This window comes from Coregonus clupeaformis, chromosome 12 (genome assembly GCF_020615455.1).
Source record: "Coregonus clupeaformis isolate EN_2021a chromosome 12, ASM2061545v1, whole genome shotgun sequence".
Taxonomy (NCBI): Eukaryota; Metazoa; Chordata; class Actinopteri; order Salmoniformes; family Salmonidae; genus Coregonus; species Coregonus clupeaformis.
Window position 1 is genome coordinate 35191686 of NC_059203.1, and position 203536 is coordinate 35395221.

Genomic DNA, 203536 nt, shown 5'->3' on the forward strand with positions numbered 1-203536 from the left:
TCTATACAAATTTAAAATATACACATACATAATACTAAAATGCTAAGAGAAAATAATAATAAAGTACAAATAATTATTATTATATGTACGCACAGGAATAATGTAAGAATTGAAAAATAAATAACGAAACAAAATAAAAATAGGGGAATATAAGTATATCCATCCGAAAGTGTCAATGATCCGACCTGGAAGGCCTCCCAAACAGGCATCGCTCTAAACCCAGTCGGAATGAAAGTGAAATTAACGTTAAGTGAGAGCTCTGACCACCCTCCATTGGTCAGCTCATCGTATTACATGTTCGGTAGCCCTTGCTGAGACCGTTGAATACGGTTTCACCCGTTATGGTATGGTATGGATTCGAGTCCGTGAGCAGACCTTAACACACAATGACAAGGCACTCTAACCTGTACGGGGGATTGGAGTATATTCCCGGACAAACTTCTCTGCGTCCAGAACCGAGGAGAGCCAGATCTTCTCACCGGAAGGCGGGGTAATTCTTAGTCTTGCAGGGAAGAGCAAGGCTGGGCGAAGATGGAGTTTGTAGAGTTTGGTCATGACATCTCTGTAGCCAGCGCGGTGCTTTGCCACATCGGGCGCATAGTCCTCATAGACACGAAAGGGGTGCCCTTTATGTAACAGGTTGCCCCTCATTCGAGCCTCGCGCAGGATAAGATCCTTGGTCTTGAAACTGTGACAACAGATGATTACTGGGCGAGGACGCTGGCCCGGTCCAGGCACTGGGACAAGGGCGCGATGTGCACGGGTCCAGTAGGGGATCCGACGCCTAAAACATCCGGTCCCATTGCATCCTTCAGTAGCTTGGCGAATAAGTCGGTGGGGCGAGAGCCCGCCTCCACCCCTTCTGCCAGACCCACCACGCGAAGGTTATGACGCCTGGATCTGCCCTCCAGGTCGACCACTTTCACAGAAAGCCTCTGCACATTATCCTGCAATGACGTGCATAGCTTCTCTAACTCGTCGATCCTACCAGCGTTGAATTCAGAAGCTTTCTCAAGGTCCACAATACTCTGGCCCTGCGAGCGACCGTTCGAATGGTGCTCTCGATTTTAGTGTCCAGTTCAGCAATAGTAGCCTTAAGATCCTCCGCTATAGCAACACGTAGTTCTCCCAAAGCCCGGGTAAGTTCTGTAAGTGTCACGTTGTTACCTGTGCCTTCCGCCATGTTTGTCTCGTTGTTTGGTGGGGAGTAGGCCTCTGATGTGGATTTATTGTCCTTTGGTCGCTTATTACTAGGCATTTTCACATAGAAAGTTACAATATTGTATTAGAAAGAAAAGTTTGTTGTAACAAGTGCAATAAAGTAAGTTAGGTTAGATTATTTCGCAAAAAAGTTGCGGGAGCCTCTCACACACAGCCGTTCACTCCAACATGCTAGCTCCGCCCCCCAAGAACAATGATTTCAAGCACCACCCTCCTTTTAAAGCTTCCAGTCTGTTATTCTAACTCAATCAGCATGACAGAGTGATCTCCAGCCTTGTCCTCGTCAACACTCTCACCTGTGTTAACGAGAGAATCACCATGCTACACCAACGTAGAATCACCATGTTGTAGCACCAACGTACAATCATTGGAAAACAAAATGGACGACCTAAGATCAAGAATATCCCACCAACAACGGGACATTTAAAAACTGTAATATCTTATGTTTCACCGAGTCATGGCTGAACGACGACATTGATAACATAGAGCTGGCGGGATATACGCTAAATCGGCAGGATAGAACGGCTGACTCCGGTAAGACGAGGGGTGGTGGTCTGTGTATATTTGTAAACAACAGCTTGTGCACGAAATCTAATACTAAGGAAGTCTCAAAGTTTTGCTCACCTGAGGTAGAGTATCTCATGAGAAGCAGTAGACCACACTATTTACCAAGAGAGCTTTCTTCTATATTTTTCGTAGCTGTCTATTTACCACCACAAACCGATGCTGGCACTAAGATTGCACTCAATGAGCTGTATAAGGCCATAAGCAAACAGGAAAACGCTCATCCAGAGGCAGCGCTCCTAGTGGCCCGGGACTTTAAATCAGTTCTACGTAATTTCTACCAACATGTTAAATGTGCAACCGGAGGGAAAAAAACTATAGACCACCTTTGCTCCACACACAGAGACTCGTACAAAGCTCTCCCTCGCCCTCCATTTGGCAAATCTGACCATAATTCTATCCTCCTGATTCCTGCTTAACTATTGTCAAGCAAAAACTAAAGCAGGAAGCACCAGTAACTTGGTTAATAAAGTGGTCAGATGATGCAGATGCTAAGCAACAGGACTGTTTTACTAGCACAGACTGGAATATGTTCTGGGATTCTTCCGATAGCATTGAGGAGTACACCACATCAGTCACCGGCTTCATCAATAAGTGCATTGATGACATCATCCCCACAGTGACCGTACGTACATACCCCAACCAGAAGCCATGGATTACAGGCAACATCCGCACTGAGCTAAAGGGTACAGCTGACGCTTTCAATCCCGCTATGCCCTCAGACGAACCATCAAACAGGCAAAGAGTCAATACAGGACTAAGATTTAATCGTATTACACCGGCTCAGATGCTCGTCGGATGTGGCAGGGCTTGCAAACTATTACAGACTACAAAGGGAAGCACAGCCGCGAGCTGCCCAGTGACACGAGCATACCAGACGAGATGAATCACTTCTATGCTCGCTTCGAGGAAAGCAACACTGAAGCATGCATGAGAGCATCAGCTGTTCCGGATGACTATGTGATCACGCTCTCCGTAGCCGATGTGAGTAAGACTTTTAAGCAGGTCAACATTCACAAGGCTGCAGGGCCAGACGGCGCTGACCAACTGGCATTTTCAACATGTCCCTGACTGAGTCTGTAATACCAACATGTTTCATGCAGACCACCATAGTCCCTGTGCCCAAGAACACTAAGATAACCTGCCTAAATGACTACCGACCCGTAGCACTCACATCTGTAGCCATAAAGTGCTTTGAAGGGCTGGTCACGACACAACAGTGGTAGGCCTGATCACCGACAATGATGAGACAGTCTACAGGGAGGTCGTCAGAGACCTCGCTGTGTGGTGCCAGGATAACAACCTCTCCCTCAACGTGATCAAGACAAAGGAGATGATTGTGGACTACAGGAAAAAAAAGAGGACTGAGCACGCCCCCATTCTCATAGACGGGGCTGTAGTGGAACAGGTTGAGAGCTTCAAGTTCCTTGGTGTCCACATCACCAACAAACTATCATGGTCCAAACACACCAAGACAGTCGTGAAGAGAGCACGACAAAGATCCTTAAAAAGTTCTACAGCTGCACCATCGAGAGCATCCTGACTGGTTGCATCACCGCCTGGTATGGCAACTGCTTCGGCCTCTGCCCGCAAGGCACTACAGAGTGTAGTGCGTACGGCCCAGTACATCACTGGGGCGAAGCTTCCTGCCATCAGAGGAAGACCCTAAAAATTGTCAGACTCCAGCCACCATAGTCATAGACTGTTCTCTCTGCTACCACACGGAAAGCAGTACCGGAGCGCCAAGTCTAGGTCCAAAAGGCTTCTTAACAGCTTTTAACCCCAAGCCATAAGACTCCTGAACAGCTAATCATGGCTACCCGGACTATTTGCATTGTCCCCCCCACCCCCTCTTTTACGCTGCTGCTACTCTGTTTATTATTTATGCATAGTCACTAACTCTACCCACATGTACATATTACCTCAATTACCTCGACTAACCGGTGACCCCGCACATCGACTCCGTACCGGTACCCCCTGTATATAGCCTCCCTACTGTTATTTTATTTTACTGCTGCTCTTTAATTATTTGTTATTTAAATTTTTTACTTAACACTTTTTTTCTTAAAACTGCATTGTTGGTTAAGGGCTTGTAAGTAAGCATTTCACTGTAAGGTCTACCCTGGTTGAATTCGGCGCATGTGGCAAATAAAATGTGATTCGATTTTTTGATAGACCAGATTTGCCTCGTAACTACGACTGCAGCACAGCCGTGCCCAAAAAAATCGTAAACCACGCACTCATTTATAATTGCTTTATTCCTCAAGTATAAGTATTAAAATTAAGTATTCAAACAGGGCCAACGTGTGTTTTAGATTCATAAAGCCTATTTGATAGTCCTTTCCTCCTTCACATGACTCCCTCAAATGAAACAATTCCAGCTCTGTGCTCAGGACTCGTTTTGCATTCTGTCCATCGCATCACCAAGGCAACCAGGGCTGGTGGGCAGACTGGTTGCATCACCAGTTGCTTCTCCGAGGAGGCGAGGCTAACAGCTCAGTATACTGTGGAAGACAGCCTATTGGGCCTCCCAGAGGATCACCTAGCAACTTTTTTAACCTTTAACTAAGCAAGTCAATTAAGAACAAATTCTTATTTACAATGACGGCATAACAAGAGACAAAAGGCCTCCTGTGGGGACGGGGGCTGGGATAAAAAACAAAAAACATCACAACACTACATAAAGAGAGACCTAAGACAATACAGCATGGCAGCAACATGACAACACAAACACGGTAGCAACATGGCAGCAACACATTGTAGCAGCACAAACACAGTACAAACATTGTTAGGCACATACAACAGCATGAAGGGCAAAAAAGCAGCCACAAGTGTCAGTAAGAGTGTCCATGATTGAGTCTTTGAATGTATAGATGGAGATAACTGTCCAGTTTGAGTGTTTTTTGCAGCTCCCTTGCATTACCAATTACAACAATACATTGTGTTATTCAAGATGAAAGACTCTCCCTCTAGCTTTGGTAGCTGAGTCAGGCTAGTCTACATGGGCATAGAAGTCAAATACACACCAGAGCCTAGCCGGTCTCTGAACCACACACAGACAACAGGCCCCTCCATACAGAAAGGCCCAGTGTACTGGACTACACTGCAATAAGCTAAAGTACTGCCTTTCCTTAGTGTTCACTGCTATTCTGTCACTACACATCTGCATCAGTATTGGCCATGGTATAGTTATAACCCTTTAGTTAATGGTTGTCTTGGTGATCTTATGGCACATGTAGGAGCCTCCTTTCTTCACTCGGTCTCAGCCTGATGGTGGACCTGTCTGTAAAAGAGAGGAGAGAAAATTTCAGAACATGAAGAAGAGGAAATCCTCACAGAGATGAGAACCACATAAAATAAACGTGTGTGTACTACAGGGTTGCGTCGTTCATCCATGGTGTGGTGAACAGTCCACCAGTCAGATGTCCACTCCCATGCATTCCCCACCATGTTGTACAGGCCATAGCCATTAGTAGGAAATTACATCACCTGCAGGAGACAGAGAGATAAGCATATTAAATAGAGCTATAGCTAATTAAAACACTACATACAATGAGCGTACAAAATATTAGGAACACCTTCCTAATATTGAGTTGCACCCCCTTTTGCCCTCAGAACAGCTTAAATTCGTCGGGCATGGACTCTACAAGGTGTCGAAGGTGTTCCACAGGGATGCTGGCCCATGTTGACTCCAATGCTTCCCACAGTTGTGTCAAGTTGGCTGGATGTCCTTTGGGTGGTGAACCATTCTTGATACACACGGGAAACTGTTGAGCGTGAAAAACACAGCAGCGTTGCAGTTCTTGACAAACTCAAACCAGTGTGCCTGGCACCTACTACCATACCCCGTTCAAAGGCACGTAAATATTTTGTCTTGCCCATTTACCCTCTAAATGGCACACATACACAATCCATGTCTCAAGGCTTAAAAATCCTTCTTTAACCTGTCTCCTCCCCTTCATCTACGCTGATTGAAGTGGATTTAAAAGGTGACATCAATAACGGATCATATCTTTCACCTGGATTCACCTGGTCAGTCGGTGTCATGGAAAGAGCAGTTCTTCTTAATGTTTTGTACACTCAGTGTATATGAACATCTTAGAATGACAAACTTCTTCACCAGACACTGTCACAGTATGTTATTGTGCATGTATGGAAACATTGCATGTACTGAATATATACGTCATAGAAAGTGTGACACCAAAAGACCTGGAAAAGTTAGACACCATCAATCACAGCAGCTATTGAAGTAAGACAGTATAATTTCACTATTACTATTCAGTTCATTAATGTTATCTAAATGTTATTCAGGGCGGCAGGTAGCCTAGCGGTTAAGAGCGTTGGGCCAGTAACCGAAAGGTCGCTGGATCGAATACCTAAGCTGACTAGGTGAAGAAATCTGTCGATGTGCCCTTGAGCAAGGCACTTAACCCTAATTGCTATTTTAAAGTTGCTCTGGATAAGAGCATCTACTAAATGACAAATGTAAATGTATATCTATAGCAGCTGTGATCTGGTGGTGGTGTGACATTGTGAACTCTTGATATTGTGTCTAATCTCCAACGACATGCCAGTTCCTGTTGGTAAGCAGTGGCTGAATCAGAGATCAACTTCCTGTTTCAGCACAATGGACTGTGGGTAAGCGCCACCCTGCCTCCCTAACATGGGAGTGAACAGACTCCCATGAGCCCTTTGTTTAGAACAATTTTATATACTGCATTTCAGTCTCATTCTTTCACATTCTCTTTCTCTGTCCCTCACTCTCCATCACTGTCTCTCCACCTCTCTTACTGGTGAAGTTTTGGTGTACCCGTCCTCTCCTGAGTTGTGTGGGTTGTGTGGGGGGAACTCTCCCTGCCAGAGGTTGGCGTAGTGCTGGCCTTTAGGGTTCAGTTTGTTCCCCCATGGGTATAGCCTGAAATACAGAAACATAGGATCAGGGCATTGGAGAAAGGATAGGCACTACTAGAACTATGCAAGGATTAAAAGGTGTCCAGAATGAGTAGTGGCATATGACATTCAGGTAACTGCCAAAATAAAGGAAACACCAACAAAGTTTCTTAATAGGGCACTGGGCCACCACGAGCCAGAACAGCTTCAATGCACCTTGGCATAGATTCTACAAGTGTCTGGAACTCCACGAGAAATTACATAATTTGGTGTTGTGTTGATGGTGCTGTAAAAGTGTGCAAAGCTGTCATCAAGGCAAAGGGTGACTACTTTGAAGAATCTCAAATATAAAATATATTTTGATTTGTTTAACACTTTTTTGGTTACTACATGATTCCATATGTGTTATTTCATAGTTTTGATGTCTTCACTATTATTCTACAATGTAGAAAATAGTAAAAAATAAAGAAAAACCCTGGAATGAGTAGGTGTGTCCAAACTTTTGACTGGTACTGTGTGTGTGTGTGTGTGTGTGTGTGTGTGTATGTATGTACAGTTGAAGTCGGAAGTTTACATACACCTTAGCCAAATACATTTAAACTCAGTTTTTCACAATTCCTGACATTTAATCCTAGTAAAGATTCCCTGTCTTACGTCAGTTAGGATCACCACTTTACTTTAAGAATGTGAAATGTCAGAATAATAGTAGAGAGAATGATTTATTTCAGCTTTTATTTCTTTCATCACATTCCCAGTGGGTCAGAAGTTTACATACACTCAATTAGTATTTGGTAGCATTGCCTTTAAATTGTTTAACTTGGCTCAAACATTTCGGGTAGCCTTCCACAAGCTTCCGACAATAAGTTGGGTGAATTTTGGCCCATTCCTCCTGACAGAGCTGGTGTAACTGAGTCAGGTTTGTAGGCCTCCTTGCTCGCACACACTTTTTCAGTTCTGCGCACACATTTTCTATAGGATTGAGGTCAGGGCTTTGTGATGGCCACTCCAATACCTTGACTTTGTTGACCTTAATCCATTTTTCCACAACTTTGGAAGTATGCTTGGGGTCATTGTCCATTTGGAAGACCCATTTGCGACCAAGATTTAACTTCCTGACTGATGTCTTGAGATGTTGCTTCAATTTATCCACATAATTTTCCTTCCTCATGATGCCATCTATTTTGTGAAGTGCACTAGTCCCTCCTGCAGTAAAGCACCAAACAGTTTCGAGTTTTATGCACTACCTTTGACCAGAGCTCTATGGTCCATGGTCAAAAGTAGTGCACTATATAGGGAATACGGGGCCATTTAGGACACAGCCAGTCCCTGAGCCTTGGGCCCAATAGTGGATCCAGAGTACAGTGCCGTGATTGGAATGCATTAGTTTAAAAAAAATTAACAAATAGGTTTATTGGGGTAAATCAATAAGGGCTGGTCTTCAACAAGAAACTCTCCACTGATGCCAGTGTCGGAACTCCTCTGAGGTGGGCCTCATTTGTATAATTATTGAATATTAGTTACATGGGGCCTACTCCGACCACAAAGGTACACATGCTGAATACTGATGTGCATTGATGTGCTCTACAGAGCCATAGCTAAAATTACACAACTAAAACCCTGCACTGATAGTACTATGCAGTACAGTATGTGCTATTGACTGAACGAGGCAACTGTTTCAATGTACTAGTTTATTCTTGATGGTTTGGAAGACGACAGTGCCCTACTTTGCAGTTGCCCGCTGCTGTCTCAGAGAGGGTATTGAAGAACACAGATTCAACCACCCCGACAACCCCCCCCCCCAAAAAAATAACTGAGTGCTCCCCCTTCCCCATTTTTCTTCCCTCCCCCTCCCTTCACCTTCGACTGAGACTACAGTGGTTTCCATCACTCAGCACATCCAGAGGAACATGAACATGAAGTTCAAATATTAACCATATTTTCTGCCCGGAAACAACATACACTCCAGGACAGCAGCGCAGCTGCAGCTGATCTTAGACCAGTGATCCAGGCACCGTCTCCTCTCTCCTCCTCCATCACACATGGGAGACACACTTGAGTCTTTTGTTTTACTTTCTATCTCATTCTCCCATACACCCTGAAGGCAGTTGGAGTGAAGGCTTGGATGGAATTTTTAAACACAAGGTTTTTTTTTAAGTCAGTGAACGCTGTTGTGTCAATGGATAAAGCTGTGGCTGAGCAAGCCTGCTAGCAATGACTATCCTCTGAGGAGAGGAGGAGAGAAAAAATGAGGGGAGAGGAGGGGGGAGGAAAGGAGAGGAGAGGAGGGGGGAGGAAAGGAGAGGAGAGGAGGGGGAGGAAAGGAGAGGAGAGGGGGGAGGAAAGGATTTATTTAGATTTTCCTATAATGTCAAGCAAAGAGGCACTGAGTTTGAAGGTAGGCCTTGAAATACATCCACAGGTACACCTCCAATTGACTCAAATGATGTCAATTAGCCTTTCAGAAGATTCTCCTAAAGTTGATTTCCCGGGATCGGGAAACCACCAGTGCAGAGCTTGCTCAGGAATGGCAGCAGGCAGATGTGAGTGCATCTGCACGCACAATGAGGCGAAGACTTTTGGAGGATGGCCTGGTGTCAAGAAGGGCAGCAAAGAAGCCACTTCTCTCCAGGAAAAACATCAGGGACAGACTGATATTCTGCAAAAGGTACAGGGATTGGACTGCTGAGGACTGGGGTAAAGTCATTTTCTCTGATGAATCCCCTTTCCGATTGTTTGGGGCATCCGGAAAACACCTTGTCAGGAGAAGACAAGGTGAGCGCTACCATCAGTCCTGTGTCATGCCAACAGTAAAGCATCCTGAGACATTCATGTGTGGGGTTGCTTCTCAGCCAAGGGAGTGGGCTCACTCACATTTTGCCTAAGAACACAGCTATGAATAAAGAATGGTACCAATACATCCTCCGAGAGCAACTTCTCCCAACCATCCAAGTACAGTTTGGTGACGACCAATGCCTTTTCCAGCATGATGGAGCACCTTGCCATAAGGCAAAAGTGATAACTAAGTGGCTCGGGGAACAAAACATCAACATTTTGGGTCCATGGCCAGGAAACTCCCCAGACCTTAATCCCATTGATAACTTGTGGTCGATCCTCAAGAGGCGGGTGGACAAACAAAAACCCGCAAATTCTGACAAACTCCAAGCATTGATTATGCAAGAATGGGCTGCCGTCAGTCAGGATGTGGCCCAGAAGTTAATTGACAGCATGCCAGGGCGGATTGCAGAGGTCTTGGAAAAAGAAGGGTCAACACTGCAAATATTGACTCTTTGCATAAACGTAATGTAATTGTCAATAAAAGCCTTTGACACTCATGGAATGCTTTGTAATTATACTTCAGTATACCATAGTAACATCTGACAAAAATATCTCATAATACTGAAGCAGCGAACTTTGTGAAGACCAATACATGTGTCACGACTGTATAAATGACACATTAATATGAGTGGTTCCCTTAAACATCGACACACACCACAACACTACCTGTGCTGTAGGCGACCTATGCAGGCGTACTCCCACTCAGCCTCTGTGGTTAGTCTCTTGTGGGCCCAGGAGCAGTACGAGCATACCCCCATGACACATGCAGTACAGGGTGGTCCAGCCTGCACACACAACCAGGTTTATGGTTAATAATAATACACCCCTTGACTTTTTCCACATTTTGTTGTGTTACAGCCTAAATTTCAACATGAGGCCAATGGTGACTTTTAAACCGTTACAGAGTTTAATCGCTGTGATAGGAGAAAACGGAGGATGGATCAACAACATTGTAGTTACTCCACAATACCAACCTAAATGACAGTCAAAATAAGGAAGCTTGTACAGAATAAAAATATTCCAAAACATGCATCCTGTTTGCAATAATGCACTAAAGTAAAACTTCAAAAAATGTGGCAAAGAAATGCATTTTATGTCCTGAATACAAAGTGTTATGTTTGGGGCAAATCCAACCCAACACATCACTGAGTACCACTCTTCATATTTTCAAGCATGGTGGTGGCTGCATTATGTTATGGGTATGCTTGTCATCGGCAAAGACTAGGGAGTTTTTTAGGATAAAAATAAATGGAATAGAGCTAAGCACAGGCAAAATCCTAGAGGAAAGCCTGGTTCAGTCTGCTTTCCAACAGACACTGGGAGACAAATTCACCTTTCAGCAGGACAATAACCTAAAACACAAGGCCAAATATACACTGGAGTTGCTTACCAAGACGATATTGAAAATCTATTGCAAATCTTGAAAATTGATGTCTAGCAATGATCAACAACCAACTTGACAGAGCTTGACAATTTTTCTATAGAATAGTCAGCAAATATTGTGCAATCCAGGTGTGCAATCCAGGTGTGCAAATACACTTGACCTCATCTTTACTAGATGCTGTTGTTCTACTAATCTCACTGCAACTCCCCTCCAAGTCTCCGACCACTACTTTGTATCCTTTTCTCTCTCTCCCTCTCCTCCAACACTACTCACTCTGCCCCTACACAGATGGTAATGCGCCGTCGCAACCTTCGCTCTCTCTCTCCCGCTACTCTCTCCTCTTCCATCCTATCATCTCTTCCCTCTGCTCAATCCTTCTCCCTCCAATCTCCTGATTCTGCCTCCTCAACCCTCCTCTCCTCCCTTTCTGCATCCTTTGACTCTCTATGTCCCCTATCCTCCCGGCCGGCTCGGTCCACCCCTCCAGCTCCGTGGCTTGATGACTCATTGCGAGCTCACAGAACAGAGCTCCGGGCAGCTGAGCGGAAATGGAAGAAAACTAGACTCCCTGTGGACCTGGCATCTTTTCACTCCCTCCTCTTTACATTTTCTTCATCTGTTTCTGCTGCTAAGGCCACTTTCTACCACTCTGAATTCCAAGCATCTGCCTCTAACCCTAGGAAGCTCTTTGCCACATTCTCCTCCCTGCTGGATTGCGTCCTACCTGACCGGTCGCTCCTACCAAGTGGCGTGGCGAGAAGCTGTCTCCGCACCACGTGCTCTCACCACTGGTGTCCCCCAGGGCTCAGTTCTAGGCCCTCTCCTATTCTCGCTATACACCAAGTCACTTGGCTCTGTCATATCCTCACATGGCCTCTCCTATCATTGCTACGCTGACGACACACAACTAATCTTCTCCTTTCCCCCTTCTGTTAACCAGGTGGCGAATCGCATCTCTGCATGTCTGGCAGACATATCAGTATGGATGACGGATCACCACCTCAAGCTGAACCTTGGCAAGACGGAGCTGCTCTTCCTCCTGGGGAAGGACTGCCTTTTCCATGATCTCGCCATCACGGTTGACAACTCCGTTGTGTCCTCCTCCCAGAGTGCGAAGAGCCTTGGCGTGACCCTGGACAACACCCTGTCGTTCTCCGCTAACATCAAGGCGGTGACCCGATCCTGTAGGTTCATGCTCTACAACATTCGGAGAGTACGACCCTGCCTTACACAGGAAGCGGCACAGGTCCTAATCCAGGCACTTGTCATCTCCCGTTGGCTGGGCTCCCTGCCTGTGCCATTAAACCCCTACAACTCATCCAGAATGCCGCAGCCCGTCTGGTGTTCAACCTTCCCAAGTTCTCTCACGTCACCCCGCTCCTCCGCACACTCCACTGGCTTCCAGTTGAAGCTCGCATCTGCTACAAGACCATGGTGCTTGCCTACGGAGCTGTGAGGGGAACGGCACCTCCGTACCTTCAGGCTCTGATCAGTCCCTACACCCAAACGAGGGCATTGCGTTCATCCACCTCTGGCCTGCTGGCTCCCCTACCTCTGCGGAAGCATAGTTCCCGCTCAGCCCAGTCAAAACTGTTCGCTGCTCTGGCACCCCAATGGTGGAACAAGCTCCCTCACGACGCCAGGACAGCGGAATCACTCACCACCTTCCAGAGACATTTGAAACCCCACCTCTTTAAGGAATACCTGGGATAGGATAAAGTAATCCTTCTAACCCCCCAAAGAAAGGTGAATGCACCTATTTGTAAGTCGCTCTGGATAAGAGCGTCTGCTAAATGACGTAAATGTAAATGTAAATGTTAGAGGCTTACCCAGAAAGACTCACACCTGAAATCGCTGCCAAAGGTGATTCTAACATCTATTGACTCAGGGGTGTGAACACTTATGTAAGTTAGACATTTCTGTATTAAATGTAATACATTTGCCCACATTTTTTTGAACATGTTTTCACTTTGTCATTAACGGGTATTGTGTGCAGATGGGTGAGATAAAAAAAAAGACAATCCATTTTTAATTCAGGCTGTAAGACAACAAAATGTGGAATAAGTCAAGGGGTATGAATACTTTCTGAAGGCTCAGTAGCAACATACACCTACTCATTCAAGGGTTTTTCTTTATTTTTACTATTGTCTACATTGTAGAATAATAGTGAAGACATCAAAACTATGAAATAACACATATGGAATCATGTAGTAACCAAATTGCTGCAAAGAAACCATTACTAAAGGACATCGATACAAAGAAGAGACTTGCTTGGGCCAAGAAACACGAGCAATGGACATTAGACCGGTGGAAATCTGTCCTTTGGTCTGATGAGTCCAAATTTGAGATTTTTGGTTCCAACCGCTGTGTCTTTGTGAGACGCAGAGTAGGTGAACGGATGGTCTCCGCATGTGTGGTTCCCACCGTGAAGCATGGAGGAGGAGGTGTGATGGTGTGGGGGTGCTTTGCTGGTGACACTATCTGTGATTTATTTAGAATTCAAGGCACACTCAACCAGCATGGCTAACATAGCATTCTGCAGCGATACGCTATCCCATCTGGTTTGGGCTTAGTGGGACTATCATTTGTTTTTCAACAGGACAATGACCCAACACACCGCCAGGCTGTGTAAGGGATCTTTGTCCAAGAAGGAGAGTGATGGAGTGCTGCATCAGATGACCTGGCCTCCACAATCCCCCGACCTCAACCCAATTGAGATGGTTTGGGATGAGTTGGACCGCTGAGTGAAGGAAAAACAGCCAACAAGTGCTCAGCATACGTGGGAACTCCTTCAAGACTGTTGGAAAAGCATTCCAGGTGAATCTGGTTGAGAGAATGCCAAAGGCAAAAGGTTTTATTTTGATTTGTTTAACACTTTTTTGGTTACTACATGATTCCATATGTGTTAATTCATAGTTTTGATGTCTTCACTATTATTCTACAATTTAGAAAATAGTAAAAATTAAGAAAAACCCTGGAATGAGTAGGTGTCTCCAAACGTTTGACTGGTACTGTATATTCAGTACATTTGTCCCAAGCAGGAATCAATACAACTCAAACCAACTGAGCCATAAGAAGCATCAGTTTATCAGCAGACGTCTACCTGTCTGTGACATAGAGTAGTGACTGGGGGATACTGGATCTCATTAGGATAATCCAGTGTAGAGACGTAAATCCTCTGTGATGTAGAGACAGGACTTGACTTGATATTGGATTCTATTCTTTCTGATTAGGATGATCCTAGAGCTCCTAATTGTCTGTGATGTAGAGATGTAACTCCTACCTGTTAGTGATGCTGGAGTCGAGGCCCTCAGGGTGCCTGCAGTCTGCCCCTCTGACTGGCATCCACCAGGGGGCAGCAGCCACCTGACAACCAGGAGGTCACAACATCAGCTGCTTTGTGACACAGGTAGACAGAACGCAACTCGGCAGGAACGGTCTTGGTGGTCAGGCCGAGTGTGCACCACAACCATGTGCACACAAACTTGCATGCTTCTACACACAAACACACACACTACTTGAGTGCAAAAGGGGACAGTGTTACATTCCTAAGCTAGCAGTGTTTACGCTTAGTCTCCACCTCTGACTCACTCTCCTCTCCCAGGCCCCCACTTCAACTGAATATGCACCCCAAAATTGTCTATGGATCACCAACAGTCTACACAGGCCTTCCCTCGCTCTCCCTCTCTTGTTAAAGCGACTTACACATCATGTTCCTGCAGAACTAAACTCAGCAAAAAAAGAAACGTTCTCTCACTGTCAACTGCGTTTCTTTTCAGTAAACTTAACATGTGTAAATATTTGTATGAACATAACAGGATCCAACAACAGAGACAAACTGAACAGGTTCCACAGACATGTGACTAACAGAAATTGAATAATGTGTCCCTGAACAAAAGTAAGTCAGTATCTGGTGTGGCCACCAGCTTCATTAAGTACTGCAGTGTATCTCCTCCTCATGGACTGCACCAGATTTGCCAGTTCTTGCTGTGAGATGTTACTCACGCACAGAACGAGCAGTATGGCTGGTGGCATTGTCATGCTGGGGGGGTCATGTCAGGATGAGCCTGCAGGAAGGGTACCACATGAGGGAGGAGGATGTCTTCCCTGTAACGCACAGCGTTGAGATTGCCTGCAATGACAACAAGCTCAGTCCGATGATGCTGTGACCATAACGGACCCTCCACCTCCAAATCGATCCCGCTCCAGAGTACAGGCCTCGGTGTAACGCTCATTACTTCGACGATAAACGTGAATCCGACCATCACCCCCGGTGAGACAAAACCGCGACTCCTCAGCGAAGAGCAGTTTTTGCCAGTCCTGTCTGTTCCAGCGACGGTGGGTTTGTGCCCATAGGCGACGTTGTTGCTGGTGATGTCTGGTGAGGACCTGCCTTACAACAGGCCTACAAGCCCTCAGTCCAGCCTCTCTCAGCCTATTGCGGACAGTCTGAGCACTGATGGAGGGATTGTGCGTTCCTGGTGTACCTCGGGCAGTTGTTGTTGCCATCCTGTACCTGTCCCGCAGGTGTGATGTTTGGATGTACCGATCCTGTGCAGGTGTTGTTACACGTGGTCTGCCACTGCGAGGACGATCATCTGTCCGTCCTGTCTCCCTGTAGAGCTGTCTTAGGCGTCTCACAGTACGAACATTGCAATTTATTGCCCTAGCCACATCTGCAGTTCTCATGCCTCCTTGAAGCATGCCTAAGGCACGTTCACGCAGATGAGCAGGGACCCTGGTGACCCCTTTTGGTGTTTTTCAGAATCAGTAGAAAGGCCTCTTTAGTGTCCTAAGTTTTCATTACTGTGACCTTAATTGCCTACCGTCTGTAAGCTGTTAGTGTCTTAACGACCATTCCACAGGTGCATGTTCATTAATTGTTTATGGTTCATTGAACAAGCATGGGAAACAGTGTTTAAACCCTTTACAATGAAGATCTGTGAAGTTATTTGGATTTTTACGAATTATCTTTGAAAGACAGGGTCCTGAAAAAGGGACGTTTCTTTTTTTGCTGAGTTTAGTTCATAGAGAAATAGAAAGAAGTGCTAAATGACTCAAATGTAAATTTGCCTCCAAGGCAAAACTGTTTTTCCACACAACTAAAAAGTCAATTGTGTAAGATGTGGGTGTCTTAACTTGAAAGAGTTCTCAACAGGCATCATGAACATCATGTGCCAATCTACACAACTCAGCTTTGGGACTACATTACAACAGGATAATGAAAAATCAAGTTCCAGAAAGAAAACAACGCGTGTGAACTTCTCCCCCTGGCCTGGCCCCTTGCTCTCTCAATCACCATGGTAACCCCCAGTGAGGACCTCCATCTGTGAGTGATTACTTGCTAATGTGTGTGTCGCAATATCCTCCATCCCCTGAGGATCACAACACAGTCTGACACGGATGTCCACTCTCAGTCCAGTACATGTAAGGCCATGGGCTCAATTCAATCTAACCCACTTTGCAGTAATTTACTTCCAGTTTTCAGAGTAAGACGTGTGCGCACAGGAAGTAGTGTGTAAAGAAAGATACTGTGTAAACATTTAATTCAAGGCTATGTTGAAATCATACTGTAATATAACTTGATGAACTTGAATTCCAGAAGACGTATATGTCAGTACTGTGTGTGTGAACCTTTAACAGTTACTGGAATCATATCATACTGATTCCCTCTCGTATACTCCATGTTGACTGTTCCACCATACAGCCTAAATGACCTGGACTACTGCAGGGAGAATGGCTTGGCTGTCTGCTGTGGAGCGGAGTGAATGCTGCTCAATGGTTTAACTCGGGGGCAGTCACCCCTCTGTACAGGCTTCAAAGCAGTATCAAAGGAGACTGATAAAATGGCAGTCTATGGGAATGCCATCAGATGATAGAATGAGAAACCACATCAACGCCTCAATGCGCCGTAGCCCAACTTTAGAAAGGTGCATATACAGTGCATTCGGAAAGTATTCAGACCACCTAACTTTTTCCACATTTTGTTACTTTACAGCCTTATTCTAAAATTTATTAAATAGTTTTTCCCCCCTCATCAATCTATGCACAATACCCCATAATGACAAAGTAAAAACAGGTTTTTAGAAATGTTTGATAATTTATACAAAATAAAAAACTGAAATATTACATTTACATAAGTATTCAGACCCTTTACTCAGTACTTTGTTGAAGCACCTTTGGCAGCGATTACAGCCTCAAGTCTTCTTGGGTATGACGCTACAAGCTTGGCACACCTGCAGATCCTCTCAAGCTCTGTCAGGTTGGATAGGGAGCGTCGCCACACAACTATTTTCAGGTCTCTCCAGAGATATTCCATCGGGTTCAAGTCTGGGCTCTGGCTGGGCCACTCAAGGACTGGCCTGGCCACTCAAGGCTTGTCCCGAAGCCACTCCTGCTTTGTCTTGGCTGTGTGCTTAGGGTCGTTGTCCTGTTGGAAGGTGAACCTTCGCTCCAGTCTGAGGTCCTGAGTGCTCTGGAGCAGGTTTTCACCAAGGATCTCTCTGTACTTTGCTCCGTTCATCTTTCCCTCGATCCAGACTAGTCTCCCAGTCCCTGCCGCTGAAAAACATCCCCATAGCATGATGCTGCCACCACCATGCTTCACCGTAGGGATGGTGCCAGGTTTCCTCCAGACATGACACTTGACATTCAGTTGGTTTCATCAGACCAGAGAATCTTGTTTCTCATGGTCTGAGAGTCTTTAGGTGGCTTTTGGCAAACTCCAAGCGGGCTGTCATGTGCCTTTTACTGAGGAGTGGCTTCCGTCTGGCCACTCTATCATAAAGGCCTAATTGGTGGAGTGCTGCAGAGATGGTTGTCCTTCTGGAAGGTTCTCCCACCTCCACAGAGGAACTCTGGATATCTGTCAGAGTGACCATCGGGTTCTTGGTCACCTCCCTGACCAAGTCCCTTCTCTCCCGATTGCTCAGTTTGGCCTGGCAACCAGTTCTAGGAACAGTCTTGGTGGTTCCAAACTTCTTCCATTTAAGAATGATGGAGGCCACTTCTTGGAGACATTCAATGCTGCAGAAATGTTTTGGTACCCTTCCCCAGATCTGTGCCTCGACACAATCCTGTCTCGGAGCTCTATGGACAATTCCTTCGACCTCATGGCTTGGTTTTTGCTCTGATATGCACTGTCAACTGTGGGACTTTGTATAAACAGATGTGTGTTTTTCCAAATCATGTCCAATCAATTGAATTTACCACAGGTGGACTCCAATCAAGTTGTAGAAACATCTCAAGGATGATCAATGGAAACAGGATGGACTTGAGTCTCATAGCAAAGGGTCTGAATACTTATGTAAATAAGGTATCAGTTTTTTATTTTTTATACATTAAAAAATATATATATACGTGTTTTCGCTTTGTCATTACGGGGTATTGTGTGTAGATTGATGAAGAAAATGTTTTATTTAATCCATTTTAGAATAAGGCTGTAATGTAACAAAATGTGGAAAAAGTCAAGGGGGGGGGGGGTAGATCAGCTTAATATTGCAGATAGATTGTAACTTCCATCAATGTAATTGTCTGCATCACTTCCAATCCCCCATGTTTTTTATATATATACCCCTTTATTACTTTTCAACCCCACCATCCTTTCCCTACTTGGGGTAAATTAGTGAACAACAATGCTTAGGACTCTACTTCCAATCTACATTTTATGGACACAGTCAATTTTACAATAATTCTATTTTATCTGTTTTTGCTCCTGAACTTCTTCTACTCTCAACCTCTCTGATCATTTTCATGATGTCCATCCGGTTTGCTTCTATATGCCATATCTTTCTAACTGTGCTCTTTCCCAAAAGCTCCCAACATACAACCTATATACTTATTATGGACACAGTATGCTTACATTATTAGTTATCTTGTTATTATTTGTTGTTATTTGTTATTAGTCCCATCCTTCAACTCCATTCAACACCTCCCATCTATCTCTTAACACCATCCATATAGGATTTCTATTTGCCATATATTTTGTTGTTGATGTTTTACAAAAGTTCTGAACCTTTCTATTCTCATTGCTTCTACAGATTGTGAATTAAAAATAAACATTTTTGCTAAAAGTATTATTATATTATTGATCGATTGACTATGACTTTTCAGATCACCCAGTAATGCTATCTGCAAGGTTAGCTCCAAGTAAATATTGCAATCCTTTAGCCATTCCTGGACCTGTGTCCAAAAACAAGCTACAAATGGACAGAACCAAAACAAATGATCTAATGATTCTGTCTCTTCAAAGCAAAATCTGCAGAGCTGGGAAGATTGTATCCCCCATATAAATAACATTCTATTGGTAGCAAGAATTCTATATAATAATTTAAATTGAAAGATTATAATTTTTGAATCCGGTGTCGTTTTGCATGTCAGTTCATAAACACTATGCCATGGGATCGGTACGTCAAAAATCTCTTCCCAACTATTTTGCAATCTATATGGGACGGCTGTCAATCCTTTGGTCCTTAAATGAAACTGATATACTTTTTTATTTATCACAGTTTTCCTTAACCAATTATGTTTTTTAATGCAAGGCAGACAGACAAGTTCCTTACTTTCTCCCCCTTCCACTTTCCTCTTCCATTTTTGCGGTAAGGCTGCAATTATTTGGTTGTAATTTTGGGTAGAGCAGACATTTCCATATGTTTTTGTTAGCTGCATGTGCGACATAACTCCACCAGTCCTACCGATGATATCATTTACGAAGATTATACCTTTTTTAAACATTTTGTCAAAAAATAAAGGTTTTTTGTCAATTAGTATATTTGAATCTAACTACAATATTTGTTGCATTATTTGTTCTGTAGTTTCTGGAGGATTAAATTGAAATTGCAACCAACTTTCTATGGCTTGTTTTAGAAATAGTGATATTTGGGAGATGATTTCCTTTTTAAATAACTGAAAATGAGTGGTTGTAATCTGAATAAAGGGAAAAAGGCCATTCTTGAACATTGGGTGAGACAATCTTACTAATTTTCTTGAGAACCAGTTCGGATTTAAGTATAACTTTTGTATGACTGAAGCTTTTAGTGATAGGACTAATGCTTTAATATTTAATAATTTCTGTCCTCCGAATTCATATTCATTATATAAATAGGCCCTTTTAATTTTGTCTGGCTTGCCGTTCCAAATAAAATTGAATATTTTTTTCTCATATAATTTAAAAAACTGTTCGCTAGGCGTAGGCAAGACCATATGCAAATAGGTAAACTGGGATAATACCAAAGAGTTAATCAGGGTGATTTTTCCACAAATTGACAGGTATTTACCTTTCCATGGTAGCACAATCTTATCTAAGACTAATCTTAATAAAAAAGTCAGTTACATTTTAAAACCTACCTCAGTGACGTAGCCCGTGGCGTTGATGAAGCTCTGGAAGTGGCGGTTGCTGACCTCATGAGCGTCCATGTAGAAGGGGTCCAGGTGCACCCTAAAGCAACATCCTTGCACCATTCATTAAGCTCCACTTGTTTGTATAGACAACAGACAAACATCAGGACCATCTACAGCAGCCTGGTTTCATACACTAGACGTAACATAGTAAATGTAAATCCGGGACAACCAAATGAGTGTGATATGTTACGTTTGGTATGGTTACACAAGATATGGTTACTTGGTTGCGAGTTTGAATCTCATCACAGACAACTTTAGCATTTTAGTTAATAAGCAACTTTTAACTACGTACTACTTTTTAGCTACTTTGCAACTACATAACCCTTCCCTTAACCTTGAACCCATTGTACATCGAGATTTTTGTAACATATTGTATGTTTTGCAAATCTGTAACATATAAAACAAAATGGGTGATGGACATTCACAAATTAATACATACCATACGAAACGTAACATATACTAAATAGAGTGTACAGAATAATACGAAATGCTCTGAGACCAGGTGGGCATATAATGTGAACATCTAGCAACCCAAAAGTTGCAAGTTCGAATCTCATCATGGACAACTTTAGCATTTTAGCTAATTAGCAACTTTTCAACTACTTACTTTAATCTAACTCCTAAATGTAAACTTAACCCTAACCTTAACCCTAACCCCTATCCTAGCTAACGTTAGCCACCTAGCTAGAATTCGTAACATATAGTACGTTTTGCAAATACGTAACATATTGTAAATTTTGCAAATTCCTAACATATAATACGAATTGTAATTCGTAACATACACGAAATGGGTGATGGACAAGTTAATACATACCACACAAAACATAACATATTAAACAGAGTGCCTCGGATTTACATACAGAATAATGCGAAATACTCTGACACCAGGTTGTCTACAGACAACAGAAATAGTTATAGAACCATATGAAAGACACAAGAACCCTCTACAGACAAACAAGTACTTAAAACCCTGAACCAACAATAAGACACATTGGCCTATCAAAGAGTCTCGCGAGGCCATCCTTCCAAATCTCGTCTCGTCAGAACGTGAAAAGTTGGCTTGTGCGCAACAACAGTGCAGGTTGATAGAATCGCATACCTGACTGCGAGTATGTCTTTGTTCCCTATTCGTCTGAATGCTTCTCATGTGACAGCAAGGTTTCCCGTTATGGTGCTTTCCCTCTCGATATCCACAACTGCATCTCTCTTCAGGCTGTGACAGCCACAGCTCGAGCCCTCTGCCGCCAGTGGAACGAGCGTCTCAGATTCTGTGCCTACGGAGAGCTCTGGCTTGCTTTGAACACACAGCGCATAATTTTTGATACTAAGGGAAAATAAGAAAAACGTACAATAAAGCAACATTGTTGCACCATTCATTAAGCGCCACTTGTTCGTAGATGGAGCACTGCTTCCGCATTCTCAGTCACGTGATCAGTCAGCTGAGGCATGTACAGTGGTCTTCTTCTTCTTCAATGAGGTTTAACGGCGGTTGGCATCCAATTTGTTGCATTACCGCCACCAACTCCCTTTTCTTTTGCTTGAAAAATAAAATAAAGCAAAGAAATACCCTACCATCTAACACAACACTCACAAATTCAAAACTATTACTAATAATTAACCCCACCCTTCTCCACTATTTAAATATACTCACTTCTACCTCATGCCCTCAACCTGAAATGATGGGACATCACCACTTAACATTAACACTCCCTGTAACTCTTCTGCTGTCAAGTCTCGCACACCCAATTATCTCTCTGCAGCTGCCACCACAACCTCAATTTTCTTCGACTTACGTTCCATCCCTGCAGTACAATTAATAAACATTGCTATAAACGCTAAAAATCCAATCTTACTGAAACATATATCACTTGCTTGCCTATCCCACTGTACTGGTACATATATCCTACTCTCACCACTCCTCCCCCTTGACCCCTCTTCCTCTACTTTCTTCACTGCCTCCGCATATGACAATTTCTTCTCTACTCTTACCCTGGAAACCTCAACCTGCTTCTCTCGCACTGGACATGTCTGATCCCCAGCCCCATGGCCACCCCTACAATTAGCACATACCACCACTTTCCCAACTGCTTCATGTACGGCGGTAACTCTACTGTCAAAATGTAACAAGGCAGCAGATACTCAAAAGACATTTAGTTCATAGCTACTTGTAAAGTAGAAACTGATCTACCCCCTTTAAAAAAAAAAACGTTTTAGAAACGCAATCATATTTTCACGTTGAGGCGAGCTCAGTATATGTATTATTGATATTAGTTGTGTTGCCATCAGTAAAGTTAAATCCTGATCAATGTGTGCCATAATAGCATGTGTGAGTGTATTTCTTGATCGAAAATTCAATGTCACTTCCTTCAGCAATTTGTCTAAAGCTTGGATGGAGAAGTTTCCGTGCAACGCTCCAACACACAGTGGGAGTTGTAGTCTTAAATGTGCTTTCGGTTTTGTTACTTATCTGAAATAACCATTCAAGAAACATCATTTCCCAGAGACCAGTGTTTTCTGAGAGGCTACAGAGTTTAGAGCGGGGAAGAGCGCTGATGTAGGCAACGAACGGATGGCAGGGTGATTAGCTGTAAAAAGAAATCGGACTCTACTCGCTGACGGCATCTCCGTGCTATAGATTACCTGAAAGCGGTATGTCGCTGTAATGCTGTCCCGTTGATCCAGCCGCGCGCGTCGTTCACAAATACTTACCACAGCGAAGGTAAAGTTTAGCACAACTCTGTACAGTTTGGGGTAGCATCCCCGCCTGTTAAATATGTATTACTTGTGGCGAGGGAAGAAGCGCAACAATATATGTCCTTATGAACGGGCAGTCATGATTTCTTGCACTGACGCTGGTGAAAGCATTTTTTTCCCGAGCTGAGAGACAGACTTCCACATTTATTAGGCAACTCGTCTCAGGGATGTGTTGAAGTTCAGTAAAGTTGGAAGTGATTTTGTAGGCTAACGTTACCCTGTAAGGTAGCCTGAGATGGGCTGAACATGGTCATGGATTTGATGCTGACAATTTGCCCATTGACTTGGGCATCATGTTGATGAACATAAGTTACAGTAGCCTATGTCATGCGTTACTGTTGCCTACTAATTGTTTGGCTATGTTGTTTTGAGGTGGTATGATGGGGTGAATTGTTCTCCATGTTTTTTTTCTTTGAGTATGTTTATAAGATGACTGGTCTGAACATATGTTAAGATCAACCTCTGTGTACTCACTCATGGGTGATGTTGCAGTGTAGGCAAATAATACATATGTGTGTAGGTAGGCTACTAAACTTGCACAGTAGGAGCTCAGTCATTGAGTTCTGAAAGACTGAAATGTCACCAATGTGAGTCAGGACTCAAGAGGTACAATATGTTCCAGGAGTTTTTCTTTACCAGCCACATGAACAGGAAAAGCTCTAAGCCCCAATGACAGCCTACAGTTAGGGTCTGGAGTTTTTCCTGGACAGGTCAAGTGGTCTGTAGCCTCGGTTTTGGTCTGTAGCCTCGGTTTCCAGGAGTCCTCGCTGTTCATGGTGAACGAGACATGGGGGGTATGGTAACACGAGACTAAGTGGTCAGGAAAACAACTGGACTCTAGGCTCTAAACAACACAACACAGGACACTGCTTTACTCACTAGGCACTGTGACACCTGTAGTACATTAACCATGCACTAGACCACGTGTCACCCCAATAGTCATGACCTTATTCATTGTATTCTAACCACTAATCAGGGTTGGGGTCACTCCTTTTACAATTCAGTCCTAGTCCAATACAAAGTAAGGGCCATTTTCACTTCATTCCCTGAATTGAAAGAATTGAAAGGGGATTGAATCCAACCCTGATTGTAACCCAGCCTGGATCAGTGTTACAATAAAACACAGTGAACTGACTGGTCTATCACTCTTTCCACCCTATAGCCCAGAGCAGGTCTACTACACACAGCTGCATGTCCTTCCTGTTTCTCTCTGCCTCTCCTAATCATTAACTGTTTACCCCTCACCCACCCACGCAGCTACACCAGGTTGGAGCATCAGATAGTGCCTGGCCCCATGCAAATCCTCCTGCTACCTTTCTCTCCAGGTTTCCTCTGTTCCGATGCACCTCACTGGAACTGGGAAACCAACGGTCTGCTCCATTAGAACAATGTCATGTAGGGAAATCCAAGGTGGATGCTGGAATCTGAAATCCACTGATGGCAAGGCCTTGTGTTTCCAAGATACACATTCATGTTACAATTTTACCCCCAGTTTGATTTGATTCCCTGTTCATTTGTAATGCAAATAAACTATGATTTATATATTATCATGCAGGACTGTAATGTCTTTACAGTTCACAGGGTTAGGAGGATGACCTGACAAAGTGAAGACGTACCAAATGTCACTCTTATGTTCCTGAGTTATTCCTGACCATGTGACCTGCCCAGGTCTTTAATGTGTGTGTTGTGATTCTATTTCTATGGTGGTAAAATTCCTGCCTCTCCTCTCCTCCAGGTGTGGCCCAGTGTGTGTGTGTGAGACATGTCAGATAAGATGTCCAGTTTTCTGCACATCGGGGACATCTGCTCCCTGTATGCAGAGGGCTCCACTAATGGTTTCATCAGCACTCTGGGGTGAGTTAAGTTCACCTATCCCTTCTCTCCTTTAGCAATTATCACTTACCATCTCAAATGAATGACAATGGTGGGCACATTGCTCTTCTAACACAGGGCTGTTCAATTCCGGTCCTGGATGGCCGAAACACTTCAGTTTTTTTGTTTCTACCTTAATTGCACTCACCTGGTGTCTCAGGCCTGAATCAGTCCCTGATTAGAAGGAAATGATGAAAACCAGAAGTGGTTTGGCCCTCCAGGACCGACATTGAACAGACCTGGTCTAATGTAATAATTTTAGATGGTGCCTATATCTTTCCCAATCATTTGGGATGGAGGAATAAAGCTGCATCTACTCAGCAGATGCCATGGGACATGAACTCACCTGCTTTTGAGGTCTGAACATGCCTGACAAACTTTAATTGTGGAGGGAGCTATCCCTTTAAGGGTAAATTCATAGCTTAATGTAAACTTGAGAAGGTCATTAAGGTCTGCAGTGCATATATAAAGGACCTTAGTCTGTAGTGGTGGTGTGTGAGTCCCAACAGTAAGATGAGTGTGTGTTTGAGAGAGGAATGCTGTGGAGATGAATCACAGGAGAGGTGTTGTGGCCTGTGAGTCTGAAAGTTGCAGGGAGGTACTGGCACGCAGGGCTGTGTGTGTGCTGCTCAGGGGCCCCTCTGCCATCTGTGGGCCACTGATATAGAGTGGTTTGGAAGGGTAAATGACATTTCCACTTTCCCAAAGAACAGTGCTGGGCAAACTAAGCCCTTTGAAGTGGAAGTCTGGTCCTGGGTGGCTCCATGACCATGATAGTATGTAGGCTGGGAAGAATGGGAAATAGGGGGGAACTAATGAACACACTGATAAGGTGGGTGTGTGTGTGTGAGAGAGAGATGTGTCTGGGAGGGAGAAAGGATTTAACCCAGATGGAGAAAGGTAGGGAGGGTGCCTGTGTATAGTATGTGTAGACTGTTGGTGATCCATAGACAATATTGGACACACAATGATAAGATATGTTTGTGTGTGTATGAGCAAGAGAGAAAATAAATATAGGGTCATAATACCAGTGAGAACTTGTAAATGCACTCTACAGGAATTCTCCTAGAACAGGTTTCCCTAACTGGCGCCCCCTGTAAATAAATACTGTAAAAACACCAGCAAATCAGCAACAAATTATTTTAATTTTGAAAATCTGTTCCAAATATTCCCACGCATACTACAGAGATATGTGATCGTATGCAAATGTAAGTAAGGTTTCAAATGATTAAGTTTTATATATATTATTCTATATTATTCTATATATATTATTCTAAATTAAAACTAATTGCACACATATTATTTAGTATACAGTGCCTTGCAAAAGTATTCATCCCCCTTGGCATTTTTCCTATTTTTAGTCAAATGTTATATCTGTTTGGGCTTCTTGCGGTCAATTTGCACTGTGTGCATAGTGTGCACTGTAGTCTATACAGGAACTTATAAGACATGCCATAACATTATTAATGTGCTTCTGCCACAGTTCTAGTCACTCACTCACTTACTTGCTGTGGCTATACATTGATGATATTTCATGCTCTCTGCTGCTCAGACAATGTATTTGAAGAGTATTTAATCCAGTTTGCGAAGACAAGCCATCGACTGCTGGTTTGGTGCTGTTTACATGTGATTTACAAGGGGGTGGCTGTGACACAGCAGGTGGATGATTAGTAAAGCTAGTGCTTGCTAGAGGCTCAGGATCCCTGGAACCCCACCTGTTGCACAGCGAGAGCCAGCTCCTCAGCTGTTGCGCAACATTTCTGTAGGCAATGCAATTGCGTGAGAAAATAGTTTTCATGGCCTCTATTAAAAAGAGGAGGATCCCATCAGGTTTCTATAGGTTAGGCCTACTATATTTATTCCTCAACTTTCCTAATATTAAGCACATTGCTTCGCTTTACAACTGGAGTAGCCTACCTGGCTGGCATGAAAATAAAGCGCCGGAAAATAATCCTCCATTTGTTATTCAAGTGCATACGGATGACATCTTTTTTTAGCCTGCCTCTGTTCCGACAGGTGCATGATAATGGCCCATTCTAAATTAAAACTAATTGCATATATATTATTCTAAATTAAAACTAATTGCACACATATTATTTAGTATACAGTGCCTTGCAAAAGTATTCATCCCCCTTGGCATTTTTCCTATTTTGTTGCATTACAATCTAATTTAAATTTATTTTTATTTGGATTTTATGTAATGGACATGCACAGAATAGTCCACATTGGTGAAGTGAAATGAAAAAATAACTTGTTTCAAAAAATTCCTAAAAATAAATAACAGAAAAGTGGTGCGTGCATATGTATTCACCCCCTTTGCTATGAAGCACATAAATAAGATCTGGTGCAACCAATTACCTTCAGAAGTCACATAATTAGTTAAATAAAGTCCACCTGTGTGCAATCTAAGTGTCACATGAATAGTTAGCACGCTCAAGTTTTTTTGTCTTATTTCTTGTTTGTTTAAAAAAATTGGTAGGCATGTTGTGTAAATCAAATGATACAAAACCCCCCAAAATCCATTTTAATTCCAGGTTGTAAGGCAACAAAATAGAAAAAATGCCAAGGGGGGTGAATACTTTCGCAAGTCACTGTATGTAAAGACAAGATTAAATTGAGAATAGTCTGAATGGTGAAAATATTATCTCTTGTGAATGATGCACAGCGCATGCATTCTTTTGCGACTTTTTCAAATCATATAGTCACATGCATCATGACAAGTGCTTGTCAAATTGTGAATGAGAGACTGATGAAGTGTGGGCAGCCTGTGCAAGAAACAGAGCAGTGTTGCCTTTCATGCAATATTTTTCTAATCATAATTCATTGCATCATGCAGCCTTAGCCTATATGTTTTGAATTGTAATACATTTTAACCATTTGTATCACAACTAAAGTTGCATAAATAACTCTAAATTAAGCATATATGAGGACCTGTTTCTTTGTTAGCCGCTCAACACAGAAAAGCGCACTCCTTCAAATCTTTGGGGAAAAATATATGCTTTCTATTTTATTCAGCTATATTCAGTTGTATTGTTCTTACTATAAAATAATGCCACGTGAATATAAGCTAATATTGTCTGCTAAATGAACTAGTGTAGCCCACAGCCATATGGCATAGCCAGATCAGGGCCTAACATCAGGACGACTCAGAATATGCTATTCTGTTCTTCTGAAATAGACTACATTTTCATCATAATGTTTCTTTAGACCTGCCTAAAACAAATAATGGATTTATTGTGATGGTGTAGACTATATTAAATGGATTTATTAAACTTTTTAAAATGTGTATGTTCCAAAGGTCCGCATCAGTGGCTTGTAGGCTGTGTGGATGCCTGGAGATGTTACATTGGTTTATGTTAATTAACGGTCAATTACCGTAAGACCGGCAGTTATTTGAATGACAATCACCGGCTGACAAAATTGAATGACCGCCACAGCCCTAGTCATAGGTTCTCTTTTCTGACAACTTACTATAATACGAATCAGATGCTCAGTATAGCTATGCTGTATAATGCTCTGCAGAGGTAGACACTGTAGACCAGAGCCTCCGTGTGTTGTGTCATGTTCAGAGCGGTGTATCCCTGGTGCAGACAGACAGGTCCATGTGTAGTACGACTGTCTGTGTGTGTGTAAACTCCACGGGAACACGACTGTGATGGATGTGGGATCTGGCCGGGGTCCAGGCAGCCGTTATTATGAGCCAGTAAAAAGCTACATTTGTCACGGGCAGGAATGCTAGCCAGTTCGCCCACTGGCAGTGGCCAGCTAATCCTCACTCTCATTTCTATTTCATAATTGGGTGGACTGTAGAGGAGCCACGGCAATACAAGAAACCTCATGGTGTAATCACAAGTATGTGATTGGTCTAAATATAGTGACTGAGGGAGTCAAAATAAACAGAGCTCTGTAGTTAAGTGTTATGAAAACACAGTGTACTTTTTATGGGTGTACGTGGTGCTTTATTGCAAGATCTCAGGCTGACAATGGACTTGGATGTAATGGAGGGTTTTATTGTAAAACAATGAGTTGAAATAAAAGCCTTCGATGTGAAAATATGCTGGTTTCTTGCAGATATACCCTAACCCAGAATCAAAAACCCTTGTGGAAAGGGGTACACATTTGTTTGGAGCCAGGGGCTTATATATGAAAAATAAAGAGAGCTGTGTGCTTGCACATTTTTATATGTGGTGCACATTTATTATGTTGAAACTGTTCATGTTTATTTGCATGTGAAAGGTGTGTGGCCGACTCTCTGTGTGTTTCTGACTTGACATCCGTCATTGTCTCCTCTCTCCACTCTCTCCACAGGCTGGTAGATGACCGCTGTGTGGTACAGCCTGACACAGGGGACCTGAACAACCCCCCCAAAAAGTTCAGAGGTAAGAGAATGGTATCGTCCCCTCTCATCCTACTATAGCAGCTTGCGCAGCATCATGTCACCTCAGTAAATCCAGCCTGTTTACACAGTGTGTTCCACTGGAGATGTTTCTTATTGTATTACACTGCGTTTCTATGGTGATATCGCCAGTATCCCTCCCTGTCCACATGGACTTCAAAAAGCACTGCTCTCTTTGATGCTGTTGTGTGTGTGTGTGTGTGTGTGTGTGTGTGTGTATGAATGCTTGTATCTGTGTGTGTTTGTATCAGCTTTTCTTATCAGTGTATGTGTGTATTGTTTGTGTATCATCTTGTCTATGCTTTGTGCTCAGATGTCATGCTGTGAACATATTGAGGCTCACGGAAGATGTTTTATCCGGGTGTTTGCAGTTGGGCTATATATAGCTCCATCACAGGAAGTACAACTGAACTTGCGACTAGGGCTATGGCGGTCATGAAATTTTGTCTGCCGGTTATTGTCATGCAAAATACTCACGTCTCAAGGTAATTGACCGTTAATTAACATACACGTTTAGCATCTCCAGGCCTCCACACATACAAGCCGCTGATGCGGGCCTTTGGAACATCTACATAAAAAAAAGTATAATAAATCAATTTAATATACACCATCACAATAAATCCATTATTTATTTTAGTCAGGTCTAAAGAACATTATGCTATGAAGAAAATGTATTTCAGAAGAACAGTGTAGGAGTTGGCCTACTGTAGGCCTATGTTATCTGTCTGTGCTCCATGCTATAGGCTGTAGGCTTGTTCATTTAGCTGACAACATATGCTTAATATCCCATGACATTATTTTATTTCATATGATTTTATAGTAAGAAGAATATAATTGAACAGCTGAATAAAATAGAAAGGATATTTTTCCCATTACGGAGCGAGTGCGCATATGAAGTGGCTATAATGGCCCATGTTTTCCAAAAAGTTATACTTTTGACTCATCTGTCCATAGAACATTCTTCCAAGAATCTTGATGATCATCCAGGTGCTTTTTGGCAAACTTGAGTCAACTTTTTGGATGACATGGGTCCCATTATGCCTGGCGGAAACCAAACACTGCATTCCACAGTAAGAACCTCATACCAACGGTCAAGCATGGTTGTGGTAGTGTGATGGTTTGGGGATGCTTTGCTGCCTCAGGACCTGGACGAATTCTGCAATGTATCAGAGAATTCTACAGGAGAATGTCAGGCTATCCATCTGTGAGCTGAAGCTGAAGCGCAGCTGGGTCATGCAGCAAGACAATGATCCAAAATAAAATCATGTGTACATGAAAATGGTTACAAAGCGACACATTTGTAGTTTTGGAATGGCCTAGTCAAAGTCCTGACCTAATCCCAATTGAGATGTTGTGGAAGGACTTGAAACAAGCAGTTCATGCTTGAAAACCCACAAATGTTGCTGAGTTAAAGCAGTTCTGCATGCAAGAGTGGGTCAAAATTCATCCACAGCGATGTGAGAGACTGATCAACAACTACAGGAAGCATTTGGTTGCAGTCATTGCAGCTAAAGGGTGGTACAACCAGTTATTGAGTGTAAGGGGTAATTACTTTTTCACACAGGGGAATTGGGTGTTGTATAACTTTGTTAATTAAATAAATAAAATAAGTAACAATTGTTTTTGTTATTTGTTAACTCGGGTTCCCTTTATCTAATATTAGGTTTTGGTTAAAGATCTGATAACATTCAGTAGAGAAAAAATAGAGAGAATCAGAAAGGGGAAAATACTTTTTCACGGCACTGCTGTATGTTCATCATTTCAATATGCGTGGACGTTCCATGTTCCATTTATGTGAGGTTTTAGCAATTGGCTGTATTATTGTGTGTATATAGCTGAAGAGGTGAGAAAAGCATGGTGTTTTGTGATGGTGTAATTTGGATCCATGGTAGGTGTAAGTGTCACCCTGAGAGGAGCAAATTAGGATTTTTCAGCATGGCTGTAAGGAGTTGAGACTAACAAGCATTCCACATACTAGGAGTTATATTAGTTGCTACATTACACGATGTGGCTGAAGGCGAGTGGGGCTCTGTCTAGCATACATTGTGCCCATTAGCTGCAGTCTGATAGAGCGAAGCAGGGAGATTGTACTGTATTTATAACCCTTAAAGCTTTTTTTCCTTAGATAGAGCACACTGAATGACTGTTGATGTCCCATGGAAGTTCTGAGTTTGTCTCCTCCTTGGAGATTGTTACCAACGCAAACCCTAGGAGGCTACTCTGTCTCTGTCTCTCTGTCCGTCTGTCTTTCTGTGCAGTAAAGTTGCGTGTGTATATTCAGTAAAGTTATCTGTGTGTATGTTCAGTAAAGTTATCTGTGTGTTTATGTCTGTGTGTGCACTCCCAGTAAGTGATCAAAGTGGCCATGGCAACCCCCCCTGCATAGACCAATCTACTGGTGGCGATGACATGTGTTGGCGACACTTCTTATCACCAGGGACTCTGAGACGGGGAGAGAAAGAAGGAGGGAGAGTGGGTAGAGTAGCTAGGGAAGGAAGGAAGGAGAGGGAGACCGAGAGGTTCACAGGCAGTGAAAACTTCATTGGTGTTGTCATGCTCCTTCTGTGATTATGATGGCTGTAGCTGGCAGTGGCTCCCTCAAGGTTTGAATAGGATTGGTCTATAGACTGTAGCCCGATTCCATTAAACTCCCTTCAATGTGAAGTACACACTCGCTCACTGACCCTTACAGATTTGAAAGCATTGGATTACCGTGTTTAGGATTCAAAATTGAACCAATCCAATGCTTGCCAATCCTTGAGGGTGAGTAAAGGAGTATACTCATTTCAGGGCGAATTGTGTGTGTGTGTCCTGTAAGGCTTTAACCAGGGCTGTAACCTGAAGTAGCCTATATTCTAACAGTAAGAGCATTGTTGTTGGTAGAGTAAAAGATGCTAGTATAGGGTGAGATGTAGCCTGCTTGGCTAACACTACTGTGACCTCAACTGATCTAATTCATTCTTATACCAAAATGGGACTCTCATTTGGAATATCTTTGTACCTATTTATGGGATGTTCTTTCCAGACGTTAAACCAAACAAGAAACGGTCTCTTCCTATTGTTTTTAACATTAGCCAAGCACTAAAAACCACTGTGTATACTCAGTGGGAGTTACTGTACTTCCATTTCTATTTTCTCCCCAAACTTTAGGTTGGTAAGTGCTTTTTTGAGACTTCCTGGGGAGGTAGTGTGTGTCCGCTGGATGGCCTCCGGTGTAGGATGAGGTTACCCCTAGAGTGAAACACTGATCTTAGGTTAGTTTTACATTCCCTAATGGTTATGGTTATGATCTGGGGAGGGTAAGCTGATCCTAGATCAACTTCTGCATAGAGCACAGTCCCCCTGTGTTCCGTCCATTTTGGAGAGTTCCTCCTCGGAGAGATTAAATAGTGTGCTGGGAGGGATGCAGCATTTCTGTGTTGCTGCTGTGAAAGACGGTGGAGATAACCCTCCTTACTTTAGCCTGCTGCTGGCTGAGGGCCAGACTAACCCAGGCCACCAGGCCTCACTGCTGAGGTATGCATACCATTTCCTCCCAATGTAAGCAGACACACCCCACTTTACAGGCACGCACACACAATTTTGCAGGCATACAAACATTTAAGCTACCACACCCTTAATATATACAGCTCTGGAAAAAATTAAGAGACCACTGCAAAAATATACGTTTCTTTGGTTTGACTATTTATAGGTATGTGTTTGGGTGAAATTAATTTTTTTGTTTTATTCTACAAACTACTAACATTTCTTCCAAATAAAGATATTGTCATTTAGAGCATTTATTTGCAGAAAATGACAACTGGTCAAAATAACAAAAAAAGATGCAGTGTTGTCAGACCTCGAATAATGCAAAGAAAATAAGTTCATGTTCATTTTTAAACAACACAATACTAATGTTTTAACTTAGGAAGAGTTCAGAAATCAATATTTGGTGGAATAAACCTGATTTTCAATCACAGCTTTCATGCGTCTTGGCATGCTCACCACCAGTCTTTCACATTGATGTTGGGTGACTTTATGCCACTCCTGGCTCAAAAATTCAAGCAGCTCGGCTTTGTTTGATGGCTTGTGACCATCCATCTTCCTCTTGATCACATTCCAGAAGTTTTCAATGGGGTTCAGGTCTGGAGATTGGGCTGGCCATGACAGGGTCTTGATCTGGTGGTCCTCCATCCACACCTTGATTGACCTGGCTGTGTGGCATGGTACATTGTCCTGCTGGAAAAACCAATCCTCAGAGTTGGGGAACAATGTCAGAGCAAAAGGAAGCAAGTTTTCTTCCAGGACAACCTTGTATGTGGCTTGATTCATGCGTCCTTCACAAAGACAAATCTGCCCGATTCCAGCCTTGCTGAAGCACCCCCAGATCATCACCGATCCTCCACCAAATTTCACAGTGGGTGCGAGACACTGTGGCTTGTAGGCCTCTCAAGGTCTCCGTCTAACCATTAGACGACCAGGTGTTGGGCAAAGCTGAAAATTGGACTCATCAGAGAAGATGACCTTACTCCAGTCCTCTACGGTCCAATCGTTATGGTCTTTTGCAAACCTCAGCCTGGCTTTTCTTTGCTTCTCATTGATGAAGGGCTTTTTTCTAGCTTTGCACGACTTCAGCCCTGCCCCTAGGAGCCTGTTTCAAACCGTCCTCGCCTTGCACTTCACCCCAGCTTCCGTTTGCCATTCTTTTTGTAGGTCACTTGATGTCATCCTACGGTTGTTGAGTGACATTCGAATGAGTTGGCGGTCATCCCGGTCAGTAGAGAGTCATTTTCGCCCTCTGCCGGTCTGTAGCTTTGTTGTCCCCAATGTCTGCTGCTTGACCTTGTTCTTATGAACCGCCGTCTTTGAAATTCTAAGGATGGAAGCAACCTGACGCTCACTGTATCCCTCTGCCAGTAAAGCCAGAATTGAACCCTTCTTTTCCTCACTCAAAACTTTCCTTTTCAACTCTTTTGGCATGGTCAATAGTTATTTTTTGATTAATATTACTTTTGAGGTACTATTAGCACTGTTTTTGCCATCCAGCTGGTCCTATTGCAAGATGATAGTGATGACCACAGCAGTGGTTTTTATACTTTCCCTTGTTAAATAAGATTTGATTCAGGTGATCACCTAATTCAGTAGAATGAGGTGTGCCTGTGTTGGAATTCAACAGACACTGGAATGGAATGGCTGTCATACATGTAGAGATGCTGATTAAAGAAACATTTGCAGTGGTCTCTTAATTTTTTCCAGAGCTGTATATATTTTTTCATAAGTGCAACGTGACTGCAAGAGACCGGTCGGAATGTCTGACTGAAATATGGGACAAATCAACTTTTCTTTTTTATTATTGGTGTTTGAATTTGTGAAATGCGGGACAAAGGGACAAAATGCAGGACTGTCCCACACAATCCAGGACATTTGGACATCCTAGTAGGGTTGAATAAAGAGAAAACATTACCTTCAAAAATTATTTAATGTATCATTCTTGTGCAATTTATATCTATAGGCTAAATTGAGGTTTATCTTTCATTATTTTGGACCATCTGGCATTAGTTCGTAAGCCTATAAGCTTTAGAGCCTAATTGTACGTGCGCCAAATAGCTTACACACCAAGTGCTTTTGGGAACGGGCAGAAAAAGTGAGAAGGGTGCAACTGCGGCCTGCAATTCGGGGTGTTCCTGCATGTGGGCATTCCTGCATCTGCAGCAACCCCTCTTTATACTTATTGGTCCATTTTTAAGCTATAATTCCAGTACGTAGACAGGGGCGCTCCAGTAGAGTAGATGGCAAGCGAGTTAGCACACAGTGTCGCTCCCGCCTGTTGTGTACCGGAGTAGCTAGTGGAAGGCGGGGGTGACACCGGTAGACAGAAGGGTTTCCGTTATGAAAAGCTGATAAAATAGTGGCTGGCCAAATTGTCCCAAAAAAAACGAACATCCATTGCAAAATAATGTTTTTATTAATTGATGGAAATACAAGTCGATGAGCTCCAACTTCAAAGGCAAATATACTTCATAGGCTAATAAATCCTCAAGCTGTTTGGAAATTAGTGTCGGGTGTGTTTCTATTTTTACTCACACAAAAGACACAAGGTCCTCATAAGGGCAACTTTGGCGAAGATTATGTGATTATCCCCGTTTCCAGTGTGCCAGCCGAGAGGGGATTCTTTCTCCAAAACAGAGTAAAGATGGCCTCGAGAACAAAGTAACGAGGCTGATGCGCATAGCAAGCTGCTCCAAGGAGTTGGACAGTTTTGACTTCCCAACAGCACCGGCTCACTTTGAGCAGGCCAAGGTCCACCGCACATGCAAGTAAATTGGAGGCAAATGATTGTGTTTGTCAGGCCCGCTCCTAGCAGTTCTGCTGCCGCCCTAGGCTAGATTCATTCTATGCCGCCCCTGTGTCATGTATAGTATAAAGATTTGGAGTGGATTGATAGACTAGAGTAACGATGTGTGTCATTCGCAATGGATGCATTTCAGTTGCGCTTATTCAGTAGCACTTGGAAACGAGACATCATTGCCAACTATTCACATCGGAGAGTTACAATGTTGCAATCACTAGGCAGCCAACTGCCTATCACATAAGACACAAGTCACGACCCCACGATAGTTCAATTTACAATAAACATTACATTTATTAACATCATCCATTAGAACTGTAAAAAGAGTCTGATATAATTTGAGCTTTGGAAACAAGTGCTTTCATAAATGTATGGCGCGGGCCACATTTCACAGGAGCATTGTAAAATAAGCTTTCTCTCAATGAACCAGCCTTAACAAATGTTGTTTATTTACATATCGAATTTGATTGTCCAACATCAGTTTAATAATTTCTTCATTTTGTGGCCACCTAGAACAATGAGCCCGATATTTCACTGGATGTTTAAATGTGAAGCATCCTGGTTGGCGTTTCCACTCGCTACCAAATATGGTGATGAGAGGAAGCTGTTTAATCAGCTTCTTGATATGCCTCACCTGTCAGGTGAATGGATTATCTTGGCAAAGGAGAAATGCTCACTAACAGGGATGTCAACAAATTTGTGCACAAAATTTGAGAGAAATAAGCTTTTTGTGCATATGGAACATTTCTGGGATCTTTTATTTTAGCTCATGAAACATGGGACCAACACTTTATATGTTTAATATTTTTTACAGTATATTTCCTTACAACCGGTCAAACTGATGTAATTTGGACATTTTGCACCGAAAATCATTCCCCTTTTTTATTTTCTTGTTATCGCATTTTCTCCCCGGTCCCTAAACGTCTTTGCTCTGCGATTTCCACATTTCGTTGTGTTACAGGCCAAATTTAAAATGGACCAGGAAGGTTTTCCAATACCTCGCAAAGAAGGACACCTATTGGTAGATGGGTAAAAATAAAAAAGCAGACATTGAATATCCCTTTTGAGCATGGGGAAGTTAGTAATTACACTTTGGATGCTGTATTAATACACCCAGACACTACAAAGATACAGGCGTCCTTCCTAACTCAGTTGATGGAGAAGAGTGAAACCACTCAGGGATTTCACCAGAGGCCAATGATAATTTTATAACCAGTTACGGAGTTAAATGGCTGTGATAGGAGAAAACTGAGGATGGATCAACAACATTATAGTTACTCCACAATACTAACCTAAATGACAGAGTGAAAACATGCATCCTGTTTGCAATAAGGCACTAAAGTAATACTGCAAAAAATGTGGCAAATAAATTAACTTTTTGTCCCGAATACAAAGTGTTATGTTTGGGGCAAATCCAACCCAACACATCACGGAGTACCACTCTTCATATTTTCAAGCATGGTGCTGGCTGCATCATGTTATGGGTGTGCTTGTCATAAGCAAGGACTAAGGAGTTTTTTAGGATAAAAAAAAAAAGGAATAGAGCTAAGCACAGGCAAGGTCCTAGAGGAAACCATGGTTCAGTCTGCTTTCCATCAGACACTGGGAGACACATCCACCTTTCATCAGGACAAAAAACTAAAATGCAAGGTAACTGGAGGTACTTACCAAGAGTGGCCTAGTTACAGTTTTGACTTAAATCGTCTTAGAAGTCTATGGCAAGACATGAAAATGGCTGTCTAACAATGATCAACAACCAACTTGACAGAGCTTGAAGAATTTAAAAAAGAATAATGGCCAAATATTGTGCAATCCAGGTTTGCAAATCTCTGAAGAGACTTACCCAGAGAGACTCAGCTGTAATCGCTTCCAAAGGTGATTCTAACATGTAGTGACTCGGGGTTAAATACTTATCTAATCAAAATATATTAGCGTTTTATTTTTAATTAATCAAGTTTTTTTTTTTTTTATTCCACTTTGACAATAAAGAGTATTTTGTGTAGATCGTTGACAAAAAATGACAAATCTATTTTAATCGCACTTTGTAACACAAGAAAATATAGAAAAGTCAAGGTGTGTGAAGGCATACTTTATGAAGGCACTGCACATCTGTCCATGTCGCTACATCTCAGCAAAGGCTGGGGTTCACATAAATAAAGGCTCATGTCAACATTCTCACCTCCATCATCCAACCATATACATTCTGGTGCTGAAATGGTTGGACAACTGCTGCTCAACGTGACCAAATTAGAACTCATATTCCTTCAGTTCCATAACTGTGGAATCACCAGGCGTGATTGCAGGATTGTGTGTTTATGAACAAATATGGTGTGGAGTTGTTGTGTTGACAGACACATCTTTATTGTGTTTAAGTTGCAGACTAATCTAATCTTCATCATGTGACAAACCTAGTGACCCATTGTTTTCATCATCTCACCTTGTTCAGTTTTCCCTTAAGCACATAGGACCTCTGCTCAGTGAATGGTCTGTGCTGTGTAGATCTTTCTGTAGCAGTTATGAATGTTCTGAAAAGTTGTAGTTGTTGCTTGAGATGACTCATCCATTCCTCTCGTGAACACAGTTATAATGTCCACCTTTGTTGCATATATAAAGCTAGCTCCGTTCCACAATGATCTCTCTCAAAACCTTCTCATTACCGTCTCCTCAGGAGTAACCGTCCTCGAAGAAGTCAGGACAAACTCTGTTTCTAAGATAATTGACAGTGAACAAGATTGGAATGTTTTTGTTCCACCTGAGAAGGAACAGAACCTTCTCTTTGTGTGTTTTATAGAAGCTATTTTGTTGGTGAATAACAGAATGTGAGAGCATGTGGAAGACATTAGAGGGATCTCTCCTGCTGGACAGAGGCTGGTTTTGTCATCTGTTTGTTTTGCTCCTCCCTTTATCCTCCCTTCATCCTGCTTTCTTCGTGGTCACAGCTAAAGTTGCGTAGATGGATGTGTACTGGGTCATTAAACAGCTCTATACTTCACAGGCTCAAACCAGATGTTGAAAATACAAGGCCTAGCTACCAGGTGTGGTGTGGATATGTCTTCAGCATATTGATCTTACCTGTCAATGAGGTAAAGGAGAGGTTAGGCAAGGGAAGGAAGCTGTTGAAGAGCATCGAGACTCCGCCATTGTCTGGGACATGCAATAAAGCTGAGAGGTTGCTTCCTCTATAAACTGTGAAACAGGATAAGAACAGAGGATAGACCCAGACCTCTGAGGTTGTCTGGATTAGAGATGGTTCTGGCTATTGAGTCTCTCCACCAGGCCAGACAGGCCTCCCTATTCCTGGCGGCAGGCCTTTGATAGCTCTCGCTCTCTCTGTTGCTCTCTCTGTTGCTCTCTCTGTTGCTCTCTCTGTTGCTCTCTCTGTTGCTGTCTCTGTTGCTCTCTCTGTTGCTCTCTCTGTTGCTCTCTCTGTTGCTGTCTCTGTTGCTGTCTCTGTTGCTCTCTCTGTTGCTGTCTCTGTTGCTGTCTCTGTTGCTGTCTCTTTCTGTCGCTCTATCTTTCTGGGTCTCTGTCTCTCTGTGTTTGTGTAAGGCCATGTTCTGAGGACACAGTGTGTGTCGCTGTTGTTTCTGGGTCTCTGTCTCTCTGTGTTTGTGTAAGGCCATGTTCTGAGGACACAGTGTGTGTCGCTGTTTTTCCTTTCAGCTTTCAAGACAGAGGCAGCACGTCTGAGCTCTGTTGTTTTGTTGCCTTTATTGGTTTAATTTGAATGTTTTGATGTTTGCCGCCCTGAATGTTGCTTCAGGGTCCTTTGTGCCTCGCCAAGGGGGGGAAATCTTGGGGAAATACTAGGCTACTTAGTGGGGGCGTCCAATCTCTGAATTATTCTGTACTCTCAAGGGCTGTGCTTGCTTGCCATATTGTCTTGTGGTTTAGCTAGCTCCACTTTGGTCTCCATTAGGAGTCCATGACTGTGAGCTCATGAGTTGACAATCAGTGGGTCATAGTCCTGTTCTGTGATGCGTAGACAGTATATTCTGCTAATACCAGCCAGCTAAAACCAGGAATGTCAACAACGTTTCGAATCATTAACTGCCGCAGTTTACCAGGTCGCCCTCAGAGCGATCTCCCCGCCCCTTTTCCCGGAGTCCGAATGGGAATTCTGAGAAGGAGCGTCCACAGAATTCCCTGATGTCTCCCACAGCTGGCTGACAGAGGAGGAGGAGGGAGGGAATTAGCTACTTGTTTTGTGGTAGTTGAGATGTATTTCTCAGTCGGTCCGACTGCCCTGTGGTATCCTGCATTCCTCTGCCATTTCACTCCATTTCGACTCTGGTGGATGTGTTTTATCAGCCCCATCGATAGAGACGGAACATCTGTTTTGGACACACCCATGTGCACGCGCACACACACAAGCTACACACATTTCAAAGGGCCGCTCTGTACAGAGCATTGCGCTCTAAGGGAATAGATCAGAGCTCCTCCCTCCATCTTCACTTTCCTCTTTCTCGCTCTCTTTCTCTCCCGACACCACTTTCTCTTATTTGTTTGTCTGAACCTGTTTTGGACTGTATGGTGTAAACCATATCCTAGAGAAAAGGGGGCAGAAACAGCTGTTAGCTTGAGGAGAGCTTGGAGGGAGGGAGGGATGATTGAGAGGGGAGTTGATGGAGTCCACTCCTCTCTCTTTCTTTTCCCACTCCACTGCTCTGGCTAGCCTTATTTGGTCACTTTGCTGCTGCAACGACTGGAGAGAGGGAGAGGGAGAGAGAGAGATCTACTTTGCAACACTTATGTAGTCTCCATATTAACTATTCAGCTGCTAGATCAATTTAATGAACGTGTTTGGGGTTTTCATTCTATATACACATACAGTGGGGAAAAAAAGTATTTAGTCAGCCACCAATTGTGCAAGTTCTCCCACTTAAAAAGATGAGAGAGGCCTGTAATTTTCATCATAGGTACACGTCAACTATGACAGACAAATTGAGGAAAAAAATCCAGAAAATCCCATTGTAGGATTTTAATGAATTTATTTGCAAATTATGGTGGAAAATAAGTATTTGGTCACCTACAAACAAGCAAGATTTCTGGCTCTCACAGACCTGTAACAACTTCTTTCAGAGGCTCCTCTGTCCTCCACTCGTTACCTGTATTAATGGCACCTGTTTGAACTTGTTATCAGATAAAATACACCTGTCCACAACCTCAAACAGTCACACTCCAAACTTCACAATGGCCAAGACCAAAGAGCTGTCAAAGGACACCAAAAACTAAATTGTAGACCTGCACCAGGCTGGGAAGACTGAATCTGCGATAGGTAAGCAGCTTGGTTTGAAGAAATCAACTGTGGGAGCAATTATTAGGAAATGGAAGACATACAAGACCACTGATAATCTCCCTCGATCTGGGGCTCCACGCAAGATCTCACCCCGTGGGGTCAAAATGATCACAAGAACGGTGAGCAAAATCCCAGAACCACACGGGGGGACCTAGTGAATGACCTGCAGAGAGCTGGGACCAAAGTAACAAAGCCAACCATCAGTAACACACTACGCCGCCAGGGACTCAAATCCTGCAGTGCGAGACGTGTCCCCCTGCTTAAGCCAGTACATGTCCAGGCCCGTCTGAAGTGCATTTGGATGATCCAGAAGAGGATTGGGAGAATGTCATATGGTCAGATGAAACCAAAATATAACTTTTTGGTAAAAACTCAACTCGTCATGTTTGGAGGACAAAGAATGCTGAGTTGCATCCAAAGAACACCATACCTACTGTGAAGCATGGGGTTGGAAACATCATGCTTTGGGGCTGTTTTTCTGCAAAGGGACCAGGACGACTGATCCGTGTAAAGGAAAGAATGAATGGGGCCATGTATCGTGAGATTTTGAGTGAAACCCTCCTTCCATCAGCAAGGGCATTGAAGATGAAACGTGGCTGGGTCTTTCAGCATGACAATGATCCCAAACACACCGCCCCGGGCAACGAAGGAGTGGCTTCGTAAGAAGCATTTCAAGGTCCTGGAGTGGCCTAGCCAGTCTCCAGATCTCAACCCCATAGAAAATCTTTGGAGGGAGTTGAAAGTCTGTGTTGCCCAGCGACAGCCCCAAAACATCACTGCTCTAGAGGAGATCTGCATGGAGGAATGGGCCAAAATACCAGCAACAGTGTGTGAAAACCTTGTGAAGACTTACAGAAAACGTTTGACCTGTGTCATTGCCAACAAAGTGTATATAACAAAGTATTGAGAAACTTTTGTTATTGACCAAATACTTATTTTCCACCATCATATGCCAATAAATTCATTAAAAATCCTACAATGTGATTTTCTGGAATTTTTTTTCTCATTTTGTCTGTCATAGTTGACGTGTACCTATGATGAAAATTACAGGCCTCTCTCATCTTTTTAAGTGGGAGAACTTGCACAATTGGTGGCTGACTAAATACTTTTTTTCCCCACTGTATGAAGTGTGATTTTGGCACTGACCATCTCCAGTATGCAAGGCATTTTAATGGGCTGGTTATAATACCCCTCTCTAGCCAAAATGATTGACATACTAAGTACTTGTGTGTGTTGGTCTCATCAGTGGAGCCTTTTGTCACTGAAACAGTACAGTATGTGTGAACAACTCGTACGTTAGATATGCCAGAAGTGAAACTCTGCTCGGTTGGGTTAACTGAGACACATGCAAATCTGAGGAGCTGTTTCTCAGTCTGCTTCCTATTGTGGCTATGAAAATGACTGGTAGAATCACAATACTATCAGGACTGGTCTGTTGTATGGCATTATGTACAGTGACTGTCATATATCTCAGCCTGTCATATCTCAACATACTGAAAAATATATATTAAAAAAAATAAGATGTTGATTCAATGTATAATTGTAAGGCAGCCAGCTGCAATAGGTTTGAGTTTGCTCAACATTTTAACACAAACTTGTTGTTTTGAGTTTGCTGAAGAAACTCACAATCGTATTAAGACTGGTTGCCTTACAATTGTACGTTGAATCAACATATACTTTTTAACAGTGCTACGGTACTGTACAGTACCCACTGTATACAATCATACCCCCGGCTTTTCAGTAGAAATTGTCTCACAGACAGACAGACACTTACACACACTCTGTTACATTCTGATTTCCCTATCCCCTTTCCCCCCTCACTAATGTTCCCCCAGTGGCCTGTCTCATGTCACGTCCTCCCCTCTTTCATCTGAGCTCATGAGACTTACTTATCTGGATATGAACCTGATGCAAACCATCTGTAAGTGTGTGCGTGCACACACGTGTGTTTTAGCATGTACCCCTGGGAGAAGGATGATGCAATTATGTGTGCTTCAATGAGCATGTCACTAAGCACTGTGAATTTATTTACACTGATCAATTGAAGGTTGTCCTAAGTTATTGTTTCAGCAACTTCAATATAGATGCATTGACAACACCTCAATCTTAACCATCCTTCACCTCTTTAACTGTTATTCATCGTCTTACTGTCTCTCTGTCCAGATTGTCTGTTCAGGTTGTGTCCTATGAACCGGTACTCTGCTCAGAAACAGTTCTGGAAGGCAGCCAAGCCCGGAGGAAACAGCACCACAGACACGGTCCTCCTCAACAAACTACACGTGAGTGACTCCCCCACCCTCACCCATCTCTAACTGTCTTACCATGATATTACTGTATTAAATGATTTATTATATAAATTAATCAGTGGTATAATGATCCGAGGTACGAGCTCATCCACATCTGAAGAGATACAATAGATGAGCCCTCTTAGATAACTAAACTAGCACTACTTCTAAAATCCAATACAACTACATTAGTAAAGCACTTACACTCATGTTTTTTTCCTTGACTGTTGTAATCCCTTGTTCAAGTGTGAAATACTACATCCTGCAGTTCCCTTTAACAACATGTATGGTTTGAGGAGCTCTCTTAAAGGGGTTAGGTTTTCTGTCCCCACACTAGTTTGAGGGTGTTCTTAGGGGGGTATATATTTGCTGAGGTAGAGGTAATGTTCAGGTCCTTTTATAGACATTTCTGAAGCATACTGTAGTTTCAGTGCTACCACCGTCCCACCTTTCTTCTTTCTCTCTCTCTCTCTCAGCTCTCTCCCTTATTCTTTCTCCCCTTCTCTCACTCCCGCCCTGTTCTGATACAATACCATTTAAAGCCTTCTGGTATCTGACTACAGAGTCATACAATGATAGATTCAGATCTATCCTGTGTTACCATGGTGATGAGGCCAGTTTTAGGTTCTAGCCCTTCAGTTGAAGCTTGCAGGCGTGTTTGCTGTTAACTGCACTTGCCGTTGCTACATTCATTTTATTAGAGATTTCTGTCATAGAAAGTAGTCCCTCCTACTCAAGTCCATGTGGATAATTATTTGTGGATACATTTGTGCAAAAGCAGTAGCAATGTTGCTCGTAGCAATAGTAATGGTCTCTAACTCACTCCTCTTTCCCTCACTTGTGTAGCATGCAGCGGATTTGGAAAAGAAGCAAAACGATTCAGAAAATAAAAAGTTGCTCGGAACGGTGATTCAGTATGGGAACGTCATTCAGGTGTGTGGGTGTATACATATTCATTGTCTGGAAGAACAATGATTGGCTTGTATCCACAGCTAAAAGTTATTTCATCAATGAAGCCAATCTATGCCATAATGAGTCTCATACCCCACATATTTCTATTGGGTTTTAGCGTCACACAGTTTACTTGGCTTCCCATCCAATATATTTTGCTGGTTCCAAACTTGGAGAGATTGAGAGCCCTGGAGGCATCCATGCGGATTCTGTTTGTTTATAAATAGAACAGTGATGTGGGAGGATCTAGATAGTGTTTTTCTAGCTTCAGAATTGAGCTTATTCTTTTCTAAGTCATAACCTTTCAGTTAAAGTCTGCTCTGTTTATGTGGAGACTAAAACGTACTGCATACCCATAAGGGCAGAGAAATGCCATACAACACAATAATAAACCCTATGAAGAAGATGAAGTGCACAAGCAACACTTTTCAGTATGTTTGTATCACACAAATGACAGACAGCTGAGTTATTGTATCGTATCTTATAAGATTGTATCGCATCATATTGTATCATCCCATATGTTTGCTGTATTCCCCCAGCTCCTCCATCTGAAGAGTAACAAGTACCTGACTGTGAACAAGCGTCTACCTGCGCTGCTGGAGAAGAATGCCATGAGAGTGATGCTGGACACGGCTGGGAACGAAGGATCCTGGTTCTACATTCAACCCTTCTACAAGTTGCGCTCCATAGGAGACAGTGTGAGTTCTATGTATATGGTTCTCCAAGCTGCGCTCCACAGGAGACTGTGTGAGTTATATCTATATGGTTCTCCAAGCTGCGCTCCACATGAGACTGTGAGTTATATCTATATGGTTCTCCAAGCTTCGCACCATAGGAGACCGTGTGAGTTATATCTACATGGTTCTCCAAGCTGCACTCCATAGGAGACTGTGAGTTATATCTATATGGTTCTCCAAGCTTCGCACCATAGATGCTGTAAAGAGGTCAATGGAACGCAGAAGTGGGGGATGGAAGGAGGACGCCGGATTGGGGCACATTCAACAAATCTGATCTAACAAAGAGGATATTTGTCAAATCAGTCATGATTTATGTATTGTAACAGGCCCACAAATATAGATACTAAAGTCCAATTTTGATTTATTTGTCTGTTTTCGCTGCATAACATTTAGAAGTTTTCCCTTTTCAGGTTTAGAAGTGACTGCTAAATGCTAAGTCCCGTTCTTATAAACTGATTGAATAGCTAGCATAAATAATAATAATATGCCATTTAGCAGACGCTTTTATCTAAAGCGACTTACAGTCATGTGTGCATACATTTTTATAAAGAAATCGGTGGAGGTAGTCAGTCATTTTTAACTGTAATGCAGATGATTGGTGATGATGACATGAACATGTATTGGGGTTGACATCCATACAAGCCTTATACTCAGATTCTTCCTCAACATAGTGTGAAATACACAAATAAATAATAGCCTAAATGTAGGCACATATTACTGGGGGGCAATGAGGCGACTCAGGATCTTTCCCCCACGTGTTTCCATGGCATTTCCATTGTTTTGGTTGAGTTCGATTTACTTCTTTACCGCATGTATAGGAGACCTTCACAGGAGACTGTGTGAGTTACACCTATGGCAATGATCATGCATACTATATAGGATCGCTTGAATCACAGCTACTGGAAACATGAACAATCAGTCAGACTGAGTGATTGAAATGTGTAAGGCAATCTAATATGCTCACAGATATACCTTCCTACTTGCCAAAACCCCCGCAGCTTGCAAAACCCTATGGTAAAACGTTTGCGGAGTGGCGCAGCACATCTACACTATATATACAAAAGTATTTGGACACCCCTTCAAATTAGTAGATTTGGCTATTTCAGACACACCTGTTGCTGACAGGTGTATAACATCGAGCACACAGCCATGCAATCTCCATAGACAAACATTGGCAGTAGAATGGCCTTACTGAAGTGACTTTCAATGTGACAACGTCATAGGATGCCACCTTTCCAACAAGTCGGTTCGTCAAATTTCTGCCCTGCTAGAGCTGCCCAAGTTAACTGTAAGTGCTGTTATTGTGAAGTGGAAACGTCTAGGAGCAACAACGGCTTATCCGCGAAGTGGAAGGCCACAAAAGCTCACAGAACGGGACCGCCGAGTGCTGAAGCGTGTAGCGTGTAAAAATGTTCTGTCCTCGGTTGCAACACTCACTGCCGAGTTCCAAACTTCCTCTGGAAGCAACGTCAGCACAATAACTGTTCATCGGGAGCTTCATGAAATGGGTTTCCATGGCCGAGCAGCCGCGCACAAGCCTAAGATCACCATGCGCAATGTCAAGCGTCGGCTGGAGTGGTGTAAAGCTCGCTGCCGTTGGACTCTGGAGCAGTGGAAACACGTTCTCTGGAGTGATGAATCACACTTCACCGTCTGGCTGTCCGACGGACGAATCTGGGTTTGGCAGATGCCAGGAGAACGCTACCTGCCCAAACGCATAGTGCCAACTGTAAAGTTTGGTGGAGGAGGAATAATGGTCTGGGGCTGTTTTTCATGGTTCGGGCTAGGCCCCTTAGTTCCAGTGAAGGGAAATCTTAACGCTACAGCATACAATGACATTCTAGACGATTCTGTGCTTCCAAATTTGTGGCAACAGTTTGGGGAAGGCCCTTTCCTGTTTCAGCATGACAATGCCCCCATGCACAATGCGAGGTCCATACAGAAATGGTTTGTCGAGATCGGTGTGGAAGCACTTGCCAGTCCTGCACAGAACCCTCACCTCAACCCCATCGAACACCTTTGGGATGAATTGAAACGCTGACTGTGAGCCAGGCCTAAGCGTCCAACATCAGTGCCCGACCTCACTAATGTGCTTGTGGCTAAATGGAAGCAAGTCCCCGCAGCAATGTTCCAACATCTAGTGGAAAGCCTTCCCAGAAGAGTGGAGGCTGTTAAAGCAGCAACGGGGGGACCAACTCCATATTAAAGCCCATGATTTTGTAATGAGATGTTCGACAAGTGGTCATGAAGTGTATGTTAGTTTGGGGTCAGTCAACCGATCAAAACTGTGGAATCAAATAAAGGCAGGAGAAACAGGTTTTCTGACCAATATGACGGCTGTGTATGTGCCGGAAAACACCACACTTTTTACTTTGCTAGTAATTAAATAAATATACATGTTTTCTGAATGATCCAAACAACTAACTAGGTATTCATTTTGTAGCTTAAGTAGCTATATTTACAAATGTGTTTACCAGTTAGCTAGCTTGCCAGTTAGCTAGCTTGCCAGTTAGCTAGCTTGCAAGTTAGCTAGTGATTTAGGCTAGCTAAATTTAGCTAGCTAGCTATCGTTGCTAGCTAGGTAACTGGCTAACTGGCTAAAAGCACTAAATATTGCATCTAACTAGCTAGCTAGTACACTTGTTGCTGATATTAAATAATTGCTGGTGAGTGTTGGTTTTATCTTTGGGTATTTAAACTAAGCTTTGTGAGCTAGCTAGCTTCAGCCTATTTTCCACTCTGCTTTTCTGGTGAGTTCTCCCGCACTGCGTCTAGCATCTTTTTGGTGATAAGTAGAAGCTAGCTCGCACGTCAGTCGATCATGTGTGTTCCAGCAAGTTGTGCTATCGGTGTGTGCAGCATAGTAGTCTCTCTCAGTGGATTAAAGCAGCAGAGGCCAGGAGTCATTCTATAACCACAACAGCACAAATGGCTGTATCACCTCAGGCCAAGTCAGTGTTTAGGCTGGGACAGGACCAGGGGTCAGGCCCAGGTCAGGTGTTTTGGGGTCGGCTTTCCCCTCTAATCCTCTGTGATGAGGGCCAGAACAGATCTATCTCTGGACTGACTGGGCTTATAGTGGCACCATGCTGGAGCCTTGTGCTTTAAAGAGCAACTGAAGGCAATAAACAGCTTCTCTGGTAGAACACAGCATGTGGCATTGGTATTATTCAAAAAAAACAAAAAGTGTAATCATCAATTCAGAGCGCAGCTTCACGCGACCCGATCCTGATGCCCACGGGACCATCAGTAAATTACACAATGTACATGGGACAATATTTTAAAATGTCAATAGCTCCAAATTTCAATGACTTAAAAACCTAAAAACAACTATAAATTATAGAGATTCATGTACAGATATTGAAAGCATTTAATGAGACAACTAAAACATGTGCAACATCTAAAAATTGTCCCATTTACATTCTGTAATTTATTGACGGTTCCTAACTAGCTCCACATATAGGCTATCCAAAGTCAAACCAACTTTGCCACGGTCGCACACCGGCCGGCTGAAGATAATTGGCTAAATAAGTTGGCTAGCTAGTTTAGGCAACTTCCAGACACAAGACCTGGTTAGACTGTTTCAAGTTATCTAGAAGGGTGAGTGACTGTAACTGTGTACTGTTTTGACAGATAAAGTACAAACGCTTCCCATGTTCGAAACACACACACACACACACACACACACACACACACACACACACACACACACACACACACACACACACACACACACAAGGGACACGCACATCAAAGCAAGCCTGTCACATTTCCTAATGAGGAGAATTGAAACCGAGGCTGAATCAGGAAGTTCAGCCCCGCCTTTTAAGGACAGGTCTCTAGAGCTGTTCGCATGATCCTAAATCTCCTGGCTCTCCCTGCCAAGATCTTGAGGTAAGTAGGAGCCCCAGGACAGGGTGACCTAAGGTGGAGCCATGACTGTTGTTCTAGTACTACATCTAAGTAATAGCCCCTCTGGATGAGTGATTTAGTTTGAGATTCAGAGCTTCACATACTATCCTGTATTTGACTGTGGACAGACACATTAAAATGAGTTTTGTTCATGTTTCATTGCCCCTAGCAGCTGACGTGCACACGTGTAATGCATGCATACTAAATTGTAATGTGTGTTTCATTCCAGGTGGTGATAGGGGACAAGGTGGTCCTGAACCCAGTGAATGCTGGCCAGCCCCTTCATGCCAGCACCCATCAACTAGTGGACAACCCAGGATGTAATGAGGTTAGACCCTCACGCTGTCTGCAGCACCTCTCCTCTGTGTTTTATTTATTGCTGTGTGGAAGTGATATTGTATGTACAGTATTTATATGAGTGTGAACTGGTATTGGCCCCCTCCTACCATTTCAAACGTTACAGCATTGTGCCATGGTCCTCGACATTTGCATAAATTATGTATAGGATTTGCATTTAGCTCTAGCCTGCAGCTCATTCTGTGAGAATGGTGTGCTGCTTTATAGTTATAGAGTACCAGTGAGGGAGTTCTATTAACCTGAGCCGCGGTGCACCGGTCTATGGCCCATAATGTGAAGAGGGAGGAGTGCCCTTCTCAAATCAAACAGTAATCTGTGCCGCTCGGTCATGTTGTCAACAAAGCAGCATGGTGCATCGTCCAGAAACATACAACAACTCTTTTCCATAAAATATACAGTACCAGTGAAAAGTTTGGACACATCTACTCATTCAAGGGTCTTTCTTTATTTTTAAAAATTTTTACTTTGTGAAATAAAGTCAAAACTATGAAATAACACATATGGAATCATGTAGTAACCAAAAAATGTTATGTTATATTTTAGATTCTTCAAAGTAGCCACCCTTTGCCTTGATGACAGCTTTGCGCACTCTTTCCATTCTCTTAACCAGCTTCATGAGGAATGCTTTGCCAACACTCTTGAAGGAGTGCCCACATATGCTCCCGAGTGGCGCAGTGGTCTGTGCCACTAGAGATCCTGGTTTGAATCCAGGCTCTGTCGTAGCCGGCCGCGACCGGGAGACCCATGGGGCGGCCCACAATTGGCCCAGCGTCATCCAGGGTAGGGGAGTGAATGGCCGGCAGGGATGTAGCTCAGTTGGTAGAGCATGGCGTTTGCAACGCCAGGGTTGTGAGTTCGATTCCAGTATGAAAAAAATAAAACAATAATAATAATGTATGCACTCACTAACTGTAAATCGCTCTGGATAAGAGCGTCTGCTAAATGACTAAAATGTAAATATGCTGAGCACTTGTTGGCTGCTTTTCCTTCACTCTGCGGTCCAACTCATCCCAAACCATCTCAATTGGGTTGAGGTTGGGTGATAGTGGAGGCCAGATCATCTGATGCAGCACTCCATCCCTCTCCGTCTTGGTCAAATAGCCCTCACACAGCCTGGAGGTGTGTTTTAGGTCATTGTGCTGTTGAAAAACAAACGATGGTCCCACTAAGCCCAAACCAGATGGGATGGCGTATCGCTGCAGAATGCTGTGGTAGCCATGCTGGTTAACTGTGCCTTGAATTCTAAATAAATCACCGACAGTGTCACCAGCAAAGCACCCCCACACCATCACACCTCCTCCTCCATGCTTCATGGTGGGAACCACACATGCGGAGATCATCCGTTCACCTACTCTGCGTCTCACAAGGACACGGCGGTTGGAACCAAAAATCTCAAATTTGGACTCATCAGACCAAAGGACACATTTCCACTGGTCTAATGTCCATTGCTAGTGTTTTTTGGCCCAAGCAAGTCTCTTCTTCTTATTGGTGTCCTTTAGTAGTGATTTCTTTGCAGCAATTCGACCATGAAGGCCTGATTCACGCAGTCTCCTCTGAACAGTTGATGTTGAGATGTGTCTGTTACTTGAACTCTGAAGCATTTATTTGGGCTGCAATCTGAGGTGCAGTTAACTCTAATTAACTTATCTTCTGCAACAGAGGTAACTCTGGGGCTTCCTTTCCTGTGGCAGTCCTTGTGAGAGCCAGTTTCATCATAGCGCTTGATGGTTAACTTCTAACAAGGCACACCTGTTAATTGAAATGCATTCCAGGTGACTACCTCATGAAGCTGGTTGAAAGAATGCCAATAGTGTGCAAAGCTGTCATCAAGGCAAAGGGTGGCTACTTTGAAGAATCTCAAATATAAAATATATTTTGATTTGTTTAAGACTTGTTTTGTTACTTAATGATTCCATATGTGTTGTTTCATAGTTTTGATGTCTTCACTATTATTTTACAATGTAGAAAATAGTACAAATAATGAAAAACCCTTGAATGAGTAGGTGTGTCCAAACTTTTGACTGGTAGTGTATGTTTGAATTTTCAAACTAGTTTTCATTGGGAAGCCAAAACAAAACATTTTTATAAAAAGGAATGACTTTTGCATGTGAAAACACAGAATTTTAATAATTACTCCACATGCTTAATCTAGCCTACGTCACTTTTGTTTTGAGCCGACTTCTCCGGCGGCTTTAAACTGGGCACCTGGCTCACGCCCGGGAGGCAGCCCGGTTCCAAAACTAATGCAATCACTTTTCACCGTGTGCAAACTCCTCCCACCGGGGTAACCGGGCCAGATAATCAAATTCCCTCAGTGATAATAGTTGCATGTGTTGCTGTTTATTAAGGGATTGAACTGGTAATCCTGTGGAACTATTTTTGTCTGTTTGGTGTTTCAGGTGAACTCGGTCAACTGTAACACCAGCTGGAAGATCGTGCTGTTCATGAAATGGGGTGACAATCAGGAGATCATTCTAAAAGGGGTTGGTTTTATCAAAACTCTCAACCAATCAGGCCTGATTTTCACAGTTCACATTGCCTTGATTTGGACCAGCATCCAATCAATATGAATCAGATAATAATGGGTCAACGAACCCGGTATCCCAGTTGAAGACAAAACACTGTTAATTGTTATAGGTAGCCTATATAATCTATCCCAAGGCAGTAACACTTCCCAAAGCAGTCTCTATGGTAACAACCTTCCTGTCTGTTTGTTGCCAGGGCGACGTGGTGCGCCTGTTTCATGCAGAGCAGGAGAAGTTCCTCACCTGTGATGACCACCGGAAAAAACAATATGTCTTCCTGCGCACCACTGGACGCCAGTCTGCTACCTCAGCAACTAGCAGCAAAGCCTTATGGGAGGTGGAGGTGAGGAGGAAGTGCATAGAAATATAATTCGTAGAAGGGGGAAAAGCCCCTCAGATCATGGCAATTTGACTTCTCCCTCACAACTGCCAATTTATGCAGACTAAAAGTTACGTTTTAGTTTGAAATTTATATGGTCTGACAAGTTGTTAAAATGTGCATGTACACAACTCCAGTGTGTGATATGACATGTGAATGATACCTGTGTTTCTCTTCTTGCCAGGTGGTACAGCATGATCCTTGTCGAGGCGGAGCTGGCTACTGGAACAGTCTGTTCAGGTTCAAACACCTGGCCACTGGACACTACCTGGCTGCAGAGGTCAGTAACACTGCTTTTACCACACGCACACACAATATTATAAATGTTTTTACCAGGGAAGTCACATTGAGATAGACCTCTGTTTGTGAAGTGAGCCCTACTATAGCTTGAGATAGACCTCTGTTTGTGAAGTGAGCCCTAGCTTGCTTATTGTATGTGTGTATGTGTGTTTTCCAGGTGAACCCTGACTATGAAGAAGAGTGCCTGGAGTTCCGCTCCTCAGTGAGTCACATTCTCCTGTTCTGGTAGCAATGGACTATGAAGGGTGTAGAGGGATGATGAATACTGTGGGTCATCTGAACCAGTCATTCCCAGATATTGTGCTGTGATCCAGAGTTTTCCTGTGACCCATTGAATGAACCAATCCAAAGTCTCCAGTCACAACCAAGTCTGTTGACACAATGTGAAATTAATCAGTCACATCCCACTGGTGTCTCCCAGGACACAGTGATTATTGTAACTCTTCTAACTTGTTTATCTTAGCTTGAACCCCATGTCACAGTAAAGAGCACTTCCCCGATGATACCATTAGATGGCGGTGTCTGCATAGAGAAGTCTGACGGTACTAATGTGAGCTGGTCTGCCTTTAGCCAGCTGGTTGCAGTCTACCACTAGGAATGGATCTCAGTCACACAATTCTCTTTACAAGACCCTGGACTCTATATCACTGACACACACTAGTCTCATTAGTCAACACATGGTTGAATAACTAACAGAGCAGGGCGCTGAGAATGGACATGTACCCTTTTCGCACTACTGAGCTAAGTCAAGCCAAGCCAAGTTGTAATGCACTGGCTGTTCTGGTTATGCATCCACCATATAGTTGCTGGAAAGGACATCTTAAAAATAAAAATAAAATATCCAAACCAGAACAGTACGGTTGGGGTCAGCACCGTAGAGTGAAAAGGGTGATACAGTTTTAGACAATCATTCACTATAGTGACCATGTGAACACAGCAGAAGACCCAAACTAAGATGACAGCTGCAGTTTAACCCCATACTTACTCTAACGAATTACCCTAAATACTGAAATATTTTATATGTATACATATTTGATGATATTTATGTGTAATAACGCTGTTATTGAAACTTCACAATACACTGTGATAACAGAGGAAAAGTAGGCCATGATGTCTAGTGCAGTATTGAATTAAGCCTATATATTGGCATAAATTAGATTTGAAAAAATATGAAATTTGATCAAATGTATGCTCTCAAATTGTGGTGAAAGAAGAGATCCCTTTGAGTTGTGAGTCTATTATCTTCTTCAGTACGTTCCTGCCCAGGATATGCTCTTTGGGTCATTGTCTAGGAATTTGACAGGAAACTGACCAGTCTATCAATCATTTTCTTCTTTATAATCATTGATCCTGGTCTTCTGTGCCCCATGTCCATGTGGTTGTGCAATGATCTGATGAGACTGTTTTGTTGTCATGTTGTCTCTGTAGTGATCTGATGAGACTGTCATGTTGTCTCTGTAGTGATCTGATGAGACTGTTTTGTTGTCATGTTGTCTCTAGTGATCTGATAAGACTGTTTTGTTGTCATGTTGTCTCTGTAGTGATCTGATGAGACTGTTTTGTTGTCATGTTGTCTTTGTAGTGATCTGATGAGACTGTTTTGTTGTCATGTTGTCTTTGTAGGGATCTGATGAGACTGTTTTGTTGTCATGTTGTCTCTGTAGTGATCTGATGAGACTGTTTTGTTGTCATGTTGTCTTTGTAGTGATCTGATGAGACTGTTTTGTTGTCATGTTGTCTTTGTAGGGATCTGATGAGACTGTTTTGTTGTCATGTTGTCTTTGTAGTGATCTGATGAGACTGTTTTGTTGTCATGTTGTGTCTCCAGCTGGACTCTGAGCAGGTGGACCTCCGTGCCCGCCCCAGGAACCCCCAGGAGAAGGTCATGTACACCCTGGTGTCTGTCCCTGACGGCAACGACATCTCCTCCATTTTTGAGCTGGACCCTACCACTCTGAGAGGGGGGGACTCCCTGGTACCCAGGTAGGACTAGGGCCATTGTGCAAAAGGACTCCCTTACTCGTAAAAAAATTTGCACTTTTTCTAGAAAGTAACTTCTCTTTTAACTACGTCCATGAGAATGTATCGATTTAAAATGCATCTTTAGATGTCATCCTGTATTGTTGTGTGATGGAACTGGTCATGTGCAGGGAGAGGGGTGAGTGACCAGGCTGTATCTGTCAGTGTTGGGGTCAACTTGAATTAAAGTCAGTCAATTCAGGAAGTAAACTGAAATTCCAATTAAATAATTGAAAAAAAAGTGCTTTTATTTTCAGTGACTTCTCAATAAACTGAAAAGAAGAAACTATTCTTTCAAAAGTTGTTCTATTTTAAATTCAAATCACTTCCTGAATTGTCTGACTTAAATCGGAATTGACCCCACCCTGGTATAGGTGGTTGTCCATTGAGATAGTGCTAGATTAGCTATCAAGTCAGTTTACACTGATGACTGTATGTCTGGAAAGTCCCCCAAAAAACGTAGTGACTACAGTAGGTAGCCCACTGTTGACGCAGATCAGATTCTAATGAACATGTTGCAATATGAAAAGTAACCGGTCATATTCCTCCCACTGGAAATGGAGAGAGAGACACACACACACACAAATAATCTTTAGATTACATATGTGTGGTGTTTGTTTGTTATCAGCCACATTTATTGAATTATTGTGGAATTCCCCCTATTAAGACACCTGTTCTCACTTTCAGTGGAAAGGGTGAGTGGGCAGGGTTATGGTCATGCTGTCTTCAGTATAAGTTGACATAGGACATGTGTGAGCCTGTGTTTTGGAGAGAGTAGGGAGAGTTTTCTCGATGGTAGAGTGAGTAGGTGAGGGAGTTTTTATGAGGTCATGAAGCAATAGTGTGTGAGTCGGTCTGTCTAGTTTTTGTCTTCCTAGCTGAATGTACAGTAGGGAAGCTTTGGCTTACAGGAACCAGTGTAACTGTGGCATGCTGGTTGTGAAGGTGGAAGGATATAACCTGTTGACTGTGATTGAGGACAAGATAAGGATAATTCACACTGACTAGACTGACTCTAGACTGACTCTAGACTGACTTACTGCAGGCCCTGGCCCTGTTTCTGTTTCTTACTTACTCAAGTGTGTGGTTGAGTTTTATACATGTGAGATACTGTAAGATGTTGTGTTTGGCTTACAGTAACCACTATTATTATGATGTCCCTTCCTCTACTGGAATGCATCAGATGAGATGTATTTCAGTATTTAATCAGAGGCACTCTTCCATTCCACTGTTTGGTATGGCAATGCTTAGTATGTGCTAGAGTGGGCCTTGCCCAATAAGGACTTTATTATTCATTCTGGATTCACAATACTCTGTGTGTGTGCTTGTGCGCGCGCCCAGGAACTCGTACGTGAGGCTCAGACACCTGTGCACCAACACATGGGTCCACAGCACCAACCACCCCATCGACAAGGAGGAGGAGAAACCTGTCATGCTACGCGTGAGTGACAGCTCGACTAGCCAGTTTGAGACCTTACCAATAGTCTGTCTAACCCAATCTTCAACTACTGTATATCATGTTTTGTGTGTCCCACATAATCAGTCCAACCCAAACCTTACTCAATAATATAATAATACCCTTACATTAGATTAGATAGACATTAGATCTGACGACCAGGTGCACTATTGAATACTATTCTATTTGTGAGTTTACTTATGAGAATTAACTTAATTTTACAATCCTAATTCACTCATCAGTTTCACTGTTGTTATTTTAAGATCGGCACGTCTGCACTGAAAGAAGACAAAGAAGCTTTTGCCATCGTACCCGTCTCGCCCGCCGAAGTCAGAGACCTGGACTTTGCCAACGATGCCAGTAAAGTGTTGGCCTCCATCGCAGGCAAACTGGAGAAGGGCACCATCACTCAGAACGAGAGGAGGTACATGGCAGTCATTTTGGTGCTCTATGTTTTCTTTACCTCTTCAATGTTGGCACCAAACCCTTACCAGAATGTAATGTCCTTGGAACTCTTGGTATCAACATTAAGGATTCTAAATCTCAAATAAAGTTTACCGAACTCTGGATATCTATGGTTGTGCCTCTTCCTGTGTGTGACTTCCTGTTCCTGTGTGTCGTCCAGGGCGGTGACCAAGCTTCTGGAGGACCTGGTGTTCTTCGTGGTGGACATCCCCAACAATGGCCAGGATGTTCTGGAGATCATGGTCAACAAGCCCAACAGAGAGAGACAGAAACTCATGAGGGAACAGAACATCCTCAAACAGGTAGAGGACCATGTCATTCATAAGGGACAACTAGAACTTCCACAGACTGAAGGGGTGAATAAAGGCTCAGGACAGTTACTTGATTTTCAATGTGGATACATTTTGGAGCAAGCTCCTTTGTCTGCTATTAACCTATATAATGAACTTTGCCATACTTCGCCAAACATTTTTCCAACAAATTCATTTTCTTAACCTGATGTAACATCATCCAACTGATGTAATTTTGTGTCCAGATCTTCAAGCTGCTGCAGGCTCCATTCACAGACAGCGGGGACGGGCCCATGCTGCGATTGGAGGAGCTGGCTGACCAGCGCCACGCCCCCTTCAGACACATCTGTCGCCTGTGTTACCGCGTGTTACGCCACTCTCAACAGGACTACCGCAAGAACCAGGTACAGCAAAGTGGTAACGGTCAGGCCTACTGGTCTGATCCTTCTAAGGCCACACAAGGACACGTATGACAGGTCACACGGCTGGCCTGGTCCCAAAACAACCACTACCCCCAACCTTATCCCTTAACCTAACCCCAAACCTTTCAATGTTTGCTGATCTGTAGGTACTAGATGAGTGTAAGGAATATGATTGAAATTCCCCTTAGTCCATTGGAGGCCTAGGTGGAGTCATCATCACCATTTGGCTTCTATACACCTACAGTACCTGGTACCTTTAGACCTGCAGACCCTAACAGGCTCCAGTAAAGGAAGGGAATAGGGGTTGTTTTCACATGCTGTCCTGGACAGTGTTCCAGCAGACAGAGTCTTAACCTATAGCCTATAGATCAAGCCACAGCACTTATGCAATTAGCCTATATACTGTCTGATGGCACTTAAAGGGATACTTTGGGATTTTGGCAATGAAGCCATGTATCTACTTCCCCAGAGTAAGATAAACTCATGGATACCATTTTTATGTCTCTGCATCCAGTATGAAGGAAATTCGTGGTCATTTCATGAGCCAATGCTAACTAGCATTAGTGCATTGACTGGAAGTCTATGCTACAAATCAAATCACATTTTCTTTGTCACATACACGTGTTTAGCAGATGTTATAGCGGGTCTAGCAAAATGCTTGTGCTTCTAGCTCCGACAGTGCAGTAATATCTAACAATTTCACAACATATACCCAATACACACAAAACTAGTAAGGAATGGGATTAAAGAATATATACATATATGGACAAGCAATGACAGAGCGGCATGGACTAAGATACAGTAGAATATTATAGAATAGAATGCAGTATATACAGTTGAAGTCGGAAGTTCACATACACTTAGGTTGGAGTCATTAAAACTTGTTTTTCAACCACTCCACAAATTTCTTGTTAACAAACTATAGTTTTGGCAAGTCGGTTAGGACATCTACTTTGTGCATGACACAAGTAATTTTTCCAACAATTGTTTACAGACAGATTATTTCACTTATAATTCACTGTATCACAATTCCAGTGGGTCAGAAGTTTACATACACTAAGTTGACTGTGCCTTTAAACAGCTTGGAAAATTCCAGAAAATGGCTTTCTATTCATGGCTTTAGAAGCTTCTGATAGGCTAATTGACATAATTTGAGTCAATTGGAGGTGTACCTGTGGATGTATTTCAAGGCCTACCTTCAAACTCGGTGCCTCTTTGCTTGACTTCATGGGAAAATCAAAGTAAATCAGAAAAAACTATTATAGACCTCCACAAGTCTGGTTCATCCTTGGGAGCAATTTCCAAATGCCTGAAGGTACCACGTTCATCTGTACAAACAATAGTACACAAGTATAAACATGGGACCACGCAGCCGTCATACCGCTCAGGAAGGAGACGCGTTCTGTCTCCTAGAGATGAACGTACTTAGGTGCGAAAAGTGCAAATCAATCCCAGAACAACAGCAAAGGACCTTGTGAAGATGCTGGAGGAAACATGTACAAAATTATCTATATCCACAGTAAAACGAGTCCTATATCGACATAACCTGAAAGGCCGCTCAGCAAGGAAGAAGCCACTGCTACAAAACCGCCATAAAAAAGCCAGACTACGGTTTGCAACTGCACATGGGGACAAAGATCATACTTTTTGGAGAAATGTCCTCTGGTCTGATTAAACAAAAATAGAACTATTTGGCCATAATGACCATCGTTATGTTTGGAGGAAAAAGGGGAACGCTTGCAAGCCGAAGAACACCATCCCAACTGTGAAGCACGGGGGTGGCAGCATCATGCTGTGGGGGTGCTTTGCTGCAGGAGGGACTGGTGCACTTCACAAAATAGATGGCATCATGAGGAAGGAAAATTATGTGGATATATTGAAGCAACATCTCAAGACGTCAGTCAGGAAGTTAAAGCTTGGTCGCAAATGGGTCTTCCAAATGGACAATGACCCCAAGCATACTTCCAAAGTTGTGGCAAAATGGCTTAAGGACAACAAAGTCAAGGTATTGGAATGACCATCACAAAGCCCTGACCTCAATCCTATAGAAATTTGTGGGCAGAACTGAAAAAGCGTGTGTGAGCAAGGAGGCCTACAAACCTGACTCAGTTACTCCAGCTCTGTCAGGAGGAATGGGCCAAAATTCACCCAACTTATTGTGGGAAGATTGTGGAAGGCTACCCAAAACGTTTGACCCAAGTTAAACAATTTAAAGACAATGCTACCAAATACTAATTGAGTGAATGTAAACTTCTGACCCACTGGGAAAGTGATGGAAGAAATAAAAGCTGAAATAAATAATTATCTCTACTATTATTCTGACATTTCACATTCTTAAAATAAAGTGGTGATCCTAACTGACCTAAGACAGGGAATTTTTACTAGGATTAAATGTCAGGAATTGTGAAAAACAGAGTTTAAATGTATTTGGCTAAGGTGTATGTAAACTTCTGACTTCAACTGTACATATGAGATGAGTAGTGCAAGATACAGTGGGGGAAAAAAGTATTTAGTCAGCCACCAATTGTGCAAGTTCTCCCACTTAAAAAGATGAGAGAGGCCTGTAATTTTCATCATAGGTACACGTCAACTATGACAGACAAATTGAGAAAAAAAAATCCAGAAAATCACATTATAGGATTTTTAATGAATTTATTTGCAAATTATGGTGGAAAATAAGTATTTGGTCACCTACAAACAAGCAAGATTTCTGGCTCTCACAGACCTGTAACTTCTTCTTTAAGAGGCTCCTCTGTCCTCCACTCGTTACCTGTATTAATGGCACCTGTTTGAACTTGTTATCAGTATAAAAGACACCTGTTCACAACCTCAAACAGTCACTCTCCAAACTCCACTATGGCCAAGACCAAAGAGCTGTCAAAGGACACCAGAAACAAAATTGTAGACCTGCACCAGGCTGGGAAGACTGAATCTGCAATAGGTAAACAGCTTAGTTTGAAGAAATCAACTGTGGGAGCAATTATTAGGAAATGGAAGACATACAAGACCACTGATAATCTCCCTCGATCTGGGGCTCCAGGCAAGATCTCACCCCGTGGGGTCAAAATGATCACAAGAATGGTGAGCAAAAATCCCAGAACCACACGGGGGGACCTAGTGAATGACCTGCAGAGAGCTGGGACCAAAGTGACAAAGCCTACCATCAGTAACACACTACGCCGCCAGGGACACAAATCCTGCAGTGCCAGACGTGTCCCCCTGCTTAAGACAGTACATGTCCAGGCCCGTCTGAAGTTTGCTAGAGTGCATTTGGATGATCCAGAAGAGGATTGGGAGAATGTCAGATGAAACCAAAATATAACTTTTTGGTAAAAACTCAACTCGTCGTGTTTGAAGGACAAAGAATGCTGAGTTGCATCCAAAGAACACCATACCTACTGTGAAGCATGGGGGTGGAAACATCATGCTTTGGGGCTTTTTTTCTGCAAAGGGACCAGGACGACTAATCTGTGTAAAGGAAAGAATGAATGGGGCCATGTATCGTGAGATTTTGAGTGAAAACCTCCTTCCATCAGCAAGGGCATTGAAGATGAAACGTGGCTGGGTCTTTCAGCATGACAATGATCCCAAACACACCGCCCGGGCAACGAAGGAGTGGCTTCGTAAAAAAGCATTTCAAGGTCCTGGAGTGGCCTAGCCAGTCTCCAGATCTCAACCCCATAGAAAATCTTTGGAGGGAGTTGAAAGTCTGTGTTGCCCAGTGACAGCCCCAAAACATCACTGCTCTAGAGGAGATCTGCATGGAGGAATGGGCCAAAATACCAGCAACAGTGTGTGAAAACCTTGTGAAGACTTACAGAAAACGTTTGACCTGTGTCATTGCCAACAAAGGGTATATAACAAAGTATTGAGAAACTTTTGTTATTGACCAAATACTTATTTTCCACCATCATTTGCAAATAAATTCATTAAAAATCCTACAATGTGATTTTCTGGATTTTTTTTCCTCATTTTGTCTGTCATAGTTGACGTGTACCTATGATGAAAATTACAGGCCTCTCTCATCTTTTTAAGTGGGAGAACTTGCACAATTGGTGGCTGACTAAATACTTTTTTTCTCCACTGTATGTAAACATTATTAAAGTGACTAGTGTTCCATTTCTTAAAGTGGCCAGTGATTTCAATAGGCAGCAGCAGCCTCTGTGCTAGTGATGGCTATTTAACAGTCTGTTGGCCTTGAGATAGAAGCTGTTTTTCATTCTCTCGGTCCCAGCTTTGATGCATCTGTACTGACCTCGCCTTCTGGATGATAGCGGGGTGAACAGGCAGTGGCTCGGGTGGTTGATGTCCTTGATGATCTATTTGGCCTTCCTGTGACATTGGGTGTTGTATGTGTCTTGGAGGGCTGGTAGTTTGCCCCCGGTAATTCGTTCGGCAGACCGCACCACCCTCTGGAGAGCCCTGCGGTTGTGGGCGGTGCAGTTGCCGTACCAGGCGGTGATACAGCCCGACAGGATGCTCTCAATTGTGCATCTGTAAAAGTTTGTGAGGGTTTTAGGTGCTAAGCCGAATTTCTTCAGCCTCCTGAGGTTGAAGAGGCTCTGTTGCGCCTTCTTCAACACACTGTCTGCGTGGGTGGACCATTTCAGTTTGTCGGTGATGTGTACGCCATGGAACTTGAAGCTTTCCACCCTCTCCACTGCGGTCCCGTCGATGTGGATAGGGGGGTGCACCCTCTGCTGTTTCCTGAAGTCCACGATCATCTCCTTTGTTTTGTTGATGTTGAGTGAGAGGTTATTTTCCTGGCACCACACTCACAGAGCCCTCACCTCCTCCCTGTAGGCTGTCTCATCATTGTTAGTAATCAAGCCTACTACTGTTGTGTCATCTGCAAACTTGATGACTGAGTTGGAGGCGTGCTTGGTCACGCAGTCATGGGTGAACAGGGAGTACAGGAGGGGGCACCCTTGTGGGGCCCCAGTGTTGAGGATCAGCGAAGTGGAGATGTGGTTTCCTACCTTCACCACCTGGGGGCGGCCCGTCAGGAAGTCCAGGACCCAGTTGCACAGGGCGGGGTTCAGACCCAGGGCCTCGAGCTTAATGATGAGCTTGGAGGGTACTATGGTGTTGAATGCTGAGCTATAGTCAATGAAAAGCAGTCTGACATAGGTATTCCTCTTGTCCAGATGGGATAGGGCAGTGTGATGGCAATTGCATCGTCTGTGGATCTATTGGGGCGGTAAGCAAATTGAAGTGGGTCAAGGGTGACCAGTAAGGTAGAGGTGATATGATACTTGTCTCTCAAAGCACTTCATGATGACAGAAGTGAGTGCTACAGGGCGATAGTCATTTAGTTCAGTTACCTTTTGCTTTCTTGGGTACAGGAACAATGGTGGCCATCTTGAAGCATGTGGGAACAGCAGACTGGGAAAGGGAGAGATTGAATATGTCCATAAACACACCACCTGGTCTGCACATGCTCTGAGGACGCGGCTAGGGATGCCGTCTGGGCCAGCAGCCTTGCGGGGTTTAACATGCTTAAATGTCTTAATCACGTCAGCCATGGAGAAGGAGAGGCCACAGTCCTTGGTAGTGGGCCTCATCAGTGGCACTGTGTTATCCTCAAAGCGGGTGAAGTAGGTGTTTAGCTTGTCTGGAAGCGAGACATCGGTGTCGGCGACGTGGCTGTTTTTTTTTTGTAGTCCGTGATTGTCTGTAGACCCTGCCACATATGTCTCCTGTGTGAGCCGTTGAATTGCGACTCCACTTTGTCTCTATACTGATGTTTTGCCAGTTTAATTGCCTTGCGGGGTGAGTAGCTACACTGTTTGTATTCTGCCATATTCCCAGTCATCTTGCCATGGTTGAATGCGGTGGTTCGCGCTTTTAGATTTGCGCGAATGCTGCCGTCTATCCACGGTTTCTGGTTAGGGTAGGTTTTAATAGTCACAGTGGGCACATCACCACCTATACACTTCCTGATAAACTCAGTCACTGTTTCAGTGTATTCGTCTAAATTATTTTCAGAAGCTACATATCCCAGTCCGCGTGATCAAAACAATCTTGACCAAAAGTATGTGGACAACTGCTTGTCGAACATCTCATTCCAAAATCATCAAATCAAATGTTATTTGCCACATGCGCTGAATACAACAGGGGCCCCGTGTAGCTCAGTTGGTAGAGCATGGCGCTTGCAACGCCAGGGTTGTGGGTTCGATTCCCACGGGGGACCAGTATGAAAATGTATGCACTCACTAACTGTAAGTCGCTCTGGAAATGACTAAAATGTAAATGTAAAATGTGTAGACCTTACAGTGAAATGCTAACTTACAAGCCCTTAACCAACAATTCAGTTTAAGAAAAGAGAAAAAAAAGTGTTAAGTAAAAAATAGATAAGTAAAAAATAGCAAATAATTAAAGAGCAGCAGTAAAATAAAATAACAGTAGGGAGGCTATATAAAGGGGGTACCGGTACAGAGTCAATGTGCAGGGGCACCGGTTAGTCGAGGTAATTTAGGTAATATGTACATGTGGGTATTAATATGGAGTTGGTCCCCCCTTTGCTGCTATAACAGCCTCCACTCTTACTGGGAAGGCTTTCCACTAGATGTTGGAACATTGCTGCGGGGACTTGCTTCCATTCAGCCACGAGCATTAGTGAGGTCGGGCACTGATGTTGGGTGATTAGGCCTGGCTCACAGTCTGCATTCCAATTCATCCCAAAGGTGTTAGATGGAGTTGAGGTCAGGCTCTGTGCAGCAGGCCAGCCAAGTTCTTCCACACCGATCTCGACAAACCATTTCTGTATGGACATTTGCTTTGTGCACGGGCGCATTGTCATGCTAAAACATGAAAGGGCCTTCCCCAAACTGTTGCCGCAAAGTTGGAAGCACAGAATCGTCTAGAATGTCTTTGTATGCTGTAGCATTTAAGTTTTCCCTTCACTGGAACTAAGGGGCCTAGCTTGAACCATGAAAAACAGCCCCAGACCATTATTCCTCCTCCACCAAACTTTACATTTACATTTACATTACATTTTAGTCATTTAGCAGACGCTCTTATCCAGAGCGACTTACAGGAGCAATTAGGGTTAAGTGCCTTGCTCAAGGGCACATTTACGTCATTTAGCAGACGCTCTAGTCCAGAGCGACTCACAAATTGATGCATTCACCCTATAGCCAGTGGGATAACCACTTTACAATTTTTTGGGGGGGTAGAAGGATTACTTTATCCTATCCCAGGTATTCCTTAAAGAGGTGGGGTTTCAAATGTCTCCGGAAGGTGGTGAGTGACTCCGCTGTCCTGGCGTCGTGAGGGAGCTTGTTCCACCATTGGGGTGCCAGAGTAGCGAACAGTTTTGACTGGGCTGAGCGGGAACTATGCTTCCGCAGAGGAAGGGGAGCCAGCAGGCCAGAGGTGGATGAACGCAATGCCCTCGTTTGGGTGTAGGGACTGATCAGAGCCCGAAGGTACAGAGGTGCCGTTCCCCTCGCTGCTCCAAAGGCAAGCACCATGGTCTTGTAACGGATGCGAGCTTCAACTGGAAGCCAGTGGAGTGTGCGGAGGAGGGGGGTGACGTGAGAGAACTTGGGAAGGTTGAACACCAGACGGGCTGCGGCATTCTGGATGAGTTGTAGGGGTTTAATGGCACAGGCAGGGAGCCCAGCCAACAGCGAGTTGCAGTAATCCAGACGGGGAGATGACAAGTGCCTGGATTAGGACCTGTGCTGCTTCCTGTGTAAGGCAGGGTCGTACTCTCCGAATGTTGTAGAGCATGAACCTGCAGGAGCGGGTCACCGCCTTGATGTTAGCGGAGAACGACAGGGTGTTGTCCAGGGTCACGCCAAGGCTCTTCGCACTCTGGGAGGAGGACACAACGGAGTTGTCAACCGTGATGGCGAGATCATGGAACGGGCAGTCCTTCCCCGGGAGGAAGAGCAGCTCCGTCTTGCCAGGGTTCAGCTTGAGGTGGTGATCCGTCATCCATACTGATATGTCTGCCAGCCACCTGGTTATCAGAAGGGGGAAAGGAGAAGATTAGTTGTGTATCGTCAGCGTAGCAATGATAGGAGAGGCCGTGTGAGGATATGACAGAGCCAAGTGACTTGGTGTATAGGGAGTAAAGGAGAGGGCCTAGAACTGAGCCCTGGGGGACACCAGTCGTGAGAGCACGTGGTGCGGAGACAGCTTCTCGCCACGCCACTTGGTAGGAGCGACCGGTCAGGTAGGACGCAATCCAGGAGTGAGCCGCGCCGGAGATGCCCAGCTCGGAGAGGGTGGAGAGGAGGATCTGATGGTTCACAGTATCAAAGGCAGCAGACAGGTCTAGAAGGACAAGAGCAGAGGAGAGAGAGTTAGCTTTAGCAGTGCGGAGAGCCTCCGTGACACAGAGAAGAGCAGTCTCAGTTGAATGACCAGTCCTGAAACCTGATTGGTTTGGATCAAGAAGGTCATTCTGAGAGAGATAGCAAGAGAGTTGGCTAAAGACGGCACGCTCAATAGTTTTGGAAAGAAAAGAAAGAAGGGATACTGGTCTGTAGTTGTTGACATCAGTGGGGTCGAGTGTTGGTTTTTTGAGAAGGGGAGCAACTCTCGCTCTCTTGAAGACGGAAGGGACATGGCCAGCGGTCAAGGATGAGTTGATCAGCAAGGTGAGGTAGGGGGAGAAGGTCACCGGAGATGGTCTGGAGAAGAGAGGAGGGGATGGGGTCAAGCGGGCAGGTTGTTGGGCGGCCTGCAGTCACAAGTCGCAGGATTTTATCTGGAGAGAGAGGGGAGAAAGAAGTCAAAGCATAGGGTAGGGCAGTGTGAGCAGGACCAGCAGTGTCATTAGACTTAACAAACGAGGATCGGATGTCGTCAACCTTCTTTTCAAAGTGGTTGACGAAGTCATCCACAGAGAGAGAGGAGGGGGGGATTCAGGAGGGAGGAAAATGTGGCAAAGAGCTTCCCTAGGGTTAGAGGCAGATGCTTGGAATTTAGAGTGGTAGAAGGTGGCCTTAGCAGCAGAAACAGATGAAGAAAATGTAGAGAGGAGGGAGTGAAAAGATGCCAGGTCGGCAGGGAGTTTAGTTTTCTTCCATTTCCGCTCCGCTGCCCGGAGCTCTGTTCTGTGAGCTCGCAATGAGTCATCAAGCCACGGAGCTGGAGGGGAGGACCGAGCCGGCCGGGAGGATAGGGGACACAGAGAGTCAAAGGATGCAGAAAGGGAGGAGAGGAGGGTTGAGGAGGCAGAATCAGGAGATTGGAGGGAGAAGGATTGAGCAGAGGGAAGAGATGATAGGATGGAAGAGGAGAGAGTAGTGGGAGAGAGAGAGCGACGGTTGCGGCGGCGCATTACCATCTGTGTAGGGGCAGAGTGAGTAGTGTGGGAGGAGAGCGAGAGAGAAAAGGAAACAAAGTAGTGGTCGGAGACATGGAGGGGAGTTGCAGTGAGATTAGTAGAAGAGCAGCATCTAGTAAAGATGAGGTCAAGCGTATTGCCTGCCTTGTGAGTAGGGGGGACGGTGAGAGGGTGAGGTCAAAAGAGGAGAGGAGTGGAAAGAAGGAGGCAGAGAGAAATGAGTCAAATGTGGACATAGGGAGGTTGAAATCCCCCAAAACTGTGAGGGGTGAGCCATCCTCAGGAAAGGAACTTATCAAGGCGTCAAGCTCATTGATGAACTCTCCAAGGGAACCTGGAGGGCGATAGATGACAAGGATATTAAGCTTAAATGGGCTAGTGACTGTGACAGCATGGAATTCAAATGAGGAGATAGACAGATGGGTTAGGGGAAAAATTGAGAATGTCCACTTGGGAGAGATGAGGATTCCTGTACCACCACCCCTCTGACCAGATGCTCTCGGGGTATGCGAGAACACATGGTCAGACGAGGAGAGAGCAGTAGGAGTAGCAGTGTTTTCAGTGATAATCCATGTTTCCGTCAGCGCCAGGAAGTCGAGGGACTGGAGGTTGGCATAGGCTGGGATGAAGTCAGCTTTGTTGGCAGCAGAACGGCAGTTCCAGAGGCTGCCTGAGACCTGGAACTCCAGGTGTGGGGTGCGTGCAGGGACCACCAGGTTAGAGAGGCAGCAGCCACGCGGTGTGGTGCGTTTGTGTAGCCTGTGCAGAGAGGAGAGAACAGGGATAGGCAGAGGCATAGTTGACAGGCTGTAGCAAATGGCTACAAAAATGCAGAGGAGATCGGAATGAAATGAGCTAAGCATCATTTACAGTTGGCACTATGCACTGGGGCAAGTAGCGTTGTCCTGGCATCCGCCAAACCCAGATTCATCAGTCGGACTGCCAGATGGTGAAGTGTGAATCATCACTCCAGAGAACGCGTTTCCACTGCTCCAGAGTCCAATGGCGGCGAGCTTTACACCACTCCAGCTGACACTTGGCATTGCGCATGGTGAACTTAGGCTTGTGTGTGGCTGCTCGGCCATGGAAACCCATTTAATGAAGCTCCCAACGAGCGGTTCTTGTGCTGACGTTGCTTCGAGAGGCAGTTTGGAACTCTGTAGTGAGTGTTGCAACCGAGGAAAATCAGTGCTCCCGTTCTGTGAGCTTGTGTGGAGTACGACTTTGCGGCTGAGCCGTTGTTGTTCTAGACGTTTCCACTTCACAATAACAGCACTTACAACTGACTTGTTGGAAAGGGGGCATCCTATGACGGTGCCACGTTGAAAGTCACTGAGCTCTTCAGTAAGGCCATTCTACTGCCAATGTTTGTCTAAGGAGATTGCATGGCTATGTGCTCTATTTTATACACCTGTCAGCAACGGGTGTGGCTGAAATAGCCGAATCCACTAATTTGAAGTGGAGTCCACATACTTTTGTGTGTGTATATATAGTGTATCTGCTAGCATGCTAGCAGTTACCGTAGACTTCCAGTCATTGTGCTAACGCTAGTTAGCAACTTCCTTCAAACTGCACGCAGAGACTTAAAGACTGTGTCCACGAGTTAATCTGACTCTGGGCAAGTGGATAAACGGCTTCACTGCCAAAATCCTGAAGTATCCCTTTAATGTAAAGACCATGCCATGCATAGAGAGCTGTAATTTAATGTGGTTTTTAGTCAGTGTGTCAACTACACTCACATTATGCCTTCATCAAACTTTCAGCTGCCCCAGCCCTCCCTCTCAGGGAACAAGACACGCACCCCCGCTCTCAGACACATGCACACACACAGAATCACGCACACGATCGCACTCCTACAAAAACGTACATTATCCATATACACTCAGACAGACAGACACAGAAGGATGTCTCTCTGGTCCCACTTTCACATACTGTGTAATTGTTGGAATGGTGGCTGGATTCTGCTGAAGGAGGAAGCTGCCTGATGACTGTGGACAGGCTCTGTTCTCCCAGTCTCAGATGAATGCTGGAGGCCTTTGATCCAGCCGCACTAATTCTGTCTCCATTAGCAGGGACCGCCATTCTCTCTGTAGTCTAATGACGTTACACTGGTCAGTCCAGTTGAACAATTCCAGGAAAATTGGGAAGAATTTGGGGGGTAATTGGGGAATTACCCATGGGAATTGAAAGGTAGTCTGTGGAATTTATGTGGGGAATCTCAGATTTTATCTACCCATGAATCCTAAGAAATGAGTTTAGCCTGTACTACAGTAAATTCGTTGTTGTTGAAGTAATGAGTGGGTAATGTTAGGTCAGGAATACTGAGGCAACGATGCATAGTCTTAGTGAGCTAGTAGCAAGCTGGATTACACTATGAACACATTGTCATTGAAACTCTAAATCAGAAGTGGCTAACCATTCAACCATACATTATTTGATTGACCTCATTCACAATTATTTATTTAACCTCATTTGATAGCATGGCATCACAATGTAACATATGCTATTTAGTAGACACTTTTATCCATTGCGACTTACAGTAGTGAGTGCATAGATTTTTGTATGGTTGGCCCCAGTGGAAATCTGACCCACAACCCCTGGCGTTGCTAGCGCCATGCACTTACTAACTGAGCCACACAGGACCACAATCCCAATGTTGTGATAATGTTTGACTAAGACCAGGGCCTGTGTTTGTCCAATAGGAGTACATAGCCAAGCAGTTCCGCTTCATGCAGAAGCAGATAGGTTATGATGTTCTGGCTGAGGACACCATCACAGCCCTGCTCCACAACAACCGCAAGCTGCTGGAGAAACACATCACCGCTGCAGAGATAGACACCTTCGTCAGCCTCGTCAGGAAGAACCGGGAGCCCAGGTGTGTGTGTGTGTGTGTGTGTGTGTGTGTGTGTGTGTGTGTGTACAGTGGCAAGAAAAAGTATGTGAACCCTTTGGAATTACCTGGATTTCTGCATAAATTGATCATAATTTTCTGATCTTCATCTAAGTCACAACAATAGACAAACACAGTCTGTTTAAACTAATAACACAAACAATTATACATTTACATGTCTTTATTGAACACACTGTGTAAACATGCACAGTGCAGGGTGGAAAAAGTATGTGAACCCTTGGATTGAATAACTGGTTGACCCTCCTTAGGTAGCAATAACCTCAACCAAACGTTTTCTGTAGTTGCGGATCAGACCTGCACAACGGTCAGGAGGAATTTTGGACCATTCCTCTTTACAAAACTGTTTCAGTTCAGCAATATTCTTGGGATGTCTGCTGTGAGTCGCTCTCTTGAGGTCATGCCACAGCATCTCAATCGGGTTGAGGTCAGGACTCTGACTGGGCCACTCCAGAAGGCGTATTTTCTTCTGTTGAAGCCATTCTGTTGTTGATTTACTTCTGTGTTTTGTGTCGTTGTCCTGTTGCATCACCCAACTTCTGTTGAGCTTCAATTTGGCGGACAGATAGCCTTACATTCTCCTGCAAAATGTCTTCATAAACTTGGGAATTCATTTTTCCGTCGATGATAGCAAGCTGTCCAGGCCCTGAGGCAGCAAAGCAGCCCCAAACCATGATGCTCCCTCCACCATACTTTACAGTTGGGATGAGGTTTTGATGTTGGTGTGCTGTGCCTTTTTTTCTCCACACATAGTGTTGTGTGTTCCTTCCAAACAACTCAAGCTTAGTTTCATCTGTTCACAGAATATTTTGCCAGTACCGCTGTGGAACATCCAGGTGCTCTTTTGCGAACTTCAGACATGCAGCAATGTTGTTTTGGACAGCAGTGGCTTCTTCCGTGGTGTCCTCCCATGAACACCATTCTTGTTTAGTGTTTTACGTATCGTAGACTCGTCAACAGAGATGTTCGCATGTTCCAGAGATATCTGTAAGTCTTTAGCTGACACTCTAGGATTCTTCTTAACCTCATTGAGCATTCTGCGCTGTGCTCTTGCAGTCATCTTTGCAGGACGGCCACTCCTAGGGAGAATAGCAACAGTGCTGAACTTTCTCCATTTATAGACAATTGTTCTTACCATGGACTGATGAACATCAAGGCTTTTAGAGATACTTTTGTAACCCTTCCCAGCTTTATGCAAGTCAACAAATCTTAATCGTAGGTCTTCTGAGATCTCTTTTGTTCGAGGCATGGTTCACATCAGGCAATGCTTCTTGTGAATAGCAAACTCAAATTTTGTGAGTGATTTTTATAGGGCAGGGCAGCTCCAATCTTGTCTCATTGATTGGACTCCAGGTTAGCTGACTCCAATTAGCTTTTGGAGAAGTCATTAGCCTAGGAGTTCATATACTTTTTCCACCTACACTATGAATGTTTAAATGTATTCAATATAGTTTGTGTGTTATTAGTTTAAGCAGACTGTGTTTGTCTATTGTTGTGACTTAGATGAAGATCAGATCACATTTTATGACCAATTTATACAGAAATACAGGTATTTCCAAAGGGTTCACATACCTTTTCCTGCCACTGTATGTGCATGTGATCACTGTGCATGGACACATTTGTGTGTACAGTACAGGTTTTTGGTACAGGTTTTAGTGTGTTAATTTGCATGTCTTGGTATCTGTCTGTATGTTCCTTATAGCCAGATGATATATTGCTGTGTTCTATGTGATTGAAGACTGGTGGCTGCCTGAATGTGTTGGCCGTTTGCAACATCAAGCGAGTAAAAACACTGTAGAGTGTATTGTAAGCTGCTCAAGGGAAGATGGTATGTTTTCCTGTGTCATTTAATCGTGGCACTTAATTGAAGTCTGGTGGTCAAGTGAAGCTTTTGGGGAATGTTTTATTGGAGGCTGATCATAGGTCTATAGAAATGTGTTTTTGTCTACATGTGAACGTCTTTGTCCGTTGAATGATCTGTGTGTGTCTTCCAGGTTCCTGGACTACCTGTCTGACTTGTGTGTGTCTATGAACAAGTCTATCCCTGTAACCCAGGAGCTCATCTGTAACGCAGTCCTGGACCCCACCAACGGAGACATCCTCATAGAGACTAAGTATGCCTCCTCTCCTCGCCTCTCCATTCCTCTCCTCTCTTCTCCTTTGAAGAATCAATCAATACCTTATAGAAACCCATTTTCTCCAAACATTTAACAATATCCAATGGTTGTCTGTCTATAGTCTATCACAGGTTGTTCTAGTATGGCAGATAAAGAGCGATATCTTCAGTGCAGTACTACTCTCTGTAAGGAAGTGTATTCAGTAGGATCTATTTCAGTCATACAGACAAGCTGCTCAAGGTGACAATATGATGGAGTGTTTACTCCTGGTGTACCCTGAGCTCTACAGAACACATTAATGAGTCCTCATGGTTGTCCTAATGGACATGCCTACCTACAGTGCCTTCAGAAAGAATTCACACCCCTTGACTTTTTCCAGATTTCCCATGACGCTTGCAGCACAGGGTGGTACGTCCTGCACACACATCCAGGTTTATGGTTAATAATATATGGTCATCTAGCAATATACAGTGCCTTCAGACTTTTTCCACATTTTGATGTGTTACAGCCTGAATTTAAAATGGATTAAATTGAGATTTTTTTGTCACTGCCCTAAAAACATGTTTTCACTGTGTCATTATGGGGTATTGTGTGTAGATGGGTGAGAAAGCAAAATCTATTTAATCCATTTTGAATTCAGGCTGTAACACAACAAGATGTGGAATAAGTCAAGGGGTATGAATACTTTCTGAAGGCACTGTAGTAGAGAACAATATCATACCATTCAGTAAACATCTGTTCTTTCAGAAAATGCTTGATGATTGCAAAGCACTTAATATCTCCATGTTTGCCATGGCTCGAAAGTGCAAGGCTTGCATTCATATGTACCTATGTGTTCTGTTCTCAGTGCTACACAAACACACAAATGAAGAGGCAGTTTTACTCCTTGTCCTCTCAGGACTCCATGTGATGCTTTTTGGTTCAACCAAACTGTATTCCCTAGCTATATGACGCAGATTACGTCGATTTAAGGCAGCCCCCCCGCACGTTTCTGATTCAGAGGGGTTGAGTTAAATGTGGAAGACACATTTCAGTTGAATGCATTCAGTTGTGCAACTGACTAGGTATCCCCCTTTCCCCTAGATGTGTTAGTGATGTGTATCCTCATGCCAACATGTTTGTATGTACCTCAGGGATGGTCAACCGGCTGTGTGTGCAGGCTTTTGTTCTAGCCCAGCTCCAACACACCTGATTCGGCTAATTCGCTTTTGGTCTTCAATTTAGACCACATTTACAGTGGGGAAAACATGTATTTAGTCAGCCACCAATTGTGCAAGTTCTCCCACTTAAAAAGATGAGAGAGGCCTGTAATTTTCATCATAGGTACACGTCAACTATGACAGACAAAATGAGAAAAAAATATCCAGAAAATCACATTGTAGGATTTGTTATGAATTTATTTGCAAATTATGGTGGAAAATAAGTATTTGGTCAATAACAAAAGTTTCTCAATACTTTGTTATATACCCTTTGTTGGCAATGACACATGTGAAACGTTTTCTGTAAGTCTTCACAAGGTTTTCACACACTGTTGCTGGTATTTTGGCCCATTCCTCCATGCAGATCTCCTTTAGAGCAGTGATGTTTTGGGGCTGTCGATGGGCAACACGGACTTTCAACTCCCTCCAAATATTTTCTATGGAGTTGAGATCTGGAGACTGGCTAGGTCACTCCAGGACCTTGAAAATCTTTTTACGAAGCCACTCCTTCGTTGCCCGGGCGGTGTGTTTGGGATCATTGTCATGCTGAAAGACCCAGCCACGTTTCATCTTCAATGCCCTTGCTGATGGAAGGAGGTTTTCACTCAAAATCTCACGATACATGGCCCCATTCATTCTTTCCTTTACACGGATCAGTCGTCCTGGTCCCTTTGCAGAAAAACAGCCCCAAAGCATGATGTTTCCACCCCCATGCTTCACAGTAGGTATGGTGTTCTTTGGATGCAACTCAGCATTCTTTGTCCTCCAAACACGACGAGTTGAGTTTTTACCAAAAAGTTCTATTTTGGTTTCATCTGACCATATGACATTCTCCCAATCCTCTTCTGGATCATCCAAATGCACTCTAGCAAACTTCAGACGGGCCTGGACATGTACTGGCTTAAGCAGGGGGACACGTCTGGCATTGCAGGATTTGAGTCCCTGGCGGCGTAGTGTGTTACTGATGGTAGGCTTTGTTACTTTGGTCCCAGCTCTCTGCAGGTCATTCACTAGGTCCCCCCGTGTGGTTCTGGGATTTTTGCTCACCGTTCTTGTGATCATTTTGACCCCACGGGGTGAGATCTTGCGTGGAGCCCCAGATCGAGGGAGATTATCAGTGGTCTTGTATGTCTTCCATTTCCTAATAATTGCTCCCACAGTTGATTTCTTCAAACCAAGCTGCTTACCTATTGCAGATTCAGTCTTCCCAGCCTGGTGCAGGTCTACAATTTTGTTTCTGGTGTCCTTTGACTGCTCTTTGGTCTTGGCCATAGTGGAGTTTGGAGTGTGACTGTTTGAGGTTGTGGACAGGTGTCTTTTATACTGATAACAAGTTCAAACAGGTGCCATTAATACAGGTAACGAGTGGAGGACAGAGGAGCCTCTTAAAGAAGAAGTTACAGATCTGTGAGAGCCAGAAATCTTGCTTGTTTGTAGGTGACCAAATACTTATTTTCCACCATACTTTGCAAATAAATTCATAAAAAATCCTACAATGTGATTTTCTGGAGAAAAAAATCTCAATTTGTCTGTCATAGTTGACATGTACCTATGATGAAAATTACAGGCCTCTCTCATCTTTTTAAGTGGGAGAACTTGCACAATTGGTGGCTGACTAAATACTTTTTTCCCCCACTGTATGTGTTCTGTTCTCAGTGCTACACAAACACACAAATGAAGAGGCAGTTTTACTCCTTGTCCTCTCAGGACTCCATGTGATGCTTTTTGGTTCAACCAAACTGTATTCCCTAGCTATATGACGCAGATTACGTCGATTTAAGGCAGCCCCCCCGCACGTTTCTGATTCAGAGGGGTTGAGTTAAATGTGGAAGACACATTTCAGTTGAATGCATTCAGTTGTGCAACTGACTAGGTATCCCCCTTTCCCCTAGATGTGTTAGTGATGTGTATCCTCATGCCAACATGTTTGTATGTACCTCAGGGATGGTCAACCGGCTGTGTGTGCAGGCTTTTGTTCTAGCCCAGCTCCAACACACCTGATTCGGCTAATTCGCTTTTGGTCTTCAATTTAGACCACATTTACAGTGGGGAAAACATGTATTTAGTCAGCCACCAATTGTGCAAGTTCTCCCACTTAAAAAGATGAGAGAGGCCTGTAATTTTCATCATTGGTACACGTCAACTATGACAGACAAATTGAGGAAAAAATTCCAGAAAATCACATTGTAGGATTTTTAATGAATTTATTTGCAAATTATGGTGGAAAATAAGTATTTGGTCACCTACAAACAAGCAAGATTTCTGGCTTTCACAGACCTGTAACTTCTTCTTTAAGAGGCTCCTCTGTCCTCCACTCGTTACCTGTATTAATGGCACCTGTTTGAACTTGTTATCAGTATAAAAGACACCTGTCCACAACCTCAAACAGTCACACTCCAAACTCCACTATGGCCAAGACCAAAGAGCTGTCAAAGGACACCAGAAACAAAATTGTAGACCTGCACCAGGCTGGGAAGACTGAATCTGCAATAGGTAAGCAGCTTGGTTTGAAGAAATCAACTGTGGGAGCAATTATTAGGAAATGGAAGACATACAAGACCACTGATAATCTCCCTCGATCTGGGGCTCCACGCAAGATCTCACCCCGTGGGGTCAAAATGATCACAAGAACGGTGAGCAAAAATCCCAGAACCACACGGTGGGACCTAGTGAATGACCTGCAGAGAGCTGGGACCAAAGTAACAAAGCCTACCATCAGTAACACACTACGCCGCCATGGACTCAAATCCTGCAGTGCCAGACGTGTCCCCCTGCTTAAGCCAGTACATGTCCAGGCCCGTCTGAAGTTTGCTAGAGTGCATTTGGATGATCCCGAAGAGGATTGGGAGAATGTCAGATGAAACCAAAATATAACTTTTTGGTAAAAACTCAACTCGTCGTGTTTGGAGGACAAAGAATGCTGAGTTGCATCCAAAGAACACCATACCTACTGTGAAGCATGGGGGGTGGAAACATCATGCTTTGGGGCTGTTTTTCTGCAAAGGGACCAGGACGACTGATCCGTGTAAAGGAAAGAATGAATGGGGCCATGTATCGTGAGATTTTGAGTGAAAACCTCCTTCCATCAGCAAGGGCATTGAAGATGAAACGTGGCTGGGTCTTTCAGCATGACAATGATCCCAAACACACCGCCCGGGCAATGAAGGAGTGGCTTCGTAAGAAGCATTTCAAGGTCCTGGAGTGGCCTAGCCAGTCTCCAGATCTCAACCCCATAGAAAATCTTTGGAGGGAGTTGAAAGTTCGTGTTGCCCAGCGACAGCCCCAAAACATCACTGCTCTAGAGGAGATCTGCATGGAGGAATGGGCCAAAATACCAGCAACAGTGTGTGAAAACCTTGTGAAGACTTACAGAAATCGTTTGACCTGTGTCATTGCCAACAAAGGGTATATAACAAAGTATTGAGAAACTTTTGTTATTGACCAAATACTTATTTTCCACCATAATTTGCAAATAAATTCATTAAACATCCTACAATGTGATTTTCTGGATTTTTTTTCCTCATTTTGTCTGTCATAGTTGACGTGTACCTATGATGAAAATTACAGGCCTCTCTCATCTTTTTAAGTGGGAGAACTTGCACAATTGGTGGCTGACTAAATACTTTTTTTTCCCCACTGTACTTGAATACAGTGTTTTCGAGCAGGGCTGGTACGAGACTGGTGCTGTCCAGGTTTGAGATCTAATACTGTTTCCACTCCCTGAATAGTCATGGTTATGATTGGTGATTTGGTAATCTGATCCTAGATCTGTGGTTAGAGGGGTTATAACAATTCCTCTCCTCCCGAGACTGGTGCTGTCCAGGTTTGAGATCAGATGTTGATTCCCCCTTGATAATTATTGCTGATAGGGCAGTCTGATCCTAGATCTGTTGTTATAGGGGAAACTTATTCTCCCCTCCCCAGATTGGTGCTGTCAAGGTTTGAGATCGAAGGAGCATCCATCGGAGAGAACTCAGTGGAGTCTGAGGAGGACGAGGAGGAGGTGTGGCTGTTCTGGAAGGACAGCAGTAAGGAGATCAGGAGTAAGAGCATCAGAGAACTGGCCCAGGATGCCAAGGAAGGCGCCAAGGAGGACCAAGAGGTGGTCAGCTACTACAGGTTAGAAACAACACCAGGATTTTTCTCTTCTTTACTGTCTGTGACTGTAAAAGGTGAATAACTTCTGTGTCGGTCTAAATACTAGTGTGTGTGTATATGTGGGTTTCATCCTTGATTTTGGAAATGGGGTCCTACACATTGGGAGTGGATGAGGTAAGTACTACCCACCCCCTCTCCCCTTACAAGTTCCTATGAGTACTTGGAAAAGGTCCAATATAAATGAAATCATTTATAGTCCACTTTGTTCTGAAACTAATGATATTAATTGATTAATAAAGTACCAGGAAGTAGAGAACCAGCATGCACCATTAACCTTGAAACTTGGACTTTCTGTTTGTTCATTGTCTCCTTTGTTGCCTCTGTGTCTCTAAATGTCTAAGCAGTGATGCCCCTGTCCCTACCTCTCTCTATCTCCCAGGTACCAGCTGAACCTGTTTGCACGGATGTGTCTGGACCGTCAGTACCTGGCCATCAATAAGATCTCTGGCCAGCTGGACGTGGACTTGATCCTGCGCTGCATGTCTGATGAGGACCTGCCTTACGACCTGCGCGCTTCCTTCTGCCGCATGATGCTGCACATGCACGTGGACCGCGACCCCCAGGAACAGGTCACGCCTGTAAAGTATGCCCGCCTCTGGTCTGAGATCCCCTCCGAGATCGCCATTGATGAGTGAGTGGCAGGGCCGACGGCCTATCAGGGTTGGGGAAAGGATTTAGTAGCAGGGACAATGGCCAATCAGGATTGAGGAAAGGAATGACTTGCATGTCCAATGGCCATCAGGAATGGAGTAAGTGGAGTGTACACAGTTTGGAGTGAAGGAGGGAATACAATGTGTCATAGCCTTGATAAGCCTGATAAGTCTTGTGTGGACATTATTTGAGCTTAGGTAGAAAATCACATCAGTCTTAATGGAGTGTTGAGAGTAGCATTATCATGGTAAGAGTTAGTCGTAAGTTCTCAACTGTCCCCTACCTGTATCCCTTGGTCCCAGCTATGACAACGACGGCACGTCTAAGGATGAGATCAAGGAACGTTTTGCCCTGACCATGGAGTTTGTCGAGAATTACCTGAGAGACGTGGTGTGTCAGAGCTTCCCATTCGCCGACAAGGAGAAGAACAAACTCACCTTCGAGGTAATTGGTCAGTCCATCTCAAATCAAATCAAATCAAATTTTATTGGTCACATGCGCCGAATACAACAGGTGCAGACATTACAGTGAAATGCGTACTGACAGCCCTTAACCAACAGTGCATTTATTTTTAACAAAAAAAGTAAAAATAAAACAACAACAAAAAAAGTGTTGAGAAAAAAAGAGCAGAAGTAAAATAAAATAACAGTAGGGAGGCTATATATACAGGGGGGTACCGGTGCAGAGTCAATGTGCGGGGGCACCGGCTAGTTGAGATAGTTGAAGTAATATGTACATGTGGGTAGAGTTAAAGTGACTATGCATAAATAATTAACAGAGTAGCAGCAGCGTAAAAAGGATGGGGTGGGGGGGCAGTGCAAATAGTCCGGGTAGCCATGATTAGCTGTTCAGGAGTCTTATGGCTTTGGGGTAGAAGCTGTTGAGAAGTATTTTGGACCTAGACTTGGCACTCCGGTACCGCTTGCCGTGCGGTAGCAGGGAGAACAGTCTATGACTAGGGTGGCTGGAGTCTGACAATTTTGAGGGCCTTCCTCTGACACCGCCTGGTATAGAGGTCCTGGATGGCAGGAAGCTTGGCCCCAGTGATGTACTGGGCCGTACGCACTACCCTCTGTAGTGCGCACTACCCTCTGTAGTGCCTTGCGGTCGAAGGCCAAGCAGTTGCCATACCAGGCGGTGATGCAACCAGTCAGGATGCTCTCGATGGTGCAGCTGTAGAATTTTTTGAGGATCTGAGGACCCATGCCAAATCTTTTCAGTCTCCTGAGGGGGAATAGGCTTTGTCGTCCCCTTTCACGACTGTCTTGGTGTGTTTGGACCATGATAGTTCGTTGGTGATGTGGACACCAAGGAACTTGAAGCTCTCAACCTGTTCCACTACAGCCCCGTCGATGAGAATGGGGGCGTGCTCAGTCCTCTTTTTTTTCCTGTAGTCCACAATCATCTCCTTTGTCTTGGTCACGTTGAGGGAGAGGTTGTTGTCCTGGCACCACACGGCCAGGTCTCTGACCTCCTCCCTATAGGCTGTCTCATCGTTGTCGGTGATCAGGCCTACCACTGTTGTGTCGTCGGCAAACTTAATGATGGTGTTGGAGTCGTGCCTGGCCATGCAGTCATGGGTGAACAGAGAGTACAGGAGGGGACTGAGCACGCACCCCTGAGGGGCCCCCGTGTTCAGGATCAGTGTGGCAGATGTGTTGTTACCTACCCTTACCACCTGGGGGCGGCCCGTCAGGAAGTCCAGGATCCAGTTGCAGAGGGAGGTGTTTAGTCCCAGGATCCTTAGCTTAGTGATGAGCTTAGAGGGCACTATGGTGTTGAATGCTGAGCTGTAGTCAATGAATAGCATTCTCACGTAGGTGTTCCTCTTGTCCAGGTGGGAAAGGGCAGTGTGGAGTGCAATAGAGATTGCATCATCTGTGGATCTGTTGGGGCGGTATGCAAATTGGAGTGGGTCTAGGGTTTCTGGGATAATGCTGTTGATGTGAGCCATGACCAGCCTTTCAAAGCACTTCATGGCTACAGACGTCAGTGCTACGGGTCGGTAGTCATTTAGGCAGGTTATCTTAGAGTCCTTGGGCACGGGGACTATGGTGGTCTGCTTGAAACATGTTGGTATTACAGACTCAGTCAGGGACATGTTGAAAATGTCAGTGAAGACACTTGCCAGTTGGTCAGCACATGCTCGGAGTACACGTCCTGGTAATCCGTCTGGCCCTGCGGCCTTGTAAATGTTGACCTGCTTAAAAGTCTTACTCACATCGGCTACGGAGAGCGTGATCACATAGTCATCCGGAACAGCTGGTGCTCTCATGCATGCTTCAGTGTTGCTTGCCTCGAAGCGAGCATAGAAGTTGTTTAGCTCGTCTGGTAGGCTTGTGTCACTGGGCAGCTCGCGGCTGTGCTTCCCTTTGTAGTCTATAGACTGAGACCCAGTCTATATTGGTCAAAGCAGTATGAGTCCCAGTCCCTATTGGTCATAGCAGAATGAGTCTCAGTAGGACATGGATTTACACTAGCTTTGTTCTCTTTCCCCATCTCTTTCGGTCTGTTCCCAGGTAGTGAATCTATCCAGGAACCTCATCTACTTTGGCTTCTACAACTTCAGTGACCTGCTGAGGCTGACCAAGATCCTACTGGCCATCCTGGACTGTGTCCACGTCAGCACCATCTTCCCCATCAACAAGCTGGAGAAGGGAGATGAGACTAAAGGTAGGACACAGTAACACACTGCCCCCTAGAGGGGCGAAAGGTCAAACATCAGTGGGGCTTGAATAGGGTTGCAAATTTCCAGAAACATTCCTAAAGTTCCCAGGATTTTCTCAGAAATACTGGTTGGATTCTGGGATTTTGCAACCCTAAGCTTGAGCATTATTCACCCCATGGCCAACAAAGTACCGAACAATTGTGCTCTCACATACATGATGGTTGGGCCAATCATGTGTGCCTGCATGCCTTTCCAGGCAGTAATGTAATGCGCTCCATCCACGGGGTGGGGGAGCTGATGACCCAGGTTGTCCTGAGAGGAGGGGGGTTCCTGCCCACCACCCCCATCAACCCCTCCAACGGGGACCAGGTCAAGGCCCAAACAGAACCGGAGAAACAGGACATCCTGGTCATGGACACCAAGCTCAAGATCATAGAGATACTACAGGTAGTAAGGCCCACGCACATGCACACACACACACACACACACACACACCACAATCGATGCATACATGCAATGGATGTGGACATACAGTATACTGTATACACCCCTTTGCAAACGTCCTTCCCGTCAAACTTGGTTACCCTCCTTAACCCCAACCACTCACCCATAACCCCCATTGCTTATCCTAATATAATCCCTCTACAATACACTAGTCTTACTCATTTAGTATGTGTCATGTTCCTCTCGTCTCTCTGCAGTTCATTCTGAATGTGCGTCTGGACTACCGGATCTCCTGTCTGCTGTGTATCTTTAAGAGGGAGTTTGATGAGAGCAACTCCCAGTCTGATCTGTCTATAGCAGGAACCCATGAGGGACCAAACAACATGCCAGGTGGGAGGAGAATTCAGCTTATGGCACCCATCACTTGGCGTGACACCTCTCTGTGTGTTACTAAGGTCACTCTGAATTGATTTCTCAGGAGCTCTGGACTTTGAGAACATAGAGGAGCAGGCAGAGGGGATATTTGGTGGAAGGTAATTGTTGTGATACACTAAACCTGCAACAATTAGTCTGGCTCATTTCAGTTATTTTTTCATACTTGGCATGGCTAATTCACAGTTTGTTGTGTGTGTTTGTGAATGTGTTCAAAAATGTATGCTTGTGTGCCCACACCCAGTGAGGAGAACACCCCGTTGGACCTAGATGACCATGGTGGTAGGACCTTCCTGAGAGTCCTGCTCCACCTCACCATGCATGACTACCCTCCCCTGGTGTCCCGAGCCCTCCACCTGCTCTTCAGACACTTCAGCCAGAGACAGGAGGTTCTACAGGCATTCAAACAGGTACACTACTACTACCCACCCACCATACAACTAGTATACTGTATATACAGTGGGGGGAAAGTATTTAGTCAGCCACCAATTGTGCAAGTTCTCCCACTTAAAAAGATGAGAGAGGCCTGTAATTTTCATCATAGGTACACGTCAACTATGACAGACAAATTGAGGAAAAAAATCCAGAAAATCACATTGTAGGATTTTTAATGAATTTATTTGCAAATTATGGTGGAAAATAAGTATTTGGTCACCTACAAACAAGCAAGATTTCTGGCTCTCACAGACCTGTAACTTCTTCTTTAAGAGGCTCCTCTGTCCTCCACTCGTTACCTGTATTAATGGCACCTGTTTGAACTTGTTATCAGTATAAAAGACACCTGTCCACAACCTCAAACAGTCACACTCCAAACTCCACTATGGCCAAGACCAAAGAGCTGTCAAATGACACCAGAAACAAAATTGTAGACCTGCACCAGGCTGGGAAGACTGAATCTGCAATAGGTAAGCAGCTTGGTTTGAAGAAATCAACTGTGGGAGCAATTATTAGGAAATGGAAGACATACAAGACCACTGATAATCTCCCTCGATCTGGGGCTCCACGCAAGATCTCACCCCGTGGGGTCAAAATGATCACAAGAACGGTGAGCAAAAATCCCAGAACCACACGGGGGGACCTAGTGAATGACCTGCAGAGAGCTGGGACCAAAGTAACAAAGCCTACCATCAGTAACACACTACGCCGCCAGGGACTCAAATCCTGCAGGGCCAGACGTGTCCCCCTGCTTAAGCCAGTACATGTCCAGGCCCGTCTGAAGTTTGCTAGAGTGCATTTGGATGATCCAGAAGAGGATTGGGAGAATGTCATATGGTCAGATGAAACCAAAAGAGATTTTTTTTGTAAAAACTCAACTCGTCGTGTTTGGAGGACAAAGAATGCTGAGTTGCATCCAAAGAACACCATACCTACTGTGAAGCATGGGGGGTGGAAACATCATGCTTTGGGGCTGTTTTTTCTGCAAAGGGACCAGGACGACTGATCCGTGTAAAGGAAAGAATGAATGGGGCCATGTATCGTGAGATTTTGAGTGAAAACCTCCTTCCATCAGCAAGGGCATTGAAGATGAAACGTGGCTGGGTCTTTCAGCATGACAATGATCCCAAACACACCGCCCGGGCAACGAAGGAGTGGCTTCGTAGAAGCATTTCAAGGTCCTGGAGTGGCCTAGCCAGTCTCCAGATCTCAACCCCATAGAAAATCTTTGGAGTGAGTTGAAAGTCCGTGTTGCCCAGCGACAGCCCCAAAACATCACTGCTCTAGAGGAGATCTGCATGGAGGAATGGGCCAAAATACCAGCAACAGTGTGTGAAAACCTTGTGAAGACTTACAGAAAACGTTTGACCTGTGTCATTGCCAACAAAGGGTATATAACAAAGTATTGAGAAACTTTTGTTATTGACCAAATACTTACTTTCCACCATAATTTGCAAATAAATTCATTAAAAATCCTACAATGTGATTTTCTGGATTTGTTTTTCTCATTTTGTCTGTAATAGTTGACGTGTACCTATGATGAAAATTACAGGCCTCTCTCATCTTTTTAAGTGGGAGAACTTGCACAATTGGTGGCTGACTAAATACTTTTTTCCCCCCACTGTACTAATGATGCATGGGTCAGATATCTTTTGACCCGCATCTGACCTGCAGTAAAAATAAAAATAAACTGCCCTTCACCCGCCTAATGTAATATAATAGAAACAATGACACACATTTCATTTAAAGTAGCCAATTCTAAATGCATGAGTAGATTGTATAAACATTTCTCAGAAAGACTAGGGTTTTGAGCTGATTCACGCATCACAAAAGCATACCCATTAGCTATACTTATTTGGACATATTATTATGCACTTATTGTATGTCTGAATACAAATGTTTGCTAAATAACTAAAATGTCCAATGTAGTCCTATTAGTCATACTGTCATACATACAGAATAGTCATACATAGTGTATTCACTATCCTAGAAGTTACTTAACTCATAGTCCATATTTGCCATTACACTGTGTAGCCTACCAATGACCCCATTACTCACACTTACCTAATATCCTTCGAGTAATTCCAATTATCCTAACAGTCTATAAGTACCCGGTAGGGCTTTAGTCATGCTTGACCAGGAAATGACTGCATGACCTGACCAGGAAAACCTATAAGTATACACTCCAACTAGGGCCCAGAGTGTATCCTAGTCCAGTCACATGATCAGGTAAAACTCTTATTTGTCTCTAATCATAAACACCATGCAGCCATCCCACATCTGGTATCCTCCATACTGGTGTCCTACTGGTTTGTTGTCCATGCCTCCAGGTCCAGTTGCTGGTGACTAGTCAGGATGTGGAGAACTACAAGCAGATCAAGTCAGACCTGGACCAGCTACGCTCCATTGTGGAGAAGTCTGAGCTGTGGGTCTACAAGAGACTGGGGCCAGACGAGGGCATGGACACTGGGGAACACTCTGCCAAGTCTCAACACATGAAGGTACAGTAGTAGTCCGAGAAGGTACAGTAGTAGTCCGAGATGGTACAGTAGTAGTCCGAGAAGGTACAGTAGTAGTCCGAGAAGGTACAGTAGTAGTCCGAGAAGGTACAGTAGTAGTCCGAGAAGGTACAGTAGTAGTCCAATAAGTTACAGTAGTAGATTCAGAGCATTTAATAGTCACATGTACAGGGTTGCAGGTGTGATTGCAGGGTACAGTGACAATCTTAGGCTTTGAGCTCCAACATGCAGGACTCTAATAGTCTAAGAAGTTATAGTAGTAGTCAAGTAAGTTATAGTAGTAGTCCAAGAAGTTACAGTAGTAGTCCAAGAAGTTACAGTAGTAGTCCAAGAAGTTACAGTAGTAGTCCAAGAAGTTACAGTAGTAGTCCAAGAAGGTACAGTAGTAGTCCAAGAAGGTACAGTAGTAGTCCAATGAGGTACAGTAGTAGTCCAATGAGGTACAGTAGTAGACCAAGAAGATACAGTAGTAGACCAAGAAGTTACAGTAGTAGACCAAGAAGTTACAGTAGTAGTCCAAGAAGTTACAGTAGTAGTCCAAGAAGGTACAGTAGTAGTCCAAGATGGTACAGTAGTAGTCCAAGAAGATACAGTTGTAGGCATCCACAGACCAGGAGTTAGCCACCTAGTGCTTAGCTCTGTGTGTTAAACTATGGCAATAGAGCGTTGGTGTTAGCCTGCTCGCTATCCTTTGGGAGAGATGCATTGGCTAAGGGTCTTGTTCTGCTTGTTCTTTAGGGTGACTCCAACTCAGGTGGCTCAGATAAACCAAAGAAACCAGAGAGCACCAGCAGCTACAACTACAGAGTGGTGAAGGAGGTGACGTCTAAACAGTCTTTTAAACTTTTCAATATACTGTATTATCATATACAGTGGGGAGAACAAGTATTTGATACACTGCCCATTTTGCAGGTTTTCCTACTTACAAAGCATGTAGAGGTCTGTCATTTTTATCATAGGTACACTTCAACTGTGAGAGACGGAATCTAAAACAAAAATCCAGAAAATCACATTGTATGACTTTTAAGTAATTCATTTGCATTTTATTGCATGACATAAGTATTTGATACATCAGAAAAGCAGAACTTAATATTTGGTACAGAAACCTTTGTTTGCAATTACAGAGATCATACGTTTCCTGTAGATCTTGACCAGGTTTGCACACACTGCAGCAGGGATTTTGGCCCACTCCTCCATACAGACCTTCTCCAGATCCTTCAGGTTTCGGGGCTGTCGCTGGGCAATACGGACTTTCAGCTCCCTCCAAATATTTTCTATTGGGTTCAGGTCTGGAGACTGGCTAGGCCACTCCAGGACCTTGAGATGCTTCTTACGGAGCCACTCCTTAGTTGCCCTGGCTGTGTGTTTCGGGTCGTTGTTATGCTGGAAGACCCAGCCACGACCCATCTTCAATGCTCTTACTGAGGGAAGGAGGTTGTTGGCCAAGATCTCACGATACATGGCCCCATCCATCCTCCCCTCAATACGGTGCAGTCGTCCTGTCCCCTTTGCAGAAAAGCATCCCCAAAGAATGATGTTTCCACCTCCATCGGTTGGGATGGTGTTCTTGGGGTTGTACTCATCCTTCTTCTTCCTCCAAACACGGCGAGTGGAGTTTAGACCAAAAAGCTCTATTTTTGTCTCATCAGACCACATGACCGTCTCCCATCCCTCCTCTGGATCATCCAGATGGTCATTGGCAAACTTCAGACAGGCCTGGACATGCGCTGGCTTGAGCAGGGGGACCTTGCGTGCGTTACAGGATTTTAATCCATGACGGCGTAGTGTGTTACTAATTATTTTCTTTGAGACTGTGGTCCCAGCTCTCTTCAGGTCATTGACCAGGTCCTGCCGTGTAGTTCTGGGCTGATCCCGCACCTTCCTCATGATCATTGATGCCCCACGAGGTGAGATCTTGCATGGAGCCCCAGACCGAGGGTGATTGACCGTCATCTTGAACTTCTTCCATTTTCTAATAATTGCGCCAACAGTTGTTGCCTTCTCACCAAGCTGCTTGCCTATTGTCCTGTAGCCCATCCCAGCCTTGTGCAGGTCTACAATTTTATCCCTGATGTCCTTACACAGCTCTCTGGTCTTGGCCAATGTGGAGAGGTTGGAGTCTGTTTGATTGAGTGTGTGGACAGGTGTCTTTTATACAGGTAACGAGTTCAAACAGGTGCCATTAATACAGGTAATGAGTGGAGAACAGGAGGGCTTCTTAAAGAAAAACTAACAGGTCTGTGAGAGCCGGAATTCTTACTGGTTGGTAGGTGATCAAATACTTATGTCATGCAATAAAACGCAAATTAATTACTTAAAAATCATACAATGTGATTTTCTGGATTTTTGTTATAGATTCCGTCTCTCACAGTTGAAGTGTACCTATGATAACAATTACAGACCTCTACATGCTTTGTAAGTAGGAAAACCTGCAAAATCAGCAGTGTATCAAATACTTGTTCTCCCCACTGTAAGTATCTGGGACGGATAGAGCTATGGTTAACGTAGTTAAGCTAGACCCTATGTTTACACACGTTGGCTGACTGTGTCTATCCCATGTATGTGTGTGGGTAGATTCTGCTGCGTCTCAGCAGGCTGTGTGTTCAGGAGGGTCTGTTCGGCAGGAAGAGTAAGAAGCAGCAGCAGAGACTGCTCAGGAACATGGGGGCTCACACCGTGGTGCTGGAGTTACTGCAGATCCCCTATGAGAAGGTACTGGTGCGTGTGTGTGCGCATGTGGTATGTGTGTGTTTGTAGATTTGTGTTTGTGTGGGCATGTTTGTAGATTTGTGTTTGCGTGCTCTCCATCCTTTCATCCTCTGTGTTATCTTCAGGGGGAGGACGTGCGTATGCAGGAGATCATGAAGCTGGCCCACCAGTTCCTGCAGAACTTCTGTGCAGGGAACCAGCAGAACCAGGCCCTGCTCCACAAACACATCAACCTGTTCCTCAACCCTGGGGTGAGACAGACTACACTGACCCACCATGACCTCACCACTGTTCTTACTATGACATTAACACTGTCTTACTTTAACCATCTCTTCTACTCTTTCTCTCTCTTTTTCTCTTTCTCTTCCCCCCTTCAGATCCTCGAGGCAGTCACCATGCAGCATATCTTCATGAATAACTTCCAGCTGTGCAGTGAGATCAACGAGCGCGTGGTGCAGCACTTTGTCCACTGCATCGAGACGCACGGCCGCAACGTCCAGTACCTCAAGTTCCTGCAGACCATCGTCAAGGCCGAGAGCAAGTTCATTAAGAAGTGTCAGGACATCGTCATGGCTGAGGTCTTTTCTCAATGCTAACCTCAGCATGTGTATTTGTCAACGTTTCGGTCTAGTTGACTCTTTTCAAGACAGTTAATTTGTTATTCTCAAAGAGTTTTCTATTACTACAACTTAATACCTTAGCCCATCAAATCATATGCAACTCAAGTCCATCACCAACAAATCATATTTTGACATATTTTACCATCCCTTTCCAACCTACCTACCCATTGACTCTCTATATTTTTCTCTCTTCTCTGTCCCTCTCTCCCCATAGCTGGTGAATGCTGGCGAGGATGTGCTAGTGTTCTACAATGACCGTGCGTCCTTCCAGACCCTGGTGACGATGATGCGGTCGGAGCGGGACCGTATGGATGAGAACAGTCCTCTGATGTACCACATCCACCTGGTAGAGCTGCTGGCTGTCTGCACTGAAGGCAAGAACGTCTACACTGAGATCAAATGTAACTCTCTGCTGCCTCTGGACGACATAGTGAGGGTGGTCACCCACGAGGACTGCATCCCTGAGGTGAGCTGAAGAGATGAAGGATGGGAGATACAGAGGTTAGGGAGAAGGGTGGGACTTAGGTTTAGGGAGTTAGGGTTAGACTTGAAGGTCTAGAGCAAGGGCCTGTGGGTCCCCAAGACTTCACAAGCGAACAGTACCAATTATCAACTAACCGTCCCCACAAAGGCCTGAATGCCCTCGTCCCCCTGTTCCACTCTTGTGGACAACTAATTGTCCACTAGCTGTCATCTTCTCTGTGTTAGACAGTAGTGAGCCTCACTCTATGGGGACAAACCCAGTACAACCATGTCCCCTAGATCAACTAACATCATGCCACTGTACTCCAGCCCAGGCCAAAGCTACTATCACGATGCATTCATCATCATTGTATAACAACTCCTAGGGGCATAGACAGGGTGTAATGATTGTGTTTAATCCTGTCCTTTCCAGGTGAAGATAGCCTACATCAACTTCCTGAACCACTGCTATGTGGACACAGAGGTGGAGATGAAGGAGATCTACACTAGCAACCACATGTGGAAGCTCTTTGAGAACTTCCTGGTGGACATCTGCAGGGTGAGGGACAACACTTACACAATAGTTATGTCTGAATGACTGATGGGTCAGGGTTTCAATGAAACTAATTTAGAAGGCATCATTGGAGCACAATAGTATAATTATTAGCATAATACAGTTTATCCTCCCTATACCGTACTATACTGTACATAGGCCTGCATTCATTCAGTATTCTGACATTCAGACTGTATAGATGTTATAAGTGCAGTACAACTGCAGGTGTAACAGGAATGAGTTGTGGTCACCTTCTTGACCTTGTGACCTCTGCAGGTGTGCAACAACACGAGTGACCGCAAACATGCCGACACGGTCCTGGAGAGCTACGTGACCGAGACAGTCATGGGCATCGTGACCACCTTCTTCAGCTCGCCCTTCTCCGACCAGTCCACCAGCCTGCAGGTAACCACCGCAACCAACAACTAACCACTATGTTGTCCATTTTACATGATCGTGTCAACCCAAACTAAACTGTTGGATCAGATATTTTATTTTCACATAATTGAAACCGTGCTGAAAAGGACAATGGTGAATGTGTAACCAGGCCGGCTCAGTAAAGCTTGGTTTGGCTCGGCTCGGAGTAAGACAGTGTTTATGTCATGGTTAAAGGTTAAAAATTACCAAATGTATCTCTGTAATTACAGTGTAGCTCCCAGCTCACAAGAGGCACCAGTCTCTCTCCTAACATGGCCCCTCCCACACCTAGCTTATGTTACCTCTAACCCCCAGCCCCCTCTCTCTCTTTCATCACGTCATTGTATAGGTGGCCAGGACCATGTTTGTAAGTATGGATAGATATACTAATAGACACCAAATCTACATTTAACCACATATGCATACATTATGTCCCCTCCCTCAATTGACATAACATATTGGTTTCACCCCCCTACCCTCCCCACCTACCTACCTATATGGTGAATCCATTTGAATTCAATCACTTTTTGACAACACCCTGTTTGATTTGAACAAAACCCTCCATACATATTTGAACATTGAAGAAGTGTTCAGAAAGTGATTTTTTTTTACCTTAATGCCAAAACATTCAAGAGATAAAGGTGCTCAAAGTTGACCCATTTTGCATACCCCACCATACCATGAGACATCCATGTCTTCATTACTGGAAAAGATAAACAGTTGAGTTTATCATTTAAAAGCTTACAGGGTTGTCAAACTATTTTATAATTTCTTGAAAAACATGTTTTTTAATAGAAAACTGACATTTTTTAACCTTTAACATCAATTATCTTAATGCGTAAACTCAGATTTTTTTGCATATTCACATATGTTGTTAAGACATGCTCTTGAATACAGGGTGGGTTTAATATTTTGGCTGATAAATGTACTAAAATGGGAATTATATTTTAAATGTCAACTTTCAAATGGGACCACAAAGATGGTTGGCGGTCCACACACCAGAGAATGTTGACTTGAATGGGAATATCTGTTGTTTTAAATTATACTGTTAATCCTCCATAGGAAACCTATTGAAATATAGATCATAGAATAGACATGACCATTTAAGTTGACATTCGACGGTGGGTGGACCGGTGGTCATCTTTGTGGAAGTAAACATTTCAATTCAATTTACAGAATGTTTGGAAAGTATTCAGACCCCTTGACTTTTTACACATTTTGTTACGTTACAGCCTTATTCTAAAATGGATTAAATTGTTTTCCCCCCTCATCAATCTACACACAATACCCTATAATGAGAAAGCAAAAATGACAGGTTTTTCGAAATTTTAGCAAAATAAAATAAATATCACATTTACGTACAGTGAGGGGAAAAAAGTATTTGATCCCCTGCTGATTTTATATGTTTTCCCACTGACAAAGACATGATCAGTCTATAATTTTAATGGTAGGTTTATTTGAACAGTGAGAGACAGAATAACAACAAAAAAATCCAGAAAAATGCTTGTGAAATATGTTATAAATTGATTTGCATTTTAATGAGGGAAATAAGTATTTGACCCTGCTGCAAAACATGACTTAGTACTTGGTGGTAAAACCCTTGTTGGCAATCACAGAGGTCAGACGTTTCTTGTAGTTGGCCACCAGGTTTGCACACATCTCAGGAGGGATTTTGTCCCACTCCTCTTTGCAGATCTTCTCCAAGTCATTAAGGTTTCGAGGCTGACGTTTGGCAACTCGAACCTTCAGCTCCCTCCACAGATTTTCTATGGGATTAAGGTCTGGAGACTGGCTAGGCCACTCCAGGACCTTAATGTGCTTCTTCTTGAGCCACTCCTTTGTTGCCTTGGCTGTGTGTTTTGGGTCATTGTCATGCTGGTATACCCATCCATGACCCATTTTCAATGCCCTGGCTGAGGGAAGGAGGTTCTCACCCAAGATTTGATGGTACATGGCCCGTCCATCGTCCCTTTGATGCGGTGAAGTTGTCCTGTCCCCTTAGCAGAAAAACACCCCAAAGCATAATGTTTCCACCTCCATGTTGGACGGTGGGGATGGTGTTCTTGGGGTCATAGGCAGCATTCCTCCTCCTCCAAACACGGCGAGTTGAGTTGATGGCAAAGAGCTCGATTTTGGTCTCATCTGACCACAACACTTTCACCCAGTTCTCCTCTGAATCATTCAGATGTTCATTGGCAAACTTCAGATGGGCCTGTATATGTGCTTTCTTGAGCAGGGGGACCTTGCGGGCGCTGCAGGGTTTCAGTCCTTCACGGCGTAGTGTGTTACCAATTGTTTTCTTGGTGACTATGGTCCCAGCTGCCTTGAGATCATTGACAAGATCCTCACGTGTAGTCTGGGCTGATTCCTCACCGTTCTCATGATCATTGCAACTCCACGAGGTGAGATCTTGCATGGAGCCCCAGGCCGAGGGAGATTGACAGTTATTTTGTGTTTCTTCCATTTGCGAATAATCGCACCAACTGTTGTCACCTTCTCACCAAGCTGCTTGGCGATGGTCTTGTAGCCCATTCCAGCCTTGTGTAGGTCTACAATATTGTCCCTGACATCCTTGGAGAGCTCTTTGGTCTTGGCCATGGTGGAGAGTTTGGAATTTGATTGATTGCTTCTGTGGACAGGTGTCTTTTATACAGGTAACAAGCTGAGATTAGGAGCACTCCCTTTAAGAGTGTGCTCCTAATCTCAGCTCGTTATCTGTATAAAAGACACCTGGGAGCCAGAAATCTTTCTGATTGAGAGGGGGTCAAATACTTATTTCCCTCATTAAAATGCAAATCAATTTATAACATTTTTGACGTGTTTTTCTGGATTTTTTTGTTGTTATTCTGTCTCTCACTGTTCAAATAAACCTACCATTAAAATTATAGACTGATCATGTCTTTGTCAGTGGGCAAACGTACAAAATCAGCAGGGGATCAAATACTTTTTTCCCTCACTGTAAGTATTCAGACCCTTTACTCAGTACTTTGTTGAAGCACCTTTGGCAGCGATTACAGCCTCGAGTCTTCTTGGGTATGAAGCTACAAGCTTGGCACACCTGTATTTGTGGAGTTTCTTCCATCCTTCTCTGCAGATCAATGGGGAGCATCGCTGCACAGCTATTTTCAGGTCTCTCCAGAGATGTTAGATCGGGTTCAAGTCCGGGCTCTGGCTGGGCCACTCAAGGACATTCAGAGACTTGTCCCGAAGCCACTCCTGCGTTGTCTTCGCTGTGTACTTAGGGTCGCTGTCCTGTTGGAATGTGAACCTTCGCCCCAGTCTGAGGTCCTGAGAGTTCTGGAGCAGGTTTTCATCATGGATCTCACTTTACTTTGCTCCGTTCATCTTTCCCTCGATCCAGACTAGTCTCCCAGTCCCTGCCGCTGAAAAACATCCCCATAGCATGATGCTGCCACCACCATGCTTCACCGTAGGGATGGTGCCAGGTTTCCTCCAGACATGACTCTTGGCATTCAGGCCAAAGAGTTCAATCTTGGTTTCATCAGACCAGAGAATCTTGTTTGTCATGGTCTGAGAGTCCTTTAGGTGCCTTTTGGCAAACCCCATGCCGGATGTCATGTGCCTTTTACTGAGGAGTGGCTTCCGTCTGGCCATAAAGGCCTGATTGGTGGAGTGCTACAGATATGGTTGTCCTTCTGGAAGGTTCTCCCATCTCCACGGAGGAACTCTGGAGCTCTGTCAGAGTGACCATCGGGTTCTTGGTCACCTCCCTGACAAAGGCCCTTCTTCCCCGATTGCTCAGTTTGGCCGGGCGGCCAGCTCTAGGAAGAGTCTTGGTGGTTCCAAACTTCTTCCATTTAAGAATGATGGAGGCCACTGTGTTCTCGGGGACCTTCAATGCTGCAAAACTGTTTTGGTACCCTTCCCCAGATCTGTGCCTCGACACAATCCTGTCTCGGAGCTCTACGGACAATTCCTTCGACCTCATGGCTTGGTTTTTGCTCTGACCTGCACTGTCAACTGTGGGACCTTATATAGACAGGTGTGTGCCTTTCCAAATCATGTCCAATCAATTGAATTTACCACAGGTGGACTCCAATCAATTTGTAGAAACATCTCAAGGATGATCAATGGAAACAGGATGCACCTGAGCTCAATTTCGAGTCTCATATCAAAGGGTCTGAATACTTATGTAAATAAGGTGTTTCTGTTTTTTATTTTGAATAAATTTGCAAAAATGCCAAACCTGTTTTCGCTTTGTCATTATGGGTTATTGTGTGTAGATTGATAAGGACAAAGTCAAGGGGTCTGAATACTTTCTGAATGCACTGTACATATCAATGGTGTACCAGCTAAACTACTGTGGTCTGAAGGGATAGGTCCATTCTATTAACCCTGTATTCAAGAGCATGTTGTATCTCAAGCGTTGGCGGGCAGAACACAAAAACCTCAGATGATGTGAAATAGGGTCTAAGCTACAACGTATGTAAATAATTTTTAAAAATCTGAGTTTATGCTTTTTTAGATAATTGATATATCATTTTTTATTAAAAAACATTATTTTGAAGAATTTTTTTAGTTTTAAAACACTGTTTATAAGCTTTTAAATTATATCAAACTAAACCGTTGATCCTTTCATCACCTTTATCTCCTGAATTTTCTTGGCATTCAGGTCCAAAAAGTCACATTCTGACCACTTTTTCTGTGGGCAAACATGTATGGAAAGTTTCATTTAAATCAAAAAAGAGATGCTGTCAAAAAGTGATTGAATTAAAATGGATTTACCATATTTAGAAGAATTTTGATGTTGATTCACAGAACTCTAGACCATATCCCCTAGACTAGATGTGTGTTTGGTGCGTGCGAGCGAAACGGTTTTAAAATGCATCCCTTCCCTGAACAGAGAGTGACGTTCTGTCAGGGGAACCAGGCTCTTTCAGAGAAAGCCAGTACACCCCTCCTTCCCTCAGTTCCTTCAACCTCATTTGTTAATCAGTTAATCCGTATGAAAATGTATGCACTCACTTAACTGTAAGTCGCTCTGGATAAGAGCGTCTGCTAAATGACTAAAATGTAAATGTAATCATCATCCTAGCCATAGAGGGCTGTAGCCTCTTCCTGTGACGGTCTGTAATGATTATCATGGCATTTTCCTGTTGTAAACGGGAATCATATCCTTGGTAGAGAACTTACAGTAATTGTTTATAATTGTGTTCAATGTCCATTCATGTAGTTCTTGGTAAACGGCTTGCTCTTCAATTCCTAGAATAGAAGGAATTAGACCTTCTAGACCCCTCAAACTCAACTCTGGACCTCGAAGCCAGTTCCATTGCATTTTTTTCATTGTTCCCCTCTAATCATGCACTGATTTAGACCTGGGACACCAGGTGGGTGCAATTTATTATCAGGTAGAACAGAAAACCAGCAGGCTCCGGACCTCTTAGTGTAAAAGTTGAATAACCCTGTTCTAGACCATTATTATGGACATCTGCACCAGTGTGTAGAGCAGGGTTCCCCATATGGTTGCCTCTGGGCCAAATGTGGCCCACGGGTGATTTTATTTGGCCCCCCAAGTTTTCTAAGCAAAACATTTATTTTAATTTTTTATTGTTGGACATAAGACTGTAAAAACACCAGCAAATCAGCTGCAAGTGATTTTGATTTTGGAAATCTATTCCAAAGTATTCCCACGCACAATAGAGAGATGTGATCGTATACAAATGTAATGTGATTATGTTTTAGTCATATATTATATCTGTTTGGGCTTTTTGCAGTCTACAAATTATTTGTAATTATGTTCCGGCCCCCTGACTATCCGCTCAAGAAAAAATCAGCCCGCGTCTCAATCTACTTGATAATCCCTGGTGTAGAGACTGTGTAAGGGAGGCGAGATACATTTTACATTTTAGTCATTTAGCAGACGCTCTTATCCAGAGCGACTTACAGGAGCAATTAGGGTTAAGTGCCTTGCTCAAGGGCACATCGACAGATTTTTCACCTAGTCGGCCCCCAAGGTTATCAAGTGGCTTTTCCTGAATATTATCACTGACAATTGTTTTTTTCTCTGACTGCTTTATCCTCTGCTGCAGGCCTCACTTTTGGGGAAAATTACAGAGGTATTTTATTTACGTTTATTGGAATGGGGACCACACATGTCTGAGTGCTAATGTTTCGTGTGTGTGAGTAAGCGAGAACGTGAGGATGCAGGTGCACGTGTGTGTCCATCCCATTACCTCAAGCTGCATACTGGATCCTATTCCTACTAAACTGCTGAAGGAGCTGCTTCCTGTGCTTGGCCCTCCTATGTTGAACATAATAAACAGCTCTCTATCCACCGGATGTGTACCAAACTCACTAAAAGTGGCAGTGATAAAGCCTCTCTTGAAAAAGCCAAACCTTGACCCGGAAAATATAAAAAACTATCGGCCTATATCGAATCTTCCATTCCTCTCAAAAATTTTAGAAAAAGCTGTTGCGCAGCAACTCACTGCCTTTCTGAAGACAAACAATGTATACGAAATGCTTCAGTCTGGTTTTAGACCCCATCATAGCACTGAGACTGCACTTGTGAAGGTGGTAAATGACCTTTTAATGGCGTCAGACCGAGGCTCTGCATCTGTCCTCGTGCTACTAGACCTTAGTGCTGCCTTTGACACTATCGATCACCACATTCTTTTGGAGAGACTGGAAACCCAAATTGGTCTACACGGACAAGTTCTGGCCTGGTTTAGATCTTACCTGTCGGAAAGATATCAGTTTGTCTCTGTGAATGGTCTGTCCTCCGACAAATCAACTGTACATTTCGGTGTTCCTCAAGGTTCCGTTTTAGGACCACTATTGTTTTCACTATATATTTTACCTCTTGGGGATGTTATTCGAAAACATAATGTTAACTTTCACTGCTATGCGGATGACACACAGCTGTACATTTCAATGAAACATGGTGAAGGCCCAAAATTGCCCTCGCTAGAAGCCTGTGTTTCAGACATAAGGAAGTGGATGGCTGAAAACTTTCTACTTTTAAACTCGGACAAAACAGAGATGCTTGTTCTAGGTCCCAAGAAACAAAGAGATCTTCTGTTAAATCTGACAATTCATCTTGATGGTTGTAAAGTCGTCTCAAATAAAACTGTGAAGGACCTCGGCGTTACTCTTGACCCTGATCTCTCTTTTGACGAACATATCAAGACTGTTTCAAGGACAGCTTTTTTCCATCTACGTAACATTGCAAAAATCAGAAATGTTCTGTCCAAAAATGATGCAGAAAAATTAATCCATGCATTTGTTACTTCTAGGTTAGACTACTGCAATGCTCTACTTTCCGGCTACCGGATAAAGCACTAAATAAACTTCAGTTAGTGCTAAATACGGCTGCTAGAATCCTGACTAGAACCAAGAAATTTGATCATATTACTCCAGTGCTAGCTTCCCTACACTGGCTTCCTGTTAAGGCAAGGGCTGATTTCAAGGTTTTACTGTTAACCTATAAAGCGTTACATGGGCTTGCTCCTACCTATCTTTCCGAGTTGGTCCTGCCGTACATACCAATACGTACGCTACGGTCACAAGACGCAGGCCTCCTAATTGTCCCTAGAATTTCTAAGCAAACAGCGGGAGGCAGGGCTTTCTCCTATAGATCTCAATTTTTATGGAACAGTTTGCCTACCCATGTGAGAGACGCAGACTCGGTCTCAACCTTTAAGTCTTTACTGAAGACTTATCTCTTCAGTAGGTCATATGATTGAGTGTAGTCTGGCCCAGGAGTGTGAAGGTGAACGGAAAGGCTCTGGAGCAACGAACAGCCCTTGCTGTCTCTGCCAGGCCGGTTCCCCTCTCTCCACTGGGGTTCTCTGCCTCTAACCCTGTTACAGGGGCTGAGTCACTGGCTTGCTGGTGCTCTTTCATGCCGTCCCTAGGAGGGGTGCGTCACTTGAGTGGGTTGAGTTACTGACGTGATCTTCCTATCTGGGTTGGCGCCCCCCCTTGGTTTGTGCTGTGGTGGAGACCTCTGTGGGCTATACTCGGCCTTGTCTCAGGATTGTAAGTTGGTGGTTGAGGATATCCCTCTGGTGGTGCGGGGGCTGTGCTTTGGCAGAGTGGGTGGGGTTATATCCTTCCTGTTTGGCCCTGTCCGGGGTTTCTTCGGATGGGGCCACAGTGTCTCCGGACCGCTCCTGTCTCAGCCTCCAGTATTTATGCTGCAGTAGTTTATGTGTCGGGGGGCTGGGGTTAGTTGGTTATACCTGGAGTACTTCTCCTGTCTTATCCAGTGTCCTGTGTGAATTTAAGTATGCTCTCTCTAATTCTCTCGTTCTCTCTTTCTCTCTGAGAACCTGAGCCCTAGGACCATACGTCAGGACTACCGGGCATGCTGACACCTTGCTGTCCCCAGTCCGCCTGGCCTTGCTGCTATTCCAGTTTCAACTGTTCTGCTTGCGGTTACGAAACCCCTACCTGTCCCAGACCTGCTGTTTTCAACTCTTAATGATCGGCTATGAAAAGCCAACTGAGAGACCTGAGCCCTAGGACCATACGTCGGGACTACCGGCCGTGGTGACTCCTTGCTGTCCCCAGTCCGCCTGGCCTTGCTGCTATTCCAGTTTCAACTGTTCTGCCTGCGGTTATGGAACCCCTACCTGTCCCAGACCTGCTGTTTTCAACTCTTAATGATCGGCTATGAAAAGCCAACTGAGATTTATTCCTGATTATTATTTGACCATGCTTGTCACTTATGAACATTTTTGAACATCTTGGCATGGTTCTGTTATAATCTCCACCCGGCACAGCCAGAAGAGGACTGGCCACCCCTCATAGCCTGGTTCCTCTCTAGGTTTCTTCCTAGGTTTTGGCCTTTCTAGGGAGTTTTTCCTAGCCACCGTGCTTCTACACCTGCATTACTAGCTGTTTGGGGTTTTAGGCTGGGTTTCTGTAAAGCACTTCGAGATATTAGCTGATGTAAGAAGGGCTATATAAAATAAAAATTGATTGATTGATTGATTGATTGATTAGCTAGTGCTGGTAGGACAACCCTAGCATAAATACAATGTTTCCTCTCCATTTTGTCTGAATACAAACTATTCATGTTTAGTCATGTTCAATGTGAGTTGTTCTGACACAGGGTGTTGTCACACAAGGGTTTGGGTTGGCTGGGGCAATATGACGGTGTGATGTTGGTGTTTCACGTGGGAAAGCTAACTGCAGCTAAACCCAGCAGTTAGAGCAGAGCAGCGGTGTAGCGTAGCTATTTGACCCCCCTTCACCCCCACCCTGCTGGCCTGGTTCCAGGTGTTATCACCCCTCCTCCTTCTACCCTACCACAGTCAGAAGTGGCAAGGGTTTGAGGAGGTGTGAGGTAACAGGTTGTGAGGCTGCAGCAGAATCTGAGGCAGATTTCCCATGTGGGCCATAATGTTGTTTCACAGGGTTAGGTGTAAGTTTGATTTGTAATGGTGGAGACTTCATATTAAGTGTGAGTTGGAAGCATTCCTGTCATGGTATACAATAGCATGGTTCTATAGACCTTATAGTATTATCTACACTGAACAAAAATGTAAACTCAACATGCAACAATTTCAAAGATTTTACTGAGTTACAGTTGATATAAGGAAATCAGTCAATTGAAATAATTTCATTAGGCCCTAATCTATGGATTTTACATGACTGGGAATACAGATATGCATCTGTTGGATCAGAAAACCAGTCAGTATCTGGTGTGACCACCATTTGCCTCATGCAGCGCGATACTTCTCCTTTCACAAAGTTGATCAGGCTGTTGATTGTGGCCTGTGGAATGTTGTCCCACTCCTCTTCAATGGCTTTGCGAAGTTGCTGGATATTGGCCAGAATTGGAACACCCTGTCGTACACGTCGTTCCATAGCATCCCGAACATGCTCAATGGGTGACATTTCTGGTGAGTATGCAGGCCATGGAAGAACTGGGACATTTTCAGCTTCCAGGAGTTGTGTACAGATCCTTGCGATATGGGGCCGTGCCTTGTCATGCTGAAACATGAGGTGATGGCGGCGAAAGAATGGCACGACAATGTGCCTCAGGATCTTGTCACGGTATCTCTGTGCATTCAAATTGCCATTGATAAAATGCAATTGTGTTCGTTGTCCGTAGCTTATGCCTGCCCATACCATAACCCTACCGCCACGATGTGGCACAATGTTGACATCAGGATATCGCCCACACGACACCATACACGCTGTCTGCCATCTGCGCGGTTCAGTTGAAACCAGTATTCATCCGTGAAGAGCACACTTCTCCAGCGTGCCAATGGCCATCGAAGGTGAGCATTTTCCCACTGAAGTGGGTTACAACGCCGAACTGCAGTCAGGTCAAGACATTTACATTTACATTTGAGTCATTTAGCAGACGCTCTTATCCAAAGCGACTTACAGGAGCAATTAGGGTTAAGTGCCTTGCTCAAGGGCACATCGGCAGATTTTTCACCTAGTCGGCTTGGGGATAAGAACCAGCGCCCTTTCGGTTACTGGCACAATGCTCTTAACCACTAAGCTACCTGCCGCCCTGGTGAAGATGACGTGTACGCAGATGAGCTTCCCTGAGACTGTTTCTGACAGTTTGTGCAGATATTCTTTGGTTTTGCAAACCCACTGGTTCATCAGCTGTCCGGGTGGCTGGTCTCAGACGATCCTGCAGGTGAAGAAGCCGGATGTGGAGGTCCTGGGCGTGGTTACACATGGTCTGCGGTTGTGAGACCGGTTGGACGTACTGCCAAATTCTCTAAAACGACGTTGGAGGCGGCTTATGGTAGAAAAATGTACATTCAGTTCTCTGGAAACAGCTCTGATGGACATTCCTGCAGTCAGCATGCCAGTTGCACGCTCCCTCAACTTGACATCTGTGGCATTGCTTTGTGTGACAAAACTGCACATTTTAGAGTGGCCTTTTATTGTCCCCAGCACAAGGTGCACATGTGCACACCTGTCAGGTGGATGGATTATCTTGGCAAAGGAGAAATGCTCATTAATAGGGATGTAAACAAATTTGTGCAAAGAAATTGAAAGTAAGCTTTTTGTGCTTCTCGAAAATGTCTGTGATGTTTTATTTCAGCTCCTGAAACATGGGACCAACATTTTACACGTTGCGTTTATATTTTTGTTCAGTATAGTTGATCTGTGTTATAACTCAATTATTCTCCCTCTCCCCGTCCCCAGACCAGGCAGCCAGTGTTTGTTCAGCAGTTACAGGCAGTGTTCAGAGTGTACCACTGTAACTGGCTGGTCCCAGTTCAGAAGGGCTCAGTGGAGAGCTGTATCAAGGTGCTGTCTGACGTGGGTAAGGAGGACAACACATTCCTAACACTAGCCCCAACACTACTGTAGCTCGGATTACATCATCAACTAACTAATCAAACAAAGACAACTCAAAATAATAAGTAGTTCTATGAACTACCCTGCTGTGTGTATAGATTTGACGTACTATATAACACTTTATTTATGCAGATTGTCAAAGAAATCCAACTTGATGTTAGTAATTTGTTGGCCTTTTGTTAGTCAAATCCCCTGATGAGGCAGTGGTATTATGATTGGGATGTACTCTAAAGATGAGTGTTGTATCATACTGTATGTAAGACAGTCCTCTACTCATATGTTATTGGGCTTTCTTGTGTGTGACAGCTAAAGGGCGAGCCATCGCCATCCCAGTGGATCTGGACAGCCAGGTGAACAACCTGTTTGTGAAGTCCAACAACATCGTCCAGAAGACAGCCATGTCCTGGAGAATGTCTGCCCGCAACGCTGCCCGCAGAGACTCAGTACTGACCGCCTCGCGAGACTACAGGAACATCATTGAGAGACTGCAGGTGGGTACACTATGTGTTTGTGAGTCCGTCCGTCCTTTTAAACACACCCAACTGTATGGTTTACGTGTCTCTCTCTCTCTCTTGCCCCCCCCCCGTCTGTAGGACATAGTGTCGGCTCTAGAGGACCGTCTGCGTCCATTGGTCCAGGCTGAGCTGTCTGTCCTAGTGGATGTGCTGCATCGGCCAGAGCTGCTCTTTCCTGAGAACACCGACTCCCGCAGGAAGTGTGAGAGTGGCGGATTCATCTGCAAGTACGTGTGTTTAAACTTAACAATCCCACCCCCACCCTAAACAAAGTATACAGTGCCTGGGATATATGGACATATGGTTTTATTTATTTCAATAATTTTGAAAACCACTTTGAAAACCAAATTAAAGACTGGCACATTGCCAATTCTTTATGAATGTATTTATTGGTGGGAGGAAAACATCCAACCACTTCCTTCAGCTCTGTTCAACATGATAATATAACTTACACGGTGAAGAGCAGGAAGCCACTGAAGGTGTTACAACCATTTGAATCATCATAGATCTGGTAGATTGATGGAAGCTGTATGTAGACCACATCTCCCAACTCTAACTCCAGGAGGACTGCTGCATTAGATTCTCTCCATCAGTATAACATTCAGCAGTGTTTACAGCTCTCTGCCCATTCTTAAACAAGCCTACACCTAAACCTTTTGAATTCATTTGACCACAGACGTGTATCTGAAGTAGTAGACTCATCTCACTAGTGCTGTAAAGAGACCTGTATCAGGACAAAACATGCAGTATGTTACGTGTACATTGTTTCATTTTGTATTTGTCATCCAATGGTTGAAATACATGCATAGTACATTGTACCTGTAACTTGGTTGTAAGCCTTACCGACATTTGTGATGACTTTGGGGTAGATCAATGTAGTGTCACGCCACCTTTGGTCTGTCTGTGAATACAGCATCGAAGAAGAGAGCGTGCGTTGATTCCAGTTGGTCATTATTGATTAATCACTATCATTTCTACTTTCTTACCGACTTCTCTACTGACACTCACTAGTTCCCAGTCTGGCCTCCATGGTAATTGAAGTAACAAGGTTTTACATGGCTGTCACACATTACCTGCATTCCCCGTCTTCATCTCCTCCAGCTGGTACTTGATGAACTGTAGTTGAGTCTTGGTGACGCTTTGCCCCACATTCAGATCAACCACCTGGCTCTCACTGGTTTTCAGTCTGGCTTCCAAGGCCAGAACAACATTCAATTGGTAGGCCTATCTATTCACAGCTGTATTAGTTTAATAATAATATCACATAGAGTATTACTATCATATCATCATGTTACCTGTATTCCATGTCTCCAGCTCGTCCACCTGGCTCTTATAGAAGGATAGTTCAGTCTTTGTGACACTCAGCTCCTCTCTTTGCTCGACCACGATGGCTCCCATGTTGTGCACCATGTCTCTAAGGTGTTTCAGCTCAGTCCAGAAATCAGATGTGGTGGTCGTCTGTGTCGGTCTCTCCCTCAGCCCAGGCCCCAGACACACACAGCAGCAACACCAGTGGAACTACAGAAGCCCTCATTCTGACAACACTGTCTGGGGGTCATTTTTATACAGTACCTCAGTCATTGCGTACGATCAGTCAATACCTATATTTGGTGACACAGTTGTGTGAGGCCAAGGCCTTCAAAAAGAGAACATTTGTGGATAAGATTATTGGTCGTGGGAAGAGTGAACCTGTTATTTATCATGTGTCTGCATGAATTTATATTTTCTCCTGACGGACTTAGAAAAATTAGACACTAGACAGAACAGGTAAAGAAGTCGGATGTGGAGGTCCTGGCCTGGTGTGGTTACACATGGTCTGCAGTTAGTGAGGCCAGTTGGATTACTGCCAAATTCTCTAAAACAACATTGGAGGCGGCTTATGGTAGAGAAATTAACATTACATTCTCTGGCAACAGCTCTGGTGAACATTCCTGCAGTCAGCATGCCAATTGCACGCTCCCGCAAAACTTGAGACATTTTTGAGAAGTAAGCTTTTTGTGCGTATGAAACTTTTCTGGGATGTTTTATTTCAGCTCATGAAACATGGGACCAACACTTTACATGTTGCGTTTATATTTTTGTTCAGTATACATAACATTCTGTTGGTAGCAAGAATTTTGTATAATAATTTTAATTTAAAAAACTAAGTTATGAATCAAGCGTTGTTTTGTGGTTCAGTTCATAAACCATGTGCCATGGAATCAGCACAAGGAAAATCTCTTCCCAACTATTTTGCAACCTGTATGGCACAGCTGTCAACATTTTCCCTACTAAACTTATTTGAATGCACTGACTGTTAAGTTGCTCTGGTTAGGAGCGTCTGCTAAATGACATATGAATGTGAATGTGTGCACAATACCGCCACTCCAATATAGTGTCCCCCAAACCCACCCATCCAGTCAATCCTCTTGTGACCTCAACCCCATGATGCCCCCATGGTTAGTGACCCCACGGTGACCTTTGACCCTGTCTCTCCCCAGGCTGATCAAACACACCAAGCAGCTGCTGGAGGAGAATGAGGAGAGGCTGTGTATCAAAGTCCTGCAGACCCTCCGAGAGATGATGACCAAAGACCGAGGATACGGAGAGAAGGTAGGACACAAGTCACAACACGTCACAATTCACTTTACATCCAACTGCAGCCCCGGACATCTAAGAACATCTCTTTCTCTCCATCACAGTGGGATCGATGACCAGTTCTGTCTAGTGTCTAACCTTCTCTTTTTAGGATTGCTCACCTTGTAAGACTCATCAACCAGTGTCTGGGTGTATTATTTTTATTCTGATGTGATACGGAATGATATGGATCTATATAATGAATATACACACACAGTGAGCTGGGCCAAGCTAATCTAGACTGACCTCATGAATACTTGGCTGGCCAATAACTAACCTGCATGGCCCAATGAAAGCATCCATATGTGAGGACAAGCATGAAGATATACTGTAGCTCCCAATGGTCCATCTTCCTATTGGCTCAGAATGGATGGAATTCCCCTCTTCTATTATACCAACACTTTTCAATCTGTCGAACACCCTAAACTATGGAACGGCATTTGGGTCTTTGCGTGTCCAAAAATATACACGTCAAATAACACTATTTGACGTGTCAAATAAGCTTTTAATTTGACACGTCAAATAACACAATTCTGTAGACCCTTTTCTGTAGACCATTTTCCAGTATACAACACACTGACGTCACGCAGAGATGAGCGTGTTTTAGTCATTTAGCAGACGCTCTTATCCAGTGCGACTTACAGTTAGTGAGTGCATAAATTTTTCATACTGGCCCCCTCTTGGCGGCAGTAAGAAAGCCATCACTATCTGCGGCCATTCAAGATTTACGTTTTTATTACTTCTAAACAAAATAACTTTTTGGGTTTCTCATACGCTTAACATTATGTTTTGATTCTTGCTTAAACAGTCGCTAAGATTATATTTGGTTGTGATCTTTGCAAAATAACTATTTTGGATGCAGCAGTTGTTAGCCAGAATGCTAACACTAATTGATGTAGGCTGTAGCAAAAGCTAGCCAAAGAGACATTTTACTGGTTGAAGTTAGTGTTTTTTAAGTATAATGCAGTTGATTTGCGATGATGACACAAACATTATATTAAGCAGAACATTCATAAAAGCCTTAAAATTCAATTATGATCCAAAAGTAGTGTGAAATGCACTCAAAAGCAAAATGTAAATAGAGGCTTTTTTTGCTGCCGTTCTATAAGAACTCCCCCTTGTTCTGCCACCAACTTGTGCGCATCGAACTCGTGCGCCAATGTTTGTAAACACAGAAAGGTATATTATAGAATGTTGTTAGTGCTAAATTTGCAAGTGCAAGCCAAGTGCCCCCACTACGATCAGTAAAACTGTCAAAGATGCTGTAAAAAAATGTGTTTACAATACCGCGTTGGTAATAAGGCATTATTTGTTCGACTGAATGGGAAAACGTCTGTGTGAGCATTTGTAAAAAGATCAGGATCAAACGAGCGGGATCAAAAATGTTAGATACAGATTTTATTAGCAACTTCTGGGGTAGCTAGCTAGCTTTAGTTTGATACCTAGCTAGCACCAATGCAACCAGCCTGAAAACAATGACCAGCAGAAACTGCAGTTATTTTCAATATTCTTAGCAATTATTTAGGAATCCATGTGACTAAATATTAGCTAGGCAGCCACTTGTGTTCCTATTGAAATCAAACTTCAGTTCATGAAAATAACTAGCTAGCTAGATAGTGAACTAAATCAGCTAGCCAGCTACTTAACCCTGTTCCCCCAAACTTTATAAGCATCTGGCTAATGTGGCTTGACCAGACCGGGTTATGCATTGTGAAGCTAGCCACGATAAGGATTAGCCACAATAGTGGAATTTGCGGTTCGCCTACAAAATAAAAGTCCCTCTTTGAAAGGGATGCAAATGGATACAAATAGTGGAATCATGCCATATTTAGACTAGGTAATGCTAAACAAGGTTGGAGTGTTGGAATGTGGAGCAATGAAATGGGGTAACCGTCTACTCAGTGACACCCACATAACGCAACTATGAAGAGTTTACAGAAATATTTGCATTGTAGCTCTAATTGCGTGACTGACTGTGGGAAATCACCTCCCCAGTCAGCATATTGTGTGTATTGACATTCATGTTGCACTGTACAGCCTTACCTAAGGATTGTGGATCAATGAAATTTGGTATCAGTCTACTCAGTACCCAAGTGCTATTTTTTCAAATGTCCTCAGAGTTATCAGACTCCAAAACATCCACGTTGTATTGTTTTCCCTCTGGAATAGTGTTCAATACACATAGTAGATTGACTGTGACAATAAATGTGGCTCATTTCACAGTGGTTTCAGAGTCCCGAAATAAAAGCTACGACTCTAATATTTGTGGAAACTTTTCACAGTTGTGTTCTGTGGGTGTCACTTAGTAGACTGATACCCCATGTCATTGATCCACAATCCATAGGTAAGGCTGTGGCGTGAAATAAGTATGCCCCCAATTTGTCAATTTAAAAAATTTTATTTTGTTGAATTGATATAACATTCCAAACTTGTTTAGTATGATCTATTCCAAATATGGCATGATTTGTATATCCCTTTCAATCCCCCTAGAGTCGATTGACGCACCGATGAATCAATATACAGTGAGGGGAAAAAAAAATTGATCCCCTGCTGATTTTGTACGTTTGCCCACTGACAAAGAAATTATCAGTCTATACTTTTAATGGTAGGTTTATTTGAACAGTGAGAGACAGAATAACAACAAAAAAATCCAGAAAAACGCATGTCAAAAATGTTATAAATTGATTTGCATTTTAATGAAAATCAATATTTTATCAAATCATTTCTTTATATATATTTGTATATACATAAAGGGGTCCTAAAAATCAAATAGCTAAATGATCCATAGTATGACCATCTTAAAACAATTCCATATGTCAGGTTAGCACCCCCCAACGTCTTAGACTTTAAGGAATTAATCAAATACGAACAGTCTTATAAATTAGGGTTATTTTAGATGACACCTAACTAGATAGTTAGCTAGCCAACTATAGCTACTGAAACTGATTGTTGTTTTGCTATGTTTTTGGGGAAGAACATTGTTTGCATCCATCAGCTAGCTAGCTGTTAGCTAGCTGTTAGCTAGCTGTTTTTCTGACCAGCACTGTCCCAGAGCAGGGGAACTGTGTCTGCACTCGTGCAGCAGCGGCAGGTGCGCGAGACAAAACTTTACCAGCATCATAGTATACATATTGGTGAATTGCTGTGACATATGAAATAGGAGTGATTAGTGTAATCAATTAGTAATAACTACGTAAAAAAGTACTGAAAGTTAAATTATGATGTGAATTGCAGTCCTATCCAGGTCCTGATTGGTTCACAAGCTTATTTGACATATCAAATAGTGTTATTTGATATATTTTTTTTTATACGCAAAAACCCAAACGACGTTCCATATTTTACTAATAAAGATATTTTGCTAAGATACACACGACATGAGTGCTTTGAATACAGTCTTTATCTACCGTCTGAATAAACTTGGTATATGTTCCCTTATGTTGTGGTGTTCCCAGCAGCAGCCTGTATCCTCCCTATGCTAACCCTCCTCTCCTCTCTTCTCTTTCAGCTCAGATCCTTTAATGATGAGATGGATATGCCGGAGGTTGTCCCTCTTTTTCTTCTACTTCTCTCTCCCTCTTACACTTGTTCTGTCAATGTGCCTTTTCCTCTTAAATGTAGGTCTGTGATTATATTTGTGGCTGTATGTGGTGGTGATGATATGTATCTGTAGGTAGTACGCCTGGGCTTGTAGTGGTAGTTCTGGGTTGCTTTCTCTGTCACCCTTTCTTTCTCACCCACTCACTCTCCTCACCCTCCCAATCAGGAAGTGAAGCTAAGTGTGTGTGTGCATTACCCAATAGTGTTGTGCTGTTCCAGAGTCCCATGCTGGTATGGCAGGCGGCCAGTGTGTGTGGCCATACCCAGTCAGTCTCTCGAAGGAAACTTTGATGGCGGTGGGGGCTACAGAAAATCTGAACTCATCGTGAGGGGCCTCAGTTGCTCACGAGTCTGCGTACCCACATGCAATTCGTGCAATTCTACACATTTTGCCATGGGGCAATTATAACACATTTCCTGCAATTCTACAAAGTCAGGAAAAACTGTGCAGTGAAATGTGTTATTTTACAGGATCCGCCATAGTAGTACAGCACCCCTGGAGCAAATTAGTGTTAAGTGCCTTGTTCAAAGACAGAAATCAAAAGATTTCTCATCTTGACAGCTCGAGTATTCGAACCAGTAACCTTTCGGTTACTGGCCCAACACTCTAACCGCTAGGCTACCTGCCGCCATAAGAGGAGAGTGAGAGTTTGATAGAACTTCTAACACTTTCTGTTTGACCTATAACATGCATTTTGGACCAGTAATGTTGGCTTCTCATGTGTGCCATTTATTTATCTTCTCTTCTTTTCTCAAATTCCCTATTAAGTTTTCCTTTCTCTCCATTCGCTACCTTTTCAGTGTCTTCCTCATTCTATGTGCAGGCTGGGCTTTCACCAGGGTGTCAGTAGGGGGCACTGTGATGGTGTATCTAGGACTAGGAAGGTGCGTGTGTGTGTGTGCGTGTGCGGCTGTGTCCTAGTTTTCCCTGCCTGCAAGTTGCACGATTCCTGGGCTGCTCCCAGCTCTGGGGCGATGGTTACATAAGGACCGGGACAGCTTTTTTTCTTTTTCCTGGAAACCAGCCTGCCTCTCTCTCTCTCCCTGGAAACCAGCCTGCCTCTCTCTCTCTCCCTGGAACCCAGCCTGCATCTCGCCCTGGAACCCAGCCTGCTTCTCTCTCTCTCTACCTCTCTCCCTCTCCCCTCCCTCCACTGATCTGTGACCTTCAGAGGTAATAACCAATAAAAGTGCAGAGGAGCTGTTTGCCTAGAGACACTGGCTTTGCCTTCGCAGGAGGGGGGTATAAGGGGGTACAGGGTCGGGGGCTATAGGGAGTACAGGGTCGGGGTGTACAGAGTCTGGGTGTATAGGGTCGGGGGCTATAGGGAGTACAGGGTCGGGGTGTACAGAGTCTGGGTGTATAGGGTCGGGGTGTACAGAGTCTGGGTGTATAGGGTCGGGGGCTATAGGGAGTACAGGGTCTGGGTGTACAGAGTCTGGGTGTATAGGGTCGGGGGCTATAGGGAGTACAGGGTCGGGGTGTACAGAGTCTGGGTGTATAGGGTCGGGGGCTATAGGGAGTACAGGGTCGGGGTGTACAGAGTCTGGGTGTATAGGGTCGGGGGCTATAGGGAGTACAGGGTCGGGGTGTAGAGGGTCGGGGGCTATAGGAGGTACAGGGTCGGGGGGTACAGGGTCGGGGGGTACAGGTTCGGGGGCTATAGGGGGTACAGGTTCGGGGGGTGTAGGGGGTACAGGGTCGGGGTGTACAGGGTCGGGGGGTACAGGGTCGGGGGCTATAGGGGGTACAGGGTCGGGGGGTATAGGATGTACAGGGTCGGGTGTATGGGGGTACAGGGTCAGGGGCTATAGGGGGTACAGGGTCAGGGCTATAGGGGGTACAGGGTCAGGGGCTATAGGGGGTACAGGGTCGGGGACTATAGGGGGTACAGGGTCAGGGGCTATAGGGGGTACAGGGTCGGGGGTATGGGGGTACAGGGTCGGGGACTATAGGGGGTACAGGGTCAGGGCTATAGGGGGTACAGGGTCAGGGCTATAGGGGGTACAGGGTCGGGGGCTATAGGGGGTACAGGGTCGGGGACTATAGGGGGTACAGGGTCAGGGGCTATAGGGGGTACAGGGTCAGGGCTATAGGGGGTACAGGGTCGGGGACTATAGGGGGTACAGGGTCAGGGGCTATAGGGGGTACAGGGTCAGGGGCTATAGGGGGTACAGGGTCAGGGGCTATAGGGGGTACAGGGTCAGGGCTATAGGGGGTACAGGGTCGGGGGCTATAGGGGGTACAGGGTCGGGGACTATAGGGGGTACAGGGTCGGGGGCTATAGGGGGTACAGGGTCGGGGGCTATAGGGGGCTATAGGGGGTACAGGGTCAGGGGCTATAGGGGGTACAGGGTCAGGGCTATAGGGGGTACAGGGTCGAGGGGAACAGGGTCAGGGTGGGGTTGTATACAGTATATCTATCTACAGCCTTCCCTATCCACACCTGTTAAGTGTCCCTCCCTCCCTCCCTGCCTCCCTCCCTCCCTCCCTCCCTCCCTCCCTCCCTCCCTGCTGCCAGCTCTGATAACACAGCATTATGGAGGAAAGCAAGCCAGCCAACCTCGCCCACTCTACATTCTCTAGCCAACATCTTTCTCACTGATTCCTTCTCTCTCTCTCCTTCCTTTTTCCCTCTATATCTTAGCTTCTTCAAAACATCCCACCTTCTCTTTCCCCTTTTCTCGCTCCCTCCTGCTTTCTCTCTCTCTCACATACAGTCCTGCAGACACTCCCACTGTGTGTGTAGTCTAAGTTAGAGGTTGTTTCCGTGGCGTGTTAGTGTTGTAGTGTGTTGGAAGGGACTGCTCACACAGGGCTGGCGCCACTCCTTTCTCACTCTACTCCAGTGAAAGTGGATCTCCTCAGCTCCACTGAGACGGAGCAGGAGAATGTGTGTGGGTTGAAATGTAGGTCACACTTAATGCACATGAACATGTACTGTTTGTTACTGTATGCACTGCTCTCAAATATGTTTGTAGGATTCTTCAATTCTGTTCCAACTAACAGGGGTGATCAGTTTGGTTCCAGCCCAGCACTAACTGCAGGTAACTGACAAAATAAAGGAAACACTTGAGTAAATGAGGGATACAAAGTATATTGAAAGCAGGTGCTTCCACACAGGTGTGGTTCCTGAGTTCCTGAGCAATTACCATCCTATCATGCTTAGGGTCATGTATAAAGATTCCCAGTTGCCCATTATTTAGGATACCATGGCTAGAGGAAGAGATCTCAGTGACTTTGAAAGAGGGTTAAAAGGGTGTCTTTGTGTATGTCTGTTACCAGATCAAATCAAATTTTATTTGTCACATACACGTGTTTAGCAGATGTTATTGTGGGTGTAGCGAAATGCTTGTGCTTCTAGCTCCGACAGTGCAGTAATATCTAACAAGTAATATCTAACAATTTCACAACATATACCCAATACACACAAATCTAAGTAAGGAATGGAATTTAAGAATATATACATATTTGGACAAGCAATGACAGAGCGGCATGAACTAAGATACAGTAGAATATTATAGAATACTGTATATACATATGAGATGAGTAATGCAAAATATGTAAACATTATTAAAGTGACTAGTGTTCTATTTCTTAAAGTGGCCAGTGATTTCAATAGGCAGGAGCAGCCTCTAATGTGCTAGTGATGGCTATTTAACAGTCTGATGGCCTTGGGATAGAAGCTGTTTTTCAGTCTCTCGGTCCCAGCTTTGATGCACCTGTACTGACCTCGCCTTCTGGATGATAGCGGGGTGAACAGGCAGTGGCTTGCGTGGTTGATGTCCTTGATGATCTTTTTGGCCTTCCTGTCTTGGAGGGTGGGTAGTTTGCCCCCGGTAATGCGTTCGGCAGACCGCACCACCCTCTGGAGAGCCCTGCGGTTGCGGGCGGTGCAGTTGCCATACCAGGCGGTGATACAGCCCGACAGGATGCTCTCAATTGTGCATCTGTAAAAGTTTGTGAGGGTTTTAGGTGCCAAGCCACATTTCTTCAGCCTCCTGAGGTTGAAGAGGCTCTGTTGCGCCTTCTTCACCACACTGAACACTTATGGGAGATTCTGGAGCAGCGCCTGAGACAGCGTTTTCCACCACCATCAACAAAACACTAAATTATGGAATTTATTGTGGAAGAATGGTGTTGCATCCCTCCAATAGAGTTCCAGACACTTGTAGAATATATGCCAAGGCGCATTGAAGCTGTTCTGGTGTCTCGTGGTGGCCCAACGCCCTATTAAGACACTTTATGTTGGTGTTTCCTTTATTTGGGCAGTTACCTGTATCTCGATTCAACATATCGAGGGCTTGATGATTGATTGATGTTGGTTAAGTGAAGGCGAATCATGTGTGTTAGTGTTAGGCTTGAACCCTGTGGGTTGACTGGGTTCCACAGGACCAGGATAGGAAAGCACAGGTGTACACTACAGTGATTGACGGTTGAGTGAGGTATTTTATAATGTATAGTATGGACCAACCTTAGCTTGGCTACTGATAAGTGAGGCCGTGGCTGCAGAGTACACACACATTCAGATTCGTCCTCCAGCTGAGCTGGGGCCTGTGTTGCTTCTCAGTCAGTTTGTTATGTAAGGTAGTAGAGTTGGCTCCACCGCAGATTGCCAGGTTTTAAAGTCTTCCCTTAACACCTGGGCCCAGGATTTAAAGAGGAAGGCAAATCAGTGAGACGGACCTGGGCTCTGTTCAGAAGGGTGTAGCATCACAGAACAGTCAGAAACAAATGGTGTAGAGCAGATCTGATACTCATGTAGAATAGGGAATTGTATCAGCTCTATATATTACATATCCATCTGCAACATTCTGAACTATTATTTCACCTTACTAAATAGATCCCCATGGTTAACCAAGTACGAAAGTAGTTCCGGACCAGTCAATTTTTACCAAAAGAGAGTTGACACTCACCAGGAACTGGGGTGGAACTCACCTTGGCTCCAGATCTTGGGTGGTACAGGTTTGAGAAAAGCAGATCAGTTGCAGTGAAAATGACAGAGCGCAGCAGACTATTTTAATTAGGTTTCTTTGATGTCTTTATGGTGTTTGGACACAGTAGGCAGCCAAGCGGTAAACCCCAGGATCCATTTCAGTCACCAACGAATTTTAACATGACTCAGTCTCCCTCCGCCTGCTAAAACACAAACACATGGACGTGCACAGACACACACACCTAAAAAAAAGGGGAATGTTTTTGCATTCGATGTGTGTACATGTACATGTCCGTGTGTGTGTGTGTGTGTGTATAAGCTTGCGTGTGTGTTTCCTCTAATGTGGAAGCTGGAGATGTGAGAGACTGACAGCAGGGGCTTGCCGCGGGGAGATTCCAACTCGGTGGAACGGTTGTTGGGGAGGATGTGGTGAGCATGAGGGGTTGCTGTGCGGTCACTGTGGTCGGCCTGTGGGCGGTGTGGAGAGGGAGCATATCTGCTCTGATCAGCAGGCTGTGTAACGGTGGCTGTCTGACTTTGATGTGGTCACGGTGGGGGGAGGATGGTGTAGCCACTTCTGACTGACTGAGCTGCAGTAGGACAACCTCTAACCTGCCTCTGTTTCTCTACTGGGACACACTAACAGAAACCCTAACCCTAAACCTAACCCCTAAGCTTAAAATAGCCTTTGTCCTCATGGGGATGTGGGAAATGTCCCCACGAGGGCGAATTTTCCTTGTTTTACTATCCTTGTGGAGACTTCAGGGGATTTTCATTACCCACATTTTCATTACCCCCCACACACACACACACACACACCTACAGCCTTCTGGTTCTGGTAGAGCCCCTGTGTTGTCCTGTCTGACCTGGTTTCAGGGGGACCCATGGTTTTGCTTTGTTGTGTTATTCTCTCTCTGTGTTGTTTTGGTGACAGATGGGCTCTCTAAGCTCCTGTGTGTCACTAGTTCAGTGTCCTGGTTCCCTCCTGAGCAATATTATGTAACCCCCTCTCATCCCTCCCCCTCACCCCTCCCTCCCCCATCCACACCTCTATCCACTCCCCTTCTAGTGTTTCTGCTTCTTACGTAATTAACATGATTTCATGGGAGCCTGGTGCTACTCCAAGCAGTTGTAGCTAGCTAACGGGTATTACAAATGTAGATACTGGATTTGGATGATTCATGTGTAGCACATAGCAGAAGTGACCTGGGATCCTATACAAAATAAAAGCTCAAGTGTACCCCAATGTTTGTTTGCTCACCTCTCCAAAAGGGCAAGGGTCCATTTAAGACAGAAGACCATATATCACTTTTATTTGTGCATATCTTTATTGGACAGTAGTATTGTGGCCTACTTTGCAGAGTGACATTGGATAAGACGTTAAAGGCAGTGATTCCAGACAGTGAACTGTTGATTTTCTCCCTCACCTTTCACTTCCTGATTAATATTAATCATCACCGCTGCTGACCCCTCCCTTTGCTTTAACCCCTCCCCTCCCCTCCCTAACCTTCACACCACCCCACTCTAACCCACAGTTAATGGCATGGCACAACCCTATGGCAGCCTCTTGCATGTTACCTTAAAGTCCATAATGAATGAAATGATTCATAATACGTTATTAACTCTGTGTCTCTGTATGTTGGCCGTACCAATGCTGCATCAGGACTAACCCTGCGTTTGTTTCTGTTGGCCCGCTGTGCTGTACTAACCCACCTCACTGCATCAGCAGCTGGATCTCAACCAGCCACAGAAAATACTGGACGGCCAGAGGAGGGTAGGTACTAACCCTGACCGTAACATGAACACAACCATAAACCCTGAACCCCAACTAAACCTAAACAACTGGAGGACCCTAACATGAACATGACCATAACCCTAAACTATAGTATCAGAGGAGGATAGGTAATTCTGAACCTAACCCTAACAGAAACCCCAACACTCATTCTACGATCAAGACTGACTACTGAGATTGTTAGGCTTTCACCCTAGCCTGAACCCTTAACCCATCACTGAACTCTACAGATTGTTATTACTAACCCCATTATAGCCCTTTCCCTACAGTTGTGGTTAGCTGACTTGGTGCCCATCATATAATCATGGTTAGCTTAGTGTGTCTCTGTGTGTGGAATGGATAAGCTTGTATTTCAGTGGCTTTCTCTTAGCAGTTAGTTTGTCTCCAACACTGACTGGGTAATGCTACCTAGCACAGCTGAACCAACCTAAACAACATGTGCTACCTTCCCACCTCCACACACTTGTTGTCTCCAAGGAAACTAGGAGTGGAGGACAAGGATGTGAGTGTGTGGAGCGTGATTGGATGATTGGATGATTGGCTCTCAATGTGTGATTGTGTAGCTCGTTTCACACAATGCCCATTCGTCTACCAGTGACAGATAAGGCTCTTTTCTCTGTGGTTTAGCTAGTCTCTGCTAGCTGAAGCATTACAATGGTAGCAGGACTTATCTAATGATGCTCTCATTCTCAAATGCACACCAACGGCTGACTTTAACACACACACACACACTCCTCCACCTCACTCCTTTCCCTCAGTTTCCCTCATGGGAGGTCTGTCAGGTAGCAGTGTATGCTGTGGTTGCCGTGGCCTGGCGTAGTCGTGCTGACTCCGGTAGGTTTCTGGATGAGTCATGGCGACGGCGTGGGAGGGCTGGCCACCCTGTTGGCCTGTCTGAAAACAGCTAGGACCCAAACTCCCGTAGCAGGACGCAGGCTCACTTCTACCAGGGATAGAGATATAACAAGCTTGATGACTGATCTTTACATGTGTTATTGGCTGTTTATTCAATACGTGAATGAGAATGTCAGGAGAGTAATAACAATATGGACATTTAACAGATGCTTTATCCACAGCAACATAGGTGGCCCATGCAGGTATCAAACCCATAACCCTGGTGTTTTCAGAACGCTACTCCAACCAAACCAAACTAGGCATCTGAACTCAACTCTAGTCTTCATCTTTGCGAGACTATACTACTTAAGAGCAGTGCAGTTCATGCACACAATGTTTATTTGGATTGGCTTGGCCTGGCCCTGACAGTTTACCTCGCGTCCCTTCTCTCTTCAAACCACTTTAATAATTTCAAGTGGGCCTCATTGACATGATGATGGATATATGGTGCACATAATGTACACTGTATAATAGACTCCCTCTCAAGTCTCCTCTCTTAAATCATCACACTAATACACCGCCATTTTCCGCTCTCTGAAGGGTGAGGCGCTGAGGCAGATTCTGGTGAACCGTTACTATGGTAATTTCCATAGTAGGAGTGGTGGGCGGAGGGACAGCCTGACGGCCTTCAGCAACGCAACCCTGGTTCCAGTAGGGCCCGGCAAGAGCCAATCAGGTGAGAGCAACTCTGTCGCTTGGTATGATATCTATATATGGTATTTATTGATCTGTCATCTCCTTTGTTTGTCTGCTCTATTTGTATCTGTCATCTACTCTGTGTCTGTCTGTCCTCTTCTCTCTGTCCTCTTCTCTCTCTGTGTCTGTCTGTCCTCTTCTCTATCTCTCGGTCTGTCTGTCCATGGTTTTGGACGAAAAAGTTAACTCTGGTAATTCTGATCCCATGTCGCAAAAATCGCATACAATCGAATTTGTTTGTTTTATACCTTTTATGCAAGTTGTCACAAACTGTTGTAGAAGTAATTTGCCAGATACAGATGAACAAAAGGAGTGAAACTAAACTGTCAAAAAAGCATGAGTTTCTTTCTAGTGCACACAAGAACCAAACATGACAACGTTGCATATTCTTCTGACCTCGTTCTGAACTCTGGACCTCTGCCACCTGCCAAAGAAAAGACTCCTTTGTATTGACACGCACACACATAAACACACCCACACACATAAACACACACCCACACACTATCATGCGGATAATGCAACTTTGAGAGGTGAAAGTCTGTGTGATGGATGGTGGTTGATAGGGATATTGATATTGTTCCCCTAAAGTAGCGTTTGTATGTCAAGGTTTTCCAAACAGGCCTTCTCATTATCTCTCTGTTATATAACCAACAGGCCTATCTACATACACACATACATACACAGAGGTCTAGGTCTTGTCTGGCCCTGTGACTGTGAACACTCTAATTTCCTCATAATAAGCACTGTGTGACTGATCTGACCACACTATTTCAAGTCAAAATATTGAGTGTTTTCTATGTAGTGTCGTCAGCATATAGGCCTATGAGCTAGTCACCAGGATGGAGGTGAAGTGTTATGTATTTCTATATAGCAGTATATTTAGATGTAGTGTTATCACACTTAACATGGTGGCAGCTGTACATTCATATAGAGTGACATTATAATATCCAGTTATAGCATATCTAATTGCCCAGCCATGTTCATGTCAAACAATGTACTAGTACTGTTAGACCCCTGTGCCTCTTATGGGAATGAGTAGAGAAAAAAGCCTAGTTCCTGGTTCACCATGTCTCCCATGTGAACCAAGACACAGCCTGGCAACCCTCCAGACCATAGCAGTCAACCCACCCCTCACTTGTTTGACCCAGTTCTGGCTGTTGGTAGGCGACGTACTGCTACTTCCTATGAAAACGGCCTCCTGGTTGCACCTGTTGCAGAAACGAGAGCCCGGCCTTATTAGGTGTACAGTCGTAGTCAAAAGTTTTGAGAATGACACAAGTATTGGTTTTCACAAAGTTTGCTGCTTCAGTGTTTTTAGATATTTTTGTCAGATGTTACTATGGTATACTGAAGTATAATTACAAGCAATTCCATAAGTGTCAATGGCTTTTATTGACAATTACATTAAGTTTATGCAAAGAGTCAATATTTGCAGTGTTGACCCTTCATTTTCAAGACCTCTGCAATTCACCCTGGCATGCTGTCAATTAACATCCTGACTGATGGCAGCCCATTCTTGCATAATCAATGCTTGGTGTTTGTCAGAATTTGTGGGTTTTTGTTTGTCCACCCACCTCTTGAGGATTGACCACAAGTTCTCAATGGGATTAAGGTCTGGGGAGTTTCCTGGCCATGGACCCAAAATTTCGGTGTTTTGTTCCCCGAGCCACTTAGTTATCACTTTTGCCTTATGGCAAGGTGCTCCATCATGCTGGAAAAGGCATTGTTCGTCACCAAACTGTTCTTGGATGGTTGGGAGAAGTTGCTCTTGGAGGATGTGTTGGTACCATTCTTTATTCATGGCTGTGTTCTTAGGCAAAATTGTGAGTGAGCCCACTCCCTTGACTGAGAAGCAACCCCACACATGAATGGTCTCAGGATGCTTTACTGTTGGCATGACACAGGACTGATGGTAGCGCTCACCTTGTCTTCTCCGGACAAGCTTTTTTCCGGATGCCCCAAACAATCGGAAAGGGGATTCATCAGAGAAAATTACTTTACCCCAATCCTCAGCAGTCCAATCCCTGTACCTTTTGCAGAATATCAGTCTGTCCCTGATGTTTTTCCTGGAGAGAAGTGGCTTCCTCGCTGCCCTTCTTGACACCAGGCCATCCTCCAAAAGTCTTCGCCTCACTGTGCGTGCAGATGCACTCACACCTGCCTGCTGCCATTCCTGAGCAAGCTCTGCACTGGTGGTGCCCCGATCCTGCAGCTGAATCAACTTTAGGAGACGGTCCTGGCGCTTGCTGGACTTTCTTGGGCGCCCTGAATCCTTCTTCACAACAATTGAACCTCTCTCCTTGAAGTTCTTGATGATCCGATAAATGGTTGATTTAGGTGCAATCTTACTAGCAGCAATATCCTTGCATGTGAAGCCCTTTTTGTGCAAAGCAATGATGACGGCACGTGTTTCCTTGCAGGTAACCATAGTTAACAGAGGAAAAACAATGATTTCAAGCACCACCCAGTCTGTTATTCTAACTCAATCAGCATGACAGAGTGATCTCCAGCCTTGTCCTCGTCAACACTCTCACCTGTGTTAACGAGAGAATCACTGACATGATGTCAGCTGGTCCTTTTGTGGCAGGGCTGAAATGCAGTGGAAATGTTTTTTTGGGATTAAGTTCATTTTCACGGCAAAGAGGGACTTCATCTGATCACTCTTCATGACATTCTGGAGTATATGCAAATTGCCATCATAAAAACTGAGGTAGCAGACTTTGTGAAAATTAATATTTGTGTCATTCTCAAAACTTTTGACCACGACTGTAGGCGTGTGTGTGTTTATTTGAAATGTGGCTAAAACGTGCATTTACTTTGTAATTATATATGTAAGTACATTGTACATTTATATGTAAAGATTTCACAATTAAATACACATGTAGGCGACTGCCTGGAGGATGGCACTTTCTTATTTCGCCAGAGGTTCCATTGTGATTGAGTAGTTTGGAGGTGTCCATAGATGACTGTGGTAGTAAGATGTTAGATATAAAGATTTGAAACCTCTCCTTATCCCTATGAGTCAGGAGAATAGGGAGAACCACACTCCTGAACCTTCACCTCTGACCCCTGTCTCTCCCTCCAGGTCTCGGTGGTCCAGGGGCCCTGAGTCGAGGGGAGATGAGCCTGGCAGAGGTGCAGTGTCACCTGGACAAGGAGGGAGCCTCCGACCTCGTCATAGACCTCATCATGAACACCACCAGTGACCGCGTCTTCCAGGAGAGCATCCTATTGGCCATCGCCCTGCTGGAGGGCGGGAACACCACCATCCAAGTAAGTCTCAGAGCCACCTGTCAATCATAAGGATGTGGGTGTGTCAGGAATGACTGAAGCCCAATAAATACCTGAATGATAAATCAAACCAAACATTATTTAAAGTGCATTTCACTACCATAAACAACATGCATCATTGGTCCCAACACACTTCACAGATGAGAAAAAAAGGGGAAAATATAGTGCCTTCAGAAAGTATTCACACCCCTTGACTTGGCAAGACCTGCAAATGGTTGTCTAGCAATGATCAACAACCAATTTGACATGTGTGGAAAGCTCTTAGACTTATCCATAAAGACTCACAGCTGTAATTGCTGCCAAATGTGATTCTAACATGTATTGACTCAAGGGGTTGAATACTTGTTTTATTTTTCATAAATTTTTTACACATTTTCAAATTTTTCATATTGTGTAGATTGTTGACCAAAAAATGACAAATCCATTTTAATCCCACTTTGTAACACAAGAAACTGTCAATGGGTGTGAATACTTTCTGAAGGCACTGTAAATCCTTGGATAGAAACAGTACCGGGGTTATAGTAGACTAGACCTTCCACTGCATTGGTCTATCAAGTACTGGCCTGCATTGATCCTGTACAAGGCAGCCATTTTACGTTAGTCCACACCCCTCCCTCCCTGTTACCTTAGAGGATGGCTCACCATGCCCCACAACACTGCTCTACTTCTCCTGACAGAGCTGAGCCACTGTAGACATAGTTTACTTTCAACATCAAACAATCCCATGAGGCCATGGGGAATTATTGAACTGAAACTGTGAGGCACATGACTGCTGCTCTATCTGGATTGTTTACAAGGGAGACATTTGAGTGACGCATATGTTTGTACTGTACTGTATATGTAACTGTGTTTGGATGTACTGTAATTTCCCCCTGATATTGAACACACTGTGAAGGTATACAGTGACTTCTGAAAGTATTCAGACCCCTTGACTTTTTCCACATTTTGTTAGGTTACAGCCTTATTCTAAAATTGATTAAATTGTAATTTTTCCTCATCAATCTACACACAATACCCCATAATGACAAAAACAGGTTTTTAGACATTTTTGCTAATTTATTAAATATAAAGAACTGAAATATCACTTTTACATAAGTATTCAGACCCTTTACTCAGTACTCCTGAGCGCTCTGGAGCAGGTTTTCATCAAGGATCTCTCTGTACTTTGCTCCGTTCATCTTTGCCTCGATCCTGACTAGGCTCTCAGTCCCTGCCGCTGAAAAACATCCCCACAGCATGATGCTGCCACCACCATGCTTCACCGTAGGGATGGTGCCAGGTTTCCTCCAGACGTGACGCTTGGCATTCAGGCCAAAGAGTTCAATCTTGGTTTCATCAGACCAGAAAAACTTGTTTCTCATGGTCTGAGAGTCTTTAGGTGCCTTTTGGCAAACTCCAAGCGGGCTGTCATGTGCCTTTTACTTGCCACTCTACCATGAAGGCCTGATTTGATGGAGTGCTGCAGAGATGGCTGTCCTTCTGGAAGGTTCTCCTATCTACACAGAGGAACTCTAGAGCTCTGTCAGAGTGACCATCGGGTTCTTGGTCACCTACCTGACCAAGGCCCTTCTCCCCCGATTGCTCAGTTTGGCCGGGTGGCCAGCTCTAGGAAGAGTCTTGGTGGTTCAAACTTCTTCCATTTAAGAATGATGGAGGTCACTGTGTTCTCGGGGACATTCAATGCTGCAGAAATGTTTTTCTACCCTTCCCCAGATCTGTGCCTCGACACAATCCTGTCTCAGAGTTCTACGGACAATTCCTTCGACATCATGGCTTGGTTTTGCTCTGACATGCACTGTCAACTGTGGGACAGGTGTATGCCTTTCCAAATCATGTCCAATCAATTGATTTTCCACAGGTGGACTCCAATCAAGATGTAGAAACATCTCAAGGATGATCAATGTAAACAGGATGCACCTGAGCTCAATTTCGAGTCTCATAGCAAAAGGTCTGAATACTTATGTAAATAAGGTATTTCTGTTTTTTATTTTTATAAATGTGCAAACAATTCTAAAAACCGTTTTTTGCTTTGTCATTATGGGGTATTGTGTGTAGATTGCTGACATTTAATTTTTTTGAATCCATTTTAGAATAAGTCTGTAACGTAACAAAATGTGGAAAAAAGTCAATGGTCTGAACGCACTGTATTGTGGACTGTCAAGGTATATTTGTTAGTATACTGTAGATCAGCCCCTGTACCATTGAGCCCCTTGTGGAATAATTATCACAGACCTCTCCCTTAGCCTTCATCATGGGCTCATAGAGAGGAAGGCACATCTTGTTGTGGGTGGAATCATAATTTTATAGAGGGCTTGTGTAGATCAACCACTACCACCCTTCACCCCGCCACGCTTTTCGCATTCATCGATTTACGCAGCCAACGTCACTAATGGTTGTTTTGGAAATGCATTGCCTATCCACCTTTCTGCAAACAGAAGAGAAATCATGAAGAGCAGATTCAAGTGTGTGTGGCGTGCGCGCGTATGCATGTGTGCACAAGTCCACTGCAATTACACTACCGTTCAAAAGCTTGGGGTCACTTAGAAATGTCCTTGTTTTCGAAAGAAAAGCAATTGAAGATCTAATACAACGCTGTGTACTACTCCCTTCACAGAACAGCGCAAACTGGCTCTAACCAGAATAGAAAGAGGAGTTGGAGGCCCCGGTGCACAACTGAGCAAGAGGACAAATACATTAGTGTCTAGTTTGAGAAACAGGCGCCTCACAGGTCCTCAACTGGCAGCTTCATTAAATAGTACCTGCAAAACACTTGTCTCAACGTCAACAATGAAGAGGCGACTCCGGGATGCTGACCTTCTAGGCAGAGTTGCAAAGAAAAAGCCACATCTCAGACTGCCCATCTTAATCTTTTATTTTTATTGGTTAGTCAGAGATATGGCTTTTTCTTTGCAACTCTGCCGAGAAGGTCAGCATCCCGGAGTCGCCTCTTCATTGTTGATGTTGAGACAAGTGTTTTGCAGGTACTATTTAATGAAGCTGCCAGTTGAGGACCTGTGAGGTGCCTGTTTCTCAAACTAGACACTGTAATGTATTTGTCCTCTTTCTCAGTTGTGCACCGGGGCCTCCAACTCCTCTTTCTATTCTGGTTAGAGCCAGTTTGCGCTGTTCTGTGAAGGGAGTAGTACACAGTGTTGTATGAGATCTTCAGTTTCTTGGCAATTTCTCGCATGGAATAGCCTTCATTTCTCAGAAAAATAATAGACTGACGAGTTTCAGAAGAAAGTTCTTTGTTTCTGGCCATTTTGAGCCTGTAATCGAACCCACAATTGCTGATGCTCCAGATACTCAACTAGTCTCAAGAAGGCCAGTTTTATTGCTTCTTTAATCAGCACAACAGTTTTCATCTGTGCTAACATAATTGCAAAAGGGTTTTCTAATGATCAATTAGCCTTTTAAAATAATAAACTTAAATTGGCAAACACAACATGCCATTGGAACACATGACTGATGGTTGCTGATAATGGGCCTCTGTACGCTTATGTAGATATTCTATAAAGAATCTGCAGTTTCCAGCTACAATAGCCATTTACAACATGAACAATGTCTACACTGTATTTCTGATCAATTTGATGTTATTTTAATGGACCAAAAAAGTGCTTTTCTTACTAAAACAAGGACATTTCTAAGTGACCCCAAACTTTTGAACGGTAGTGTATGTCTGCTATCAATCTGTCTGTTTATCTTGTCTGACTATCTGTCTGCTCCTCTGACTGTCTGCCTACCTGCTCGTCTGCCTACCTGCTCCTCTGACTGTCTGCCTACCTGCTCCTCTGACTGTCTGCCTACCTGCTCCTCTGACTGTCTGCCTACCTGCTCGTCTGCCTACCTGCTCCTCTGACTGTCTGCCTACCTGCTCCTCTGACTGTCTGCCTACCTGCTCGTCTGCCTACCTGCTCCTCTGACTGTCTGCCTACCTGCTCCTCTGACTGTCTGCCTACCTGCTCCTCTGACTGTCTGCCTACCTGCTCGTCTGCCTACCTGCTCCTCTGACTGTCTGCCTACCTGCTCATCTGACTGTCTGCCTACCTGCTCCTCTGACTGTCTGCCTACCTGCTCCTCTGACTGTCTGCCTACCTGCTCGTCTGTCTGTCTGCCTACCTGCTCGTCTGTCTGTCTGCCTACCTGCTCGTCTGTCTGTCTGCCTGCTCCTTTGTCTTTCTGTCTGCTCCTCTGTCTGTCTGTCTGTCTGTCTGCCTGCCTGCTCCTCTGTCTGTCTGCTCCTTTGACAGTCTGATTGCCTGTGCTTGCGTAATCAGATTAGGGGTGAGGGAGCCACTAGCAGAGATAATGTCCTGGCTTCCCACAGTTGCAGCCTGTCTACCTGTCTCCCTCTCTGTCTGCTCCCTGCCTGTTAACCTGGCTGTTGCAGAGAGTATCAGGTGACCAGTGTTACATAAGGCCTGTGTGAATGAACAATGAAGAATGTCTCAGGCTTCAAAACATTCCAGCCCTCCTCCTCTCTCGCTCTCTCGGCCCAAACTGGGTCATGCTGGGCCTCTGGAAGTGGGGCAGTAGGGAGAAAGGGAGGGGGGATGAGGGAATGGGGGGAGAGAGAGAGAGAGAGAGGGGGGGGGGACTGGAAAGGAACTGGAGCTCCTCTTCTAACGTAGTTGTTTTGTTCTGAAACACTGAGTGGAAATTTAGAGGGGTAAATGCTGAAGTATTAATGCTAATGAGGGTATACATTTTCTCTAAAGTACTTTATGACATAACATACTGTAGCAGTTCATGAATGCAAACCAGTTTGGTAGGCTAGATATTTGATTTCTGACTCGGATACTTCTGCATATGCTCACTCGCTGTTACCGCCACAAATAACCATTTGATGTCTCTATGCAGTTGTCATCTGTGGTGTTTGGACTGTCCTGTCTCCCTGTAGAGTGAGAAACCTGAGGTCACACTAGATCACGTCTTTCTTAGAAACCCCCAGGTTTACCTTTTTAGACTGATGAGCTGAACAACAGTTTCAACTCTGCCTTTTGAAGATATAGGGTTAGCATTATTAAAGATTTCAGCGTCATCCTATTTATTTTCAGTACGATGAAACATTGATTTCTCAGACATATTTCGACTCAAGAACCTTTTTGACTCTTAAGATTTATATGCTGGAGTGTTGACATTTTGTTATTTGTCTAAATGACACACACACTAGCATAATGTTTGTTTGTGTACTATTCGCTCAGATTCAGACCACTTTTCTAGCCTCTGCCTCTTTCACAGATGAGAAACAGAGGACGGATAGATAGTTCACTTTATTCTGTCCCGTTTGAAGAATGGATCTACTCAGGTCTTTTATCTGTGTTGATGTCTCTAGCCCAGATACCTGTTCAGGGTAGAAGCCTGGGGTAGTGTACACTCACTCACATAACACTGTTAACCATTACCTCCTAACCTACATATCACACAGAAATAAACCTGACCATGTACTCACTCACCCGCTCCATCAATCACTCACTTACACCTTACTCACTCGTCACTCCATCAGCCACTGGGCAGGCCATTAATGACTGAGCAATGGACTTTGTTCCCGGCTGTGAGGTTGACCATGCGGTAGGATTTTAACAGTGAAGAGGCATACAAGGAAGATGTGCTTTTTCTTGCCAATGTGAGGTTTTTTATTTGCAAAGTGAGGATAAAGTGCCGGCGAACTCTTCAATTATTTACAAAATCAAATAAACAGGACAATGAACAAAAAGGTAAACTGACCTGAATAACAGAGCTCTAACAAAAGGCTTCAATCATGCCTGTAAACCCGGCAGCATGCCGACATGTTACCTGTCTGTCTTGTCGATCAAACAAAGCAATGACATGCTTCTTGTAGCAACACCCATTACCCAGAATGCATCACAAACCCTACCAATTACCTAATTGACAATCAACTTCAATAAAGGTATGAAAATGGTATAGAAACACGTTCAGGTAATATATTCACATGATAATTATCATCATTATCAATCACAGTCAATAAATGTGCTTCTCATAATAAACGGGTGTTAATCAATATCTGGACATACATAATCAGGCAAGACTTTAGATCATGTGACGTATGAGATTATGACAATCTTCACACCAGCGAACTTAATTTATTTTCTTTTAACAATCAACGCCAGTCACTTTGTTGCAGGAAACGTTAGATTGTTCCTGCATGCCACACTCCTCCTTCCTTTGACAGCTACTGCTGGGAGAGAGGGAGATAATGGTTGTGTGAGTGGTAATTGGGTTGTGACACACACACAAGCGGTGACTCGTGACATTTCAGCAGTGGTCGGGCACCTGGCGTAAAACCACAAGTCATGCTGCTCGGTTGCCTTCCAGGAAGCAGCCTTGGACTGGCTACACACTGGGTGAACCAACATCACACCAATAAAGGCTTGTTTGTGTTAATAAGTAAGTAAGGAAGCAAGTACGGTAATTTTCGGACTATAAGCCGCGCTTTTTTTCAAATTTTTCGACCCTGCGGCTCATATAACGGTGCGGCTAATCTATGGATTTTTACAGCTAACGGCCACTAGAAGACCTCCTAAATCTATGGATTTTACAGGTTACAGTCCACCAACTTTAACTCTATGGGCTCTATGACCGGTCCGCGCCCCCCACCTTTAAGCTGGAGGCCGGAAAAGAGTGAGACAGGTAGCGCGCAAAATAAAAGTGGAACCGAGAATGGTACGAGAGACAGAACGAGAGCGAGACAGACAGACATTACGAGAGCGAGACAGTTTCTCTTTCCTGACAATCCCCTCTGTGCACGAACCCTTACATATGGTAATTAAACATTAAAACACCTGCGGCTTATAGTCCAGTGCGGCTTATATATGTACACATCATTCAATATCATTCAATTTAGCTGCTTCGGCTTATACTCCGGTGCGCCTTATAGTGCGGAAAATACGGTAAGTTAGGGATAGTGAGATTCCTCTCTGGATGTTAGTCCTGAGTTACTTCTGTGTGAAGTTAGACTGTGTTTGAGGAAAATAGACACGACACAAGGTTATCAGTTCTCTTCTATTATGTCTGGTCTGTGATTTTATTAAAGCGGTATTAAAGGTTCCCGTGTCAGGCCAGATAGGATAGGAAGAAGAGGAGGAGATGAAGGAAGAGGGGAGAGGATAGGACAGAAGGGCAGGAGATGAAGGAACATGGGAGAGGATAGGACAGAAGAGGAGGATAGGAGGAAGATGGAAACGAGAGGCTAGTTCAGGGTAGGAGAGGACAAAGGGCTGTAAGTGGAAAAAAGAGAATTCAGTGGAATGAGGAGAGTAGGAGAGCTGCAATTCCAGTTAGTCTGTGTGTGGCGCTGCCTGACATGAGTGAGGGAGAAGGGAGAGGAAGAGAGGGAGTGCGGATATAAATAGCTGTTATATAACATCCCTTTGTTGATGCCAAGTGGCGGAACGGAAGGAGTGAAGAGAAAGCGCTGTGACCTTGTTTTTCAGAGCCACCCGCCCCCGCCTCACCTCGCCCTGCCTCGCCTCGCTCCCAACTTTCATTCTGCTCAGGGTTCATCTCCATGGTTACAGACAGCCTCTCTGTTTACCCAACACTCCAGGGGACTCCTGAAACTCCCCATCCCTTGCTTCTCTCCATTCTCTACTCCTCTACCACCATGTCTTACTTAATATACTCATCATCAATCTGTCGAGTGTTGTCTCTGTTCCAGCACTCGCTTTCTAAGTCGTCTAAACACACATGGCTTTTTTAACCCCTTACACTCGTGGAAATTGGCCTATATGGATAGGGCCCATTGAAATGTTTCTAACAGAAGAAATTGAAAGAGAACACTTTCGTGGTCCTCTGTAGCTCAGCTGGTAGAGCACGGCGCTTGTAACGCCAAGGTAGTGGGTTCGATCCCCGGGACCACCCATACACAAAAAAATGTATGCACGCATGACTGTAAGTCGCTTTGGATAAAAGCGTCTGCTAAATGGCATATTATATTATAATTATTATACTTTGCAGATTATGGGGAAATTATCAGACCAAAGGTGAGGATACAACGGTTCACCAGACACAAGACTAAATCCAAACATTACACTGTTGATTTTATTTGCATTTTATATTTACTGTACTTTTCACAGCATTTATCTATAACAAAATCTGAAAATCAGGGGTTGGAACCTAAATTATTTTCTAATTGTTTAGTTCTGAGCAGAGCCATTCTTTTTTTGTTCTGTTCCACCTGCAAAATAAAGTTCTGAACAAGTTCGCAAAAAATTTAAAGTAACGGCATATATAATTCCTTTCTGTTCCTTTTTAAACTTCTGAAATCTTTTTTATTTTATTTTTTACATTAGCTCGACATTTAATGACTTCACCAATCTGTGCGGATAGAACAGCTTGCTATGGAGCGGGCAAGCTATAGTTGTTTTAGCCTAGGCAGCCGATAGTGCATGGTCGCTATTGGCTGCCTAGGCTATAGTTGTTCACATGTGCGATGGACAGAAGTGTATGGCGCGAGAGGCTACTGAAAGTTTGCGGGTGGGGAGAAAGTGAGAGAGGGTGGAGGAATGCTGGGCATCTTGTTATGACATGCGCTATCTTAATTAGGCCCACAAAATTATACCTACGGAGGAGCGGCTTCTATGGAGGAACTTTGAACTTCCGAGAGATGGACCAGAGCTAGCTAGCTAGCTAACAAGCTTGTGTGTGCAGAGTGGCACCAGAAATAAAAACACGTCTTACCTTTTTGTAGTTAATTAATCCAATGTGTAACTAGCATTGAAGAACACTGGAATACGTTTAACAGAGTGAGGGCTTTGGCATTTTTTGTTGTTACATTTTTTGTGGGACTGAAAAAAATTGCCAGAACATAAAATAACATTATTAACCGGTTCCCATGCTTTAAAAAATAAAATCACTTTCGTTCCCTTTTCTGATTCTGTTCCTCAACAAATGTTGTTATTTTCCGGTTTTATGCTCCCTGAACCGGTTCCAACCCCTGCTGAAAATACTCTAGATACATTCAGTAAAATAATAAGAATATTCATTGAAATGTTGGAGTAGGTGCAAACTAAGGAAAAAACGATTACAAGGGTTTGAGTGAGAGGTCTAACTGGTTTCTCCACCTCTCCAAACTGTGCACAGTTCCTAAGTAATTTCAATGCACTTTTATGACTCAAGGAAAGATCCTTCAACTATAAGGTGCTTTTTTTTTTAGCTCTCCTAGCTTTGCCAATGAGGAACTGAAGCAAGCACATGTTTTTTTGTTTAGAACACAGCCCTGCGTCCCCACCATCACACAATTACTGTTGTTTATGCAATCCCAAAAAAATGCATTATAAATTGCAATCTGGGTCAGGTGGGTATCATTTGAAAGCTTATTCTATTGCCAACATGGCTAGCTAAGTTATACAATATGTTCTTAGTGTTAGGCTTTCAAAAGCCACTTCAGACAAATATTGTAATTTTTGATGCGCATAGAATGGAGTCATGAGTGCTTTCAAATACGTGTTCCACTGCTAATTTTCTTCACAATACGATGAACATAGGCTCATTCTATTCAGGACAACCCAGGGTATAACGCATGTCATCCTTATAACTGGATCAAACATAGAGATCATAAACGTTGATACTGTAAATTACATGAGTTTTCAAATATGGAAATGTGAAGTACACATTTGGACTCATGGGTGTCTGGTTTGCGTGTATGTCATCAGTGGTATTTATTATCATCCTTAACGTCTAATCTTTCCAAACACATCGACTCCTCTCGATTTACAGTTTTCCCTCACTCCGACAACAACAAATGTGAAAAGTAGCCCAATTAGCGGGAGGGATGGGGGCATCTTCTTGTCATGAGCGGTGCTCAAGTCAAAACCCATACAGTGCTGTGAAGCAGAGAACCTGTATACGGGATGACGGGGTGTGTGAGTGGAAAGGGTTAAAACCTCTGCCAACACCATGTACTTGGAGGGGTTTTTGACACATTTCTGAGGCTAATAAAGTGACTATATCTCTATATTATTCTACTGAAGTATTTTTATAATAGGGGGATGTTTTGATCATGCTGTAATGCAGAAGAAATAACATATTACTTGTACCAGCGTGTTGTTGCAACGTCAATGACGTGGTGTGATGCATGCCATGCATCCTCCTGTTTGTGAGGAAGACCCCTGTCCTCTAGGATTTAGAGGAGATCAGTTCAGCACAGTTCTTAGAAAGGGTCTAGGCCTCTTTCAGACAGACAGAGAGGGTGAAAGAGACGGATGGAGAGAGATGGCAAGAGAGACCGAGCGAGACAGGGAGAGAGAGAGGGACAGATAGAGGGTGAGTATGAATAACAGAGATGCTGTTGGCCGTAGACTGTGCCAGGTGTCTGATGCCATAACCTAACGCTCATTCAATTACAGTAGACATGATACTTCTCATCCTCACCAGTGTCATAAATCCATCACAACCAAACTGAAGCCTCAACATTACAACATCACAAAACTCCACCAAACCCAACATATACCCCCAACATGGTAACCCTGACCCAACCCAGATCCCCAAACTCCACCAACCCTGTCATCTCTGGCAACACTGCCAACTGAGTCCCATTTGCACATAGATATTCAAACACAGCCACCAGCTCAGAGAGAGGAGAGTTATGTGGCTTTAGTTATACGGATGCCCTAGTAGAGAGAGGAAGCATGTTAACACAAAGGTGGGGAGGGAGTAGAGAATGAATGTGGTTATTACATAAGAGCAATGTAGTTTGAGAGAGTTTGTGAGAGAAGTGTGTGTGTGTGTGTGTGTATCTGTGCGCGTGACACGGAAAATGTCACACTGTCCTCCAAAGCTGCTCTGTTTTGATGTAGCAATGTAAAGTGTGTCTGTGTGTGTGGCTGTCTGTTCCCTGTCTGTCTGTGTGTTATGTAAGTGATTCAGCGCTCCAGGGGTAGAGGGAGGAGGGGGAGGAGAAGGAGGGGGGCTGTGAAGAGCTCTTGTCTCCGGTCAGAGCCCCGCGGTATAGCCTCTCCTGCCCCCCTCCTCCCTCACCCAGGCCCCAAGGTCCCACCCACGCCAGTGCTGTCTAACAGAGGACCAGAGTTATGTGAGCAGAGAGGGAGATGGAGGGAGAGAGTGGGAGAAAGAGAGATGGGAAGGAGATACTTTTTTCCTGAGGGAGATATGGAGGGAGGGAGAGAGAGACTGGCATGAACACTTCAGCCCCCCCACCTCTACCATCCATCCATCCCTCCCACCCTCCCTGTGGTGTGTGGGTTGCCAGATTGTGAGGTTCAGTTCATCTCTGCCTCTCTGCACTATCCACTCTGTCATCAAGTTATCTATTGCACTGGGTTTTGCTGGATAGCATGAACACTAACCCATACCACCACCACCCGTGCGAGTGGTGTAGTGCACAGTGGTGGGGGTTGGGGTGGGGTGAGGCTGAGGGCTTTGGAGTCTGTTGCCCATGGGCATAAATTCACAACAATGTCATTGTTGATTTGGAATAGAGGGTGGTAGAAGGAGAAGTCACTCATCACAAGATGGCCAGGTCTCTAATCATGACACAACATAATATTGTTTTGTTCAAACTGCGTAATATTTTGATACTGAGGAGAGATGCTGGTGAGAATCTAGTGAGTTATCACTTTCACAATAAGTGAAACTATACAGTGCCTTTAGAAAATATTCACATCCCTTGACTTTTTCCACATTTTGTTACAAATTAGGATTAAAATGGGGAGGGGGGGTCTACACAAAATGCTCTAATGTCAAAGTGGAAGACAAATTCTAACAGTTTTCCAAGATGAATGAAAAATAAAACACATATCTAGATTAGATAAGTATTCAACCCCCTGAGTCAATACATGTTAGAATCACCTTTGGCAGCTAATACAGCTGAGTCTTTCTGGGTAAGATCTTTGCATACCTAGATTGCACAATATTTGCCCATTATTCTTTTTTAAACTATTAAAGCTCTGTCAAGTTGGTTGTTGATCATTGCTAGACAGCCATTTTCATGTCTTGACATAGATTTTCAAGCCAATTAAGTCAAAACTGTATCTAGGCCACTCCGGGACATTCAATGTCGTCTTGGTAAGCAACTCCAGTGTATATTTGGCCTTGAGTTTTAGGTTATTGTCCTGCTGAAAGGGGAATTAGTCTGCCAGTGTCTGGTGGAAAGCAAACTGAACCAGGCTTTCCTCTAGGATTTTGCCTGTTCTTAGCTCTATTCAATTAATTTTTATCAACAACAAAAAACTCCCTAGTCCTTGCCGATGACGAGCATATCCAAAACATGATGCAGCCACCACCTTGCTTGAAAATATGAAGAGTGGTACTCAGTGATGGATTTGCCCCAAACACAACACTTCATATTAAGGACAACAAGTTAATTTCTTTGCCACATTTTTTGCAGTATTACTTTAGTGCCTTATTGCAAACAGGATACATGTTTTGGAATATTTATATTCTATACAGACTTCCTTCTTTTCATTGTCATTTAGGTTAGTATTGTGGAGTAACTACAATGTTGTTGATCCATCCTCAGTTTTCTCCTATCACAACCATTAAACTCTGTAACTCTTTTAAAGTCACCATTGGCCTCATGGTGAAATCCCAGAGCAGTTTCCTTCCACTCCGGCAACTGAGTTAGGAAGGACGCCTGTATCTTTGTATTGTCTGGGTGTATTGATACACCATCCAAAGCATAATTAATAACTTCACCATGCTCAAAGGGATATTCAGTGTCAGTTTTTTTGTTTGTTTTTTACTTTGTGCTTGAATCTGTGCTTGAAATTCACTACTCATCTGAGGGACCTTACAGATTTGTATACAGTGGGGAGAACAAGTATTTGATACACTGCCGATTTTGCAGGTTTTCCTACTTACAAAGCATGTAGAGGTCTGCAATTTTTATCATAGGTACACTTCAACTGTGAGAGACGGAATCTAAAACAAAAATCAAGAAAATCACATTGTATGATTTTTAAGTAATTAATTTGCATTTTATTGCATGACATCAGTATTTGATACATCAGAAAAGCAGAACTTAATATTTGGTACAGAAACCTTTGTTTGCAATTACAGAGATCATACGTTTCCTGTAGATCTTGACCAGGTTTGCACACACTGCAGCAGGGATTTTGGCCCACTCCTCCATACAGGCCTTCTTCTTTTCGGGGCTGGGCAATACGGACTTTCAGCTCCCTCCAAAGATTTTCTATTGGGTTCAGGTCTGGAGACTGGCTAGGCCACTCCAGGACCTTGAGATGCTTCTTACGGAGCCACTCCTTAGTTGCCCTGGCTGTGTGTTTCGGGTCGTTGTCATGCTGGAAGACCCAGCCACGACCCATCTTCAATGCTCTTACTGAGGGAAGGAGGTTGTTGGCCAAGATCTCGCAATACATGGCCCCATCCATCCTCCCCTCAATACGGTGAAGTCGTCCTGTCCCCTTTGCAGAAAAGCATCCCCAAAGAACATTTCCACCTCCATGCTTCACGGTTGGGATGGTGTTCTTTGGGTTGTACTCATCCTTCTTCTTCCTCCAAACATGGCGAGTGGAGTTTAGACCAAAAAGCTATATTTTTGTCTCATCAGACCACATGACCTTCTCCCATTCCTCCTCTGGATCATCCAGATGGTCATTGGCAAACTTCAGACGGGCCTGGACATGTGCTGGCTTGAGCAGGGGGACCTTGCGTGCGCTGCAGGATTTTAATCCATGACGGCGTAGTGTGTTACTAATGGTTTTCTTTGAGACTGTGGTCCCAGCTCTCTTTAGGTCATTTACCAGGTCCTGCCGTGTAGTTCTGGGCTGATCCCTCACCTTCCTCATGATCATTGATGCCCCACGAGGTGAGATCTTGCATGGAGCCCCAGACCGAGGGTGATTGACCGTCATCTTGAACTTCCATTTTCTAATAATTGTGCGCCAACAGTTGTTGCCTTCTCACCAAGCTGCTTGCCTATTGTCCTGTAGCCCATCCCAGCCTTGTGCAGGTCTACAATTTTATCCCTGATGTCCTTACACAGCTCTCTGGTCTTGGCCATTGTGGAGAGGTTGGAGTCTGTTTGAGTGTGTGGACAGGTGTCTTTTATACAGGTAACAAGTTCAAACAGGTGCAGTTAATACAGGTAATGAGTGGAGAACAGGAGGGCTTCTTCAAGAAAAACTAACAGGTCTGTGAGAGCCTTAATTCTTACTGGTTGGTAGGTGATCAAATACTTATGTCATGCAATAAAATGCAAATTAATTACTTAAAAATCATACAATGTGATTTTCTGGATTTTTGTTTTAGAATCCGTCTCTCACAGTTGAAGTGTACCTATGATAAAAATTACAGACCTCTACATGCTTTGTAAGTAGGACAACCTGCAAAATCGTCAGTGTATCAAATACTTGTTCTCCCCACTGTATGTGGGGTACAGAGTCAAAAAATCATGTTAACCACTATTATTGCACACAGAGTGAGTCCATGAAACTTATTATGTGACTTGTTAAGCATATTTTTACACCTGAACGTATTTAGGCTTGCCCCAACAAAGGTGTTGAACACTTATTGACTCAAGACATTTCAGCCTTAAATGTTTTATTAATTTGTAAACATTTAAAAAAACGAAATTCCACTTTGACATTGTGGGATATTGTGTATAGATCAGTGGTACAACATTTCAATTTAGTACATTTTAAGTTCAGCCTGCAGCACAACAAAATGTGGAAAAAGTCAAAGGGTGTGAATACTTTTCTGAAAGTGCTATAGATATACCATGTTTTGCTAGCAAGTCAGCAATGTACTATTAAATGTTGGCTTGGAAACTCTGAAAATGCTATCTCTACAACCACATTGATTCATTGTGCGCTACAAATAATATGTGAAAACACTGCCATAGTGATATTCCTATTGCATATATATTTGAGTAACAGATTTTGGTACAGATTTTAAGATAATTACTGCAGACTGCAGATGACTTCACAACTGTGAGTGTGTTAGCAGATCCAGGGCTGTTTACCAAGGAGGATTGGCATGTTTCATCCATTTTAATTTTAATATTTCTAACATTGTACTGGTGAAGTAGTAAACGTCTTCCTGCCAACAAGCCTTCCATACCACATTTCTCTTTTCAAATAACATCGTAACATGGAGTTTGTCCATTTTGTTGACACTTTATTCAAACTGATTAAAACGATTTTGTTTTTCAATCCCGCCTCTCCCACACACACACACACACACACACACACTGTTAAACTAGCCCTTAAGCGCACACACACACTACCCCAGTTTAACAGAGTTTACGCCTAACCTGGAAATAAGTCTAGTTATGCAACAAGCTTTCAGAACTGGCCTAGATACCAGCTGATAACATTTTATCCCGCTCACTCCCTCCCTCCCCATCTCTCCCTACCTCTTTTACTCCTTTTTCCATTTCTCATTAAAAAAATTCTGGTAACACTTTACTTTTGATCATTATGACCATCCTGTGTCACTTTACTTGGACCAAGAAAATACACTTTATGACACTGTCAAGAAGCATTATGACCATCATAATCATATAAGCCAGATAGGCCTAGACGTACATGCCTTTATATCAGTCATCAGTCAAAAAGAGGGTGTCTTGTCCTGCTCCTGAAATCTGCTCCTGCATTCATCCCAGTCATCAGCAACAGAGCATTGGGGTAGGTGCATGTCTAACATCAATATGTGCGCAATTACAATGATAATAGAAATGTATTTATTTTTATATAACATAAACACACTGTTGACACGTAGGCTATGGTGTAATGGAATGTTTTGCCTTGTGTGGTAGGTTTTGTGGGTTTTGACACTTATATAGGTGTCATAACCAGCAATAAAGTAATGCAATTTTTGTCACAACAGGTCTAAATATGTGTCATGACCGTGTTAGGACCATATTATAACAGGTTATGGCAAGTTATGTCAGCTGTTATGACATTTATGACTGTCGTAACATGTTATGACGCTGGGTGTCATGTAAAGTGTCACCTTTTTTCTTATTTTCTTCCTCGCACCCTTTTTCCTCTCCGTCTTTCTCTCTCTCTCCCTCCCTCCCTTCTGCTCTCCCTCCACCCTCTCCCCCCCTCTGTCTATCTGTGTAAGTAGGGCAGGCTTCACCCTCTCGTGTCGTTTTTCACCCTAAGCAGTGTGACGGGGCCTGTTCTGCCATTGGTTTGGAGTCTCTCCTCTCCCTCCCAGTAGACTGTGACCAGATAACAGGCTGAGGCTGACTATGGTCATGGTCTAATTGTTTTCTGCATGCATGGGGCACACAGCGATAAAGAGAGAGAGAAATTGAGAATTCCGGTCTTGAATCCCTTGTGTTGTCATAGGCTGTTTGCATAGTAGAATGGTGTAAACAACAATGCGTTTTCGACCACAGTTTTCCCATGACTTAAATGGCGTGTGGAGAAACAAACCAGGTGACTACGTAGGTGACTTTAGGTCATCTCCATTGTAATATTCAGTGTTAAAGTGGCTATTACATTACCTGAACTGCCCTTGTCTGAAGTAGGCGCTGCAGAGAGTGTATACGTTAATGATATGTACTTAGTGGTACTATAAACACAGCAGAGCAGACCTGTCTTATTTTGATCAAATAGATCAATTACCTGAACCTCTGTGTTTAGCCCAATGGTCATTTAGCAGATGCTTTTATCCAAAGCTGTCTTACATTTATCACATGTATTTCTACCATGCGGGAATCAAACCCACAACTGTGGTGTTGTGAACACTTAGCCATCAACAATAATGTCTATTGTAATCAATTTGGTAAAGTATGCTACACACAATAATACACAATCATTCATGTGGCATAAAATAACGTTCCCTCCTTGTAATCTTTAGTTGTAAATAACATTACTTCCCTGTACCTTTTTTGTTTTCCTTTTGTGCTAGCGTTCCTTCATCTGCCGTCTGACGGAGGACAAGAAGTCAGAGAAGTTTTTCCGGGTGTTCTATGACCGGATGAAGCTTGCCCAACTGGAGATCAAAGCCACGGTGACAGTCAACACCAGCGACCTCGGCAACAGGAAAAGAGACGACGACACCCCCGACAAGGACGTGCCCGTCCGCAAGAAAGGTCAGAGGTCAACCAAAATCCAAATGTCCACCTCATATCAGCCGTTATTGGGTTTTGAGGGAGTAGGATGAAGTTACCCCATGACACTTATCTAAGGTCAATTTCTCTCTGAACACATTAGCAATAAATAATAACTGCCACAAAGAAGTCTTTCTTTTTATCCCAGTACCTAGATTTGTGATGATTTATAGACTTTGTGGACTGGTTCCCTCCCTGTGTCTCTGCAGCTAAAGACTCAGTGGTAGTGGTGACAGATGAGGCGAGAGAGCAGCTGCTGGAGGCCTCGTCGGCCACTAAGAAAGCCTTCAACTCGTACCGCCGTGAGGCCGACCCCGATGACCACTTCTCTACGGCTGATGGCACACCCAGCACCGGGGACAAGGGCCAGGACGATGGAGAGATGAGCTTTATCATCGTCATCATGCAGCCCATCCTGCGCTTCCTCCAGCTGCTCTGTGAGAACCACAACCGAGACCTGCAGGTCAGTCAGCCAGCCCAACACCAGGGGAAGCTAGCCCTCACAGACACTGCCTCTTTAGTCTAATTTATACCTTCCGTGAGGTAAGATGGAGGCGCTGAGGAGGGTATGCATCTTGCCGGTTCCTGCTCGACTTTGCTTTTTATGGCTATTCTTGCATTAATCATTACTTTGTTTGCTCAGAATTTCCTACGACTGACAAACACTTCTAGATCACTTCTCTCTCATCCTCCCAGATCTGGGATACTACATTCGCTCCTTTGTTCCCCGCACAGCGGACTTACCCTTTTCTGCTGTCCAAGATGACCGAAGGCAACGCCAGCGACGACGGAAAGGGGGACTCCAAGCTAGGCTAAAAGACGGGCTAAGCAGCCTCCTCTTCGTAGTATCCTGATAGCTAATGTCCAATCGCTGGAAAATAACCTTTGTGAACTCAGAGCAAGGCTTCAATCGCAGAGTTACATCAGGGAATGCTGTGTCTGTTTTTACAGAGACATCAAATCAAATTTTATTTGCCACATGCGCCGAATACAACAGTGAAATGCTTACAAGTCCTTAACCAACAATGCATTTTTAAGAAAAATAAGTGTTAAGTAAAAAATAATAACATACAGCCACATGCAAACACCAAGGCGGCACTCAGCGAACTGTACAAGATCATTAGCCAGCAAGAATCTGCTCACCCGGAAGCAGTCTTTATTGATGCAGGTGATTTTAACCAAGTCCCCACCTGCTTCAAGGAGACCACCATCGTCCCAATGCCCAAGAAAACAAGGTGACATGCCCAAATGACTATCGCCCCGTCACACTCACCGCAGTCATCATGAAGTGCTTCTAGAAGCTGGTCATGGCCCACATCAAGGCCAGCATGTCAGGCACACTGGACCCACTCCAATTTACCTACCACTCCAACAGATCCACGGAAGATGCCATTTCCATAGCTATTCACACTGCCGTAACACATCTGGACAAGAGGAAAACTTACTGTATGTGAGAATGCTGTTCATTGACTACAATTTAGCATACAACACTATTGTTCCCTCCAAGCTCAGAGCCCTGGGTCTGGACACCACCCTCTGCAACTGGATGCTGGACTTCCTGACGGGCAGACCACAGGTTGTGAGGATTGGCAACAACACCTCATTCACACCGACTCTTAACACATGGGCCACCCAGGGGTGTTTCCTCAGCCCTCAGCTGTACTCCCTGTTCACCCACGACTGCGTGGCTTTGCACGGCACCAACTTTATCATCAAGTTTACTGACAACACTACGGTTGTAGGTCTGATAACCAACAACGATGTGTCAGCCTATAGGGAGGAGGTAAGTGAACTGGCATTGTGGTGCCAGGACAAAAACCTCTCCCTCAACATCAGCAAAACAAAGGAATTGATTGATGACTTCAGGAAGCAGAGGAGGGAACATGCCACGATCCACATCAACGAGACTACAGTAGAGAGAGTATGCAGTTTTAAGTTCCTCGGTGTCCACATCACCAAAGACCTGACATGGACCAACAACACCACTACTCTTGTTAAGAGGGCACAACAGCGTCTCTATTTCCTAAGGTGGCTGAAGAAATACTACCGTTGCACCATCGAGCGGTTGTACCGGTTGTATCACGGCCTGGTAAGGGAATTGCTCCGTCCACGACTGCCAGGCCCTCCAGCGTGTGGTGAAGATGGCCCAGTACGTCACTGGGACCGTGCTCCCACCCATCCATCCATCCATCCATTCTCCACACCTTAGTACACATGCACTCACTCACGCACGAACACACAAACACACCCACACAGACATTCATGCTACACACACATCACAACTGCTCCTACCAGACTCTTATTATGATTGCTAAATACTGCACAATTTAAACACTTGCCCCCCCAATCCCCCCTTCCCCAAAACACGTGTAAATATTGGACTATAAATTGTGCCTCCCTGTATTATAGATATGCTAACATGTTTATTCTGTTCTACTGAGCCGTTTACTTTATGTTCATATTCTTATCTTTTCTTATTTCTTATTGTTGTTGCAATGCCGAGGAGGAACCTGCAATTAAGCATTTCGTTGGATGGTGTATACCATGTGTGTCCCGTACATACGACGAATAAAACGTGAAACTTACGTACGTGCGCAATGGATGGCGTTGTGGTCTACGAGCCATTTAACATTGCTGCTAGTGCTCATGAAGATTAGTGGGATGACCATGAGGTGTAGTACGTAGGCTAGTTAGTCAATAGCTGGATGTATCCACCATTGAGCAGGTAATTGGCCCTGTAGAAAATCCCTCCAGCTCAGTCTTCAGGTTATCTGCTGGTCTCCTGCTCCGGCCAGTCTCTTGCGTGTGGTCTGTGTGGGCTGCTGCTGTGTATTCACCGTCTGAACTGAGCTGAGTCATCTCCCCTGGGCCAGAGTTGGTGGGAGGATCAGGAGTAATACGATAGATGGTTATATTCAGTAATGGAGGCCTGGCCGTCACGTCTCTAATCTAACAGTTAGCTCAATACAATGGTCCTGATTACCCAGTGACGCATGCATGGATGTTCTCTGTGTACTCTAAGGAGTCAGGGTCACCCTGTCCTCATTTTGATGTTACCTGAAAGTCTCTTCAGTTCAGAGTCAGACACACTTTCAATGCACATTTCCCTTTCAATACACAATGTAAAGTGGGATTGTTTTCCTGTAAAGTAAAAAATGGTGTGTATAAAATGTGTTGACTTTGCGTTCTGATGTTTCCTGCCCTTTCCCTTCCCTCACACTTGCCGCTTTCCACTCCAGAACTTCCTTCGGTGTCAGAACAACAAGAACAACTATAACCTGGTGTGTGAGACACTGCAGTTCCTGGACTGTATCTGTGGCAGCACAACGGGAGGCCTGGGTCTACTGGGACTCTACATCAATGAGAAGAACGTGGCTCTCATCAACCAGACAGTAGAGAGCCTGACGGAGTACTGCCAGGGACCCTGCCATGAGAATCAGGTACTGGGATGGGTCTTGGCCTTTAGAACTACAACTAGCTAACTACCCTTGTCATTAGAACTAATTAGCTATGGGCCTTTGTCATTTTCTCATTAGAACTACAAGCAGATACAGTGTGGGCCCATCCCATAAGACAGGGATCATCAACTAGATTCAGCCGCGGGACGATTTGTTTCTTGAGCGGTTGGTCCGGTAGCCGGAACATAATTACAAATAATTTGTAGACTACAAATTGGCCGCAAGAAGGCCAAACAGATATAATATTTGACAAAAACATAATAACGTCAAACCTTGCTTACATTTGTATAAGATCACGTGTCTATTATGTTTGGAAATACTTGGGAACAGATTTATCACTTGGAGCTGATTTCCTGGTGTTTTTACAGTTTTTTATGTCCAACAATAAAAAAACATGTTTTATTCTCAGATAACTTGGGGGGGCCAAATAGATCCACCTGTGGGCCAAATTCGTCCCGCAGGCCGCCAGTTGGAGAACCCTGCCATAAGAACTAGCTACAAGCACATATGCATACCATAGGAACCAGTTATGGACTCCTGTCCTGGGTCCGCTTCCATTTCCATCCATACTACTGCTACTGTCATTGGGTGGATTGACAGGGTCCAGACATGCATAGTTCTTGATCTAGTGTTCTCCTCCGTGCTTTATAAAATTGACCCAAGTTCTTGTTTCCTTGCAGAACTGCATAGCCACCCATGAGTCCAACGGCATTGACATCATCATCGCCCTGATCTTGAATGACATCAACCCACTGGGGAAGAAGAGGATGGACCTGGTGCTGGAACTCAAGGTAGCCCTCCTTCACATTTGGTCTGCGTCTAAAATGGCATCTTAGTCTCTATGTAGTGCTGTACTTCTGACCAGATTAGTGTAATATATAGGGAATTGGGTGCCATTTTGGAAGCCGCCTGGGTCTCCACACTAAGCCTACCAGTAGTAAAGCTACTTTACCTGGACAACTCATTCATCTCTCCTAAGCTAGCACCTTTGGTGCCAAAACAAATATCTGCAGAGTGCATTTTCACTCTAAGCCCTGTGGATTCTGTCTGTTTTATTTGGAAGGAGGAACAGAAACAGCTCAGAAAGGATTTGATCTTTAACTTTAGACGTATCTCATTACAAGAGCATAATGGTTTAATATCATGGAAATGTATTTCTCTCTCTCTCTCTCTCTCTCTCTCTCTCTCTCTCTCTCTCTCTCTCTCTCTCTCTCTCTCTCTTCTCTCTCTCTCTCTCTCTCTCTCTCTCTCTCTCTCTCTCTCTCTCTCTCTCTCTCTCTCTCTCTCTCTCTCTCTCTCTCTCTCTCTCTCTCTCTCTCTCTCTCTCTCTCTCTCTCTCTCTCTCTCTCTCTCTCTCTCTCTCTCTCTCTCTCTCTCTCTCTCTCTCAGAACAATGCCTCCAAGCTGTTGCTGGCTATCATGGAGAGTCGCCATGACAGTGAGAACGCTGAGAGAATCCTGTACAACATGAGGCCGAAGGAGCTGGTGAGCCTCGTGTCCCCACAAAACTCTACGTGACCATATAAGTCCCCATTCAGCCCCACAAATCCCCTTTCATCCCCAGACGTCCCCATTCATCTGAAAAAGTCCCCATTCATCATCCCCACCAGTTCCCAGAAGTCCCCAATTGCCCGACAATTAAAGGCCACTTTAAAATGTGCAGTTTTGGCACACAACACAATGCCACAGATATCTCAAGTTTTGAGGGAGCATGCAATTGGAATGCTGACTGCAGGAATGTCCACCAGAGCTGTTGCCAGGGAATTGAATGTTACCATAAGCCACCTCCGTCGTTTTAGAGAATTTGATGGTACGTCCAATCGGCCTCACAACTGCAGACCACATGTAACCACGCCAACCAGGACTTCCACATCCAGCTTCTTCACTTCTGGGATGGGACCAGCCACCCGGACAGCTGATGAAACTGTGGGTTTACACAACCAAAGAAGTTCTGCACAAACTGTCAGAAACCATCTCAAGGAAGCTCATCTGTGTGCTCGTCATCCTCACCAGGGTCTTGACCTGACTGCAGTTCGGCGTCGTAACCCACTTCAGTGGGCAAATGCTAACCTTCGATGGCCACTGGCACGCTGGGGAAGTGTGCTCTTCACGATTGAATCCCGGTTTCAACTGTACCGGCAGATGGCAGACAGCGTGTATGGCGTCATTTGGGCAAGCGGTTTGCTGATGTCAACGTTGTGAACAGAGTGCCCCATGGTGGCAGTGGGGTTATGGTATTGGCAGGCATAAGCTACGGACAACAAACACAATTGCATTTTATCGATTACAATTTGAATGCACAGAGATACCGTGACGGGATCCCAAGGCCCATTGTCGTGCCATTCATCCGCCGCCATCTCCTCATGTTTCAGCATGATAACGCACGACCCCATGTTGCAAGGATCTGTACACAATTCCTGGAAGCTGAAAATGTCCCAGTTCTTCCATGGCCTGCATACTCACCACACGTCACCCATTTAGCATGTTTGGGATGCTCTGGATCGACGTGTACGACATTGTGTTCCTGTTCCCGCTAATATCCAGCAACTTCGCACAGCCATTGAAGAGGAGTGGAACAACATTCCACAGGCCACAATCAACAGCCTGATCAACTCTATGCGAAGGAGATGTCAAGCTACATGAGGCAAATGGTGGTCACACCAGATACTGACTGGTTTTCTGATCCACACACTTTTTTGTAAGGTATCTTTGACCAACAGATGCATATCTGTATTCCCATGTGAAATTCATGGATTAGGGCCTAATTTATTTATTTAAATTCCCTCTGATTTCCTTATATGAACTGTAATTCAGTAAAGTCTTGCATGTTGCATTTATATTTTTGTTCAGTGTAGTTCTATCCTCCTGAGACAGTCAGTGTTTCTGGTCAGGTATAAAGCGTTGAAGGTAATGGTTCTGTGGGTGGTGTGGTCCTCAGGTGGAGGTGATCAAGAAGGCCTACCTGCAGGGAGAGGTGGAGTTTGAGGATCCCGAAGAGGACGACGATAGTGGGGAGGAGGAGGAGCACGATGCTGCCTCCCCCAGGAACGTGGGCCACAACATCTACATCCTGGCCCACCAGGTAGAGGACAGGGCCTAGTTTACCCCAATGATACACATGGTTTTATGGATAACCAACCATTTGAGGTATATAAGTTCTCTCAGCAGAGTCAGATGCAGTCTCCTGTCTTGCCTGCCATACTCCTTACGAGTGATTTCACCCCTTATTTGACCTTTGAACCCTGTAGTTAGCGCGCCACAACAAGGAGCTGCAGGTGATGCTGAAGCCAGGCGGGACCAACGGAGAGGGAGACGAGGCTCTGGAGTTCTACGCCAAACACACTGCTCAGATAGAGGTCAGTGACATCAAACACATACACTCACACAGTTTACTAACTGGATATCCTTAACTGTCATTGACACAAATGTGTCCTTTTGCCATAGAGCAGTGTTTCCCAATCCTGGTCCTGGGGACCCAAAGGGGTGCACATTATGCCTGGGCGATATACCGTATACCTGGGTATTTCAAAATACCGACGGTATGATTTTCATTACCGTTTATGATTTTCAATACCAGCCTCACGGGGGTGCGTGGAACACCGCTGCTTATAACTATAAATTAAGTACTACTATAAGAAATCTAAGATGTGTCATATAAACTGTATCCTGCTCAGGGCTCAAGCTAAGCATTTGGTTTGCTAACTTGCTAGCTAAGTGGCTAGATATCAAGATCAAGCTTCTTGGTTACAGTAGAGACATTCAATACGCTCCTGGATCAAGATCCCTGTTGCCTAAATAGTTTTGTGCGTCAAAAATGTGTATATATATATATATGTACAGTGGCTTGCGAAAGTATTCACCCCCCTTGGCATTTTTCCTATTTTGTTGCCTTACAACCTGGAATTAAAATGGATTTTGGGGGGGGGGTTGTATCATTTCATTTACACAACATGCCTACCACTTTGAAGATGCAAAATATTTTTTACTTTGAAACAAACAAGAAATAAGACAAAAAAATGAAAACTTGAGCAAACTCACTCCCCCAAGTCAATACTTTGTAGAGCCACCTTTTGCAGCAATTACAGCTGTAAGTCTCTTGGGGTATGTCTCTATAAGCTTGGCACATCTAGCCACTAGGATTTTTTCCCATTCTTCAAGGCAGAACTGCTCCAGCTCCTTCAAGTTGGATGGGTTCTGCTGGTGTACAGCAATCTTTAAGTCATACCACAGATTCTCAATTGGATTGAGGTCTGGTCTTTGACTAGGCCATTCCAAGACATTTAAATGTTTCCCCTTAAACCACACAAGTGTAGCAGTATGCTTAGGGTCATTGTCCTGCTGGAAGGTCTCAAATCTCTGGAAGACTGAAACAGGTTTCCCTCAAGAATTTCCCTGTATTTAGCGGCATCCATCATTCCTTCAATTCTGACCACTTTTCCAGTCCCTGCCGATGGGAAAAACATCCCCACACCATCACTGTGGGGATGGTGTTCTCGGGTGATGAGAGGTGTTGGGTTTGCGCCAGACATAGCGTTTTTCTTGATGGCCAAAAAGCTCAATTTTAGTCTCACCTGACCAGAGTACCTTCTTCCATATGTTTGGGGAGTCTCCCACATGGCTTTTGGCGAACACCAAACGTGTTTGCTTATTTTTTTCTTTAAGCAATGGCTTTTTTCTGGCCACTCTTCCGTAAAGTCCAGCTCTGTGGAGTGTACGGCTTAAAGTGGTCCTATGGACAGATACTCCAATCTCCACTGTGGAGCTTTGCAGCTCCTTCAGGGTTATAATAATAATATGCCATTTAGCAGACGCTTTTATCCAAAGTGACTTAGTCATGTGTGCACACATATTTACGTATTATCTTTGGTCTCTTTGTTGCCTCTCTGATTAATGCCCTCCTTGCCTGGTCTGTGAGTTTTGGTGGGCGGCCCTCTCTTGGCAGGTTTGTTGTGGTGTCATATTCTTTCCATTTTTTAATAATGGATTTAATGGTGTTCCGTGGGATGTTCAAAGTTTCGTATATTTTTTTGTAACCCTATAATCTGTACTCCACAACTTTGTCCCTGACCTGTTCGGAGAGCTCCTTGGTCTTCATGGTGCCGCTTGCTTGGTGGTGCCCCTTGCTTAGTGGTGTTGCAGACTCTGGGGCCTTTCAGAACAGGTGTATATATACTGAGATCATGTGACAGATCATATGACACTTAGATTGCGCACAGGTGGACTTTATTTAACTAATTATGTGACTTCTGAAGGTAATTGGTTGCACCATATCTTATTTAGGGGCTTCATAGCAAAGGGGGTGAATACATATGCACGCACCACTTTTCCGTTATCAATTTCTTATTTTTTTTTTAAACAAGTTATGTTTTTCATTTCACTTCACCAATTTGGACTATTTTGTGTATTTCCATTACATGAAATCCAAATAAAATCAATTTAATTTACAGGTTGTAATGCAACAAAATAGGAAAAATGCCAAGGGGGATGAATACTTTTGCAATGCACTGTATGTATGTATGTATGTATGTATGTACGCTACCAGTCAAAGGTTTGGACACACCTACTCATTCAAGGGTTTTTCTTTATTTTTACTATTTTTTACATTGCAGAATAATAGTGAAGACATCAAAACTATGAAATAACACATATGGACTCATGTAGTAAACAAATGTAAGTATATATTTTATATTTGAGAATCTTGAAATAGCCACCCTTTGCCTTGATGACAGCTTTGCACACTCTTGGCATTCTCTAAACCAGCTTCACCTGGAATGCTTTTCCAACAGTCTTGAGGGAGTTCCCACATGGTAGTCATGCTGGTTAAGTGTGCCTTGAATTCTAAATAAATCACAGACAGTGTCACCAGCAAAGCACCCCCACACCATAACACCTCCACCTCCATGCTCCTCCAACACCTCCTCCTCTCTTCTCCAGACCATCTCCAGTGACCTTCTCCCTTACCTCACCTCGCTCATCAACTCATCCTTGACCGCTGGCTATGTCCCTTCCGTCTTCAAGAGAGCGAGAGTTGCACCCCTTCTCAAAAAACCAACACTCGATCCCTCTGATGTCAACAACTACAGACCAGTATCCCTTCTTTCTTTTCTCTCCAAAACTCTTGAGCGTGCCGTCTTTAGCCAACTCTCTTGCTATCTCTCTCAGAATGACCTTCTTGATCCAAACCAGTCAGGTTTCAAGACTGGTCATTCAACTGAGACTGCTCTTCTCTGTGTCACGGAGGCTCTCCACACTGCTAAAGCTAACTCTCTCTCCTCTGCTCTTGTCCTTCTAGACCTGTCTGCTGCCTTTGATACTGTGAACCATCAGATCCTCCTCTCCACCCTCTCCGAGCTGGGCATCTCCGGCGCGGCTCACTCTTGGATTGTGTCCTACCTGACCGGTCGCTCCTACCAAGTGGCGTGGCGAGAATCTGTCTCCACACCACGTGCTCTCATCACTGGTGTCCCCCAGGGCTCAGTTCTAGGCCCTCTCCTATTCTCGCTATACACCAAGTCACTTGGCTCTGTCATATCCTCACATGGCCTCTCCTATCATTGCTACGCAGACGACACACAACTAATCTTCTCCTTTCCCCCTTCTGATAACCAGGTGGCGAATCGCATCTCTGCATGTCTGGCAGACATATCAGTGTGGATGACGGATCACCACCTCAAGCTGAACCTCGGCAAGACGGAGCTGCTCTTCCTCCCGGGGAAGGACTGCCCGTTCCATGATCTCGCCATCACGGTTGACAACTCCGTTGTGTCCTCCTCCCAGAGTGCGAAGAGCCTTGGCGTGACCCTGGACAACACCCTGTCATTCTCCGCTAACATCAAGGCGGTGACCCGATCCTATAGGTTCACGCTCTACAACATTCGGAGAGTACGACCCTGCCTTACACAGGAAGCGGCACAGGTCCTAATCCAGGCACTTGTCATCTCCCGTCTGGATTACTGCAACTCGCTGTTGGCTGGGCTCCCTGCCTGTGCCATTAAACCCCTACAACTCATCCAGAATCCCGCAGCCCGTCTGGTGTTCAACCTTCCCAAGTTCTCTCACGTAACCCCGCTCCTCCACACACTCCACTGGCTTCCAGTTGAAGCTCGCATCTGCTACAAGACCATGGTGCTTGCCTACGGAGCTGTGAGGAGAACGGCACCTCCGTACCTTCAGGCTCTGATCAGTCCCTACACCCAAACGAGAGCATTGCGTTCATCCACCTCTGGCCTGCTGGCCCCCTTACCTCTGCGGAAGCACAGTTCCCACTCAGCCCAGTCAAAACTGTTCGCTGCTCTGGCACCCCAATGGTGGAACAAGCTCCCTCACAACGCCAGGACAGCGGAGTCACTCACCACCTTCCAACGACACTTGAAACCCCACCTCTTTAAGGAATATCTGGGATAGGATAACGTCATCATTCTACCCCCCCTTACCCCACCAGCTAAAAAAATAACATATTGTAAAGTGGTTATCCCACTGGCTATAAGGTGAATGCACCAATTTGTAAGTCGCTCTGGATAAGAGCGTCTGCTAAATGACGTAAATGTAAATGTAAATGTTATGGTGGGAAATACGCATGCGGAGATCATCCGTTCACCCACGCCGTGTCTTACCCACACCGCGTCTCAGAAAGACACGGCTGTTGGAACCAAAAATCTCACATTTGGACTCCAGTCCAAAGGACAAATTTCCACCGGTCTAATGTCCATTGCTCGTGTTTCTTGGCCAAAGCAGGTCTCTTCTTCTTATTGGTGTCCTTTAGTAGTGGTTTCTTTGCGGCAAATCGACCATGAAGGCCTGATTCACACAGTCCCCTCTGAACAGTTGATGTTGAGATGTGTCTGTTACGTGAACTCTGTGAAGCATTTATTTGGGCTGCAATTTCTGAGGCTGGTAACTCTAATGAACTTGTCTTCTGCAGCAGATGTTTCTTGGGTCTTCCATTCCTGTCGCGGTCCTCATGAGAGCCAGTTTCATCATAGCGCTTGATGGTTTTTGCGACTGCATTTGAAGAAACGTTCAAAGTTCGCGTATTGACTGACCTTTATGTCTTAAAGTAATGATGGACTGTCATTTCTCTTTGCTTATTTGAGCTGTTCTTGCCATAATATGGACTTGGTATTTTTCCAAATAGGGCTATCTTCTGTATACCCCCCCCCCTACCTTGTCACAACACAACTGATTGGCTCAAACGCATTAAGAAGGAAAGAAATTCCACAACTTAACTTTTAAGAAGGCACACCTGTTAATTGAAATGCATTCCAGGTGACTACCTCATGAAGCTGGTTGAGAGAATGCCAAGAGTGTGCAAAGCTGTCATCAAGGCAAAGGGTGGCTATTTGAAGAATCTCAAATATAAAATATATTTGGATTTGTTTAACACTTTTTTGGTTACTACATGATTCCATATGTGTTATTTCATAGTTTTGATGTCTTCACTATTATTCTACAATGTAGAAAATAGTAAAAAGAAAGAAAAACCCTGGAATGAGTAGGTGTGTCCAAACTTTTGACTGGTTCTGTATGTAGATAGATAGATATATGTGTGTGTGTGTGTGTTATTATAATTTATTTGTGAAATAGCGCCCCTTGTGTGCACTTCCGGTAATACCGCATACCCCAGTATTGTACAGAAACGGAATGACGGTATGAAAATCTGGATACCGCCCAACCCTAGTGCACATTTTTGTTTTTGTCCTAGTACCGACACACTTGATCCAACTAATTAACTCATCAAGCCTTTGATTAGTGGAATCAGGTGTATTAGTGCTAGGGCAAAAAACTAAATGTGCACTACTTTGGGTCCCCAGGACCAGGATTGGGAAACACTGCCGTAGAGAGATTTCAGTTCTTCTAAATCTGAGGCCTAATGGAATACTCCAAGCCTGGAGCTAAATTACACTGTCCAGGCCCACTCGTGCTCCCCAAACTGGGGCCTAAGTCGCTGATCCACTCTATACCTATGGAGCTGACAGTGACGGCGTGTGTTCCTGTGTGTGTCCTCCTCTCAGATCGTGCGTCATGACCGCACCATGGAGGAGATCGTGTTCCCTGTGCCCAACATCTGTGAGTTCCTGACCTGTGAGTCCAAATTGAGGGTGTATTACACCACAGAAAGGGACGAGCAGGGTAGCAAGATCAACGACTTCTTCCTCAGCGCTGAGAACCTCTTCAATGAGATGAACTGGCAGAAGAAACTACGAGGTAGCTAGCTCTTCAAAATGGCCTCTCAGGAGGGTTTTACTCATTGATATTCATCTACTTCCTCTCAAATTTGACTGCATTAACTTGATGCAGTCTAAATAAAATAAAAAATATATATAAAAGTGGTATGTTATGTCAAAACTTCCTAGTGATCTAATGACGTGACCCAGAGAAGCTGTGAAAGGGTTAATGTTGCTGTTGCAGGGCTAGTATTAATAGAGCCAGTGTCATCCTCTCTCTGTGTGTTTTGGCAGAGGCTAGTGTTTCACTATTACACCTCCTCTTTCCATTGTCTGTCTGTTAGTCTTGTCAGTCTGTCAGTGGGCTGTAGGGGCATTCCGCTACATCTGGGCCGTGAAACAGTATGAATCACAACTGAGAGCACAGCACACACACGCACACATTTACAGTAATACACACTCTCACATACACACTACACACACACACAATTACACATTGTGCATACACAGACACATGCCCACACACTTTCTCTCACTGTCAGACAGACAGAAAGAGAAAAGTCCCTCGTCTATTTTCTATTTTCCAATAAAACCAATCTGAAAAACGACACAGAATAGCGTCTATAAACAGTGCCAGCAGGCCAGATTGGCTGTCATCTGTGGGGAGGGGAGGTGACAGCCAGCTTCAGTAGAGGAAAGGTTACAGTGAGATGTCTAATGGTCATGTTCCCCATGGGTGTCTAGTCCTAAACCAACATGAACAGCAGAGACATTCAACTCCCCTCTGCCTTTGTGGTTCTTTCCTCCCCGCTTAAACTTCTAATAAAAATATAGAAATACTTATAATGATGTACATTTTCTTCACTCAATTCTAGAAATGGCACCTGTTAAGTGTAATATTTGACCATTGAACACTTTATTCTATAATAAAAATGTATGTGCTTTAATACTGAGCCTTTCTGTTATTGCACACTTACAGTACGAGGCACTGATACACTGTATCACACAGCTTTCACACACCACTGCCCTCCAGCTATGAGTACTACAGGATATACAGAGCCTGCTGTAAAGTATCATACCAAATAAGGAAATGTCCAATAGATATGCTGTTATTGGTAAAATGTGTAATGTCAAGTTTGTTATTTCTCTTTTTTCTTTTTTGTTCTCTTTCTCTCTCTCTCTCCTCTTTCTCCCCCCTACCGCTCTCCCTCTCTCTCCCCCTACCTCTTTCCCCCCTTCCCTCACTCTCTCCTCTAGCCCAGCCTGTACTGTACTGGTGTTCCAGGAACATGTCATTCTGGAGTAACATCTCCTTCAACCTGGCCGTCCTCATGAACCTGCTGGTGGCTTTCTTCTACCCCCTGGAGGGGTTGCGTGAAGGTCAGTCATGTGCCAGCGATTTTCTAGCTTTAACCTTTAACCCCTGACTCTGGTCCAAAGCATTGACCCCTCCCACCCCAGCCTTGATTGTCAAGCCACATTCAATACTAACCCTGGACATCAGGGTATTTCATTGATTTTCAAAATATTGAACATGGGTTCAAGATTTACATGCTGTAGCTATGTCCTTTTGAATCATCTGATTGTGGTATTCATTCATTCTGTCTATGCATGTAGTGTCGGTTTAAGAAAACACTTTCACAAATGAACCATTGTCTACATGTACCTGGTCACTAGGGACATCATATGTACCTTCAATCAATGCTCAGACTCTTCCCTGTATATGAAGGAGTTTTAGGAGATTTCAGGTTTTTGCTGTTTCCATTGTGGATTCTTTCATGTGTGTTGATGGCATGGTCTGTTTATGTGGGCGCTTCGGCCCCGGCTCTGTTCCCCTCAGAGCGATCAAGCATATTTGTATGTCCCTTTGAAGTGCTGGTGTAGAGCATTGGATCAGAGGAAGGTTGCGTGAGTCGCACACACAACACTGAGGGCTGAAAACAGGAATAACAGAGGACGGCTTAGGTCTCTGTGATATGATCCGGCCCAGTTGCACTGTATCACATGGACTTCTACATGTATTTCAGTGCAACTGGATGGCTATAATATTTTTCTCCATTTTGTGCCTTTTTATAGGTGTTCCTCTACTTGTGCATTATGGAACATTGAGTGCACAATAACTGTGGAACATTTTGTTAAGTCATTGTAGACAATGGACTGATGTGTTTATATTACACTGTGTGCTTGTAGTTTTGTAGTTTTATAGAGGCTTATTTAGATAACACATTATTTCCTTAATTATGCAACAGAAATGGTACTCACACTCAAGTTAAATGTATTGTACAATTTTGTATGGGGGGAAATTGTATCTGTGTAAACACATGGCAATAATATTATTAGCTATGAGTATTTCAATGTGAGGGATTGACGCTATACTTATACAATATTGCCATATGCTAACTTTATTACCTCTTCACAAGCGTAAATATTTCCAAACAGTACACCAGTAAGTCTAGGTACCGGGCATTCTGATCTCTGGGGTTTAGAATGTAAAATATTCCCGTTGAGACATTTTGGGCTCTGGGAAGTGACCCAAAATCCTTTGCCTTCCCTTCCCAAACTCCCCCTGACCCAGTGATCTCCGTCCTTCGTCTCATCCTCTGACCTATTGACCTCTGACCTCAGGCCACCTGACTGGGATCAGGATCACAGGCTAAAAATCTCTCCTCTGTCTTCTTTCTCTGTCTCTCTCTCTCTCTCTCAAAAACTACAGAGATGTTATCATGTGGAAAAGTAACCCTCATCAACCCCATTTCAATGTACTTGAACGCTATTATACGCAGTCACACTAACTACTGTAACTGAGTGGAGTAGCATGGCTGTGGATGAGGCCTCTCTTGTAGACTACAGCAGTATTACAGCACTGTACAGTTCAGCCCAGTGTGCGTGTGTTTCCCGCCCTACAGTACAGTAGAGCTGTGTGAAGGGGGGTTAGGGGATCACGTGAGGCCCCACATACCTTTGGCCTGGTTCAGCAACTCTGTTTATGGCTCAGGGCCTCAATCGCTCGCTCGCTCTCTCTCTCTCTCCCCCCGCTCTGGAATGAGGGATGGAAATTAGATAAGAATGCTCAAACTAGATCAGTGTGTGCCGCTGTCTGCCTGTTGACGAGTAGGGGCTTATGTCACTCAGGACCCCACACGCCTAGCCTAGCCTGACACAACACATACAGTACAGTCGCCCGCAGACACTATACATGGAGCTCTTATCACACACACCCAAGCAGAGCATGCAGACCCCAGACAGTCAGTCCATTCCTCATGACTCTTTCAGCTGAGTATTTTTTTTCTTCTTTATTTTCTATTATTTTTTATTTTATTTTTTATTATTATCATTTTTTACTCCCCAATTTTGTGATATCCAATTGGTAGTTAGTCTTGTCCCATCGCTGCAACTCCCGTACGGACTCGGGAGAGGCGAAGGTCGAGAGCCATGCGTCCCCTGAAACACAACCCCGCCAAGCCGCACTGCTTCTTGACACAATGCACGCTTAACCCGGAACCCAGCCGCACCAATCACTGTACACCTGGCGACCGTGTCAGCGTGCATGCGCCCGGTCCGCCACAGGAGTCACTACAGGGCGATGGGATAAGGACATCCCGGCCGGCCAAACCCTCCCCTAACCTGGACGACGCTGGGCCAATTGTGCGTCGCCTCATTGGTCTCCCGGTCGCGGCCGGCTGCTACACAAACCGGTATCGAACCAGCATCTGTAGTAACGCAGCTTGCACTGCGATGCAGTGCCTTAGACCGCTGCGCCACTCGGGAGGCCTCAGCCGAGTGTCACCTGTCATATGACCTCTACAGGAACCAGAAATGAATGGGGATTACTGTCCTCTTGCTCTATTTCTATTACTAGCTCCCTCTTTCCTCTTGCTCCCTTTTCTCTCCTCTTCTCCCCCCCTTTCTCCCCAATATGTTTTTTCCCAAATTCTACCCCCCGCCTCCCATTCCTTCCTGGCCCCCCCTAACACACACATGCACGAACGCAAACACACACGAACGCAAACACACACAAGCCTGCCTGCAGTAAGACCCTGGTTTAGTGCCTGGGGCTGGTTACAGAAGCAAGTTGCATAATTTATTGCATTATTCTTATGTGGAAGTGGGGTGTGTAGGCTGACAAGGTGTGGTGTGTGTGTCCTCCCTAGGTACCCTGGAGCCCCACCTGTCTGCCCTGCTCTGGTTGGGCATGTTTGCATCGTTGGCTATCGTGGTGGCCATGCCCCAGCCCCTCGGGGTACGCACCCTCATCATTGCGACCATCCTCCGCCTCATCTTCTCTGTGGGCCTGGAGCCCACCCTCTTCTTGCTTGGAGCCTTCAATGTACGTCTGCTTCGGGAAACATGTGTGTGTTTGACTATATTGTAGTCCGACGCTAAATCTTAATTTCCGTGTTCTCCGATGTCAATCCAGATGACCTTGCTAGCCCTCAGTAGCCCCCCCTCTCTCCTCATGCCCCCTTCACACCACATTCATCCGCCCATGCCCTCCCCTGTACGTACCCACTACCCACACACCCTGTCCCCATGTAGACCTCCCTCACGCCCCAGCCCATACCCATTCCAGTGCCCATTCTGACTGTGGCGTAACCCCCTGGCGTGACTCCCTGGCTGGCCTGACTCCCTGGCTGGCCTGGCACAGCCTGAGTGTGTAGGCGGTTGGCTGTGAAATGCGTCACTAGACCCTGGAGGCTGACACCACCCCTGCAGCTGCCCAAAATTCCCTGGAACTGCCCCTTATACACGGACCGCTGCCCATTCCCCCTGTGTCCTCAACTGGCCCCTTCTGCATTTCTCTCCTCCCTCTGTCTCCCCTCCCTCCCTGTGGCTGGGGGATAGATAGTGATCCCACACCCATCTTCTCAACGCCAGAACTACTACAACTCCTACTATACTACTAAGAACAATCCAATGCTAATCCATTAAATGCCTGTCCTGTAGGATCACATTTGTGTCTTATGGTCATCATGGAATGTCATGTAGTGCATGTCCTATGAAAATATTCACATTTTATGCATAGAAAGAAATAACATATTATAAGCCTTGTTATAAGTTATAAAGCATTATGGCTGGATATTTTAAGTTAAATGTTATGTCACATTCCATTAATGGTCAGGTCTCCCTCGTGAAAGAGGTCATCTGACCTCAATGGAACTTCCTGGTTAAATAAAGGTTAGATAAAATAATAATGATAATAAATATGAATCTCTCCTGTCCCTGCAGGTGTGTAATAAGATCATCTTCTTGATGAGTTTTGTGGGGAACAGAGGGACGTTCACGCGGGGCTACAAGGCCATGATCCTGGACGTTGAGTTCCTTTACCATCTTATGTACCTCATCATCTGTAGCCTGGGGGTCTTTGTCCATGTCTTCTTCTACAGCCTACTGGTATATTTACATATATATTCTGTATTTTAATATATATGGCTGCTGGTGAGCACACAGTCACACTTAATAGGAAGCTGTCTAGAAGTATTAGCTAATGTTGGTAGAAACCTCAATGGCCAAACTCTCTGGTTCAAAAGCCTTTGGTTCTGGCTCCGAGCACAGTCTCAGGACACATTTAAGGCACACAGACACACACACAGACACACACAAAGACAGACACACACACAGAGTATTTAAGGACAGGGGCTTTTAACAAACAGGAACTGGCTCAGGTTGTGTTATGTTATTGTTGTTGGTTAGTTCAGGTGTGGATTGATGCTGGATTGATGCTTGCTGGTGAATTATGTGGTCCTCTGTAGCTCAGCTGGTAGAGCACGGCGCTTGTAACGCCAAGGTAGTGGGTTCGATCCCCGGGACCACCCATACACAAAAATGTATGCACGCATGACTGTAAGTCGCTTTGGATAAAAGCGTCTGCTAAATGGCATATTATATTATATTATAATATTATTATGATGTGTCAGGTGTACTGCATGTGGCTGAGTCTGTGGATGTTTTCCATTAGGTAACTAATTACAACGCCCAGGGGCTGCCAATGCAAATGCAGAGCAGCAGAATATTTCCATGTGAATGACAGGATACTGCTGTTATGTCAAATCTTAGGTGTCATAGAGAAAAGGACTGGGAATCTGTTTAGGAAAATAGAACAGCTATGAAAGGAGACACATAAAAAGAGGACATTAATTATCCAAATGATTCTATTTTTGTACAAATGTATCAACCCCCCCCCCCCCCCACACACACACACACACACCTATTTCCAAACTAGACACAAAATACCTTTATAATGGTCAGAAAAAAGTCTTAACAGATTTATTTATTTTTTACTATAATTTATATATTTTTTCCATTCTATTTCTACATTAGGTCTAGCTATAACTCCGTGTTGTGTCTCCTTCGTGCAGCTCTTTGACCTGGTGTACAGGGAGGAGACACTACTGAACGTCATAAAGAGTGTGACCCGTAACGGTCGCTCCATCGTACTGACAGCAGTGCTGGCTCTCATCCTGGTCTACCTGTTCTCCATCGTGGGGTACATCTTCTTCAAGGATGACTTCATCCTGGAGGTGGACCGCATTCCCAACACCACTCTGGGTGAGGAGGAGACCATAGAAATAGTTACTTTCTGCTTTACTGCTATGGGGCCACTCAATATGGCATAATTGATCAGAATGGGGGGCGCCCGTTCTATTTCTTTTAAATCTATGGAGACCAGGGATGTTTATTAGGCTGGTCCCAGATCTGTTTTTGCCGTCTTGCCAACTCCTCAACTCCAACGGAGTTGGTAAAACAGCACTGGGACCAGGCTAGATGTTAATGATCTGTCGAGAGGAAATTCTTTCCACGGCTTACTGAGTTACACAGTCACACAATAACCAACGTCCCTCACATCCCGGAAATCCATAACATATACAGTGAGGGAAAAAAGTATTTGATCCCCTGCTGATTTTATAAGTTTGCCCACTGACAAAGAAATGATCAGTCTATAATTTTAATGGTAGGTTTATTTGAACAGTGAGAGACAGAATAACAAAAACAAAATCCAGAAAAACGCATGTCAAAAGTTTTATAAATTGATTTGCATTTTAATGAGGGAAATAAGTATTTGACCCCCTCTCAATCAGAAAGATTTCTGGTTCCCAGGTGTCTTTTATACAGGTAACGAGCTGAGATTAGTAGCACACTCTTAAAGGGAGTGCTCCTAATCTCAGTTTGTTACCTGTATAAAAGACACCTGTCCACAGAAGCAATCAATCAATCAGATTCCAAACTCCCCACCATGGCCAAGACCAAAGAGCTCTCCAAGGATGTCAGGGACAAGATTGTAGACCTACACAAGGCTGGAATGGGCTACAAGACCATCGCCAAGCAGCTTGGTGAGAAGGTGACAACAGTTGGTGCGATTATTCGCAAATGGAAGAAACACAAAAGAACTGTCAATCTCCCTTGGCCTGGGGCTCCATGCAAGATCTCACCTCTTGGAGTTGCAATGATCATGAGAACGTTGAGGAATCAGCCCAGAACTACACGGGAGGATCTTGTCAATGATCGTGAAGGACTGAAATCCTGCAGCGCCCGCAAGGTCCCCCTGCTCAAGAAAGCACATATACAGGGCCGTCTGAAGTTTGCCAATGAACATCTGAATGATTCAGAGGAGAACTGGGTGAAGTGTTGTGGTCAGATGAGACCAAAATCGAGCTCTTTGGCATCAACTCAACTCGCCGTGTTTGGAGGAGGAGGAATGCTGCCTATGACCCCAAGAACACCATCCCCACCGTCCAACATGGAGGTGGAAACATTATGCTTTGGTGGTGTTTTTCTGCTAAGGGGACCGGACAACTTCACCGCATCAAAGGGACTATGGACCGGGCCATGTACCGTCAAATCTTGGGTGAGAACCTCCTTCCCTCAGCCAGGGCATTGAAAATGGGTCGTGGATGGGTATTCCAGCATGACAATGACCCAAAACACACGGCCAAGGCAACAAAGGAGTGGCTCAAGAAGAAGCACATTAAGGTCCTGGAGTGGCCTAGCCAGTCTCCAGACCTTAATCCCATAGAAAATCTGTGGAGGGAGCTGAAGGTTTGAGTTGCCAAACGTCAGCCTCGAAACCTTAATGACTTGGAGAAGATCTGCAAAGAGGAGTGGGACAAAATCCCTCCTGAGATGTGTGCAAACCTGGTGACCAACTACAAGAAACGTCTGACCTCTGTGATTGCCAACAAGGGTTTTGCCACCAAGTACCAAAAAAAATAAAAATAAAATAATACTAAGTCATGTTTTGCAGAGGGGTCAAATACTTATTTCCCTAATTAAAATGCAAATCAATTTATAACATTTTTGACGTGTTTTTCTGGATTATTTTGTTGTTATTCTGTCTCTCACTGTTCAAATAAACCTACCATTAAAATTATAGACTGATCATGTCTTTGTCAGTGGGCAAACGTACAAAATCAGCAGGGGATCAAACACTTTTTTCCCTCACTGTAGTACAGGGACAGGGAACACTATAGAATAGTGTTATGTGGAGGTGTTGTTCTTCCAGTTGTCATTAGCACGTTGCTAACTAATCTGATGTCCCTTGTAGAGAATGGGGCCACTATGCCCAATAAGCTGGTGTCTGATGGGATGTGTCGGTCTGAGAGTGGAGAGAACAACTGCACCACAGAGCTTCAAGTGGATGGTACAGTACAATACAATACAATACTCCAGCAAACTATACAATAATAATAGCCTATGGCCTACTGCAAAGGTTTCTGTCAACCAAAATCATTTCTCAAAGGCCTTTATCAGATTATTGGCATTTGATCATCGTCAAGGCGCTTTGTGTGTGTGACAAACTAAACCAATGACTGGCTCTGATGCAGTTGTGGCAGACTCCTGTGTTGTCGTGGAGGCTTCTGTCACCCATGATAAAACATAATATCCTGCATCGAGGACAACACTCCTCGGTATCAGGCTAAGGCAGCTACAGCTTGCCTGATGCTCACCTTGAATTGAAATCCGCTGTTCTATCGATCGCTACATACATTCAGTCTGAAACTATCATCCTAGAAGTCGTTTGTGTGACTTCAAAATGAAAGGCGTTGTACAAAACAAATTAATTAGCGATTGGATCGTCTCTAACAAATTGAACCTGTCAGAGTATGAAAATTGATAGCGTCATCATGTAGGCCGAATCTGGCCCTACCCATCGATTTCTGGGACCAATCAGAACGGTCAGAATGTGTTCGCATTCTAGAAATCATCGGGGAGGGGTGCAAATCCAGACTCATCGTGGAGAAGAAACGTCAGTTGGCCGGAGCGAAGTGGATGGGTAACCAGGCAAAGCTACGGCAGCACTGGACTGGCCTGAAGGCTGCAGGGGAAACGTGCTGCTCTGGACTGTGCTGATCATTCTGTCTCCCATTCCATGTGTCAGAATGCTGCCATTGGCGAGGACATTCTCACCTTTATTGTTAAGGTGAGGCTGCAGGTTCTACCAACAAAATATAATCTAGCACTCTGGTACCTGCCCGGCAAACCATGACCTGTTTTGAATGTTACACACTGAGTCAAATGTAATGGAGACTGTTGCACATGTACATACAGCCTCGTTGACCTGAGCCAGTGAGGTGGGACAGCACGCATCCTTGAACATTCTTGTGTAAAATGAAGTTAGTTTGATGTTGTGTTTTTCTGTGTACCAAATACTCCAAATATTGTCGTTATGGGGGGAGGCCAGAGGAAGGTGCTCATTTTGGAAGTGGGTTTCTCTTGGTTGTTAGATGAAGCAGGCTTTGCTGACAAGTTTCTTAAATACCAGCCCCTCCTATCACATTTTGGATAGCCTTGGATATATGTGCTAGGTGGTGGCACTGATATTTGGCAGTCTTGTCCACGTACATAGGCTTAGGGTACGTGGCCTTCAGATTGGAAGATGGCGCCGGAGGGGATGGCTGCCGTTTTATGGACTCTTAACCAACCGTGCTATTTTATGTGTTTTTTTGCATTGTTTGTAACTTATTTTGTACATAATGTTGCTGCTACCGTCTCTTATGACCGAAAAGAGCTTCTGGACATCAGAACAGCGATTACTCACCTTGAACTGGATGAATAATTTTTATTTAATGAATCGGACGAGAGGGATTTGATTCAGACACCCGACAGGGCCCTCATCCCCGTCATTCGCAGTAGAAAGAAAAGGAGATATCGCGGAAGGAGATCGGGGTGCTTGGTAAGGAGCCAGCGACGAGTGGCTAATCTACCTTTGCCATCGATACTATTGGCCAACTTACAATCGCTTGATAATAAAGTGGACGAACTACAGGCACAAATATCCTACCAACGGGACATTAAAAACTGTAATATCTTATGTTTCACAGAGTCGTGGCTGAACGAAGACATGAATAACATACAGCTGGCGGGTTATACACTGTATCGGCAGGATAGAACAGCAGCCTCTGGTAAGACAAGGGGTGGCGGTCTATGTATATTTGTAAACAACAGCTGGTGCACGATATCTAAGGAAGTCTCAAGGTTTTGCTCGCCTGAGGTAGAGTATCTCATGATAAGCTGTAGACCACACTATCTACCAAGAGAGTTTTCATCTATATTCTTCGTAGCTGTCTATTTACCACCACAAACTGATGGTGGCACTAAGACCGCACTCAATGAACTGTATACCGCCATAAACAAACAGGAAAACGCTCATCAAGAGACGGCGCTCCTAGTGGCCGGGGACTTTAATGCAGGGAAACTTAAATCTGTTTTACCTCATTTCTACCAGCATGTTAAATGTGCAACCAGAGGGAAAACAACTCTAGACCACCTTTACTCCACAGCAGAGACGCGTACAAAGCTCTCCCTCGCCCTCCATTTGGCATATCTGACCAGAATTCTATCCCCTGATTCCTGCTTACAAGCAAAAACTAAAGCAGGAAGCACCAGTGACTCGGTCAATAAAAAAGTGGTCAGATGAAGCAGATGCTAAGCTACAGGACTCTTTTGCTAGCACAGACTGGAATATGTTCCGAGATTCTGCCGATGGCATTAAGGAGTACACCACATCAGTCACTGGCTTCATCAATAAGTGCATCTATGATGTCGTGCCCACAGTGACTGTACGTAGATACCCCAACCAGAAGCCATGGATTACAGGCAACATCCGCACTGAGCTAAAGGGTAGAGCTGCCGCTTTCAAGGAGCGGGACTCTAACCCGGAAGCTTATAAGAAATCCTGCTATGCCCTCCGACGAACCATCAAACAGGCAAAGCGTCAATACAGGACTAAGATCGAATCGTACTACACCGGCTCCGACGTTCGTCGGATTTGGCAGGGCTTGCAAACTATTACAGACTACAAAGGGAAGCACAGCTGCGAGCTGCCCAGTGACACAAGCCTACCAGACAAGCTAAATTACTTCTATGCTCGCTTCGAGGCAAGTAACACTGAAACATGCATGAGAGCATCAGCTGTTCCGGATGACTATGTGATCACGCTCTCTGTAGTCGATGTGAGTAAGACCTTTAAAAGGGTCAACATTCACAAGACCGGATTACCAGGACGTGTACTCCGAGCATGCGCTGACCAACTGGCAAGTGTCTTCACTGACATTTTCAACATGAGTCTGTAATACCAACATGTTTCAAGCAGACCCCATAGTCCCTGTGCCCAAGAACACTAAGGTAACCTGCCTAAATGACTACCGACCCGTAGCACTCACATCTGTAGCCATGAAGTGCTTTGAAAGGCTGGTCATGGCTCACATCAACAGCATTATCCCAGAAACCCTAGACCCACTCCAATTTGCATACAGCCCCAACAGATCCACAGATGATGCAATCTCTATTGCGCTCCACACTGCCCTTTCACACCTGGACAAAAGGAACACCTATGTGAGAATGCTATTCATTGACTACAGCTCAGCGTTCAACACCATAGTGCCCTCAGAGCTCATCACTGAGCTAAGGACCCTGTGACTAAACACCTCCATCTGCAACTGGATCCTGTACTTCCTGACGGGCAGCCCCCAGGTGGTAAGGGTAGGTAACAACACATCCGCCACTCTGATCCTCAACACGGGGGCCCCTCAGGGGTATATGCTCAGTCCCCTCCTGTACTCCCTGATCACTGCAATGGCCAGGCACGACTCCAACACCATCGTTAAGTTTGCCAATGACACAACAGTGGTAGGCCTGATCACGGACAACGATGAGACAGCCTATAGAGAGGAGGTCAGAGATCTGGCCATGTGGTGCCAGGACAACAACCTCTCCCTCAACGTGATCAAAACAAAGGAGATGATTGTGGACTACAGGAAAAAGAAGAGGACCGAGCACGCCCCCATTCTCATTGACGGGGCTGCAGTGGAGCAGGTTGAGAGCTTCAAGTTCCTTGGTGTCCACATCACCAACAAACTAACATGGTCCAAGGACACCAAGACAGCCGTGAAGCGGTCACGACAAAGCCTATTCCCCCTCAGGAGACTGAAAAGATCTGGCATGGGTCCTCATATCCTCAAAGTTCTACAGCTGCACCATCGAGAGCATCCTGACTGGTTGCATCACTGCCTGGTATGGCAACTGCTCGGCCTCCGACCGCAAGGCACTACAGAGGGTAGTGTGTATGGCCCAGTACATCACTGGGGCCAAGCTTCCTGCCATCCAGGACCTCTATACCAGTCGGTGTCAGAGGAAGGCCCTACCCTAGTCACAGACTGTTCTCTCTGGTACCGCGGTACCGGAGCGCCAAGTCTAGGTCCAAGAGGCTTCTAAACAGCTTCTACCCCAAGCCATAAGACTCCTGAACATCTAATCAAATGGCTACCCAGACTATTTGCCCCCCTCTTTTACGCTGCTGTTACTCTCTGTTTATTATCTATGCATAGTCACTTTAATAACTCTAACTACATGTGCATATTACCTAAATTACCTCGACTAACCGGTGCCCATGCACATTGACTCTGTAATGGTACCCCCTGTACAGTGAGGGAAAAAAGTATTTGATCCCCTGCTGATTTTGTACGTTTGCCCACTGACAAAGACATGATCAGTCTATAATTTTAATGGTAGGTTTATTTGAACAGTGAGAGACAGAATAACAACAAAAAAATCCTGAAAAAAGCATGTCAAAAATGTTATAAATTGATTTGCATTTTAATGAGGGAAATAAGTATTTGACCCCTCTGCAAAACATGACTTAGTACTTGGTGGCAAAACCCTTGTTGGCAATCACAGAGGTCAGACGTTTCTTGTAGTTGGCCACCAGGTTTGCACACATCTCAGGAGGGATTTTGTTCCACTCCTCTTTGCAGATCTTCTCCAAGTCATTAAGGTTTCGAGGCTGACGTTTGGCAACTCGAACCTTCAGCTCCCTCCACAGATTTTCTATGGGATTAAGGTCTGGAGACTGGCTAGGCCACTCCAGGACCTTAATGTGCTTCTTCTTGAGCCACTCCTTTGTTGCCTTGGCCGTGTGTTTTGGGTCATTGTCATGCTGGAATACCCATCCACGACCCATTTTCAATGCCCTGGCTGAGGGAAGGAGGTTCTCACCCAAGATTTGACGGTACATGGCCCCGTCCATCGTCCCTTTGATGCGGTGAAGTTGTCCTGTCCCCTTAGCAGAAAAACACCCCCAAAGCATAATGTTTCCACCTCCATGTTGGACGGTGGGGTCATAGGCAGCATTCCTCCTCCTCCAAACACGGTGAGTTGAGTTGATGCCAAAGAGCTCGATTTTGGTCTCATCTGACCATAACGCTTTCACCCAGTTCTCCTCTGAATCATTCAGATGTTCATTGGCAAACTTCAGACGGGCCTGAATATGTGCTTTCTTGAGCAGGGGGACCTTGCGGGCGCTGCAGGATTTCAGTCCTTCACGGCGTAGTGTGTTACCAATTGTTTTCTTGGTGACTATGGTCCCAGCTGCCTTGAGATCATTGACAAGATCCTCCCGTGTAGTTCTGGACTGATTCCTCACTGTTCTCATGATCATTGCAACTCCAAGAGGTGAGATCTTGCATGGAGCCCCAGGCCGAGGGAGATTGACAGTTATTTTGTGTTTCTTCCATTTGCGAATAATTGCACCAACTGTTGTCACCTTCTCACCAAGCTGCTTGGCGATGGTCTTGTAGCCCATTCTAGCCTTGTGTAGGTCTACAATCTTGTCCCTGACATCCTTGGAGAGCTCTTTGGTCTTGGCCATGGTGGAGAGTTTGGAATCTTATTGATTGATTGCTTCTGTGGACAGGTGTCTTTTATACAGGTAACAAACTGAGATTAGGAGCACTCCCTTTAAGAGTGTGCTACTAATCTCAGCTCGTTACCTGTATAAAAGACACCTGGGAGCCAGAAATCTTTCTGATTGAGAGGGGGTCAAATACTTATTTCCCTCATTAAAATGCAAATCAATTTCTAACATTTTTGACATGCGTTTTTCTGGATTTTGTTGTTGTTATGCTGTCTCTCACTGTTCAAATAAACCTACCATAAAAATTATAGACTGATCATTTCTTTGTCAGTGGGCAAACGTACAAAATCAGTAGGGGATCAAATACTTTTTTCCCTCACTGTATATAGCCTCGCTGTTGTTATTTTTACTGCTGCTCTTTAATTATTTGTTACTTTTATTTAGTATTATTTTATATTGTATTTTTTGGTGATTATTTTTTTGGTGTTCTTTCTTAAAACTGCATTGTTGGTTAAGGGCTTGTAAGTAAGCATTTCATTGTAAGGTCTACACTTGTTGTATTCGGCGCATGTGACAAATACAATTTGATTTGAGATTGCAGGCCTGTCTAAGACTAAAGCAAAGCAACTGGTGAGTTACTGCTCTGTTTCAGCCTTTATGGGCAGCCTAGCTGTGTGGAGAAGGTGCTTTTTGTATCCTTAAGTGTCCTTGTATCCAATACCTTTGAAATGTTTGAATCCTTTATGTAATGTGATTTGTGGATTCAAATAAAGTATTTAAATGTTTGGGTGTGCTTAACCCTCCTACCTGTCCCTCTCCCTCAGACTTGTTAGAAGACATGGAGGATGGCAAGGAGCGTACATGTGACTCTCTGCTCATGTGTATCGTCACTGTGCTAAGCCACGGCCTGAGGAGTGGAGGGGGGGTTGGAGACGTCCTGAGAAAGCCCTCCAAAGAGGTAAACACACAGACCAGATCCCCACCCAGCCACACTGGAGAGAACAGAGCCCCTATTCATAAAGTGTCTCAGAGAAAGAGTGCTGATCTAGCAACAGTTTTGCCTTTTAAATCATTATGAATAAGAGGGAGGACCTGATCCTAGACCAACACTCCTACTTTGAGATGTTTTCTGAATACAGACCCAGTCAGGCCCAGTTAAACTATAGAGTTCAGTATCATCTGTAGGGTTGAGCTGATGTTTATAGCAATAAATATTTTCCTCAGAACCCCTTCCAGCTGTTTGGCCTCCTCCCTGTGTGGGAATTGATAAGGTCTGGAAATACGCTATATATATACAAAATAATGTGGACACTCCTTCCAATTAGTGGATTCGTCTATTTCAGCCACACCCGTTGCTGACAGGTGGATAAAATCGAGCACACAGCCATGCAATCTCCATAGAGAAACATTGGCAATAGAATGGCGTTACTGAAGAGCTCAGTGACTTTCAACGTGGAACCGTCATAGGATGCCACCTTTCCAACAAGTCAGTAACATTTCTGCCCTGATAGAGCTGCCCCGTTCAACTGTAAGTGCTGTTATTGTGAAGTGGAAACGTATAGGAGCAACAACTGCTCAGCCGCTAAGTGGTAGACCACACAAGCTCACAGAACGGGACCGCTGAGTGCTGATGCGCGTAAAAATCGTCTGTCCTCTGTTGCAACACTCACTACCGAGTTCCAAACTGCCTCTGGAAACAACGTCAGCACAATATCTGTTCATCGGGAGCTTCATGGAATGGGTTTCTATGGCCGAGCAGCCGCACACAAGACTAAGATCACCATGCGCAATACCAAGCGTTGGCTGGAGTGGCATAAAGCTCGCCGCCATTGGACTCTGGAGCAGTGGAAATGTGCTCTCTGGAGTGATGAATCACGCTTCACCATCTGGCAGTCCGACGGACAAATCTGGGTTTAGCGGATGCCAGGAGAACGCTACCTGCCCGAATGCAAAGTGCCAACTAAAGTTTGGTGGAGGAGGAATAACGGTCTGGGGCTGTTTTTCATGGTTCGGGCTAGGCCCCTTAGTTCCGGTGAAGGGAAATCTTAACGCTACAGCATACAATGACATTCTAGACGATTCTGTGCTTCCAACTATGGGGCAACAGTTTGGGGAAGGCCCTTTCTTGTTTCAGCATGACAATGCCCCCGTGCACAAAGTGAGGTCCATACAGAAATGGTTTGTCGAGATCGGTGTGGAAGAACTTGACTGGCCTCAACCCAATCGAACACCTTTGAGATTAATTGGAACGCCGACTGCGAACCAGGTCTAATCGCCCAACATCAGTGCCCGACCTTACTAATGCGCTTGTGGCTGAATGGAAGCAAGTCCCCGCAGCAATGTTCCAACATCTAGTGGAAAGCCTTCCCAGAAGAGTGGAGGCTGTTATGGCAGCAAAAGGGTGACCAACTCCATATTAATGCCCATGATTTTGAAATTAGATGTTCGACGAGCAGGTGTCCACATACTTTTGGTCATGTAGTGTAGGTTTTCACTAAACTACCAGTCAGACCACAGATGATGACATAGAGCATCATGGAGAAATGTCTACTCCTGTCATAAACCGGTACACTCATTGGGCGCCTCCCTAGAAGGTAATTTGACCTGTAGCCTACATTTGATATGAATTGCAGTTTTGTTTTTACTTAAAAAAATAAAATAAAACTTTAACCAGAGACTGTAAAACCAGTGTAATGTGTGCTCTCCGTCTGGTCTTGGTCAGTACCCGTGCTGCAGCATTCTGTATGTTTTGCAGTTGACCAATGGCTTTATTGGGTAGACCAGACGAGAGCATTACAGTAGTCAAGCCTGCTTGTAATAAAAGCATGGATGAGTCTCTCTGTATCAGCCTGAGAGCGAAACGGCTGCACCTTGGCAATGTTCCTAAGGTGGTAAAAGCTATTTTGGTCACATTCCTAATATGTGATTCAAAATTTAGTTCAGAATCTAAAACAACACCTAGGTTTTTTTACCTGGTGTTTTATATTTATTGCCCGTGAAATAAAATGTGCAGCTTGATTCTCTCTCTGCTTTGGCTCCAACAATAAGTACCTCGGTCTTGTCTTGATTTAGCTGGAGGAAGTTGTGAGCCATCCAAGTATTTAAATCACTAATACATTCTAATAATTTATCCGTGGAGCTAAAATCCTCTGGTGAAATGCTGCGTAGCAGTGAAAATCAATGCTGTACATTCTGATAACGCTTTCAAGGGGTAACATACTTTATATAAACTGAACAGTACCGGACCCAAAATCGAACGTTTGTGGAATGCCACATGTGATATGTATTTTCTCTGAGTTATATTCACCAAGGGTGACCGGTTAAATAGGTCCTAAACTAATTTAGAACTGGACCGGAGAGGCCTTCTCCAGTCTGTCCAGAAGGACATCATGGCCAACAGTGTCGAATGCAGCACTTAAATCTAAGAGTACAAGGACAGAGAGCAAAATGTTTATGGTGTAAAATGCTTGTTACAGTTAAAAAGAGGTGCTGGATGAGAGAAGAGCCTGTATACGGTGCCCAACATTTCAGCCTGTTTGCGTAACTGTTTCTTGAGGTCGTAACTGTGTGGCATCTGGCCTCTTGCACCAGTGTTCTTATGTTTCACATCAACACACGATTCATGGCCGGTCAGGCTAAGCCCCTGCTCATAACCAATGGCCCCCATTCTGCCTTTATGTAAAAACCAGGGCAGTGTTCAATATGGTCACCAAATGGAAGAAACAGACTGAAACAGGGAGGGACTACCTGGACCTGCCCAATAAGAGATGGTCATTTCCACCTTTCATTGCAGAATGTTTAAAAACATTTCAGTTGTGTACCCAAATAAACACAACCCACACTTATCTCTCTGACCCAGGTCACTTCATCATATGTCAGCCCAATATGATACAGGGCCGGGCCCCACCTTCACTGTCTAACATTTGGCTTTACTCTGACCTTATTGTCATTGTGTTATATGTTCTGCGTGTTATTTCTTTGTTTTACATATGTTGTATGTTATTGTTTTAAATGTTATATGTGTTTAATCCACAGGTGGGAAACTCCATCCTGAAGGGTCACAGTGTGTCCAGTCCAGTACTTACACACCTAAATCAACTAATACTGCTTTACATTGATTTAAATGGACCTTGATTATTTTATTGGTTAAATAAGTTTATAGGTTGAGCTGTTAGTGGTGGGCTGGACCAAAAACCTGTTGCTCATCCCTGGTTTAGTCTGTAGACCGCACTGTGTCACTTTCTACTCAAAGTACCAACAATAATGGCTATAGTGTGATACAGTACTGTGTATGTTGTGATCTGGAGTTTATAATGCTATATAATGTGTTGTAAATTATAACCACTCCTCTCCCTCCAATCCCCCCTTTCTCTCTTTGTAGGAGCCTCTGTTTGCGGCCAGGGTGATCTACGACCTGCTCTTCTTCTTCATGGTCATCATCATTGTCCTCAACCTTATCTTCGGAGTCATCATCGACACCTTTGCTGACCTGAGGAGTGAGAAACAGAAGAAGGAAGAGGTCCTGAAGACCACCTGCTTCATATGCGGTGAGAAGACATAGCTGCCCTGTCTCTAGCCTGAAAATAACATAACTACTAGTCACTTTAATGGGGTAGCCATGTAGTCTGAATAGTTTCAGTTTTCAGTTGCTTAGTAGAACACTGGCATATCAATGTAGGTTTGTTCTATTTTACAAGATAATCTCATGGTTTAGTCTGGATGGGGGTCACCTCATGAGTAAGTCCTGAGTATGACAGGAGTATGTAGGTAGTGCACACATGAGTAAGCACTAGTCCTTAGCTTGACCTTCCTCTATGAATGTTAGTTTACTGCCGTCCTTCCCTCTTTCTTCCCTATACAGTATCTCTCTTTCCTCCCTTTTTCTCTAGAACAGAGTCATGGAGGCTTCCTGCCTGCCCAGCACTCCTTTCTTCTCTCTCAGCCAGTCAGGTAGTGGGGCACAGTGAGCAGCAGATGGAATTAGTCCAGGGCCTGTACTCACATAGTAGGATCTAGGATCAGTTTTCCCTTTTAAATCATATTGAATAGGAGGTGGGGTGGGGGGGGTCCTAGATTAGCACTCCAACCATTAGACTTTTTGTGAACATGGGCCCTGGTCTGTTGCCGGGCTGAGCTGTATGTGTGTGGAGGTGGTCTATGACTCACACACATTAGATAAGGCCTGATTCGGCAACAGACCAGGGCCCATGTTCACGGCACCATCGTCATGGTTTCCGGGGGGAACTGAGGCAGAGGAGATGGGAGCGAGATTAGAGGGATTGTCTCCCATCACAGAGAGAGAGATGGTTCCTAAAGCCATTGACTCGGTCCTCCTCTAAGCCCCTCCTCAGTAAAAGTATTGCCTTTTGTGCCTCTTCCAGTGCCTTCAGAAAGTATTCAGACCCCTTGACTTTTTCCACATTTTGTTACGTTACAGCCTTATTCTAAAATGGATTAAATTGTTGTTTTTCCTCATCAATCTACACACAATACCCCATAATGACAAAGCAAAAACAGGTTTTTAGAATATCACATTTACATAAGTATTCAGATCCTTTACTCATTACTTTGTTGAAGCACCTTTAGCAGCGAATACAGCCTTGAGTCTTCTTGGGTTTGACGCCACAAGCTTGGCACACCTGTATTTGGGGAGTTTCTCCCATTCTTCTATGCAGATCATCTCATGCTCTGTCAGGTTGGATGGGGAGCATTGCTGCACAGCTATTTTCAGGTCTCTCCAGAGATGTTCAATCGGGTTCAAATTCGGGCTCTGGCTGGGCCACTCAAGGACATTGAGACTTGTCCCGAAGCCTCTCCTGCGTTGTCTTGGCTGTGTGCTTAGGGTCTTTGTCCTGTTGGAAGGTGAACCTTCTTCCCAGTCTGAGGTCCTGAGCACTCTGGAGCAGGTTTTCATCAAGGATCTCTCTGTATCTGCTCCGTTCATCTTTCCCTTGACCCTGACTAGTCTCCCAGTCCCTGCTGCTGGAAAACATCCCCACAGCATGATGCTGCCACCTCCATGCTTCACCGTAGGGATAGTATTGGACAGGTGATGAGCGGTGCCTGGTTTCCTCCAGACGTGGCACTTGTCATTCAGTCCAAAGAGTGCAATCTTGGTTTCATCAGACCAGATAATCTTGTTTCTCATGGTCTGAGTCCTTTAGGTGCCTTTTGGCAAACTCCAACGGGCTGTCGTGCCTTTTACTGAGGAGTGGCTTCCGTCTGGCCACTCTACCATAAAGGCCTGATTGGTGGAGTGCTGCAGAGAACCTTCTGGAAGGTTCAGCCAGCTCTAGGAAGAGTCTTGGTGGTTCCAAACGTCTTCCATTTAAGATTGATGGAGGCCAGTGTGTTCTTGGGGACCTTCAATGCTGCAGAAATGTTTTGGTACCCTTCCCCAGATCTGTGCCTCGACACAATCCTGTCTCGTGGCTCTACGGACAATTCCTTCGACCTCATGGCTTGGTTTTTGCTCTGACATGCACTGTCAACTGTGGGACCTTATATAGACAGGTGTGTGCCTTTCCAAATCATGTCCAATCAATTGAATTTACCACAGGTGTACTCCAATCCAGTTGTAAAAACATCTCAAGGATGATAAATGGAAACAGGATGCACATGAGCTCAATATTAAGTCTCATAGCAAAGGGTCTGAATACTTATGTAAATAAGGTATTTCTGTTTTTTATCTGTAATACATTTGCAACAATTTCTAAAAATTGTCATTATGGAGTATTGTGTGTAGATTGATGAGGGAAACATTTAATTTAATCAATTTTAGAATAAGGGTGTAACGTAACAAAATGTGGGAAAAATTAAGGCATCTGAATATTTTCCGAATGCACAGTATATCCATGAATAGCATTCCCATTCATTACTTTAATGACAATACAGGTACCATAGTAGCTCCTCCGTCTGAGGATTTTGGCCTAGATCAGGGGTGTCGGTTTATTCCCCCCCCAAAAAAAGAAAAATCTAATCAAATTGTATATGTCACATGCGCCGAATAGGTGTAGACATTACCGTAAAATGCTTACTTACGAACCCTTTCCCATCAATTCAGAGTTGAAAGGTAAGAAAAGAAAGAAAGAAAGGAAATAGTAATACAATAAAATAACAATAACAAGTCTATTTACAGTACTGTACAAGGAGTACCGGTACCGAGTCAATGTGCAGGGATACGAGGTAATTGAAGTAATTATGTACATGTAGGTAGGGGTAAAAGTGAATAGGCAATCAGGATATATAATAAACAGAGTAGTAGCAGCATATGTGAAGTGTGAAAGTGTGTCTATGAATGTGGCGTCTGTGTGTGTGTGTGTGTGTTGGAGTGTTAGTATGTGTGAGTGTGTGGGTAGAGTTCAGTGAGTGTGCATAGAACCAGTGCAAGAATGTCAGTCAAAAAAAGGGGGTCAATGCAAATAGTCCAGGTAGCCATTTGATTAACTCTTAAGCAGTCTTATGCCTTGAGGGTAGAAGCTGTTCAGGAGCCTTTTGTCCCAGACTTGGCGCTTCGGTACCACTTGCCGTGTGGCGGCAGAGAGAATACAGTATGTAAAGACAAGATTAACTCAATAATTTGTAAGTCGCTCTGGATAAGAGTGTCTGCTAAATGATGTAAATGTAATAGTCTGATGGTTGACAATATTAGCCTATCACTTATAAATGATATACAGTGGGGGAAAAAAGTATTTAGTCGCCACCAATTGTGCAAGTTCTCCCACTTAAAAAGATGAGAGAGGCCTGTAATTTTCATCATAGGTACACGTCAACTATGACAGACAAATTGAGATTTTTTTTCTCCAGAAAATGACATTGTAGGATTTTTAATGAATTTATTTGCAAATTATGGTGGAAAATAAGTATTTGGTCACCTACAAACAAGCAAGATTTCTGGCTCTCACAGACCTGTAACTTCTTCTTTAAGAGGCTCCTCTGTCCTCCACTCGTTACCTGTATTAATGGCACCTGTTTGAACTTGTTATCAGTATAAAAGACACCTGTCCACAACCTCAAACAGTCACACTCCAAACTCCACTATGGCCAAGATCAAAGAGCTGTCAAAGGACACCAGAAACAAAATTGTAGACCTGCACCAGGCTGGGAAGACTGAATCTGCAATAGGTAAGCAGCTTGGTTTGAAGAAATCAACTGTGGGAGCAATTATTAGGAAATGGAAGACATACAAGACCACTGATAATCTCCCTCGATCTGGGGCTCCACGCAAGATCTCACCCCGTGGGGTCAAAATGATCACAAGAACGGTGAGCAAAAATCCCAGAACCACACGGGGGGACCTAGTGAATGACCTGCAGAGAGCTGGGACCAAAGTAACAAAGCCTACCATCAGTAACACACTACGCCGCCAGGGACTCAAATCCTGCAGTGCCAGACGTGTCCCCCTGCTTAAGCCAGTACATGTCCAGGCCCGTCTGAAGTTTGCTAGAGTGCATTTGGATGATCCAGAAGAGGATTGGGAGAATGTCATATGGTCCGATGAAACCAAAATAGAACTTTTTGGTAAAAACTCAACTCGTCGTGTTTGGAGGACAAAGAATGCTGAGTTGCATCCAAAGAACACCATACCTACTGTGAAGCATGGGGGTGGAAACATCATGCTTTGGGGCTGTTTTTCTGCAAAGGGACCAGGACGACTGATCTGTGTAAAGGAAAGAATGAATGGGGCCATGTATCGTGAGATTTTGAGTGAAAACCTCCTTCCATCAGCAAGGGCATTGAAGATGAAACGTGGCTGGGTCTTTCAGCATGACAATGATCCCAAACACACCGCCCGGGCAACGAAGGAGTGGCTTCGTAAGAAGCATTTCAAGGTCCTGGAGTGGCCTAGCCAGTCTCCAGATCTCAACCCCATAGAAAATCTTTGGAGGGGAGTTGAAAGTCCGTGTTGCCCAGCGACAGCCCCAAAACATCACTGCTCTAGAGGAGATCTGCATGGAGGAATGGGCCAAAATACCAGCAACAGTGTATGAAAACCTTGTGAAGACTTACAGAAAACGTTTGACCTGTGTCATTGCCAACAAAGGGTATATAACAAAGTATTGAGAAACTTTTTGTTATTGACCAAATACTTATTTTCCACCATAATTTGCAAATAAATTCATTAAAAATCCTACAATGTGATTTTCTGGATTTTTTTCCCTCATTTTGTCTGTCATAGTTGACGTGTACCTATGATGAAAATTACAGGCCTCTCTCATCTTTTTAAGTGGGAGAACTTGCACAATTGGTGGCTGACTAAATACTTTTTTTCCCCACTGTATTATCACTTGTGAATGATGCCCAGCGTAAGGCAATACCTTTGTTTTGTTTACTTTTTCGAATCATAGTCGCACACAACTTCTTAAAATTAAGCACATTAATCTGCTTTACAAGGGGTGTAGAGCCTAACTGGCATACATAAGCAGCGCGTGAGTTCCAAGTTTGGGGAAGATAATTTTCACCCTAGAAATTCACCTTTATAATAAAAAGTCACTTTTGATAATTGTGTTTTCCTGCTAATGTAACATTCGCGCTTATAGCCTACTGCAATGTGCGCATTGCTGCTCTTATAATGTGAAGAAATATTCTAATAGTTGATCAACATTTTAAGCTAAAAGTTCTGATCTGTTGCGTCAGCCTCATTGCGGAAACATGGTTGTATTAATTTGGGATCTATCCAACAACTGTCCCAGACTAGGTTTGGAATATTTATTTCTCGCACAGAATAGAATAGGTCAACCTTTTTAGTATGGGGGGGATAGTAGATTGACATAGGCTAGTGCTTTTGCTGTTCGTTAGGCCTACTCATCTTGTTGGCTGACGAAAAGTAAATGTGGACAGTTCTTCCAATATCTTCAATATGTACCTCGGAATTGGATAAGGATGCGAGCAGTTGTGTCCACGATGTGTTTGTCTTCACTTGTAGCCTGTGAGAAGACCCAATCACGTGATGGAGAGCCATGTGAGTGAAAGGTGCTTCGGCGCATGCATCACTCAGGGAGAAGGGAATTATAATTATTATATTTAGCCCAAGGGCACAACGGCCACTGGCCGCAAAAGGCATGTATTTTTTTTATATGGCATTACGGCCACACAAAGGGGATGCCGCCGGGAAATTCTAGGCATTATCAAGTGCTTGTCAAATTGTGAATGAGAGACTGATGAAGTGTGCACAGCCTGCGCAAAAAAACAAAGCAGAGCTCATGCCTTTCATGCGACTTTAAAAAAAATCATCATTAGTCGCATCATGCAGCCTTACAATGTATTAAAAATTAAAACATATAGCCCAACATTTGTAGAACTAAGGTTATCACATGAATAACTCTAAATTATAGGAGTACCTATTTCTTTGTTAACCGCTCAACACAGAATAGCCGCATTTGGAGAAAATATCCTTTCTATTTTATTCAGCTTTGTTCAATTGTATTCTTCATACTATAAAATAATATAAAATAATGCCACAGAATTCTAAGCAAATCTTGTCTGCTAAATGAACTAGTGTAGCCTACAGCCATATGGCATAGCCAGATCAGGACCTAACATAAGGACAACTCAGAGTATGCTATTCTGTTCTTCTGAAATAGACTACATTTTCTTCATATCATGTTTCTTTAGATTAGTCTAAAATAAATAATGGATGTATTGTGAAAGTGTAGGCTATATTGCATGAATTTATTAGACTGTAGATGTTCCAAAGGTCTGCATCAGTGGCTGGTAGGCTTTGTGTGGAAGCCAGGAGATGCTAAATGTGTTTATGTTAATTAACGGTCAATCACCAGCTGACAATATTTCGTGACCACCACAGCCCTAACCAGAGATCTTTTTTTTTCTCAAATACTGTAAAAATATTTTGTCAAAATTTTGTCTTGAAGACAACGTTAATTTGCTCTGACGTCTAAAGAGTTCCTTTGTGCATGGGCATTTGCGGGGCACAACAAAAAAGAAGCCAAGCCAAGCATCAAACAGTTCTCCCTAAATTCCCTTTCCCCTCCGTGTCTCACTCACTCAAATGCTTTCCGACCGCTCCCTCTACATACGCGTACTGAGTGTGTGCACACAAGCTCCTGTTTAGCCTATAAAACATATCTGATGGGATACACAAGCTACATTCCTTGCCAAATGACGACAGTTTTATCACAAATTCAAAATGGACTGGTTGACTGAAGTACGGAAATATGTATTCCAACAACGAGCTGTAGTTTTGGAATAATTGCGTCCCATCTAATTTCTGTTTAGGCTACTTTGCGGTTGACACTGGCTACCACAGCCACAAAGTCAAAACTGGCTATATCGTAAAAATTAATGAAACCAAAAATTAGCTTTTTGGTCTTAATTCAAGGTTAGGCATAAGGTTAGCAGTGTGGTTAGGGTTAAGGTTTAAAATCAGATTTTAAGAAAATCAATTGTAGAAATAGGTGGGGTTTAAGAATTTGTGGCTGTGGTAACTAGTGACGACCCTACTTTGCGAACTGCTAGTGCCATAGAATTGGTTAGTCTATGCAAAAACATGAGTTTGATAAAGACAGAGCGTATTTTCATCAGAATCATTAAGCATAGGCCTACTCACCAAACAGATGTCGTGGCCGTAATTCATCCCCATGCAGTGTTCAATGTGGAATTGTTAATTAATGAGAAAGTTCCAAAGAACAGGCAGAATAAACTAAATTGAACGTCTGTATATAGAAAAGTCAGATTCTGGTTTGCAACCCAAATTGAGCCATGTTTCAAATTATCACTCTTTGAAAATAACTGTTCCAGATGTGGGATGCGCATCACTTCACACTATTCTGTTCTATTACCTCTTTTTTTTTTTTTTTACTATAACATACAGTGGGGAGAACAAGTATTTGATACACTGCCGATTTTGCAGGTTTTCCTACTTACAAAGCATGTAGAGGTCTGTAATTTTTATCATAGGTACACTTCAACTGTGAGAGACGGAATCTAAAACAAAAATCCAGAAAATCACATTGTATGATTTTTAGGTAATTAATTTGCATTTTATTGCATGACATAAGTATTTGATCACCTACCAACCAGTAAGAATTCCGGCTCTCACAGACCTGTTAGTTTTTCTTTAAGAAGCCCTCCTGTTCTCCACTCATTACCTGTATTAACTGCACCTGTTTGAATTTGTTACTTGTATAAAAGACACCTGTCCACACACTCAATTAAACAGACTCCAACCTCTCCACAATGGCCAAGACCAGAGAGCTGTGTAAGGACGTCAGGGATAAAATTGTAGATCTGCACAAGGCTGGGATGGGCTACAGGACAATAGGCAAGCAGCCTGGTGAGAAGGCAACAACTGTTGGCGCAATTATTAGAAAATGGAAGAAGTTCAAGATGACGGTCAATCACCCTCGGTCTGGGGCTCCATGCAAGATCTCACCTCGTGGGCCATCAATGTTCATGAGGAAGGTGAGGGATCAGCCCAGAACTACACGGCAGGACCTGGTCAATGACCTGAAGAGAGCTGGGACCACAGTCTCAAAGAAAACCATTAGTAACACACTACGCCGTCATGGATTAAAATCCTGTAACGCACGCAAGGTCCCCCTGCTCAAGCCAGCGCATGTCCAGGCCTGTCTGAAGTTTGCCAATGACCATCTGGATGATCCAGAGGAGGAATGGGAGAAGGTCATGTGGTCTGATGAGACAAAAAGAGAGCTTTTTGGTATAAACTCCACTCGCCGTGTTTGGAGGAAGAAGAAGGATGAGTACAACCCCAAGAACACCATCACAACTGTGAAGCATGGAGGTGGAAACATCATTCTTTGGGGATGCTTTTCTGCGAAGGGGACAGGACGACTGCACCGTATTGAGGGGAGGATGGATGGGGCCATGTATCGCAAGATCTTGGCCATCAACCTCCTTTCCTCAGTAAGAGCATTGAAGATTGGTCGTGGCTGGGTCTTCCAGCATGACAACGACCCGAAACACACAGCCAGGGCAACTAAGGAGTGGCTCCGTAAGAAGCATCTCAAGGTCCTGGAGTGGCCTAGCCAGTCTCCAGACCTGAACCCAATAGAAAATCTTTGGAGGGAGCTGAAAGTCCGTATTGCCCAGCGACAGCCCCGAAACCTGAAGGATCTGGAGAAGGTCTGTATGGAGGAGTGGGACAAAATCCCTGCTGCAGTGTGTGCAAACCTGGTCAAGACCTACAGGAAACGTATGATCTCTGTAATTGCAAAATAAGGTTTCTGTACCAAATATTAAGTTCTGATGTATCAAATACTTATGTCATGCAATAAAATGCAAATGAATTACTTAAAAGTCATACAATGTGATTTTCTGGATTTTTGTTTTAGATTCCGTCTCTCACAGTTGAAGTGTACCTATGATAAAATTTACAGACCTCTACATGCTTTGTAAGTAGGAAAACCTGCAAAATCGGCAGTGTATCAAATACTTGTTCTCCCCACTGTAGGTGTGTCTTGACCAGTAGCTGTGCGTTGACTCACCCTACTTGTAGAGAAACGCCAATGCCATCCTCCTCTCTTTCATGTCAAGTACACGCTTTTATTTTTTGTTGTCCTAGGCTACCTGGCTAAAATGTTTGCTCGCTAACCTAACTTCCTTTCATGGGCAACGTTAGCTAGTTAACATTAGCCTTCTACATGTTGAACTTCCATCCTCTCAGACCAGGGGCACAATGTATGAATTTATGGTTGGATCAGAATCGCCATTATAATCATTGCACAGTACGGAGAATTAAGTAAAACCACAAGTCCAAATCCCTATCTCCATCCATGGCTAGTTTTGGAAAGGACCAATTTTAGCTAGCTAGCCACCGGAGGACAACAACACAACGAGATGCACAACGAGTTTCTGTCAATGACATATGCTCTCGATGCGATGTGATCGGAGTGGAGCAGAATCCAAACTGGCTTCCCTTGACATTTTTTTTTTATGTGCCAGGACCATTCACAGTTGAGCTCACTCTGTTTAGCTCAACGCTGATTGGCTATTATTTTATATAGTTTTTATCAAGGGAAGCTAGATGCTCGCTGGCTTCCCTTGCATTCAATGCTAGGGGCGGCAACAATGTCATACTCTTTTGGACCAGACAGCATCAGATAGATGGCCTACACATACAGAGACAGAGGGGCGCTGTTTCGCTCGGATGCATTCTCTGCTGAGATACATTCAGCCTCCTGCAAATTGAAGGAAAATTATGAAACACAGAGAGACAAAAGATAAATTATTGAATGTTTTTTTTTTTCTTGGTAAAGTTTTTGGGGATGCCTGGCTTCCCTTGGCATCCATGAATACACACCACTGGTCTTGACTGTGATAAGGGCTTGGGAAATAATAGCATCTTGTCTGTTAAATTAACAAAGGGCTATGCCACTGCACAGACATAGGCTTCTACAAGCAAGCGCCACTGCTGAGGTTACTGCCTTTTTGAAGATTGTGTTCCACGATATAATATAACCAGTTGACATTACGGTTTCAATAAATTAGTCTTAAATGGAACTTGTTTTTTTATTGACTGAATATATATATATATGGGCCGATTCGTTATCTGTAATGGTTATGATAAATTAGGACTTGTTGCGCACTGTTGGCATATAGAAACATGCACTTTATCTTTGTGTTCAAAATATTTTTTTTTTTATCCGAGTACTTGGGAAAAAATCATGCGAGGACTAGAACAGTAAAAAAAAATCTAAAATGTCCATTCCTACAGGGAAATATACAAAACATTTGACACCCCTTGCCTAGATAGATCAAATCCAAAATGGCCACACTTTCTGCACATTCCCCAAATTCACATGGCAATTTTCATATTTTGGAGATTACGGAAATTTGGCCAGTCTATCCAGGAAGACTGTTGTTTAGTCATTAGATTGAAAGATGGACTTTGTTCACAGGAATTGTCAAATGCTTCTGCCAGATGCTCATTAAACACCACGCCATATCACAGGGTCAGAAGTGGCTTACCCTCCGTGAATTGATTTACGCTCTCTATTGTAACCCCGAACTCCTAGTTGAACCTAGATCCCTTAACAATACCCCTAGTATTCACTATGACCCCTGTCCTAATTACCAGCAATCCTAACCGTGTGTGTGTGTGCGCGCGTTTTGATTTCCTCACAGGTCTGGAGAGAGACAAGTTTGACAACAAGACGGTGACGTTTGAGGAGCACATCAAGGAGGAGCACAACATGTGGCACTACCTGTTCTTCATAGTGCTGGTCAAGGTGAAGGACTCCACAGAGTACACCGGCCCTGAGAGCTACGTCGCTGAGATGATCAAGGTGACGCACACACACCAAGCCTGAGCTGGCTCTGGCCTTGTGTTACAGTTAAATGGGTAACATTTCCCCATGTCAGACCACAATGTCTAATAGGTAATGTGATACAGCAAATGCCCAGGCCGTCCCCAGTACCCACTGAAATGAGTGCATAGGGTACACTACATGATTGCATAGGGTACACTACATCCTGTCCTGGGGGTAGACTGAGGTTTGTAGGGTGCATATAGGGCCATAGAGTTGCTGTTTGTTTGTTCTGGTAAATCCCTTAACTAGCTGCTGACCTTTGCTGCCTGTATGTACGTTGTGTGTAGTGAGTCAGAGGGGAGAATGTGACACGCACACACACACACCTCAACATAGCTATTTGCCCTTCCGCCCTCAACTGACAGAGATAGCACGTACACACTGAATGTCACTGACCAACTGAATGACAAACGAACTGGATGAGACACACACCCTGTGATCTCACTGGATGAGACACACAGAAAGGCAGAGGGACAAGACAGAACATGAACTGTTGTCAAACCTTAAACCAGATTAAGCTGTGATACGAGGCACAATGATAGCACTTGAAAAGGGAATAGGTTTCATTTTTGTATTCCACTATGATAGACCTGAGATGCCAGTAGAGGCATCTCTTAAAGAGTCTTAGTTTTTGCTGTTCGGCCTTGTTATTTTGGTAGCAATCATGTCATCATACTGGTCTGTGCAGTTTGGTGTCCTAGTAACACAAATACAAGGGAGGACGCTAACAACCCCCAGCCTTATTCTTATGTTTCAATGCCTTTTTCTTATGTTCCATGCAAATAAACAGACTTTGGAGCATAAATCACTCGCAGTGTTCAGAGTTTCTTTGCTGATTATGTTTTTCTTTGATATCCTCAAAGCCATTGGATGTCTGTATGTTTCTGTCTGATCTTCCTTTATTTACCCAGGCAAGTCAATTAAGATACATTTATTTTATCTTATTTACAGGAGCACAATCTGGACTGGTTCCCGCGGATGCGTGCGATGTCGCTGGTGAGCAGTGACGCGGAAGGCGAGCAGAACGAGATCAGAAACCTGCAGGAGAAGCTGGAGTCGGCCATGAGGCTGGTGTGCAATCTGTCTGGACAGCTCATGGAGCTCAAGGAGCAGGTGAGTCTCATCTGCACAGACATATACAGACAGATGTCTGTCAAATCACACCTTGGCTCCCAACAGCTAATTGGCAAGGCACTCATGTAGTTCTGAGATGATTGGATTGGTGAAAAGCAATACGGGATAAATTCCACCTAGCCTATTAGAAGGCAAGATGGAGCGATTTACTCTTGCTTACTGAGCTCGAGGCAAGAAGGCACCAAGAGCCTGCCGGTGCTGAAACTGAAGTGATTGATGGATTGTAGTTCATCACCGCCAACACTCGGTCTGGAATGTAATTACATGCTAGCATGGCTAGTGGCTAATGTTAGCCAGCTCGAGTTAGCATACGAACTCGGTAAGTTCTCCATACAACGTTGACAATAGTGCATTGCGGGTAGTCCCAAAGATATATATTTTCTAAACTAAATGTAAAAAAAAAAAAAGAAACACTAATAAACATATTTTGTTGGAGGTATAGGTAACCAGACTGTGACTAAAACTAAGTTACTAAGACTTTGACCACACTGTGTTGTTACTTAGGAGAGTAAAAACTCCTATTTCCTACCCTTTAAACTGATCCAATCCTTTTTTATTATTAAGTGCCTATGAGTAGGAGCTAGGGGCCATTTTGAATTGAGCAGAAGGTATGTGAGATTCTCTCACTGCTCTGGGCTGTTGAGTGGTTGTGGAGAAAGGTTTGTGGGGTTGGGGTTGGCTGTGATGGGTGGGGTGGGGTGGGCCCAGGGTGGGTTCACAGAGTTGTTGAGAAATATACGGAAGCTGGATTGTGTGTGGAGGAAGGGGCTGGCAGTTCATGCGTTCACAGGGTTAACAATAGTCTATGTCAAAGCTCGCCACAGGAAACTTGGGTCTCAGTGTTTTTATCAGTAGGTGTGCACTGTGTAGTCTGCATGTTTGTGCGCTTCTCCATGTGTTTGTTATTGGGTGTGTACTACGTGTTTATTTGAGGTTGAGATCAACACTACCCCCCTCGGCAGATGACAGAGCAGAGGAAACAAAAGCAGAGGATTGGACTCCTGGGCCACCCCCCTCACATGAACGTCAATCCCCAGCAGCCAGCCTGAGGGGGACCGTGGGGTGGGTACCTCCTCCTCCTCCTCCCAGGACCCTAACCCAGGACCACTCACATGGAGAGGCTGACCTTACAGTGCGTTCTTCAGACAGTCAATGTAGTGTACAGGAGTATGCCAAAGTGTGTATGTTCAGTAGTAGTGTGCCTAACTCATGGCCTTTAGAGAGTGAGTATGTCCAGTATGAAGGGATTTATGTGTGAATGTGTGTAGAATGCCTTAATGAACACTTAGTGTTTATGAAACTAGGGGCTTATGCATGTAGTGTACATGAGTGTGTCTGACTATTTACTGTGCACATGAGTTTGAGTGGGTGGATGGGGAATGTATGGTGTGCACAAAGTGCCCCTGGACTTGAGAAGAAGGAACCAGTCATGTAAGTTTAGGTTGTAAAAAGTACTGAAGTGAAAATGCCTTAGGTTGTCTTACTACCTTTAATGCCTTGTCCATCTTCCTTACCACTTTGAATGGGTGACAAAGGTTCTACTCCCCCATTGGTCTCGATGTATTTGGCGAACTTGAAGTCTCAGCCAATTGCAACACAGGACTCTTGAGAGACATGGGACACTCGTGTTGGACGCTTTCCTCTTGTTTTGTATTTGTAACCTGGCAAACAGTATTTCATATCTTATTTTTGTACGAGGTGCAATATGAATACTTTACGAAATGCAACCACAAAGATGTTTAATCTGTACATAATGTCTGAGGGAGATGGTATGAGTTTTTTTAGATGGGTTTGTTATTTTATTTTATTTATATACAGTGCCTTCAGAAAGTATTCATACCCCTTGACTTATTCCACATTTTGTTGTGTTACAGCCTGAATTCTAAATGGATTGTTTTTCTTACCCATCTACACACAATATCCCATTATGACAAAGTGAAAACATGATTTTAGACATTTTAGCAAATTTATTGAAAATGAAATACAGAAATATGTCATTTACATAAGTATTCACAGCCCTGAGTCAATACTTTGTTGAAGCACCTTTGGCAGCAATTACAGCTATAAGTATTTCTGGGTAAGTCTCTTAAGAGCTATCCACACCTGGATTGTGCAACGTTTGACAGTTATTCTTCTAAAAAAAATTCAAGATCTATCAAATTGGTTGTTGATAATTGCAAGACAACCATTTTCAGGTCTTGCCATAGATTTTTAAGTACATTTAAGTCAAAACAGTAACTCGGCCAATCAGGGACATTCACTGTCTTCTTAGTAAGCAACTCCAGTGTAGATTTGTCTGGTGGAAAGCAGACTGAACCAGGTTTTCCTTTAGGATTTTACCTGTGCTTAGCTCCATTCCATTTATTTTTTATCCTGAAAAACTCCACAATCATTAACGATTACAAGCATACCCATAACATGATGCAGCCACCACTATGCTTGAAAATATGGAGAGTGGTACTCAGTAATGTGTTGTATTGGATTTGCACCCAACATAACTTTGTATTCAGGACAAAAAGTGAATTGCTTTGCCAATTTTTTTGCAGTATTACTTTAGTGCCTTGTTGCAAACAGGATGCATGTTTTTGAATATTTGTATTCTGTACAGGCTTCCTTTTCACTGTGTCAATTGGGTTATTATTGCGGAGTAACTACAATTTGTTGATCCGTCCTCAGTTTTCTCCTATCACAGCCATTAAACTCTTTAACTGTTTTAAAGTCACCATTGGCCTCATGGTGAAATCCCTGAGTGGTTTCCTTCCTCTCTGGCAACTGAGTTAGGAAGGATGTCTGTATATTTGTAGTGACTGGCTGTATTGATAGACCATCCAAAGTGTAATTAATAACTTCACCATGCTTAAATGGATATTCAATGTCTACTTTTTTTTATTTGTACCCATCTACCAGTAGGTGCCCTTCTTTGCGAGGCATTGGAAAAACTCCCTGCTTTGTGGTTGAATCTGTGTTTGAAATTCACAGCTCGACTGAGGGACCTTACAGATAATTATATGTGTGGGGTACAGAGATGAGGAAGTCATTCAAAAATCATGTTAAACACTATTATTGCACACAGTGAGTCCATGCAACTTATTATGTGACTTGTTAAGCACATTTTTACTCCTGAAGTTATTTAGGCTTGCCATAACAAAGGGGTTGGTAACTTATTGACTCAAGACATTTCAGCTTTTCATTTTTTATAAATTTGCTAAACTTTCGAAAAACATAATTCTACTTTAACATTATGGGGTATTGTGTGTAGGCCAGTGACCAAAAATCTAAATGTAATCCATTTTCAATTCCAGCTGTAACACCACAAAATGGGGGAAAAGTTGAGGTGTCTGAACACTTTCTGAAGGCGCTGTATTTCAATGGCGGAATAGAATTGTGACCACCTTTAAGACTTCTTTCAAGATTTTTAGACCAATGATGTCCCACAAATGAGACAATATATACAGTATTTTTGTCAAAAGAAAACTCAACCCAAAAGTCCATATGCACAGCATGGGTATCATGCTAAAGCCAGCAGTGTTGGGTTTCAAACACATATGGGTTTGTGTGCATATAAACCATACTATATATGGTTATTTTCTTATATTCAGATTTGAAGGTATCTGATCATTACAGGAAGCTTTTAGGATGAGGACCTGAGGTTATCTGTTTGAGGTCGTATATTTGTGATGTCATATCCTCTGGTTCCTGTAGCATATTTGCCTGTTTGGACTGCGTATGTCCCCTGTAGATGGTTCTTGTGAGCACTGATATGTATGTGAGCACTATGAGGGAGGGTGTAGAAGGAGAAAAGCCAACAAGGAGTCACACTGAAGAAGTCACCACATTGGTATTGCTTTGGTATTGCTTATGTCATACATTGGGAACACACTAAACACCTAAGTGAAAGAAAATAAATCCTTGTTTTGATATGTTGGCACTGAATTACATTCTGACAATCTTATATTTTCATCAATTTCTGGTATCTAATCTCTCAGCACTGATTATTATGTTATTATTGCTTGTAGCACATGAATGAATGTTTCTTAAGTTTACTTGTCACTTTGTTTTGTGAAGGGCCTTCCGTGAAGAGAGGTGTCCTGGTTTGATTGCAGTGTTTATGTAAAGAAATCCACAGAGTACTAATATAAAAGATTTGGAGTGCTGTTTGACCAAAGTCTCATTTAAACCTTTGATACTACTATATAAAACATGCTGTCTGAAATGTACATTCCATTCTTCAAGTCTATTTAATAAAGATATGTGGGAAAAATCACCCTCTGACTGTATGGGATGTAACATCACAGAGAGAATAATTGTGATGTGTTATACACAGAATCAGTATATCAGAATCAAATGATTGGTGTCCCCCAAGGATCAATATGGTCCATTAGTCTTTTTACTTTATAAGTCAGGAGTTTTTCCTGAACACTTGATCTGACAAGGGAAAACTCTGGGCCTATAACTAGGTCCCAGAGTTTGCCTTGGTCAGATGACATGGATGGAAAAACCCCTCTAACATAAGCATTTTAGATTACATACTATAGCACATACATCAGCTTTTAATAGATGAAGATGCATTGGGATGAAGCTTGTATAGGAGGTGATTCCTCCCCACTAATTAGAAGTGAATGAGGCGTCACCAATGGCCACGGGCCAGAATGATGTGTGCTGTTAAATGTGTATCATGTGATGCACTTGACTGGTTTTCCACTTATGACTAGAGTAGAGCCATTCATGCAGGGTGCTGCCCACTGCAGCTGGAGCTGAATGAATCGTCTGACACACAGGAAGCAGGGGAATGCCACCAGACAGTGTGAAATCTCCTCTCGAGGCTCTCCAACAGTCCCACTCTAACACAAATAAAAAAGCTATATAAAAAAAGCTATAAATGAATACAGATGAGGGAAGAAAGGTTTGAAACATGAGAATCTCCTTTTTCTCACTGGAACATTTTTACATTTACATCATTTAGCAGACACTCTTATCCAGAGCGGCTTACAAATTGGTGCATTCAACTTATGATAGCCAGTGAGACAACCACTTTTTTTTTTTTTTTTGTGGGGGAGGGGGGGGTAGAAGGATAACTTTATACTATTCCAGGTATTCCTTAAAGAGGTAGGGTTTCAAGTGTCTCCGGAAGGTGCCAGAGCAGCAAATAGCTTTGACTGGGCTGAGCGGGAACTGTGCATAACCTGGAGAGTTTGAAGGGGTATTAATGGGTGTCCCCATTATAAAGTAACATAGTTCTTGTGGTCAGTCAGGTACGTGCCATGGCACCTGGACCAGTCATTAGGTAAGTGTTCTGTTACCACAGCACCTGTTGTCAGGTGAGTGTCCTCTTACCCCATTCAGACTGACATCCCCAAAGCATTACCAGTTGCTGTTCTCTAAGGCCCTGATTCCGACCCAAGTTAAGCGTGCATAAATGGAACATAATTCCCTTTTTATGCACGTCTCTCTATGCGTATTCTGACCTTGAACTTAAGCATGAGAACAGCATGCTATTCACCTGCTATTTGTTCTGGGTGGAGATTGAATAAATGAAGGTGGGGCGGAGGTGTGTCTACAGATACTCCATATTCTGACCTTGTCTTAATTCCATAATAATGCCATCTTTACACGCGAAGAAACCATGAATAAGCGGTTCCAAGTCGAAAAAGCATCTACTGAATGTTTTTCAGATAGAAATAACACCGTTCTCCATGCACTGTAATTTACAACTTGAGAATAACTTGATAACAGCTAGGTAAATGAGTAATCCGTTTGGATAAGGGAATTGTAAATATAAATGACACTTGTTTTAGATATATTTTACCTTATAATCACTGGAGACAAATGTGAAAGCAGTCACATGGCAGCAAACTGACGCATACTGACATAGAAAACGTTCCCACAGTAAAGTTTATGAAATGCTGTGCCATTATGCAGAATTTAAATTGGACAGCCTTTTAACTTGCAGGGATGGGCACTCTCGAATTTCTTAATTATAGGCTACCCCAACTATCTCTGTTTCCTATTTCTATCATGTTAAATATTAGCCATTAGCAGTATATTTTACTGTTCCCTTCAGTTTGTATAGCCTAAAATATCATTCCATTTAATTACATTGTTTTGTTTATCTTCATTTCCTTCCTCTGTAAACGCCGTCACGGCCATGTGGTTGTTGCTGAGGATCGTTAGTAACAGTTTATAATATACTAAACAGAAATATGAACGCAACATGTAAAATGTTGGTCCCATGTTTCATGAGCTGAAGTAAAATATCCCCAAATTTTTCCATACGCACAAAAAGCTTATTTCTCTAATATTTTGTGCACAAATGTATTTACATCCCTGTTAGTGAACATTTCTCCTTTGCCAAGATAATCCATCCACCTGACAATTGTGGCATATCAAGAAGTTGATTAAACAGCATGATCATTACACAGGTGCACCTTGTGTTGGGGACAATAAAAGGCCACTCTAAAATGTGCAGTTTTGTCACACAACACAATGCCACAGATGTCTCAGGTTTTGAGGGAGTGTGCAATTGGCATGCTGACTGCAGGAATGTCCAACAAAGCTGTTGCCAGAGAATTTAATGTACATTTCTCTACCATAAGCCGCCTCCAACATTGTTGTAGAGAATTTGGCAGTACGTCCAACCGGCCTCACAACCGCAGACCACGTGTAACCACGCCAGCCCAGTGTAACGATCCCGGCTGTCTGAGTCGGGTCCTGGTCGTAATCTCCAGTTTCCCGAGGGTTCGGGAACGCTCCGGGAGCGCTCTGGTTTCCGCACCTGCTTCCCATTAGCAATCTGCACACCTGGGCCTAATCAGCACCTTTCTTAGGCTCTGGCCCAACATCCAGTTCCTGCCGGATCGTTAGCCATGAACAGTAGGTGTTCTGTGTATCAGTTTAGAGTGTTCTAGCGTGAGTTTTGTTATTTTGTACTTTGTTGAGTTTTTGTGTTCTTACCTCCGTTTTTGTTCCACCTGCAGTCACACGTCCGGAACCTTCACCCCACCTCTGCCTGATGGTCGGCGGCTGCCGAGCCATCACTGGACCCAGTACTGCACCCCCAACTACTCAACCACGCCGCCCGCTCTGTCCCTGGATTATTCTGCACCTTTTGTCGTATCTAATAAACCCTCACCTTCGTTCAACTCTCCTTGTCCTGGTCTGCTTTTGGGTTCTGGCTGAGGGAACTGTGACAGAACGATCCGGCCAAATATGAACCCAGCGGACCTGGACTCTGTTCGCCATGCCATTACCCAGCAGGAGAAGATGTTGGGCCATCATAGCATGGTACTACAGGGAGATCGCGTTGTCAGTTCGGAACCTTTCTACCGGCCTGACGGAGGTCCAGAACCAACGCCAGTGTCCGGTGGAGGACTCACTACCGGTTTCACCCATCTCGCCTGCCGCTTCTGAAGTTGTGTCCCTCCGTGAGCCCAAGGTTCCGACGCCGGATAAATATGAGGGGGAGCTGGGAAGATGCCGTTCCTTCCTTATGCAGTGTGGATTAGTGTTCGATCTACAGCCCTACTCTTATGCCACTGACAAGGCTAGGATAGCCTTTTTGATTGAGTTGCTGCGTGGTCGAGCGCTGGAGTGGGCTTCAGCCGTTTGGGAACGACAGGATCCCTGCATGGCTTCATACCAGGGGTTCACGGCCGAGATGAGGAAGCTCTTCGACCATTCCGTCCGAGGGAGGGACGCAGCTAGGCGTCTGTTTTCTCTTCACCAAGGAACTCGCAGCGTGGCCGACTTCGTGATCGAGTTCAAGACGTTGGCTGTGGAGAGTGGGTGGAACGAGGAGTCTTTGCAAGCGGCCTTTTACCAGGGCCTGTCGGAGCAGCTCAAGGATGAGTTGATCTCCTATCCGAGCCTAGTGACCTGGACAGCTTGGTAGCCTTGTCTATTCGGGTGGATAATCGAGTCCGAGAGCGAAGGAGGGAGAAGCAATGGGGTCCGTCCAATCGATCAGCTTCTCAGTTCCCAGTCGGGTCGGGTGGTGGACCAGAACACGTCGATCATTCTCCACCACTAAGGATTAGTGGAGAGGACCTCTCTCCCGATTCTGAACCCATGCAAGTGGGGCGGCACGGGTTAACCAAGGAGGAGCGTCAACATAGACGTAAGACCAACTGCTGCCTCTACTGTGGTCGCTCGGGACATTACCTCTCCACTTGTTCCCGGCGGTCGTCAAACTGCCCGGCTCGCTAAAGTTGGGAGGACTTTTAGCGAGCCAGTTTCAACCTCTCAGTACCTCTGTCAGACCCCGCTTCCCGGCTACCCTTGTGAACAGGAATCAGAGCTTAGCGCTTAACGCTTTATCGATTCCGGTGCCGATGGAAGCTTTCTTGATGCCGAGTTGGTGGAACAGCTGGGGCTTTCCAAGGAGCAATTGCCGGAAGCCATTGAAGCGACCACTCTGAACGGCAGTAGTCTGGCACGTATCACGATGAGGACTGAACCGGTTAAGATGCGGTTGTCGGGGAATCATTCTGAGATGATTTCATTTTTCATTCTGCCGTCTTCCCATGTTCCTCTGGTCCTTGGATACCCCTGGCTGAAGGAACACAATCCCACGTTCGATTGGGTGACGGGCAAGGTAACGAGTTGGAGCCTTGATTGTCATGCTAACTGTCTCAAGACTGCCTGCCCCCATTCGGTTCCCAGTCAGGTGATTGAGGCTAAACCCCCAGATTTGTCCCTGGTTCCCGAGACATATCACGATTTGGGGGAAGTTTTCAGTAAGCAGAAGGCTCTGTCACTTCCTCCCCACCGACCATATGATTGTGCCATCAACCTGGTTCCTGGAGCTGTCTACCCCAAGGGAAGGTTATACAGTATCTCCCGACCTGAACGTGAGGCGTTGGAGACCTACATCAAGGAGTCCCTAGCTGCTGGTCTCGTTCGTCCCTCGTCATCACCCCTGGGGGCAGGATTCTTCTTTGTGGGAAAGAAGGATGGCTCTCTTCGACCGTGTATTGATTATCGGGGGTTGAATGACATCACGGTCAAGAACAAGTATCCCCTGCCCTTGATGAGTTCTGCCTTCGACTCCTTACAGGGTGCTACGGTGTTCACCAAGCTAGACCTACGCAATGCGTATCACCTGGTCCGGATCAGAGAGGGGGACGAGTGGTTGACGGGTTTCAATACACCGATGGGTCACTTCGAGTATCAGGTGATGCCGTTTGGACTGACCAATGCTCCAGCGGTATTCCAGAGTATGGTGAACGACGTCCTGAGAGATATGATCGGTCTCTTCGTGTTTGTTTACCTGGATGACATTCTGATCTTCTCGAAGGAACCTTCCGACCACGTCCAGCATGTCCGGCAGGTTCTGCAGCGATTGTTGGAGAATCGCCTGTTCGTGAAGGCCGAGAAGTGCGAGTTTCACGCCCACACTACATCCTTTCTCGGGTACATCATCTCCAGGGGTGAGATTAGGATGGATCAGGAGAAGGTTAGAGCGGTTCTGGAATGGGTCCAGCCCGGTACGAGATTGCAACTCCAGAGATTTTTGGGGTTTGCGAATTTCTACCGCAGATTCATCCGGGGATTACAGCCGTGTGGCCGCTCCATTAACTGCCTTGACTTCCAGTATCAGGACCTTCAAGTGGAATCCGGAGGCGGATCGAGCGTTTCTGGATTTGAAGAGGCGATTCACCAACGCACCGATTCTCTCTCAACCGGACACGGCCCGTCAGTTCGTCGTTGAAGTGGACGCGTCTGATGTGGGAGTTGGCGCCATCCTGTCGCAGCGATGCTCCACGGACAGTAAACTCCATCCCTGCGCCTACTACTCTCGTCGCCTTTCGCCTGCAGAGAGGAATTACGATGTGGGTAACCGGGAGCTTCTCGCGGTGAAACTTGCCTTGGAGGAGTGGCGCCACTGGTTGGAGGGGGCGGAGCAACCGTTTATTGTCTGGACTGACCACAAGAATCTTGCTTACGTGCAATCGGCTAAACGTCTCAACTCCCGTCAGGCCAGGTGGGCGTTGTTTTTCGGACGATTCAAGTTTGCCCTGACGTTCGACCTGGATCTAAGAACGGCAAGGCGGGACGCCTTGTCCCGGATGTTCTCCAAGACGGAGGAGAGTGGGTCCAAGACCGAGACTATTCTCCCCGGAACTGCGTCGTGGGAGCAGTGATGTGGAAGATTGAGGAGGAGGTGCTGGCGGCCCTTCGGACTCAGCCCGGTCCCGGTAACGGTCCACCCGGTCGGTTGTTTGTGCCTGAGTCGGTTCGTCCTGCTGTCCTCAAATGGTCCCACGCCAGCAAGATGGCTTGTCACCCGGCGTGGCTCGGACTATGGCGTTTCTTCGCAGACGCTTTTTGGTGGCCTGCCATGGCCGAGGATACTCGGGGTTTTGTTGCTGCCTGTCCAGTGTGTGCGCAGAATAAGAGTACCAATCGGCCCAGCTCTGGACTACTTCACCCCCTTCCTATTCCCCGGCGTCCATGGTCGCATCTGGCCCTGGACTTCGTCACGGGGTTGCCCGCTTCTGAGGGGAACACGGTCGTTCTGACTATCGTGGACAGATTCAGCAAGTTCGCCCACTTTGTGCCTATTGCCAAGCTTCCCTCTGCCTCGGAGACGTCCGAGATCCTGGTTAGGGAGGTTTTCAGGGTCCACGGTTTGCCCAGTGATATCGTTTCCGACCGTGGCCCTCAGTTTACCTCTGCTGTCTGGAAGTCCTTCTGTTTGGCCATTGGAGCTACAGTCAGTCTCACATCTGGTTTTCACCCCCAATCCAATGGTCAGGCGGAGAGAGCCAACCAGAAGATGGAATCCACGCTACGCTGTCTGGTCTCTTCCAACCCCACCTCCTGGGCCTCTCAGTTGCCTTGGGTTGAGTATGCCCACAATACTCTCCCCTACATCTGCCACTGGGATGTCTCCCTTCCAGTGCCTGTATGGCTACCAACCTCCCCTGTTCCCTTCTCAGGAGAAGGAGCTATCAGTGCCTTCTGTTCAGGCTCATATTCGTCGTTGCCACCGGACCTGGCATCGGGCCCGAAAGGCACTCCTTAGAGGTTCGGATCGGTATCAGCTCCAGGCGAATCGTCGCCGGATCCCCGCTCCCACCTATACCATCGGAGATAGGGTTTGGTTGGCCACACGGGATCTTCCGTTACGGACTGAGTCTAGGAAGTTGTTACCGAAGTTCATTGGTCCGTTTGTGGTGGAGAAGGTGATCAATCCGGTGGCAGTTCGACTCAAACTACCGAGGACGCTCAGAGTCCATCCCACCTTTCATGTCTCCTGCCTCAAGCCTGTCTTCCTCAGTCCTCTGTTGCCTCCTCCGCCTCCTCCTCCTCCTCCTCGGATGATCGGAGGTGGTCCTGCCTACACGGTGCGTCGCATTATGGATTCCAGACGGCGGGGCCGGGGTTTCCAGTATCTCGTGGACTGGGAGGGGTATGGTCCTGAAGAGAGGAGTTGGATTCCGCGGCGACAGGTCCTAGATGCGGATCTCATCAGGGACTTTTACCGCCTCCATCCTGGCGCTCCGGGAGTCCGCCCGGTGGCGTTCAGTCGGAGGGGGGTACTGTAACGATCCCGGCTGTCTGAGTCGGGTCCTGGTCGTAATCTCCAGTTTCCCGAGGGTTCGGGAACGCTCCGGGGAGCGCTCTGGTTTCCGCACCTGCTTCCCATTAGCAATCTGCACACCTGGGCCTAATCAGCACCTTTCTTAGGCTCTGGCCCAACATCCAGTTCCTGCCGGATCGTTAGCCATGAACAGTAGGTGTTCTGTGTATCAGTTTAGAGTGTTCTAGCGTGAGTTTTGTTATTTTGTACTTTGTTGAGTTTTTGTGTTCTTACCTCCGTTTTTGTTCCACCTGCAGTCACACGTCCGGAACCTTCACCCCACCTCTGCCTGATGGTCGGCGGCTGCCGAGCCATCACTGGACCCAGTACTGCACCCCCAACTACTCAACCACGCCGCCCGCTCTGTCCCTGGATTATTCTGCACCTTTTGTCGTATCTAATAAACCCTCACCTTCGTTCAACTCTCCTTGTCCTGGTCTGCTTTTGGGTTCTGGCTGAGGGAACTGTGACACCCAGGTCCTCCACATCCGGCTTCTTTACCTGCGGGATCGCCTGAGACCAGCCAGACGGACAGCTGATGAAATTGAGGAGTATTTCTGTCTGTAATAAAGCCCTTTTGTGATGAAAAACTCATTCTGATTGGCTGACCCTGGCTCCCAAGTGGTTGGGCCTATGCCCACCCATGGCTGCGCCCATGCCCAGTCATGTGAAATCCATAGATTAGGGCCTAATAAATGTATTACAATTGACAGATTTCCTTATATGAACTGTAACTCAGTAACCATTTTGAAATTGTTGCATGTTGCCTTTTGTATTTTTGTTCAGTATATATATATATATATATTTTAAAAAAAGATATTTAAGCTAATGAAATCGTTATGGAGCAGAGCACTATTCTCCCTATTATAATTCTATGTACACTAATCTTCCAACATTACCATGGGTTAAAGAACTGAATGTGGCAATTTTCTGTTACGTACCTTCATAAGGTAAATCTGAATACCAACTACTGAGAAGTGTGTAAAAAAACTGACTTAATTCCACCACCTTTACCCACGAGGAAATTCTGAATAAGGTCGAGCGAACCTGCTGGTTCCAAGTGGAAAGAGCATCTACTTTTTTTCTGATAGACATAACAGCATTTTCCATGCACTGTAATTTATAAATTGAGAAGAGCTAGGTAAATGAATAATCCGTTTGGAGAATGGTATTGTAAATACACATAGCAATTGTTTTAGATGATTTTTATTAATGATCCCTGGAGACAAATGAATGTGAAACCAGTCATGGAAGCAAACTGAAAATCATATCAACATGACATGTATTGCCGCCCCTTTTCCACAGTGAAGTAGGCTATAAATATAGTCTGATGGCTTGTAGATAGAAACTGTCTCTGAGCCTGTTGGTATTAGACCTCTGCCCGACGGTAAGGGATGAACCGCTCGTGGCTGGGTGCCTTCCTCAGGCACCGTTCAGAGTAGACTTACCCTAAGGCAAACATTTTGACTATATTAGCCCACACAGCTAAACTTCCATGCTAGGTTTATGACCTCATATTGAAACGGATAAAATCAAACGTTATTTGTCACATGCTTCGTAAACAACCGGTGTAGACTAACAGTGAAATGCTTACTTACGGGTCCTTTTCCAACAGTGCAGAGTTAAGGATAAAGATCAAAAAGTGACTAGGCAACAGATAGATAATAGACCGTAGCAGCAGCGTATGTGGTGAGTGTGAAAGTGTGTGTGTGTGTGTGTGTGGCATCAGTATGCATTTGTGCGCATGTTATGTGTGTGGGGGCGTATGTAGTGAGTGTGTGTTGGAGTGTCAGTGTGGGTAGAGTCCAGTGTGTGTGCATAATCAGTGCAAGAGAGTTAGTCCAAAAAAAGGTCAATGCAGGTGTTCCGGGTAGCCATTTCATTAGGTATTTATCAGTCTTATGGCTTGGGGGTAGAAGCTGTTCAGGGTCCTGTTGGTTCCAGACTTGGTGCATTGGTACCGCTTGCTGTGCAGTATCAGAGAGAACAGTCTAGACTCTTATTAAATTGTCTTTGACCATTTTTTGGCCATCCTCTGACACCGCCTGGTATAGAGGTTCTGGGTCGGCCCCACGATCAGCTCCTTTGTCTTGCTGACATTGATGGAGAGGTTGTTGTCCTGGCACCACCCTGCCAGGTCTCTGACCTCCTCCATATAGGCTGCTTCATCGTCGTTGGTGATTAGTCCTACCACCATTGTGTCTTCAGCAAACTTTATAATGGTGTTTGAGTTGTGCGCGGCGCTGCAGTTGTGGGTGAACTAGGAGTACAGGAGGGGACTAAGCACACACCCCTGAGGGGCCCCCGTGTTGATGGTCAGTGTGGCGGATGTGTTGTTGCCTACACTCACCGCCTGGGCGTGGCCCTTCAAGAAGTCCAGGATCCAGTTGCTGAGGGAGGTATTCAGTCCCAGAGTCCTCAGTTTGGAGGGGAATATGGTGTTGTATGCTGAGCTGTAGTCAATGAACAGCATTCTTACATAGGTATTCCTTTTGTCCAGGAGGGCAGTGTGGAGTGCAATAGAGATTGCGTCATCTGTGGATCTGTTGAGGCGGTATGCGAATTGGAGTGGGTCCATGATGTCTGGGATGATGGTGATGATGTGTACCATGACCAGCCTTTCAAAGCATTTCATGGCTATAGATGTGAGTGCTATGGGGCGACAGCCATTCAGGCAGGTTACCTTGGCGTTCTTGGGCACAGGGACTATGGTGGTCTACTTGAAAATGTCAGTGAAGACACTTGCCAGCTGGTCAGCGCATGCTCTGAGTACGCATCCTGGTATTCCGTCTGGCCCTGCGGCCTTGTGAATGTTAACCTGTTTAAAGTTCTTACTCACATCAGCTACGGAGAGCGAGATCGCACAGTCGTCCGGAACAGCTGGTGCTCTCATGCATTGTTCAGTGTTGCTTGTCTCGCAGCGAGCATAGAAGGAATTTAGCTTGTCTGGTAGGCTTGCGTCGCTGGGCAGCTCGCGGTTGGGTTTCCCTTTGTAATCCATGATACTCGTCGGAGGTCGTAGTGGGATTTCTTATAAGCGTCTGGATTAGTGTCCTGCTTCTTGAAAGTGGCAGCTCTAACCTGTAGCTCAGTGTGGATGTTGCCTGTAATCCATGGCTTCTGGTTGGGTACTGTATATACGGTCACTATGGGGACGATGACGTCGATGCACTCATTAATGAAGCAGGTGACTGATGTGGTAAACTCCTCAATGTTATCGGATGAATATACTCTAGTCTGTGCTAGCGAAACAGTCATGTAGGTTAGCATACGCTTCATTGGACCACTTCCGTATTGAGCACATCACTGGGACTTCCTTTTTTGAGTTTTTGCTTGTAAGGAGGATAGAGTTATGGTCTGATTTGCCAAAGGGAGGGCGAGGGAGGGCCTTGTATGCGTTTCTGTGTGTGGAGTAAAAGTGATCTAGAGTTTTGTCGCCTCTCGATGCACAGGTGATATGCTGGTAAAAATGAGGTCAATCGGATTTCAGCTTCCCTGCATTAAAATCACTGGCCACAAGAAACGCCGCCTCTGGATGTGCTTTTTACTTTGCTTATGGCCATACACAGCTTGTTGAGTACGGTCTCAGTGCCAGCATTGGTTTGTGGTGGTAAATAGACAGGTACAATAAATATAGATGAAAACTCTCTTGGTAAATAGTATGGGCTGCAGCTTATCATGAACTTACCTTACTTAACCCTTACTTACCCCTTTCGCTCAACTTACCCCACTCTCCCCGCGTTCAATAGGGGGGAACCAGAACGGACAAACGGACATAAAATTAAGAAAATACAATTACAAATGATAAAAGACAAAACAAAACAACTTTTAAAAAACAACCAAAGTTGTTGCCAAAAATATTACAGTATTTCCAATTCCACAGCATTTTTTATTAATAAATACATCCAGGCCTGGAGACAATTAAAGGTTATATTCCAATCTCAAAGGCTACCAATTCATATTCATCTAATTACAATAATAACAATTTGCCTCTCTTGGTAGGCTAACGAAATGATAGGGCTAAAACCCAATAGGAGGAGGGATGGGCAAACAGGTAGGCTTTTACCAACAACGACATTTAAAATATTAACAATATGAACCTAAAGAGATTTCACTGATACACAGCTCCAAAACATGTGCATATAATTGCCCACCTCAGATTGGGTAAAAATATTGCATTTAAAGTGTGGACTTATTTCTACCAGACCACTTCCGTTTTGAAAGCATCACTGGTACTTCCTGTTTTGAGTTTTTGCTTGTAAGCAGGAATCAGCAGGATAGAGTCATGGTCAGATATGCCAAATGGATGCAGAGGGAGAGCTTTGTATGCGTTTCTGTGTGTGGAATAAAGGGGAACTTTAGTTTTTTCCCCTCTAGTTGTGCAGGTGACATGCTGGTAAAGATCACTGGCCAGCGAGCTGCATTACAGTCACTGGCCACTAGGAGTGCCACCTGGATGTGCATTTTCTTGTTTGCTTATGGCCCTATACAACTCGCTGAGTGCACTTAATGCCAGCATCGGTTTGTGGTGGTAAAAAGACAGCTACGAAAAATATAGATAAACTCTCTTGGTAAATAGTATGGTCTGCAGCTTATCATTAAGTATTCTAACTCAGGCGAGCAAAACCTTGAGACTTCCTTAACATTAGAGATTGCGCACCAGCTGTTGTTAACAAAGAGACACACCTTCCCTTAACCTTACTAGAAGTTGCCATTAGGTCTTGACCTACTATTAAATTGCACCCTCTTTTGCCCTCAAAATGGCCTCAATGCGTCAGGGCATGGACTCTAGAAGGTGTCGAAAGCGTTCCACAGGGATGCTGGCCCATGTTGACTCCAATGCTTCCACAGTTGTTTCAAGTTGGCTGGATTTCCTTTGGGTGGTGGACCATTCGTGATACACACGGGAAACTGTTGAGCATGAAAAACGCAGAAGCGTTGCAGTTCTTGACACACTCAAACCGGTATACCTGGCACGTACTACCATACCCTGTTCATAGGCACTTACAGTGCACTGATACACAACTCCAAAATATGTGCATATAATTGCCCACCTCAGATTGGGTAAAAATATTGCATTTAAAGTGTGGACTTATTTCTAGTCATTCATTTTATGCAGAGATCCATGCCCCTAATGTTGAGTATAGCCAAATGTAGTTTCTTTGAAATTATTGTGAAAAGAAACTTCTAAAACATTGAACAAATTGATGGGCATGACACATCAATTTTTACCCCTATACCCCCCAGAACACACACACACACACACTCTGTCAACCCACTCTGGTTTAATGAGCCTAAACCTTTGTGTCCCTAAAGGTAATCTCTTTGGTAACAAATAGGATTGTGAGTTGATAAGGGGTGTACTCTCGCTTTGTCTATTGGGTTACTGCTGATTTGGTTGACCGGCATGTACTAGCCTGTTGTCCTTCTGACCTGTTGCAATATTTCTCTATGAAGGTCACAATATGTTTTTTTTTTCCTATCAAATCCCGATAGAGGGGAAATATAATTAAATTAGCTTTATTTGGTTATCTGTGTATAATTGGTCCATTCAGTCTAAATTATTCAGATCCATGGGGGCTTTCCATATTAACTGTCCACATTCCAAATGGTTAAATATTTTGTCACGGTCTCTGTGTGGTGTGGTGTGGTGTGACGTGCATTTTATTGGTAATATTGAATTATTTAAACCCTTAGATGTCCATGAAGGATACAAAGTAGTAGTATGTCGCATGGCATTTTCTTCAAGATCTTTCAGGTAAATCAATTTGTTTGGTGAGCAATTTAGGCCTCTTCAAGCCAAAGCAGTATAGGCTACTATGAAAGAAGCCTATTTAATAGACAGCTGTCAGAATAATTGACAGCAGTCATAGGAGTGTGGAGCAGGTGGGTGCACATTAGGTGTAAACAGTAGCCATGTGGTGGATGTGCCCTCAGCGCACAGCGGGTTCTGAGAGGCCATCAGCAGATCAGCGTGATAACCAGTGTGGCGCGCGACTACAATGCTGCCTGCCTTCAGACACATTTCCAGGCACATTGCCACACATTGCTAGTCCGCCGTGCACGTGGAATAGCAGATTGTTCTGATGGCGCGAAATAACATTGCCTGGCCCTTCACACTTGTTGAAGAGAAAGCAATTAGTCTGGTTGTCTCTATAAGCAATAAGATCTCTTAGAAAAAGAAATGCCTCATGCAGGTGCACTTTATTCAACAGGGTCCTAAAAAGTGCTCAAACAAAAAATATCAGAAGAACCATTATTGCACACTTGAAGAAATATTTATAATTTCCCAAATTCTATAACATAGAATTATAATGTGAATTGTAGGCTTATGAATATGGATTCATTCCAAGTTAACCATTAAGGGCTTGTATACATTTCCACCATTTTACATTGTGGCAGTAGGCTATGTGCGTTTTTACACACAGTTTTTACGCACATCCTCTTTTTTTTGTTGTAGGGCCTATCTTGCATCTTCAATTTATTTTCTTGGACATGTAATGCAATGCGTTTATATTCTGCAATAACAAATCAAATGTTATTTGTCACATACTTTGTACTCACATTGGCTACGGAGAGCTGGTGCTCTCATGCATGGTTCTGTGTTGCTTGCCTCGAAGCAAGCATAGAAGGAATTTATCTCATCTAGTAGGCTCGCCTCACTGGGAAGCTCGCGGCTGGGTTTCCCTTTGTAATCCGTGATAGTTTGCCAGCACTGCTACATCCGACAAGCATCAGAGCCGGCATATTAGGATTCAACCTTAGTCCTGTATTGTCATTTTGACTGTTTGATGGCTTGTCGGAGGTTGTAGCGGGATTTCTTATAAGCATCCACTCCTTGAAAGCGGCAGCTCTAGCCTTTAGCTCATTTCGGATGTTGCCTGTAATCCATGGCTTCTGGTTGAGATATGTACGTATGGTCACTGTGGGGAAGATGTCGTCGATGCACTTGTTAATGAAGCCGGTAATTGATGTGGTAAACTCCTCAATGTTATCGGATGAATCCCTGAACATACAGTATTCCAGTCAGTGCTAGCGAAACAGTCCTGTAGCTTAGCATCCGCTTCATCAGACCACTTCCGTTTTGAAAGCGTCACTGGTACTTCTTGTTTGAGTTTTTGCTTGTAAGCAGGAATCAGCAGATAGAGTCATGGTCAGATATGCCAAATGGACGCAGAGGGAGAGCTTTGTATGCGTTTCTGTGTGTGGAATAAAGGGGAACTTTAGTTTTTTCCCCTCTAGTTGCGCAGGTGACATGCTGGTAAAGATCACTGGCCAGCGAGCTGCATTAAAATCACTGGCCACTAGGAGTGCCACCTCTGGATGTGCATTTTCTTGTTTGCTTATGGCCCTATACAGCTCACTGAGTGCACTTAGTGCCAGCATCGGTTTGTGGTGGTAAAAAGACAGCTACGAAAAATATAGATAAACTCTCTTGGTAAATAGTATGGTCTGCAGCTTATCATTAAGTATTCTAACTCAGGCGAGCAAAACCTTGAGACTTCCTTAACATTAGAGATTGCGCACCAGCTGTTGTTAACAAAGAGACACACCTTCCTTTTAACCTTACTAGAAGTTGCCATTAGGTCTTGACCTACTATTAAATTGCACCCTCTTTTGCCCTCAAAACAGCCTCAATGCGTCAGGGCATGGACTCTAGAAGGTGTCGAAAGCGTTCCACAGGGATGCTGGCCCATGTTAACTCCAATGCTTCCACAGTTGTTTCAAGTTGGCTGGATTTCTTTTGGGTGGTGGACCATTCGTGATACACACGGGAAACTGTTGACCATGAAAAACGCAGAAGCGTTGCAGTTCTTGACACACTCAAACCGGTGTACCTGGCACCTACTACCATACCCTGTTCATAGGCACAATACAATTGATTGGACATGATTTGGAAAGGCACACAACTGTCTACATAAGGTCTCACAGTTGTCAGTGCATGTCAGAGCAAAAACCAAGCCATGAGGTCAAAGGAATTGTCCGTAGAGCTCCGAGACAGGATTGTGTTGAGGCACAGATCTGGGGAAGGGTTCCAAAAAATGTCTGCAGCATTGAAGGTCCCCAAGAACACAGTGGCCTCCATCATTCTTAAATGGAAGAAGATTGGAACCACCAATAATCTTCCTAGAGCTGGCCACCCGGCCAAACTGAGCAATCGGGGAAGAAGGGCCTTGTTCAGGGAGGTGACCAAGAACCCGATGGTCACTCTAACAGAGCATCAGAGTTCCTCTGTGGAGATGGGAGAACCTTCCAGAAGGACAACCATCTCTGCAGCACTCCATCAATCAGGCATTTATGGTAGAGTGGCTAGACAGAAGCCACTCCTCAGTAAAAGGCACATGACAGCCCGCTTGGAGTTTGCCAAAAGGCACCTAAAGGACTCTCAGACCATGAGAAACAAGATTATCTGGTCTGATGAAAGCAAGATTGATCTCTTTGGCCTGAATGTCAAGCGTCACGTCTGGAGGAAACCAGGCACCACTCATCACCTGTCCAATACCATCCCTACGGTGAAGCATGGTGGTGGCAGCATCATACTGTGGGATGTTTTTCAGCGGCAGGGACTAGGAGACTAGTCAGGGTCAAGGGAAAGATGAACGGAGCAGATACAGAGAGATCCTTGATGAAAACCTGCTCCAGAGCGCTCAGGACCTCTGACTGGGGCGAAGGCTCACCTTCCAACAGGATAAAGACCCTAAGCACACAGCCAAGACAACACAGGAGTGGCTTTGGGACAAGTCTCTGAATGTCCTTGAGTGGCCCAGCCAAAGCCCGGACTTGAACCCGATCGAACATCTTTGGAGAGACCTGAAAATAGCTGTGCAGCGATGCTCCTCATCCAACCTGACAGAGCTTGAGAGGACCTGCAGAGAAGAATGGGAGAAACTCCCCAAATACAGGTGTGCCAAGCTTGTAGCGTCATACCCAAGAAGACTCGAGACTGTAATCGCTGCCAAAGGTGCTTCAACAAAGTACTGAGTAAAGGGTCTGAATACTTATGTAAATGTGATATTCCAGTTTGTTATTTTATTTTCGCAAACATTTCTAAAAACCTTTTTTTGCTTTGTCATTTTGGGGTATTGTGTGTAGATTGATGGGGGGAAAAAACAATTTCATCAATATTAGAATAACGCTGTCACGAAACAAAATGTGGAAAAAGTGAAGGGGTCTGGTACTATCCGAATGCACTGTAAATATTTTGTCTTGCCAATTCACCCTCTTTATGGCACACATACACAATGCATGTCTCAATTGTCTCAAGGCTTTAAAATCCTTCTTTAACCTGTCTCCTCCCTTTCATCTACACTAATCAATATGGGATCATAGCTTTCACCTGGATTCACCTGGTCAGTCTATGTCATGGAAAGAGCCACGACTCTGAGAAACATAGGAAATTACAGTTCTTCAGGTCCTGTTGATAGTATAGATCTTATTGCTTATAGAGACAACCAGACTAATTGCTTTCTCTTCAACAAGTGTGAAGGGCCAGGCAATGTTATTTCGCGCCATCAGAACAATCTGCTATTCCACGTGCAAGGCGGACTAGCAATGTGTTCCATTCATTAAAATAACAATTTATCCAACACCGATCTCTTTTTGATTTGAAAGATAAGTATTTTAATAAACATGAAAAGGTGAATGATAATTGGTATTTATTAGGATCCTCATTAGCCGCTGCAAAAGCATCAGCTACTCTTCCTGGGGTCCACATGAAACATGACATAATACAGTGGCTTGCGAAAGTATTCACCCCCCTTGGCATTTTTCCTATTTTGTGGCCTTACAACCTGGAATTAAAATTGATTTTGGGGGGGGGTTGTATCATTTAATTTACACAACATTCCTACCACTTTGTGAAACAAACAAGAAATAAGACAAAAAAAGAGAACTTGAGCATGCATAACTATTCACCCCCCCAAAGTCAATACTTTGTAGAGCCACCTTTTGCAGCAATTACAGCTGCAAGTATCTTGGGGTATGTCTCTTTAAGCTTGGCACATCTAGCCACTGGGATTTTTGCCCATTCTTCAAGGCAAAACTGCTCCAGCTCCTTCAAGTTGGATGGGTTCCGCTGGTGTACAGCAATCTTTAAGTCATACCACAGATTCTCAATTGGATAGAGGTCTGGGCTTTGACTAGGCCATTCCAAGACATTTAAATGTTTCCCCTTAAACCGCTCGAGTGTTGCTTTAGCAGTATGCTTAGGGTCATTGTCATGCTGGAAGGTGAACCTCCGTCCCAGTCTCAAATCTCTGGAAGACTGAAACAGGTTTCCCTCAAGAATCTCCCTGTATTTAGCGCCATCCATCATTCCTTCAATTCTGACCAGCTTCCCAGTCCCTGCCGATGAAAAACATCCCCACAGCATGATGCTGCCACCACCATGCTTCACTGTGGGGATGGTGTTCTCGGGGTGATGAGAGGTGTTGGGTTTGCACCAGACATAGCTTTTTCCTTGATGGCCAAAAAGCACAATTTTAGTCTCATCTGACCAGAGCACCTTCTTCCATATGTTTGGGGAGTCTCCCACGTGCCTTTTGGCGAACACCAAACATGTTTTCTTTTCTTTTTTCTTTAAGCAATGTCTTTTTTCTGGCCACTCTTCCGTAAAGCCCAGCTCTGTGCCGTGTACGGCTTAAAGTGGTCCTATGGACAGATACTCCAATCTCCACTGTGGAGCTTTGCAGCTCCTTCAGGGTTATCTTTGGTCTCTTTGTTGCCTCTCTGATTAATGCCCTCCTTGCCTAGTCCGTGGGTTTTGGTGGGCGGCCCTCTCTTGGCAGGTTTGTTGTGGTGCCATATTCTTTAAATTTTTTAATAATGGATTTAATGGTGCTCCGTGGGATGTTCAAAGTGTCGGATATTTTTTTATAACCCAACCCTGATCTGTACTTCTCTACAACTTTGTCCCTGACCTGTTTGGAGAGCTCCTTGGTCTTCATGGTGCCACTTGCTTGGTGGTGCCCCTTGCTTAGTGGTGTTGCAGACTCTGGGGCCTTTCAGAACAGGTGTGTATATACTGAGATCATGTGGCACTTAGATGCACACAGGTGGACTTTATTTAACGAATTATGTGACTTCTGAAGGTATTTGGTTGCACCAGATCTTATTTAGGGAATTCATAGCAAAGGGGGTGAATACAAATGCACGCACCACTTTTCTGTTATTTATTCTTTTGAATTTTCTGAAACAAGTACTTTTTTTCATTTTACTTCACCAATTTGGACTATTTTGTGTATGTCCATTACATGAAACCCAAATAAAAATCCATTTCAATTACAGGTTGTAATGCAACAAAATAGGAAAAACGCCAAGGGGGCTGAATACTTTTGCAAGGCACTGTACATAGTACAGAACATTATTAGTCAAGGACTGTAATATATTAATTTAAAACGTCACACATAGCCTACATATCAGTACATACACACAATATCTAGGTCTAAAACATAGTACAGTGCAAATTACAATACAAGGTGGTAAGGGTAGGCAACAACACATCTGCCACGCTGATCCTCAACACCGGGGCCCCTCAGGGTTGCGTGCTTAGTCCCATTGTGTACTCCCTGTTTACCCACGACTGCGTGGCCAAGCACGACTCCAACACCATCATTAAGTTTGCTGACGACACAACAGTGGTAGGCCTAATCACCGACAACAATGAGACAGCCTATAGGGAGGAGGTCAGAGACCTGGCAGGGTGGTGCCAGGAAAACAACCTCTCCCTCAATGTGAGCAAGACAAAGGAGATGATTGTGGACTACAGGAAAAGGAGGGCCGAACAGGCCCCCATTAACATCGACGGGGCTGTAGCGTGTCGAGAGTTACAAGTTCCTTGGCGTCCACATCACCAACAAACTATCATGGTCCAAACAAACCAAGACAGTCGTGAAGAGGGCACAACGCCTTTTCCCCCTCTGGAGACTGAAAGGATTTGGCATGGGTCCCCAGATCCTCAAAAAGTTATACAGCTGCAACATTGAGAGCACCCTTACCGGTTGCATCACCGCCTGGTATGGCAACTGCTCGGCATCCGACCGTAAGGCGCTACAGAGGGCAGTGCATAGGGCCCAGTACATCACTGGGGCTAAGCTTCCTGCCATCCAGGACCTATATACTAGGCGGTGTCAAAGGAAGGCACAAGAAATGGTCAAAGACTCCAGTCACCCAAGTCATAGACTGTTCTCTCTGCTACCGCACGGCAAGCGGTACCGGAGCGCCAAGTCTAGGTCCAAAAGGCTCCTTAACAGCTTTTACCCCCAAGCTATAATGGCCACCCAGACTATTTACATTGACCCCTTCCTCTTAGTTTTTACAATACTGCTACTCGCTGTTTATTACCGGTACCCCCTGTATATAGCCTCGTTATTGTTATGTCATTTTATTGTGTTACTTTTTATTTTTTACTTTAGTCTATTTAGTAAATATTTTCTTAACTTTATTTCTTGAACTGCATTGTTGGTTAACGGCTTGTAAGTAAGCATTTCACGGTAAGGTCTACACCTGTTGTATTCGGCGCATGTGACAAATAAAATGTGATTTGATTTGAAGATACATCAAATGGCTGTGTCTCTTCACAGTCCCTGTCATGCTTTAAGGTGTTCTTTAATCTGTTTTTTTAACTGGTTTTATTGGAAGCTTGAGTTACCTGGGGTGGCATATAGTTCCATGTAGTCATGGCTCTATTTAATACTGTGCTTTCCCAGCCTCTGTTCTGGAACTGGGGACTGTGAAGAGACCTCTGGTTGCATGTCTTGTGTTGTAAGAAGTGCTCATTATTTCAAATAGGCTACATGTGATATTAAACAGCATATAAACACTCTAAATAGGTCAGGAGCCAGACAGGAAGCTTAAGAAGGAACAAAAATTAATTATTTAGGGTATATTATTTCAATTATTTTAAGGCTATAGCCTACAAAGAAATACACTGTGAAGCATTTGAGAGTGTGACACACTAGGCTGGTAGGGACATTAAGCGCTCAGCATTTAAACAACATTTTGTTGTATTAAATCATTATAGTCTATAATTTGCTTATATAGGCTGTGACTTACTTAGAATTAAATACAAATTAAACGAAAAAAGACTTATTATGCTCAGTCTACACAGACCCGTCGCCAGACCTCAGTCTTAAGGTAGTGAGTTCGATCCCCGGGACCACCCATACGTAAAAATGTATGCACGCATGACTGTAAGTCGCTTTGGATAAAAGCGTCTGCTAAATGGCATATTATATTATTATATTATTAAGGGGGGCATATGAAATGCATGGGAGGGCAGGGCACAATTGTTATTAGCCTACAGTACATATATTTAATAATACATTCCCTCAAGTGGGGGGGCACAAGCATTTTTGGGGGCGGGCCAGGCCCCCTATGGCCCGCCCTTAGCGACGGGTGTGAGTCTACAGTGCCTTTGAATTCATTTTTAGAAACACCAGTTTGGCCA

The 203536-nt window shown here is 44.3% G+C and overlaps 1 protein-coding gene and 1 pseudogene across 4 annotated transcripts; one reads left to right on the forward strand and one right to left on the reverse strand.

Moving 5' to 3' along the window:
- Positions 1–4494: 4494 nt before the first annotated feature.
- On the reverse strand, positions 4495–20720 carry LOC121577562 (annotated as a pseudogene).
- A 2126-nt stretch (positions 20721–22846) lies between these two features.
- On the forward strand, positions 22847–180357 carry LOC121577563 (inositol 1,4,5-trisphosphate receptor type 1). Of its 4 annotated transcripts, XM_041891269.1 has the most exons (60): positions 22847–23012; positions 24783–24901; positions 29228–29298; positions 43106–43221; positions 44074–44160; positions 44718–44876; positions 49057–49155; positions 51584–51667; positions 51906–52052; positions 52273–52368; positions 52546–52590; positions 54217–54371; positions 55749–55848; positions 56127–56287; positions 56489–56630; positions 56864–57022; positions 69047–69219; positions 71247–71366; positions 76493–76687; positions 77106–77357; positions 77680–77821; positions 79897–80050; positions 80302–80492; positions 80747–80879; positions 80968–81022; positions 81166–81331; positions 83687–83857; positions 84614–84694; positions 86450–86587; positions 86710–86835; positions 86962–87162; positions 87419–87670; positions 88100–88225; positions 88496–88624; positions 99782–99902; positions 100244–100428; positions 100531–100679; positions 102933–103044; positions 106574–106609; positions 113332–113376; positions 114829–114964; positions 118070–118257; positions 135139–135322; positions 135550–135803; positions 138580–138780; positions 139479–139589; positions 140188–140283; positions 141737–141880; positions 142047–142154; positions 147810–148002; positions 149220–149342; positions 152114–152289; positions 153189–153353; positions 154319–154508; positions 156502–156597; positions 162912–163045; positions 166469–166634; positions 177190–177350; positions 178326–178487; positions 179471–180357. In XM_041891269.1, exons 2-60 carry the CDS (start codon positions 24810–24812, stop codon positions 179555–179557), a joined length of 8241 nt encoding a protein of 2746 aa, XP_041747203.1. In that variant the 5' UTR covers positions 22847–23012; positions 24783–24809; the 3' UTR covers positions 179558–180357. The 4 variants fall into 4 exon arrangements, 3 of the variants coding, with proteins under 3 accessions (XP_041747203.1, XP_041747204.1, XP_041747205.1); XM_041891270.1 differs by lacking the exon at positions 113332–113376; XM_041891271.1 differs by lacking the exons at positions 106574–106609; positions 113332–113376.
- The last annotated feature ends 23179 nt before the right edge of the window (positions 180358–203536 follow it).

Excerpts from the sequence above, each read along its gene's own strand:
- LOC121577563 (XM_041891269.1), top strand. The coding sequence starts at position 24,810 with ATGTCAGATAAGATGTCCAGTTTTCTGCACATCGGGGACATCTGCTCC. Across the intron at positions 52,369-52,545 it reads GACACTACCTGGCTGCAGAG|GTGAACCCTGACTATGAAGA; the intron begins GTCAGTAACACT and ends TGTGTTTTCCAG. Across the intron at positions 100,680-102,932 it reads AGTGGCGGATTCATCTGCAA|GCTGATCAAACACACCAAGC; the intron begins GTACGTGTGTTT and ends GTCTCTCCCCAG.